Here is a 256,646-nt window from a genome sequence, read left to right on the forward strand (position 1 = left end):
GGATAGAATCTGCGGAGGGGGAGGATGAGGTGAGGTTTCAGTGGAAAGGGTAGACTACAAATACGGGAACTCTTTTGGATTTTAATTAAACTTGCATCCGTTCTAGATTACTGGCCTCTGCTTTCCTGACATATACCATGAAGGATATGAACAGAAATTAGTGAAAAGCTCTTCCAGAATAGGTTTTGTAATTTAGCTAATGGAAAAAAAAGAATGATTGATGGATGTCTGTTCTCCTTTTTTCACTGCTGGTTTTTCTTGGGCTTGGTTTGTATGAATGATTTTACTGAAAACAGTCTGATATAAACATTCATGTGAGAGAAGAAATGGATGTTTCATTCCCAGCCATTGAAAGTTTAGATGTCTTTTTCAGAAGAAAAAAAAAAAAAAAAAAAAAAAAAAAGTAGTAAATAGGTTGTCTGGCTTTGATCTTCTTGTACTTTGATGTTTTGCCAAGGTTTAAAAGGTTTGTGTGCAATTTGAGTTTGGGATGGGAAAAACTAGGACTAGCAACCAGTGAGCAGTTGCATGTGTGAGCTGTAATGCACAGAATTAGGTTAGGGACTGTGGGTCTGGTTATAGGGACTGCAGTGTAAATGATGGATGAAAACCAAGGAGAAAGCTTTGTGAGTGGTTGTTTCAAAGGAGTTCACAAATATAAAAGCATTCTAATGCTTCTGAAATGTTTGGAAATGCTGATGTCATCATAGAGTAAGTATTGAATACAGTTGAGGATTCCAACTCAAAATTGAATGAATTTCCCTCCTTTTTCTTTTTTTGTTTAAGCTTGTTTTCCATTAGCTTCATTTCATGACAGGATCACAGACTAGGTTGATTGGGAAGGAACACCTGTAAGACATTTGGTCTGACCTTTCTCCCCACATACACACTCAGCACCCCTGTTACCTGGCTGTGACATGTTGTTCTATGTCATGGCCAGATTAGCTCTGATCATCTCTGAGGGCTACAGATTCTGCAATGCACTCTGGGCAACCTGTTTGAACATCTGGCCACATTCATTGCGAAAAATATTTTCTTACTATCTATTCAAAATTTGTTATTTCACCCATTTCCTCTAATTTGGTTCTGCACCTCATAGGGAAGAGCTCTATTCCCATCCATTCTATAACTACACATCAGGTACTCTGTAAGCAGAGCCCTGTTAACCTCTGTCCTCCAGAGTGAGTGAACCCAGCTCTCCCAGCCTTTCCTTCTCTGCCATCAGCTGTGTGCCACTGACCTTCCAGGGGCCCTCCGGACTCCTTCCAGTGTATCAGCGTCTGTCTTGTCTTGGGTTGTCCCAAACTGGACAAATTATACTATATGTGGTCTCACAAATGGTCGAAGGAGGGGAAGAATTCCTTCCCTTATTCCTATAATTAGTGCAGGATTATTGACTCTTTGCCCAGTCATATCCATGGCACTTTCTTACTTGTCTCTGCTTTGAGGCTGAGGAATTGTGTCTTAGTCACTCTTACTATTGCAGCACACTTGTGTCTTGGTCACTCTTAATAAGGTATGACTTTGAACACCCATCTTTGCTTTTCCTGAATTTTTTCCTGTTCTATAACTGAAATAAGATTTCTCAACAAGAAATAACTTTCTCGTTTTTCTAGTGGTTCTAGTCACATCATCTGTGCATTTGTTTGAAGTAGGAACAGATCATAGATTTGAATAGTTTCATGACACTACACTGTGGTTTGCTTTTGTAAAAATTTCTAAGGACTTCTTTCCTTTTTTTTTCTTTTTTTTTTTTTTTTTTTTTTTTTTTTTTTTTTTTTTTTTTTTTTTCTGAAACTAATGGAACATCACCATTTTATCCATAAGTGCTGATGTTTACTTCAGAGCCTGCCATACATCTCATTCTGGTATTGGGCTTCCTCCCTCACCTCACCCACCTCACTTTAACTACTTGGAATTTATTTGCCATTTCATTGGCAACTATTCAGTTTCGTAAAGTCATGCAGGTTTTTTTGTCTGGCCTTATCCTGACTTTCCTGAATAACTTGATGTCATCACTAAACTCGAAGCTTGCTCTTCATAATTTTTCAGTTCACTGTTCAATAGGTTGAAGATCTTAGAGCATCTCCCAAACCTCAGGAATGATCTCCTTCATTTATTTGGAATGGGTTGTTTTCTCTTACTCTCTGTTCCCTATCTTCTAGCCAGTTATTTATACACATCAGGGCTTCTGTGGATACATAGCTTTCTGTAAGCCTTAGGTGATTAATTTTGCCAAAACCCTTTCTGAAATCCAGGTAAACCTGCCCTCATTCAGACATCTGTCAGAGAACTTCAGCAGACTTCTAGGGCAGAGCTTTATTAATCAGAACCTATGATGTTTCTTCTCAACAGATCATTCTTCAGGTGTCCACTCATATGCTTTATTATAGTATTGAGTAGTTAACACTAAAAGTCTTTAGTTGCCTAGATCCCTCAGAACTCTATAAAGGCTGGTGTCACAGGTGACATACATACCATGCACTTTTAATTAATCCTTTTTCATCCTGAAGCTTCATGCATGCTATTGAGGAATTTCTCCTGCGTCTTTTCACTAAACTCTGATATCTTTCCTAGTTACCATTTAAGTGAAGAATAACTTTCCAATTAATAATTGGTAAACAGTTTTCTCCTTTGATGCACACCCTCTTAGCCTTTGCAACATCCCTAAGGTCTCTATTGAGGAATATGTTTGCAACTACATCCCAAGCTCTTTGTTCTTTTATTTAACTGTAATATAATATTTAACTATGGAACAGGAGTGCATTAAGTGTTGTCCTGTGATATGCAAAATACAATTAGGACTGTGACATGTCTTTATAGTATTTTATGTACAAGTCTCTGCATTTCAAAATACTTTTGTGTTCCACTGAAATGTTTATCTGTTGGGCAGCTGGAATACATGGGACCTGACTGACCTTGTAAACTAAAACTATGTGGTAGCTTGACCATGGCTTTGTGCCAGATGCCCACACAACTACTCCATAACTCCCCTCCTCAGCTGGGCAGGGGAGAGAAAATATGATGAAAGGCTCAGCAGTCAAGATAAGGACAGGGAGATATCACTCACCAGTTACTGACGTAGGCGAAACACATTTGTCACTGGGAAATTAATTTAATTACCAATCAAATAATGAGAAATAAAACCAGATCTTAAAACCACCTTCCAAACACCTTCCTCCCATGCTTCCCTACTTCCCAGGCTTAGCTTTACTGCAGATTTCTCATCCTCCTTCTCCCCACAGTGGTGCAGGGGAGCATTGGGGTGCAGCGAGTTTATCACATGTGGTCTCTGCTGCTCCTTCCTTCTCAGGGGGAGCACTCCTCACATTCTTCCCGTGCTCCAGCGTAGGGTCCCTTGCCTGGGGTGCAGTCCTTCAGGAACAGGCTGCTCCCGTGTGGGTCCCCTGTGGGGTCACAAGTCCTGCCACTAAATCTGGTCCAGCGTGTTTCCCACAAGGTCACAGCCTATTTGGGCATCCACCTGCTCCAGTGTGGGCTCCTTGTTTGGCTGCAGGTGGATCTCTGCTCCCCCATGGACCTCTATGGGCTGCAGAGGGACAGCTGCCCCACCATGGGCTACACCACGGGCTGCAGGGGAATCTCTGCTGAAGTGACTGGAGCACCTCCTTCCTTCTGCACCAACCTTGGTGTCAGCAGTGCTGTTTCTCCCACATTCTCATTCCTGTCTCTCACCTGCTGTTGCACAGCAGATTTTCCCCTTCTTACATATATTATCCCAGAGGTGCTATCACCATCACTGATGTGCTTGGCCTTGGCCAGCAGCAGGTCTGTGTTGGAGCTGGTAGGCATTGGCTCTGCAGACACAGGGAAAGCTTCTGGCAGCTTTTCACAGAAGCCACCCCTGTAGTTCCCCTCCTTCTTCCCCTTGTCACTAGCAGAACCTTGCCATGCAAGCCCAATACAAGGTGCATAATACCAGGTGGCATAAGATGAAAAATTCAACACAAGTGACAAAATTACATGAGTGTTGATGCTGCTTCTTATTAAAAAATGCTAGTGTTTGGGACTTTTTTTCCTCACTGCTAGGGGTTATGCTTCTTAGTGCCTGTGAACTCAAAGCTTTAAGAGTAGAACTCAACAGTAAATTAAGGTATAGAAGAATAATGCTTCAATTTTATATTTTCTGTAATAGAACTCATGATCAGGAAGCTCTAATATCTCCCACATCAGATATTCCTTTCTGTTTGGTAAAAGTGTGTGAGGACAGTAGTAAATATTCTATGGTCAAATGCAAAGTTGATCTTTTCTGAATCAAGGTTTTATAGAATTGAGCTACTGTAGCAGTTATATGCAATTATTTTAGCAAGTATAATAATTTATATGTCTTGAGTTATTAGAAGGAATAGTATTTCTGATGTAACTGCTTAGGACTTGGGACAAGGGAGTTTATAGAAGAAAATGTATGGGTCACCAGCTATGGTCAAAGCCAGTTAAGTTACTTTAAACAAGTGTTTTTAGCCCATAAGTAGTATTGCACAGCAATCTCATAAAATATTTATGCAACATTTTATAGATGTTTAACACCAAACTATGCTGATCTTCTTGTCTGTGTAATCATGCCATACAGAACATCAGTAAGAATAATTGATTTTCATGGATCTAAGTTTGGAACTAATTACTGTAATCTCTTAGATGGCATTACCTGTTTGATTATATGTGATGGGGAGTTGATAATGACTTTATTGGTTTAGCTCCACTCTTCAATCAACTTTGCGTGAGAGCAGGCCAAGCAGGCCAGCAACCTTTCTGCATCTAGTATTTGTTTAGAGTTTATCAAACAGGCAAGGAGGTGTCATTGTTGAGGAAGAATCAAAATTACTGTGAATCAGCAAGTTTGGACATTTTGGCTCTATTTGTAGGAAGAGTGATCTAAGTAAAAACATTAGGTGCAATGTTAGGTTTAGTGAACTGAGAAGTTGCTAGTGAGAGAAATGCCTAGGTAGAGCAAACTGGATACTGGCATTTACCTAGACATCTGAATGTTGCAGCATGGATAGGTGTCAGCCAGCGTGTCAGCCTTACTTGTCTGCCCTTTTGTCCTGACCCACAAGCTCCTGACTCACTCATCATCCACCCTGAGACAGAGCTCAGTGCATTCCTACTGTTGCCTCACAGAGAGGGCAACTCCACCACTGTGCCTTCCGGGCCTGCCTCTCCTAAGCAGTGTGCTTTGTGGCAACATTCCATGGTGGGAGCTATCCCACCTCATCTCTGTAACTGCAGTGAGCTCAAAGCCTCACTGCACACAGAGCTCTCACACCTCCTTGTTTCCCCTACTGCATGTTGGTGTGCAGGCATTTAACAGAAGTATTTAATATCCCACTGGGGGTGCAGAAGGATACCCCATAGTCATGTCTAGTGGTTGTGGTTTTGTCTGCTTGTACTTGATTTAAGTATCCCCTCTTAAGCCTTCTTTTGCTACTAGACTGTTTACTATAGTTCTTTCCTAAACCTCTGGTAAGTCTCACTCTGTCTGCTTCTGTCCCCCTTATTGTTGGTCAGGAGTGTGATTCCTGTCTGCCCAAGGAGATGTGTGTATGGGTGTCAGGGAGCAAAGGAAAAATTAACTTTTATGCAAGAAAAAGGAAATAACACCTGAGCTAAACTCCTCTTGAGCTCATCAGAAATACTGTTCCCAGGAACTCGCACTGTCTGATGAGCTCTTGCTTTTTAACAACACCTCAGAAACTTATTTTTCTTGCCTGAATAACCCAAATGGAACAATGTTTTTGTTATCAAACTTTCACAGGAATTACTGACCTGAATTGCTGCCAGGATGGAAAATTACTATGACTTAAGCAGCTTTCTTGCAACCCTAAAAACATCAGTCCTAAGTGAGACCCTGTGAACTCTCCAGGACCACAGTAGGCTGGAATTAGCAGCCTCCTTCTGAGTGGGGCCTCTCAGGGCCAGTGAACTTTCAAATTTGTGATACTTGGAGCCACTGACAGACCTTGGGTGGTACCCCCACTGCTTGAGGTTCAACTCTTTGCCCCTTGAAAAGATGCAAAGGCATCCAACATGAGCTGAACTCAAGGGGAATTTTTCACAGGTACATACTCCTTTAGTTCTGTGTGCGTGCAAGTGTGAATATGCCATAGAAAATTTACTATGAATATTGGTCTCTTAGATCCTTAAATATGTTAGATTAATAAGTTAGGCCTGTGAGTTACTGTCGTGCTTGTAGTAAATTCTGTAGAATCTTTTGTTAAATTGTTTGAACTAGGCCATCAGTTAAGTGCTGTTAAGTGCAATTTAAACCTTTAGCCTTAAACCACTGGTCACTTCTGGGACTAAGTTTAGCAAAGGGGTCCATTCTGAACCTTGTGACTCAATAGGTGGGTCTCCCTCATCCTTTTTATCCTTATCCTTTCCCATTCTTACTCTTTTTCCATCCCCAGCCTCCATGTCAGTTTTAGATTTTAGATTGATTGATTTTAGATTTTAGTCCAATTTTTTTCTGTGTGCTTTAACCATCTAGTAAGCAGTAGGGCAAACAAACCTTTAAACAAATTTTGTTTATGCTTTCACTTTAATATTAAACCTGCTTTGGCTGGTACCTTTCAGCTGGTGATTCCTTGAGCGACCTGAGACAGTTGTTTGTGACAGGTGGAGAGCAAGAATAGTGAGAAGACTCCCTCCCTTTCCCTCTCCTACCCCAACTCCTTGCTACAGACCAGGTAAAGTCATACTACAGTGGAACCACTCGGTGTCTAGTTCACTTCCTTGGATCGCTGCTGCCCTCTTCTGCTGGCTTCCCATGGCTGTTGTGGCATGGGGAGTTTCTGTATTGCACCAAAGGCCTTGTGTCCTGATGTTGTGGGAGGTCATGGAATGAAATGCAGTGATGTTATAGGGCTGGGCTCCACAAAGAATTAGTTTTACTCAGGACAGTGCTGTCATGTGTGGTTGATACCCTTTTGTATTTACTTCAGAGTCATAAATTAATGTGGAGTGCATGTGCTGGGAGAAAGTCTGACAGCATTGAAAAAGCAGATGCTGTTCTGGCCATGTTTCTGTAAAATGGACTTGGGCCAGCATGACTGGCAGTGCTTTAGCATGCCTGTGTTGGGCATTTGAGCTGGTGCAGACCTGTGAGTACGTGTAATGCCTCAGAAATGTGGGGCTGCAAACCTGGATTTCTGATGCAACGCTTCTGAGGGGAAGCAATTTCCTCTGCATAGCTTCTGTAATTAAGTTCATTAAGAATTCTGGCACCCTCACAAATGGTTGTATTGTATTATGAGGCACAGGGAAAGTGCTAGACAGAAGCCTGAAGATGTAGGAGGAATTGAGGCATGGCCAGCTAAGTCCAGAGGTGAGCCACAAAGATGATTAGAGAGATGGAGCACCTCTTTTATGAAGACAGGCTGGGAGAGTTGGGGTTGTTCTACCTGGTAAAGGCTCCTGGGGGAGGCTTTAGAGCAGCCTTCCAGTACCTAGAAGGGACTACAAGAGAGCTGGAGCAGGAGTTTTCATAAGGACATAAAATGATAGAGCAAGGGATAAGGCTTCAAAATTCCTGGAAAGAGGGTAGGTTTAGATTAGATATTAAAAATTCTTTACTGTGAGGGTGGAGAGGTACTGGCACAGGCTGCCCAGAGAAGCTGTGCATGCCCCATATCTGGAAGTGTTCAAGGCTAGACTGGATGGAGCCCTGAGCAACCAGGTCTAGTGGAAGGTGTCCCTGCCCACAGCAAGGGGGTTGGCACTAAATGGTCTTTAAGGTCCCTTCCAACCCAAACCATTCTGCAATTTTATGGTTTAAGGACATACTAAGATGAAGCTGTACAATTTTAGTTCTATTGCAGCTAGTCCCAGGCCTGACTGCATGTTTTCTGCCCAGACTTTTGCTCATGCAGGGTGCCTGGCTGGTGGTTCCTGGGCTCTCCTCGGTGTGGCTGTGTTCCACCAGGTGCAGTCCAAGGCTGCAGGAACCCAGTGTGTGTTCCCAGAGAGGTTTTGACAGAGTTGGTGTCAGTTGGTTACCTGGGGTAACCACCATCTTCCCGAGGGCACTGAGTGCCAGTTCCACAACTGGGGTCAATTCCAAGCACATAGACAGCATTCTACTTCCAAACTCAGGTGTGTCTATTATGCTGTATTTATTTTGATAATCTGTGCATTTGTTCTGTTGAGTATCAACAATTATGAATTTTTCCTCTTTGCCTCAGTAACAGTTATTGGACTAAGATTTGCATGTCAGGTTGATAGACTTGGCATGAATGAGGTTCTTAATTATAGTGATGTAGTGACAGGCACTTCTGGGTACTGACCAAGAGCAAACATCCTTCCCAATGGTTGAGAGCATCCAGAAGTCTATCAGGAGGCAAATGAATAAGGTAGTGGTGTCTGCTTCTCAAGACTGTGACCCTCTACAAGACTGTCATCTTGTGTATTCCTGAGTTGTTAATCAATTACTGATTATGATAATGTGCAGGGATTTCTCTGAGCATGTTTACACACAGGCAAAATTGAACTTTTTTGCTGTGTTGGCTGACTGTATAAATTGTGCTATTCCAAGGATGCCTTTTTAGGAGCAGCTAAATTCTTTCTAAACAACTTGCATACGGGAAAAATTGAAAAAAAAAGTCTCAGATACTCTATGTGTGTTTTACTATACATACTGAAGTTATAGTTTCTTTCCTTCTTCTTGTCTTCCTTAAATTAAGTTCACCTTTTCTGGGAGGGTGGTGATATGAAGTTAGTAGTGTGATTTAGCAAGCCTTTAGGGACTGAGGGGTGATGTCATAGATGGAATGACTAGAAGTGTCTGGCAGTGGGAGGAGGGTGGAGGATTTCTCAGAGCAAGCCTTATAGTCTACAAAGGCTATGCACAGTATGAGGGCAGTGCCTGGTGCACTGCCACCATGTGCCTGGCTAATAAAAACAAGTCATCTTTCATAGGGTTACATTAATAGCAAAAGCTTCACATGCACATTCCCTGTGGCATGGAATCACTCAGCAGTACTGCCCTCTGTGTGTAAAGACACACTGCATGGACAAGGGCACCTGCCCCAGAACAACACACAGCATGTGCACCTGTCCAAGTAAAAGCGCACACACACACACACACACACACACACACACACACACACACACACACACACGTAGCCTGTGCTGTAGGCTTGCCTCCTGAGAAGACAGGAAATTGGGGTTTCGTTGCAAGTCTGACTCAGTAGGAAACAGAAACAGAGCACATTACATATATTTTCTTTATTGCTGGACTTTTTTTCCCTGTAAGTAGGCATGATTGCTTAAAGGCTGAGGTTTTTAACAACAGTAAGGTTTTTCAGGTTTCTTTTTTTTCCTTTTTTTTTTTTTTTTTTTTTTTTTTTTTTTTCCTGTGGACAAAAAGATACCTTTGAAAAAGTTTTGCCTTATATTACAGTATTTCTGTACAAAAATAAAAGCCCAAAATCAAATTATTATTAACTGATATTCCCCAATTTATTTACAGGGTACTGTCAAGAACCTTCATGAGGCAACCAGGTAAAATAGAGAACTCTGTATTAATTAAAGCAGTTGCATTGTATAACGTTGCCTTCTCTAGTCAACTCTGAAGGGCTCTGGCCTTTGGCAGTCAGTCTGGGTTGAAGAGTCCAGCCAGAAGTATAAAACAGTGATGTCTTTCAAAGAAAAAATTAATATTAAAAACTTAAGCTGACATTATGGAGAATTGAACTGATAACTGTTTTTCCATATTAGGATAGTCTATAAATATTCTCAGCTACATCTCTCTTTATCATACAGCAGATACAGAATGCAGACTTCTGCTACTTATATGGTAATACATATTTGCAAAAGTAAAATCAATGTATGAAAATTTTGGAATTTACTTGTTAATAAAACTGCTTATAAAGTAACCATACAGTTGTAACAACTATAACTCTGAAACTATTAAAATGTACAGAAAGACTGTTTACACCATTGCACATACTTATTCCCTTTGCTTCAAAAGACTTGTGAAATACAGAATAAAATTTGTCAAATTTTACTGACAGCTCGAATAGGCATGCACAATGTGCACATCCATGGAAGCAAGGGGAAACAAAGTGTTGGCGTCCATCAGGAAAGCTGCCAGCAGCACTCCAAAAAAATATACCTTGCTCTTCTTCCCTCCCCCTTCCCACCTGTATACAGGCCAGTAGATTAGTGCAGAACAGATGAATAAAACTTTGTTTTCAGTGTTCTGAAAGAATAAAAGAAATCCTCTTGACTTTTATCAGCAATTTTAGGTCAATACAAGTTAGGCTTAATATTGTAAGGCACTTATTACTGCTTGTATCGCAGTGGATCGAGTCTTAAGGCGTTTGTTACATCAACTGAAGGTAATAATGCTTTGGAAAGTTTTGAATGAGTCAGAAGTTGTAGTATGTGACTAGTTCAGCTGATTTTCCCCTGCCCCCCTGTGGTCCTTCTAAAACATTGAAGATATTTTCCGTTGAAACTCTGGTTCTTGGTTAGCTTGTCAACAAAGGTGATCAATGTCCCCAGGTGGTTCTGAGGCCAAGGAGTGATATATTCTATTTAGGGCGCAGTAGAACTGGTTTTGTTTTCACCTGGAGCTGCCCTGACTTCCATGGCTACTCACGGATCGAGAGGTGCTGTAGCGTTTTTTCACGATCATACTGATGTAAGCTTTCATCAGCTTTGCAATGTCAACCACCTGCCAAAAGTATGAAGAGCACAGTTTTTAAGGTAAGATAACACTATATGAATGAATTTCTTTGAACACTAAGAGTATAAAACTGTCAAGCTTTCAACAAAACCCTTTTGCAGCTAAACAATTAAAAATTATCAGAACTTTTGTCTGTGTCATTCTGTCTTCCCTTTGGTGTTACAGGGATCTTGAATCTCTAACATTTGCAGCCATTACTTGAATTGCTAAGTGGCCTTGCTATCAGAACAGGAAGACCACAGTAACAAAACTACCTTGCTCTTACCTTGCTAGTTTCAAAAAGCAGTTCTCTTTCATCCACCACTATCTTGTAGCTGTTGGCAAGTGGAGCACCAAATGACAAGATATGTTCATACTGGAACACCTCCAGAGGCCTGCCTTCCCCACGCTTGTAGACAGAAACTGCATCAGCGCTGACTCCAAGCCACAGCTCCTGTGGGAATCCCCCTTCCTTGCACTGGAGAAAAAAATGTAAATTAACAGCAAGGGGAACAGCAGGAGCACACAACACTTACTGTTGATGTTTTTGTCTGTAACCATTTGTTAAAAAATGTATATTGCTTATTCCCTTTTAAATGTAGCCTTTTATACTTCTTACACTTATTTACAGCCTGTCACATAGCATTCTGTCCCTCTATTTTATGGTTAACTGGTGGATTTAAATAGCTACAGTGTTTGCCAATGGAGTAGGCTTTTAATAGCTCAAAGTATTACATCAGCTATCTGAGCATTGTGATACTGTATTTATGGTTTCACTGCTCAGGAATGAAATCATCACCTATACAGTGTAGACTGTGGTTAAACTGAGTGTTCATATGGTCTTACCTCTACGTCAAAGAGTGTTGAACCATAGCCAGGCCATTCCTTAATCAAAGCCATGTACTTTGCCATGGCCTGCTCCTGATTCATCCTCTGGAGTTTTTTCCATTTGTCAATAATACTAGTCCTGCAAGCTGAGATTTCCTCTTTGACCCACATGTCTAACATCTGATCCTCCTCAACCTTCTGTTTGCTGACAGAGCCACTGCGGAAACTCCTCCGCAGCGTTCCTTCAAGAAAGCTGGCTCGTTTCTTCTCAGCCTTCTCTGATGCAGTAAATGTTTTGGTCGACTGTGTAATCCTAGACTTCAGCTTTTGCAAGGGATAGACTTCCTCCAGTTCTGGTACGGTGGTGTGCACAGTGTAATCTCCCTGGAGGTACTGAAGACGCAAAGCTGCAAGGACCTGGAGGGTTTCCTCAGGAGCAGGATAATGTCCTTTAATCACTGCTTCATGAGCCTATCAAAGGGAAAAAAGGTAGCTTTTTATAAAGCAGCCTTTGAAAGAAATATGAGAAACAAGGGGAGTAGATTTACTCCCAGGCAAACCCAGGACCTGAAATAAATGATCCATGAAATAAATCAAGTGGGGTAAATCTCTGGGCAAATTTAAGCTGGACGAGACTGGGTTTTCCAGAAGAACTGCAAGGCAACTGAGTAACCTGCTAAATGGGAATTACTTTTACTAGGACAGCTTTTAGTGTACTCCCATATCTAAGAGTAACTGAACTATGAAAAAGGAAAATAAAATGTAAAAGGGAGAAAACAGGATATAAACAGATGTAAATCTGAGGAGAAGCCATCTATGTTCACGGGCATTAGGAAGAAATGGGTCTCCAGTTTTGTTTACTGCTATCAATAATCTGGCTGTGAAAGCTGATGTTTCCAGACAAACAAGCCAAGCTCTAAGACAGTTTTGTAATTTTACTGAGGGAAACAGTACATCTTCAACGGATCCCAAATCAATCTACATATTACAGTGCTCTGTAGCGTCAGGGATGAGATTCTGAACCAAGAAGACTCTTTAAAAATCCAAGCTCTCTGCACACTCATTCAAACCTGTGAAAATGTTCTGCAGCTAGGATTTTTTCTTTCATATGACAGTAGTAGAGAAAACAAACACGCATCACATCTGGAGATCCAGGAATTGCAAGTTTAGTAAACAGAGATAATTCATAGCTAAGTAATGAACTAGTTTGTTTAGGTGTACAAAATCTGCCTTTAAACATGCAAAATGGTTTACCTGAGATTGTATACATGCAGAAGAAAGAGCTGTCTTTTAGAAATGGAAGGAAAATATTTTAATGAGGAAGAACTAAGAGGTTTTTCTTCAGCACCTTATGATTATTAAAGGATTCAGACTTTAAAATAATGGAGACTGCAGAGTTAAAACTGATGACAAAAGGGAATTTTCATAATTGTCTGAAAAAAGTTGATGACTGACATCAAAAGCAGATAATTAGAAAATATAGAACAGAATTGATGTTAGAATATAATTTTACCTCTTCAAGGTATTGCTGTAATATTGCTGGTAGGGATTGAATGCCATGCTTTATAACAAATATGACTGGTTTTGGCAAGACATAAAGTATTTGGCTAAACACTAGTCAGCACAGAAGGCTACATGAAAACAATCTGCTTCAGCAAATATGCTTTTTTTAGCTGTGCATACAGAAAACTGCCTGAATCTGCCTCCTAAGCCAATATTGTAACATAGCAGATTGGATGCAGAGTTCTCATAGATTTTCTTCTTGCTGTTTGAACTTCATCCCAAACAGATCCCCACGGGAAAACTCCTCTAGAGGTAACAACAGACAGACAGAATGGCCGTGCTTCTAAGCCCAACCAAGGCAATCTATTGCCCAGATCCTTCAGCCAACAATAAACAGTTAAGGACTGAGCTACAGTAGTAGGCTCTGGAAGGAGACTTTTGGTAGATTTGTGGTGTAATATGGTGCCTTAAAACCTAAACTGAACAAGGAAGAAATACTGTATTACAGGGAAGATGTAGAAGGGGAAAACCCTTCATATGTATGAAAATGAGGTATGTCAGTTCTTGATCAAATCAGTCTTGCTCACCAACAGAATGTCACTGTCTTGGTGCTGCAAAGAGCCAGAAATCTTAACCCTGTACAGAAATCTTTATCTGTTCTAGTGCCCACTGAAAGAAGGTGACTACTGGAAGAATTTTTAATCATTTGCAATATAGTAGAACAGGAGAAGATCAATCAACAGTAATGAATGCCATCAGTGACTTTCTGAGTTACTTACAGGGATTGATATAACAGAAATCCACCTGCCAATGCATTTAATTTTCATTAGAAATCAATTTAACTTATTTTATGTTTTGCAGTGTAGCATCATTCTGAGCTCAATAAGTGGATTTATTTTCATCATAGCTGTCTTACAGTTACTGGTAAGACTGGACTATTATACTTTGATACTTATGAAACAATCAGTTTTTGAAAATATAAAAGGCTATTGGTCAATTAGTTCTGTACAGCTGCCAGCAGGAATCTCTTATTAATTAATTTGTTGCCAGTTAAACTTTTTTTCACTTTATTTTTAACAATTTCTTCAGAAAATGGTTTAAGAAGAGAAAGACTAAAAGCAAATATTACTCTTTTTTTAAGCAGCTTAGATCCAGTTACTAATTTTTCTACCACTGTACAAAAAGGAAATGACAAGTAATGCAGAAGTAAGAAACACTAGAGAAATCATACATGCTTTACTTATGTAAGGATAGGCCTATTTTGACCACTGAAACACTCCCTTTGCTCTTGATGCTTGAGTAGTAGTGCATTCAGTTGAACAAAAGAAAAATAATAACACTCATTTTGCTACCTAGATCTCTTGCTTTTTTCCTTCCTCTTAAAAGTGCCTCAAAACAAAGCCTTTGCTCTTTACCTGCTCAAACATAAAGGCAAATTCCACGCTGTCTTTTGGGACATTTTCTGTGTCCAGGAAGCAGTAGAGCTTGAAGTAGAACTTCCAGTGCATCTCCCCAGCTTCAGCAGTAGCAGCAAGCCTGCATCATTGTGTTAAGAGAGAGAGAGATCAGACCTGTGAAATCAAACTCTTTTCTAAATTGCCACCTGTGGAATCTAAGCAAGGCATCAGCTGAACTTTGCTTTATGTGTGTCTGTGTATTTAGAGCCTACAGCAAAATCAAGGACAAATGTTGATTCAGTTCTCAAGTCAACAGTTTCTAACCCATATTCTCTTAATAAATGTTGATTTTTAGATAAGTCAGGTGTTAATAAAAGCAACATAATTAAGTCCTGTTATAAAACTGCATAACACTTAAAACATTCCTTTCCCCCCTGTCTTTATGTGGATAAAGAGTGTGATTGCCATGCATAAAAAGTAAGGATCACAAACAGGTATTTCAGCTTGTATTACATTTTCTTACTACAGTGCAATGGGTGGTTTCAATTTTACTGGAAAGAGAAATGTTGTGAGCTGTACTCTGGTGACTTCCCTGTGAAGTTAGATAACAGCAGAATGGTAGTGACTGCCTGGAGGTCAGTTCTCACAGCCACACTGCCAGTAATGGTGGAAAAATTTTTAGTAGTGGAAAAGAAAATGCAGAAATAGTGATGAGAAATATTAATCTACTGGTGTCAGCACAGAGGAAAACCAACACAAGTGGATAGGTAGCTATTAAATCTTCTAAGAAAAATAAAAAAAGAGATCCTTTTGTTCTAGAAGTGGCCAAATGTGTAATTCAGCTGCATCATCACAAACAAGCAAGTCAAAGAGAAAATTCAGCGTTACCAACACTGGAAATGTATTTAATTGCTACTTTTTAGAGTGAAGAGAGAAGGAGAGGTACACTCACTTTTCAAACTTTGCCAAGACATCAGCTACAATGGTTCTGCTTTCAATTGCTTTATCAGTAGTTCCATTGTATTCAAACAAAGCAAACATATTTCTGCTATCCTCCATGGCCAAGCCACGAATTAACTTTTCAACCACCTAATGAAAAACAGCACATGAAAAAAGCTTAGCATGGAAGAACCACAGAGTACCACAGAGTAAGACAGACAGCTTAAAAAAGAGCTAGGTTTTACTTAGGCTAAAAATGTTATTAACTTATCCTCATCAGCATTATTAATTGTTGTCAAATTCCACCGTAATTTTTATTCTTTCAGAATTTATATGTGCTATCTCCTGACCAGATATAACCCCCTGCATTCCAACTCGGCAAGAGTCTTCCAGTTTTAGGAAGCAGCTTGGCTGTTGTACACACTAATGTCTACTAAAGTTTCTCCAATAATACTCTCTGCCAAATTGCTTAGTCTTTCCTGTAATTCCTCCTGTAAGAAGCAACTGCAGTTGGGTAATCCTCTGCAATGCCAAGACAGATTTTATAGCAGGAGTTTCTCCAGAACACACAGCAGGGAGGGACAGCTCTGTAAGCCTTTCCTTCCCAGAAAGGAGAGACTGGCAAAGAAAGCCCCAGTGCTTCCGAAGTGTAACACTACTGCTGCCTGGGACTGGCACGTGAAGCGACATGCTGATTTCGTTCCACTTCTCACCTCTCCAGCTGTAGTGTGTGAGTTGATTGTAATCTTACAGGAGCCCCCACCATGGCAATAAACTGTGGATGTCATCTCCTGCCTGCCAATCAGCGCTTCTATTTCATCTCGCGATGGCACAAACTCTCTGCATTTGGTTTTCTTCAGAGATTCGTAAGTAAAAAGTGCGTATTTCTCCATTTCGGTTCCTGGAAACTGGTCACGAACCCTGTGAGACGAAGATTATTTTACTTTAAGCTGCCAGTCTGTGAAGTTTGTTATTTGAAAATTTTTTTCCCCTGAGAATATTTCTGTATCCAGTACTCTATTTAATTGACATGCTCCAAGTACAGATAAAGCTTTTAAATTATTGAGTTTGTTGGTGGACTAACTTTCCTAATGACACACTCTGCATTCTTCCATTGCATCACATCAAGAGGAACTCCACATTCAGGTTAATGCTGAACTGACAACAATGATTATTATTTAATGTTCACTAATACTTTAAAATCAGATTTGCAATAATAGGTTTGTACCTCAAATACATCTTTAATATGATACTGTTCTTTTATGTGCATGATTCATATCTCATAAAATTAAGGTAAGTGGGATGAAGAATTTTTAACAGGTTGGTTTGGACAGTTGAGAATGGGACCTGAGGATATAGGCTGAAAGTTCATTTAAGTTTACACAGTTACAGGAAGTGCCCCTTTTGCCAACATTAAAAAATTGTGCATTCAGCTTTGTGGCATTTTGCTTGATTCTTCAAACGTGTATAATTCCATCCAGACAAACTCACACACACTTCTATAACAGTTTCTTTTTAGATTCACTATTTGGCATAGCCAGTTTCCTCATACATCTTTAAGTCTCACTTCTAGATATCTAAACACTGTAACAAGTTGCAGTGGTTTAGTAGAATCAAAGGTTCTCACCTTTTGAGATGAAACTTGAGATATTTGAGGATGCTGCGACTGGGCAGAAACGTGCAACTCATGCAGGTGAGTATTTGCCAACTGTAGAGGTTCCCCACACTCCCAGGGTTAGGCACTTTATTGGTTTGTTTGATGAGCTGACAGTAGAGCTCATCTCGGAGAGGTCGTAAATCATGTCCTGTTTGGAGGATACCTTGGATTATAGGGATGGGATCAGACATAGACTCCAGCTGCTGTAAAGAATTAAATATCTTGATGGCTTCATCCTGCAGAGTTGTGTAGCCTTTGTCTTTCAGCACTACAAAAGAAATTTTGGGAGAAGTGTGATTAGACTGAGATATGAAAGAAAAAACACTCAGGCTTAATATGGAAATCACTTAATGCTACTCTGTGACCCTTGTTACGCAGGATATTAGAATCTATATTTTCCGTTTCAAATGTAGGATGCAAACTCATTTTATGAGCCAATTTGCTATTGAGATTAGTTCCCAATTTAATAACTGAAAAGGTGTATCTTGATTAATTGTTTTTTGTGAAGAGAGTTTTTCCTTTCAGAGCAAGTCATGCTGCTGAAGAGCCCTATCACACTCCATTTTAACCTCCTACCCTCCTCCCAAGGATGAAACTTGGGGTCTGAGTAATATCTTGTTTAATATGCAGTTGCTAACTAAGATAACAAAATCCTTTTTAAGGACACAAAGTTCACAATCATCTGTAGCTCTGAACCATTCATTCAAAAGAGAATTCTAAATTAGTGTTTGGATCAAGAATATTAACAGAGATGATTACACTCATTTCAGGTCTAAATGAAGCACTATTTTTTAAAACCATGTACACTCCTAAATGTTATTTCCCATAAATAAGGCTTCCTGTCCCATCTTATAAAACGTAGACCTGTTTATTGGAAGCTGTGGCTGTTGCAGCTTTCCGCATGGGATAGGAAGCAACAATAATTTGAGGAGGAGAATATGATTCAAGGAGACTGAGTGAATCAGGTTTAGTTGCTTATTTCAGTGCAAGGTTTTTCAAACTCAGTCTTCTTAGCTGTATTGCTGAAAGCAATAGCAACCTTCCCTTCTGTAACACTCTGCAGGAACACCACAAGCTCATGGCTCTAGGCAAACTGTTACTCTCAAAAGAGTCTTGTCTATTTCTATTATAAACATGTATTTTGCCACCATTACTTCACTGTTGACTTAAAAATTCCATCCTCTGGTTTAGTCTTCCTTAAGGAAAAGTGGTTCTATTATTGGAAAACTTACAGTTTAGATTGATGTCCCCATATGGCAGTGGCAGTAATGGTGAGTGCAATGGATGATGAGTGTAACGGAGAATAGGATTCCTCTTATAAATCTGTTCAACCACATCAGCATTCAGGCAGTTTTCCTATAGGGGTAAGAACAAAAACTAGGTTTTGGGGTCCAGCTTTAAGAATAATGCAATGCCTCCTGCCCTTAGGTTGGCTGTAAAAAACTGAGCAATCAATGTTACCAACACTATTTGGTGTGAAACCCAGTTGTGGGTGCTGTGGCTGCCACGGCATGCTGTGGGTTATGAATGCTCAATACCTGCTAACCTCAGGCCTTGGACAGGGCTTGCTTTATCTGTGCAGAAAAAAAAAACAAACTACAGCAGAGCTGCAGGACACCAAAATTAAGTATCATAACAAATTTTTGAAGTATGTTTTCATTTTATATTTATTTTTACTCAATTAATTCATAATGGCAAATATGACATCTGTATTCAAGTTTTATTTAAAAGTATTCCTCCTGCATAACTAATTGGCCTTTCAGTTAGAAACTGCATGAGCTACCAAAGAAAGTAGTCCAAAGTGCTACTGTAAATCTGGTGCACCCACTCTGACATCCAAATACTGCTCTTACTGTTCTTCTTAGGCCAAGTTTGTCAGGTGTGTGACCACTGTCTTCTATCAGTCCTGAATTCCATATATTTCACCTGTTCTGAAGAATAGCATTCATTATCTTGGAACTGAAAACTTAGTATGCCTTTTCCATAAGAGAAGAGGTGGCACTCTCTAAGGGAAAAGGTCAGTTGTGGTTCTCCCCTCTTGCCTATTTCTTTGGTCTCTTGTGAGAATCATCCTCTCTCATAAATGCACATTAGCTAAAAGCTCCAGAAGGACATTCTCTGGCTGTGCATGCACTGTCTCCAATGAGATCATAAAACAGTAAGCATTAACTGAATGTTTTTCTCATCACACGGTGATGCGAGATGCTTACCTCAGGCTATCATAAAAAAAGAAAAGGACCATAATGGAAAAAAAAAATCCAAACACATCAGAAGAGCTGTTTAATCCACATCCTGATGTGCTGGTCACTGTAGACTGAGCCAAACATGTCTGCTAACTCATGAACCTGCACAATGTGATCTACTGACAGGTGTAGCCATGTCTGTCAAGTCACACAAACCAATAAAACTTGTTGCTGTTTTAATGGCAGGAACTTATCCCTCTTGCCCTCCAAGCTGCACTTCAAAGTTTGCTCTTCTACTGTTTAGACAGAAATTCTTTTATCAGGTCAGAGAACACATTCAGGTTTCACAATTTTAGGCCATGTCATACGTGTAGTTAAAATGTAATTTTCTGCTTTGTTACCCAATATGGCAAAGCCAAAACAAAGATTTAAGGAACCATTCTTTCTCACCCCATGCCATCCTGCTTGTGCCTACCTTAATATCCTGAATAAGCTGCTGAGTTGGAGTATCAATGGGTGCCTTTGTGTCAATCACGTTCTGGATGGCACTTGACCAGCGGGTCGCCTCATTAAGCAATTTCGTGTGGAGACGGTAACAGTGTTTGCGTCCGTACACAGTCACATTCCAGTAACCTGGCACCACAGCAAAACTGGTCATCATACAAGCTGCACCCCAGCAGACACCCAGTGCTGCCTCCCAGACCATGCCAGCAGTCTTTCAGGAACTAAAGCTGAGCGAGTTACTAAGTGTCAGAATACAGATACTGTGGTATTAAAGGAGATTTTCTTCTTTAAAGAAGCCTAGGAGTAGCCTCAGACTACAACTATGCATCATGCAGCCCCCTGTTTTACAGTAATCTCAGTAAAAATCACTGTAAGACAACACTGTTAATACTGTGGAATGCTCTTAGGTCCTTGTAGCTTGTGGGCTCTACTCCTCCAGTCCTGTCTGTAACAGGAAAATCTGAGACAGACTTGCTTTGTATGCAAGAGTCTTTCATAGTCCATGGCACACGTACAAACAGGCATAAAGCTCAAACTACCTCCTCTGTCTTTAATTTTACACCAATGGAGTGGAAACTATGACAGGAAGAGCATTTCAGTTCAAATTCTCTCTCTGCATCATTGTATAGGCTTTTAATGAAACAGATTCAGTAAAAGGAAATGTGTTTCATCTTTCACTAGTGAAAGCCTCTTTGAAGTGTCAGTGACCCCAATGAGATAATGCAGGACTTTCAATTATTGCTTCTCATTTGCAAACAGACGCTTCTGAGTTGAAAACCAGTTCTGAAAGTGCACAGTGGAGCAGATTCAAGTGTAGTATGTAGGTTACCACAAACTGGACTCTTACTCTGCATCTCCCTATAGCTGCTCCAGTGTTGGTCCTCATAGCTCTTCAGCACACAAAATAATGTATGAGGAGAGTGCTACCCATGTCTTTCCCTGGGTCTTTGATGTGTAAGCGTAAGTGTTCACACTAACTTGGGAGCAGTGTCAGCCTGTAATAATTTGAATGTTGGTGAGAACAAATTTTACTCCTCTATACATTACATTTGTTTTTCACCCAGTAATTCCCTGTAGAACACCTCAGTGACTTGGGAACCAGATTTGTTCATGGAACTGCACCCATAACAATCCATTTAAAATATTCTTTGTTTCATACTTAAAACATTGTTTCTTGCATTACTAGCTAGAAGGACAGAAGGCATACTTGAACAAGAGTAAACAATTACCTGTCTCTTTGAAGATTTTTTCATCAGGTGGGACCACTGAGCAGAGGCTGTTCAGGACCAGTGTACCCAATTTCAAAGCGTTTTTCTCCGAACTCTTGTAGTAGTCCAAAGAATTGTGCGTCAAAACAAACCAACGCTTCTTCAGTTTTAATGAGGACATCTTTGGGTTGTTCTTTACTTCCTTGTGTAGCCACCCTGTTAAGGACACAATTTGAATCCCCTTCTTTTTCTTAAACAGAGTTGGACAAAAGTAGGTTGCTGAAAGTTAGTTGTACACTTTCAACAACAACAACAACATTGTGTGAATTGATAAGCTCACATATGAAACAACATTGAGTAAAATTCTCAAACACTGAAATTATAAAGATAAAATTATTGTGAAAACCTTTCAATTTTGATTTTTCACTAGAAGAATTATATTGTCCACTTACAAAAACACCTTTTTCATCATTACAGTTTTCTTACATGGCACAGCAAGAATATAATTTCAGCTGTATTAATTTGTGAGTAAAGTCTGCCACACAAAGATGAGGCTGCAACACTAATCATGTTGGCATATTACCCACATTGTATTGTAGGAACAATCTCTTCAAAGCATAACATGCTATTTACTTTTTACTGCCCCACTCAGTTCTTACCCCTCACAATGAATTCCTGTCCCTCCACTCTAGTGTCCCCCTTTGACCTCTGCAGCAGGGTTATCCAGTGATGCATCTCTTCAGGAGTGTCAGCATTACAGTGAAGAACACGATTAGCAGTGATGATAACAAATGAATTGGGTCTGTGGAAATAAATGACAATTGAAACAGCCTTTATAATCAGCATACATACTGTTTATCTCACCCCTCATTGTTTGCATTTTCTATCCAGACAAATACTATCCACCTCTAATGCATTATTTAGTTATTACATAAAGAAAAATATTAAGCATTTGAAAAGACTCAGTTATGTTATATTCACACCAAAATGCAAGGGCTGTGAATGGTGGGAAAATTTACATTAAATTGCAGCTTGTCATATCTTAAAATAAATCTGTGGTGAGAAAAACTTGCAAACTTTAATCAGCTTTGCATGTGAATCAGAACTGTTTCAGGGTCAGATCTATTTAGATTGTCTGCTTCAGTAGGTAGCTACATTAGCTAAAACAAACTACATTATACAAAGGTCTATAGTAAAGCAGCGTGTGAACATGGATTCTTTTATTTTTAATGCAGTGCAACCCAATTCACAGAGAATACAATCTATTTTTAATGAGAGTCTGGCTTTTACCCAATCCTACACCAGGATTCACTGAAGCATGAAGAACTAGCCCAAGAGAAGTGTGCTGATGGCTCTCTGGATCAGACACGCAGGTTCCTCAGCCTACAGTGCTTGCTTTAACCTTTTACCATTATTTTTTTCATCTGGAGCAAACCTCCAATACATAACATAAAATCCCCCCACAAGACTAAAAAAATTCCATGTGAATAATGCTTGCAAGAGAAATGCTTAAACTTATTGCATTAACCTAGTACAGGAGAAATGCTAATTTAAAATTGTGAAAGCTCTGGACATTTGTGTAGTATTGTTTAGGAAACCTGAGCTTGTAAATTCACTGTTACTTCTGGTATCAGTGTTTTGGTGGAACAAGGACAAAGCATTAACTTTAAAATGTTTTACACATGTACACAATGAGGAGAAACTGGAGTGAGCCCCTACAGTTGAAATAACACCTCACATCCAGTAATCTTATAAACCAGCAGTAGTCTGAACCCAGATTACTTTTTATTTCCCTAAACACCATTAGTAGTTTAAGAACTAAGAATAACCCAATAGTTTTGTTGTTTTTGTGCTGCACTGTCTTCTTTGTTAAAAGACATTTTTATTCTGAGGAAATAATTTTCATACAACGTTCATGAAGGAGAAACTGAACAGAAAAAACAATTAAAATTAAATTTTCTGCCTACTAGATTACTAAGGAACTAAAAAATCAGCTGTTCTTTTTTTCAGGAGCATTACTTGTGTAAATGAAAGAAATATTTAATCTTCCAGTTTGGATCAGTTTAGGAGCTGAAGAGTTCAGGTATGCAGCAGTGTCACAGAAGTTACTGAAGGCCCCCCCCAAATGCACCATCATTCCTATTCCATGTTTTAACATGTGATGTTTAGTGCAATGAAAAGGGAGGTGATAATGAAAAATTTTAATACATGGCTGGCCAGTAGAATGTAGAGACTAAAGCATAAAGTGTCTGATTTTGGCTAAAGACAGGAGAAAAAGAAAGTCACCAGGTATGGTTCTGACTTACCTATCTGGATTGTCAGCAGCACAGACAGAATCAATTAGTCCAACATCGAGTGTACCCTGTAAACAAATATCCAACCAGAAAATGAGGAAGACATTCACTAATTACATTACCCACAATACTCTTCTGAGAGACAGGAGAAAGAAGCAGCAGCTTTGATCCAGCAAAATGAACTGCAGGTTTGGGCATCAGTTTCTCTTAAAACTGCAGTTCATTAAAACTGCTGAGGGGAAAACTAAGATGGATGAATAGATCCAGTAAAAATTATTTGTAGTTAGGATGGAAGCAGCTCAAAAACTGCTCTTTCTTGTACTTCCAAACATACCTGAAGTTTTCACTGAAAACTGCTATCCTAATATAAATGGCATCCTCTCAAAACAAACTTCTAAAGTCATTAAGCATAAATTTTTGTTTTCCTTTGCTTGATACTAGGTTTCAAATGGATTCTATTAATTACCATGTATGTTGAACAGAATGATAAATGCAGAATCAGAAAAATCTCAAAATTTTAACTCTTGGGTTTTTAATTTACTCATTAACAGTCTTTGCAAAATTTCAAAATCAAGTATACACTGTGATGTGATAGAGAATTGGACCAGAAAAAAAACAAACCCCAAGACCAACAGTCATTTTTCATCAAGGTGAATGATGGGAGAGAAATCAGAAGTCACACTCTCTCCTTATACAGCTACAGGACCAAGGATATGGAAGCTCCAGGCAGTGTTACAGCTACCACCACATTTAAACAAAGTAGGTTGTGACTCTCAGAAGCTCTGGCCACCACAGTGCCCCTATTTTCTAAAAATATTTGGTTTGAAAAGTTCCTCAGATTTAGACTTACCACAGCATTCTGTGGATTTGCCTGCTCATCATGCATCTCCCGGATCTCCTGCTCTGTGGACGCATGGACTTGACTCAGTACACTGAACCACTGGCTGGGGAGAGAAAGGCAGCAGTGTAAGTAAAATTTTGGCTCTGCACAAGCCTTCTGTCACCTTTGTTCTGCAGAGATCTAGCAGGTTCTGCAGGTTTTTGGAATTGCTTAAGATTCCTTTTGTCAACAGGCATAAAAGCAGCAAGGCTTTATGTCAGTTCAAGTAACATTGGGTGCAAGCAAGCCCCTCCAGGTCTCCTATCCAAGCTTGTGTCATACCCTTCTTGCTGACAACAAGTACACTTGTACACTAAGTGGGATCTCTGTAAACAAACTAAAACATCTGCTTGGAGAGTCTTTGTAACACATTCCACATGTTTCATCTGGAATAAAATACATTGCTAGCAACACACAAAGCTTTTAATGGTAATCCCAACCTTCAGATTATAAATTGTGCTGCACTGATAGTGTGACTGGTAGTGATTTCTTACAGTGATACTTCTGCAAAGACCACCCAAGTCCATTGAGTTCTCTGTAGAAGCACAACTGAAAGGGAAAAGGGAATAAAACCCCCAAGCAAATACCTCTACAGTTTTTGTTCTCTATGGAGAACTGAAAGATCCAGCTGCTGGAAGGATGACCAAATTTGTGCCACTACAGTGGCACTGTATATATCCACAAAAGAAAAGTGGCAAAGGTTTCCAGTGCTTCAGCCCCTAGTCCTGAGCAGTAATTGCAGATGGGTTTAATTCCAACCACACCTTCTGCTTCTGGGAAACCTCTATCCTTCTGGCACTTGCATACGATAAAGCTCAACTGCTCTAAGGAATGCCACTGAAATCTAAGGGCAGAGCTTGGCCTGTTCAACAGGTTCCTGAATGCCATTCTTTGAGATATGAATTTGCCATTCTAATGAAAACCTCCTGGGGCCAAGTTTTCAAAGGGCTAAAAAGCCCAGCCTTTAAAACAGACAACTCACTTTCCTGCAGAGAAAGGTCCTCCACCACCATGGGGTTGAGAAAACACTCAACCTACTGCCAAACTACTGGACTCTAATATGAAGTTATCTTTTCTGCAATTGCTTTTAGCCACAGAATTTTTGCCTGGGACACTGAAGAGGTGCCTCCTTAACTCCAGCATTCAGAAGCCAATGAATGATTCCCCCAAAATGTAGATTTCTGGAAACTGAACTGCTAAAATAGCTTGAGAAAAACTGTATAGGCTGTCAAACAGTACCATCACTGCCATATCCTAAATTCTTTTTATCAGCTCATGCTTTTATTAGAAATAGTGCAAGCAATGAAGAAAAACAAATTTTGAGAGTGCCAGACCATAAAGCAGATGAGAACATATTTAGTTCTGATTCTTTTTTTAAGACTCAGAGACACCCATGGAGAGGTTGTACTTAACACTTTGATGGATGTAAGGCAATGCCACAAAAAAAAGGAGAGAAGCTGTCATCTAGAGAGGAAGAACCACCAGCTGAAGAAAAGCTTAAACTGAAGGAAAGAAAGAAAGAAGAAAACTAAGTCTCACCTACCAAGAGATTCCCACAAATTAAATTCAGCTTTCCTTTCTGGGATCAGGAATTGCAAATGTATTTAAAGTGAAACTTCTATTTCAATTAAAAAAAAAAAAAAAAAGACTTCATAGCACTGTATGCACATCTAGTGATAATTTATGGATGAATTTTAAAGAACTGCTCAGAATTTTCCTGATTTCATTTAATCTTTGTGTAAACAATGAAAATGAAATTAATCATGGCACTTTGCAAAAGACAAAGGCAGACTTTATTTTTGCTTTCTTCCTTCTCAGGATCTCCTTTGTTTTTCAGCTGAGTCCCAGAACACAGAAATAGGGAAAAAGGCTAGGGATTTGAAAGGAACAAATCCTCAGCAACGTCTGCCCACTGAAGCATTACTTCTTCAATAACAGTAACCCCTCTTCTGGGGGCCTAGACCATGTTTTCTTGGTTTTCCCCTTAATACAAAAATACAAAAAGCAACCTGAGATCCTGATCTAACCCAGGTACAAAATATTTTCTTTCAATAGCAGATGTGGACCAAACACAGCCCAATGATTCACACTTCACTTTTCACAATGCTTTATTAACAAGACTTTGACTTAAGCGTGTCTGCAAATCCCTACACATCTTCCTCATTAAGTCTTCTGGGATGAGTGAGAAAAAAGGAACAGGAAATACACTGGTAAAAAGTAATTTAATCTGGATGGTTTGTTATTCGCACTATACACAACATGAGTGTTTAGTGTCTCCTCCTCCATCTTTAAGAAAGAAATGAAGGAGATGTATGGCAACAGACAAGTCTGTGTGCTGATAATTGCTTATTGGTCCCTAGGGCATGCACACAAGTCTGGTTAGAAGAGACTTCAGCTAAGCCTTCATTTTAAAATATGCTTACATCCCATAAGAATCTTAACACTAACTGCTAGAAAGCTCCTAAGTTATTCCAAGGATAACTTTAAGGATACCTAAAAAAATGAGGACAGATTTTGCATTGCTACATCTACATCTGTACTCAGGGTCCTGTGATATAGGAAGGCATTCTACCTTTGCAAAGAACAGAATATAAAAGAACTTTTGAGGTTTCTGAGCAAAGTAGCTCAAGTGATGTTGACGAAGGCCTGCATTCTGGCCTTGGGACAGCAAGGCAATGGGTAATAAGCTCTGATTACTAAATTAACTTTATTTAAATGCTTTATTTTTATAGGCAAGCATATAATTATCTTGCATGAACTGTAGCATGGGGATTATTTTTGTTAAAGATGCTCTACAACTGATCTGACAAGTCAGACTTGCTCCTCACTCACCTGCCTCCCCCATGGTTAGATATGGATCCTTTAGCAACAAAAGCAAGACTCTTTTAAAATATGCAGAATGGGAAGCACTCTCTTACACACTCCTCTTACATCAATGTTCTTTTGCTCCAAAATACAGTGACTGCATTGCAACTTTTATCTGAAAAAATTTTAGGTTTTGCTTAAATAAACAGATCTCATCCCTAAGAACAAAGTGCTTCATTTCAGCCAGAATACAGGATCTCAAATATTGATTTGATTAGTGCAGCTAAACACAGCAGGGTAGTCCACAAGTCAAGCATCAGTGGCTAACAACTGCTTCTCTACAGACAAACTGTATTTCAGAAAGTTGCTAATAACACATGAGAAACAGCCAAATTCTAGGCAAACTTTCACTAGCAATCTGACTCTTCCCAGTAATTGTCTGCTACAAGGTCTCTTCCTCAGCAAGCCTTTCAAAAAGTGTGTTAATGCAATGTGTTTAACACAGTCTGAATATTTTGTGACAGTGGTGAAACAAATTAGTGACAAAGTCAGAATGGCATAGAGGTTAAAAAGGAAAAGAAGAGGAAAAGAAGATAGGCCCAATCATTTTAATACCTTGCATCCTCAGGAGATTCAGCAATTAAGTGGTAGGTCCTATCACTCATTATTAGATCAATACCATTTTCTTTGCCTGTATTATCAACAATCTCTCTGAAAAAAAAAAAAAAAGGAAAATACCAAGATTGAGCATTACAGATTATCAACATTTAGAAAATTCTGTTCTGCTGAGAAGCTCACAAACTACTGATACTTAAAACAACAGCAGCCAGTCTTCATCAGGTTCATTTGCAAGACTCATAACATGATTTATCAGACCCAGTATTAGTTCACCAAACTATAGCTGTGTTTTCTGCCTTCACAGTACAAATATTCAAACTACTAAGAATGTCAATGTACCAAAATGACCATTCTGTTAACATTTTACCAAGAACTAAAGAAAAAACAAAACAATATCAAAGCCCAAGAGAGGCAAAGATAACTGAGTTAAGAAATGGATATATTTCTGAACTGACTGCATAACTGCTGTGATTTTTGGAGTGCTAAAAAGAAAGATGTTGAAGATTGAAAACTGAAAGCAAACAAAACCTGGCTTAGTGATTGTGTGGTTGTGAGTCAGCATAATGACAACCCCAAACATGACTTCCAGAAAAAGCTGAGCACTCATCTGCTGAAAAATTACATATTTCTAATTTTTAGTTTGGACATCTAAGCATTGATATGAAAACAACTGTGAAGATTTTATCAATAATTAATGTATGACATTAGATTTCCCTGTAGGTTAATAAATAAACTTAATTTCCTTTTTGCTGTTTTGCTGTATTTCTCTGAAGCTTACTGTTTCCTTAGCTGGCTACATTTCCTTATCAGCTACACTATTCTCATAAATGTCAGTCCTATAACCAAAATATGCAAGCTCTGCATATCAGACACATGAGGACAATCTATCTGCTATCAATACAAAAAGCTGTATTTTGTACTGACTCCTTCCCTCTCAGTAAAACTGTTCAATATAATACCTCCCTGTCTTGTGTTTTAAGTGAATCAGCCTGAGATTTTTAAAATTGAACAGGGACCCTAACAGAGAGTGGTGAAATACGTGAGTTGCACTGTAGGTTATGTCTGCACTCAGTAAATATTAACGTTATCTAGAAAATTGTTTATTTCTCATGAAACACAGTTCTTTAAATACATGTACCCTTTCTTTTAGCTAATTTATACACTGACAGTCATTGATTGAACCTACATTTCAAACTCGGTTCAGTAACCTTTGTCTGATAATTTTAAAGATACGTGCAGCAAAGAACGTCTTTTTGAAACTCTTTTCTGTCCTACTTGAAATCAGGCTATAGCCAGGACTGCCAAGAAAAGATTAATCAAAGATTTCAATTTAGTTTAAGCTCTCTGTTAAAGTAACAAACAAATTGGATAGTTGCAGATTACAAGGCACAGAGCAGAATTGAGTGTTACTAACCATTTCTGTCTCTCTCTGCTTTGAATGAAAGTTTAGGTACACTTTATAGAGAAAAGAGACAACTAATGTTAGCACACTCTAATTATTAAATTAGGTAGGTAATCCTAAATTGTTTAGAAGGAAAAATACCATCCAGTAGAGAACTTTTTCTGCATGCTTCAGGAAGCGAAAAACTCTTAGGCTTAAGGAACTTCAGTTAACAAGACATAAGTTATTAGGTTTAGTAATCTTGCTTTTTTAATGAATATATGCATTTTAAAGACTTTTCTACACTACCACAATTATTTAAAGCATGAAAAAAAAATCTAAATACATACAGAAGATTCAGCTTTGACCCATGCGAACTTCAATATACTCAGGGCCTATAAATTCCACCCTCTTCATTCTGGGTTTGCCTGCAGCTACAGACTTGGCAACATGCCCCAATTTGCCTTGGGAATCATTACAGACTAAGCAGGGCCTCTAATCTGGGAGAAAGCACAAATGGGTTCATTACAGCAGCATTTTTCTGAAGTATTTGGCAGTGACTTAGCTCTGGAGCACTCTCTAGACTTAAGAGAGAGCCAACTAAGGACAACACTTGCTTTCACAAACTTCACCACACACACTTTCCTGCTTGCATTCACACAATTTGTAGGCAGGGCACTCAATGTCTCCCAGACTGAGCCCCAAATACCACTTAGAAGGAACCATGGCTAACATAAAACCATGTAAACCTACTTGGCAGTTCGGACATCCATGGCACCCTTTAGCTTTTCTTCACTGTCATTTTCAAAGTACATCAACTTGGACTGTCTGAGAACAAACCATCTTTTCTTCCAGTTCCTTCTGGAAAGCGTGGATGATCCACCCCCCTTTTTGTGAAGCCAACCCTGCTTAAGTGCTTCCTGCTTAGAACGAAACCACAGGAAGGTCTCATCTTTCAGGACACACCAGCGTCGCTTCCATGTGTTGATTAAGCCACCTGGCAAGAGAGACAAATGTGGGTTTATATGCAGCTAAAACAAACAGCTGTATCATAAAACAGATGCTATGACCAACAACATTGCAGTTAAACTGAGTCTCTGCTGCAAGCTACAAAACCTCAGTTTTGCATATCCTTCTGGCCACCAATATTATCGTCAGTCTAAACACCCTTAAATTATAAATTTTAGTAAGTCTCTGTATTACAAAAACATATCTAACATACATATAATTACATGTACATATACATAACATATCTATAATAATAAATTACTGAAAAGTCTTGCTGCACATGAGAATCTGATCTTTAAGGCAGCTTTCAACATATTTCAGTGATAATCTAAAAAAGATTTAGCATTATGCGCTCTCCAGGTTATTAGGAGGAAACCATGTTTAACTCAAATCCACAAAACCCGGCAAAGCCGTGTTCAGAGTACAAAATACACCAGTGTGAGCTCAGTGCCACCAAAACTGACTGCTAGGTGTGTCAGAAAGTAAAAGTCATGCTACTGTCAACTGCATTATTTTTCACACAAATGTTGTGGTGTGTACACTCACAACTGTTCCTATTCCAGGTACATAAGGTATGCTATTGTGATGAAATCATACAAGGATTCAGCTAGATTACAATTTGCTATCAACCATCCGAAAATAAACCCAAGAATTTTAAGCAGAAGACTCCTGTGTATATTCTTTTATAGTCTCTCACACCCCTTTGCTTACATGTAACCTTCTCCATGTCTTCCAGATCCAAAGTGAAATTTGACTAAGGTCAGTAAAACTGGTCTGCAATGTAGAATGCTGTATATGTTACAAGGTTTTGAAAGCAGGAAATCAGCTTTCCTCAAAATTTGTCACAATTTGACTTTGTGAGTTATTTTTCTGTATTTATACCGAATATTTCATTGTTTGCAAGCCAGAAAAGATGTAAGATGAAACAGAAGCAGCCAAAAATGTTGATCTTTTTTTGCAGAGGGGAAAAACATTGCTAGATGTAAGGCACTGCAAGTAAAGTGAGAACAGCTCAAATTAAATAAAGTCACTTTTCCATCACCATTTGAAAAATGAGAAAATAGCTTAACTCTATAGGAGTTGATACAGTAGAAATATTTCTGGTTATTTTGTCTATATAGCAAATTCTGATTCATCCAGTACCTTTCATGTACAGAAAACTGTGAAAGTAGGGCAGGCTGACACAGCTATAGACTGAATCCCTCCGGTAGGAAAGTTCATCATCTGTATCAAACCTGGAGTCAAAATCTTCTTCACTGTCTTCAAACTACACAAGAAAGGAAAGAAAGGTCATAATCTCTCAGGAAAGAGTTTAGATCAAGTTGGTTTAGAAGACTCCAGCTAAAGCCTTTTATCATGTATTGGAAGGATGTGATTCCTCACTGGTTTTCACACAGCTAACAAAGGAAGGAGTACATTGTAGTAAGCTGCAGCTTGAACTGTTTGATTACACAACAAATCCATGTAAAAGCTTTGTAGATGGCTCAGGAAAGTTATCCCTTTGCAAGAGTATGGTCAGGGTAAGCTACCTTGTGCTACTTGCCCCTATCACTGAAGTGCTGTGGGGAACAGCTTAAAAAAATACTGAAAAAGAAACATTGCACAATCTGTGGTACTGGCTTTCCCTCACCCCAGAAAGTCAGAATTTCTGTTCTGTATCTGACTCACACCCAGAGTCGTGCAGCAGGAAGGCATCCTCAACAGAGACACTGAAAGTGTTTTTTCTCAGGCAAGAACTGTTGACTTATTCCAACACCCACGATGGCTCTTGGACTTGTTATCACTGCCTCAAATGTAGTAAGGTACTATATCTTTAAAGTTTTCCTTATAAACAAGTCAGTGTTCCTGAAACACCTTTTCACTTTCCCAATCAGTCTCACAGAAACATTGGGTGAGTGGTAGAGGAAATCATATCCTCTCAAAAATATTTGTAGAAGGAAACCCCACAGTATACTCAGTGAATAGCACTGAAAAATTTCTCTGCAGAATCTATATCTGCCTCAACAATTTAAACATTTTCCATTGCGTAAACTTTACTCTCCAAATAATCTCAAAATACATCTGGCATATCAGGGACTTCTGCAAGCATCTTATTCTTCAATATTCTTGCACACGTAACTAAATTTGGTTTTTCTGAAATCAATTCCCCTACATGCTATCTGCTGCCCCAACTCCAAACATATGCACAGAGAAGAATTTTGCCATGCACTTGAGCTCCTCACCTAGCAAGTGAGGAGCAACACACAGTTGTTTTAACTGCATTAAAGCAGTTAAAACCATATCTGTGCAAAAGCCCAGGACTGCAAACAGCATCTGAGCTGCCTCTGACTCTAATGCACTCACCCCAGTGGCATCTAGATGGCAACAGACCGCTATTTCCACAGGCGCTCTGAGCAAATCAAGCTACACAATGTTTTCTAAGAACAGCTATTGCTGCACAGCAGGGAAAAGAAAAATCAGAAAGCACCTATCAATGATTAGATAACAAAAGCAGTGCTACTCACAGAAGACTGAGCTCCCTCAGAGCTGAACCGGTACGCTCCGGAGCTGTTGTACGTCCCCACTGAGCAGCGGTAGTCCGGGGACCACTGGCTGCTGTGCGAGTTAGAGAAGGTCACGCTGCTGCCAGAAGTGATAGCACCATCTTCGTAATCGTCCTGGTCGTAATCGTAGTCTCCATCTGGAGAAATAAGCTCCACAGGATTTGGGGCTCTGCAGGACACATTTTCTGGCATGCAGTACGTGGATTCTCCGCTGGAAGAGTTGTGGAGGCTCACCGTGTCAGGGGCAGGAGGCACGACCATGGCGTCGCCGGCAGCAGGAACTGTTGGCACCACGGTATCGTTCATATAAGGATCCTCTTCTGAGGAATCATCGCTTGTTCTGATGCCACTGGTCCTTTGATCAGAATGGCCATGCTCACTCGGGTTGGGCGAATCCTTAAATGCATCATCATCTGCTTCAAAGCCCTCATCTACCTCTTCCTCAGGATATGGCTGGCTGAAGTTAAAATTGGGCTTTTCACTGCAGGCATTTCCAGTCTGTTCAGCCAGCTCAGCAGGATACCCACTGCCCACAGACAGAGACCTCTCAATGTTTCGGACGCACTCGTCAATCTCATCGAAGTTCAGAGATTCCAGGAACTCCTGGGCTGCTCGACATGCCTCATCCTCGAGCCGCCGGAGCTCCTCATCTCGGCGCTGCTGCAGCCTCTGTAACGACGCCTCTGTCAAGGACAGCTCCTGCTGCTTCTTCACACGCTGCAGGTCTTCGATTTCTTTCTCCAGACGCAGGATCTCTTCCACCTGCCTGCTTTCTTTCTGCTTCTCCACCTCCTGCTTCAGCTCTGCCTCCTTCTGAGCTTTCTGAATGGCAGCCAGTTCCTGCTTCTTTCTCTCTTCTTCAGCCTGCATAATAATAAAATGAAACAAAATAAAATCAAGTTAGGCCCCTAAATGCAAACTTCTTTTTTAAAATTTATTTCTAAAGCTCTATACTCCACCATGCTAATTCATTTAAAGGAGCCCTATCTTCCTATCAGCAAGAAATGAAAAGGAGAGAAAAAGAAAATAATTAAAGCATGATTACATTTGCTCAGATATAGCTGAGCATAGGAAGTCCAAGTATGTGCAGAAAATTCAATCTTTGCCAGAAATTAAATGAAGCATCAGGTGAAGGAAATTTCCATGCAAACTATATTGAGTTTCCTTTGGCTTTATCTGCCAGCTCCTGTAATTAGTTTAGTTCTAATGCTACAGGTACCTTTTATTTTTTTAATTGCTGGGTTGAGATACTCAAATAAACAGAGTGGCTGAAAGCATTAAGAATATCATTTACCTGCTGGGCAAGACGCTCTGCTTCTTGCCTTTGTCTTTCCCTAAAAGTGAGTGAAGAAAAAAAGTCAGTCAATCAAGCTCAACATAAGCTCATCACATTCCTTTGCTACAGCAACAGCTCAGCTTACAGAGATCATCTGCCACCGGGAAAAGACAGCCAAAAATAAGATCACAACGAATATGTCTGTGAACATGAGGCTACCATGATAGCCAGATACATCTTATAGCAAAAGCAGCAAAGGTTTCCAAAATCACTTGTTCAAGAATAGCCTGAAATAAAGGCTTTCAGACCAACAGAGTGATGTAACCAGAGACTGCACCTTTCTTCCTCCTCTTTCCTTCTTTCCTCCTCTTGTCTCCGCTTCTCCTCCAGCCGCTCCCTGTAAAGACGCCGAGCGAGCTGGCCTCGCCGCTGCTTCTGGAGGACTGTGGCTGCTTTCTTCAGGCACAGGAACTTCTTCCTTCCACTGAATGCTCTGTAGTTCTTCTGTATCACAACCACATAGTAGAGAACCTTTCTATACCTCTTTCTGGGGCGAGGAAAAAAAGAAGCAATTTTGTAATGAAACAGTTGTGAAGGATCTTGCCATGGTGACCTGCAATAATAGTGAGCCCATGATAGTTCTAGCTTTGTGATAGTTCCCCCACTGTACACATTCTTCTCCCTTTGAGAAGCAGGAGTCTCTCATTTCTTGACAGCACCATGTGTGTTTTCTTTAAGGAAATGCACGTCTTACATGTTCTTATGCCAAGGAGATGCTAAAAAGACAGTTCTGTGTGTGCACACATGCAGAGAAAGAATATATATAGTCATCCCACATCTCTGAAAAGAAAGACCATGTACAGCAGGATAGCTGGCATTAAAAAGGGATATTGTTTTTAACTAACATACTGGTCAGCGTGTAAGAATAAGACTAATAAGCACATGAAAAGAGATTACCTCATTATGCAAACAAGCTTCCTTAAACTGCCCTAAACTGATTGTAGAAAAAGCAGAGAAATAAACAGATGGGATAAACAATTCCACCTAACAAAAAATGCATGAAGCCAGGTAAACAAGTCAAACGTTAATCAGTAACGTAATGTCTTGGTTCTCCAAGAACCAAATGGATTAGTTTTATTTTCCTTCTGTTTTCTTACCATGAAGAAGCAAACATAAATCAGGATCTCAGCTGGTGACTTGGGGCCACCCCTCTAGGTGCCATGCAACTAGAGTTCCTACCATGGCTCTAATGCCATGATACAATCAGATGGATACTGGCTGACCTCCAAATTTCTGTATTGTCCTATTCATTATATTAAAACAATTCAAACTTTGCGTTATTCATGGGTATTTTCAGCTGCTGTTTTCAAAAGACACTTACAGGACTCGAATGCCTGGCCCCCATGAAAAGTTAAGAATTGTGTCAGGAGGATTTAACTTCTTGACAACTCATTCATTTATCTAAAATCCTTACTATTAATATCCTCACATAGTCACTTACCGTGCTGCATACCCCAGGATGTGTGCTCGGATGATCATTGCTGCCTTGGTGACTTCCACCTCTCGCTGCTTCTCCAGCTTGTGTTCTAAGGACTCCCGGAGAAACACCTATGTGAGAAAACTTCTGGCTTAACAAATTTTGGTGAGCATCATATTTAAGGGAAGCCAGCTCAGTCCAAGCAGCAAGACCCAGCTTTGAATTCAGAGAAAAATGTACTCTTTCCTCAGCAGAAAAAACAAAACGTACTTCTCTTAAAAGAAAACACCTGCAGATGATCCTTTAACTTTGGATTTCCGTGAGAAGGGTCAGATTTCTCTATTGTAACTTTGAATTAGGAGCAGGGTTGTTCCAAAAGTAATGTAATTACTGGATTTATTAAAAAGCCTTTCCCACCAGAATAACACAGACCAAAGAAGCTGCAGGACTTAGTATGAACTTTCTAATCAGAGCAGCAGAAATACCACCCTGATAATTTACTTTTTCACAGGCACATCAGGCTCCACAAGGCTTGCTGCTTCCAAAGACATTGCTACAGGACTGCAGAAGTAGGCAGAAATGACAGTGCCTTCATGCTCACATCGACTTAACTGCTACAGGAGAGAGCCATGGGGGCAGCCACCATCCCACAGACAAAATGCTTCCCAGGCTCTCTTCCAAGCACTAACCTGGATCATTCACCTGCACTTTAGCACATGGCACTGACATGAACTGAGCTAACACAGCCTATTTTGCTTTAAATAAGTAAACCTGCCAAGCAGGGGCATGGGGGAGGCAGCTCCCCTCTCCCACCTGCCTTGACATCCGCTCTTTACCACACACTCACAATAGTGGTGAGCTATCTGCTGTCAGCGCTTTTTCCACCTCTTCTCAACTTTTCTTTTTTAAAGGTCATGTATGCTGGTGTCAGCTATAGGTGACAACAGCCTGGCATGCTGCTGCCTAACACATGGGTAGCTGGAAATAGCCAGTTCAGTGACACTTTGATTATGTGGGATGAGAGCCAGGCTCACCACAACGTGGGGATGGGGAAAGCTCATGGACATGGTGGGCTCTGCTAAGGGAGGAGGGCTGCAAAGACATCAGAAAGCAGGAATGCATCTTTGAAGGGCTGGGTGTTTTCTCTTGATGTGAAAAAAAAACCAAAAAACAACATAAAGACCCCAAACAACCCAATGGACTTTTGGGGGTGTTCACATGCAAAAGAAGCTGGTTTTTCCTCTGTGTTTATGTGAAAAAGAGCCCATCGTCAAAGCCAAAGCAGCACTCTCAAGGAGAGGTGCAGGTGTGAGCTTTGAGCAAAGCTAGAAAGGGACTTTCTAGCACAAATAACCCAAGAAACAGGAAGAGAAAAAATCCCACAGAAAGTCTTGAAGCCCCAAAGTCAGAGCTGCACTGGCCAGCTCTTTCTATATGAAGTTTTTCCTCATGGGAAAAGTATTTTCTTTCACTCAGTGGGCAATCTTTCTTTGCTCTACACACAGACTTCCAAAAACACAACAAAATTCTTCAGAAAAGCATTCAGCTACTTCTGAAACAAAAATGGATGGTAAAAAGATGTCAAGCTCAGACTAATGCCTTTTCCTGAACAGCTGCATTGCAGCATGAGATGTAAAAGACAAGGAAAAAAATCACACTGAAGCCAAATCACTGCAATGCCATTATTATCCCTTTAAAATAATGTAGGGGCAGGATAGTGCCTCATCCCATGCTCAGTCTGAAAGCAGTGTCCTCTTGTGCTCTTCTCCTGTTTATGCAGTCTCACAAATGTGCAGGCAGCTCCTGGGGGAGGATGAGCCCAGGTCACAGTAAGGGAAGTTAAGACAGAGCTCTGGCTCCTGCCAAGGTCCTGATGAGCTGATAAAAACAATTTCTGATAAACATGTGTCCCTAAGATGCCAAAGCACTCTCCAGAGTTAATATCCTTATATGCTAAATACTGTTAGTATGCTACATTTGAAATAGAATGGGATGCACAGCCCAGCTCTGCAGCCAAATGCTACCACTGTGCTATTTGTAAGCCATTGGCTACAAAAATGGGATGGAAGATGACATCAATTGCCATCAGAATATTTCTGGTTCTTTCTTCTTTCTTACAGTAACTGTAAAATGATTAAAACAACTTTCCCAATGCAAATCTAAGAGTCCTTAAGCATACAGAGGAAGAGAAGAAACTCTTCCAAATCATCCAATCGTGGGGAGAAAAGGGGGAAGTGAAGAGCATTTCTTACAGAAGTAAATCTTTTTTTACAAAATATATTTGCTACCTTATGGTTACTAAAAAGCGTTTTAAAAAAGTTTTTAATGTTTAGGAGATCTCAAATCCTGAAATGATGAAATCCTCTCCCAAGACTGCAATGCTTTCACATAATTTGCTGAAATCCAAGAGCACAAATCACAAGCTCTTGTCTACAATCAAACTTGCAAAATGAGCATGTAAAAACACCTGGATTGTTTATTTCTCAAATTAAAATTTGATTCTTTAATTTATTCTAAAATAATTTGATTTTTTTTCTTTAAAGAAAAAAAATGTGGGCAAAGTTCAGGTTGTCTGGTAGAACACATATTAAAGTCTAATGTACCTCTGGAAAATACTCTCAGACTAGGATGGCAAACACACTTGGAGCTCAACTCTGCCATGTGAACACTGGCTAAAATTCTTCCCCCTGATTTTTGCCACTGAAGAAGTATTGGTTAGGTTGGTTTACTAGTCTGAGTGGGGCTCCCTGCAGAACAAAAGTGTTACCCCATACTTCCATACTTCTAAAAATGAAAAATCCAAATATCACATCTTAAGTTCTGATCCTCAGCAGTGCTACCACTTGCGAGCAGGGACAGAAAATTCAGGTGGACTTTCTCTGTGACTGAAATCACCAGTCAGTTTCTATGTGCCTTAGACAGCAAATTCCTCAGCACAACCATTAATTATTGCTTTAAGAGTTTCAAGAGCACCAACAGGCATGCTCAGCTTCTTTAAAGGCCAGAAGTAATTACCATTAGAACTAGATCTCTACAGCTGTGCAGTCTAAATCCTGTTCCCTCAGCTCTCTATATGCACCAGCACCACAACATGCACAATCAGGTTATTTTACCTTATTTTTCCCAAGCTGCCATTCAGTGCTGGTGCTGTCATACAGACGAAGTAAGACGGCACATTTCTCATTTAAATCTTCGGGGAGTGTTAAGTTTCTCATCAGGACTTTATACCTGGCAACCAAAAAGTATTTATTGCTTCATTTAAGAGAGTAAGTTCTATTTCTGCCATATGATTATTTTTACTTTTATTCCTCAACATGGGAATATTGACTTACACTTGAGTCCACAAGTCAGTGTGTTTACCTTTTATAAAAGTCTTGGAAGGGCCTCCGGACTGGGAAACCAGCCCTCCGAATCCTGACCGTCTCCAACATCCCAGAATAGCGCAGCTGGTTGAGCACCACTGTCTGATCAAACTGGTCTGGCATCTGAAATGAGCAGGTTCAAAACAACAATTTTAATAGCAATGGTTAGAGATGTCAGGGGAAATAAAGGCAGATTGTATGAATCTGAAATGCACAAAGCCTAACAACTGGCTACACAATGTCTTAAAAGATATTAGCAGTTCTGAGCATATAAAAATACCTACAGAATGGAAATCACAGGTTAATTACAAAATATCATTTCCATAGACCGAGCATTTACAGCCATTTAATCTAATAAACTGTCTCTTTCCACTTCATTTGTAGGCTATTGCTGTGTAGGCAGAAACAACAGAAAGAAGGCCAGGCAGCTAACAGGTCAACAGCTATAAAGCTTGCCTATTTTGTTTCTTCAGCAACTGAATTTAAAGTCCCTGTAGAGGATCCCAAATGTTGAAGATATACAAATACAAGCCACGTGGATTTTATAAAAAACAAAATCAGAAGGACAGAAAATATTCCATTTTTAGCGTATTGACAATTATCTGCTATGGATAGGGAGGAAAGTTTGCCAGTGGTACCTCAAATCTTAAATAAGCTGTATTTAAAAGAGTTTCTAGTTATTGCTATCCTGAACAGTAGAAATATTCTCTTCTGTAAACAGACCCGATCCCTGACACCCCCCCACCCCTGCTTATCTGAAGTAAGTTTCCCTTACTTTGCCTGAAGTTCTTTCAGCATTGTTTTCCATTCAGAAGGCAGACAACCCCACAGACATTCAGTAATGGAAACCTGTGAATACTGATCAGTATGGTTCTGCCACAGGGAGCCTCAAGAATGTTCTTATCCCCTCTGAGAACCCCCCAAGTCACCTGTGTTTTCACCATGGTCTGAGATGACCCAGACTGAGCCATGCAAAGCTGCTCAAGACAGCGCTAATTGCTGCCTGGCAAAACATGGGCAACCCCCATATGGAAATGCCACCACATGTAAACACACCATTTAATTCATCAGTGTGAATTATCATCATCCACTTTAACCCATCAGCTGACCCTCCTCCATAGTCATTAGCAGAGCTGGAGCACTGTGTTCAGTATTTTCCAAGTTCAGGAGGTGGGACCTCACAGATACAGTCAGTGGTTCTCATAAAGATCTGAAGTTCTTCAGCTGACAGAAATGACCAAGCAAGATCAAGTGCTGGGAAACTGTCAATCAGAGGACTTTCTTGGTATTTATTAACTGGCTTTAATCATGCCTTTGATTCAACCTGGCAAACAAATTACTCCCCTTTATTTTAACTTGATGAATAAATTCAACTTAACAAATAAATTACACCTCCAAATTTTAACCTTTTATAAAAAGTACCTTCAGGAAAGCCCAGACTCAAAAGTTCATTTTAACTATCTGGTATAACCTTTTCCTTTCAGTCTCTTTATTAAAGAAAAAAACGCAGCGTGCTAGTGGTGACACCAAAGGGAGAAAACTTCTCTGTCAAAGGATGTGAACAAACTCATCTTCTTCAGCAATATTTCATTTGGATTTTGCCACCACAAGTAAAACCTCTGTATTTCAGTGAGGCAGCAGCATGAATGCTTTCAATGAGGGAATCAATATTGTCATGCTGGTATTGCCAACACAGTTTCCAGCAAGTGCCCACTGTATGGCATTCAAGTGTCAGGAATCAGCCTGGCAAAGCTGCCCCTTCCTTGCCTCTTTCTTTGCAGGTGGCTGATGACATCCGAGACCAGACCAGCTGGGGGATGAGGCAAAAGAAACAGGAATGGGAACAAATGAGATGCCCCAAAACAAACTTTAATAATGACAAAATAATAAAGGACAAAAACCGTGCGCTGTATAGGGTGATCTCAGAAGACTCTGAAGTGGGGGAATCACAGCAATATATAACCTAGGGTCTAGGGTAGTGAACAACAAGAACTCAGAACATTACCTTATATGTAAAATGTAACCATCCAATCATCCACTAGAACTGGGAAATAACGTTATATGGAACCACCTCATTTACATAAAAAATCCCAGAATCCCATTCTTCTCACCATAACCTAACTAGGTGTTTCCCATGGGCTAGTACTTCATTTCTGAGGGACTCAGGTTGATGGCCACTCCACTGTCTGCCAAGGCCAGCTCACTGTCAGTCCCTGCCAATCCAACTCCCACACAACAGGACGGACACAGACGCACACACAGAAATCAAAAGGAAAAGCTTTCACTTTTCACTTTATGTAACTCAAGGCTGATGCTTGCCACAAGCATCTTTTTTTCTTTTTAACACCAAAACTACTTTTAGTCCTTTTACCCCACCCAAGCTTGCTGTTGCTGGCTCAAAAGTTGATGTTTTTCTCAAGACTAGCAAACACAACAGTATTTTTGGTGTGCTGAGGTGGGGAGGAAGATGCATGGATGGGAGTGGGGATACACCACAGCCAGGCAAAATGCTGTTGACATGACAGATGTCTCTCTCACTAGGCAGCCTCTCCCTCTGCAAGGGAGCAGCTCCTGCTTTGAGAGACAGATGGTTGCTGCATCGCCTAAACCTTTTATTGCCACCTCCAGGCACTTAACAAGCCAAAAGTCAGCACCACACCTGGCTTGAAAGCTCATGTTACTGTTTAAAAAAAACTTGCATCACAGAGGAAGAAGAAACATTTTGGTAACACTTTCCCTACAACTACAGAAGTTTGTAACAGCCCTGCTCTGTCACTAGAATGTGGAAATGTCACACAGATACCTAACTTCAAACACCTGCATTTTTAAAAAAATGCATTTTTAAAAAATTGCAAGGGCTGTTAGCATGCTATCAACACAGGACAACATGGAGACTATTGCAACTTTAATCAACCACTTTAAATGCCTACTTCATCACTTTACATTACTCACTATTTTTAATTACTCACAGACACATGAGACATTAAATTGAAGGGTCAAATCCTCCTGGCATATCATTGGAATTACATCTGCAACAAGCATGGCTGCTTTGAGTAAACCAAGGGTTGGTGATAAGAGATGTGCTGGACTCATCTCTTATGCTTTTCGATACGAAATACTAAAAGACTACCCCCTCACCCCCTCACAGCATGGATAACCGTAAGTGTAACTTCCAGCAGGACTCCTCACAATTAAAGAAATCAACTGTGTGTGCCTTTATTGAACTAGAGTGCAAAAACTGCACATATCCCACTACTGAACTGCAAACACTTCTCAGACAGAGTGACAACCCCCTCCACTTGAACACTGCTTGGTGCAGCAATGAGTTAAACCTGCAATAGTATCAAATCTCCATGCAAAGGGTTACCTGTGCAGCAGGTGATCAGCTTTCCCTCTTTACTGGTGCTCCTTCAGACTCCCTGTGGTAAGCAAGCTAACTTTCCCATTGATACCAAAGTAATAGAGGACAGGACTCAGCTCTGGGGTCTGCTGAATTTCTACCAGTACTGCTATTAAAGCTTGACTTGGTTCACAAATGAACACTTGGGAAGCAATTGTATTCCTAGGAAAACCTCAGATAGACAACAAAGCCATGACTGATTTTAAACCAGTACATCTTTCATAGTAAAAGTTTGAAGTAATTCCTAAAACTGAGATTTCTGCAAAGTAAGATCAAATTTACAAAAGAGAAGGCAACAGAAAAGAAAGTCAACTGACAGCTTCTGAAATTGTGTCTGAGATGAAATCAAGTAAATTTTCAAAAGATATTTACTTTTATCATGGAATGGGAGTGCTAAACCACCCCAGCACATAAAATTATTGGACAACAGCTCGAATCACATCAGTCAAGTTAAGGGTGGCTTTTTTTTGTAGTGCAGACACAACTTGTAATTCACGATTTCCTGGATCCAAAAGTCTCTGCTGAATTTGTGCCAGACAGCACCAAAGCCAAGAGTTTAATATGACCTGGAGTCTCAGCTGGCGAGACTTTGGCTCCTTAAGCTGCTACATGCTTGCTCTGATCTGCAGTGAGTCTTGCAAAGAGCAAAGCTTCTGCCTGAAATCACAATTAGAAGCAGCCACTAGGAGAGACATCTAACACCTATGCATAATTTTAATAATAAAATAGTTCTTCAGATTACAGCCTGACTAAGCTTTCAGAAAAAATACCATCCCCTTTCCTTGGACAGTACTCTTAGTGAAGACCCCAAGGTCTGAATAACACAGAGAACACAGCACTTCTGCGTTCTTGGCATCATTTGCACAGAAATCAATCACCTGCTGAAACACAGAGCACACTTGACTTCACTCTGTGGAAATCCTTCCTCCTCCCTGAACTCCTGGCTGCTTCACCAGAGTACAGGCACAATAATGACGAATTACAGCAGCCTCACAGACCTTAGGTAGGCAGGAAGGAGTTTACAGAGAGACTGGCAAGAGGGATAGGAGTGAGAGAGGGAAAAAAATCCCACTCCCTTTGTTTCTAGATTTCTCTGTAAGAACTTGAGCGGAACTTTGTCAGCTTTGCTACTGTGTCTTAAAACTGTTGATTTTCCTGGCTTATGAAAGACTTCTGTGGAAGATACATGCAGTGAAAGAAAGGATGAAATAGATAAGATGTAAAAAAGTAATTTTTAAAATTTAAACACCAGTAACTTTTTTTCTGTGTCTTAGTTTCTTTAAATCTGCTCTTTAACTCCTAATATGAAATCCTGGCAGTTTTACTCTGGAGAAAATCATCAGAAATTAAAGAGAGGTCAGTCTTTCTCAGCTTTAGAGGGGGTTTGGAACTTGTTCTCACATACAAATGTGTATGTTTTGTCAGAAATAGCAAGACTTACTAAGCTAGATGTTTCTGAAATGGCCCCCATGGTGTTCTGATTTCAGTCAACACGTCTCTGAGTCAAAACAAATGTCAGGCTTTCCTCACAGACAAGTTTGAAAAATGTGACTAATTAAATTTCTAATATTTATAATCTAGCTGAACTGATATGAAGAATTCTGCATGTCCCTTGCTTGCTTTTTTAAACCAAATTATGCTCAGTGATTCTCATCCAAACGTACTTCTTGGCGGCCTTTACCGGTGTCAAGGATTCAAGCCAGTAGCCTGAAAGAAATGAAAGTGAAATGCTCTCACCTGTACTAGGAAAATGCTCCATGACACCAGGACAGGCAGAGATAAGGCCTGTCAAACCTGGAGACTGCAGCTGTACTGCTGTGTGTGTCACCCCCCGAGCTTGAATAAATCATCTCACCCCCTCCTTTTTTAGCCATCATTTCTTCAGTCTTTTGCATCATCAGCTTTGATGACAACAGTTTATTCAACAGATTTTAGACCTCAGAATTGATGTGCTTCCAGCACAAGGAGCATTAAAACCTGTGCATGTCCTGCCCATGGACATTGAGCATCAAGCCCCACTCACCTAAAAAGCTGTGGGAGTCCAGAGTATTCCTCTGGCTTCCCTGGAAGGTTTAAGACCCCCCTGGCAGGGTCCCCAAAGACCCTCGAATGAGACCCAGGTGTCTCAGGAGCTGGATTTAGCTGCTTGGAACAATTTACCAACATTGAGAGAAGAAATGCAAGCCGCAAAAATAAATAGAGTGCAAATTAGACTGTTAGAACGTAGATAGACTTTTGGGAATGTTTGTGATAAGGGACACGTGGCCAAGATAGAGAATTGGGGGTGTGGATACCTCTTCCTCCTTCTTCTCCATGTCATCCATGCTGGGTGACACGCTGGCACTTTTAGATTGGATGAGGACAAAGCTGGACCATGTAACAAGATTGCATTGTATTGGGGGTCATTTGTAAATACCTAGTACGTAGTTTAGACTATAAAAGATAAGTCCTGCCTCTGCCAGGCAGATTCTGCCCTGGACGTCCAGCGAGCAGACCGCTGTTCGCTGGACAAAGCATTCCTGAGATAAGGAAAAATAAACAACCATGAAAACCTCTAAGAACAGCCTCCTGCAGTCTCTCATTGATGGGCATTGGAAAGAGCTGAGATCCAGACCACCTGCATGTCCTCCAGAGGTGATCTCAGGCCTAAGGAGACACCTCGGGATGTGACAAAAAGCCTATTCAAAGGAAGAAACTCTCTACATTTTTCTCTAGCATGCAGCCAGCTCTAACTGGAAGAGGTTTGGGTTCAAACACAGACAATTTTGATGCCTGCTTTGTTTTGGAAGGCATTCCCTTACTGTCCCAGAGTACTTGTGTCCAGATAAATACCATAAAAATACAGGACAATAAAAGCAAGGAACATGCCACAGCTATTATTTATTTGGGATTTCTACTGAACAGCACTGGCAAGTCAAGGAATATTTGAATAAACCTGAAATAACAGTAAGTGTTTCACATGTCCAAAGTTCTCCTGGCCTTTTGCCACACACCCACCCCAAAAATCGATAAAAAGCCTCTAAAAATGACTGATGCTGGTGGTAACTTGCTAGAAAAAGAACGTGTATATTGCAACAATCCTCATGCCTCAAAAAAGTTCTGCTGCAAACTCCATGCCAGATTTCACTGCAAGCTCAGTAATGACATGCTGGCTCTTTTTACAGTCTCTACAGGTCTGGACGTGAAAGCACTGCATTTACCAGCAGCAATCATTTACACCCTTAGCTGATCACTTCAACCCCTACTACTGCATCTGACCTGCATCACTCATCTTCCAGCCCTGAGTATTTCAGATAAGAGACAGACTGCAAAATTAGCCACTCTCATGCCACAGGTTAGAGTTTCCTGTGCTAAAAATAGTAGTGCACAGAAGGAACACTGTAATTTTAGAGGTCTTCTACTCTACCAGAACAGTCAAAGCAGGAGACTCAATAAATGAATGTGAAAATGATTTCATATTTATATCCAGCCTGTCACCCAGCTTACTTTACAAGCGAGGGCATCCCAAGGACATTTTTAAGACTGCAGCCCATTTAAGAGCTATGAGGCAGTATATTGCTACACTGACTATTTGCACTAGTGCTTAAAGATTTCCACTAGGTCAAGACACTGTTGAAATAGATCCATCCACAAAGATGCTATGGTCGTTTTTCAGGTCCTGCTTGACTATATGCAGCAAAGAGAAGAGCTGGAATTAGCCTTTTTATTGGTGAAAAGATGCTCAAATTATTCTGACTGTTCTGCTGAGATATCAATGCTTTCATCAACAATAATAAAATCACGATTGCCAGGCTATTTAATATACTTTTTATTACTTATTGACCCTGTACTTTTGCATTTCAATCCTCCTATCTGGTTTATATGGACTAAAAGCAACCCCTGAGTAAATATACAACAGCCTCTTTGTGAACCTTCCTTTTTAAAGGTATCCACAATTTCTTCTAAAGGAAGCCAGGATTTGCTACTTCTCTCATATGGGCCCAGAGGAATGCTAGCTACTCAGAATGACTTATTTCTTACACACTGGTTACAATTTCATGGAATATGAAGGGATTGTTAAAGGCACAGCCTTAAACTCTGGAGTTATCAAATTTTCTAAGGGCATATTTAGAGCTCTGTAGTGATTGCCTAAACTTTCAGCTGAAGTGAACCCTTGTTGTTTGAATACATTATTCAGGGGCTCTATTGAAATGCACAGCAAGTCCCATGGGTTGTTTGTCCCAGAACTGCAGGACCATCCATGTGAGACAGGCAATTAAAATCATTTGTTAAACAGTGATTTAAGGTTTGAAGCCTTGCTGGCAGGGTCTCAGTACACTGACAGAAGGTGTGACTCACAGCACAGACCCCAGCTGGAACTTTTCATGGGCCCTCCTTTCCACCTGTGTGTAATCTGCTGCCATTTCATCTGAGGCTGTTCTTACTAAAGCCTCCAGTCCCTGCAGACTAAACCCCAATCTGGCCTCATTCCCCCCACACTGTGAGGAGTCAGCAGGCTTCTTCTGAAGAGAATCAATCAGGCTGCCCAAGCCACAGACCTATTGTGAAGAAACATGCTGTGAGGTACTAATTGCAGGGACAGCTATCCTTCCTTACCAACCCCATGGCAAGACAGCCAACACCAACATCTCCCTTGCTCATTACGGGTTCAGAAGACTTGTGCACACTCCATATCTTCTGAGGCTGCACACAGAGCAGCTGCAAGGAGAAACCCTGACCCTCCATGTCATCAAAAAACTTACACAGACTGAGACCTCACCCTTCTTTTTCTTTTGGGGCTTTTTTGTTTGTTTGCTTTGTTTTTATACACATGGCTAAATGCTTAAAAGCAGTAAGATATGTTTTACTCTGGTCCCTCTAATGTGATTTCTTCAGATAATAGTGCTTGGTATCAAGCATTTATTCCCAAAAGATACAAAGTTCCATCATAGAATAGAAAACCAGGATGGAATTTCTTGAGAGAACATGTTTAAGCTGAATTTCCTCTTGCACAAAGCCTGACATGGCTGTAAAACCTTGTAGCAATCTGTGTAAGAATCTAATCCTGTGTGTTTCTAGTACCTGGAGTACTGTTACTGCAAGTAATCTCATCCTTGCAAACCTCCAAGAAGCCAGTTCTCACTGATATGCTAACACAGGATCACTTCAGCAGTAGTAAATCCTCAAATGGTATTGCAGACAACTTTGATCCACATTATCACAATTTTCTTTGCTCTCCCTGGTGACACAAAACTGAGCAACCTCTTTTCAGACAACAGGAGCATGCAGGGGAAGGGAGGATATAGGGTTATTGCCTCCTCTCCTATACTGCAGGTTAAGTGAAAAGGAGGAGGTGGAAGAACCTCACTTGGTGGAAGGCACTAGCATTGCATTCCACAGAGGGACAAGGGATACCAACTCACAGAGCACAAAAAGAGTAGAAGAGGATTCTGAATCCAAATCTGACTTTATTCCCAGGTTCAGTCGTGGGAACCCACCTGCTGCTTCTCTAGATCTCATCACACACTATCTCTTTAGGATCCCATGCCCAAATGCCATTTACATCTTGATATTCTTCTATTTTGAGGCATTGCTCTAAAGAGAATACTTAAAATTTGCTGCTATTTCAGAAGTCAGTTCAGTGATTTGTGAGCAAACCTGTGCTGCTCTGTGTGAGCTGTGACACAACAATCATAAATCACACCTCTGCAAACTACAAGATTTAGAATAATAAAAGTGTCATCTGGCTTTTGATTTAAATGTGGAATGCTCCTGCTTGTTGTAAGGCCCCAAGAGGCAGCAACTCCATAGCTAGAAAAACTAAAATCAAATTCAAGAAATGTTAAATAGTCAGCACATGATCATGCCCCCTTTCCAGCACTGAGGCAACCAGCAGTTTCTCCAATGCATTTTGCTCCTGCATGCAGCTCATTCTCTCCATATAAGATACACAAAGCACAAGGCTGACGTAATGCTCAGATTGCTGCTCCGTGCTTTCTCAAGCAAGGAGATGTTTCAGAGCCATTCCTCTGCTGAAAAAGAGTATGTGGTTTTATAAAATTTTCTCCTGAGTAGCCCTTTCTCCTCTCCTTCCTGTACCGAGCCTGTTGTTGGAAAGCCATAATGGGAAATCAGCCAGGCTGAAATCACAGCCAATATCTGACATGTGCAAATGAGGAACGCCACGAAATATTCAGCCGGGCAGCTTTGTGTTGCTAGGACACCGGAGGTCGGGCAGCACTGAAAGGGCAGATTATTCCCACCCAGCACAGGGCTCCATTCACAGCTGCCTCCTGCAGCATCCCTGCCTCTCAGCTCCCTGTGCTGGCCCTTGCCACAGTGCCCAGCACACAAGTCCCTCTGCACCAAAAATGCCCCAGTGGGCTGCACCTGGCTCTGGCTGATTTCCAAAGGCTTGCTTCAACCTGAGGGAGCCCAGGGTACCAGGGGGGCTGCTCCAGAGCTGAGCTCCAGCAGACCTGCAGTGTGTGGTATGGAGATCTGCTTTACGTATCAGGAGCTCTGTAACACTGCATTTAAGACCATTTTTAAATCTAGAGAGGGGAAATTCAAGTTTATTGAGGTGATGGAGATCTCTGTGACCAGTACAGATGTCTGCCTATCTGACAGCAGGAATTGTGTGATGACCTGCATGAATAGCCCAGCTCAATCCCATGTAACTGGTCTGTTAATTACTACTATATCTTATATCTCAGTACATCTCAGAAAGTGTCAGTTTAATTTTGGCATTTTTCTTGGAATTTGGTCCTCTGAGCTGCTTTGTATTCGCATACATTTTTATATTTTATACTCAGGACTTGCTTTGCAGATCTGCAACTGACTAGACAAGAGACAAGACTAGAGAAATGTATGTATGTGTGTGTTTGCAGGGCAGGGGAAGAAAAAGAAGGCAGTTGTTTTTCCTTGTGTACATTAATTTCTCAAAAAAAGGCAATAAATTTGTTCTCCTGGGACAATTTTGCTATAACACAACAGTCCTATCCCACTATCCTCTCACTGAGAGCTGCAGAGTTTCCTCCTTCAGTTCTTTGATGTTTCTGAGAGCTACATCAAAATCAAATTAGATATTTCTGGTAATTTTGAAATTTCCAGTGTAAGTCAAACAAAAAGCCCCTTTATGGATTTCTTCATATTTTTTATAAACATGAGATGGAGGAGTTACATGGATCACAGGTCTCTGTGCTGCCACAGAGGCCACACACAGGTGAGTCAACATCACCTTGGACCAGAACAGCAGGGAACTCCTGGGTCTTCTGCACTGATACTAAATGCATGCAGTAGAGAAAAAAAACCCACCATCACCTCATTGCAAAAGGTTAAGCATTGACAAGCATCAATATGACTTTTTTGTTCCAATTCCTATACAATTGTGAAGTAAGAGTTAACTATAGAGTAAATTCATTTTGCTTTACTAGCATGGTATAGGGTTATCCAAAGTGAATGGCAATAAACCTCCTTAACATCAATATGGTTATCAAAGTAACTATTAACTGATTTATCTACACATGTATATCTAAAGAGTGAGAGAAACAATGAATTATATAAATGGTAACCTCACCTCAGGATCTAACTAAGTGAACATTCAACTACCTTTTGGGAGACTTAATTGTGACACCGCTGCTCATATCCTCCAAGCCTGCAGAATTCACAGCCATGGATGTTGGTCAACAGCCCTTTGTTTCAGTAAGGTTTAATTCAATCTTCACTTAGTTACATCAACCACACATTTGGTTGACTCTCTCCATTTTTAAGATGATTTTGTGGAGAAAACTCCTGCCCTTACTTATGGCCTTACAATCTGTTCTGTCATGCATCCTCTTGTCCTAGAAGTGGATTTTTTCCTATCCCTCCTCCATATTTTCTGATCATGGTGAAATGATCCTGTTGGGACTCCATGACGGGTTAAGTGCATTTTCACTGCTGCCTTACCAGCAGTCTTTCTCCAGGATCTGGCCAGCTGCATGGAACACACATCACTGGAAGCAATGGATGTAACAAGTCTTGTCTTCTCTGCACAGATGATTTGTGACTTTAGGCTGGGCATGCACTGTAAGAGAGCTGCACAATGTCTCTCCCCTTCACAGCTGTGTGACAAGAGGTACTGTGGCTCCAGGTGCTCTGTTACATGCTGGCCAAAGCAGCATCAAACCAGTAATAACTTAAGCAAAGCATTTACATGTGTGCTTGGAGCTCATTGAGGTCAGTGAGATGTACATGTCCTGCAAGAACCAGGCTGATTTGAGATATCCTGTGTTGTGCATGCCAAGGGCCACAGGGAAATGCAATTTTAGATGGCTGAACAGCCATTTCTTCCCTGAGAAATTCCTAGGCTGGCTTAAGTGTACAGCCCAACATAACCCCTAATGTTTTACTCAGGAGATACTTGAGATAAAATCAGCTTTCCTAAAAGCAATTTTGTTTGACATGTGAATTGTTTGCTTACATTAAAAACTTCCTTGAAGCTAATTTAAGTGCTACACAACTTCTCATAAAAATCATCATTTCTCCCTTTGAAATACTACTTTTAATTGATGAGGCTGGTCACTGTTTCTTTTTGGCTAGATATGGAGTATGCACAAATGGTTTGGCAAGCTGCAGATGGACATACTCATCTTCATCATGCTGAATCTGGGACAGCCATTCATTTGAGACAGTCAGTATCCCAGATGATTTGGCATTTATCTGGCTTTCTGAAAGTGGATGTCTTCTCTCAACCCATGCACATGATCTCTGCTTCATTAATAAAGGTTTAGAGATCCCTCCAAAGCACCTAGTTGCCACATACTTATGAGATTTCTAGGTCTAAAGAGAGTGAGTTTCAAAAATGCCATGATTGATTACATCATGTAAACAGTGGACATAGAACATAGCACTATGAGTTTGGTGACAAACTTGCCTTCTCTACACTAGATATTATATAATGCTCACAGGAATGTGCCACAATCCAAGGTGGCTGCCAAAACAAAAAACTTGCCAGTGTCCCAAATCATTTATGTGGTGCAGTGAACTTGGCAACCAGCAACTTCACAGACCTGAACTGTGAAGGCTTGCCTGGTGCTTGGGACCAAGCAGTGGAATAAATACTGGTCACAAAGCCTGAGAAATCGTGCTGCTATCACCTCACCAGCTGCCCAGCTCACAGGAATGTGGAGAGGAGACAAACCAATGACAGCAACCTCAAACCCCATCATGTGTCAGCCAAAAACTTCCTGTAGGTTAGACTGACCACCCTTGCAGCTCTGATGGTGTCCTCCAACATGGAATTTACAGCTACTACATTCCGCTTCATACAACTGAAACCACAACCTGACTTCTAATGACAGTGCTAGGAATGGACCTGCTTTGCTACTGAGGCTTATAAACTGCCTAAACCCACCAAAAATGGAAAATTCTGAGTTAGACAACAAAGATCAAACACTTTGATGCGCTTTCAGCAAGCATTTTGTGTTTAATGTTTCATCTGATGAGGTGGCACCAGATGTTCTGAAGTGTACTTTGTGCTTAAAAATGCATCATAGTGAGGTTTCCCCTCAAAATCTTTGCTGCATTCTGTGACTAATTAAGAAAATTCACATATATGTTTGTATATAAACAGATAGATATAGTCAAAGAGAAAAGGTTTAGTAACTGATCCAAATTCTACTCTTAAACAACATTTACTTCTGCTCTTCACACAGATTCTGTGCTTAGGGTAGCTTTGACAAAGATCTGTGAATAGCAGGGACAGCACTCTAACTTTCAGTAATCTGTTTATGTTATAATCACTGTTGTTAAGCTTTCATTTATGTTACAGGTTGTAAATACATTTTTTAAAATAAGCCAACAAATGAGAAACAAAATAAATCTTATATTTTTTGAAATGAAAAGATTTAGCAAAAGAAATACTGAATACACATCATCAATGTGCATACAATAAAACCAGCAACATTGTGACCTATCACCACTGCTAGCACTTGGGGTTTAAAAGGACATATTTTAACATCGGTGAGAGAAGAACAGCTACAAGTTATGGCAACACTGTTTCCTGGTCCCATAGGCACTTTATCAGATCATATACCCTCCATCTAGATTTGCAAGGCAAATGTGGGGCTGCACTTCTTCAGACCAGAATAAAACTCCCATAGACTTCAATGATGCAGGATCAAACCCATTCCCTTCATAACAGGTTCTCTCAAGCAATTTTATCCTAATTTTCTACCCTGTGGCTGAATTCTAATGTTTGCAGAGACAAGCACTTTAAGTGGGAAAGCAAGGCACAAAGTGCAGATCCCAGAAGAAAAGGCAACCAACGGTGAACAGCACTATTTTACCTGCTGTATTAGAGGGGTATTTCATTGGAGGCAGAAGGAAGAGCTGACACAGCAAAGAAGACCAAAATATATCAACTGCTATGCTGTCCTTTCCATTACTACTACAATAACTTTTTTCCTAGGCATATTCCATTTCCTGTATTTCTATAGAAAAAATTTACTCTTTCAAGTGTGCCCCATCAAAGTTTCTTCAGTAAAACTGCAAAATTAATTTAGACTTCTGGGTTCTGAAGATACTTTGCTTGACTCCCCCCACCCCAAATACACTTGTCCCCAGTATTACCTTCTTATCATGCAATCAACACATGCCTTATGCCTTAATAAATGGCAGGAATACTATAATCCTTAACTTCACATAGTTGTTTTTCCTGAATCTACACTACAGACTGATCCACAGAAAAGATCTTTCTCCAGAAAGCAGCCCATCACTACAACACAGGTCTTCCCCCCTCTGCACACACAGCTCTACTTCTGTCGACTTTTTCCCAGCTCTGCAAACAATCACCCCTTTAACTTTCAAACAAAGTGTGATTTATTAAAACAGACTGCTTGGCAGCAAAGCTCTCCTGGTGTTCGAAAGTATGATTAGACCAGTAAATTTAGTTCTTTTATTCATAAACTTGATTCTGCACGTATTTACCCTCTTTAAAAGAAAATACAAGCACATAAACATTTCCAGTACAGCTTGCTCAGGAAAACTCCAGGAACTTTCTATTATTTTTCTACAAGTCCACTGCAGCTTCAAGTATGCAAGACTAAAATAATTTAAAAACCTGCATGAATTAATGCCCTTACCTTTTAAGATGTTTTCCCCCTTCAGCGTTCGTCCATTGTGAAAAACTGAATCTTTAGCAGTTGCAGCTATGCACACACACAGACACACAGAACAGAGCTTTCTTCAGCTCACTGGTATTTCAAGTCTTTCATGTGATATCTTTGGCTGTACTTGCTTAATTCATTCCTGCTGCTACTCAAAGGAAGTCAAGCCTAGCGAGGGCTGGCTCTACAGCAATCACTGAAGATATTCCTGACTAACAGGACACGAGGGCTAATCTCACCTTATAGGCAGCAAGAATGTAAATATATTTCACAGCCAACAAATTCCTAAACCTTAAGAGATAAAATGCACAATATGCCCTAAGACACAGCTTATAAAAGGAAGAGACTTGTGAACTTTAAAGTTTTTGCTAAAGAACAATGCTCTGTACCCCAGCGATACTTTTGGATCTCTAGAGATGTCTATTTATCATGGACTGTGCATGTTCCCTTGCAGTAGTTACCATGAGAACACAGCAAACAGGATTTGAATGTAAATTGCCATTTAGAGATGGGGGGACTTTTTTTTTTGTAGCAGTTAAAGAAGAAAACTTCCAGAGCTTAATGAAGTACACAGTTTTTCAACGCATACATTTGCATGACAATGTTTGCAATTCAAATGCTTGGTAGAGCACATAAGAAGGAAGAAAAGCCAAGTTCTTTGCTGGTATTTATAAAAAGCAAATTCTTCAGACTTGGGATCAGTAGTTGCAATTCCACAACTGCCTATCCATGCCACATAGCCACATATAAAGAAATTCATAAGCCACAAAAAAATCCATCAGGTGGCACAACACACAAGAATTATTGTAGTGCCTGAAGTTTGCTGTAGGCAGTAAGATCCTCTGCTGCTGGCAGATCAATCGCTGAAGCAGTCAGAAATCTTTCTCACTTCTAGATATTACACTACTGAACTGTAGATACTACACTACTGAACTACACAGCAAACATTGCGGATTACAAATATCCCATCCCTGGGCATTTGATTTTTCCAGAGAATTGTTCTGGTACTTTGCCATCTGGGCCACTCCCATCCAAGTCCTTCCCAAAACAGCAGTTGCTCTCCATGTGTCCTTCCATCCTGCTTACATATTGCCACAGTTACTATCCAAGATCCAGAAATTGCTCCTACCACCTGTGGACAGAGTCCTACCAAATGGTACGTGCTACAAAACATGCAGAACTCTTGTTTGCCTGCTCTGCCTGGAGTTGGGTGCAACCTTTACAGCAGAGTGTCTGCTCCCTTGCCTGCAGCATCCCATCTCAGCTCTCTGTCCCTAGCCTTAAACAGCTCAATTTTAAACTCCTTAACCACGGTAACTGAAAGACAAACCCTACTACACTTAGCAAAAGAATGCCTCGTCAGCCCTGCTTAGCAAACAACAAACCTTGATGAAGAACATGCCTTGTCTGGGTGACTGCCTGGAGAGTGGAATGACCTACTTCAGCCCAGCAAGTGGGGACACTCTGATATGGGGACAAAGGGACAGCCCGGTGGCTCTCAGGCAGCATAACCAAGAGGCTGCACCACAGCAGTGATGGGAGTGATCTTTAAGAGAAGACACTGAAGAGAGGCATGGCTTACACACAGCACAGAACACCTTGTTCTTTCAGACAGGGATTCAGACTCACACGTAACATTACTGCCAGCACTCAGAGCAGGAGCGACTGCTCTCCTCACACCCACCCTCCTTATCACTTTTACATGAGGAATGAGTCTTCTAGCACCTGACCTAATTACCCAAGGGATGTGTCAGAAAATAATGCAGCTGGGACATACTCCACAAGTCTTGATCTGAAGCTATGTAATTCTGCAAAACCCAAGGCAACAAGATCCAGGCAGCTGAATTAAGTGGCGTTGGCCAGGCATGACACCACACCTTCCGACTGCGCCTTCCTGGTTATGAATAATAAAGCTTATGAACTAGTTAAAGGGTAAGGAGGATAAATAGTTTGCAATTGGCCCCATGCATTTGTTGACCTCCAAGATCAGGCCAACATGCTGTGTTTCTAGGTGATGGTTGCTCTCCTCCCAAATGATGAGCCTGAGCAGCAGCACCCCAAGTCTGACCCAAGCAAGAACAATCTGTGCTCAGAGCCTGTGGCTCTGCTGCCTCCAGAAGCAATGACAGCAGTAATTGCCAGCCAGAAAGCCTTCTTAACCAAGTATTTATTGAGAACAACTGAGATTAAAGAGAGATTCTTTTCAAAAGGTAATAAAGATCTCTAATATATGAGCTGCTTATACAGCTGTGATTGAATCCTGCTAGACCTTAGGTTTCTACAGATAGCCCCACAGACACACCCAGCAGCTCCACCTGGGTTATATTATCTATTTTCTCTGCTTTCAAATTACAGCAGAGTAACTATTAACATGATCAGGCTATCTATTACCTTTTTCTTATGGACAGCAAGTCAAATTTACCCATGTTCTGCTAGGTCCCAGTACCAGACACCACTGCAGCTTTGCTGCAGAAGAGCTACCTGAGGGCTTGGCAACTGACTAAACCATAGAGACAACTCCATTTAGAGCCTAACACTTTTTAGCTTTTAACTGCTGGGCTCAGCATCTCTGAAAACCCACAAAGGCATCTGCTCCCCTGTAAGGAGACCCAGAGTCTGCTGAATGTTACTGTATAAAGCAAATGCTTGGTATACAACTACAGTAGGATGGGCATAGAGATTTGAATATCCTTATTTAGGAATTTTTTTTAAAAGAAAGACTTCTGAAAGTAAAGTTATCCAGATGCTTAGCAATCCTGCACTTCAGGTACAGTAGAATACCCTTCAAGCTCAGAGTTTCTCTCCCTGAATCTTTCAAGGTTATGTGTGCTCTCCCTGATGCAGTTAGACTTGCACTCTTCTTATCCATATTTCTGCAAAAAAACCCCCAAATCTCCCTAGAAGGCAAACTCAGTAATTCATACAGTCAAGTCTCAATATGACAAAACTGCAATTCCAGCTTGAAAACCAGCTCACCTACTGCATTCCTTGCACTTGTACCTGCTCCACAACCTGTACACAATCACCCTTGCAGACAGGGTCAAGCTCTGCTATCACTGTTCCTTTGCACTGCATTCCTGAGCTGTACTTCTACCTGGTGTTTAGGCTGCTATCATGCTATACTTATATTTGTAATGATTCAGTGCTATTTTAAGAACACAACTTTAATTCAGGCGCCAAGCAAAATAGGTTTGTATCTTATTTCATATTAGAGGACAAGCTGCTTGCTATTCCAGGGTGTCTCATGGTCATTAATGACCTATGCCTCAAAGTACACTGCAGGTGCCAATAGCCATACCTTGATCCCTTCAAATGGCTCTGTCTCCAGAAGCAATGTTAACAATCTTATTGCCTCGATACTAATTTTCCCAGAATGAATATGGAGCATGATAAGGCTCTAAGCAGCAGTAGATATCACAGAATTTATTACAGACTTTTTTCTACCAGTCTTCTTTTGAACTGCTAAGGTACTACCAGTTTCATTTCTCCTGTTGCTCCCTGTAGCCCCTACCCTGCAGTAGGTTTACAATACAGGTTTAATTTTGTCTCACTTACTTACCTGGTCTAATTAAGTTTTAAGATTAAAAAAAAGTTAATGTAAAAACCTGAAGAGAAACAGAATTGTCCCTTTAGAGATCACAAGGTCTGAGAGAAGGCAGGTTTTATCTTGACAGTGACAAGACCATCACTACAACAGAGGAATGAGGCAGACAATAAATGAGTGTGCAGGGACATGAGCAGAGACCCTGCAATCCTCTTGCCTGGTGGCACACACCAATAAAAGTTTCCTATAAAACAATTTAAAAAGTGAAATCTTTGTCTACATCAAATACTTCATGTGAACTATAATTAAGCCAGGATTTTGCCTAGCAGAACTAAACTGGCCTTAGATCTGTAACCAAAGAAAAGTGCCTGCACCTATTTATGTGCAGGAGGGAACAGCCACATCTGAACCTGCTGAAGTCACAAGAACAGGGGGATTATAAAAACAAGCTGTAATAACTGAGGTTTTGAGAGACCAGCACAGCTGAGGGCCTGCAGATGCTGGAGGTGGGGCCACTTGCTATGATTACACCAGTATCGTGCCACTGGAGATTATGCCAATATATTTTCAAGGAAAAGGGAACCTGAGAAAGCACTTGAGGCAAGCTGCCCAAGGCTGGCTGCTTCTGAGCAACAGGATAACTTCTGCCTCTGAAACAGCTTGAATAGGAAGTTTAGATCTTAAATTTACTCTATCTCCTGAATAGCACCAAGGCTTAGCAACTTTATTTATGTCAGCAAGCTGGAAGAAACATTCAGCTGATGATTGTAGTAATGGCTGCAGCTTCTTTTAAAAAACAGCCTTTTTTTGGTAGTTGGTTTGGTTTTGTTGTTGGGGTTTTTTTGTGGTGGTGTTTGTTTTTTAATTTAAGGTACACAAAGAAAAGGAGACAGATCAGAAAAGGCAAGGTTGCAGGGAGCAATCATTATCAAATAGAACAGGAGAAAGAAAAAGAAATATGAAACCAAGAAACAGAAAAAATGTGCTAAAGTTCAAAAGGATGAAATGATACATAGTTCTGCCAGCTGCAGTGAAGATAAGGGGAGCTGAGGAGAAAGACACTTCATTAACAGAAAACACTCATTAAGCATACCAAGTGGAAAAGTTTCCATGTTATGGATAGTTCAGAACAGATTGGAAATTGTGAAAACAGATACCCTGATTGTTCTGGGGTCTCCCAAAGATTAATGGGTCCTCTGTCCTTCTGTCTGAGGCCTGCCTGCCGAAATGTCTTGTGACAAAAGGTCACGTACTCCATGCACTCCCTTTAGGAAATTGCACTAATGAGTGTAGAACCTGCTTTCATATGTAAATGTTCAGTGGTTTACTGCTTATGCTGAATTGTTTTTGCTTGCCACTGCAACATATTTAGAAATTGAACTTTTGAAAAATTAAAACAATGAAATAATTACTGTAAATAATCACATCTGCTACCAACATGAATACGCTTCAATATCTAGAACAGCAGAGAAAGTAGTTTCCTGTACATTCTGCTTTTCAAAGGCTTGAATTTGACTCCTATTTGCTTAACTTCATTCTCCTACAGAATTCAAACATGCTTCGAGTTCCCCCAGCTCCTCCCCTCCAGTTACAGAGGATGTCCACCAACAATTGTGTCCCCTCTTTGTACGAAATCCAGAGAGGAACAAGTAGATGGAGAAGCTTTGCTCCCAGTAACACAACTTCAGCTCTCTCCTTGATGAATGTCTCTGGCCCAGCACTCCTTTAATGCTCTGTATTTCAAAAAAGCAGTAAAACACCCCTTTCTCCCACATACTTAGGTATTTGGCAAGCACTGTTTAAGTACCTCCCGAGTGACATTTGTCATTCCATATCAGCATGTCTGCAGATGGAAAACACAGAGGAAAATGCTCAGTGAAGACCTTTACTTTCTTTTGATCCAAGTTTACTCCAAATAGCTCACCTGAATCTTTCAAGCAGTTTTTTTTTCTAACCAGCCCTGCACAATGAATCATGTATGTGGTGATCCCTGGTAGTCCATGCACAGCTCCTGTGTTTCTGAGCCATGCTGGTTGACACCTGTGCAAACTGAGTCACCTTATTTTCCTCTGTCTAACTGAAAAGAAGCCACATTCTGTATGAGAAGATAAACTACAAACCACTCAATGTGCACCTACAGAATCCAGCAAAGGTACACAGCAAGCAAATGCTGCTTTTGTGGCTGCTCCAGTACCTGCACTGCTGCAGAAGGAGAGACACATAATGTCACAAGGTCAGCACTAAAAATCACTGTGTCTGTTCAACATGCAGTGGGGGACAGAGAGCAGCATACAGCAGGTAGAACTTCCAACAGTGGATTCCAAAGGTGCATTTTGATAACACTTCCCTGAATGAAGTATGCCACCAACAAGCATATATACGGTTGTCCTTCTCATTTTCAGTCAAATCTTCCACTGAATCAGATATAACAGAGTAGCTCTGTGACACTTGACTCTTGTTCTTCAAACAGTATTTCTTATTTGCAAAGCCATTGATTCAAGTTAAATTTGCAATCAAAGAAAGGCAAATGGAAAACAAGTACAAGCATTTTTGCATAAGATTTCAGTGAGATTTTGCATATACATTGAAACGTATTGTCTACAGAAATTTCCCAATCTGTTATTGCGTGCACTCCTGCAGTTAGAGGTGATCCTCAGAGACTGTCAGGATTTTTCTCCTTGCACAACTGCTAATTTTGTGAGAACTGTGTTTCAGTGGTAGTAAAATATATGCACAGATACAGTAATACACCATATTTGTCAGGGATGAAGAATTTTAGTGGGAAAAGACTGGAAGAATAAGGAACATAGGAGTGCGAATTCAGTGTTGTCTTCACTATGGAAATGCAACAAGTACCTGGTTCTTGCATCAATCACAGCAAAACTTTGCTACTGCCCTATTAGTCAGGTATGAAAGGACAGATAAGGAAAACCTGTGAGTTTGTTACCAAAATCCTTCTATATAAGGGTCATGGGGATTCCAGACAGAAACAGAAGCAGGGAAGCAAACAAGCTTTTCAAAACTGCCTTCCTTCTGTGATTGCCAGGGCTTTTCATCCACATGGTTTCAGCTGCCTAGTGGCTTCACACCTCAGAGTACCAAACACCTCAAGACACAGAAAGTTGCTTTTATTTGCTTCCAGGCTACTCTCTCTTGCTAAGGTGCCCAAAATCTGCATGTTATTTGGCACAAATAGCAGCACAAAAGCAGACTTAACAGTCAGCAAACTGAAAATATGTAAAGTCAAGGATGTACTGTTCAGGTAGCACTAAAATCTACAATGAAATGCACACATTTGTTTTGTTAGTATCCTGATTAACTAGACAGCCCTGAAAAATGGAACATGAAAATATTAATTTATAGTAAATTCACCAATCTGAACTGCCATGTGAAAACCATAAATTAGATTCACTAGCACCTCTGCCTGTTGTATTTTTGACAAAAGCAGACCATGCCTGAATTACAGTCTATTATCCCCATAACATATGTGCAAAACCCCAGGATATCAGAACCAGGCTAACAATATTAATTTTAACGACTACTGTATCATTACCACTTCATTTCTAGAGAGCCTTCCAACATATTTAGGCAAATCTTGACACTGCCTTTCATTATCTGTAACTCAAAAGACAAATTGATACTGTAAGCCTTGGTCTGCAAGCCTGTTTTAAGGACATAATTCTGAAACAGAACAAAATATCCAGCATGTACAATTTTAGGTATCTTCATAAATTGAAAGACTAAGAGTCTGACAACAGAGTCACTCACACCAGTTTTTCTATACACATCTGAATCACTGCCTCTAATGACTTAAACTTTGCAATTTTGATAGTTTCTCCCTAAAAAGGCTCTCACAGAGTTGTCACACAAGAAGTGCAGCCTTCTATCTTTGTTTATAATCTTCCTTAGAGCCAGTCATTTATCAGAGTTGTGAGCAATGACTATTAAAGAGGTGCATATGCTATGTTCAAAAAAAATTAATTCAAAAGCCCTTCCCAGTGCCGGCCCCTTGCAGAGTCTTCTACCAAACCAGTGAAGAATGCTACCTTCTGCTTCACACAGTGGTAAATAACCAGACAGGCAGCAAAAGATTAGGCCTGAGATGTATAGAAAATATGTACACCATATAAAATCTTACCTTCTGCACGTTGGGTTTGATGCACCGAACAAAGAAAGGGTTTGAAGAACTCAGCGTTGCCATTAAAGAATGAAGTGATTCCTGAAACACAGGTAGAGAGAAGACAGTACTTCACAATCTGGATTTTTGTACAAGTAACATAACCCTGGACAGGAGCTCCTGCAGCTCAGCACTGCAGACAGCATCTAACTGCAACACCTAGTGGTGCACTCCAGAAGTTACGGCACCGTGGAAGCTCTTGCTTCCAAACAGACGAGTTCACACCTGAGTGTTTGCTTCTTTCACTGGCTCTTCTGATCACAACTGGCATCACTGTTTCACAGTGAACAAGATTCACAGATTGATATGAAGAAAAGTGTTCATAAGGAAAAACCAAAGTGTTGTTTGAGGGGTCGTTCAAGTGACTGCTTACGACTTATGATCCACACTCCCAAACAGCTGAACTTGAGCAAGTCAAAAGGAAATCCACCAACCAAGATTTCCTCCTTTCATTTCAACTACCCCAAACGCACTCATTTTCCATCTTCCCTGAAGAAAACAGGTTTTTTCCTAGCTTTAGAACTCTGAATGATCCAATGCACATTAGACTATCAGTTGTCTGAACCTCAGCCTGGAGATAAAAATCATAAAATCCCTCAATCCTTTTATGATTATTACTTTAATTACACATCCACCCCTTTCCCGTCTGAGCCATCATTCCGTATCTTATTCCAACTTGCCTCATTCTGTATCATTAAGTGTGATGAACCTTTTTAAACTGAAGTCTTGCATTTACTTTGCAGAGATACAAATGATTGTAGAGGAGAGGAGCTCAGCCTCTGAAGAGCCCAATGTCAGCAATGGTAAAGTTACACCCCTCAAAGGTGGCACTTTATGCCAGGCAGCACAGAGAATATAATATAAAGCAGGCTGCCAAAGAGGCAGAAAGTGAACATTTTAAAGGAGCAACACTGTGTGTCCTGCCATATTTCTTGGAGCAAAACTGTCAAGGTCAGTCTGTTATAACAAATTCTAGTTTTAATCTGCAGAGCAAGCACTTACTCAGTGATTGAACATGCAGTGCTAAAGGCAGCATGGAGAGTTATGGCTGTGCACAGGAGCTGGTGCAGGGCAAAGGGAGCAAATAGTGAAATGACTGGGAACATAAATGAAAGCTCTTGGTTTGCTTGCCTTTGCCAGCCCATGGACCAGGCAGTTGGGCAGCAGAACATACAAAGACAAAAAATCTTTGTGTAATGACAAATATTTACAGCTTTGAAAAGTAAAGGCTTCATCCATACTAAACCCATGTGAACATTACATCTATGGACAATTCTCTCATTCCAGGCTCCTGCTTACAGAGATTGGAAAAGTTGGTCAGTCTAAACAAAAATGATTTAAACTATTTTCACTTTCACCTCTGGTACAGCCAGCCAGATTCTGCAGAGTGCTGCAAGCCTCTAAGTCACTGTCAGGTGATGAGCTAATCTGCAGTTTGCCCTGCTGTAATCAACAGGCTGAAACAGATGGTATCTAAACCCTGCTATTCTGTGTGCACCCCCAGGCCTGCATTAGGCAGGTCATCAAATGAAAAGAAGAGTCAACTAATTTATCATGAGAATAAAACTGTGAAGGCAAAGTTCTTATCTTTAGTTGAAATAAGATGGACTAATCCCTGTAAGGCTTTAAAACGTGTAAAAACACCCAACTTAATTCTCTGGGGAAGGTATGATGTGAAAAAGGCATGATCTTATAAAGCAGCCCAGCTGGTTAATGGTCAGTTACTGCAGTGTTAGATAAGAGGCAATAATGTTTTGATTTCATGTTTTATCACCCTTATGTTTTCCAGGGCCCCTGACAGAGAACAGAAGGACTAACTACACTTTGTTCTGCCTTGCCAAATGAGTGACAAAATATGGTCTGTTTTTGTAAGGTTAACATCTTAGAGGTCTACTTTGCACATATACAAAACACTAAGTGGAAACAGTACCTTCTGCTACCCCAGAGAACCAGCAAATAACACCATCTCATGACAAGAAATGGATACTTCTGAGATAAGTTATGGTAGCACAAAGCAGAGTTTTTTAATAAAATACATTGTGTGTGCCCTAGCATACATTCCTTGCTGTTCTGTCCAACCCTTAGCAATAGGCTATTAGGATAAAATCTGCCCTTAAGGGGTTTGAGTCTGCTCTTTTTTTAAAAAAAAGTGAATGAACTCTGCAAATGTATATTAATTCAAACAAAATGAAAGGCAACTAATCCAGACTTGCACTCATGCAATTTAGGAGATGTTTCATGCCAATCTTTCCCTTTTAAATAATTTGCAGATAGACTTTATGCTAGATTTCAATTTGGTGCCACTTTTGATGAGAGGCTAGGAAGCCTCATAAAAAGGTGTTTAACAAAAATGCCTTCCAAACTTTAACTTAAAGCAAGGCAACACCTTAATGAGGTATTTATTCACCACTTGTTTTTCTTTGCTGTAAGGCTTTATGGGATTTTGTGGCTGGATTTAGATTATAAAGACAAACCAGGACAAGAGAGACCAACTTTATAGATGAGCTTTAAAAAAGAACAAATAGGCAAGTGGGGAATGCAACAGGAGTTTTATGGGGACAGTGTGATGGAAAGGTTAGTGCTTACTTAAAGCTAGCATGACAGTCAATCTGTTAATTAGCAAGGGCAGTATCACAGTAGAGACAGCAATGTTTTAATGCTTAAGTTTTGCCTTTTTCAATCTGCACCTGCTCTTTACTGAGCTGGGTCTGTCTATCACTGACTAGCTACGCAGCAGAGACAACACATTAACTAACCTTGAACTGGAGACTGACAGTGGGTTTTCGGTGCTTGCTTCCACATTTAAGAGTGTCCTGATTGTTGCGACTTGAAACGTGCTCAAATAGATCATAGATGAAATCAAGACTGAAATGGAAAAAGAAAATAGTATTTCTAAAGTGTATCTTAACAGACTATGAGGTTCACCAGTGTAGAATGCAAAGAAAGCTCTGTCTCTTAGCAAGAAGTTCCTCCATCAAAAACATACTTACTGGTTTTCTCCACAATCTTCAATAAACTATAGGTTTTGCCTTTGCAGAATTTATCCAGGGGAGAAAAAACAAAACAAAAAACAAAAGAACTCAAACAACTCCACTCCAAACACATCATTAGGGAAATGAAGTGTGAAGTCCTAGAGGCTTTACTGCATTTTACTCCACTCACTCAACCAAAACTCCAGCTGACTGCAACCGGAATTGTACCTGAACAAAGACTGAAAAACAAGACTTCCAGCTTGGTTAGGGACATAACACAAAACAGCCAGCCATGTAAGCCTCACTTTCAGATAACAGCTGTGCATACTGTTTCCTACCCTGTCAGATGGGTACTCTCTTCTTAGCATTTCTACAGAAACACAGACATTTTAATTCAAGCTCCACACAGATGTTGGTGCAAAAACAAAACCAGGCCCAGCCAAGTTTGGCTAATTTATTCTTTTTACCTAGATACTTCAATTGACAGATGTTATATCAGAAATGTCATAGATCCAGAACAAATAACACAGAGAGGGAATTGCTTATTAACAAGTTTCCCATGCACAGAAGGGCTAAAGTGATTTACAAACAAGCAACTCGCACAACTAGACAGGATGACAGGATGGGATGGGGGACAGCAACATCCAGGATCAGCTCTCTGTTTTTCTGCCATTCCTTTGTGTGTCCTGCATTCTCAACCAAACCCCTACAAAAAGGGATGTGGTACCACCATAGCTCACAGGGTACAGTGGTAAGGACCCTAAGACCTTACACAGCAGAACGACATGAGACATGCAGGTACCAAAAGTATCCAACTTCAGACTTTCAGTCAGATAAATCTTAACAGCAGTTCTCCCCTTGAAGCAATTGCTATATGGCAGTTTGTACTGTGGTAGTCTCTGACAGCAAGTGTTCAATCAATTAGGGAACACCAGAAATACAAACACGAAGTAAAAAAACACACGTGCACGCTGCCCATGAAGCACTCTGAAACAGTTAAAAACCAAAACCACCTTCCAGCACTGTTACTCATTACAGAGCAGCAAGTTAGTGCTCTAGGAACCCCCTGGACTGAACAGCAACAACAGTACACTGCAGGTAAACACAACTTTGTGAGAATCGATTACAGTCAGACCTGCTTACAGGCAACTCTGATATGCTCATTTCTGTGATATGATATGATATTTCGTTCTATGCTCATTTCAGGTCTGTCAAGGTCTGCTGCTATGCAACATCTAAAATACTCAAACCCTAGCAGAATTAGAAGTTCAATCCTGGCAGAATTAGTTGATACAACACCCCTTAGTATTATGTACTTAACAAAAAATTGCAGAAACTTACCTGCTTTCACGTAACAAGTTCAGGAGATCATCCCTAAAAGTATCTCTGTTCTTCTCCAAGATCCCCCTGACATCATACTGGACCTAGAAAGGAAACAGAGCTGGTTCAAACAACAAGCCAAACAGTCAGGCACCTCTCACAAGAGCGGTGCAGGAAAAAGTGCTGAGGGAACAGAGTGCTTTAGTTAATTTTGAGCAGCCTTGGGGGAAAATTAAGCTAATGAAAGTTCTGCTTGGAATAATTTCAGCAAATAAAGAAATTACCTCCCCAGCGTAGTGCTTCACTCCAAAGTTGTGAACAGCAACCCTCGGTTTAACATAAAAAGGATTGTTCTAATTGGAGGGGGAAAAAAAGAGAGAAAAATATTTGGAGGGGGTTGTCACATCATCCTCTCAACCCATACCTAAACAGACCATTGTCTTCCAGTAAACTCCCTGGAAGATTAGTGCTCCAAAAGCAAACAAGCAACTCAGGATAATAGGATTTGTTAGTCTGGGCTGCTTCAAACGCAGTAATAACAGATTTATAGCACATAAAAAGGCATTATACTAAACCTGAACCCCATCTGGCAGAACCATTTATAAAAGGCACTTTGAAAGAGAAGGCTCTGTCTAAAACTGGCAGTTATTAAGATTGGTGGATATGCTTGCATCCCAGAAATTGTGAAAAATAATTTCAGTATCACAATAAAGGTAATCTGGACAGAGGAAACAGCAGACTTTCAGTAAATGATATCAAGGTGAATGCTTTATTACATCAAGGGAAATTGAAGATCTAAATAACCTGAGCTATTGCAGGTTGACAGAGCTCTCATTAAAAGTGGAATTTGACTTGTTCACCACAAGAGAGACATTTAAGTGAACACAAGGATATGTTGTTCCAACTCAGCCTTGACAGCAAAGTCTATGGATTGCCATGGAAGTAGGATCACATCCAAAAAAGCCTCTAGAACTAGGCACCCGTACGTTTGAACCATGAATTTCTACCAAAGCAAAGAGATCCTACATAATTTGCACAACAAATATCAGCAGAACATCACGTACAGCATGCTGGGCATTCAACTTCTCCAGTAAGGTGGAGTCAGTAGCTTGAGGAAAATGGCTCTCCTCATTGATGAGTGCCAGTAGTCCCAGTTTCTAGAACAGCAAGAAGAGGCAGAAAATGAATTAGTTCACAGATGGACATAGCTGTTGTCCCCAGTTTGGAAAAATCACAAAGTCCTTGAGGTTGCTCTTTGAAGACAGGCACAAAACTACTCATAGGTAACTAAAACCCCACTCTTGAAGGTGACTGCAATCCTGTTTTTCTGGCAATATTCCTTCTGAAATATAGAGCATATGATCTGTGAGTAAAATAAAGAAAAACAAACTACTGAAGAATCAGTTCTCCTGATGTAGGCAGTTTTGAGATGCATACAATGACATTGTCCCATAATATATCCCCAGTCTCCAAGATCTCCAGTGATCAGGGGTCTGAGGAGTTTTCAAAAAAGTTTCTTCCATATAATTATCCACCCAATTGCTGAACCAATGAAAACTTTTAGCAACCACAGTGCCCAGGGGCAGAGGAGAAGATACACAGTTTAACTTCACCCTGCATGAAGCACAACCCCCTTTTGCTTTACATACGCTTCTGTGTAATTTCCTTTGATGTTCCCTACTTCTCCTGCCAGAAGAGGTGGTAAACAAAGCAAGCTACCCCACAGTTAATTAATGTGTCCAGCAAGAGCCAGGTTGATACAGCCTCTCAGAAAAACACAGTTCTCCAGGTGCACATTTTAATAAGCCACTTGCCAAGGGCTCAGAGCAGCTCCTGAGAAGCCACACTGCCCTGAGTGCACTCACGTCCTGCCAGCTGGATCCCCTGCCCACTGCCACTGCTTCTGTGCTTGCCTGAACTCTGCAGTCACACACCTGCCATGGGGATAAGCTCACAGCCCACATACACTGATGGCAAGAGGGAGCATGGAGAAAATTATTATTTTTTATCATCTCCAAATACTGCTTTTGTAGTATATAATCACACAAGGAGAAAAGTTGCTGCAAGGAAAAGAGCTTGCAGTATAATCCTTAGCCATACATGAAAATGATTTGATCAATCTGATGAAAAGTTTGCTATTTAAACATCCAAGATCCACCATTCTCTTCACTTGTTCTTTGTGTTGACAAATGTTTTAAAGACATATTACATCAGAACAAAAAACTATAAATAGATAACGGTATCAAATTCTTTCTTACCTTTTCAATAAGATCCAAGCATTCTCCATTGTCTGTCCAGTCAATATCCTCCCAGATTAGTCCTTCCCTAAGGAAAATAAAGTGGGTCTTTTTATTGAAATTATTTTAGTTGTAGAAATGGGAGAAGCTGGTGTATTTATCTTGCAAATTCCAGCAAAAGGCAGCTTGCTTTTATAAAATACACAGCTATCAGAGTGAGACTTTCAAAGGAAGCTAAGGCAGCTGTGAACTAAGACTTCAAGTGAACAAGATATTGTCAAAATTCTATCACATTTCTCCTCTCTCTTACCTGCTGTATTCCAGTTGCTCCAAGGAAAAGATGTGCTTGTTGAAATACTCCTGAAGCTTCTCATTTGCATAGTTAATATTGAACTGCTCAAAACGGTTTACCTAAAGAGACAAGAAATTCTCAAAAATGCACACACTTCAAGTATTTTACTTTGCAAACAAGGGAATGGGTTAGGTAGTAATGTTTAATAATCAAGTTCCAGGCAAGATGACAAAAATATGTAAAGCAATAAAGCATAAATATCAGACAATCCATTTGAATAAGCTTTTGAAACCTACCTCAAAGTTTTCAAATCCAAATATGTCCAAAATTCCAATAGTCTTGAAGTCTTCCTTGCTCCTGATTCTGCTGTTGATTTTCTTAATGACCCATGCAAAACACTGAGAATAAAGTGCCATAGCCATAGAATCTCTGCTGTCTATTGCCTGCATTAAAGAGGGAATACACAACACATCAATCACCCTGTGACTGAGAATTGACAAGATCTGCTGGTCAGTGTCCCTAGCACAGCACAAAACAATGTATAAGGCAAGCAGCTTCCTATTCCCATGTAGATTGGCAGCAATTGTATCAACACACAGAAGGCATCATGATTTGAGCTTTAACTTAAAATAGCTGCACATCCATGTGGCTTTAAAATTACATTTCAGGGCTAATGCATTAAAAAAACTAGGAAATTAAAAACTTCAGGTGTAGAGGAAGGAAAGAGAAATGTGGGAAACAATATCTTCACCTTCCAATATCTTTCCCTCTTCCAGAGGGAAATATAATGCTATGCATACCTATTTCTAATTCTCTTCTTGTAAATTATAAAAATATTTCTCCTAAAATTTTTGAAAAAACACCCCCTGACACAAGTGTCTATAATGAAAAAAGTATGAACCTACATGTTTAAAATTTGAAAAAAATGGGAACTAATCAGACTTCATCAGAATAACAAGAGACAAGCTATAAGTCCTGGCCAGAATAATAGGATGGGATCTAAAGAGATTATACCCTTCCCAAAACAACTCTGCAGTACTCTTGTTTACTACTCAGATGCATGAGCTAAGCATCTGTTCTTGAGTGACATTTCTCTGGACTTGAAGACTAAGACACCTTTCAAAGACCCTGAAAACATGTCAAAATTGAGAAGCCTTTACCTGTTGTATACTAAGAGGTGTTAGGATTTCTTCTCCCCTGAGAATCATTGACCTCTGAGTCAATGCTTCTGTTAGCTGTGTGGAGTCCAACCCCAGTAACTCAGCAGATCTACCCAGGGCTGGCAAAAGAGAAAGACAAGAACAAATATGATCTTAAAGGCATAAAGCTATGAAACCAATTTGTTTTTTTACTATTATTGTTACTGCACCACCACCACCATTTAAGATGCTCCTAAAATGACATGGATTAGAGATGAAAATACAAAGAGAAATTCCAGGATACTGTTTTGCTGCTTGTGAAAAGGCATAAATATGTGCAACTGAAGGAAATTAGTATCACAAGTAAGTCACAAATATTTTCCTCTTAATGCTACATGTCAAGAACTCAAACAATCTACTGACACATTTTTTGAGATACAAACAGTAATTGACTCTTTGTCCACATGAATGTGTTTCTGTTTTGCTTGGGATGATGAGGATACCAATGAAATTTTTCTTCCATGCATACTTTAATTTTCAGTTTTGCTATAATGTGGTATATAAAGCAGTACATAAAGCTACTCTCTAACGCCATATTTAAATAAACATTTTAAATGCCTACCAGCTCAATCTTTAGACACACCAACACATTCTTCCAGATATGTAATTGTAGTATTGAAAGCTCTAAAAAAAGACACTTTCAATGGAGATCTTGATTAGGAAATGTATTTGAGTACTTATGTTTTATCAGCTTGAGAATATTTCAAAGAAGAAATTAGACTCAAATAGAATTTCATTACTGTTAATGGAATAAATATATGCCCAAGGTCTTCCCAAATTAAGACCTAGTATCCAACAGCAGATAACTTTGCCTTATCTGTCAAACCCTATCCTCCCAAAGTAACACTTTAATCAACATTTGCAGATGTTAAAAAGCAGTAAAACCCCTTCACTCCTTGTCCTTGCTATGTTCAGATATACTTACAACAAACAAGGCTTTCAGAACCACGAGAAACATTTAGATTTGGATGCACAGCCTTCTCACCTGTTTTAAAGGACACTTGTGCCCCACCAGCAGTGATGAACTCCACGTTTCCCAGATGCAAAATGCCAGCCAGCAGCCTCAGAACTTCTCGAACCTCCTCCCTGCTGAACTCCATCACTTCCATTGCAGTCTGGAATGACACGTGAGCTTCTTCAAATAATATGCACAGACTCAAAAATGGGAGGCCTTAGGAAAGCAAGTCAAGACTAAAAGAGAGCTGGCTCAAGTCCATTCCTTTGGTTTCATCCCAAACTGAATACACTCTAAGGCATCGCTGGGACATCTTGGAACATGTAAGTATTATTCTGCTTTAAAAAAATTTCATTTTGATGCTGTAATGATGTTGTAATTTTCTTTCAAATTCATCATTAAAATCATATAAATATTGGAACGACCCACTGAGTTATGAATCAGATGTAATTACTATAATTTGAATTATTAATTGATTACCTCCTGCATGTTTTTACCAAAATTTGCCTATTGGCCTTGTAGATAACAAGGCATGGGGGAGAAAACACAGCAGCATGTAAGATTTCATCATTTTTGTGCCCAAACATGCACCTTGTCAATGTGGTCTGACAACTTCCTGTCAAACTGAGGAAGAAAGATGTCCATAAAAAAGTGCTGAATTTACAAATAAACAATATGGCAACAATCAAGGCTCAACTACATAAATGAGGAGAAGAGCAAATAGTAAAATATTAAAAGAAACACTAAAACAACAGGAATGCATGCTTTACTTTGACACAGAAGGGGTAATTGTATGCCTCTTGAAATGACCAAACTTTCCAAATTTGGGTGCAATATGAGCCTGAGACCAGATCACAGTTTTGTACCATTGCAGTCAGACTCATCATGTTGTAACCACTGCAAGTGCTTGACAGACAATATATTTTATCTTTCATAAATCATCCATTACAAATGCAAAAGCCTCAGACATTCCCACAATTCAAAGCAGGGTAGAGATAGTGGTTGAAGATTTACTTGGTAAAGAAAACCTCTCACAACAAAAGGGCAGCAGCACTACAAGTTCATCTTCCTGTCTCCTATTACAAAAAGTTTCCCTTAAGTAACATTTCCAAGTCTTACACTGCAATAAAAAGAGGCAAAGGAGATGACTTTAACAGGAAAAGACAGGTGAGGGTGTGCTGTGGAGGTTTCTGCCCACCTCTTGCTCTGGGAATGCAGCCTGGCAGCCTTGCTCCCCGCCTGCCCACACTGCAGGCAGCAGGCAAACATCACCTGCCCAGCTGATTTCATGGTCTGCCTAGCCTGGGATGATTAGCACAGATTAAATGTCATGATAATCAACTTCAGCATGTGACTATAATATAGGTAAGTTACCAATGTTTCCAACACTTTCTTCTGCCATACAAGATGAGGAATTTTTACACTGAAAAAAAACTTCTACATCCACTATATATTAATTTGTCAATTTGGCAAAAAGATTAACATAGCTAAGCAAAAAACAAGTTTGGTGAAGGGCATAAAACCAAATGCTTTATCTGATTTTTAAAATCTAATACACATGACCTCAGTGCTACAATACTGAATTAGCGTGGTCAGTATGGGCTGATTGCAGTGGAGGTGAGACATGAAGCCATTCAGAGAGATTCCATCAGGACCCAGGTTTTTAATCTGTGCTTATGTTTTCATAACTCTATTGTGTAAGTTACTCCACACAAGTGGATTTCCCAGCTGCAACTGAAAGAGTCACAGGTGCTTTGCTCCCTGTGTGCTGCACTGCAGACTCCACCCAGTAGATGCCACATGATTTGGGCAAAGCTTTCAGATTAAAAAACCAGTGATATATATATACACACACATGCACATATACATACATGCTTATATACATATACACATACATACATATATGTATATCTATGTGTATATATATATATGTAATACAAAATAATGCAGGAAAAAGCAAAGGCATGTAAAAGTCTTACTGACTTCCCAAGAGATATTCTTTTCATTTCAAAACATAAGCATTTTGCTAAATTACAACACATTGTGAAAAACGGAGTAAAAATGAAATACTGGAGGAAAGATAAAGGCATGCTCAAAATGACAGTGAAAAATTTTGAGAAAATACAAGTCCCTGTAAGATTAAGGCCTCAATGAGAGAGCTACACATGGAGGAAAGCACAGGAAGGCTTTGTACCCTACTCTGTCAATGGGCCCCACACACTTGAACTTCAAGACCTTTTAAAGTAAAAGAACTAGAGAAGCAACTCACAATGACTTCCTTGAAGGAATCTTTGTCACTGATTGTCTTATCTGCTATACATCCAGACTGGTTCAGGTAGTGGTAGTTCTCAGGTACAGATAAGTAAAAAGCATCTAATGAGAGAAAACAGGGTGAGTGAAAAGAAATACCAAAACAAAAGTACTCCACAAATTACTATGTCAGAGTTACACAGTTCACAATTCATTTGCTCAAATTATGACAATGCACAAGACAAGGTTTTATACTAAAATCAGATGGGGGTTATTTTGTTGGCTTTTGTTTTATTTAGCTGCATAATAGAGTTAACTCTGCTTTTTAGTATGCAGAGGCAGCAGGCCCACAGGGAGATGCTGAGACAGCTTTAGGCCATTTTGCACATATACAAATGTCATTTCTTTTGTTCGGTGGATTTATTCTTTATAAGAAAGGATTAGAGCAACCAGAATTATTTATCTTTGTTGCTGTGGAGTTATTTAGGACCAGCAAAAATATTCAGTTTGAACACAATAAGGTATGTTTGTCCCCAAGTAATTTTCCCAAGGCCACAGCAGAGCTGGGAGGAAAACTACCATCAGCTCAGTGACATTCTTCAGCTAAGTGGGTTCCTTTATCAAGTTGAGCTCACACTCACTGAATCTCAGCTGAATAAATAACCTATTTCTCAGCTTGGGTTAGTGGGTTTCTGCAGTTAAATTCTCCACTGCTGTCACCACTGCTGACTGCTACAGAAAACCACTACAGTTGTGTGACTTGTGCTTTGCCACTCACCTTTCTCTCTCTCTTCTATCCCTGCCAGCAGAGCATAGAATATATGATAATTTCTTTCCCCGGGGTTTTGTCTTACTACACGGTTCTGTCAAAGTAAAAAATAGTTTCCACTTAAGTGATCATTTTTAAAGACAAATTTTTTATCCATAGGTTCAGACAAAAATGAAATCAAACACAATTAACTAAGCAAAAGCAAATATCAACTTACTTTTTCCAATAAATCTGGAGCCAGAAAGAAAAGCTTCAGTCAAGGAATAAAGTAAAATCAATTAATGCAGAAGCTTTTTATAATCTTCCTTCTTTTGCTTGAGACAATAGGAACACTATCATGGTTTTTTCTTACAGCATGCTAAGCCTGTTTCATACAATATACAAGATAAAGTAGCAACAATGACAATATTGTAGCAGTTCTAATATCAGTGTATCAACACCTTTTCTTCCATCCCATCAAAACTGGACTAGGCAGATTCTGCATTTTAAACATCATCTGTTTTGCTTTGCTTTTTTTCCCCCCCTAAAGCTTGGAAACAACCTCAATAATTAAATTTTTCCCACTGAACAAGCAATTTATGTTTAAAACAGCAGGTAGGAACCCCTTGGAATATTCCTCATCCCCACACCTCTGGTGCAGCTGGCTCACAGTCTGATTTTTTCAAATGCAGGACAAATCCGAGGGTTTAACCCACCCAGACTCACACTGCAGAAACTGAGCAGCTCTGCTCTTTCAAGTACTTTTCCAGAGAAGTAAGCAGCTTATCTTTGGGTACAGTAATGAGGGAAATGGCTGACCTCAAGTTATTCCCAAGGACTCAGGCTGCTTTAGCTCATTACATGGGAAATGCACATGAGCCATGTCACGTTAGCTGCAGCAATACAAAATGCTGCTCCTCCAGGAGCACACACACCCCACACTGCCACAAAAGCACAGGTGCATGTGTGAATTTGGTGTTGCTGCTTCCCCTTCCCACCTACATCAGCTCAATTTAACTGTGCATGTTTCAGGATGGGGTGAAAGGACAGACAAAGGCGAGCCAGTTCTCCCTCAGTCCTCCATCAAGGAGGTACACGGGTGCTTCCCACAAATGGGTCAAATCACAAAATGAGGATACAATCCATAATTCTTCCTCCCTGAATGTTTCCCTTCTGACAGATGTTCAGCTGAATAAACTTCCCAAAGCGACTCGAGTTGTTGTTGTAAACAGTCTTTGCGTTGCCAAAAGCTTCCATAATTGGACTGTGAAGACAGAGAACGACAGGAGTGTGAACATGTGACCAGCATGCCAACAGCCTCACAGGGGGCTGGTGAAAGAAACAGCACTCTGACAAGCTCCCCTGACACTCTCCCAGCAGCAGCCTGCATCCCAGCATTACCCTCCATTTAGCAACAGGCATCTCAGTTTCCTAGCAGAAGATGCAAGTATTCATGCAACAGGATAAATCATACTGAACAAGTCTGCAGCTGCAGATAGTAACTGCTACTTGCTACTTCTTTTGTGATCTCTCAAAAGATGCACACAATTCTCACTGCAGTACTCAAATGACAGAAATAAAAAAATCTCAGCACATATAAATTGCTAGACAGATGTAAGGAGTCCTTGTCCTTGGGCAATTAAAAAAAAAAACAACTACATCAAGATACAACACATACAGCAGAGATGAAGCAAGATAAACAAAAGTAATAGCATCTCAAATTGTGTTTGTTTTTAAATAGTTTAGAACCATGTCATTTCACATGAACACCAAGATTTCTATTTTGCCTGCGTTGATTGTGCCCAATTTATCTGATGCATTTACTCATCTGTCTTATCAGTTCTCCTTAACCTCCCTTTCCTCAGCATGTTTTTACCACTTGAGCATTTTATCCTCACCATGCTCTATCTTGTTCTGCTCTATCCTCAGGCTACACAAACTGAACCAAAGGTTTCTCCCTCCATCACCCATTTCCTTTACTCTGATTATCTGAATTCAATCCCAAACAAAAATCAAAGCCACCATTAAAGCTCCATCATTTCAAAACTCTGCATATTTTTGCTTCACTAAGAGATACTACCGTGCTCACAACTCTCTAGAGCAATAGGTAATTTTGTTTAATGGAGTATTTCCCTTTCTCCAGTATACATCTTACTGTTCAGTAAACACACATACACATATTTGAATACATTGCAAGCTCTTATTTCAATGTCGAGGCTTATGTCTTCTGAAAAAAATACCCATGTATTGAAAGATCTAATACCTGCTCTCGAGAATAGCCTGCTCCACACAGGAGGTCTTCTCTTTGGAGGACAGCTCCAGTGAATGTTGGCTCATTGCAGACAAGAACTTGAGAATCAGCTTAGTGCTCTCCGTCTTACCAGCACCACTTTCGCCACTGAAAGAAGAGCAGGAAATGGTTTGCACAGTCCTAGTGGCCAGGGAAGAAGCCCTCTGGCTGGCCACCCAAACTCCACATTGCAGGAGGTCAGGAAGGCTGGGATGATCAGAAGTGATGGTCAAATGGAGCCAGAACACCCCATTAAACCTCCTGAATATGACATCCAGGGAAAAACACAAGCTGTGCTTAAGCTTCATGCCGCTGCTCAGACAGCATTTCAAGGCACTGACTGCATATGTACACACACCTAGGAGACAACAAAGAGTTCTCTGAATGCAAACAATTATCCAACACTTCCCACCATCATGTTAAAACAAAGTCACAACAAAGGCAGAGCAATGGTCAGGGAGAATGACCAAACTTAGAATTAAGATGGGAAAGTCTGGGTTACATTGCAGCAATCCAGCTAATGAAGAGCCCTGCTGTGAGGAGGAGGAAGTTAGAGACACCACTGCACATTGTAACACATGAACACTAGTTGTATAATTAATAATTAAATTCTTAGTGAGCTACATGCTCTTTAAACAAACTTTTTATATACCTGTTGAAACAACCAATTCATGTGAGTTCAAAATACACAATTTCCCCCTCTCATCACCACCCACAGGAGAACAAAGCTATTTGATAATGCTAAACTGACACTTTAAAAACAAACTGTTAATAAGCAACCCTGCTGATGCAAACAGAAGGCAATGCACACAGTTTCTCCTCAAAACCAACACTCTAAAAAGGGAAAGTTTAGATTTGGCTCATTTCCCCAATACCCTTTCCCTTCAATTATGTAGCCTAAAAACACACTGTGAGCCATTAAGAAATATAACTTGTGGTTAAAGTTTGTCTAGTTTATTCACTCTTCATCTACAGTCATAGCATTGTATCCTAAGCTGTGGCCTAGCTCCTAATTAAGCTGTACCTAATTCTAGTCTACTCCCAAAGAAAGAGGGTACATTTTTGTCTTACTTCACCTTTTCCACTGCAGCAAGTGGGAATTTCATCACTGACTTTGATGGAGCACACCTGGGCATGTGGAGCAAGCTTAGATAATTTGACAGTCATTTGCTCTGCCATTGCTGAGTAATGAGCTCACTGATTTTAGCTAACAACAAAGTATAATGATGCTTTCTAGTAAAAAGCAAATAAGAAAGGTACTGCCCAAAAAACCAGCATGACAGTTTCCTGCAAATGAATGTCAACAATAAAATTAGGGAAGAGACATTCAGGAAGCATAATGAGACATCTTCCTAACTGCCAATATTCTCCAGCAAGTGTGATTCACCCATTATATTTATACCACATCAAACAAATTCTGTAGTGTTTTTTATGTAATATACCTTTGATGTCTGGCCTGTTCAGTATTCCTTTCCCTTTTTCTTTGCAGGCCCTCACTCACTCATCTCTTCTGCCCAATAAGCAAATACTTAATATTCCTGAATTCAATACTCACCATAAAAACACTTCTACTAGTAGTTTTGAGAGAGCTTCACGTTATTCTTGTCTAGTGCAATAAATCATCAAGTGATACATGACTCTTCCTGCTTAATTCTCTCCCTCTGAGCCATGCATATAGCTCAACAGCAGGCCTCTTTCCCCACCCACTGCCCCTTAATCTGGAGAATCTGTAGTTCTATGGAAGCTGAAAGTTAGCCCACTGTAATTGAGAGCAATTCTACAAGTGAGATATTCAAAGCCAATGGAAAAATATCTCCTGCACCTCCCTCTGGTACAACTGGCTCTATGCACAATTACATGCTCTTGTTTTTTCCTTAGAGCAGGAGAGACTCACAACTTGTTCAGTTCTGAACTTGCCCAGTGTTCTATTCTGACAGTTGCCAATTGGAGATGCCCATGGAAGACGTACAATTATTTCCCTTCTGTGCTCTTCCAGCTTCCAGTTATTTGCTGTTCAGAGGCTTCCTGGTCTACACCTGTTTTTTATGTGTCTTGTAACCCTCAATATATTTATCTTCTATGAGTTCCTAGCCATACTTCCTTAAAAAGCAAATGGTCTTATTTTTTCAGATTCACTTCCTATTAGCTTCATGGATATCTCTCAGTTCTCATGGTGGAAGGAGAAACCAACAATTCACCCTGGTGCTCCTTCTGCTGTGCATGACTTGATGGTCCATGCTCCAAATTCAAAGTGCCTGTCTCCATTAGCCATTTCCCATGTTATACACTTTTTATTACTTTTTAAAATTTTCCTCTGAAGCACTTCCAGTTCCACAAAGTCCAAAGGATGGATTTACACAATGTTCTGTACTCATTTAATAATAACCACTCCATTCTATTCATTTTTACAGTTACATGGGATCAAATCTTTCAGAGTCCTTAGAAAGCTTTTGCTTACAAGGTCAGTAAAAGGATGAATTTTTTAGTGCAACCTTTCCAGCAACCTTTCCAGCCCATGAGTTTAAGTGCCCAGCTTGTTCCACATCACTACGTTCAGGACTGTGAACATATTAATTCTGACAGCAGGCCAGAAGGCCCCCACTTAGAAGATCTTTTAGACTTTCTCCATGACTTGTTCTATGCTGGGTTAAGAGCACAGCAGCCTGAACTCATGACTGCCACAGCATAAAAAGGGATCACTGAGAGAGACTCCTCACTCTGAAGGATGCAACACAAAATCATTTCCCTGTTCTGTCTGGCTAAGAGACAGAACAGTCTGTAGTGGCTGCTAATCCCTGGCACACCAAAGGCACTGCTCCATGAGCACCTCTGGAACTCCTAACCCAGCTCCTGAGGGCTGAATGACCAGAAGCCCCACACGGGGGAAGGGCCCAGGAAGGCCAAAGGGTACTTGAACTGAGACAGGAGGCCAGCATGTCTTGACCCTACCACCTCTTGGAATTTATATCAGCTGTACATCCCTGGAACCAGGAGTGGTAGCTATACTTGTTCTTTTCTGTGTCTTTTCTCCCTTTCTTTCTTTCTTGCTTCCTCTAATTCCCTCTCATCAGAGTTTTGTGTAACGTAAAATTGGATGAGCTTAGAGATTGCAAAATTAAAGGCCTAAGTTAATGTTTTATGTTGATGGAATGCTGCTCTAAACCTTTGTAAAAGTTCTCTGATTTTCTAAAGTTGTCAATAAAGTTTTTTGTTGTTTTGACCCCTTGAGAATATCAGTATTTCTCCCGTGTGTCTGAGTACACGAACAAGCATAAGCCCCTTTAAGAGTCTCATCAAATGAGATTTTTGGGGCCCTACAGTCTGCTGCCTTTAAAACCCCAAGACAGATACACACAGACAAAACAGCAAATATACTTCATCAAGTGCATATCTGAACTTTGGTGCATCAGTCTCACAAGGACATCATGCCCATCAAAGGTCTGGGTCCCATATAAAGGGCTTGGTTCATATTTTCATATTTTAATTTTCAAACTGAAAAACAACAATTTCAGGACGTCAGATAATAACAGAGAGAACAAGCTGGTATCAGACAGTGATTTTCCACTCACAGCACTGACTTGAGCAGAGCAATGGCTGTGGCTCCCTTTACACTTCTTTAGGAGTGCTCTGATGTGGATCAATTGCAACTTTATTTGAGAGAAGTGTGTGGGTTTGCTTCTGCACAGACTAGATTACCTTAAACAGAGCAGCAAAAACATCCTAAACCAAATCTAAAGATGTTTTCCTATTCTTGAAATAAAGGCTATAGGTGGAGACTTGAACTTGGTCTCAACTTGTGAACTTCAGCTAATCATGGGAGAGCTCAGCCCCTTTCCTACTCCAGGACAAGCTCTTTGGCCATTGCTCAAATTAGATGGGCTTCCTTCATGCTCCTGAGGCATCCAGCTGAAAAATCAGAAGATGATTGTAACACAGTGGGCTTTTTTTCTCCAGTTTTAAATGAAACTGGACCCTGCAGTAATGGTTCAGACAAACATGAAACTGAGAATTCATCGATGCAGATGTTTTTGTCCACAGAAAAACTCTAGTTTTTTAGCCTGGGAGAGTTAAAACACCATTTCACAACTATGTATATATTCTAATGCACCAGGTGTGTACAGGTTCTTCAGTGTGCCTTTTTGTTGACATTTTAGGCTGCTAAGTCCTTTTTCTGCAGCATTATCATGAATTAATGCCTGTTACACACACCAATAAATAAGCATCTTTGGGTGATTTGATTTATCACCTCTTATGTATTTCCTTCCTTTTCATCTCTGACCTGGAAGGCTATACTGAAAAAATGGTCTCACATTTAAACTGTATTTTGATTTTTTTCTAATTTGTGCTCTGCAATTCACCCTCTCACCTTACCCCAGACAGAAAAATATCCCAGTATTAATATTTCAAAACACTAGAAGCCTTTTCACAGGTTTTTGAACCCAAAGCCTGAAGAAAGCAGCTCCAAACCAAAGCTGAGCTAATTCTGGGGGCCAGCAGGGGGCACTTCAAGTCCAGAGGATCATCAGAAAGGGTTCCAAGTGCCTTCCTTTGTGCTACCGCGTGCTGAGATCCCAAGGTCAGGAGCAGCTCAAACTGCCTATCAGAATGTGAGATCTACTTGAATAATTCCCCATTTTTAACTACTGTGTTTTCGAGATGCAACAGAATTTTCCTCTATATTGTCTCTTACATTGAATGCAAGACCAGAATATTTGTCTGAATTCAAACACTAAAAAGCTCCACTTGGCTACTGTACTTTTCAAATGCCAGTAGTAACCAAGAAAGTTACAGTGACAGTACAGTGACTTGTTGCAAAGTTTAATTCTAAGCCAGGAAGAGATGCAGGATGGCCAGGATGCTGAATTTGCCAAGCACACTGTCACACCTCCACTTCCTATGCCCTAAACTAGGTATGTGACAACAGCGACTTTCCTAAGCTGTAGAAAGGCCATGGAAATCTCCAGTAATTTTACAAAATCCTATTCTGAGTTCTTCACAGATAGAGCAGATAATGCTCTTTTAGGAAAGCAGATTTAGCATTGATTTTTTTTAATTTGAATTGCACGTTTCCTCAATTTCTGCAGTAACAAGATACCCTTATATGGTTATTGCACTACTTATCTGAAACACAGAACTTACACAAATCACTTTTTCAATCTATGACCACAGTAAACAATTTTAAAAGGGATTCCTCATACAAAACTTCTCCATATTACGGCTTATCTGTACCAAAGCACATGGTTTACAGAGCAGAGAGTGCTGAAGGCTCCCCTTGAACTTCACAGGCTTCTGCTTATGTCCATTTTAGGGCATAACCTGCCTTCCTCTTGGCAGCTTGTGAGGAACTGGAATGAAAGGTAAAATACTGAGCCTAGCACAGAATGGCAAAAATACCAATGGCCACCAGAAATTGGTTCGGTCCCTAAATTTGTATACAAAGGCTGCTCACAAGTAACTGCCTGGCAATAAAACACAAAATCATGACTCCAGGCTAGCTATTGCCACATGACAAAGATCTCTGTGAATTTCATTTTTGCTTGGACTTTTACCTGAACTCATCTTTATTTGTACAGAACTATGCATTTAGTAATAAGAAGGAGAAATACAATTAAGGAAAGCTGAAAAAAACCACACCCCAGCTTTGTGTCACTGCAAAGCAGAACCTGCCTAGAGGTGAGGGCAGGTGGGCACTGTGACCTGGGAGTCTGCAGAAAGTTGCAAGCAGCTAATCCACATTTCTAACAACAGCTTGGGTGCTGAACTATACACCAAATCCCCCTCTTATCCACAAAGCCTTGCAACCTGGTCCATAATCTGAAATGTCAGTAGAAAATGCCTACTGCAAAAGCTTCTACTCTCACTCTGCTACATCCCCTCTCTGTCCCACCATCTGCCCCATGCTGTAGTCAGTCCTACAGCCACCACAAGGACTCCTGGGGAGGTTGGGACACTGCCAAAATCATGTCAACCTGTGCCTGAAGAACTCCACACCTGTAACTTCATGGTGCAGGAAGGTGACAGCAAGTAGGCCTAATCACATAAATGTTGTGAAGGAAGAGAGGAGAGGGAGGGGAAACACAAGGTCTTGTGCCCACCCTGAGCATCAGCCCCTGCCCAGAGCCTGGTGCCATGCTGCAGTGACCTGCTCCTCCCTATCTGGCAGGCCACACTTTGGTCTCCCTGCCTGTGTGAGCCAACACAGCTGAGCTGGCAGGCTAGGGAATGGGAAAAGAGCTGGCTGCATTCTCAGCTCTTCTGGAGCCAGAAGGAAGGAGGAGCTGAAAGCAGTGAAAAGCTATTGAAATGCCAACTGCTCCCTAACACACACTCGGCCACAGCCAGATCCTGAATACCAGTGACACAGTGCTTCAAACGGGAAGCTATTAAATCACCATTAAATTAAAGCACAACAAGATTAAGCAAGGAAGATTAATCAGGCAGAATTAAGTGGCTGAAATGTGGAGGGGTTTCTCTTTTGCTATTCTTATTTACAGCATATCTCAAGAACTGGTAGTTAATTTTTTCGGTCTTCTCCATACAGGAAAATCAGTCTAGTGGTGACTAACTACTGAGCTGCACAGAGATGTTGAAACTGGTGGGAAAACACTTAGGGTAACATTTGATGTGTGAAGACCAAAAAATGCACAAAAATATAATACATTTTTTCCACTAAATATAACTGTAAGATGCTAACAAAAAATAAAGGTTTTGTTAAAAGTGCACAGAATGGCACAAAACAAGTTCAGAACTCTCTTGAAAAAGCCTGCTTTCTTTGGGAGCTCTCCCCACAGCCACGCTCCCAAAGCCCCTGAAAGGCTCCCCGGGGCAGCAGCCAGCAGCACTCACCTGATGAGGATGCACTGGCTGTCGTGGCGCTTCCAGAGGCAGCGGTAGCACTCGTTGGCCACGGCGAAGATGTGCGGCGCCATCTCTCCCATGTGGTGCTTGCTGTAGCGCTCCACGGCCGCGCCGTCGTACAGCCCCGGGATGCTCTTGTAGGGGTTCACCGAGGCCACTATGGAGCCGATGTAGGTCTGCAAGCACACAGCACCCCCAGGGCTGTTAGCACACTTGGGCTGGAACAGACTAACGCTTCTCAAATCACAGACAGAAAATACACACTTGCAGAACCTTTGGATAAATGTGGCCAGCAATCTCCCCTGATTTCTTCCTTTCAAGAAAAGCAACAAAAGGGGGAAAGTTGTTCCCACTTCTGTCATGTTCTCAGGCTTACCTCACCTATAACACTGAGCTTATTGACTGCACAAATCCCTGCATTAATGCTGCTTACAGCTGCATGGTTAATGCCTATCAGCACTGGCCTACAGCTGCTTCTCATGTGTCCTTAGGGACTTGCTGAACTTACCAAAACCTGACTGAGCCCAATGTAATGGTGGAAAAGTCAGTATATCCAAGTCCTTCTCTGCCACTCACTTTTAAAACAGAAGTATCAGGCATTACAGTAGACACTAGGACTATTATATTTAGAATAGCAGGCTCTAAGAAATGCGTGTGAAGCGGAAGATGCTCCAAAAACACTGGGTTTCCACGACATTTTTAATATTAGTTGGATGCAGAACAGCAGCTGGCAAGACATTAATTTCTATCCCACTGCAATTAGACAGCACATCAGTTAAAACCACCCAGGTAGCAGCTTATGCCCATTCCCATTGCCTTAACTCATTAGGCTGTGGTAACCTGATCATTTGCAACAGTCTGTTCACAATGCTGTTCAATTTCTCCCTCACCCTCTATCCACTTAAATATATTTTTCTAATAAAATCACATTAATTGAGGTAGGAGATAATATTAAGCATGCTATCTCCAGAGTTTCTGGGGCATGCGAAATTAATTGATACACTCTGTGGCATGTGCAGTGTTACTGCTGCGATACCAATTTCATTCTGCTAAATGCCCTTGCTGCGGTCACAGGCAGGAAGCTGGCACCTGGCTTCAGCAGCCCTGCTCTGGACTGGTGAGGAGCCAGGCTGGGCAGCCTCCAGCCCTGTACCACAGCCCCATGTACAGACAGAAGTCTCACCAGCAGTCTCTTGCTGCTGACAGGAACCAGCTGTGAAGCTGACAACTGGATTTGGACTCTCTTCATCCCTACAGCACCCTAACCAGAGATGGATTTAAAAGGGGAGCAGCATCTTGAAAACCAGTGAAAGGCAGCCTCACGTGCTCCTCCTGCAGCCTCCTTCTCTTAGCCACCACACAGCATTCACTAAGACAAAGGGACCATCAATTCCCCCATACTTTTCCTTTCCCCTCTATCAGTCTCTTCTGCAGCACTTACAGCCTGCATCTACCTGCCTCCCTCTTTTTCTCCTTAATTAACATGCAATTATGGCTGTGTATCAACTCTCCATTCTCACTGTTACCCTGCTGTTACAGTCCCCATTATCCACCTGTTCACCCTCCATCAGGCCCGACACAAATTGCTGCTTTGAGCTTTTGCTAAGGGAACTGCAGTGGTGTCCTTGAAATCATGACAACTTTATTAGCAGTAAGGGGAATATCCCTCCTTGCTGTAACTCTAGTACCTTCTACAGAGTGGTGAATTTCCAATCTGTGTGTTTTATAATATCACCCCCCACCCTCCCATGCTGTGCAACAGCTCAGAAGATTTCATCTAGAGGAGAGATACCATTTCAACATGAGATCGTATCGCAGGGCAATTACAGCACTGAGACAATAGCTTAATTTCCTGGGATCATCCCCTCTTGGATTCTTAAATAAGTAATAAGTAACAAGGAGGGCTCTGAAAACAGACTTCCTCTGTTTCATACATATTTCAGCACAGATTACACAGGGAAAAATTTTAAGAGGCTTCTCTTTTTTAATTACATGACTGCAGTTCAAGTATGACCAATAAAGGAGACTGCTACAGATCTTCCTCTTTCCCTTATTAAAGTCTGTCTGAAGTCTTTGGGAAAGAGTAACTTGAGGCAAGCCGTCACAACAGATGCCATGGCAAAGATGTAAATAAAAAAATCCCCATGAAACATGATACCATCTAGCTTCATAAGGAAATAATCACTCTACAGCTTCTGCAAGATTAAGCACCTGACAGAACAATATCTCCACTTAAAAGCACTGACAAAACTGCATCACCATGGGCTACGCATTGTGACTTTTCTTGCTTCCCTTCTAAACAGTAAATATCAGAAGAGGTGACAGCAGTCCACTACTGCATACACTCATTTAAAAAGGGGCAGTCTTTCACATGACTTAAGCACAATTTTTTTAAAGTGACAGAAAGACTTCCAGAATATTAATCATTACTGTGGATTATAAAAGTTTATTAAATAAAGCGAACTGGCTTCATTGCCTTGGAATTCAATAAGGTATAACAGAAAAATGGGCAGGGTATTATGGCTATAAAAGAAACCTGGTGACAGCAGAAATCACACTGGTGAATTGAAAACAATTTTTAGATCACCTCATAGAGTAATGATTAGGACGCATTGTTATTTAAAAAATTCCTTGTCTATCTTTTTCCTTCAGCAAAAATGTGAAGAACCATAAAGGTGCAGCTTTGTGGTTCCAGTCTTCTGATGCTTTAAGTGTGTACTACTTCTTTGAATCACAAATGCATTCACAAACTGCTACCAAATTATAATGGTACATGACAGAACAAACTCAGGACTTCAAAAAAACGCCTTTTTTTTGTGATCTTTTGGCAAGATCACAAAAAAAGTATATTTTTCATAGACACAGCGTACCACATTTATCACCTACCAGGTGTCACAGTCCAACTCAAGGGTAGCAACAACCAGCTTAATCTGCATGGACTAAGGAGTTAGCTGGCCCAAGCAAAAGTTCTGCCTTCACCCAAGGTAGTTCAGCAAAGTGTCAATGGGTTGAAGCAGCACTATTATTAAAAACTATTCCAATTATTTCTAAAGTTCATATTAAAAGACAAGTCTTCCAGAAGTCTTTGTAAATTGCCCCTGGGATGCAGCAAAATCCGCTGTTGCAACAATAATTTCTTACATCACTTCCAGGCTTACTACTTATCCCATCCAGTACCTATCACAAGGTCTTACTAGTAGCAGTATCTTCTAAGTAGTAGATCCTAGACTCTACCCTGGCAGCTCTAAGAGCCACAAAGTTAGGGACTTGGGGAAGGGAGGGAGGATACATGTACTCCCATGAAGAATGCTACCACCTCCCAATTTCATAGAATCACAGGATAGCCTGGGTTGGAAGAAGAGCAAAGATCAGGTAGTTCCAACACCCCTGTTGTGGGCAGGGACATCTTCCACTAGAACAGATTGCTCAATGCCCCAGTGTAGCCCTTAACACTTCCAGAGATGGGGCATCCACAACTTCTCTAGGCAAACAGTTCCAGTGTCCCCACTCTCACAGTGAAGAATTTCTTCCTAATATCTAACCTAAGCGTACTCTCTTTCAGTTTGAAGCCATTCCCCCTTGTTCTGCCAGAACATGCCCCTGTAAAAAGTCCCTCTCAATCTTTCCTGTAGGCTCCTTCACTTGCCCTCCCCTGGAGAACCTGAGCAGCCACACAACACAATCCATTTCTTGCAAGGCAGATCTTCTGGTTTGGCAAATGCAAACATCTTAGCAGCAGGTTAAACCAGTGTAAAAATACACAAAAAAAGCAGGACTGCTCGTGGACCTGTGTTGTCTCTTGAACACTATTTCTGCACCAGACATCATCATATAGCAAATTAAATGGGTCAGCAATCAGAAGCAAGATTTCTAAATTACTATATTATGCCAACATCACAAAGCAGGTGAAATTTCAGAAAAGGTATGTTCACGTAAGAATGACACTTCCACTTCACTTGCAAGACTGTAATCTAAATTTTCTTTTTGTTCTTTGCAGTTTCTAATCTGATTCTGCAAGTCAATAATTACTTATTTTAATGAAAGCATTCCAAAGCAACTATGAATGGAAAAATGCTGCCAGAGCACTAGCAAGCAGACAGGGGAGTTCTGAAGATTTCCAGTTGAAATAGTTTGAGAGCTTTTTCAGTGATATACTGTGAGAACTCCTGTTAGAAGCCTGACCCCTAAAATCCATGGCAACAAACAGGGCAGTTTACTACTCCCTGTTATATAACTGACTCAATGCTTCAGACAGAACCACACACAAATTCTTGAACTACTTTGGTACAGATTAAACCAGCAACAACTTGTTATCAGATCACAGCTAATATATTTATTTAAACCAAAGAATAAATGTAAGTTGAGTTACTCAGCCTGAATCATAATGCAGCACTTTGATTACTGTATTAAAGGTTGGGTTCCTTTTGCACTTTCAAACTTTTACCAGAATTTTACATTGTTAATTTATCTCCTAAAACACTTTCATTCATAAGCCACAGACGCTCCTGCTCCCCCTTACAGCAAAAAGGAAAAACAAGACTCTATGCTGATCCTCTACAAGGACCTTCAAAATTAGAAGTTCCAATCCTATCTTCTCAGCTAGACACTTAGTGAGGCAAGACAAAATTAAAGATGTACTTCAGAAGGGAAGAGATTTTTCATTGGTTCTTTGAATGCTTTTTGTTTTGCTTGTTGCCTTCTGATAGCAATTAGCTTTGAGCCTGTCTTGAAATCATCCCACAGTTCTCCAAACACTGAAAAACAATTTGTTCTTTAACAAGAGCTCAAAGACTACTGATACCCACAGAAATAATCTAGCAAAACTTAACACAGTCAGAGTAGCCCTGTCTAACATGAGAGGGTGTTTCTTTTTTTAAAATAAAGACACAATCAATTTATTTCATGCCAAACAAATCCAAATGATATACAAGGTTTTACTGATCCAAATTCACTTTAGTGTATTTTACACTTAGAATTACAATGTATGAATAAAATACAGTTTGAAATGTCCTACTTTCCCATGTAGAAAAGGTTTTCAGACTAAAAGAGATTAAAAGTAGAGTAAGGCATTTAACCCTCTTTTTTTTTCAGACTCTCTATAACAAAAAAGAAAACTGCTCTAATGGAAGACCACTTCATTAGTCCTACAAACCAAACATACTGAATACACCAGAGCCACCCTGCTTTTCATCTTTTCCCCTTCACAGATGCTTTTTAGAATTTTGGGGTATATCCCTTCAGGTTTGCTCCACATCCAGCAACCACACACCTTCCACTTCTTCCCTTTTATGTCAAAGCTTCTCCACAATAACTTCCCTGTTTCTGAGGATCTTTATGATATCTGTATTCTACCCAAGCTTGCTTTTCCCATGTAAGGTCATTAAATTTTATTCTACACTGCTTTTCTCATGACCTTTCACCCTCTACATCAAGGTGTCCCTCAGTACTTCACAGACTTGTAGCATCTGAGACATCCCAGTCTTCCTGCTTTCATAAATAAATAAATAAAAAGGGGGAAGCAGGGAAGTACACACACTTCTTTTAAGCTTTCCATGTCTCATGCTACAGGGACAGTGGGAGAGAGAAGGCAGGAGGAGACTGGAGACTCTGTTGAAGTGCATTATGCACTGATCTTGAACTAAGTCTTGATGAACAATCTCAATAGAAACGAAAACTGCTTGCACTATTAAATCTGGCATAAGAAAGACTGCATTACTCTATTTCCTTCTATCACTGGATTTCTTTACTACCACCAAAAATCAAAATATTCTTCACAGCTTGGAACTGGAGATGCTGGAATAGATCAAATACAGAAATGAAGATGTTTTGCTACAGACTTATACATTAACATCGAGAAACAGGACTTTGTCTAACTCTCTTAAGAGTACTTTCAAGCCTTTCTGCTCTAGAATATGAAAAATCTATTTCATTTCAGAAAGAAAAGCATGTTTACTGATGCTCCAAAAATATGTTTCTGGCTCACTTTTGAACAACTCTTGACTTTCTTGGAGTCTCTTAAGGAACTGATTTTGTGTCTGAAAAGTGAAAGTTTGTCTGGTTTTTTTTTGGTTTTTTTTAATGGTGTATTGGTATTAACCTGCCAGTTTATTCCACAAGTATTACTTTCTGGGCTTACCCTTAATATATGGGAAACTTCAAATTAAACTGCAGTACAACTGGCTACCTGAAAGCCACTTCTGTGTTACTTTTACAGAAGGCATGTGAAAAGATTTTTATTACCATTTCACACAACCTCTGCATCTCACTCACTTTCACATTATCACAGCTACAGGAGCATTACCAAATAACAAAACCAGTGTTTTCACAGAACATGCAATGGCATGCAACTTTTAAAAGACCACAAAATAGCCATCAAACTTTGTTGTTTTAAACAACAAATTTTAAGGTGTCAGGATGAAAAACCTGTGAACAGAAGAGTTTGCTCCACACATGGCCTTTGTGTTCAGAGCTCTCTCAGGTAATCAGGGCTGAGTTTATTCTGTGGTAAAGACAAACATCTACCAAATACACATCAGCAGAAAGAGAAGAAAGATGGCTGGGCGGCTGGGCCACATTTTGGTGTGCTTTTTAGGGAAGGCAGAAGAAGGGGTAATGGCATGCCATAAAGAGGATGGTAATTAATGCTCTCATTCATGGTAGGACCTCGATTTATCCTTACTGTGGTAACTATGCCCTGTCTTCTAGCTAGTTCCATGCTAATTTTGGTGGGACAGAATCCAGTTGTCCCATGTCTGAAGCAAAGCTTCTTTCTTAAAAACCATAATCAAAGTGAAGTACTAAACTGCAATTTTAAATGGTTTTTAAAACTACATGTTTTAAATGTTTTTTACCAGTCAAGCCATTTCTGAGATGGAAATGCCATACTCTATAATCACCTTTACATGCTTGGGCTCCTGCAGTCCTCACCATGTCTGGTGACTCATGGTGAACTTCCAACCACCCAAATTCACATCAGCTTTGCTTTTCTCTATATCTGTGTTCCTTGTCAATTCACTCAACATTATGACTTCTAAACTGTCCTTTTTTCTTCTTAAGGTCAGCTGAAGGATTAACTGCAAAATGAGTTGTTTGTAAATACACAGGCCACACGAGTTAGTACCCATAGGAAAGGATCTTTAGAAGGGAACTAGAACAGGACAAGGAATATCACTAGAAAGATCAGCCAAGACCCACCCTCAACATGTTCTCCTTGCCACTGTTTTTGGAAAGTGTCTTCTCACACTGCTCAGCTGCAGTTTCAAACCATGTCCTTCAGTCCACGATGGAAACTGCAGCCTCTCCTACCAACCACTTCCCTGCTGGCCTTTTCTCCTTCAGTGCTGAGCACAGATCAGATCCAAGACATAACAGGTCTTTTCAAAGCCAGCCTTTACCCTTCAATCCAGTAGTACAGTTCACAAGAACAGTTTGGAATAGTTTTGGATTATTTTAAAATGTGATTTCAGACGATCACAGGCAACTGTTGGGCAACAGGACACCAGCTTTGATGCAGCCTTGTCTGCTATGCTGACCCTCCAATCCAGCTACTGTGACCTTAAGCTTCCCTTGGTGCAACAGTATTAAGCAACACAATCCTGTTCCCAAGCCCCTCCAAGGGCAAAGGCTATTCTATCTCTTCACAAAAAAAGTTGTACTTTGTAACTCAGCTACCCTAAATTCTATGCTAGGAGATTCCTTCCGCTCCCTTCAGCTTCAATCTGGCTCATTCATTGAGTCCTTGTCCTAGGAAATTGAATGAAATTGTCTAGATTCTGTTTATTAATGGTTAAAACTGGGTTTTGGTCACCTTAGTTGCCAATGTAAATACCCAAAACTGCACAGAGGCAGACACTTTTCTGCTTCCACAGAAGGCTCAGAGATGGTACAGACCTCTCCACCTGCTTGAGATATACTCACAGCTAATCTCATCTTCTTTTTCTCTTAATTTCTCCTACAGGACAGATTGTGGATTGGGATTACTCAAGGAAACACTACAACTGTTATCCTAAATCCACACAAAAACCAATCCAGTTAGGAAGTATGAAACCAATATAAAGAAAGGTTGATAAAAGAGCACTGTTACAGCCAAAGGTGAAAACCAAACCAGCAGATAATAATACAGATGTCAGACAGATATTTTTCCTTCTTTAAGATATTCACAGGTTTCTGGCAGTTTTTCTCCTGTATAAAAAGCACCAAGTCTCCTTGGTTTTACTGTACTTTTTTTGCTGAGTAATACAATACAATCCCTACCATGCAGCAGTCCTATCTACTGGGTCAGAATAATGATCTTTTGTACAGTTTTCATACAAACAATTAATGAAGAATTGCTCTCTTCACCATTGCCAAGCAGATAGAGGCAGTGACCTCCTGAACACAAACATGATTGATCAGAACAAGACATTGATTTTTGTTATTTTCCTGGGATGCAATACAGCATGTGAAAATAAGTTTGCACATGAGACTGCAGCAATCTGTGAACAATTTTAACCAGGCGAGCTCTAGCTATCAAAAAAGGCCTCACAAAAAGCAGAGACCCCATGGCTTATCACTTCATTTCAAATGGCCTGTGGCCACACACTGGTTCCCCCTCCTGCTTTGTTATTGCACAATGCTCAAATGAGTCTTTCAAAATTGTCTGAAGGTCTAATTTACCCTCCAGCAAGGAAAAGAAAAAAATGGTCTTCTTCCTTCCTATACATTCATACTGGAGAGATGAAGGGGCTTTTCAGAGAAAATACACACAAAGGAAAACCAAAATGCTGATAAAACGATGAACCAAAAAGCAGTGTCTCTAGAACACTGGTAAAATATTTTTAGATAAAGCTCCACAGATCTGTTTAATTCTGCCTGCAAGTATTTTACATACTGATATCCAGATTTCCATAACTTCCGTGGCTCTGTAATATTTGAAGACCTCTTCTATAGAAAGGGCTTTTTTAGGAGGAAAGCAGGAAGAGCAGGAATTACTCTTTAACAGAGCATGAAAAGAGAAATCAAAAGCCAGCATAACTGAAATCTAACTCTATGCCAGGTAGTTAGCTGGATGGCACTGAACTGCTGCCAAATAGCCGTCAGTCTAGAAATCACAACTGAGATGGCAAATGGAATTAACTGTCAAAAATCTGCTAAATGGAACCTTTGGATTCCCTTTGTTTTTAAAAGGAGAGACTGACAAACATCAAAGGGAAAAAGCTGAAACCGTTCGTGAGAAAGAGACCACCTCTTTTCAAATAAAAATAACAGCCTGGCTATGAATCAATAATCCATTTACACAGATAAACAATAGCTATAAAAGTAAGTTAATTCACTCCCAACTTAAATGGGTTGTTTCTAGCATTAAACTGCTGGAACACGTGCAGAAGACAGCACAAGCAGTAAATTTTGCACAGCTCTCTTTACAGTAAAAGCCTAACTCATGTAAAGAAAACATGTGCTGGTGACAGGTAAGCGCCCTAAGTTTTGGAGCCCAAATTCCTGCCCTCCTTTCAATGACTTTGCTGGACTGAGAACAACAGACCTTACAAAAAGGAGCCAAAGCTTACCTCCAAGAGAGGCAACAGCATTCAGTGTGCAGAAGCATTCAGCACTGCTTGCAAAAGCACTGACTGAACAGCATGCAGCTGCTGTTGGCATTTCTGCAAATGACTGATGATTTTTCTTCTGATTCTGCATGTTGGTCTGCTTTCTGTTCTTGGCTCATAGACTTAGCAGTGATATGCAATAAAGGTATGGAGAAAACAACATGAATACTAGCCCTCAAATCAGGGAAGACATCAGCAATATATACCACCACCAATGATGAAATCGGCACATGATGACGGATTTCTACTTTGCAGTTTTCTACATGAAGTTACCATCAAATATAGCTTACAGCTTTTGTATCACAAATAGAAAACTCATGGAAGTCAACAGAAATTGACCCTGTTGCCAGTCCATCTATTATTTATTCCTCAACCAACCAACTAACCAACTGAGAAAAAAAAACCTGGTACAGAACAGAATAGAAAGAGCAAGTTTTCATGTTTTAATAAAACTTTGCCCTCTTCATTTCACTAAAGTAGCCCACTGATGCTAGCAGTATGTACACCCAGCAGGTTACCAACAACACCTAATATACTGCAAACCAAAATGTATAAATAAATATAAATATAAATATAAATATAAATATAAATATAAATATAAATATAAATATAAATATAAATATAAATATAAATATAAATATAAATATAAATATAAATATAAATATAAATATAAATATAAATATAAATATAAATATAAAGTGTTGGTGTAGGTGTAGCACACATGTAGCCACTGCACACACTGCAAAGTGTTTGTGTAGCTGTGACGTACATGGCAGTGTACTCAGTGACACACACCTTTCATTTCTTTAATGGTACCATATTGATCACAACAGCTCAGGATGAAATACTTCCTGAGATCTGAAAATATGCACCTTTAAAATCCCCAGTACTTTCAGTTAAGGACATTGTGAGGACAAAGCCCAGACAAACACTCCTTATTGTTGTTGTTATTATAACTATTAGCAGTTCCACAAGTCATGCAGAATGGAGGAAGCCAGAAGCAAGGTTGGTTAACCAACTGATGGCATTTGTTTACTTCTCATATCATTACAGCTATGTTTCTCCATTAACACATATTTTAAAAAACCAAATAAAAAATAACAATAATTTGCCTGTGGTAGACAATTGTTGATCTATATAACTGACCAGCCTTTAGAAATAACAATTACCAGTAATAAATTTCACTAGATTTCCAATTAAAAGCCTGCTGTGTTTTTATAGATCTTTGTCTGCTGCTCTCTAGTAACAGATGTGAAATGGAAGCTGTAATTAATGCTTGGAGACAGGAACTCACTTTGAACCACATTTCGAAAACATTATCTGATGTGTGCAAGCATAACATTCTAATTATGGAGGTAAGCAGCTATGTATAGACATTTGTCATGCATTCTTAGCAAGAGCATTCTCTGCTCCCCACACTTCCATGGAAAGAGCTGGTGGCAAGAATTTTCCCCATCTTCTCAGTAGCACAGGAAGGTGTGTTCAACAGCACACTTTTAAGATTTCTTTATTTAAATAAACAGCAGTTTCCTCAGTGACCACAGACCAGATCCTGCAAACCAGTTACCTGAGACTGCTCTACAGCACTGGATGCCTCTGGAGAGGAACCATGCAACCACAGGTGGATTGCAGACCATACCAGGATAAATGCAGTTGTAGGGGCTGGTGTAATTGTTCTAGGTGCATGTACTATATTTATATACGTGTTTTATGGTACTAATTAATGACAGTTTCTGTGTACCATTGTCAGGGTATTTTTAAATCCATGGCCCACAATTATTTATAACAAAGCACATGACAGGCCAAAGACCAAGGCTGTTGAGCTGCCCAGGGCATTGTAGGAGTTTTTTTTAGGTTCAGTTTCTGCATGGAGCATGCCCAACTTTTTCCATTTAAGAAACCAGGTTTTGTCTTTATTAGTAAACACTTTAAGAATATGGTTTAGTGGTATTTATGGTGGCATTCAGCCAAATTCAAGGTTGGCCTTGAAGACACTGGAGGTCCTTTACTAGCTCAGTGATTCTATGATTCCATTTGCTTCTACTGATCTTTCTTTGTTCCTCTCTGTCTTCACCTACAACTTGTGCCCATGTTAGAGGACATCTGAGCAGGAGTGCTATCAAAGTGTATGAATTATGTCTGTCTGTATTGCATCAATCATGACTTCAGTGTGCCCCACTATTTTGTCACTGTAACATGCAGCAATATCCACTTCCTGCTGATCATCATAACACGGTACAGAGCAACTGCACTGGATCCAAAAGGAGTTTTACTGTACTTGGAAAAAAATCAAACATGCAAAAACCCAGAAAAACAAGTCACAGAGAGCAACTGACCTAGATACTAAAGTGTCTGGGTCTGCAAACAGAATTTGAAAAAAACCCTGGGGTACTTATTGATTAATACTGCACAAACATCAACTAGTTGCCTCTAGGAGCCCTCATGACTTCGAGGGAGATAAATTATCTAATTACTGCAAGCTTAACAAACTACTACTGAACATGCTGCTTAAGTAAATAAACACTAATAGATTTAAAAATCAATGCATAAATAACTGAAAATACCTTTTGAGAATGGATAGAACTGAGCATTCAGTACAATGAAGTGGAGAGGAGCTCTGCATCAACCTTGTCAGGGAAGAGACAACTTTTCCAGTTTAACACCTTTTTGAAAAATTGGATAGATGTTGCTTTTTCATCCAAGTTATTCAATGTTTGTTGCTTCAGCTGAAGAGAGAAGGGAAGCTAGGCATGAAAACTGAACTCCTAATTACCATCATCCTCCCTCTGATGTGGATGTGGCTGGTACAGCACTACATGTCGACGTGGCTGGTACAGAACTTTTCATACATATGCAAGCAAACATAACAGATGGTTATAATTACCAGAGGGAGAACTGCAGTCCTAATTTGAGAGTGAACAAAAATAGGTTGTGTTGTCCCTCACCCTTCCTGGACACCACACCCAACTGCTGGACAACCTGGAGGTCACTCTCCCCAATCAGGGGAGGGTGATCAAGGGACTGACACAGTGCAGCCCAAGCAGAATGCTGCTCTGGGCATGGGGCACATCCCCCACCTAAACAGTACAGGCACGTGTCAAACCATCATCATCACTTCAAAGGGGAATGTGCCTACCTAACATTTAATTCAAAAGGAAAAAGCTAATGAAAAGTGGTTCGAAACTTGTTTATTTGCTCAAACAAGCAAATGAGGGTGGATATGACACTGAAAGCCTCTGCTCTGCAGTGACCTGCACAATATATACTGCAGTCATTTCCAACCTGCCTCTCACCTCAGCAAAAGCTGCTCTCTCATCCTCTGCTCTGCTCTTCCAAAATTTGCTCACCTGCATCAATAACCAACCACTGGCAGAGACAAGACAACTGCAACTCACCCCAGAACCAGCCCAAACACTGTAATTTGTGCAACTCACAGCACAATCCACGCCATGTGGTTTATGGCATTCTCTCCAAGTCTGCTCTGCAGTGTGTACTTAACTAAAAGTAAACCAGAATCAACAGCTTGGGAACAATTTGCCTTTGAAGATCAGCAAGAGTGGCTGCCACAGCCCTTGCCCTCTCCACATCATGTGCCCTGTGATGGCCTTGCTCCAGAGGTGACCAAATCCCCCAAGTGCCTTTGCAAAAGGCTCTGCTTTCAAATGTGGGCACCTTCCTTTTTTAGCACTAGTGTTTGTCTTTCCACATTTTGCCACATACCAGTCTAGCATGCCAGCTAATCTGAGCATTCAAAGATGAGCATTAAACCTTGTATGCTGGTGTCCACAGCTGGATCACCCACTGTTGTTCCCAAGAAGAACAAAATGGGAGATGAAGTGGTAATGAAAGCCCATGCACCCTATGATCACTTCCACCCTAAATTTTGTCCTTTCCTGGACAACAAACTTGGTGATACACAGAACCAAACTTTCAGATAAATGGAGTATTATCACAAAGCCTGAAAAAAATACCAGACAGTACCAGCCTGCCTGGAAGAATCAAGAAAAGACTTGTATAACCTATGCTTCTCACAGGCCAAAAAGGGAAAGCACACACTCCTTCATGGAAATTCACAAAAAACATATCACAAGATGTTAACAGACTTGCCACTGATACAAAAAAACGGTTGCACATAGACAGGAACAACATCTTGTCATTCACCTTCTTGCAAACAGCCCAGATTCAGCTGAGAGCCTCAATTCATTATGCTCAGAGCCAGGCACCATTCACAGTATGAACATAATCTGAGTCATCATTCACAGTATGAACATAATCAAAGTCAATATTCTTCCCTCCCCAGGAGGTATCAGGAAATATAGAAAATCCTCTGCTGACCCTTTATAACTGCAGTTGTTGGCAGCTGCAAATAAAGTCTCTGACATGTTTGACAAAACTTGGCATCCATAGAAAATAACTTTGTAGTATGAATTAGGAAGTAGTGAAAAGTTTAGGAACACGGGTATGAGTATGTGAGACAAAAATGTTAATAAATAACAGAAGATTAAACTGAGCTCAAACATCTGAAGATATTTATTTAAATGCTCATTGCTGGAGAAACAGCTCTTCAAATACAGAAAAACACAAAAATTAACAGCAGAAGATTTGCATAAATAATTGTCTTTCTGGTTAAAGTAACCGTTTAAAATTCCCTTTAATTGTTTCTTCCATACTTTTGAATTATATACACTTTACACTACAATTAAGTATACTGCACTTGATTTGATTTTTATGTGTATGTGAACAAGGAAGCCCCAAAACTTAAATCCCAACTAAGTGTATTCTTTGTTAAGGTAAAAAGGTGCTTCCTGGTCTCAATGCCACCGAGAGAACTAACAAAAAGCTGCCGTGCTCAAGAACCACAGTAATATATTTGTAATACTACAAGCATAGAACTCAAAAATTGAGAGCATACACCTTTGCCTATCTCTTCCCCCTACTCAGGATGTGGACAAGGAGGTGCACAGAACTAAAGTAAAAAGGGATCTGTAAGCTAAAAGCCAGACCACAGCAATTATTTGGTGTTTTTTATCAGGGGAGGGCAGGAAGTCTTTCAATGGGATCATCAGCCCCTAAGCCACAGTGGAGTGGTACATGCCTTCCCAATTTATCCCTAATGCACAGGGTGATGAGGCAGAAATGAGACAATGTGTGAACTACAATGATGAAGCAATTCCTGGTCAATGGAGAAGGCAAATGTGTAATCTGGAAAGTTTTGATTGATCCTGGCATAAATTCCAATGGCTTTTACTGTCCTGTACTAGAACTAGTTTGGTCCCAAAGCAGAATGATCGAGCAAGTTTGAATGATCAACTGCAAAGTAACCTTCCACAAAGTTAAGCTTAATGCACCTTCAGTCTTTTTTTTTTTTTTTAACATTAAAGTATAATTTAATTGCTCAATACAGTGAAGAAATTTTGGCTTAAAATGACACACCTACTTTTGCAATGACAAAACATCCCCTCCTAAAATACATGCTCCTATATTTATGAACTTTCACGAAATTACTCAAGACATTCAATCAGCTTTTTGGGATATTTTTGTTCCTGAAGCCTTTTCCAGCTAAAATGCTCCTATTGCTGCAGTAGGTGTACCAATGAGGCTGGAGAAAAGAAGATGCTTCTACAGTCAGGTCCTGGTTATACATATAGGCCAACAGAGAGGCTTTCATATACATTTCAAAATACAGGGTTTCTTTCCAACCACCTCTTCAACAATTTTTCAGGGGGATTCAAAAGAGTAAGCAGTTAAATTGGCAAAACTGAAGGGACAATGCATAGTCAATAGCAGCTGCAGATCTGTCATCATTAACAGCACACAAACCTGTTTGTCTAGAAAAGTACACTGCACTAAGTGCACCAAGGATCAGAACACCCTAAACTTGCCTTGACAAGCTAAGAAAGAAGCTAGGACATGTCTCTTCAGAACAAAGCTCTTCTATGCCTCATCAAAAAAAAAACCAAAAAACATCACACTCATACCCTCATGGTTTTTTAAAAGGGGGCGTGTCCTCTATGTGAGTGCACACCATGAAACAATTTTTTATAATTTTGACTCACACTGAGTACCATATGCTAATCTAACAATACTGATGGAAAACAAAACTTTTATCAAGTACATGTTTTTTCATCACACATGCAGGATTGTTCATTTATGCTATTCATTTTTTATTTACTGATTTTTCTTAAAGGTAAAACAGTTCATTTGTCTTGAGAAAAAAATATACATAAACACTTATGTAAAGAGAATTGCCTCAGTATTTGGAGGATATATGGATATATATTATATATATATATTATATATATAATATATATATATTATATATGGAGGATTCCCCATGCTAGCCACTTTTAGGGTAATGTGCAAAGGAATATTATTTCATTGTGCCCTTTTTTGGTTTTTATCAAATCTTAAATACAGGGAAAGTTTATTTTTTCACTTAGATATGTTAATATTTAAAAAAAATGAAGCCAAACTCAGTAGCTGAGGCTTGAAATAAAGCATCAAATCAAGGGCCCAGACATGTGATGAAGCAAAAATTGTGTTCTGAATTATTAGTTAAAAAACCCAAACCACTGAACCACTGAAAAGTGCAATTTTGCAACCTGTAGCAGCTGCTAATATTCCTTGTATCTTTCTCATATTTAGTGCAGTTCCAGACTCAGGAAAGATTTGTATCTAGTTAGTTCAAGATTAATGAAAATATTGAAGGAGCAGGTAAATCTAATCTTCATTACAGAGTTAAGAAAAGGAATTCTGTGTGGATTAATTCCTAGTTTTGGAAACTGATAAAGAGCTGTCTGTTCTCATAGACCCCAAACTCCAACTACCTTTATTTAACAGCACAAATGCTTAGCTTGACAATTGTATCTTTCTTTCATAATAACCTTTCTACTACAGTAGAAGAGGGGAAGCTGATCAGAATTGGATCTTGGCCTAACAGGATCTCAAATGGCAGTGACAGACTAAGTTCACCACATCCCTTCTGGTCACATACACAGCACATGTTGTTGAGGCAGAGAGTCTAAAGGAGAAGAGGAAAACGAGTCCTTTTCACAACCCTGTCACTAGAAGTGCAGAAGTGTACATAGGATGCCAGTTTTCCAAGATTTCCAAGGGACTGTGTGTCCAGCCTGAGCTACCTTCTCCTTCTATCACTGTGGGTGAGATGTCACTATGTGAGGCATGCTTCAGCTCTATGTGGATGCATAAGGAACTGGAAAGCATTAGGAGAGGAGATAGCACAGAACAGCAAAACACACACAGCACTTACACATTCAAAAACATTCCCTCTGGATATTTTTCTTAATTTTAGAAAAAAACTTACATAGATTTTATCTTGCTGATAGCGCTGGAATAAGTTGTGCATAATGGAGCCTTCATGGAGATCTACAAGTGCTGCCATGTCTTCCACGCTCTCTGTGCTGGTTTGATGCATAGGTGTTACTTTTTGGTGTGTGATCGTGCTCTGTTTATAAGTGAACATCTGAAGAGGGGAAACAAAAACAGTATTAATCACAGCATACATTCAAAAACTCCTGTCTGAGAATGGAGCTTTCATACCCATTCATATCCCTGATCCAGCTTATCAGTGTGCAGACTTCCAAAATATAATAGCCTGGCAGGGATACCTTCCTCTAAAGCTTCTTTGACACTGATTGAAGCCCCAAATACGTACATGGGTCACTAGAAACTAGAACATACTGACAGTGCACTGAGGACTGTAAGGGCTTTTCCTGTGTAAGGGAAAATTCAGTCTTGTTTCACACTGGATTACTGCTAGACTTTATCAAGAGAAAAATACCAAGCAATAACCATTCCCAAAAATATGAAACCAACCAAACAATAAACCACCTCTTACAGTAAAACCCACTTACACTCAAATTGCTCTGGGAGGAAATGTTTGACTGTGCAAAACAGCAAATTAAAATTAATGCTCTAATAGGCTGCAAGTGTTCATATGTTTGATCTGAAATCCACTTAAATGTTTCCATTCAACTCTCCATTCAGGAAACAGTCATTACTCCTAATGTGAGTTGCATTCTAAGTTCTGTGAGCAGTAGATATTTAGAAATTAATAATCAAACAAATTTCTTAATTTACTTTTGGGACTAGTTTCTAAAGCCAGTTCTTAACAAACAGTAAAAGCTCTAAAAAAGAATTTAAATACTCGGTTGGAAAACACTTCTATATATCTTCTGTAAAACTATTACAAATATGAAAGAAGATGTACACTTCCCCAATAGTTAAACTTTTATGAATACTAATAACATCAATAAAGACTACAAAACAATTGATTCTGAATTCAGCAACCCACTTCCTGCAAATTTACACTTTGGCACTTCGGCACCTCATCCTTACAGGCATATGCCCACATTGGCAAAGCCAATGCTCCTCAGGCAATACTTGTCCCTGCTAATGGTGCAATTTCAGTGTTAAAAAGTCAAAGCATGGAATTAATGCAAATGCTTTGTGGAAATACTAATGTGGAACATCAGAAAAAACCCCAAACCCTTCTGAAATCCTTTAAAGTAATATTTATGGAGCCAACAGAAGCAGAGCCATAGCTGTCAGCCAAGCACCAGCGAGCACTGCGGGAATGCTGCTGCGGGCTGGGGGTCACGCTGTGCCCAAGGGGCCACCTCTGCAAGGAGGAGGAAATCCCTTTGAGGTTTTTCACCATAAAACCTGGTGTATGTTCCTGGCAATGGAAGACTGAACAGTGACATTGCAGGGGGCCATCCAGACAAACAGTGATGCTGTCTGTCCTGCTGAGACAAGTGAGAGAGAGGCTGAAGAAGCAAGAGGCTGAAGGCAGATCAGACCAAACACTGAAGCTCTGTACTTGGATATCCTCACAGCTGACAGAGGAGTACAGCCTGAAGACATATCTTCGTTAAAATAGTATCCTAAACATAACAAATGTTGGCACAGGCCATCACACTGTTACAGATATCACTTGTACCAGCACAAAGCACACTGAAAGAAAGGCTGGGGATGAAAGGAGATCTGGGAAAGAAATTTCTGACAGGAGCTGGGAGGCATCACAGACATCAACAGGGTATGTGAGCAAACTGTCAGAGAGCCCCAGTAAATTCAGAGCAGGTATAATCCTTGGCTGTGGGGAAAAGACTGACATGGAGAGATCAGAGCCTTACTTCACAGTGAAAAGCCACAAAGATGACAGTACAAGGATTTGTACAGGGCAGAGGGACCCTGCCAAGATGGAGAAAGCAGCCACTTGTAGGAGCATGTGATGCAGACAGAACATCTAATAGACAGAACAAATGTGAAGAACATCAACTGATAGCAAAACTTTTGGGGCTGAAAACTGCATTAGCAGTCCCAGGACTAACCACACAAAGTGTAAATGGAATTAGAGATAATTATATCTCAAAAGTTATAAACTGCTGTTCCTAGTCAGAAGAACCACAAAGGAAAACTCAAAGGTCATACTGTAGAACAAAAATACCACAAGCTGAAGGATTTGGAAATAAAAGGGATATAAGGAGAGCAAATCCTAGAAAAGTAAGCAACTTAACAGAGGCTATGTACTATCCTGGATACCGAAAAACAGACTCAGAGAGAATTAGGAAACCAAAAGGGTTTATATATGACACATATCCTGTGAGTGCATCTCGTGAACATGAAAAGGAAGCAAAACATCTCTTCTAGGAGGATAACCTCCATATTTGTGATGCCCATCCTTTGATGAGGTATGCACAGGTTAGTAGGGTAGGAAGAGCACCCTGCACATCACTCAGCACATTTATTAATGTAAAGAATTCACAGACAAACACCAAGAAAACAACATGACAAATGAGTTGCGTGTGCCAGCATTACAGAAGATGGTCTCTGAAGATTCATCCTTCCCACTCAGACTCATTATTTTCTCTTCTTCAGTTTAGTTGTTCTAGTACTTCCATCTCTGCCACACACTGCCTTCTTGTTTGGGTGGGGAAATTGTTCTGTGAGCTGATTCAGAGAGAGGACTGTGCATCACTTGGCTAGAAAACACATCAACTTCTAATAACAACTGCCACCCAAATAAGAAAGGCGGAGGAGCTCTTCTTGAAAACTGGGTAGCTACTTTTCCTTTATTTTTAATTTTTTGCCAGAACCATGCCTCAGATTTCTTAAACCCACTGTAACACTTGATCAAAATCATCTAACAAGACTGATGTCATGAGAAAGGGCTGCAGGATCACATGTACAGACTGCATCTCCTTAAAATGGGCTTTTTGCAGCCCTGCTGCCCAAGCTCTGAAAAGCCTGCTTTGTTTTATTTCATCTTGAATCACGCCTTTATTAGGATAAGGATGTGGAAAAACTGCCTTGAACTTTATCATTACTAACTAGAAGACCACGTTATGAATTATTACAGCATTTGAAATCCTCAGGAAATAGGAACCCAGAGCCACTCTGCAGGGTCAGCACAAAGAACAGGAAGACGACCAAGTTGGCTCCTGAACTTCAAGAGGAACCTGTTGGCAGAGTGCAGGAACATCCATCCTCAAGGACCCTCCCAGTATTTCTGGTAGGTCAAGTGAAATATGCAGGAAACTAGAATAAGATTTAAGACAAGCCTAAATGAGAATTCAGCAAAAACTTCTTTCCTTTCTAGATATAAACGTTTCGAGATAACAAACATGCTGAATACATGGAAAACTCTAAATTAAACTTAAAGAGACAGCATGCAAAATAGGAACTCTCAATGTTATTCTGGATGTGAAAATTAGAGATTGAGATAGGATGGACCAATGCAAAGAACAACAAAAAGAACAAGCTTAAGAAATATAAAACAAACCAGCAAATTCAGCCTAACAACAGTCAAGTGCAGTTCACTGAGAAAGGAGACCCCTGCTCTCCCTACCACAGCTTATTAGTGCTGTGATGAACATGCCAGAAAGGGATTAAAATGAAGAAGTGGCCTAAAGGGCAGGGAACCAATGCTTATCATGCACAATTAATCTGGCAAGTAGGAAAAAAAAAAAAAAAAGAGTTGCTTTTCAAGCTTTTCATTTAAGGGAAATACCACAAAACAATATAAAATTAATTTTCTTCATTGAAAAACTACCCCTAAACTCAAGATGCAATGGAAATTATGTTTTAACAAAGGATGTGATTTGTAATACAATTTATTAGCACAAGCAAAGTACCTCAAAGTAGGCTCTCAACATCAGGAGTACACATGCTTTCTCTCTTTTGGTACCATTTTGTGACCCAATGTCAAATTTTAAAAATCCCTGCTTGATTCAGATCATTAAATGGCATCAAGAGATTTCCCAACAGCTGAGTCAGGTGAGTTTAAGAGAATGCTGAACTAAGTGCTTATGTACATAAAAAAAACCCCCACAATCCCCACTTCTTGCAAAAGCTACAAGTCACACTCGGGATTTCCAGCCTGCGTGGAGCCCATACACAACTGAATCTCTCAGGGTGTTTTTCATAAGCAGGTGAGGTTTTGTTCTGGTGCTGATGACCCATACTGGATGGGAGGAATGCAGAAAGTACTCTAAAAGATTGTGATCAACAAATTGGTATTTGAATTACAGCCTTCACTATTTTAGTGAGATTCCTGTGAGATTTTTATTTAAAGGCAGAAGCAGGCTCATATGCACCTTGGAAGCCCTGACACAAGCTAGATCATACTGAAACTGCTCTCTGAAAACGTGCAAGGTCACCTACTGAAGAGTTCACATATTGCAAGATTTTAAAACAAGCCCTTCAGTGACCCACCACGTGGGCAGCAACTCTGTCAGCTGGTCACCTGCCACAGCTCTACCATTAATAACACGAGCTGAATGTGGTACTGCCTGCCTGATGCCAAGTACTGCCTGCTTGGGCATGGTTATCCAGCCCAACATGTCCCTGTTGTCAGCCTTGTTCCAATAATTCCAATAAGCTGAGAGGGTTTATCAGTAGGGGCAACACACATGGAGCAACCAACATCCCTTGGCTGCTCTTTCCTGCACAAGAGTGTTTTTATCAACCCCAGGTGCACTCTATAACTGCAGGGCCTTACAGAATATAATCCTCATATCCAAACACAAACCAGAAATATTAATGTTTTGTCACACACTCAATTTGAATTATGTTGCTCAAATCCATATAACCAGAAGGATAATGTATATGGTAATTATAAAATTCAGTAGGACAGGAAAAGTGAAAACAAAGAGCTACTGTACAGAAGTCATCTGAGAGACAGATATACAAAGTAAAAATATACAAGCAAACAACCACAATTTTTTCAGTAATTCTAGTGATACTAGAAAATCAGCTGCTACAGCATCTGGGCAGTCCACAAGCACCAGAAAGCAAAATGAATTGACCCAAAAGTTAAAGCCCCCAGCCTTCCTGTTGCTGTCCCATGGACTGCCCTATGTGAACTCTCCACAGGGCTAATCCCAATGGCTACTGTGATGTCCATGAAAACCCATGACTCAAGAGCAGCTCCAGAGGACTTGGCTCATATGTTCACAACATCAGTGCCCTCTGTTTTCTGAGGCATCTTTTTGCCTGTTGCCACTGACCCCACAGCAGAGATGAGCATAGCCCTGCAAAACACACAGGACTGTACAGAGAAACATCCACTTAAAAATATTAATTCTTTCTTCATTCTCTGCTGTTGGTCTGAACTGAGGTTCATCATTTGTGCTTCCCTCGTATTTAGAAGTTAAAAGAATGCAATAAATCTTATAAAATGTCTTTATAGATGAGTCCAAGCAGAAAAAGGAGGCCATTACAAGCTGTGGAATGCAGCATTCCAGGGAGAAAAATAAATCATGACAAGCCCAAGGATCCAGAGATTAAAAACAAAAACATAAATGTAGTATTTTACCCTTTTCTCCTGGAGAGATTTACTGTCTAATTAGATACTTAAAATACAGGACAAGGATGCTCTCTTATAAATCTAAAGTAATTTAAGATCAAATGTAAAGCACAAGAACTATTGAACTATTGACATTGTAAAATTCTACAGCTAATCATGACAAGAATGCAACACAAGTAATGTTTTGTCCAGTAATTTACTATTTTTCTGTATCATTTGACCTTAGACACCCATTGTGTTGCTCCAAAATAGTTTTTCAGACAACAAGATGTACCAGGGCCAAGGTTTGCTTTGATGTAAGGCAATTGAATCTCTATCAAAGTAACCAGAAAGCTCCACAATGAAGTTTCTCACCTATGAAACTATGGAGGAAAATGAAACAATTTTAGTTAAAACATTTATTGATGTCAGGAAAAAATTATTACTAATCTGCTATCTGTGACTTTTCTTCAAGTAGCTGTCCCATACACACATCAACTGAGAATCAGCCTATTTCCCACCTGTTTTGTAAAATTTCCCTTCTTTTGTGCTGGGAACCATTGCAATCCCTGGCTTCCCTTAACCACTAGATGTTAACCTTGATCGCTGATGGAAAATGTCTACATGACCACTTTGCACACCATTGTACCCACCCAATCAGTTGAGTAAAACACAGCCTGCAAGTTGTGGTAATCCTACATTTTATCCTCACCCTCTGCTCACTTTGGTTCCTGCCCATTTTCAGTCTTTGTTCTTTGTCCTGTCAGTCAACCCTCTTCCAAATCCTTCCTCCTAGTTCTCCCTTCTCACACTGGTTGGGGCCTGGGACACCTGTGTCAGTAGCTGCTCCCAGGTACAAGTGCTGGGATGCTGGGAGCCTGCCCTGGAGCCTTCCTCTCCCTCTCCCAGCCTCCAGCAGGGACAGCACCAGTGAGGACTTGCAGCACCTCCCCAAATGGCTTTCCTTCTACAACTTTCAGGTTCTCACACCCACACAGAATATCCCTTTCTGCTCCCAGCCTCCACAGTGAGGGGAAGCACACTGCCAGGATGGCAGCCCTGGTCAGTGCCACAGCAGAGCTCAGCAACCCACTGAATTGTGCCTCTTTGTTGTTCCTCTACATGCTGACCACTATCAACAATCTTGTCTGATCAACACTTCCTACTTAACGCCTATTCCACGAGAGGTATTTCAAGTTTAGTTTACTCTCTGAACCATTTCCATTCATAGACAAGCTCTGCCATCAAGTAAGAACAAGCTTCTAATTACAGGTTCATCACTTATGACCCTTCAATTGGGCTTCCCTACACAGACAATTAAGAAATTTAATTTGAACTAAACACATCCCTTTTGCCTAGATTACACTATTGTACGCTAAGCCTCTAGGCAGTGCATATAATTCTTACAAGGAAAAAACAAAAAGGTGCATCTTTAACTTTCTTTCCAAGTGACCTTGTACAACTTACAGCACCTGCAGGCACCACAAAGCCCATAGTTTAAGAAGCCCACTTTTAAATACTGTGACTGCAGTACTAAGAAAATGTGCAACATCCCTCACATGTCACCAGCACCTTCTTCACCATGCAAAAGTGCTCCTTGCTGTTTGTGAACAAAGAAGTGAGAATTGCAGCTGCCCAAGCTATCCCACAATGCTGGACAAGGTGAAGCAGTCCAAGGGATACAGAGGAGATGCACTCCAGCTCCCTGACAGGCAGCCAGTCAGCAGCAAGCTCTGGCCACACAGAAACCCAGGAGAAGGCTCTGACCCGCACGTCACTGCAAGATGAGACAGAGAGCAAACCCCTCCTTGTGGAAGAGAACAGAAGGTCTGGGCCCTTGTTCCCCATGGTCCAATCTCCATCTCCAATCTCCATGGGACACCCCACCAAAGGCACTCCCAAATCAGTGTTACTGCAAGGAGCAGCCAACAAACAGCTGTAATGGCAATCACTCCTTTTGCTTTCAGTACACATCACCTTAACTATCCCAAAGGACAAGGGCTGAAAACTGATGGTCCCCGCAGGAGGAAGACCAGAACCCTAAAAACTCTCACCCTCCATCCATCATTTTCCACACAATGAAAAAGCACGTCTGTGGGCAATGCCAGGCACTGAAAGCATTAGCTTTCCTCTCAACATTAGTTACTGTGCAAGTGAAACTTTTTCAAATTTGTATTTATTCTGTGATTCATAGAAATAAACAACAATGGCTATTTGCAATTGAATGAACAAAGTTGAATTTGAGTAATATGCCCCACTATCAAGAAGTGGAACAACTATGGTCAATAAGCAGCCTACAAATTATACCAGCTTTTTTGAGACACAAAGCAATTAATCTCAATAGGTCTTTTTTCTAAGAACAAAATAAAAAAGGAAAAAGCCCTGCAGATAGCTGACTGGACTGTCTCCAAGACTAGAATAGGAGCAGCCTGTGTGCAGCTCCACAGCAGTGGAATCAGAAGCAATGTTTCCATGGGAGCTGGAGCTCTAAAGGAACATTGCTCTAGAGCAAGCCTTGTCCCAAATGAAGGCTCACCAGAGAAGGTGATACTCCAGTGCTGCCCTCCGGGATTCCAAATAAAACCTGAGCAATGCCACTGTGAGCCTTTTGGCCTCATCCCTCTACATTCCTCTCAACCCAACACTTCACATGAACTGATCCTGCCTGGGCTGCCATCGTAGCCCCCAAGGGCTGTGGGTGCCAATGGTGCCCAAACTCTGTAGGAATTGTCCCACTTGAATGAACTCATGCACAGAGGGACCAGAAGCTACCTGAGGAGCTGCTGCCAGGCACAGTTTTCCATCAGGCAAGTTTCTGGCACTTATCACCACTGTATTATTGCCAAAACCAAAGAGGCTCTACCACAACACCAGCTGTAATGGATGCAAGGTTCTTGCACTAACCCAGAGCAAGCTGGTCCCCTGGGCTGGGGTGCTCCTTCCCCTGCAAGGCTGCTGCTGCTGCAGAGGGCTGGGAGGGAATTAAAAGAAAACCTAAAGAAAGGTTTTTGCATGGAAATGGATGGTCTTCACAGCAGATTTCCTTGTACTGAGACAATCTGGGGCTTAGGTTTCCTTCACCCCTCCTGCCAGGCAGCAACCAACCCCTCAGATGCAGCCAGACACCGAAGGTCTTGCTCCAGCTCATGGCTGGCTCACCTGGCTGGGTGTCAGGAGCTGGCAGACCTGCAGGAGCACCCAGCAGGCTCCAGTGCCAGGGCCACCCTCACAACAGCTGGGAGACAACCAACGTGGCCAGGAGCCAGGCTGGAGAAGAGCCAGCACCGACTGCACTTGGCTGCTGGCAGCATGATCCAGTGCACTCCCACAGCAATGCACCAGCCAGGGAGGTCTGCAAGGTCTCTCAACTCTCAACACACCTCCATCCTGAAAGACACCACCCACAGAAGCTCGAGCAGTAACCTCCCAGACCCAACTCACTCACACCTTCTTCTCCTGCAGGTCTTACACCACTGGCAACACAGCAAAGCATGCTTCTCCTCCAGGGCTTTCCAACACCAACTCCACCTCCACCTCTTGCAAAACCTCCCATATTTCCAGTCATTTTTCCTCCTTCCCCCACACCATGGCCCCTTGCCATTATGGTCCCAGTTTCCCTCCTGTGGGCTCTCCTGCCCATCACCTTCCCACAGGGAGATCTGTCCCTCTGGAACCACCCTGTCCCAGCTGTCAAGGCAAGAACTTGCCTTTCAACCCACACATGCACTTCATTTTGAATTCAAAGCATCCAGTCCCTGAAACACTGGCAGAGGTGCATCTCAGTCCAGCTGTCAGTCAACTGGTTCCCTGTCTGTTCTGCCCACACCCAAGGGAGGACCTAAATGTCACAGGAAACACAAAAGGCTTGTCAGACAACAAATTAATGCTCTACTTGAAACAGGAGTGTAAATGTTATGTGAGACGCCCTAAGTACATTGGGGCAATATAATAATATAGAGCAAGAATAGGATACTGGCAGGCATTAGTCATGAATACAGTGCTGAGGGCAAGAACACCCACTGCACTGACTATTTATAAAGCTGTTTGTGAATTAAAGACATGACAACTTGCATACTTACAGAGAAAGTCCATAAACACACAACCTCAGATTTTACATCTTCTGACAACTTCTAACTATAAACTTCTCAATTTATGTTTCCCTCAGTTATTTTTTTTTGTTAATTTCTCCAAATCTTGGCTTGAATTTTGCCATGTAAGTACTGTATGCCTCACAGTAACAATATTTGATTGTATTCAGCTTTTTAATCAAACAATCTTTTGTTCACAACAGCAGTATGCCTGCTCCTATAGGACCTGGACTTAATTTAAAGAAACACTTCTTAGATCTTGACATATTGACATATTCCCAGAGAAGCAGAATAGGCAAGAGATGGACATGAGAATGAACTGGTGGAGCTTGAATTTATCTCTCACGGATTCATTTTCAAGTTCTTTTGAACCCACCCCAGTGAAATTTAGATAAGGGTCTACTCTCATATTTGCTTGTCCAAAATAAAATAGTTTTAGGGGTTTTTTTCCTTTATATTACAAGAATAAAAAATCTAAATGAGAGTCACTACAAAGCCCTGTATGAGTTTGCAGAGATCACGGATCATAGACTATCTCAGTTGAGAGGGACCCTTAAGGATCATGGAGTCCAGCTCCCTGCTCCCTGCAGAACTACCTAAAACTAAACCATGTGACTAAGAGCACTGTCCAGATGCTCCTTGAACTCTCTCAGGCTTGGTGCCATGCCCATTTCCCTGGGAAGCTTGTTCTAGTGCCCAACCACCCTCTGAGTGAAGATTCTACCTCTGAAATCTAACCTAAACACTCTCATACACACATACACACATCATGGAATTGCCACTGAAATTTCCACTTAGGCTGTGAAAGCCTAAGTCCAAATTGAAGCATGAATTATATGTTTTAGAAGACAGCAAAAGCCCTTTGATATTTCTTTTCAAAGTTAACTTTTAATTTTTTTTTCTAAATATTACAAAATGGCATTTCTGCAGTATCCCCAATTGCCTTGTAAAGACAAAGCGACCTCTCCCCTTTAGCACACACTGCACTCCCACCCATACCCCTGGCACTACCTACTACTGCACAAGCCCAAAAACAGGAACTGGGTACAACCCTGGCATGAACATCATCCCCTCACTTGCTCTTTTCTCATCTTTAAAGGATAAGGGGGTTTTTCACTAAGCCAGCATTTACTCCCTGCTGTTCCTGCAGGTTGCCCACGGTGAGAAGTTTTGACACAGCTATACTGCTAGGAAGACAGCCAAGGGCATATTTTATCTACAGCTCAAATCAGTCCTTTAAACGAGGTAACCATCAACTCAACTTCCCTTCCCCCAAAACTTGCAGGTGTACAATGGTGACTGACACTGTGGGGAGGAGAGACAGGGAAAGAGGTGGAAAAGGGAGGAACTGGAGCCCTGAATATAGTATGCTCCTAAGAACCACAAAAACAAATATGGACATGATGAGCTATAACACACAATGGAGAATGCTCAAAGCAGAATTATAGGCAGGTGAACATGAAACATTGGGCATTTTCCCCAAACCTAAGCATATAGTACAGTTTCTACAGCAGCCTAGTCAATGAGGCTATGCCATCTCAAAGTTGACTTTTACCATGGGTGCTGATCTGTAACAATCATCAGGCTTTCAGGAAAATGATGTCTGAGGAGAAACAGCAAGGCCACTCCCTCTGTCACTACAGCCATTAATTCAGCTGAACAGCAACTGGGATTTTTTCCAGTTCTGACAGAAGGTGCCCTTAAATAACTGCAGGAGGAGGTGACCTCTTCTTACTTATGTGCCTGGTTCTGACATGCAGAGGTAATTGTAATTACACTGTAGGCAGTGACAGACCAGTGCTCAGCAGGTGTCTAAAGCTGCCTTTTAATCTATCTAAGTTAGCACTGGCTCCCACAACAGCATAGTTTCCCCTGCCTGAGAAGGCACCATAAATATCAACAAATTATTTTTTGCTAGCATGGAATCAGCGTCAAATAAAAAAAATAAGTGCATGTGGTTTATTCACACTCAGAATTAGCCACTGCCATTCATAACCACTGCCAGGGGCAGCACTGTCTTGGTGGTAGAGGCTTTAACCCTATCTCAGTCTAGGCTGGAATTGAATCTCAGCTGGCTTCACATAGCATGAGTACAGCTTCCTCCTACCACGTGTGTTGACCAGGATCCCAGCACATGTGGTCCAGAGGCACATGACAGTCCATGACCAGAACCAGCCTAGAACTAAGGAGGAAGGCATTGATCATTCACTCAGCATTCCTGCTGATCTCCCTGGGCCCCACAGTGAAGCTGCCCATAGCCTGTGGCAGTGCCAAAAGGGGTAAGAGGCCATGGCAGAAAGCCGCATGCATTAGGCATCGATTTACTGGCTTAGCCAGAGATAAAGAGAAGATCAGCCTCAGCTCTGCACCCCAGTGAACCTCTCTTCTCAGAGGCTCAGACACTGAACCTCAACAGCCTGGTCCACAGTGCTGTTTCTGTGGCTAGCAACCTGCCAGTGTCTGATTACTGCAAGGTTGGCTGCCCAAGACTGCATTAATTATATGCAGTAATCCCTCCTGAGAGGCACTGCTCTCACATGCCTTGCTAGCAGGACCATGACAAAAGATTCTGTGTCTGCAGAGGGAAGGAGCAAGGGACCTTGCCTCCCTACCAGCAGACAGCCATGGGTCACTGCAGAGGGCAGGGGGTCCCTCTGCTCCTACTGCTGCCCAGGCAACTTGGCAAGAATAGTAACTGACAGGTGAAAGGTAGGAGAAAGGGGAGGAAGAATTCTGAATTTATATACAGAAAGCAAAAAACTCAGGCCTTTCTTAATATATTAACTAATCAAGGAGATTTCAGCATTAAAAATTAACATAAACATAATCTTGAAAAAAGCACAAAACCACCTTATTTTACAGTTCTATGAAGTATATTCTGCCCTTGGAATCTTACTTTTCTCCAGGGCCAGCATGCTTAGACAACAGCAGCAGTCTCCAGCAGATGACCACTGACAGCTCCTGGAGAAGCACTGTGGGTCAGTGAGCATTGCTACTGCTCAGCCAGAATGTCACAGCAGGGCTTTGCTTCGCTCTCTTCAACCAGGAATTCCTCCTAAAAAGTTACCCAGGCCCTTTGCTAGCTGTGCCACACAGCAAAGCATAAAGCTTCAAGACTCTCAGGGCCCTCATGTTTGCATGTCATCCTCACAACAAGATGCCCACCATCATTTGAGGCTGAACTGCGCTAGAGAGCCCCAACAGTGTTCAGCAAGGAAATCTGAAACTTCCCAAACCCCGTAATGGGGACTGGCTCTCCATCCCCCCGCCCTTCCCAGCACTGTTAGCTGCAGCAAAAGGAGAGTCTGCTGCCAGGAAGAACAAAACAGGTTTGGACAAGCATGAAACCAAGCTGCACATATCTTTAGATAGCAGCCAAGGCGGTTAAGCCTTTTCCATTACAAACGTGAAACCCAGATCCACACCCCGAGAGCCCAACTGGCCCCTGTCAACCCAGATCACTCAGACCCTGTGCACCTGGAGCTGGAGGTTCCTGCAATTTCAGGAATCTGAAATTCAGTTTGATTTAAGATCAACAAAACCAGCTAAATATTGCACAATGGTTCAATCATGAAACCACAGCGCAGAGAGATGGAAGCAGGGGAGTAAAAAAAAAAAAAAAAAAAAAAAAAAAGGCAAAAAAAAAAGGCATCACATTCATTAAAAATTAAAAAAATAAACCCTATTGTACCTTGCTTTGAAAAGTTGCAGAAATAAGTGAGAGAGTATAAATGCATATTGATCCTCTAGTCCAAAATCTTCAAAAAAAAAAGTGAAAAAGAGAAATTGCTTATTTACAAGCAGCACAGTCACCTTCTAACTTGCACTGAAGTTGTACACTGCGCTCCTGGGCTGCTGCAGGAGCATTACTCAGACTGATTACAGTCAGGTACCAATTACCTAGGCTCTCTCAAATGCATACTAGTAAATTTATTTTATTATTACTCAAATAAAGCATTCATTGTTAGGAATGCAAGAGTGGACTCTTTCTTTGACTGAAACTTTTTTAGGAAAAAACCCTACCTCTTTGCTATAAAGTTTTACAGTGTCTGGTACAAAGACCTCTTGGAGTTTAAGTACAAATATGAAAATACTTCTAAATTTTAATATGTCTGTCTAGTTTGGGGAAAAACAATATTACATTCTTTTGCTTGGTAATATTACAAGGAGCCCGAACAAATATACCAGGCCCAGGGGCCCAAGAATTCACAGAACAGTTTAAAAGACCTTTTCTCCTTTCTGTCCTAAGAGTCTCTACAAGTTCCCCTTTCTTACATCCTTAGAGATAATATTGCATATGATACTGTTCATTTTCTGTTATTGTGCAGGTAAGAATCTCCTTTTATTGCACTTGGGAAAAGCTTGTGAATGTTAAGTAAAAAATCTTTATTAAAAAAAAAATATAGCAGGTTTGAATATAGGTTATCTTGGTCATATTCCTGTGGTAGGCTTCCCTGAAGAAAAAGACAAGTTCACTGCTAGAACTTGGTGAGGAGACAGGAACACTAACTGTTCATTGCAGGGCATGAAACTAGAGATACAGGCAGATGGAGTGGTTGAGAAATGCAATACTTTTCAAAGCCATGTCATAAGTCTTATTGCATGGCACAGATCTTGCTTTATGTGTGAGAAAGTGCACTATATACAGATAAAGGAAAGAAGTTGCTCTTGGCTGTACAAGTTTGAGAGACTGTTCTATATGTTACTCCCATAAAATCTGCATGTAAACTGGCTGGTTTGCATTTGAACTATAAAACTCCCGCCCTGCAAGAAGAAAAAGGACAAACTGAATTATATACATGAAGGTGGCTCTCCTTATTTAAAGGTGTGTGTGCGATTTTACTTTTCACAGGTTGCCTGTGCTTACATTTGAAAGCCACAGTTGAATCACATACCAGATATGTGTATGCTGGAGAAGCCCAATTACCACTGGTTCCCATGATACCAGCAAAGTGTAATTCACAGCACTATTTTTTCCACCCCAAATAAGGACAGTACTACTACAGTAGTTTTGTCAGAATTATGGAGACAGACAACAAAGATGTCTTATATTCAGAGAATTACTTGGTAGTTTTACACATAACCATAATGTTTATATCTCTGGAAAGAAAAACCCAAACTGTTGCTGCAAAGAAAAATATACCAGTACTTTTCTGTCTTTGAAAAGATACTGCTGTTTGTTTTTGAATTTACTTTGACAAACCTCAAGCACATGAAGCAGTAAAAGTTCCAGCTTATATCCTTTAAAATAAGGGCTAGCCAGAAGTCCAACATGAAATACTGTGAGATTACCTTAACATGTTACTAAAAACTGATTTGAACAGACAGATTAAAATTGGACCACCTTTTCTGCTTCATTCATTTGCATTGGAGAAAAGATTGTGAGAGATACATGGACATGGCAATCTCATATCCTAGTGAATGGTGTTGCCCTCTGCTTACCCTCCCAGGCTACTCTCAGTATCCAAACAAGTTTATTTTACTGTGTTTCCTGATAAATACATATCTTAGAATTCAGCTTTAGAGATCCCTGCTAGCAACAAAAGGCTGCCTTTTCAATGTTCTCTTCCCCTAAAGATGCAACTCCTCTCACCTCCCAAGACAGGTTCAGCTTATAGATACACAATCTATATTGAGGGTGCAATCTCCCTGTTAGGACACCAACCAGTCATTTCTTTTGTAAATGACACTTTCAGTGCATAGGCCTGAACGTGAAACAGGCTTGGAGAACAGGGAATGAAGCTGCATGTCCACCCAGGACAGAGCTGACCTGATGGCAGATAAGCCCAGGCAGGTGTGAGTCCTAATGCACTGACAGACACTGAGGATTTTTACATCCCAGTCCCTATGCCTCTAAATGTTAGGATTATTCACCATCAATTTCCAATAGTCTGCAAAGTTCCTTATCTTATTCATTATGATTTCTGGTGGAATGAAAGATGAGCAAGGACTTTAATTTTTCTCATTTTCTTCTCCTTCTAATAAGAAGGATGGCAAGTTCTGCTGCAAGGGATGTAGAAGGGAAAAAATGCAGAGTTGGGCCGAGTGTTTTTATCTGTGTAGCTTACAGGCTGATAGGTATACTTGCCTGAATCTACTACAGTACAGCATACAAACTGTAACACTGAAAAATCCTCCTACAGAACAAATAGCAACAGATTAGAAGTCAAAGAATGCATTTAATTCATTTACCCAGAGCCTGAGCTAATGCCACTTCTCCTTGAGAGTATGACCTAACATGATTTAAGCACTGGCAGTACTAGGTTAACAGTTGCACTCAATGATCTTTGTGATCTTTTCTAACCAAAATGATTCTATTGTTTTATTATTTTTCTTGCCTGTTCCATCTTACCTGTGTATGCTTCAGAACTGAGTCCTAGGCTCATGCTCTCTGGTTAAATCCAGTAACTTAGTTCTACACATGAGCTCTCTCCTGCTCTGCCAATGACATGATATTTTTGCAAACAACTTCAGTCTGGCAGATTAAATCAGAAGTTTCTAGAAACAAGAGCATGTTTCAATCCTACAGCCAAAGATTATCAAGCTAAAGTGACAATTATGATCTTTTGATGTGAGTAGCTGTGTAACTTAGGAAAACCAAGAAATACCTAAATTCAGTTTCTATTTAGCAAAGTCTGAGACCTGAAATACTGCAAATCTCTTTCCTTCCCCCCAAAGTATCTTGCATTCACTACCACCCATTTGGATATTGATTTTTGCTATTTACAATATTAACTTAAGCTAGTAGAGGAAATGTCTCTACAGGTGCTTCTTGTGCAAGATTAATGGCTCCAAATTCTTGCCCATCTGATTTTTAAAGCCTGAGTTTAGCGATGTTGTGTGTGATACCCAACTTCAATTGTCCTCATCCAAGAGCCATGAAGCTCATGGCTCCAATCATGTACCATCACATTTTACATCATGCAGGCAAATCCACTCTCAGTGGTGTGGAAAGTAAAGAACATAGGACAGACAGATCTGGGCAGTTCCATAAAGGAGGGCAGGGGTACTACCTAATACCCAAGTGCAAGTGTGGTTGTAGCTCTACTTAATGTCAAGGCAATCATGGAAACACAGCCTCAGCAATAAAGAAAGATGTTTCATGAGCAAAGTGCATCTGTGGACACAGCAGGGCAAGACTGGCTCCCACTGCACCACCACGTGGACTCTAAAAAAGACAGAAGTAAAGTACTCTGGATTGAAGGCCAGACTTGGGCCTTTGAGTAACTTGAGTAAATTTATGCTTGCCACAGCTAGAACACAGAGGTGAGGAAGGGAAAAAGTGCATTCCACTAGTACTACTTCAAGTAGAAATCTTTATACCAGTATATTCATCCACTTTTTTGTTTGCATACACTCTGACAAACAAGATACAGCTAACAAGGCAAAGCCTGCAAAGACCTCCAACAATAAGTTACATCCCCAGAGGTGCCAGTGAGTAATCACTCAACTTCATTTAGTTCAAGACAAGTAGGTCAAAGAAAATCATATTTTTTTTCTAGTATTGTTTAAAAATTAAACTTAAATTAAAATTTTAAAATTAAGTTATTCTATGAGATCCCTGTATTGTAAAGAATATAGAACTACTGCTATATTGGAAGTTCTAAATTCTGGGCTTCACTTACCTGAAAAAGTTCAGTCAAACCAACAAATTTGCTGATACTACCCTTACAAGCCCTTGCATGCTTTGCAGATTCAACAGAAAATACACAGTCTTGTGCTTCTCTGCAAAAATATTACTATGCTATGTGGGAAAAAAAGTTTCCAAAGTGCAAGTTTCTAAAGCACAAAATTAAGTTTCTTTATAGCTGAAATTTTGAGAGAAGGAAATGTTTCAAAAAGGCTAGAACTCAGGTACTGGAAGTTGAGCACAAAATCTTAATACCAAATAGTCAGCAGCTGCTAGGAATAAATTTAACATCCCTAAAAGCAAGCTATACAGGTTCCTACCACTATCTAAATTAGAGCACCTGATTTCAATTATCATTTTTAACAGTGTTTGATTTAACTGATCTGACCAAGACCAAAATAGGTCCCCTTATCAGATGTTGCACAAAAAGAAAGAACCTCCACCCTACCACGAGACTGTCCATAAACAGTGCTTCATGTTCCCAGGCAGGGAAGCAGTACTTGCAGCCCAGGTACTGGCAGAGGAAGCCTGTTGGTGAGGGGAAGGTATAACCTGGACTATCAGGATGCACTTCTGGAGAGGACAAGCTGAAGAGAGCACATGCCAGGCACACAACTCATCCCAGGGATTATTAAGTCAATAACGAAGCTGAAGCAGCGCTCATCTCGATTTCCTCTGTCTGCTCCTGCTCCTGTAAGGTGACTCAAGCACCCAGATATGCAGGGCTGCCAACAGAGAGCAAGCAAGCACTGTTCTCCACACAAATTCACTTCTCATCACCAGAGGCTTCTCCCGTTAGGACAGGTCTGCACCAGACCCTGCTGATGCACCCTGTGACTCACAGATACCAGGCTTTCCCAGCAGAGGCCCTTGACCTCACCATGATTACACTGATGGTGCTTTTTCAGTGAATTTTCTTTTGCTCATGGGGCTACTGGGGTTACTTGTTCCAGGGTTAGCAGGCTGTCCACACAGTCGGGGAAGCGCTAGCACATCTGCCAAAATGTTTTTCCAGGCCCCTTGGGGCACAGTTCAATCCAATTAAAACACGCACAAAAGCAATAAAACTCAAAAATTATTCCCTTGGTGCTGTAAGCTCCAGCCGTCCAAAAGTTCTTCCCTCTACTACAGTGCCAGCAACATGAAGTCAAACCCCTTCCAACAGAGCTGTATCAACTATTTCTGAAATCTCTTGACCCTTTTCCATGTGCATTTGAGACATAAACCATGCTGCCTGAACTGGGATCCTTGGACATAAAGGAAATTTTTCTGCCCAGTTGAGAATAAAAACTGAGAACAGCTTTGCCCCAGAAAATAAGCACCTAACTATAAGCATGTCCTTCCTCCCATACAGCTGCACCACTACAGTGAAACCACTCTGCCACATCAGCTGAAATTAAGTGGTAGCAGTACCCACACAGAGATTTTTATTTTGACTTTGCACAACCCACTTCCTAAAAGGAAAAAGTGCTGTGAAGAAAAGGAGGTGTGAAAGACAATCTTATTTCTAAACCACGGTGCAAATGTGAGTTTGCATGTGAAGCCTTGTCAGCTCAGTGATCTCTGAAAGATGCTTTGAGCCAGTGGAGAGAGACATCTCCTTGGAGCACACTACTACAGGCAGATGCTCTGAATGGGATACTGACCACAGGAAACAGATTCCACAGTTCAAGCTATTGAGGCCCAAAATATGCCACATAGGAAGGGCACAGGACATACTCCCAAAACACAAAGGAGTTTTAAATATTAGAAAGACACTACCATCTTGCCTAAAGATCTCAGAAGATAACAGTGCTGAGACAGGTTCAGACAAGCACTCCTGCTAGATTGCTGGGCAAAGGAGTGCATTCAGACCAGCAACCAGTAAATGTTTACTTCCAGTGGGAAGAGGCTGCCAGGAGTGCAGGTTCTGGTTACTCCATCAACCACACACTGTGCTCACATCAGACAGACAGCTTTCACCCTGCTGGGTGCCACCTCACCAACCTCAGGCTACATCCACCCTGCAGGGATGGCAACAGGATCTCTGGCTAAAGTGAAAATCAGGGCAGGTCCTGCCCAGAGAACTGCTGCACATATGGCTGCTGAACTCACTGGGACCTGGAAAGTGTCATAGGGCTCGTCAGTATTTTCTATTAAGAACAATGCTTATGCTCCATGGCTACAGACCTGCTTCAGACTATTTACAATAAAAAAGTTGCAATTCTTCTCAAATGAAATAAAAAACCAAAGAGTGCCGTTTGAGGGTGGTTTGGTTTTTTGACCCGCAGACCTATTTTCAAACACAAACCAAGAGGTGAATAACAGGCCTTTTAATACTAAATTTATACACCCAGAAATTAAGTTTTCCATGAGCTCAGAGACCAAAACTCAGACACTTAGCACTACCATGTAGCTCAATACACTTGTAACAGATTCAAGATCTTTTAAAAGAAAGTTCAAACTCCATTTGTACTCCAACAGCAAGAGCTGGCTTTTCTTCCAAGCCTCTTCACAAACCTCTTGTTCAATAATGAGCTTTCAAAACTATGGTAAAATTCATTGCTCCCTTTATTCTCATCTCATTATCCTGGCCTCTTGCTGTGCTTGCTCCTTTTAAATGGATGGAGCAAGTATTAGCTTGATTTCCTACCACACATCAAGTTTTCAGCTGAGGTTAGTAATATACATCTTTAACAAATGATAAGATCTCTACTAATTTACTATTAAATGAATAAAGCTGGAGATTTTATTTTTGCCTTGCATCTGACAGATAGTGAGAGCACACCTTACTTTTCTGACATGCTCTAACTTTTGCATGCAGGCACAAATGATAAGAAGAATTCAAATCAAGGCCAAAACTCAGGTATCATAAAAGAACTGAATAGAATATATCCATTTGCATCCATATGTAGAAGACAAAAAATAAAAGTACAAAGAAATGCCTCAGGAATACTGCAGTCAATACACAACAAAAGAAAGTTTTAAGACCTGAAGTTGGCAACAGCACATTTTGATGAGAAAATTAAATTAAACCACACGCCTGTTCAAAATACTGAGAAAGCAAAGAAAATAATCTAAACAAAACAGTTAAAAAACCATTTAATTGCTGCATTTTCCAGAGTTTATTCATGAGGCCTTGCACATTCAGGCACAGATAGCAAAGTGTGAATTCAGATGAAGCAGCATAAAGGAAGGGAAGTTGGAATTAAAGCTGACAAATCACGGAAGTCCCACCACTCTGGGTGACTCCAAACTCAGCAGACATGTCAGGACAACGTAGCAAGATGCTCTGCTGCTGGCAAACCTGTGCTGACACAGACACTAATTGTTTCTTCCAGTGGTAGGCTCGTAATTTTTTTGTCTAACAGAAATGCAAATCACTTCTTAAGTTTCATAACGGGAAATTCACAAAGAGCATTCACAAACTCATCTCAATCACCAAGCATCCTGTGGTCTCCTTGGCTAAAGGCAACAGCTGGAACCTGCCATCTATATAAATGCTGGAAAAAGTTAAAATCACAAGCACAAAAAGCCTGGAGCGAGCTCTAAACCTAAGGAACCTCTCTCTGGCAAGCCCATTTCCAATGGTTTTGGCACTACAAGCTTGTCAATTTTGCTTTAAGCCCTGCTTGGTACAGTGGTGTAACAAATGGATGAGGATCTCCACGTGTTACTGCTCTGCAACAAAGATAAAACAGCAGTAGCTGATGCACACATCTACTTGCATTAAATTTGTGGGTTTAAGCACTCAAACCTTTTCAAAGAGTGAAAAAGAATTGCCACAATAATTTCCAGAATTCCCCTACTGAATGTCCCGCTACTGCAAGGACAGGTCTGAGCCTATCAGTACCAATCAAGCTCATTTTAAATAAGCATAATAGCCCCCACAATATTTGTTTATTGAAATTTACTGTGGGACTGAGGATAAGTTTGGTTTATTTTCTGCATTAATTTGCAAAGCCAGAGCTGTGTGCAGGAACTTTTAAACAAAGTGCTGGAGTCAGCAGGACCCGAGGTTCTACCCAACCACTGATTCAGTGTCTGACCTCGAAGAAGTCCCTCACCTCGCCATAAATCTGCCAGCCCAGCTGTGAAACTGGATGAAAGCAGGACTATCCCACAAAATGCATGCTGCAACTCGTTTGGCCTTCTGTTAAATAAACATAACGCCCCCTCAAAACAAACCCGACCAACTAAACAATGTGTTTTTTTCTGTATACAAAGCACTTTGTACTGTACAAAAATGGAGTGCTTTACCAAGTGGGAGGGAAATGGATGTAAATATTTACACATGTGCTGCAAAGAGCTGCTACTCACTCTAGGGATGTGCATGCTGGTAGCTGTACAATTCAAGAACTACATCAGCATAGAGGGGGTGCCTTCACTCAACAGAAATAACACTCTGGTCTCTGGAAAGCATGCACTGTGCCAAGGAGGGCAAGGAAAAAACTGACATTAAGGGGACAGTTCCTGCCAGATTGGAAACCAAATTAGCTTCAAATAAATCAGAGATTCAACAAAGCAACAAGTGTTCCGAGTTTAATTATAGGAGTAGATGAAACTGCTATCTCAGCACCTAGATATTTGTTCCCCTTGTCCATCATCTCACAAACTCTTCCATAGGCAAGGTATTTTGGACTGGTAAGTCTGGAAATACAGAGGACAACTATTTCTCCTTATGCAATTTGTGCTTGATTGCCCCTTATGCCTGCTCAGAAGAAAACTTAATGCTAAGATTGTGAAGAGAAAGGTCACCTCAGCCAGTAACTTACCTGCTCCCATTGTGTCCTGCTGCAAATGCAGGACCTGCTATTTACATCCCTCCACACTTGAGCTACTAGGGAGGTGACAGAACACTGTCTTCAGAGTAACACTTCTACCAGTGTATATCAGTCACTGACACATAATCCCAAATGCAAATTAAAAATAGAGATAAAACCTGTGCAGTGTAAGGGAAAGAGGCTGACTGGATTCCCTTTCACATGGCCAAGTCTGGCACCATTAAGTGTTGAAAAAACCTGGCACCAGATTCCAACAGCTTTCTTATAAGTTAATTTCATCTTCCACTATAAAAATTAGTCTGTCCCTTTAGAAATTTCTCGACAAAAGAGAATTGGCTACTCTTTCCCATTGCTATCACTTCAAAGGTGAGTTTGCTTTATAAGCATCAGTGTGGTAATGCTTGTCCCTAGTTTGCTATTCACTTGAACACTCCTAGTAAGACATTTCTTTCCATTTTCATACACAAATAGAGGAAGTACTGCTTGTAACAGCAACCTTGAACCACATGTGATAAGGTGCTTAGTATTTACATAGTTCCACACTAAAACTGATAAGTGCATCACATTGTACACAAGTTAGAAGTTATGCAAAAAATGCATGACTCGAGAGCAGCTTCCACAGCTCTGGATCTCTGTGGTGTCTGAATCTTGTCGACTTCAAGCTGCCTAATCTGCTCTAAGGACATAATGTACAGTACACTGTTTGTTCAGCTTGTGGAGAGTCAGATTTAAGGGTTTCATATTCACACAGCACTGACTCAAGTAGTGATGTTCAAGGACTTTTCAAAGTGCATCTGTGGAGCTTATCAATAGCACAAGCTGAACACGACTCTACCTGACTGTGTTTTCTTTAGCCAAGGCCTTGGGTTTTGCTTTAATCTAGCATCATGTGACACTATAACTGAAAAAGCAAGCCTTCACTGAGAAAACTTCTGTAGGCTACTGTTGTCCACAATTTTTTTCTACAGATATGGACCTGCATGTGATGCAGAGTAAACACATTCTAAGTCCACTGATTTTAAGAAACAGTAAAGGCACATATCTAATTATATCTATATCTATATCTATATCTATATCTATATCTATATCTATATCTATATCTATATCTATATCTGAGAGCACCTATACACGTTTCCCCATTTCATCATCTATACAAAATATGTACACATGACAATACTTTCCAGAAGAGCTGTATCAGCCTATTAGGGGCACTAAGACACTGCACTGCATTGCAATAGCACTGCTCATTTCTGAAATGTGAACAAATGCATTTGATACGTACACTGTCAGCATGCTTGGTATTAACAGAGATCAGCAACCAATTTGGAGTAATTGAATATTCACAGTAGCGCCTGGTCTGATCTGTTAACACAGTCACACACAGGGAATGTAGGGCAAGCATTTTTTAAAATGTCCAGATAAACAGCCCAGAAGAAAACCAAGGGTGTACTGCTTAAGAAGAAATAGACCCACAGCAGCCTTGGGCTTCTTGGCCTCCTGTTCACCTTCTGCACAGTCTTTGCTGGCTGCAGCCCATACCATATCAAAGGTTTTGTTCATGTACAAACTCAGTGCAGTGATCACGTTCTTCCTAGAAATCCATGCTCATGTGCTGGACTTACCAAGCCTTTGTCACGCTCCCTTTGCCTTCCTGATCACGCAGTAATACTGCCCTCTCTTCCCCCCTCACTGAGGACATGTGAAAAACATTAACATATCTCAAATGCCTAGTAGACCTTGAAGTATCCTTGTCAAACCTTTACATTTCCTGGGCAAATCTTGTGGTGACAGTTCTCTGTAATTGCATTTAAACCAGTAATGATGCACTGATAACACCAATGAAGTCTGGCCATCAGATTTCAATGTATATGAAATGCCTGCTTGAAAACAGCATTAATAATTGAATGGATGTATTATTTACTTCTAACTCCTTGCTGATGCTAGTGAAAAAACACATTTTCAAGAGAGAAATAATCAGCAGTAAAATATGTGTAATTATTTTCATTATAGGCTCTTGTCACTTCTACCTATTATGATTGTTCCTTCTCAAATCTGTTTTCCAATTCTGCTACATGTAGAAAGGATTGAAACTACAAACTATTCAGTGGCAGGTACACATCTTACTTCAAAGTAGCTTATTTTATCATCATAGGCAAAACAGTACTTTTGTGTCATTCAGGCCTACATAATTCTAGTGATTTGATACATGAACATTCTACAAGGCTGTTCATTGAAGAGGCAAGTTTAATTTAAAAATGGAGCAACTGTTTCCAAGAGGCAAGATTTTATCTTTCCTGTAAAAGTCATCAGCTCTACAAAGTTACAAATCACTGAGAAAAAATCATGCAGCAAGCCTTCAGTAGAGCCTCAGACATCCAGCAGCCAAACAAACCCCTTGGGAAAGGGCTCCTGCCCTTGGCATGCTCAGATGCTGCTGAGCAAGACCTCCCTTGGCAGCTCCAACATGCTGCTGCTCCTGCTGTCCCTGGCCAAAGCCAGGATGAGGAGGTCATCAGACCCTCGTGCCCATGGTGAGCAGAAGGAGATGGACTTTGTGCTTTTTTTTTTTTTGTGAGGTCCCCCCACTGCCCTGCTCCTGGCTGGGGAGTGCAGTGGTCCCAGCCATCACCCACCAACCCAGACAGACAGACATACACCGTGCTCCCAGGGACTGCCAGCCTGTCCTGTGCCCTGAGTGTGCACACGTGCACTCGTGTGCCAGAGAGAAGAGCAGGGAGCAGGGCTGCAGGCATGAATGAGCAGGGTGAATGGCAACTGAACCTGAAGCAGAAGCTTGCAGAGACCAAACAAGTAAAAGCACAGGAGCCCATGCATGGAAAACAGAACAAAGGGCAGGTAGGAGGCACAAAAAGCCCCTCAAACAAAAAAAAAAAAAAAAAAAAAACAAAAAAAAGAACAAGGAAGAACTAGGGCACTTTGAGGAAGCACTCTTCACTTCTCCCCTCATATACACACAACCTCGTAACTCCAGAACACCCAGAAGCTGCTTAGAGATGACTGATACTGCTCTCCCTGGTACAGGTCCCTCTCCAGTGTGTGCCACAGCCACCTAACTGCACAGGGGCAGCACACTGCTTTTTCTACAGTGCAAAAAGAGGCCCCACAGCATTTCTGAACTCTCCAGGGTATGACTTTGCAACACACAGGGGTTTTCTCCATGTCCATTTTGTGACTGTCCTTGGTTAAGTCAGCTTGGGTAGATAAATCTCCTTAAATCGTCTCTCAGCTTCACCATGTGTATGCTAAACAGGACCTGGCTTGTTTTACAAAATAAAGAGTGCTGGATGAGGAGGAGGCACATGACCTACACTAACATTTTCTTCCCCTGGTTTAGCATAAATAAAAGCACCACTATGAAAGAGCGCTTAAAGTTCCTTTTGCAGCTAACATTGAAAGAGTTTATTATCACACTGCAGAAATGCTTTAGGGGAAATCTTGCTCTGATAGTGTTCTCATGAGCACACTTGATGTTTTCAAACTAGTCACTTTGAAATGTTCAAGAATACAAGTGTCACGAGGCTCCCAAAGGTTCAATGACACATCTTATCACAAAGGGAAGCTCCTGTGCTGCATGCTAAAAGAACCCGAAACTCTGCAAGAAGTACTTCATCTTTCAAACAGTATTTCAAACATCAAGCTTTAAAAGTGATCTGACATTGAAACACCAGTCTGGCTGCTCAGATTTAGTTTGTTTAAAGTTAGCTTGTATAGTGAAGGGTACCTGGAGCTGCAGAACATCCCCTTTGTTTCTGTATTTCTCTGGCATACAGAGGTAACTTGGATTTCAGGAACTACTTGAGTGACCATAGGATAGGCCAAAGATCAAATGAGCTTTCCATCTACAGAACCAGACCATGCAGCCAGAGGCACTGCAGCCTTCCCTAGAGGAGCTGCCAGTGGACAGAGTCTGCTTTCCTACAGATTCATCACCCCACCTTGCCATACCTGCTGTCCAGTCCATGGGCTGGGATCACCAGCACACATAATGCAGTACCCCACACACCTGCCCAATGGCTACACTTTTTAAATTATTCCAATGACTTGGAATAGCAATGAAACAAAAGATTTTTCACAGCTCACACACTTAAGGGCAGTCCTCAGCCCCTAACAGAGAAGTGGGGCGGGGATGGGACATGGCTCTATCAAACAGTGGCCCCCAGGGGGCTGACTGTAAAGGAGAGTAAGACAGTGGCCTCTGCTCACCACTATCAACTTTTTAAATGATACATGCACTAGCATTTTCTCAGAAGCAATCATTGTGTAAAATCCTGTCCAGATTTATCCAGTCATTTGACTTTTCAATTAAAAAGTATGAAAATAAAAAATCTATATAATAAAAATAGGGCACTCTAGGCCACTTGTGCTTTGCTCAACTCATCCTCTCCAAGTAAAAGTCTCAGGGTTCATCCACAATTTATTGTACCTTTGTACTGTAAGGTACAAAGCCTCACCAGAGCAAAACTGAGCAATGCCTTGCTGCAGAGCAAAGTCTCCCAACACATAATTGTGCTTAACCTAAACCATATGTTCCTAAAAACACCAACAATGCTGAACAATGAGACCAGCCTCACATCCAAGGGAATTCAGGAACAGGGGAACAACCGAAGTGACAAGCTTGCTCATCACGGAGCTACAGATTCATTGTTGTCATCGTTTTTTGGCACGATGCTGCCTGAATTCCTTCCCATGTTTTGTGAACAGCTGAACTGTGTTCCCTCACAAAAGAAATTAATATGGCAGCCTGTGTACATCTGCTTTAATCTTAAAACAAAGCAGTTTTGCTATCTTTAGTACAAGCATAATAAAGGCACCAAAAAAAGACAGATGGTTTGGATTTTCTTTGCAGAAAGCAAGAGAGAAGACTGACATCTCAACTGTTTACGTAGCCACAGCCCATTACGTGGCCACAGCAAACCAGGGGGAAGGCAGAAAATACCTCTTTGTCAGCATCTCAGATGCTGACTGCTTTCAGTCAGGTCTTATAAAAAGCATAAAACAACTCTGCTCACACATAAATGCTTTTGTTCATAGAGATTTAATTTATATTGTTAGGAAAACACTTAACAATGGCCACGCTAATGCCAAACAAATTAATTTCAGTAAAGTTAGAGCAAACACTACTGTTATGTTTAGGCAGCACAGAACAAAACCCTTGAAAACCTAACATTAAGGGAGTTATTTATGGTCATTGCTCAGCCCTCCTGCCCCCATCAGTTGTGCATTAGAAAACTCCTGACTGCTCACTTGCAAACTCCCTGACTTCTGAACCAAAACTGGCCATGCATTGATAGCCCAAAAGTTCATTTTGCAGGAATAATACAATCACCCTGGTCTGGCAATTGGGATGGGTTTTGGGGTTTGGTTTTTAGGTTTTTGTTTTGTTTTGCTTTGGTGGTTTGTTTTTTTTTTACAATTCAGCCTTTCTTTTAAAATATCTCACTTCAGGATTAAAACTTTCCCCTTCCTGAAATCAATCAAACTGATAGTGGTTTTGGCAGAAATGCAAGTTACAGGAAAAAAGTAAGGACAGAACATGTGCAACATATCCAAGAAGTAATTCATAACTTGCTCTGTATTTATTTTTATATAATAGACACGTAGTTCAGGAAAAAGTACACACGAAAAGAGGTTTTTTCCTGTTACCCTTTAACAAATATTCAGAGAATGGCAGTCATGTAAAAATATCACACTTGATATAAAGGGATAAAAAGCCAAGCTGAATTTGCTCCTGAATTAGGGGCAGAAAAATGTTCTCTGATACAGATATTGCTTCCTTTAGCATAACTAAATGCCTTCTTAATATTTCCACGTTGGAGAATTTAAGAGACCCAAATTAATGATTTTTTCCAATTAGCAAGTACTTAGAAAGTAAAAGAGGATGGCACACATGGAAAAAACCCGAAACAATTGTTCAATTTGTGAGTGCTTCCACTTGAGCCAGTGCTCAAGCAGGGTACTGACAAGTAACGCGTGGGGTCTAGAGGCAGCGTTTCCATGAAGGAAAACGTTGCTGCAGTTGCACTAAATCCTTACCAGGCACGGGGAGGCTTTTGTGCACTGCAGTTACACTCCATTAAATGCCTCACAGGAGGCTGGGGTGGCACGGCTCAGTGGGCCTGTGGCACACGTGGGCGTGCAGGGCACGTGCAGCTCTGCAGCATCGCCGGCTTCCTGCAGAGAGCAGGGATGGAGCCAGCACGGGCAAGTGGGGCACGGCTGCCCCTCCTCACAGCTCCTTCCAGGAGATGTCCCACAGGTTGGGGCACCAAAGGGCCCCTGGGGCAGCCAAGAGCAGTTGTGCAAGGCAGGGAGGCCAGACTCCCTGCGGATGCTCCCGGAGGAAGCTGCCGCCTCACATCTGTCACGAGCTCTGTTTACAGCGCGTCAACAGATGCTTGCAGCGAGAGTCGCTGAACTTTGACATCCAACATCAAGATGTAAACACTTCTCCACAGAAGATAAATCCTGAGTACTAAAAGGCGCTCTGGCTGACTTCTGGCCCTCCCCAACCCCACACTATCCGCCAAACCCCAAACTCCCACACATATCCCTTAAAAACAACAATAAAAAAGACCCAAAGCACAAACCCCACCCCCAAGAAATTAACATACTAATAGCCACAGCACCAAGATTTTTAAAGTATGCTAATCAGTAGAATTATTACAAGTAAGCCAAATATAACTAACTGGAGAATAAAATGAACTTTACAATGTTTAGACAGATGGAATCTGATTTCCTTCTGTAAAGCTGCTGAATTTGGCATTGACCCTGAGTCCCAAAGGCAGGGGATCTGCTGCCCAAAACACACGAGCTACCCAATGTCCGGAATCAGTAGTCACTACCCTTCAAATGCACTATTAAATTAAAAAGCATTAAAGTCTTCATAAATCATGTTTGCAAAAAGAAATGGATTCATTTAACATTAAGAGCAGCCAAGACCAAAGCCCACTGCATATATTTGTGTATTTTCTTAAGAGGCTGTATATACAAGGGAGCTCACAAAGGGCTTCTTTAAAATGCTCCCTTGTAAATGTGCATTTGAAGGGCAATAGATATTGAATTCAGGGAAATGTCCAAAAAAACACGATTTGGAAGTATTTTCAGGCCTTCATGTGGAAGAACTAGAAGAAGCACGATGCTTTTCAATGCTAGCTAAGAAAATCCTTGTCCAGAAGGATTTACTTCTCTGATGTCTGATCCTATGAACTATGGATGCAGCCAAACACAGCATTTACTGATAAACAGTCCTCCTGACTTCAGTAACTTAAGCCAAGTAACTTCAGTGGTGTTATTCATGCCCTGTGAATATGAACGGAAGACTCTTGTTTAAAAGGGCTCCTCACAACAGCAAAGGCTAGCACAAGAGAGTCCCAAGTGAGGGTGAGAAAGGACACAAGGCAAAGAAAAGAGTCCTTATGAGAAATGCTTAGCCATTACCTGCAGGTTTGTGGCTTTCTTTTTACATTTGAACCAAAAGTGAGGAAAACATGAGCTCTCCTGCTATAACCACACAGTCACGTAACATAATCCTATTGCTAACTCAAAAGTCAAACAAAAGGACCCCCCTCCCCTCCCCAAACTAACCAAAACAGATAGAACAAACCCCAAACCTCAAAGCCCAAGTCTACAACTTCTGAATGAGGTCAAAATAAGAAACTCTCCCAGCCTTCAAATCAGAAAGAAAAGGGGGAAAAAAAAGTGAAAACCTCCATGGAAAACATACTTGAGCTGTGTTTAACAAGGAACATCTGTAGCCTTCCAATTCCTGAGATGCAGAAATGCCGCAGAAGAGCCACAATAAGTTAAACACACAGGAAAAAATACTTTTGTTGCTGCCCAAACCATTTACAGGTGCCTCTGATTTGAAACTAAGGATACCAAGCTCTACTCTGTTTGCTGACATAACACCATACTGTGAAGGACTTCTTTGTGAAGAAAATTCACTGAAAGGTGGTTTAATTGACAAAGTCTTAACTGGTGAAATTTGACATCTGTTTTTAAAGAGCCTACATTTTTTGGATATTATCACTCAGCTGCTTCTATTTATAACATTTGATGTAAAAGTTTCTCTCAGTCAGCTAAGTAGGTATGCAATTAAGTATCCTGAAATTTCAGTGTCACGCTGAGGACAGTTTGCAGCAATTCATTTAACTTTTACTTCTCCCTGGATGAGTTTGTTCAGATAAGATTTCCCCTACATCCACATACATTAGTTATGTCTTACATATATACAATTCTTCCCTTGCAAGGGAATGGATGTTATTAAAAAACGTGTGTTTTTAGGTGCTGTTCTGGAATTCCTCAATTCTCAAAGGCTTAAGCATAGTGCTACTTACACAAACAGCTACGACTGCTTTAAAAAAAAAAAAAGTCCTGTCCTTAGATGCTATATATTTATTTGCATTACTTTTATATATACTTAGATATACAAATGGAAGAAAAAGTAGAAAGTCTTATTTAGATGACCAGAAAAATTTTCTTAAAATCAATGCCACACAACACAATATGGCTTTTCTGAAATCTTTTACTTCCAACAAGCTTTTTGTATTTGCTATCTATGCTTTCACTGCAGACAGTTTCACGTGTGTCTGTACAAGTCAGGAGTACAATGCAGTCCTCTTTGATCTAAAATAAATTACAGTTCACAGTATTCAGAAAAAAAAGAGAAAGGAGATAAACTGGAAAGACATTTTTTCTCAATGGAACAACTGATTACTGAACATACACAAGTAAGTAATTTCAAACAAAGCATAGAATGACAGCAGCGCTTTTAGGATTTTATTTGAACATTCACTTAAGTACTTTATAAGCTCACACAACTTCATTAAAAATACAGTAAGACAATGAGGAAATGTCTGCTTTACTGCAAATAAAACCTTTAAGGAAGAAATTATTTTAACCCTAAAAATAAATGCAGCAAAAATACCCTCAAACATTAAAAAAAATTCAGTACTTGTAATGTCATCTTATATATGAATGTGTATCTAAACACGCAAGGAAACATTAGGACTTACTTTTTTAATTCTAAGTGTTCATAGACTTCATTGACATACTTACTATGTTCCTACTAGTATGAATATACTGTATTAATACAGTAGAGTCAGACATGGTGTTTCCAAAACATCCAGGACAGAGCTCTTCACCAGCTCTCTGCACTAATGGAACAGAAAAACAAACAACACAACCAACCCACCCACCAGCTAGCAAATGAGTACAGCATCTTCTGGAAAGCATGAGGTTTGTGCTTATAAAGGGAAACATATTTACAATATGAATTGTCTGCACATGGTAGCTTTTCCAGTCACTGCAGACTCTGTTTTGAAGGCCAGCCTGCAGGAAGCTTTGGAGAGCTACTCCAGAGGCAGCTGCAGCCCAGCGTCATGGACGTGTGCTAAGAGGGAGGTCACACCTTTCATCTCCCACTCCTTTATCTTGGGCCAGGGTGCTGAAACACAGGCCAGACATACTCTTCCCCTCCTTGTATTTAATGAGGCTTTTAATGAGACTACCCATTCAGTGCCACATTTTTCTTCCTTTCATAAAGAGCTATGAATTTTTCATAGTTATTTGCTCAGGGAAATTCAAACTTACAATGTTATATTCCCCATTTTAGTACACTGTATCTCATTTATCAGCTATTTCCCACAGACTAGTTTTGCAACCATCTCACACAGAGGATGACAACAGCAGAAGATAGTATCACAGTTGTCTATAATGATAATTAGCAAATGAAGTGTTTAACTGTAACACTCAGGCAATAAATACAAGAACACTCAAGGAGGAATTATATCACCATGTGATAATCAAGAAATTACTATGCAGCTTGTTAAAGTATAATTATATAATTCTACCTTCACACTGGGCAGAATTCCCTACAACCATCCCTTCAGCATAGAATTGTATGCTGCTACAGGTTTTGTGGAAAATTAATTTGCACCACTCACAACAGAGAAGAAACTAAGAAGCAATGTATTGTGCTACGAAATCTTAATATTTCTGCAAACTGACATCGGCAAAGACTTAAAGTTCAGACTTAAAAAAGTAAAGTCCAAAACTAACTCCAGCAACACATCTTTCCCAGTTCCACTGCCCTGCCAATAATGTCTTCAGAACAGATGCAAAATGCTCAGTGGAAAGGTGAGAAGTGCAAAGTGCAGTAGAAGCTACTGAATCAGAGAAGATGAATAACAATGCTGTGCTTTGATAAGGTCCCAATGCTTTCATCAGTTTGTCATTAGACTTGAACATGAGCTCCACCTGTCAAAATGATGTGGGAATCAATACACTAACCATGCTTCAAAAAGCATCATCACCCCATATTTCGGCAACCTCACCCCTTGTTTCTTCTCTCTGGTTCTTCAAAGTTATCTCAAGCATTGCCAGGGATTGCCAAACAGTCAGAGGTAATGGTCAAGCATTACCTCAGTTCCATTTCACCTGCTTGGAACCTTCTGCAGCCCATAGGTAACCAACCAGCAAGGGCAGGATGGTATAAAAGCACATCAGGAAAAGCAATAGGAGAGAAGATATTAATTGACCAAAGTCAGCTGGCACAGTCCTTGGACACACAAAGTCCACTCCTGAAACCATAAGCCCTGAAAATGTTAAAGTTTATCAAATGCAGTGAAATTCTACTATGCCTTTGGCTGTGCAGCTGCCAGCTCAGATCTGCTGAGGATGTGGAATGCCATGTGACAGCTCTGAAGACTGAACCCTATGTCCTTCCCACTTTGTTAAAACCACCTGGTTTTGACACATGCACACCCAAACAAAGAAGGCAATTTTTCGCCCAGTGATGTTTATAACATCAGGGTTTTCTAAGTGAATTTAATCAACTGGATGACATTATGGTAAAGAACTTGAGACTTTTTCCATATTACCTGAAGTTTCACCTCATATTATGGACACCATGGAAAGGCAGTAACATCACACACAACATACACGCTTAACAAGCAATTCATCTGCTGGTGGATGTCAGCACTAGCTCTGCCATTCTTTTCTAGGGCACCAAAACAAGCTGTCCCTTTTACAGAGGCATCTGTGGTTCCCTTAAGTATAAGGATTTTGCAGCTTGAAACACTTCTAAAAGTCAGGCTCTTTATGGCTACACATCCAATTACAAAATCCTGTGAAAATTACAGGTAGCAAGCATGTGGGTCACTCCTAGGAGCTGGAGACGGATTGTGTTTGAGATGAAAGACATGTTTAAGATGACATTTCCTGGAGGATGTTATTGTAACAAGACACACAGCAGCCTTTCTACACTGCAGCTCAAATGTAATGGTGATGCTTTAATGTGATGGAGCCTTCTTCTTTTAGCGTGAAAAAGCCAACAGAAGGGACAGTCTCAGCCTTTCCACTTAACTGGACTTCAAATTTCAGTAAGAAAAGTCAAAATATGCAACATCCCAAATCTGAGAACCTTAAAGGCACAATTTAACATGCAACCCACAGAGAACACACCAGTACATAGATGGCTTTCTTGTTTCTCTGAGAGGAGGCTTTGTACTCAGTGGTAGTTGCTCTTCTCAGTCTAATTTTGTGAATGTTTTCCCCCATACCACGTGTGTCTGGGTCACCAATAACTTGGTGCAAAAGAGAAAGATGACAGAATCACAGAATGCCTTAGATTGAAAGAAACCTGTAAAGATGACCTAGTCCAGCCCCTCTGCCACAAGGAGGAATACCTTCCACTAGACCAAGTTGCCCAAAACACCATTCAGCCTGACCTTGAAGACTTTCAGGTATCCTCAACCTCTCTGGGCAATATATTCCAGTGCCTCACAACCCTCAAAATAAAAAAAAAAATCTTCCTTAATCTCATCTAAATCTACCCTCTTTTAGTTTAAAACAACTATCCCTTGTGCTACTGCAACAGGCCCTGCTAAAAGGTTTGTCCCCAGCTTTCTTGCAGGGTCCCTTTTGGTACTGGAAGGTGCTATAAGGTCCCCCTGGAGCATTCTCTTCTCCATGCTGAACAACCTCAAGTCTCTCAGCCTGACCTCATAAGAGGTTCCATCCCTTTGATCATTTCCATGGCCCTCCTCCATGGCTCCAACAGGTTGATGACCTTTCTGTGCTGGGGGTCCCAGAGCTGGACCCAGCACTCCAGGTGAGTGGAGTAGAGGGGCAGAATTCCCTCCCTTGGCCTACTGGCCATGCTGCTTTTGATACAATCCAAGATACAGTTGATGTTCTAGGCTGTCCACACACTGCCAGCTTTTCATCCACCAGCACCCTGAATCTCTCTTCACAGGGCTGTTTTCAATCAATCTGTATGGATACCAGGGGATGTCCCAGCCCAAAAGCATGGACCATGTATTTGACTGCATAGAACTTCATGAAGTATATGCATGTGCCCACTTCTCCAGCTTGTCCAGGTCCCTCTGGATGGTATCCCATCCTTCAGGCCTGTCAGCTGCATCTCTCAGCTTGGTGTCACCTGCAGACTTGCTGAGGCTGTGCTCTATCCCACTGCCAATGTCATTGATGAAGGCATTAAACAGTTCTGCTCCCAGTCCAGAACCCCAAGGGACATCCTTGTCACCAATTCAACTCTTGACCACCACTGTCTGGATGCAACCATTCAACCAATTCCTCCTTCACCAAAGAGTTCATCCATCCAATACATATCTCCCCAGTTTAGACGAAAGAAGATGTTGTGGGGTTCCATGTCAAAGGCTTTAGAGAAGTTCAGACAGATGACATGCACAGCTCTTCCCTTCTTCACTGATGTGGTCACTCCATCATTTCCATCCCACAGTGGCAGCACAGCAGCAATTTAATCATGAGTACATTACATCTTGCCCATCAAATGGCACTCTACAATTCTGTCTGGCTCCTTTCCTGCCTGGAGAAAGGCATGTAAAGAAAGCAAGGGTAGCCTGTCTCTGAAAGACATGCTTTTATTCTTTTGGCCATGTGCCAGCCCCAACCTTCTGTTACTGTAAGGGACTATAACCTTGGAGAGGCCACCTTCCTCCAGTAAACTACATATCACCAGCCTGTGTGGAAACAGGCTCCCACACCCAGCAGCATTACTTCAGCTTTGTCACACACAATCATAGCAACTGACTGGAGAGGCAACAGAAAGAACTGTAACAACCAAGTTGCACATTCAGGTCATACAAAATGAATATTTTATTCACAAACCTTTTAGTTTTCCACTATGCCCTCCACACAAGGGTGGATGATGAGCAAGTTGAGAGAGTATGGGTCAGGACAAAAGGGCAGACAAGTGAGGGTGTTTGCTCTGTGGATGTCTGCTCCAGGAGCCCTTCTACAGGCAATTACAGCAGCCTCAAAGTCACATCAGTGGGGCTTTAACTACCCTGACATCTGCTGGAAAGCTACACAGCAAAGCATGAACAGGCTAGGAGGTTCCTGGAAATCACTGATGACAAATTCCTGTCATAGACACTGGAGGATCCCACAAGGAATGATGTGCTGCTTGACCTCACAGTAAACAACATCTCCTTATTGGAGATGAAGTTTTGTCACAGCCCTGGCTAGAGTGGCCATGAGATGGTGGGGTTCAGTATAGATGAAAGAAGTAGTACGGCAGTGAGCAAGGTTATGACCATGGACTTTGAATCAGCTAACTTTGGCCTCTTTAGGGACACTCTTGAAAGAATTCCACAGGAGCAGGCCTTGCAGGCCCAGGGGAGTTAGTCAGTAATCAAAGCTCACTTCCTTCAGGCTCAAGAATAAAGCAACCCAATGAGAAACACGTCAGACCAAGGGTACAAGAAACCGCTGTGAATGAATAAAGAATTGTCATTGCTCAAGTATAAGCAAAAAAGTTCACAGGAGATGAAAGTATGGTATTGCCCCCTTGAAGAGAATTTAGAAAGGTGATCAGGGTAAGCAGAAATGAGACTAGAAAGGCTAAGGCCACCTAGAATTAAATCTGGCCAAGCATGTAAAAGATAATAAAAAGGGCTTCTTCAAAAACATCAATACAAGAAGAAACCAAAGGATAATGTGGGCCCATTAATAAATGTAGGGGGGACCCTGGTAACAGAGAACAGAGAAAAGCCAGAGTTGCAGAATGCCTTTTTTGCATTAATCTTCACTGACAAGACCAGTCCTCATGGAGACAAGGGCAAAGGAACGTCAGGAGGAAGACCTGCCCTTAGTCAAGGAGGATTTGGTCAGAGAACACCTAGGCAAGCTCGACATCCACAAGTCCATGGGCACTGACAGGATGCATCCATGAACTGCTAAGAGAGCTGGCAAACATCACAGCAAGGCCACTCACAATCACCCTTCAAAGGTGATGGAGATCAGGAGAGGTGTCTGAGGGCTGGAAGAAAGCAAACGTCACCCCAGTCTTCAAAAAGAACAAGAAGGAGGATGTAGGAAACTACCAGCCAGGCAGCCTCTCCTCAGTCTGTGGAAAGGTGATGGAGTGCCTCATTCTGTAAGCCATCTCAACCCACACAGGAGACAAGGTGGTGATCAAGAGTAGTCAGCATGGCTCACTAAAAGTAACTCATGTTTGACCAGGCTGATTGCCTCCTGTGCTGAAATAACTATCTGGATGGATGAAGGGATATTTTCTACCTTGACATCAGCAAGGCCTTTGACACTGCCTCTCACTAAATCCTCATTAGGCAAACTCAAGAAGTGTTAAGCTGGATGAGTGGACAGCAGAATGGATTCAGAACTGGCTGAGTGGCAGATCACAGAGAGTTGTGATCAGTGGTACAGAGTCTGGTTGGAGGTCTGTCACTCATGGTGTCCCCCAGGGTTCTATACTGAGTCCAGTGATATTTAATTTGTTCATCAATGGCTTGGATGAGGGAATAGAGTCCCTTCCCAGAAAGTCCACTGCTGACACTGCTGAGAGGAGAGGTCGATACTTCAGGTTGTGCAGCCTTTCAAAGGGACCTGGACAGGTTGGAGAGCTGGGCAAGAGAAGAACCTTCTGAAATTCAACAAAGGCAAGTGCAGGCTCCTGCACAGAAGGACCTGGGGATCCTGGTGGACAACAAACTGTCCATGAGCCAGCAGTGTGTCCTTATGGCCAAGGAGGCCAATGGGATCCTGGGATACATTAGGAAGAGCATTGCTAGCAGGTCAAGGGACATGATCCTGCTCCTCTGCTCAGTACTGGTGAGGCCACATCTGGAGCACTGTGTGCAGTTCTGGAGCCCACAGTACAAGAGAGACACAGAGCTTCTGGAGCAGGTCCAACAGAGAGCTACAAAGTTGGTAAATAGTCTGGAGAATCTCTCTTATTCTCAGCCTTAAGAAAGGCTGAGGAAGCTGGGCCTATTCAGCCTCAAGAAGAGGCAAATATGAAATGACCGCATTAATCTCTACAAATATCTGAAGGGAGGATGTCAAGAGGATGGAGCCAGGCTCTGCTCAGTGCCAAACAGCAGCTAGAGAGGTTACCATCAGAAACTGATACAGAGGAAGTTCCACCAAAACACAAGGAAAAACTTCTTTACTGCAGGTAAGGGGTGACCAAGAACTGGAACAGGCTGTGCAGAGAGGTTGTGGAGTCTCCCTCACTGGAGATATTCAAGAACCACCCGGACACAGTCCTGTGCCATGTGCTTTAGGATGACCCTGCTTGAGCAGGGAGGTTGGACCTGATGACCCAGTGTGGTCCCTACCAACCTGATCCACTCTGTGACTCTGAAAGCTTATTTTTTAACAGATTTGTGAAAAAGACAAAACACAGAGGAGCAATGCCCATACCTGACCATAGTCTGTCCTGAAAACGACAACTCCTTCTGCACAGGAATGAACAGTGCTGGGATAATGCTGGTTATTTTCTCGCAGCCAGACCCGAGACCCCTGCAATAAAAAAACAGAGTTATAGATGACAGAAACACCGAAAAAAGAATTCTACTCACTATTTTTCTCTAGAAATATTTATCAGGGAATAGGAGAGAAAGAGAAAGCAAATCCAAATAAGCAAGTGAAAGAAAATAAAATAATCTCTTAGTAAGTATTTGTTTGTTTCTGCTCGATGAGTAAACACAGGAGAACTACACTGAAGTGCCTTTTATTTTTTTTAACAAGTTCCTAAATACCGGCAAGAGCAGCTGGAGCCAATCCTCTGAGTCAAGTGCCTCATGCTAGCACATGTAAAATTACAGAACAGTGTTTGAATTTACACACAGTTTAGAAGATCCGCCCCAAAGCCAGCTGGCTCCCTACCTGTTTATTTTCAACTTCAGTCAGACAGACACGCCCAGCACTTCTTTCACCTTTTTTCTAAACTACTCCCCTTTATATGGTTCTCCTCCCTTGGCTGCACAACAATGTAGAGGATTTAAAAAAAAAAAGGACTAACAAGTAGCAAGCGAGGCTACAAAGAACTGATATTTGTTTTGGAGGCATCTGAGACACTGTCAGTGAGACACCTAAGTCAGTCCAATGGAGCAGGTGGAGCTTAATGCTGCACCTATCACCTGGCTGGTAGATGCAGCATTAAGAAAACAGAAATATCTAGCACCAAGAACAAGGAAAGAGGACCGCATCTGCAATAGCCACTCAAGTTGTTCCTGTGTAGGAGACTTTAGCTGGTATGAAAACACCGAGCAGCAGTGACCCATGGCCTGATTTCCAACCAAACTACACTCCTGTTCTCTTCAAACACCTGGCTCCATATCAGGGCTACAGTATTTTAGTGGCTTTCAGAGAGATTTTTTTCACCAGAAAAGTCAAACATCCTCTTAAAGAAAAAGTAAAGGAGTGGTAGGAAAGTGCTGGGATATACCCTGACAACCACAAGGCCTGGGTGTACAACAATTAAAATAATTTTGCATGCTAGCATCCAAAGGCCGTCCTTGCCTGAATTTTCACACAGAGAAACCAGACATAAAGTCTTTTTAAGGTGGTGGGGGTGCAGTCCTAAGTAATAATCAAGACAAATATGGATTTTTATTCTGTTGCCTATTCAAGGTGAGTGGCTTGTGAGCTTACCAAGGACTTCAGCCACATTACAGGTTACATATGCTTTTATGCTTAATGTTGAATAAATGTTATTCTTCTTTCTATGATGGGACAATAGCAGCACTGAGATAAAATAGTACTCATGGAGAATTTAAAAACTCTTGCTCTTGGAGCTCCCTAAATGGGAAGGGCTCACCTGGACACAGAGGATGAGGTAAGAGCAAAACTCTTTTCTGCCACTGTATCTTTTCACAAACTGCTTTCCATTTTCAGTGCTGCAAATACCTGTGGAGCATTTGCACTTTTATTTCCAAAACTTTGAGTCAGATGGTTTCTAGGCATACAGCAATTCTGAAGCAGCTCAAATGCAAGGTTTGTCAACTCAAAAGTGCAGGGTTAAGGCAGATGGAAGTGGAAAGGAGAGTGCCAGTACCTGAGGTGGGTGAGAGGGGGGACAGGGAACTAGAAAACAATGGGGAGATGGCTCCCCAGAAATGGTAAGAGCCATAGATAAGACTTGAATATTAAATTCAAAATCCAGGAAGAGCAGCTGAACATTTCCACCCACTCTCCTGGGTCTACATCAGACTTTGGTAATCAGAAAACCCAGGGCACTGCTTTGTTTTTATTCTCTTGAACATCACAAACATCTCCATGCTGACTGGTCCAAGGGCACCTCTCACCCTGCACTTCCCAGAGGAAGGAAGGCTGATGTGAGGGCATTGCTCTTGGACTTCCTCTGCTACCTCTGCACCAGAGCCAGCAAGCAGAAATGTCCTGTGTCCCTCGGGTACAGGCACAGGAGTGATGACAACTTTGAAGGCTACATATCTGGTACTAAGGAACATCTACCACAACCATCATGCAGAGACAAAGGGGTTTTTTCACATTAATGCAGGTGCTGCCATCAGCTCACTGTCCCCAAGAGTGCCCGAAAGTGAAAACCTGAGGCTTGCAGCTGCCTGTCAACCCTGTGGGGCTGGGTGATGCAGAGCCCACTTAACTCACCATGCAATGGCTCTAAAGCCCATAAGCACGAGTGCCCAGCAAGAGAATTGATATGATGATGCACCCATGCTACACCATGCCATACAATGAAAGCAAGTGAGCTGAACTTTGCCTGGGATTCCTGCATGTCCTCAGCCACCTCACTTCATCTGTGCACCCCAGAAGGCTGAAAATGACAGGGACCTCTGGAGAGCCCCTAGCCCAGGGGCTCAAGCAGGCTCACACAGAGCTGGCTGTCACTCCCACACTGGCACTCAGTCACTCCCACAACAGAAAGTGTTTCCTGATGTTCAGTGTGAGTCTCCTGTTTCAGCCTGTGCCCACTGCCTCTGAGCCTGTCACTAAGCATCACCAAGAAAAGCCTGGCTCCCTTCTCTTTTATCTTCCCTACAGGTATTTACACACACTGTGAGACTCCCCCTGAGCCTTATCCAGACTAAGAATTCTATCTCTCTCAGCTTGTAGTCCTAGGAGAGAGACCCTTCATGATCTTTCTGTCCTCTTTTAGACCCTATCCAGTATATCCATGTCTCTCCTGCACTGAGGAGCACGGATGGACACAGCTCACCAGGGCTGAGCAGAGGGGTAGGATCACCTTCATCAACTTGCAGGCAACACATTAATAACATGTAAATATGTGAACATGTGAACATGTAACATTTTACTAACATGTTCAACAGTAATGTCTATAGAAACCTCACAAGATGAGATACCTCACAAGATGAGATACTCCTGACTTAACACAGGACAGCAGAAGAACAAATCCTCATTAAACCACCCCACTCCATCAGACAACCACTGTTCCACATTTTAATATTTTGCTGTTACTAGTGGTGTTATTATGGCATAAAATGAAAGGACTAAAAGGTTGTCTAGCTCTCAGAAAATTTTTATTTCATTAGTCTTTTCTGCCTTGACTTAATAACCTCACAGGAACAAGGCACAGCAAAGCTTCACCCCACAGCAGTCACAGTTTGGTTCACAAATTGCACGGGATTTAATGATGGTGGTACTGTCACCATCAGGTTCTGGAGACCTCATGGCTTGAGGGGTGGATGCATGTACTAATGTCACCCCAAGCAGCAAGGAGAATTTGGTCCCAGCCTCCCACCTTCTACCTCACAGAAATACTTTTGCAAGCCTGCTGCTGGGCACTAAAGGTCTGTCCTGGTCAGTCTTCACCGTCTCCTTCTACGTGAGCTCAATGCACCTAAATGCACACATAAAAAGCAAAAAAATCATTCTGCCAAAATCCAGTCAAGTTCTTCAAGTGTTTCAGACAACCAAACCCCTGTTATTCCACTGGTTTATTATTTGCCAGCATCTCAGAAGCTCAAGTAACGTGAAGTTTATGCTTTCAAGAGCAATGAAAAGCTTGTAAACATTAAGCCGCAACAAAATTTGCCAAAACCTCAGCATTCAAAATAGCCTCTCAGAAGGGGAAAAATGTTTTCCATCTTGAAATTAAATAATTAACGCTGCAAAGTCTTTTTTTCTTGCTATGAAGGGGAAAAGAAGGGGCCTGAAGAGAAGCCTTCACTTGGTTGGGCTAGTGGTATAATAAGCTTTTTAAAGCAGAGAAAGGGGTTGATTTAAACAAATGTACATTGTTAGGGGTCAATAGCTGCTATTCAAAGGAGGCTGGAACAATGCAGTTCACAAAGCCAGAGGCATCTGGAATGCAAATACAACATGTTCCCTGGCAAGGTAGCTCTACAATGGAGTGTCTGTCCATGTGCCTTCCCCTCTGGGTAGAGGCAAAACAAAAAAGGTCTTGGCAAGAGATACCTCGACAACTATGCAAGCTACAGACATTGATCCAGCTGCTATCCCTCTGCAGTGCATTAGCCAGGCACCAGTGACAAAATCTTCACCAGTGCCTAATTTACGACAAGACTTGGCATACAAGACCCACCTGAGCAAGGAATCCTCTCAATGCGCATCGTGGCTACAATTGACTTGAACCTCTTTCACAGGGAGAAGCCTGGTGTCTTGGGTTACTCCAGAGCTCCCTGACAAGCCAGCCTTCTGGTACGAGGGCAAAGAAAGCCATGGAGCACTAACTACAGCCCAGTGTTTTTTATTTCCATGAAGTAAGGTTGTAAAAATACTTAGAATGGTGTTTGTAGAAGAACAGCCATATGCCATCATTTCCGTAGCAAATAAATTTCTAGTGACTGCAAAACTGAAGGGAAATAGCTTTGCAAATCTCACAGCTGCAAGACCACCTGGAGAAGTCCTGGGTCTTCCTATCTCACAGATTTTGATGCTGAAAATGCAAACACTACTTCTTATCTTCCTCAGTACTCTCTTCTTGGAGACAACAAAAATACCTTATTTTTTCACTTTCTGTTGGATATATATGCTGAAAAATCACAAAATTAATGATTAACTTTATCCCAATTAAGTAAAATGGTGGAGCATTCATTGCAAAACTCTAATTAACAAGTCAGATTTTGTATGCATCCATGCTGTATGCTGAATAAAATAACTGCACATTAATTATATTTTATATACATATATATCATATATAGGTCTACATACGAAACAGTGGATATTGTAAAACACCTGTGTTCTCATCTCAGTGCAAACACTACTCATTCACACCTTATAATGTCAAATCCATTCAACACATCACTGCAGTTGATTCAAAAGAGTTAAAACTGCTTTAAATTAAGAGCTATGAATGTAGGTTATGCTGCATCTGCATTCAAAAAGCAGTCACTATTGAGGCTTGGCAAAGTGAAAGGAACAATAGACAATATGTATTTAGAGAACCTTTTGTTCATGCACCTCAGTAGCTTGGCTAAATACAAAGTCTGAGAGACAGGAAAAGATGTTATTAACTAGGTCAAGCAGGACATAACTTTTTAATGCAAAAGATAACCAAAACCACATTTCTCTTCATTCCTTCTCTTTCCTAAGTCACAAACTGATGATGATTAAGGAGGAGCCACAAAAAGAAAGAGGTTATCAAGAAAAAGACACGATTTTGCTAATTTCATATTAATAGTCAGTTATATTTCTGAAAACTCACTCTTCCCTATTGGCTTGGCTACTGAAAACAGTTAAATTTAGGTACCCAAAAACATATAAAGTGCCTGGCCAGACTACTCAGTGGAAAATTCACTGGAAGCTGAATACCCCTCACTGACTTCAATTCACATACGAACTATTCAGCCTCTTGAGCAGAAAACCAGACCTGTTCTTCCATATCTAAGTCCAGGGAAACAAGCAGTAATGGCCATTTCTCTGATGTATTGCTCTTTAATTTAGAATGTTGGTCTAGATGCCCTCCTTTGCACTGCCTGGCTCCCTTGGTGCTGCTTTCCATCAACAAAAGGCTTCCAGAAGAGCTGGTCATCAGCAGTGGCTGAATGTGGGAACTACTGTTAAGGTCTGTGGTTAGCTACTACTGTCACATGATGTACAAAAGTGAAATAAATTAACACTCCAGAAATTGCTCCAACACAGTGCCACCAATAGGTTCCATTTCTAGACAGCCAGCCTACCCCTCTCTGTCAGCAGTCAGAAATTAGTGTTTATTCAGGGATGATAGGGTGGAAAGGAATGGACATTACAGAGAAGGACTAGTTGAACCCTGTACATAGTGAGAGAAAGCACAACTTTGTAAGTTTATTTGAAAATGCAAACTAAATTTCAGTTTCTTGAACCCAACTTCATGAACTCATCATCTACATAAATCAAGGCACATACTTAATCCAGCCAAATGGGATAAAAGTACTTTCCTCAGAAAACACTCAGGGGCAAAATACTAACACCTTCCTCTCAACAAATTTAATACTATTTCTTAAACAATACTATTTTCTTTCCTGTTTTAAAGCAGAACAAAGCCATGGAGATGCTTCCATGGGATATAAGGTCAGTTCAGGGGGGGTTAGTTTCCTGCAGAGCAAAATGTCCTTGAAAATGAGATGTTTCTGTTGTCTGTCAATCCCCCACATCAGATCAAAGCACCAGCTCTCCTGCTCCTGAGGTCTGTGCAACAGCTGCTGATTAACCTTGAACAGGCTCCATCTCCTCCTGTTTCAGTAACTGGAGATAGCACAGAGCTAGTGATGGTATACTACTTAAAAAAAAAAAACTGGATTAAAACATATATTATTACTGACTTGAAAGGGAACCAGAATAAATTTGTACCTTCCTCAGCCCTTTGAAGGCACCAGCCCTTCTAAGACCAGTGCTTCATGTAAGACAGTATTTTCTACATAGATTAAAAAAAACCAAACCAACAAATAACAGCACAAACATTTGTATCTTCCAATTATGCCCAACACAAGCAGCACACAGACATTACTCTCAATATATGCAGGTGGACAAGCATGTTCCTCCTCATCTTCTGCTGTTCAGCGTGAAGACACCCATCACTAATAGATCTCACTCAAAAGCCAAAAGGCAATTCCATCAAAAAGCTATTGCACTTTTCTCTCTGCTAGAACACTGAAGATATGGTTGTCAGCTCTTGAGGACAACAGATTTCTGAATGGCTAGGAAGCAGCAATTTTATCATGCTGTCAAAAGCAAACCCAGCAAGAAGATATCATAAAGTCTTTTTGGAAGAGTTATTGGTATTGGTACAGTCTGAGTTATGACTTTCATGAGAGATTCACCAAATTTGTTTTGACAGGTTTTACAAAACGCTTTTTATCACTTTCAAGACTGCCTAACCCATATCTCAGCATCATGGCTGCAAAAACATGACAGTGCAGGAGTCTGGAAAGCCTACTGCCATTATCAACTGTGGTCAAGTTAGACAGGCTGCTAGCAGACAACAGCTTGTTCTCATGCCTGCAAATGAAAGGTAAAGAAGCAACAGTTTCTGTGCAGTCGAGACAATGACATGTCTGATTAATTCTGGAATTAAAAATCATTGCTCTAAGTACTATTTAGCAACTGACTATGAACAGAAGTGCAAAAATGAAGCAGGGAAACACATACAGCAACTTTTCTCTATCTATGGGATCTGCAGTTTCAAGTCCCACTTTACATCATCATCAGCTGGTTATCACAGACTTGCCTGGTTTATGGCACTGCCTCCACCACTGTCACCCCTCTACAGTAGCTTGGAGGCAGGATTTTAATCTGTTCAAACTCAGTAAGGAAGATAAGTAATTCAAAAAGAAAACAAGTGGGTGAGGAGAAGGAAGAGGAGGCAGCTACTGATGACAGCACTGAGGTGTAGTGACATGGGCAAAAAGTGCTTGAGGTCACTACACATCTTTCCCTCGGGATCTACATCATCTAGCAATGGCCAGGCAAATGACTGACATTCTGGTGTATTCATGGCCATCTTAAAAGTACCATGTAATTCTCTCCCCTTATTTGAGTTCTTGGAGAGGAATATACTCAAAAACCCCTTTAAAATTTATACTGCGAATCAAACAAGCCCTAACTCTGCATCCACAGAACTCAGTAAGAGTTGCAGTTCTGGCTTTGATGACAGCACAGTTTTGTTAAGCACCCATATTTCTTTCAGAAACTCATTTTTTAATTCATTACAGTCATGACCACACATGAACAAAACAACAGAAACAAAAAAACCCTAACAACAAAGCCAAACACAGAATTTCCAACAGGTATTTTAAGGAACACAGAACCAAGGGCAGTGTGCAAGAAAGCAGCAGGGGAAGAGAGACTCCACTAAGAATCTTTCACCAAAGCCTACAGCAATGCAGCCAGCAGGAGTAGCTGTTCCAGACCACTGCCCCAACAAGACAACTTCAATCATCACCAGCTTCTGCTTGCATACTCTTTGCCACGTTATCTAGTCAGCTCTCACACTGCTGTGCAGCTCTACCAGTGACCCAGGGAAAAGGAGAACAGCCTGCCAAAATGTCTGCAGTCATCCACCATGCCTGGTTGGGCCTGGAAGTCCCCAGTCCACAAGCTGCCAGCTTGGCAATGTTTAATGGTACATGGCATGATTATAAATGCACATCAAGGGGGAGAAGGATTTTTAAATCCACACATGTGAAAAGTCATGCTAGCACTCTCTTCTCATTCCCTGCATAAGCTGCCCTCTTGGGACTGGGGTTTCAAAGACAACAAGGCAAAGCAATGGCGTGAATTTGTTCACTACCCTCCTTGTTGGAGCCAAACAGCTTGGCTCTTCTTCAGAAACTCTGCCCTTAAAAACTTAAAAGTCACCTGCCACAGGTGTCTAGCAGTCTCAAAACCACTTTTCACAGGTTTTGCAAAAGACCCAAGCAGTTTTTTCACCATTCTCTTGCCTCTCCTGTCTGGACACAAAGCAGAGGCCAGGCAAGCCAACTCACAAGCACCAGCCACAGGGCACGGGAGAGAGCAACCATTCTGAATCAAGGTTCAGTTTAGACTGAACTTGAGAGATGGTTCTCATTGACTGTCTGCAAAGCCTGAGGAGAGTCTTGTTTTCAAAATGTGAACTTCTGCTTCCAAATGTACATGTTCAGCCACATTTTGAAACATTTTGTTGAGGAAGAACATCTCAATTGACTACTTCAAAGCTGATTAAGTGGAAAAACATTCATTTTGGCACATTTGCTCTGAAGAGAAGCATTTACCTTCATGAGACATTAGACTTTCTATTAGATTCATTAGTCAAGCACTGTTCAGTTCTTAACAATATTCTCTATGTACCTGGATATGGAAATTTTTGAAGATAATCCAGTACAAAACAACTATACACTATATAGTAGTACTATTTTTCCTACAGATGCTAGTTGAGCTACACAGCATGGATATACCTTGTCTAGAGGGGCTTTGTAACAATTCAGCCTGTTTTGAACTTGCAAAGCAGATGAACTTTCTGATCAATATGCATTTTCTACCTTTGAATAGCCTTTGTCAGCTATCTGATTTTATTTTGGTAGTATTAGTCAAAGTCTTCTTGCATCAAGAAGCATCACTGATACAATGCCAGTGTTGCACCTAAAAGCAAGAAGCAGGAATTGCATTTAGGAAGGTAAGGACTATTCCTGGCTTCTACGAAGCTCAGAGTTCCCTTTTTCTTTTTTCCCCTTCTCATGCCAAAGAAGCAGGGAATTCCAGGAAAGCATACCTTTACCCAAGTGGGATTCTGGAGTGAAAAAATTAATCCATATTAAACAACAGACTGTGCAAGCTAACAAGCATACTTAAAAATTATTCCCAAGAATAATACTACAGCTTTCACTTTTCAATTTACTGGCATCAAAGCACAAAAGGTTTCACTTTAGTTTTATATTCCATATTGTCAGTTTTCATGATCTTTTTACAGGTCTTAAAACATTAGAGGGATGTTTTTTGTATTTTGTTTGTGTCTCTCTGTAGCTCAAATATATCAGTTTACACATGAACAATTTTCATGTGTTGTAGTAGGGATGGGCAACAAGGAAAGTATTTCCAGACTCAATTCTTTCAAAAAACAGCTATAAGATCAGAGTCATAAGATAAAAACAAACTGACCCACCCAACCCACATTCTTTCTAAGTAGTTTGGGATAGTTTCCCCTATCTCTTCTTCCATGCTCCATATTTGCTTGAAATTAAATCTCAGGATTTTGTAGACATACAGGTCACACTTTGATGCCATGAAACTTTGCAAGACTTCATTCCAAAGCTAAGAAAGTAAGTGTGAAAAGGAGTGAGAAAAGAGAATAATGGACCACAATTCTTTCATTCTTTTATTAATAGAAACACTGATTATTGAAAACAGGAGAATTTTAAATGTCAGGTCATAAGTTCTGTTGCTAAGTTGTATTGATCCCCTCACATTGAATTTACAATTGATGATTCAGCATGCTTCATTTCACTTGGCAGCTTTGCTTTCACAACAGGATAGCTACATATCTCTTGCCACAGGGACAGAAGTATTAAAAGAATGTATTTTACACTGAATTATTTCTTTACTTCGCTAGTTCATGCTTCAGTTTGGGTGGGGTTTATTTTGGGGGGGTTGATGAGTTTTGTTTGTTTGGGGCTTTTTTTGTTGGTCTGTTTTTTTATTTGTTTGTTTTGTTTTTTCATTGTCTTATTTTTTATCAAATTTTGGCAAGCTCTATGGGGTTTGCCCTGCAAACAACAGAGCTCTTTGCTGACTTTGCCCTATGATGTCCTTCAGTCGTCCATAGAACTCTGCATATATGTAAACATCTATAGAATAAGAAGAAACAGATGAGAAACGGTAGGTAAATTAGGAGGTGCTGTTGCACCTGTACAGTAGCCTTTTCAACAAGCATTTCAGCCTTTTTGAAGCCCATCTGACTGGTCTGACCCCTCACTGAGGGACAAATCCCAGCTACGCTTTGACCACAAGCAGTTGAGAGGTTTGGGCTGCTCAGACCTTAGCATTTGGAGCTCAGGTCCTCCATTCCCATGAGCCACAGAGACTCACCAAGCAGCTTCCACCAGCAGCCCCTGCTCCATCCTGTTGATTTGCTCTGCCAAAACTCAGGGGCAGTATCCTGGATTTGGGACAAGCACCTCTTCACAGCATCAGCTCCAACAGATGAGACACTTGGGCAGTCCAGCATCTGCCTCACACAAGTGTGGTCCCTCAGGGTGGGCACAAGGCAGCACACACAGCTCAAAGACAGGAATGGGAGCCCAGGGAAGCCTGCTGAAGATTAAGCACATCATGTCTACACCTAGCGCGAAAAACATGGATTTCTGGCCTGCAGCAAGTGAGGGGCATTTGGGAAGCTTGGGCAGATGTTATCAAGCTTTGGGCAGACATTATCAGGCTTGCAGTGCTATACAGGATGGGTTATGAAACAACTTGAGGTGGTGGGGAACCAGTACTAGATTCCCAGGACCTAATCATCCTTAAAAATTAAATAAATAAAAATACTACAAATCCAGGTGGTAAGGAGGAGGGGAATCATACTCTTCTACGTCTGAAGCCCACCTGTGCTGCCTGGCTTCTAGAAGCAGGTTTGGAAAATGGGATAACACCTTTGCCAGGGCATGGATGTCCCAGGGAATGGCAGGCATCACAGTGTCCTCCCATGCTCTCCCTCCTTGCCTTTTGCAATTCGGATGAGCATGGAAAGAGCCAACACTGCCACTAAAGCACTAAATTGGAAGGCTAATGTTTGCAACTTCCCACACTAATTTGTACACTGCAAACCACAATAATCACTGAGAAACTCCAAATTGCCTGTCTGGAGATCACCTGATGAAAACACAACCAATTAAGCAAAACGTAATGGCACACTTTATCATTAGAGAGCAGAGCACTGGCTTATTCCCATGCACAGAAAGGCTGGCAAGCACAACGTGTGCTTACAGGGAGCGTGGGGGATGCAGAGGTACATTGCTGTGCCTGCTGAGCACTGCCTGAGCTCAGCCTGGCTCCTCACACAGAGCAGGTGTGACCAGCCCCGCTGAGAGAAAGGTTTTCTAATTCACAAGGACATGTGCACTTTTTATGGCGCGGAATATCTGCTGCCTTCTGCCCTCTGACTTTCTGAAGCTCACTGCCTTGCATGCAGCAATGAAATGCACATCTTAAAAAACAAAAGCAACCAGGCAACAATCCCAGCAGTGTATGAAAGCATTCATAACATGCTAATGGGTATTGTACTTCTACACAGAAAAGGGGAAGATTCTTTGCTGGAGAGTTATGGGAGCTTTAGTCAACAGAACATAACTAAGTACCTAAGTAAAAGAGTAATCTGGGTAACACTGTCTATATAGATTTTCTCTATTTTCAGAGGAGAGGGAGTGGTAGGAAAAGAGCTGAAGAGTGACCCTCAGACTCCCCAGCACACCTGTGAAGAGACACACAAGTCTACATACACAGAAAAAAAAATTATTCCACTTTCCATTTTTTTTAGAATTATTTCACATTTCCAGCATCTGAATAAAGGATACTAAGAGGACTCTCTGAAATTATTGCACCTGTCTGCAATCCTGAAGAATGTCCTTTCTTCCACTTCCCTATATAATCTTTTTTTTGTCCTACATACCCTGATCAATATTTTCAGATGCCTGGGAGGAAACGCTCCCTGGGACTTTGGTGAACACTTCTCTTGGGCCTGAAGCAGACAGAAGAACTGCTACCTCTTCCCATTCCTCTTTCTCCAATGACTACCTTCTTCTTCTCCTTCCCAAGTCAGGAACTCAGAAAAGACTCCCAACAAAAACTCAGATAGGAATAAAAATGTAAAAAACATAAGATTTGATCAATGTTATCTTTCAATGTTTTCCGATTTTCTTGTGAAATATGAAGAGAATGTGTCACACTGCAAAGGATAGAAGCCTATAACCTAAATAACTTGTTATTGAATTCAAAATTCATTGTTTGTAAATAGTTTATAAACAGGATCTAACCTACCGACCACAAAACAAACACAAAGGTGTCAGTAAATATGAAATAGCTGATTATGAGTTACTTCTCAAACCTGTGATCATATGTTTTCAAAGAAAAATAAACCGCAACAGGCAGCTGAAAACACCTAATTCACTTTGCCAGCACACAGGACAAGGAAAATTAGGTGGCAGTAGTGGAAGAGAAATTTAATCCCAGCCCAGTCTCCTCCTCAGCTGTTGCACAGTACGAGCAGAAGACTGTCAATCAGGGCTAATCTCTGCTTTCCCCCAGGTAAGGTGACACCAGAGCAGGCTGCACAGGTGGCATTTCACACCACTGTAATAGAGGCAGAAGGTGCAACTCAGTATAAAAGAGAGTTTGGGATCCATATTGAAGGAAGATTTAGCAATGAAGTTGATATAGTGGGTAAAGTCAGAAATCCATGAAGTTCAGATAAAAGACAGCATTTCCTGCATGCACTTTGAACACTTCTGCATTTTATCAACTTTAAACTTCTCTCAGAAAAAAGGTGATGCTTTGCAATGCTCCCCACTGCAGAGCCTGGTCACTGCTGATGAATACCAATGGTATGCAGCAGTTGCAAGGTAAAGAGGCAGCCTGAACACTGCAGCCATTATATTCAGCTGCCCAAGGTCACAACTCTCTGAAAAGCAATCTCCTGCTTTTTTGCTTACTCCACTTCTCCCTGATCAGATACATTTCCTCGCAGTAATGCTACCCTGATTAAGGTATCTGTTTAAATTCTTCTGCACTTGTGCAGCTATAAAATGAAACATCTACAGGGCAAGTCAGCAGAGTCATTATTCCAAATCATTATTGCTTTTACTGGCATTTTTCCTACATATTACATTAAAAAAATTTACTCCTTTGAAGTTCATTCATTACTGAACTGTCAGAAGGGAGCACTCTTAGTAGGAAACACAGAAACATAGCACGTATTTTATTATGAGCAAATCTTCTCTCCTCCTGTCATAGACACTTGCACATCATATGCTGGACAGAACCCTGTAATTGTATATTGTTCCATCTTACATCTATAAGTAAACCCCCAAGGCAGTCATGCAAATCAGCTCACAGGCTCCTTGGATGTGCAGTGACACACCTTTCTTCATGGCTTGCAGCACCTTTCCAAAGAAGCTTAAAATCTGAACTCCACTTTCAACAGAAAGGTGTGTCACGTTTCCTCATCTGCAGGCACACCTAGAGACTTGACGTGTTCCCATTCTGCACCCTTGTTTCCGGGACAAGGACAGACATCTACTGTATGACTCTGGTATTCAATTTTTTTCTTTCTTCAATGCATGTTTACAAGAGCTGGTAATTGTCAAAAGGAAAAACGACAACCTCAACCTAGTACTCATGCAGGAGAAGGAGAAACACAGATGTTGCTTCTGTCATTTTTTTTTTTTGCACACGTGAGTGTTTTACTGTACAGCAGGTTGTTGAAGATTTAATCCAAAACTACACCACAAAGCAGCTAGAAGAGCTTAATCAAACAGAAGTGATTTAAAGCATTACCCTCTGACAAAATAGGCATTTATCTCAGAGATAACCAGGATTAAGGAAATATATCTGGGTTCAGACTCTCTTCTAATTTACTACACCAGTGTGCAAAAGCATCATTAAACTAGGGTTGAACAGCTACATGCCTGTCAGCAGGCAATGGACCTCCTCAGCCAAATGATTTTGACTATACTCTGTAATCTCCCAGAGATGCACCATTCATATATCAAGGTGGGAGCCCCTTGCACCTAGGCCCTTCCCATTAGCCAAGGGGATTAGCTCAAGCAAGCAGTGAAGCATTGCTGCAGCAGAGAGGCAAAAATTCCCCCCCTCGTTTCTGCAGGATCAGGTCTGAAATAAGATCACACTCTTTACTAACTGATGTGACCTACTTGGGTTGCGATGCCAAACTCATCCATTGAGGAGATCCTGTTCCCTTCACACAAACTCCTGCCAACTGTGACTGATAGTCACGTTTTCCCCAGCCTGGAAGAGCCTGCAAGTGCCAGCTGTGGAAAGCTGTGCTTCCCCATATTAGAAAAACTGATGCAAGACCAGAGGAAGGGCTGGCAAAAATACAGCTGCTTTGAGACACAGACATATGAGACAAAGAAAGGCCACGAAGACTGTGGGTCCAAAGCTTGACTATATTCTTGGTGAAAAAAGATTGGCTCATATCCAATCTAGACCTTCCCTGGTGCAATTGGAGGATGTTTCCTCTTGTCCCATCATTTGTTACTTGTGAGAAGAGACCAACCCCACCTGGCTACCACCTCCTTACAGGTATTTGTAGAGAGATACTGCTATCAGGCAACAGACAGACAACACACAGATCATAGAGCAACTTTTCTCCTACAAGGTAACTGCTCCAGTACATTTACACATCACTGCTCTGCATCTCCCAGCTTCCTCCCTCACCCTGCCACCCAAAAAGTATGCTGGAAGCTGAGAGTCAACATACTGGACAGAAGGTCCTCACAAGAAACCCTCGTTGACTCTAAAGCCCAAGGAACCATGACTTTTCTCTGCAGTTACCTCTGAAAGTGTTCCATTCAGCAGTATGAACACTTACAAGGAAATTCATTTTTACTTCACAATTAATTACATCAACCAACTCCTCTGTGAACTTTTGAATTAAATCAACCAACTACTCTGTAAAAGTCAGCCCAGACAATTCCATAAACATCTGCTTCCTACAGCGTGGTGCAGTTCCCCAGTCTGTGAGACCTGGGAGGGCTTTGCAAGCTTTCCATCACGAGGATAATGCTTTAAATTATCTATAAAGAAGCTGACCACACAATAATTTCAAGTCAAATTATCAGTGTGTCTAAATTAAAAAGCAAGTGCAGTACTCAAAATGCAGTATTACTGATTCTTCCCTGCTTGCAGAGGTGCTTATATTAACATACAAAACAAAAAACTCCCCAAACAAACAAACAAACCCAGAGCCCTAAAAGCAGAAGTAATAACCCAAACAAAACTCCAAGTAAATGGGCTTCAAAGCAAGGCTGCAGAAGCTCAAACTGGGAATTTTCCATGACTGCTTCACACAGTGCTATTAAAACATTTAATTATACATGCTCATAAACAGATTTTTATGGCACAAAAGAATGCAAGCATAAAACAAATATAAATGCCTTCCTCTGCCTATACCCAGCCAGTATCTTTTATTACTTTTCACGCTAATAATAAAGCCACTCCTCATATTACTATGCTATCAATAAATTAAAAAAAAAAAACAACAAACCAACAAACAAAAAAATACAGGTATTTGTTATATTTGGATGGTGATTTTTGTCTTGTTCTCTCAGGATTTTTTAAGAACTCTTAGGCAAAATAAAATTACCTAAACATTACTGAAAAAACAACTTTCCCACAAATGCTGAAGCATGGAATTGTGCAAAGAGAAGCATTTTTAGCTAATTAGTGTAGAACAGAAGACGATTCAGGAATGTCTCCTTAGTCAGAAAGAGCATGTGCTTGATTTCAGCTGATATGAATGTGACACAAACCCAAGAATGAATGATTGCTTCTTCAGCCCAGACCTCATCTGGGAAAAATGCTCCAACTTAGTCACCTGGAGGGGTACTCATCCCTACAGAATTACTCTCAGAAACGTAATTTCAAAAAATTTGAATGTTACTCATTGTTCATACTGCTTTAGCCAAAATTTTACTTTTACTCTTCAAAAAACAAACACAACAGTCTGTTATCACTAATGTCTATGGCAAAACAACTGAAAAGCATCTTGCTCATGATTACCAAAACACCCAGCCTCACAAGACAGTTTTGCTGCAGCTGGTGGCTCTGCAGCACTCCTGAACTCTAGGAAGTAGGAAACATGAAAAGCCGCTTAGGCTTTGCTCCAAATAAATGTTGTACCAGCAATGTGTTCCTACACTGCCAGCTCTGTATTTGCTTCCTCCAAGTTTTTACTTGGCTGGTCAAAAAGACTTGGCCTTTAAAATAACCAATTTTCTTTTCAAAGCAGTCATAAATCATCATCTCAAAGTGGAGCAATAACTTTCTGCTTACCACACATACTACCTCTAACCCACGATGCAGCATATGAAATACCTCGTTCTGCAGACAGGAACAAAGATTTCCTCAGCTCTAAGGAAATTAATTCTGAGTCCTCAGAGCTCCATACCATTTTCATGTGTGCAATGGAAAATATTGAAAGCCACAGGGACTGTGTGCCTGCTGCTCCTCCTCCAAGCAAGGTACCCAGAACTTGGCCCCCTGCTCAGAACAGGCAGTAGATCTGGTTTTATTTGCATGGGTGCAAACTCCCAGGGAGGGCAAGAGCCTTGTCTATACACTACACCTCTCCACCCAGGAAAAGGAAAAACATATTGGAAAGGGAAAACACTGTAATAACCAGACAACCACGACAAAAGCAGAGTGAAGTTTTTGTTGAGGGCTGCAGCACTTTGGCACGTGCAGCAAAGCAGTTTAAATCATTCAAATCCCACGACAGCATCCACATGACATCACCTTTCCCCTAGTGCGCATGAGCCACTCCTCCTGCAATTTCACTGCTGTTCAAGCACCAACTTGTTTTTATTTTTAAGAAATTACCATAATTTCATCATAATTCTAGCTGCTTACTCATAAGATGAGCACAGCTCAATTCTGGCAGGGTGTTTATCACTGAACACAGATCTTTTGAAGAGAGCGCTGACACGACATTGTTTTGGTCACGTTTTCAGCTGCCTTTCATCTTCAGAGAGACACAAAGCGTATTTGTTTATGCACAAACGTGACCTTCAGAACTTCTGTGTATATTTTCAGATACACACATGGCTTCATGACGTTCGCTTCTTGTAGGAGTTAAATCCACTCCTCATGTTCACATAAGCAAGATCCCATTTGTACAGAACTACAGAATCTAGGCCCATAACTAGCATGAAGAGACACTTGCTTCATTTCCATTCCTCCAGACCACATTAAGACCCACCTCAAACATACCCAACTTCCAGAGGTAATACACAACTTCAGCCAACTTACAAGAAGCTTCTTTGGAGTTTTTTAGCCTAATATGCCATACAAGTCTTTCCCTCAGATAAAACTATATCCATATGCTTACAGACACATTTACAGAAATAAAAGATGTGAGTCATTCAGTGGTTCTTCTCTTGCGAAAAAAAGAGCTTCCAGCAGATATTTTCTCCAGCAAGTTGATTCTTGAATGCTCAAGACAGAGCATGGGCTGGTGATGGATCACCCTGAGTGCACTCACATCCACACCCTCTGTTCCTGAGGCAGCTGCCCAAGTATACAACCATACTGCCACAGGTGTGGAGCACTGCTTGCCCTGTAGAACACAGTTACTACTTCACACAATAATGCAAATAATAATGTCACATGCAACTTCTTCCTGCTCATTTGGAGGGAAGAGCAATGTCCAGTTCTTCTTTAAGTCTGTTTTCTACGCTGTGTTTCCAGCTTGGGGCTTTTTGCTCCTAGCAGCAGCTCTCATGATACCATCTGGTGCCTGAAAGACAAAGGCTGATGTGTCATTACCCCTATCCAGCCCTGAAGCAATTCTGTTGCATTGGCAGAGGCAGGAAATACATGGCACCCGCTAATTACTCTCAACTTCATACACTGCTCTGCTTCCTTTCTGATAATTTAAAGGAAACATCATTGAACTTGGCCTTCTATGTGGCAGTACCTGTAGTCTTTCAAAGACAGTAATCTCTTAAGGATTGTTTCCTAAAAAAAACAACGAAAAAAAAATCCCCTATGAATCTTGTGGGCCAGTTTTGAACATCTTCCCAAAGGCACCAAAGGTAAATGTTCTTCACTCAATACATGCCATGCCCTGTATAGGTAAGGAGACAGCTTGGTGGCTTCATTAAAAGTAATTAAGTGGAAACAAAAAACTGGTTTCTGTTTTTCCAAGGACATACGTGCAATAGGAGCAGCTCTACAGCTGATGTACAAATCAATAGAACAATGATCCTGAGATGGGTTAGAAAGCATGGCAAGTCAGATAAGTCATGTGCTAACAAAGCCAGGTCTGTGTGAAGAGCACAGAGACACGATTGTGGCAGAGGCTTCCTGCCCTCGCCCTGACAGGATGGACACGGCTGGGAGGCCACGCCAGGCTGTGCCACTGTGCCCACCTGGGAGCCACAGCAGCAATGCAGGGGCCCTGCAGCCTGCACTGCAGTCAGTGGGACAGCAGATTTGCAGAAGCTGTGCTTGGACCACTGTCACTGCTACTTCAGTGTAAGCTGTACCAAGATCAGCAGCAGTTACCTCCTGGATTTTAATCATTTTTTCCTGGTTACTGTTATATGGATTGACTCAGGAGTTTCCTGAGTCACAATAGTTGCAGTGTTCACAGTCATAGACTGGTTTATGTTGGAAGGAACCTTTAAAGATCATCTAGTTCAACCTCCCCTGTCACAGACAGGGATATCTTTCCCTAAATGTTAATTAATTCTCCCACAGCAAGCTTAGATTGTGATGTGTAAGAAGCCAAGTGACTGGCACTCAGCTGGAAATGAAAAATAGAAGGTATTTCAGAAAATGCTTAATTTTCATACACACATTATGACTCTGCTCTTACTCAGGTGGAATTGTTTCCATATTCAATCCTGGGATTACCATGTCTTTACTTATTTTAAGCAGAGCAACATCAGGAGCTAAATTTCCATGGAAAAAATTACACAATCTGGTACTATGCAGGCCAAATTTTAGAAACCTAAGCCTCAACACTAACTCCCACTGCTGGTTTTCGGTTTGTTATCTTTAGACACAATCACATAGCTTAGCTATAGATCACCAAAACCCTAAAACTCTTCTGTCTTTAAACCTACCCACCCACAAGCCTATGCTTACCCAGCAACTTCCTGCTCCTGCCCAGTCAGAAACCACTATTACAGCCACCTGTTTGGGAACTGCCAGCATCTGCTGATAAGAGAAGCATAACTCACAGAATGGGAACAGTCTGCTCACCTGCATCCCCCATGGCACAGGAGAGACCTTTATAACAGCCCCCTCAGCCTTGGAAGAGCTGCTGGGCAAAATGCACACAGGGAGCTGGGAGCCATGAGAAGGACACTCAGTGCTATGCTTTGGACTCAGGATAAGCCCAAAAGATTTCATCTTTATTATTACTTTCCAAAGAAGCCCAAAAAATGCAACATGTCCACAAACACACTTGGCATTAAAGGGGAAAGAGGACATGACACGTGTCACTGCTCGGTCAGGCAACACCAAGGCAGAAGAAATCTAGCTCTGAACGTTCTAGTTCTGCACCACTAAGTCAAAGAAAGGTTAATTATTACTCAGCCATTCAGGCAAGCCCCAAAATCCTTCACTTAATTGGGCCAAAACACAGCTAAGCATAGAAGGGAGTTGCTTCTTAAACAAAGACTTCTGAAAGTGTAATTTGTGGGTTTAGCACTGTACACAGTGCAATAAAGACACAGAAAGACCCAGACTGCACTTGGTGCCCTTCTGAATAAGGTTAATCCCAACACCTGGAGCCTAGGAAAACCAGCTGTCTGTCTGAAGTGGTTCCCAAACTCAGCAGGGAGCCCCTGGAGTCTTCCAGACTCTGCCAGGGTCCCCAGGGCAGTCTCAGGGCATTGCTACCTCAGGCTGGTTTGTTGCATCCTCCTCACTTTCACGGCTGTTGCCTCCAAGAAAGAAAATCAGCCTGCTACTCCACAAGGTTGCAAACCATGTTTTATGTTTCAAAAGACAAGGCAAATTTACCCACGGGTACACATTAGCTACTCCCTGCACCATTTCCATGTTGCTCACATGATCATAGATATGGGTTAAAAACAAAATTCAGAGTTTTATCAGAACTGTAAATGTACTGACAGAATAGACACTGCCCTGCAGGGAACACAACTTGCTAAAAGTGAAATGATTCATAAACTCAATTTATTTATTTCAGATTGGGGCCAAACAGCTTTCGTCACTTATTTAAGTGTGCTTGAAAACCTTCCTTTGAGCAGAAAACAGCACAAGTGGAGCTATTTTTAAACCATCTAATAAACAGCAGGGCATGACATACCTTACTTTTTACCACATGGTAAAGATGAAAAACTGGAACAACTTCTCTCTTTTATCCATCTGAGGGCCTAAATGAGTAACTTTATTTATAGCCACTAATGGCTACTACTTCTGACCTTATTTTTTCCCCTCAACAAACCACCTTTCCATCAGGGAATTTAAGCTTTCAGCAATTCAGACATTTATGTTATTCTTGCTCGGTATGGCTTTTGAGCTGTGAACAAGCTTCCCAGGGCACTGGGAAAAATAAACAAACAAACACTTTTTTTTTTTTTTTTTTTTCCACTGCTTCAGTTACTTCCAACTATAAAGGTCAGGAGGAGGGAGAAGATACACAAATTAATCAAATCTTTTTGCTTCTAAATAACCTTGAAGCAATGCCTTGACATATATTTCCTCCCATGCAGACACAGCAGCTGTGCCAAATAATTTACCTAAATTTGAGAAATGAGAAAAATACATGCAATATACAAGAATCGTAGGTAACATCAGCATTAGCAAGGAACAACAGGTTAAGAGAAGGCACAAATATCCTGTTTAGATCTACATCAGCAAACAATACAAGGTATTGTCTTCCCCCACGCCTTTCCTCTTCATTGGTACACAGGGAAAGGAAGGAACAGCACAGGATTGTGGCTGGAGTACAATAAAATATCAGTAAGCTAAATAAATATACACACCCACAAAGGAACCAGCACCTTACAGAGTCATACCTTTGAGTTTACTGACACAACCTTCTCTTCTTCAAAGCACACACAAGGAGCATCCTTACTTGCCGGTGGTCTCAGACCCCTCCACAAGTGAAGATGTAAAGAACAAACATCCCAATGGTCTCAGGTACAGACTACCTCCAGCAGCCTCAGCAGCAAAACATTTGCCAAGTGACAGAGAACTCATGAAATTTTTCCCTTTTCTTACAGTTACAAAGATCTGATAAAAATGTAGCTCTTTCCTGAAAAACAACTGGTAATACCACAACTGGACTTCTGGAGAGAAAAAGCCACTTAGTGACTATTTGTTCCTCTGGTAGAGTGTCTGGAACAAAATGAGTGGAAAAGATGATCACACAGTAACAAAAAGTAGGAACTTCAGTCAATAAAACCACAAAGGGAAGATTTTATTAAAATAATTTTTGCCACCCACGAAGCACTACTAACAAATGCCAAGTCCTATTTTTTGCAACATATATTACAGCAGCTTTCTTGAGAAAAAAACACAGATTTCTCCAATATGCCTATACTGAACTATCAAGAAGCACATCATTGCTCAATACAACTAAACAAATATGTATATATATATATATATATATATGAAGACTACTCTACAATGCAATCCTTTGCAAAATTTTGGCATTTATAATGAAAGGGGCTGCTAACCTCCTCACAGGAGGAGAGGCCCTGAAGAGAGACCTAGACAAAAAAGAGGGCTGGGCAATTACCAACCAGATGAAGTTCAGCAAGAGAAAGTGCTGGATTCTGCACCCAGGATGGGGCAGCCCTGAATTTATGTGCAGGCTGGGGAATGAGAGGCTGGAGAACAGCACTCTGAAAAGGGACATGAGGGCCCTGGTCCATGGACCATGAGCCAGCAGTGCCCTGGAGCCAGGAGAGCCAACCCTGTCCTGAGGGCATCAGGCACAGCGTCACAGCCAGGCAAGGGAGGGGATTGTCTGCTCTGCTCTGAGCTGGGGCAGCCTCACCTCCAGTGCTGGGGCAGGTTTGGGTGCCAGAGTATAAGAAAGGTATAAAGCCATTAAGGAGCATCTAAAGGAAGGCCCCAAAGATGGTGAAGAATCTGGAGGGGAAGCTGCATGAGGAGCAGCTGAGGTAACTTGGTCTGTTCATCCTGAAGAAGAGGAGACTGAGAGGAGACCTCATAACTGTCTCAACTTGCTTTTGAGGAAAAGCAGAGGGGCAGACCCTTCTCTCTGCTGCCCAGTGATAAGACTCAAGGGAATGACATGGAACTGTGTCAGGGGAGGTCTAGCTTGGATATTAGAAGAGGTTTCTTCACCCAGAGGGTGTTTGGGCACTGGAACAGGCTCCCCAGGGGAGTGGTCACAGCACCAAGCCTGACACAGATGAGGAAGCATTTGGACTGAAAGCAATGCTTTCAGGCACATGGTGTTTGATTCTTGGGGTGTCTTGTGCAGGGATAGGAGTTGGACTTCAATGATTCTTGCAGGTCTCTTCCAACTTAGGGTAGTCTATGATTATCTAATACCAAAGACCCAACCAGCAAATACACACTCAAAACCTACAGTTAGTAAAACTCCAGCTGGTTAGAGGACAGCAACAGAAGATTATTCTACAAATTTGAAAGGAACTACAAAGCAAAAAAACATAAAGCATCTGGTCCTGCTGAGAGCCTGATGCTAGCTCCTCTCCTTCCCCTCCCCAGGAGTCCCTGGGGCCATCCCAGCAGCAATGTGACCTCTTGCTGCAGGTGTCTGGGTGTTTGCTGCCTTAAGCCTTTCTTGTCCCTTCAATTTAGGAATTGATTTATGTCCAGCCACTCTTCTTGCCGAACGTCTACATGCAGAGTGGGAGGCACATCCCTGTGCCCTCAGACAGTCACAGCTCATATTGCCTACCAAAACCTCTGATGCCTTTCAGCAGGAAAAGCAAAAAAACTCCCATGAAAACAGCAAAGCTTTTGTGGACTCTCTGACTGCATAAAGCGACTGTACACTTTTTAAATCAAATGTTTCCATGCAAAATAAAGAAGTGTTTCTGGAAGTGGCACATAAGTTCAAGAAATCAAAATTCAGATATACAGCCTTTATTTGTCTGAGCCCAGAAGCACCTGGAACACAGTAACTGCTGAATCCCCATCTGAAGGATTCCATGACTCAGTGTTCTCCTTTTCCACTCAGTAAGGACTTCTAAGAACAAGCCACCAGCAAAGGATCACTGGATGCTCATAAGAAAATGCACAGATTTCCATAACACTTTCTGTCCTCCACCAGGTACTGATGGCATCTTCACCTTAACTGAATGGTACAAAGGCATCCTACTGACAAAGGTGTAACTACACAGTAAAAGTTTAATACAACTATTTCATCACATTGCAATTAAGTTTATTTATGGGCTTCTGTACAAAAATCTGGGGTATTAACTACTATACCAGAGACCCAGTCATTTAAGGTACTGGATCACCAAGGCAAAATGATGGCAGAAATGGTGTGATACGAACAGAAATTGGGAGTAGAGACTCTTAAAACTAACACAAAACAGAATCAGCCTTTTGCCTTAGGTGCTGTGAAAATGCCAAAATCCCATCTATCATCTGTTAAAACTTCTTAAATTTGGTGTGCAAATTATTAGAAAATGTTATTATAAGGAGGGAAAAAAGAGGCTGCTGCACAAATTGCATTTTCTAGTATAGATTTTCCGTGTGTGTTTATTCCTTGAAACAGCTTATCAAGTATCACACGGCAGAATCCGACTGGAGTTTCAAGAACAAAGAGCTCACTTCATGGGACACTCCTCCTGGTACACGGTCTGAAAGGCAGCAGGAAATGCCACCCTTCAAAGCCCTGCTGTAAATGCTGCTCTTATTTTCTTCTGGGGAATATACTAATTGATTGGACACACCAAACAAACCTATTCATCGTACCCATCACCAGAAAGCTGTAATGAGGGGATAAACCCTAATCACAAACCCAGTCTATATTTAATAAGGGGAAGAGATCCAAGAAGACAACCAAAGCAAGAAGTCTGACCTACAGAATGAGCATCTACTCCTTGTCCTGACGTGAACTCCAGCGTGACTCCTGATGCGACTCGTGTCCCGCCAACTTGGCTCCTTTCTGAAGCAAATAAAAATATAACCTAACCAAGACACAAAGCTGGGTTTGATCCACTAAAATGGGCAAATAGAAATGATGTCCACCGGCTCTGTAATCAGACGGGTACATTAAACAAAAGGATTTGACTTCTCCTCAAGATAAACAACTTCATAAGAAAAACAATCCCATTCTCTTAACAAATATATTTAACTTATTCTGAGAAAACATTTTAATGTCACTCTAAACAACAGCAACTAAAATAAGAACAAATAATCCATTTCCGATAATGTTATAAACATCAATACTTTTTTTAAAACAAGGAATAAACTTCTCTTATCTCCTGTCCCCAAATCCAGGGCGAGTTTGGCTGAATGCAAAAGAGAAGTAATGAGAATCTTTCAGAGAAATCCTGCACTTCTCTCAGAAAGATCAACAGGCATAAGCAGCATACAACACCAAAACCACACAAGGCTTTGCCAGTAGCACCACTTTCACAGTTCACAATCATTCCAAGAACTACAGAAATGTTTTCTCCAGATGCTGGAAAGTTCATCAAAAGTAGTTTTCTAAAGCCTTCTGAAAGCCTGTAAGAGAAAGAGGGCCAAGGGATTTGGGGTGTTAACTCTGATGACAACCTTCAGTAATACTCTGCTTTGCAATTCCAGCTGACAACTGGTACTCAGCAACTCTTAAGCCTCAGGTCTCTCTCCACCTGAGGTTGTGCTACAGGCATCAAAACCAATCCTGACATTGAAACCATGACAGCAGACTTGGGCAGCAGGGTGCCACTCTGCCAGCATTACCATGCCAAGAAATCAAGAACGGAGAGCACAACCCAGAAGACCCTCAGTACTTTTAATGACAACCCAGTATAGAGCCAGACGTGCCATGATAAAATGCCCTCTGGTAAACCTGCTCAGAGTGGGAATACAGTTTTGCCCACCATGGGAAAAAGCAAGAACCAAATGTTTTCCTCTGCTAAGGTGTCCTTACAGCAATGTCCTTAAGGGCATTCTCCAAAACAAAAGAGACTTGTATTAACACACGCTTGTACCACTGACCTATAATGAAGGATTATGAATTGTTTCCCAAGAATATATAGGAAAAGGCAATACTAATACATCAATGGGCAGTTAATCTTTTATTTCCTGAGTCCTCCAACACAGCCCTTCACCCTGTGCAAGCCACCAGCCAGGACCCCGTGTAAAGGCACAGCTTGCTCCCTGAAACCTGCTGCTGAGATACCCTCTCTTTCTTCCTCCTTCCCTCATTTGGGACAAACCAAAAATGTCATAGAAAAACTTAATCCATCTAAGAGATGGATTAAAAAGAACATTGATTTCTTGAACATTTGCATTAGCTTCACATTAAGTCAAAAGCCTAGTGAAGCTTGCTGCAAGATGAAGACAATATATTCTCAAAGAAAAGAAAGTCTGATACCATAAACCAGGCAACATGCCCCATTGAAACAATGTATATATCGGCTCCAATGTATTAACATACACATACAGGAAGCCTATTCAACTCTGAAGTCTGGCAGGACACTGGATTGTACAGAAGTAAAGTCTATCCTCTAGAAAGTCTTCCTGCAGTATGCCATTAATCTTACAAGGAGTAAAAGATATTGCACAGACTCCCATATTTAGGCTCTGCTCCAATACGCTTACATTTACCCACTGGGGACAGAGTCATTGAAACACAAAAGAAATCCAGCTTAAGGTATATTGCATGTGAATTTTCAATGCAAGTTTTGCAAACCCTACAAGAGACCAGTACTTTCTCTTTTGAAGACTTCCTTCCATACACCAGGATAAACTGTAGAATTTTCCTCAAAGCCTTAAAAAGACTGAAGTGTGCCTTGGTTTTTTTTTTCCAGTTACTGACTGGGGCAACCCCTTGGTGAAAAAATACCTAAGCACAACTGCACACTAGGAAAAGCTACAAGATCTCACATGGAAATTTTATGTTAAACCCCTCTACAGAAGAGCCTACACTAAACAGAAATGTTAACTTTGGCCAGCAAAACCAAACACACCCCAATCTCTGCCATGCTTTCAATGTGAACCAAAATTGTGTCTGTTCTTAGTAACCTATTCAACATAAAAAACCCCATATATTATTAAGGCGCTCCAACATCATTCATGTTTGCAATTTCAATGAAAAAAAGCCCAAAACCAAACCAAATTCCCTAAACTTTATATAAAATAAAAAGGCTTTCACAGGCTGGACTGAAAAAAGGTCACTTGGTCCAAAGGAAAACAGCAGCTAAATACAGAGCAAGTATTTACATTTATGAGTAAAACAAGCACGGGTATGACGCATTCACAGCTGAATCAACTCAGCAGCCTTCCCCAGTCAGTCACTGCTCTGCAATGAGAAAGTGTCCATCCAGTCACAATGCCCACAGAACAAGACCTTGCAGACATCCCTACATTGGCTGTCCTGGCTCAGGATATCAGGAACAAGCACAAATGATACTTGAACCGACCTGAGATGACAGTATTAATCACCGGCTCTGCAGAAATGATTCTAGAATGGACAGTATATTCTCCCAAAACATACCCCTTCTTCTTACAGGAACATTTAGAAATACAAGCAATCTTTACTCATTCCTTCTCTCCTAATGCATCTTTCCCAGAATATTTTTGCAATATAATACTCATATTTTCCACACAGCAAAGCTGTAGTTTCTTCTTTAGCATGGATATAGTTTACTTCACAAAAGGCAAATCTGGAGCATAGTCAATATCAGTTCCCATTCCGAATCCAAACTTTGAAAAGTTCTGCCTTTATAAGAATGGAGTGTTTGAGCTATTTAACAGACTTCTTAAGAAAAGCATAATCCACTTGACCTTTCTTAATCAGAGGGCTGTCCAGAACAAAGTTGCATTACAGTAAATATGGCCAATGGATAATGCTCATATTTCAGATGAGGACATCTTAGAAAATCCTAAATAATTAGAGAAGAAAAAAGCCACCATGCAAAATTTGAACCAATAGTACCTAAACCCAGTATTTTACCATTATCTCTGGTCCCAACCCCAAATCATCCTGATTTATGTCTCACTAACGGCTTAAAATGTCACATAATGATAAATAACAGGAAAAATCATGAGAAACGAGAACGCCTAAGCCATGACCCTCTGATACAAGCCTGAAGTCATAATCAATCTAGCAAGTTTTAAGGTCACATCCCAAAACTTGTAAAGTTGTCCCAATTAGTGACTTAAGGCTGATAATTTTTTTTTTTTTTCTCTCAGCAAAAGTCTTAATTGAGAGTGACTTTTACCTCCTGCCCTTCTACCCATACTCCACCCAAAACTAGGTTCGTGGCTCTGACCACAACTGGAGATGGTGATTCATTAAGGAAAAATACTGGCCCTGCAGCCAAAAAGGTTGGTGAGATCAAACTACCCAGAGGACACGCTTCCCTTCAGAACTGCCACTGCACTGCAGTCAACATGCCAGATGCTCCAGGGGTGGAGCTGCTGCTCCTGCACCTTCCACTGGCTCTGCACCAGTCCAAGAGAATTTTTTTTAAAAGTACCACCAATACTAATCAACAATCCACATTAAAAGAAAAAAAGGAGGCGGCACATTATTCACTTTTTAGGGGTTGGTTAGCACAGTGACACTGTATACAGATATTCACACATATGCTCCAGCACACAGAGCCAGGGGCCTACAGCTTTTCTTCAGCTATTTCCTAATGTCAAAAAACAGATCCATGAGACTATATTAGTCTTACCATGCTGAAAACAAAGATTCAGCTGAAATCACCAGAGCATTCGTACCCATTGTGGTACAACCATGCATAATTAAGGGGCCCCAAATTTTCCTTCTAACTCCCCACACAACACTGAAAGCTCAAGCTACCCTTTCTTTTTGCTTCCCTCTCTCCCCCAAAGTGGTCCTCTTCTGCCATCACAGAACCATGGAAAATAATGCGGAACGTTTCTGATAAAAGCCCATGCCACTTGGCCTCAAAAATAAGTTAGGACTAGCCATGCTTTCAAACAGTATTCCCTTTTACCAGCCAGCAGGCTGTGTGACAGCTCTGAAACAAAAAAAAAAAAAATCTGAAGAGGTTCACAACTGTGAATATCACCCATATACAGTACTCACTGAATGAAAACATTCATAAAGAAGAACATCTTGCTAGAGCAAAATAGCTTACACACAAAGTGCTAACACAAACATACAATTAGGGAAAAGACCAAAAAAAAAAAAAAAGTTAACATTTCAGTGAGGTGTCACCAGAACGTTAAAAAAATAAATAAATCCCAGACTCAGAAGCAGCCAAGTCTTCTGTAATAGTGGGTTTCACAGCTTTTCTTTGGTTGGAGACTGACTGAACATAGCAAAAAAAACCACAAGCAGACCCTGCAGAATGTAGAGCCACTATTGCAAACTTCAAAACTTACGTATTTTGCAGCTTTAAGAGAACTCTTGTGTCATTTTACAATATGTGCACTGCCAGCAGGGTTGCTAGGCTCCTGCCCAGGGACTACAATGTTTCAGTTGCACAAATTTGTCTTATGAAAGGCACATGTGAAGTATCAGTGGTGGGCAGAAACCATTACATGATACTGATGAGCTGAATGTGATTTCCAACTTGGAGAAATAACCCTGAAAAAATCTTTATCTTTCTGACATGATAAGCTAGTGCTAAGCCCCCTTGAAACATCTTCTATTCAAAACACAGTGTCCCCTAATTAAACTAAAAATAACTGTATACAAAACAACCATCAGCTTTCAAAAAAAACCTAAATATGAGATGTCACAGCTCAGAAAATTCAGAGAACACAGCCAATGTCAGCAGTCAAAAGAGCCACTGTTCCTGCCTGGCATGGCTTTAGCACTCAGAAGGTCTCCAGAAATACCTTTATGCCATCACTCACAGGATGATGGCTTTGCCCCACCAGTCTAAAGAGCAACTTTGCTGTCCTTTAGACAGCAAAGCCAATACCAAAAGGTGGAACATCAGACCCATGATTGTGTTATCATCAAAAACACCTGTAAATGAAAACTGGAGAGACTTCAAAGGTCATCCCAAATGCATACACTGTGCTGCACAGCAGTGCCAGAATCCATGTATATTGATGAAGGTATTTATTTGCATGACCAGGTTTTCTCTTTAGGTAAATAACCTTGGTGGTGCCAAGGCCACCTATCTGCAGATGATGAACCCATCAAAGGACTCAGTGCTGTGAAGCTGTGATCTGCCATATGTTGCAACAAGGGAGCATCAAGGAAAAGCTTGCTGCAAGCTGTGTAACTGAATTAAGAGCTTCCAGGTTCAAGCAGATACCTCCTCTGATAGCTTCCTGAAGCTAGATTTTTGTTCCATATTATCCCACAGAGGGAGGTTCAACACTTTTTCCTTCAGAATATATACTGGGAGCTGTCTCATTAAAACAGAGTACACAGGCAACTATGTCCAACTGTGGAGAGCAGAAATAAGGGAAACCATTCTGAACCCGAGGTACCAGTGGTAATGCTACAAATATCAGCATGGTAGACATAGAGTATCTGCTGTTCCTCAAAGGACATGGGGAGGGTACCCCGCAGTTCCAAATAAACTCCTGGGTAGTGTTGGAGAAAACATCAGCAGACCTCTATGATGGTGATGCTTTTATAGTGGTCTCCTTCAACATCATCTACCCAGACATTTTTACACAGGAGGCAGGGCACACAGCTGTTCTCCTTCCTTCTCCTCAATTTCCACAGCTGCAAGGGTGGGAGGAATCCTTTAAGACTGGCAACAGCTAAATCCAAACAATCCCTGCACAGCATCACAGCACACCGTGCTGCAAGTTAGTTCCCCAGGAGCTGAGCACCAGCTTGGAGGGCAGGTTTGGACAAGACGACCTACAGAAGTTTCTCCCAACCTCAAGCCCTTTCTGACCTCCACTGGGTCAGCAAATGCCACACTTCTCCTGTGACAAGGACAGCAACCACGGTTCAGTGCAATATCCCGTACATATCGGTCAAAGTGACTATCATGTACGAGGAAGAAGATAAACCTGACTTCTGCATCCTCTTCCCCTGCTGCCCTGATAAGCCCTGCTTGGGAACTTTAGATGCTGAAGGAGCAGTTTGAGCTCCCCTCTCCTTGTCTTCTGCCTCATCTGGAAATCACTTTCTTCCTTCCCTCATGGCATACATCCCCTTTTAGCAGGGATGCATTCTCACTGGAAGAAAGTCTGACCTCAGCTACCACAGGAGCCTGTTCCCTTGAGAGCACTCTGGCTGTTGGTAAAACATATGGGAGCTATTTTTTTCAGGCTGTTTTAAGCAACACAGCCAAATGGTTCTATTGCACATACTCATACAGGATTTAATATTTTAATATTAATTTTTAATATTTTAGATAAGCAAATATGACTACAAAACAAACAAAAAAACCCTTACATTCTACCTCCAACTTTCCTTCAAAGACTGTAAGGTAGCATAGACCAATCAACAACCTTTAAAAAAGCCTCAGAAAACACTTTTTCTCTGTCTTTAGAATGCAACTTTGTTATTACATTAATACTTTGCAGCAATTAAAGCATGTTGGGGAGTCAGTTACAGGCAAACTTTTCTAGCCTAATTTTTACTTAGAGCCATAGGGTTTTTTTAAATTGGTCGAGCTAGAAAATTGGGACAGGGATGGAAATCAAGGCTTCCCAGGAGACAAGTACAACCACTTGTTGTCCTTTAACAATAAAAGCTAAGAATACTAAGAAAGAGTAAAGAAAGGAAACTGGGCAGCATGATGGAGAAGCCAAAGAGCTGCTAAGTCACAAATGACGGCAGTGTCAGATGATTGGCAGGAGCCTGGCGCTATCCCAGAACTCTCTTAAGGCAGCAAGTCCCAACAGGAGTACCTCCTGTGTGATGCACCTCCTGCTCTCTGAAGGTGTCTCACCCAGTTGCCTCATTTTTTTTCCAGTAAGCATCACCCTATACTGATGCATGTCATATTTAGCATTTAGCTATGGAAAAATATGGAGAAATAATAATGCAGGGGTTTGGTTTTTTTCCTATTAATACCTTTAAGTTATACAATATTTTCTGCAACAGCCAGACTGAAGACAATTCTGCCTCCAGTGAGGAGAACAGGAGTTCTTGGTAATGCTGAGAAATGACCCCTCTGAAGTGCCAGTGCTTATCCTTCCCACTATCAGCTTTTCTTCCAAAATATAATCATGTCAGCATGCTTACATCACTGACAAAGAAGAGCAGAGCAGATTGGGCTTTTCACCTGTGCCTTTCATCCAGCTTCCTCCTTCTTCCTCACACTGTAACTTATTTTAACAGTACAGTAATTCCCTTAGATAAGTCAGCAAATATTTTTGTAAAGAGCAGCTGCAGGATGTCTGCCTCGCACAAATTAAATTACCTAGTGGCTCAATCCAGTGCCTTCAAGAGACATTCTTCTGTGGTAGCTGGGTCAAACTCAGTGCATTTCTGCTATTGTGCCTCATGCTCCCTATTTTCCATTTACATATGTTGTGCTCCAGAGTGAGGGAAGGAAAATGTTTATACTTGTGGGTGGGACTTTGGATGCAGATTAAAGTCAAGGTGCTATATTTACTGATCTTTTAAAGTAATATCAACATGTTGAAAGGGAGTCAAAGTTCTTAAGAAAGATCAAAGTCCACATGAAGCAACCACAGATTAACATAAATATATGCTGAAATGCTAACACAGACTGGCAAAATTTACTTGTATTTTCCCTGGAGCAAGTAATTTTGCCTAATAGGGGAGTCAAAACCAAGAACACTCTTCTTCACCTTTATGTAGGGCACACTGCAGTGCTTTGTGTTGGGGCGGATGACTCTTCAGACTAATTTTGCAAGGCTAGGTTAATACTACCATATTGCTCATGGCTTACAAGCTTTTGAAAGGTGAGGGCTACATTCTCTAAAAGAAAAAAAAAAAAAGGCAGTATTACTACTTAACTCAGACTTCATCAAAGCTAATCCTGCATTTCTTCCTTCTTATTGCACTTGACAGAACTTTTGTTGTCTGACAAATGAAAAGCCAACAAGCAATAAAGTGTATGACCTTCTTTTATTTGACTAATTACTATTTCAGTAAACAGATCACCTATTTTTCTTGTGGAAGCATCAAGAGCAGCAACAGGAACACGAGGGATGTTGTTTCATGAGGGCAAAGGACAGTTTTGCAGATTAATCACAGCCCTGTAAAACAGATGCCTGGCCTGTATTTACAACCCTGACAGCAACTGCTTCGGCAAGAGGTGCAATTAAAGCAAGTGTGCAGGCAGGCACCAGAAGTCACAGCCCAGTCACGGGCTTTGCCAGCAGACTACAGGCACAACACACACACAGAGCAGACAGTGATCCTGCACACTTTATGCTCATAAGGCTGTGTCGACACCAGGCGGGATAAACTGATCCGTTAAAACATTTTTGGACAAAATTCAGCTAGTTTGGACCAGAAGAGCACCCAGCTTCTGAGTTTTATCAAATATCCTGAATGAGTAGCAAAGCACCTTTGATTTGGTTTCCTTGCCCGACATACTGAAGTTGTCAAGACCCGCAAGACCACGGTAAAGCTCAAACGACTTTCAGGACTTTTCAGGACTTCCTTTGCAATTTGCATAAAAGATTTCTTCTGTACTTAATAATATACACTCAAGAAATAAGTTTAGAAAGGGTGCCCAGCGGCAGCCCAGCCTCTGAAACCTCCACAGTTGGAAGCCTCTGGTGCCCGTGCAAGGCGGACAAAGCGCACAGGGAACCCCCGAGGAGGGGCTCCCCACTCCCCCCGGCACGGTTCAGAGGCAGCAGGGAGCGGGGCAGGGTGCGCAGCGCACCGCGGGCTCGGAGCCGCCGGCGGGCGCGGGGCAGGCGGCAGAGCGGCGGCACCGGAGCCTCCATCCCCCGGCGCTCCGATGAGCCCGAGCAGCGCCCAGAGCCCGCCCGGCTGCGGGCAGCCCGCGGCAGCTCCGAGTTCCGCCCCGGCCGCAGCCGCAGAGGCCGGGAATTTGGGGGGCGCAGCTCCCTCCCTCTCCGCCTGCCTCCCGCTCCCCGGCCGCTGCTCCGGTGAGCACCGGGCAAACCGAACTATTCGAGGGAACGAACGCTTTCCGTGCGCCTCCCGCCGCCTTGCTGCCGGTATCCTGCCCCACAAAAGGCACCCCACGCTGGAGGAGGAGGAGGATCCCGCCGGCCCGCGCTCACCTCCGCCAAGAAGTTGTCCATGGTGGCCCCTCGGCCCGCCCGCGGGTGCGCAGCGCCGGCCACCAGCCGCGCACCATGTGCCGCTCCCGCCCGGCCCGGCCCGGCTCGGCTCGCCCCACCGAGCCGCCTCAGCCGCCGCGCCGCTCCATCGCCCCAGCGCCGGCACCAGCCCGCAGCCTTTGTCCGCCCGCCCCCTCGCTCAGCGCCGCTCGGCCGGGCGGTCCCGGCAGCGCATAGCCGCCGCGGGGAGCCGGCAGCGCAGGAGGAGCACAAGGAAAGCTCCCGCCGCCGCCGCACGCTCCTGCCGGGGCCGCCCCGTCCCGTCCAGGCGGGGCAGGGGCAGGGGCGGAGCCGGGGCCGCGCCGCTCCCTGCCCCGCCCCAGCCGGGCTGAGGGCAGCGCCCCCCGATCCAGCCTCGGCACGGCCCGGCCGGACTGAGGGCAGCGCCCCCCGATCCAGCCCCGGCACGGCCCGGCCGGGCTGAGGGCAGTGTCCCCGGCTCCAGCCCCGGCACGGCCCGGCCGGGCTGAGGGCAGCGTCCCCGGCTGCAGCCCCGGCACGGCCCGGCCAGACTGAGGGCAGCGTCCCTGGCTGCAGCCCCGGCACGGCCCGGCCGGACTGAGGGCAGCGCCCCCCGATCCAGCCCCGGCACGGCCCGGCCGGGCTGAGGGCAGTGTCCCCGGCTGCAGCCCCGGCACGGCCCGGCCGGACTGAGGGCAGCGCCCCCGGCTCCAGCCTCGGCACGGCCCGGCCGGGCTGAGGGCAGCGCCCGCGGCTCCAGCCCCGGCCCGTCCCGCTGCTGCTCTCGGTACGGCGGCCCGGGGCGCTGGACGCGTGTCCGGCTGCTCGGGCGCGGAAAGCCGCGTTGGAGTGCGGAGTGAGGGGAGCGCGGGCGCTGAGGGGGAGCCGAGGCTCGCCCCGGCCTGGGGGCTCCTCCGCTCCGGTGCCCGGCAGCGCACAGCCGTGCAAAGCTCCGCCATCCGGCGGGAGGTGCTGCCCGAGGTGGTTAAAGAACACGTACCTGCAGGCTCTGCTGCGGACAGGCAGCTCTTAGGTAAATGTGTAGCAGCAGACTTGTGTACGGGCTCTCCTCAGCCTTATCCGTGTTCCTTTGCTAACACATCTTGCAGCAACCGCTCGCTGAGACATCACTGCAAATGAAAATAGCCTTCTTTTATATAGTTTTCCAGTCCTTTACATTTCTGTAAAGCAGATTTGAAGTGTTCAGGTTTTGGAGATGTGTCTTGTTCATAATTTTGTGCTGACCCTGTAGTAACTAACAGCCCGAGAAACACAGCAAAGGAAAATCCAATCTTGCAGATAATGGCCTATTTCTTTCACGCTGCAGAAAGAAATGTACCAAAAAATAAGTCACAGCCATAAAGAAGGCAAATACAGTATTCCGCTTTTCTGTCACAGGCTGAACCCTGATATTGGTTTGGGAGCTTGAGCATGTGAGCAGAGATATGGGAGGCCAGCCCTTGATAGTACAAACAATCATGAGTCTGCAACTCTCATTTTTTAAGGTGTCACGGCCAACACATAAAGCATCACTAAAAGCAAGTTTAAGAATACATATACTACATAAAGAAAAACTTTCTAGTTTCACCTTTGTGTCAAAAAAAAAAAAAAAAATTATATGAATAAGGAGGAGAACAGGCAAAAGATGTTTAGCTTTGAGGTCATGTCCAAAATGAAGTTGTGCTGGTCTTGGAGATTCACACAGACATCCATGAAAACTGATGTGCTGTCAAGGTTAGCACTGGGACAAACCAACATAAGAGGGACTTCCTGCCATATAAGTACATGTTAGAACCTACATGGGGGCTGTGGCTGCCTGTGCTGTCACACAGAATAAAGGTAGGAGGAAGTTTTCAGGCAGAAAGCAACTACCTGAGACATGGCCAGCTCCTAAAGACCAGCAGCTCTCCCCAGCTCACATTCATCCATGGCCAGTGAAAGTGGCTTCTGGTAGAAAAAGGCAAAAACACTTCCCAGCTTCCTGGTAGAGCAGCACAGAGTCCCTTGTGCAACATTGCAGCTTGCTGTTGCAGCTTGCCAAACCCAGCTGGGAGACATCCTGCTGGACATCCTGCAGCATCCTGGGGGCTGCTGGGGGATCACTTCTCCTGTCACCCCTCTAATCTCCTCTCCAGGTTGTACCTTCCTGCGGTTGCTCTGAAACTCAAATTTGCAAAGGATTTGAATTCACCTGAATTCATCTGTCTACGTGGTATCAGCTCACATAGAATTTAGCCTAAATCATTATTTTGCTGTAGATTCTAATGTATAGATTCCAATGTGGGAGCTCTGTAACTCTATTCCAAGCTACTGCACTTCCAAATTTACTATAGGGAAACAGGTTTTTTTTTTCCACAATCACCGTGCCAGAAAGCTTCCCCTCTCATACAAGCCCTAGTTTGGCAAGGGCTGAGTCAGATTGGAGATATTTGTTAAATTATTTTGACTTCTGATTGAATACTTTGTTTGACACCATGTTATTGGAATGTAGTGTGCATGTCTGGCTACTGCATTGTACTCCGATCTGTGAAACACAACTGGCGTAGGAATTCATGAAAACTTTGAACCAATAAAAGCTGCCTGTGTTTTTTTAAATGAGAATTTCAATAAATTACAAGAAAACATTACCAATAGAATAGGACCAGTTTTATGCAGCCTAAAAATACATTGCAGAAAGAATGAGCATTCTCTTGTGGTGGGGAAGCATTGCAAAAGAATTGTTAAACTCCTAAGACTTTTTTTAAGATTTATAATGACTGAAAAGTTGCAGGAAAGATTGCACAAAAGGGTTTTGGGAGCAGAGGAGAACAGTCACTCCAACAAGCTCCTTCCTTTTCTCCTTCTATGTCTTTTTGTGTCAGTTATGCTCACAGCTTGTAAGCACTAGCATCTGTGTTTCATAGAAAAGGGGGTTTGAAACATGGCATTTCCTTTTCCCACTCTGAAAATGACCCCAAATAGTCTCTTACTCATTTTATGCAATTGTTTTGGAATTTGGAAAACCCCACAGACATAGTGTACAAAGCTCCATGAACATCTGGAGACTTGGCCAGTTCTGCACAGCTCTGATTTTCTTTTAATCGTTAGAAATTCCTTCACTGATTGTGTGCCTAAGGTAAATTGCTTCCTTTTGAAGCTGCTCACATGCATGCCGGCTCAGCTTTCAGCTGAATGGACCAAAAGCTCAGTTCCACCTCCCTGATGAGACACCTCTGAAGACACAGGCTCTGAAGATCTTACCCCCCTGTGAGGTGGTCAGTGTGAGGTGTCTGGTCCTTGGGCCCTTTCCTTGCTCCAGCCTCTCTTGCTCCATGCAGAGCAGCTTTGGTGTTTGCTAGGTTGGCTTTGCTCTCAGCCGGTCTGTTAGGCTGTTTTAGTATCCCTCAGTTACATTTGCTGCATTATATGGGCCAGGACTCATCTTCACCGAGTATTTCTGGCCTTTTTACCCTCCTCCAGTAGTTGCTAAAGGCCATATCTGACCAAAGTGTCTGACAAAAACAGACATCTCTTCCTTTCTTAGATCCCAAAGTATTCTTGGCATATGGAGCTTTTGTAAGACCCCGGACTTTCAAAACAGATTTGAATTACTCCTGTTTCTATCAACAACTCTATCCCATTGCATGCAGATTTCTATTTCTACTCTAGAGGCAAAACCAACTTTCTGACTAAAGCCCAGTCATCTAAAAGTCATATGCTTCACCTGAGCTGTGTTTCTTCACAGGGAATTTCCACAGACCAGATTTGTAGGGCCTTTTTAAAAGATTTATTGCATATAGTACAAAGTTTGTAGACATGATTGCATCCCAACAAACCATTAACTCATCCAGTAATTTGAGCACACTTGGTCAAATTCTAGATGCCCCTTTTTAGAAGTAGCTTTTCCCCCAATTTTTCATCTACGAAAACCATGAGGTCCACGTATTGTTTGGTGGGTCTCAGGGCTGGGAGAGTTGGGGGAACCCTGGGTGGGTGGCAGCAGAGCCTGGCATTCAGCCTGGCATCCCACCACCCCAGCCAAGGGCACTGGGCTGTGGGGAGGCAGGGGGAGCCCTTGGGGGTGGGCAGGGATGGTCGGGACTGGCAGTGCCCTCAGGGGCACTTGTAGAAGTAAGTGTGTTTGAAACCAAACAGGTTGGGCTGTAGCAAGTCTTTGTCGTCACTGCATCTGATTGTCCATGGTGATGGTTTCTATGCATTTCACAAATCCTGCTCTTTTTTCAATAAGCTAAGACTTATTCTGTTGTCCAAACCTTAACACAAGATCTGTGAGGGGCATCTTTATGCTAAAAGCTTTATATTCATCACTGTATTTTTGAAAGGCTGATGAATTTTCATTGAATGTATATGATGCTTTGCTTTTTCTTAGCTTATTTTTAGTTGCCATTTTTCCACACTGCTATCATTGAACTGAGTGATTTTAGTTTTTGCATACCTGACAGGTTTATTGAATGAAAGCTTTTTTCACCCTCTGGAGGAGTTTTCTTTTCCCTATTGATGGCACTGAAGTAGGTTATCTGCCTTACCCATAGCACTACTATCCCTTCTGTAAGGCATGTGCATTGATTTCAGTCAAAGAATTAAACGATATATTCCATTAATTCAATCTTATTGATTAAAAGGAGCCTAAATTAACAATCTCTACTCACCATTATGAGGCAGTGTGTTTCTTTGTTCACAGCTCAAGGCCTCATTTCATCTAGAATTATCTGCAAAATCTGCTCTCAGATTGTTCCCCTTGGTGTCTTTGTCCACAGCACACATAAATGGGCTTGCTTATGGTCTATATTTCTGATGATAATTTCTGTCTCTTTAAACTTACTCCAAAAGAGGAGTTTTACCCCCACTCTGGGGCTGCTATTGCACTTGTCAGCTCCTGTCAGGTCTTAGCTAGCCAACTTTTTGTAGACAAGATACTGGGCATTGACAAGTGTTTCTGTAATGGGTGAGAGTTCAGGCAGGCTGCTTACACAGACCACAATGTACTGCCGTGCTAGTTTTAAGGCGTTCCCATTTCTTATTTGGGATGTACAGATCCAAAACCGTTACCATGAAGCTGGATTGTTATATGACAGCACATTTAGCACTACCAGCTTAGAGTCTGGTGAAGGCCATTAAATATGTGTGGTTATACCCAGTTTATGAGCAGGACCTCCACCTGGGAGATTCTAAGTTTTAATTTCAACATAAGAAAATGTTCTCTATTACAAGATTTCAATATATGATTTCACGGACTCCAGACTTTTTTCCCCATGTCACAGAGTCACCTCCTCATTCAACATCTGGCAGCACACATATGAAGACAGACAGCTAACTGTGTGAGTTTTTACCCATTTCCTGAATTCTACTCAGCCCCTTTGCAGAGCCTTTCTCTTCAGTGCTTACAACCCTTTGTCTGCCTCTTCCCTCCATCCTTCATTATCATGAAGTGACCTGCTTCCTTCTGGGCTCCCTTCTGAGCACCACAGCTTGTAGTAGCAGCCTATTCCCTGTGTGCAGCTTAGTCCTGGTGCTCTGAGCTTCATTGACCCTTCATCTCATTTAAGATTGCTGCTGCACTTAGTTGTCACCAGCATCTTTTAATCCAGTTGGTCTTCTCTTACAATCTTACTTGCAACCTGTTCATTTAAAATTTTCAGCTTGGAATGTATATTTTTACAGAAGATGCCAACCAAAAGAGAGCTGTATTGTATGAGAGCATTGGTTTACCACATAAAGGTACCCACTGGAAGAAAAACAGTGAAGTGACAGACAAAAACTATCAAAAAGCTTAGAATCAGTTAAAGAATAAAGACAGAAGTAAAACATAAGAAAAACCATAAAAAGAAATGAAAACTTTTCTCATCTTCTGAATCAGATTGTGAGCACATTTTCCTTGCCTTCATTCAGGAAGCCTGTGTGAAGACAAGTGCATGAAGGCAACTTGTGGCTGCAAACCCTGAAGTCACAGTTTATGATGTTCATTTATCAGGCAGTCAGACCTGTGCAAAACATCTCAGCACCTCTCTGAAGGTCACAGCCCACAGAGCAGAGCCCAGAGGGGACCCCACGAGGGCACCTTTTGCTGCCTCAGTGCCATGTAAGCCAGGTTAGTTCAAAACACTTCCTCTAGCAGTTTAAACTGGGTCATCCTTGTTCTGCTGAGGCAAACAAGCAACACCCACACTTTGCTTGCTGCTGACTGTGCTATGGAAGGAAATATCTTCAGTAAAAAGGGCATCAAAGCCCAGCAATGGCCAGTCATACCTTTAGCAATTGGCACTGTTCAGCCAGCAAATACAAATCAAAGGCTGCCTTCCCACTTGTGGTGTCAGGCCAGTTTAAACCATGCCCATGCTCTCTCCCCACCATTTATTGCTTCCTCAGCTGTGACATGTGAAGGATAAGCCTACCTGAGTGCTGTAGCTTGGCACCTTATAAGTTATTTTTCCAGTATCTCCCACTTCTCATGCTTTAATTCTTCTTGGGGAGCAGTTCCAGAGTATTCAAACTGCATGTCCTCTGTGGAAAATTAGGCTAAAATATATGCTCCAGAAGCAGTCTTGGTAAATAAGGATCAGGATATTGGACTAGATTAGTGCTTCTCTGAAATGCAGTCTCTGAAGTGCACCTAGGATGGGAAATGGGCCCCCAGCAGAATATTTCACTCTACAGATATGCTCTTATTTTCCTGCACTCCTTACTTATGTAGCATAGCTGTTTTATCTCTGTGGATTGATGCAGAAAATGTGGGATGGAACAACTGATCCAAACTTTTCTTTTGGTTTGAGTTCTGGTTTTGTCGTTGTTTTCTTAAAACAAAAAACTGTCAGAAAAAGTTGTGATTCTGATCAGTTACCTGAGAAGATTCACGTAAATACCTTGCAAACAAATCTTGTTGCAACATGGAGAAGTACAGGAACAAGGGTGCTCTGCATTGCTGCTAGCATTTGTTCCTTGGACCAGGTCACAGCTTCCAAGAGCCAGGAGGAGCAGCCTTCACAGTCTCTTGTATTCTGGAGAAAGTTTATCCGTTTTGCATATTTAAGGCTTTATTAGCCTCAGGGATAATTGATACTTTCCGTCAGTGCTCTTCTGTTAAAAGTTTCTTTCCATGTGTCTGCTATGGTAAGAAATATTCTTCCCCTTTGCCCCTAGATTCCTTCCTGTGTTTGAAATCAAGAAATCCCATCATAGCGCAGGAGAGCTAAATATTCATTTCAAAGGAGACAGAGTTTCCCACAAAGTCTGTGAGGGCTTAAATGACAACCACACAATCGTAGTGAGATGCTCAGAATACTGAGAATCTACACATTATAGAGGAGAATGTTCTTTAGAAGTTTGCTAAAAACAGTATTTACTGATACATAAATGAAGTGTGATGATTGTATCTTTTCATAACCTCATTTACAACTTAATGAATCTTGTCTGAAGTTATCTCAAAACCTCCTCTGGTATTGCACTAATGTGGTTGGTTCAGTTAGCTAAATTGTTGTCCAAATGCACACGTTTTGCTTTAGTATATTATTGTGCATAATTTTGGGATGTGTTTAGGTCTCAGTCAGACTATAACTATATAGGTTTGCCTATTTACTGAATGCATTCAAGTGAATAAACATGCCATTTCTTTGTTATAAACAAAAGCAAAGTTCCTGGCTTGCATTAGTCTGTTGTCCCAGAATAGAATCAAAGGCTGCTGAGGTAGCTTAGGTCCCTATTTAGAAATAGGAAAACCTTTGTTTTGTGTACACAGACACTGAGCACTCCAGTGTGAGATGTTAGAGGAAGTTGGGGGTTAGCAATCTCTCTACATTCTTGGCATGCAGTAGCAGTATTTGGTGTTTCTGTTTACTTGACACATATGAGAAATAGTAGACTGGAAAGACATGGCAGTCATGTTTAGTACCAGGCTGGTTAAAGGATATATAAAATTTCATCTTCTGTTTCCCTTTATTCTTATCCCAACTGTTTTACCATTTACCAGTCCCCTAACACCCATAAAACTGTAGAAATGCAATTCTTTTCTTAGTCAATGAATTACAGGATTTGCACAGGATGCAGCAGCAAGCTGTAAACAAAAAAATGAAGTAGAAAACAATCCCATAAATAGTTGTTAACATTTGAGTAGCAAACACAGTAGCAAACATGGTTTTTTTTTCAGCAACCTGATATTGTCAAGCCTTCTCATTCCAATGGGCTTTCAACTGGAAACTAGGAAATAACTTGCATTAGGATCTTTGCAAATTCTTTCTTAAAACAGCAAACACCTGTGTGTGTGTGCACTTATTCCTTTTTGCTTTTTCTGTCCAGTTGCTACAAACAGGATACAGTGGAATATATTGATCAGTCAACCTCCCCCATCATTGGTTCAGAATCCCACAACTGGAAAGATTTATTTTCTTTGTATTTGTGGGCAGAAGTTTGAGTACAACGGCATTGTGCATGTGGGATCTGCCCTTCAGTTATGTTGGTAATTTTTCCTTTGGCAAACTACTGAATCTTTGCTAGTTTTTTTTTTGCTCAAAAGCTTTCTAAACCCTTTTAGAAGCCCTAACCCCTTCTGCATCTAGCTCAAAGTCTCCTTCAACTTTAAAGACTTCAAAAAGCAAGTGTAAATCTCTTCAGAGAGGAAGCCAAGAGTGATGTATTTGTGAGACCATCCCAGCAGAATCAAATCAGATGGAGGGAAACCATCTGGAGGGTGAGCAGAATAGTGCCATTCCTCCCAGTCATGGTTATCAGTGTAAAAACTGCAGATCAAGCCCTTGCTCTGTGCACAGGTAAAACTCTGAAGCCAATGTTCATCTACTGAAGACTAATGTGGCAGAAGGACTCTGCCTAGGCTGGAGAGAGAATCCTTAACTTCCAATCTTGACTAAATTTCTTGGTGGCAACAAATCTGAAAGATATTTTGTCATGACTAAAAATAAAAATGGCTGGCGGAATTCAGGGCAGGCTTTGCTACTGACTGACCTGAATAAGCTTTACTTTAGTTGAAAGAGACAAGTAGATCAACTTTGTAGGTACATTTAGTGAATCAACTTTTGCCTAGAAGCACTGGGAGAAGGTTTCCCCTTACCTTCAGAAAAATAGATGAATCTCTTCTCAGGGAAAAAGTCAACATTTAAAAATAAACATCAAAAGATGGAGCTGAGTTTTATTAAGGACCAAATGTGTGCTAAATTAGGGTTGTGTGTTTTGCTTTTTATTAGTGTCATCCTCAGAGGATACTGACTCACTGAATGACGAAAGTGCTTGTGGCTTGGGACCCATCCTGAGCCACTCATCCTAGAGCTAGGGAAGCTCTTCCCTTCTCCTACTGTAAGGAAGCTTCCAGATTCAATTGTCATGAGCTTCAATAACAAGAAATAGGGGCAGCAAAGAACTTAAGTAGGGCTCTCTAAAGTGGAACAAGTTATCATCTTGTGAGGTTATCCAGATACTGGTGAGGTTTTCTAGCAGGGAACAATCAGGATTTCATCAGCCTTTGAGTACTGTTCTTTTTCCACTCAGTCAGACCAGTGATTGGTTTTGCAAGTCACCCAGTCACCCTGTCCCAGTAAAGAGGGCTATGGACACAGACAGACCACAACTGTGTTTTGAGGAGGAGAGTTAAAGGAGCCAGCCAGGTTGATTTGTTCTCATCCTTTTTGCCTGCCTTCAGAGTCTCTCTCTGATGAAAATTCCTGTGGCTTCTCTTTGCACAACTCTAACACACTTACAGTTGTTTTTCTGTTGTTCTTAGGAAGGGATAGATTAAAAGGCTGCACATCTGACAAAGCATTGTGTTTATATTTAGGTGTTCTAGCCTGATTAGAAATTCAGCTCTTCCTATTACTCAGGTATCATGATTACTGCTGCAGAAAACACCTGCTTTTAGGGAAAAGAGATAAATAATTCAAACATCATACTGGAAATCACCTTCTTCTACCGCTGTACTAGATATTTACCAGAACCTTCTAGCAATCATAATCATTGTGATGTCTCTACTCTGTGATGCTGGCATTGTTGAAGGGAGTAGCAATTGTAAGGGTCTGTTTTGCCTTCATGCTGCATTAAACACATGGCATGTAAGAAATGGACCTTCCCAGTGGAAAGATGAGAAAGGATTATCATTGTCAGTATATTTCAGTCAGAATTGCAGAATTGTCTTTATGTGTTTTCCTAACATTTGGCCTGACTGCAGCAAGGTAGCAATCCATAACTATTCCTACAGAAAGTATGTAATTTTAATTTTATAGTTAATTATTTTTTAGAAGTATATGTATCTTATAGAAGCACCTAAGCTGAGGAAATTTTAAAACCAACTAGGTTTCCATACTTAGATGTAAAGTACTAATGCAATATGAAGTCTGGGCAGAGTTCTGTTGAGCAAGTTAGTTATGCATGCAGTGAAAAGGTGCCCTCAAGATGCTCACAAAGCTAGTAACCTGCTGAGGCACTTCTAGGATTTTCTTCTCATTCCTCTCTTATTCTGCCTGTTTGTTTCTGTTGCTGCCAGGTACCTTTTGTTTCCAAATTATTGCTGTGTGAGTGGGCTTTTGGAACTGCCTGGAGCTCTGGCTAAGGCAGGAGTCCTGTGCATGAGTGGCAGCAATCAGTGGTTCACTGACTCCCTTCATGCTACACATGAGGGTTTCTGTGATGGCTCAGCTGCCTAAAGATGAGCTTCTGCTTCAGCCATCACTGAACTGCACTGAGGGACAGCACTCTTTGTGAAGTGGTCCTTAAAACACACACCTACTGTTCAGCAATAAAACCCAGCAGCATGAAGTGATGTGTGAGCTATTTTAAATGTTAATCTTCAAATCCTTCCTGTTTTAAATATTTAAAGTTGATAACAATGCTTATGAAACACGCCCAATGTTATTTTTATCTAATTGCAAGTTACTCCCATGGTCTATTGGAAATGTACTGGGATTTTCAGACAAATAACATTCAGGTAGTTGGTCTGCATTCTGGGCAGTGATGCAGTGGGAAAGCAGCTCCAGTTTCAGTGGAGCAATTGGTGCCTAGGCCTCAATCTGCAGCTGCCCCTTACCACATGCATGGACAGGACAAATCTGTAAGTCTTCCACCTGTGGCTAAGCCATGCCAGAACTCTGTGCTGCAAAATCTGACCCCTGAAGAGGAAGACTTTGTGCTACACTCTGGGGTCCTATGGGTATTCTGGTGTTCTTCCTCCCTTGTCTGAGCTCTGGGAGCTGTGCCTCACCTGTGCAATTTGGCAGTGCAGTGCTACTGCAAAGTGTGATTCGGTATTGGCACAGCAAGGGATTGGGTCCGTCTGTAAGAGCACAAATTTAATGTGAGACTTCCCAGTTCATGCACATCAAAACAGTTTCTAATTAAGATGTCTCTATTGCTTTAAAACTGTCAGTCAAAACGGGTTTCTTTTTGGTTTTGGGGGAATGGAGATTTTTTTCTGAGTGACCTTAACTTACCCAGACTCTACAATGGGTGGCGTGATCAGGACAGTCACAGTGACCACTTCTTGCTCTCTAGTCCTCCCCCAACATCTTTTGTCCAAAATACATCAGATCCATTCATGAGATTTTCTTCTTCCAGTCTTACACTATTCCTAAAAAATTCACAAAGGCAGAATTGAGATTCCAAAAAATAATGCCAGCAGGAAACAGAATGGAGACTGAAACATTCCCATCTAGAGAAACAGGCCAACAAAGAGAATATTGTCTTCATTTTGTAGAAGTTTATTGTCAAATTGCTTTGACCTCAGCTTTAGACTTATCTATATGTTTCTGACCAGCAAAATTTGAAATACTGACAGAACGGCATCAGTGCTCCTGGTACAGTAATCTCATGACATCTTTTGTGGTCAGTCTTTATGCTCACCATGATAAAACAGCAGCCAAAAATGGCACATTATGTCTAATTACCCTCACTCAAACTTGGATGCTATGCAATGGACAAATGAAAATCAGCAAACGTTTTCTTGACTCAAGTGCTGGCAGCTTCCAGCTTTTGAAATATTTCAAAATAAAAGTATTTATGAAGCTTTTTCAGTTAACCAGGTGCAATCCAGCTTCTAAATATAATCCTATTTTTGCCTGGAAGCCTGCCATGAAGGGTCAGCACCAGTATGAGTATTCCTGACAGCAGCACATAAGCACAGAGGTGAAACAGCTGGTGTCTCTTTAGCTGTGCTAAAACTGTGCTTGGTCAGGAACATCACAGCCCACAGGGGTGGCAATGAGAGTGAGGTCTGCAGGCATGAATAGGTCATCCAATTAGTGACAGTCGAATAACATCAGATCTTTAAAGTCTGCAAGTAAAGACTTTATATAAAACCAGCAGTCTGTCTGCAGAAGTGGAGAGAAATGAAGAAAGTACTGCCAATATGGAAATTCTGAAACAGCCCTTAAACATTCACACCTCAAAACTGTTACCACTATACTCTTACCTAATAGTTTGGAGTCCAAATAATTCTGAAGGTAAACTATGTCTTGAAATATCTTTGAAAATCACTAGTTTTAGGAACTGTAGTTATACAGTGATGGAAAATCTGCACTTCAGAGCTGCTTCCTGAGCTGAAAGTTATGCAGTGAGAATGGGGGATTTGGTCTCTGAATACATATAATAATTTTATTTAAACAGAGTGGTGATGAGGTACATTATGGGCCTAGTTTTCTTTTACTTACTCTCCTTTTCCCTGATGAAAAATTCCTTCAGTTAAAGAAGTCATAAAAATAAAATACAGAAAGAAACAGGATTAAATTTATTGAAGATAAAACTGAGATTGGGAGAAATACCACTGTATAGACGAGTTGCAGGATGAACCTCATATAAAATTCTGTGGTTGTTCATAATCTTTTGACATATCTAATGGCAATTTCCTAGAGGATGGGGCAGAAGGGACATAGCTCTTTGCATAGGACAGCTTGACAGATAAGCTATCAGATTTTCATTACAGAGAAGAGGTTTTTTTTTTTTCATTTCTTCTGGATGTATTACAGTAATTATTAAGGTCAGTAAAGCATACCATTGAGTCCAGGGAAGATGACAAGATACAGCAAACAAGCTATTATTGATCTGTCTGAAGGACAATGAAATACCCACTGACCCATTCCCAGATCAGATATTTACTGCTTTTCCTTATTGCTAGATGACAGCTAGCTTTATGTTTGTTGTATATAAATATTCTAGTTTGCTGGAATACATATGTCATGGTTTAGAATCTCATGGTGCACAGATGAAGTACAACAATATATGCAATGGGATGAACAAACACAGATCTGAAAAAAAAAACCTGAAGATTGTCTTTTCTAGTACAAATGGTCTTCGTAAAAGATACTCACCATCAAAGGAATACACTGGGCATGGATATTTACATGTGCATCTAACATTTAAATGCAAGTTTTCATCTTCCTCATATATTATTAAAATTAATGGATGCCAGTACCTTGTCCAATTATATGCAATATAAAGGTTTTTACTTTAAATTTTAAATTTATAATATAATTGTTTATGGTATCATTGAAAGCCCTTGACAGATTTATATAATGCATGAATTACAACTAGTTGTGAATTACCAGACTGCAGTTCTATCAAAAGCTTCAGGTAATGTCATAAACTATAGGAGAGAAGCCTGATTTGCTAAAATCCCAATAGAAATAAAGATCTGTAACTTCATTTTATTTACAATTTTACATACAAATTCTGTGTGAGGAAATACTTACACATATACACCTCCTTGCCTAGATTTGCTTCTCTCAGCTCCTTGTGCTTTATCATTCCCTCGTTTTTGTGACTCTTCACATCCATGGGCATGTTGCTTTGGGTGGCAGCCACAGTCACTGTCTCAGCTACAATTTTGATGCTCATGAGTCGTAATCTCTGTCTATTCTACTTTGCTTTAATACTTCTCTCTGCAGAAAAGGCAGCAAAAGCAAATATGGGACTCTTCATGATGCACACAAGTCTACAGGCCAGTGAATGGGCTTAATCCACCAGTGAAAGTGTCTGTGCTCATTTCCTGGTGGAAAAATGGTGTATCTGGGGTGTGGTAAAATCCCCATCCTGATGCAGTTTTACTGTCAGTCTGTGCCACCTTGGTCACCACAACCCAGGGAGAAAGGATTTCCACCTTCTTTAAAGGAGCAGGCAAACCATGGCATCCATGATTGTAGCCCTTTTGATGATCCACTGTGCTTTTTCCTGCCCACTCTGTATTGTATGGCACAGTACAGAAGGGAATTCTACCTCTCTGTGAGGATGTATCAGTCTGGCAGGTCACCTGCATTATGGCTGTGACATTCACATCCAGTCTGTCCATGAATCAATTGCTTGTGTTTGACAAATGCAGACATGTAGTTCATTCCAGTTCTAACACTGAATGAGAAGATATTTAATAGTAAAGTCAGGGGATCTGGAAACTAGAGTAAGAACCTCTTCCATGTCCCCAGCCAGAGCACTGGTAGGTGCAGCCAAGTGCCAGCATGCCATCTGGACTCCAGGACTCACAATGCCAGCCTCCCAAATGGTTTCAAAGGACAATGCACCACATCCTTGTCCCTGGGACTCAGTCGTGTCACCTAATGCCTGCCCACACTTTATTGAAATATTAACAAATAAAAAAATATGGTTTACATAATTTACACCTGCATGATCTACACCTCACCTTATCTTCCCCACAGTTTAAGGTATTGTAACTTTCTGAAAACATTGCAGATCAGGTGGAATTGTAAAAGTTAAGCAAATATAATAGCTAGCAAGGGTTAAATAAACCTAATAGCTAGCAAATAAAATCCAGAATTCAGAGCTGCAAAAAGCCAGGACTTGCAGAATTTGGCACTAGAAAGCAGATTGTACAGGTGCAGAAATATGACAGCTGTGTGTGATCATAGCCAAGGACCGAATTAAAATTGTTCTTGAAATTCCCTTGTAATTAGTGCAGGGACACTGCACATCATCAAAGTCTGTTCTTGCAAGTACAGGATTTCACAGAGTGAAATAATGCTCATGACACTGGCTATGTTTTGGTGTCATTAGCAGTAATTAGGCAGTGGGGAATGTCCCTGCAGACCAGAAGGACCCCATTTTGAAGTCTAATGTGGAAAAGTATTTAAAAAAACCTGCAGACTTCCATTTTAAAATGGAAGCTACATCTACCTGATTTTCACCTTTCATAGTAAGCACTTATGAAGACTATAAACATCCATAAAACAAATGGCTTGTTGGATGTATCACCTTGGTCAAAGTGGATTAACAAAGTTTAGATCATTTCCCCATACTGATACTGCACCTTCTTTTCCACCAGCTTATCTGCAGATGATTTTTTAGAAGAAAGAAGATAAACTGGCAGAAGGGTACAACCTAATTTCAGTCTATTCGGTCTTTGAAGTGTAATTGGTCAGGGCAAAATAAATCAATACAAAAAAGCCATATTATTTTTTAATCTTTGATTTTTCAGGGTAAACATAGATTTGGTGTTGAACACATGAACAATCCCATTTATGTCAATGGGAAGTTTAAAAATGAAAAATGGTCCAATTTTTGTAGGGCATTTGCAACAACGAAGAATTTTTTTATTTTGAGATTCAAGGGTTTTAGGATTCAGATTTTTTGAAAGGACATTGTTAATGTCTGATATACAAAACTGACACTTATTATTAGAGTAACCACCTAAAATCAAATCATAAAATGTAATAAAAAAGCTTTTACCAAAATGGTTGTTATAGGGACTTTATTTTTTATTTAATATGATGCTAATCCTATTACTTCAAGAGAAAAATATTGGGAAAAAATGTGGAAACTGCATCTGTCAAAAAGGATCATGCACTGGCATAGACAAGGCAAACTCTCTTGAGAGTGGCTGGTCTGCCAGGACACTATGCTAAATGCAAATTATGGTAACATTTTAAAATGCACGTGTTGGGAAAATAATCTGTAATCCTTCCTTAACTTGCTGACTTCAAGAACTGCAAAGATTAAAATATACATGAATGGCGAAAATGATCTTCAGGTCACCATAAAATTTTGTATTTTATGATGCAAAGCAATTTAAGTTGTGTGCAGCTATAATCTTCAGTTTGCCATGACACTGCAGGGATTTGTGCCCATGTTGAATGTTGCACATTATTCTAATGTAATTTACAACACATCTAATTGAGCACAGTGCATGCATTTTTATCAAGACCTACTTTGCTTTCTGAACTGCCTGACCCTAACAGTGTATCCACAGCACTGAAATGAAACATGCCTGTGTGATGTGGGATATGCACACCTGAATTCCTCATGTGAGTTTGCCAGTGATTTTCCTCTTGACCTTGGGCAACTTGCTAAAAAGGTCTGTTGGCCCACTGCCAGGCACACTTGACTCCCATGGGACTTAGCAAACTTGTGAAAGGATTAGGCCTTCAATGCTGTGTCCTGCATTCATTTACATATTTGGATCCTCAGAGGAAAGATTACCTTGCATGCAAAGGCATCTCTGACAAACCTGTAAGACGTAAACTTTTAGCAGATACTCTTTTCCTTCAACTCATCCTAAGCAACTAAAGGCGGAGAAAAACAAGTCCTTCACCAACAGCCCTAATCCTTTATTGAATCATCATGACAGACCAAGTTTCCCCAGGCAGCTGTTCTCTGCAGCACTGGCCCTCATCTGTGCTGGGAACAGCTGTGGAACTGCTGCATGGAAAAAGAGCAGGAGAATTATCTTTGGGACCTTTCACTTTAGGACATAGTTCTGTTTGCAATTTTAAACTCCTGGAGCTTACGTACGTACAGATGCCATATCAAAATGAACAAACAACCATTCTGCAGGGCAAAACATGGAGCAGACAGGAAATTCCTCAAGGTAACCTCGGCAACCTTAATTTTCTCCATTTGTGCAGGCTTTAATTTTGTCATCACACAGTAATGATTCTCCTTCGGCAGAGAGTTCTCTGCCAGATGTTTAGAGCAGCACCAGCAACCACCAAGTTTAAGGTATCTAGGTGGTCTGTGCCAGAAAAATTGGTAAAACCCACATGGAAATTTGCTAATCTTTCAGCTCAAACAAAAACCCTGCAGCTCCTATGTATTCAGCTTTCTCTTGGACAAAAAGTGGGGAAAACTGAGGGAAAGGAAGTATGAAAAACTGCATGTAAAGTCCATCTTACATAGAACTTATACTTCTGGGATGCTGATGAGAGATTATCCAATTCTTCAATACATCTAAAAGCACATATGTTTCTAGAAATTCAATTCAGATCACTACCAAGCTCTGTTTCTCAAGGTTTCCTAACCATTACATTTTTTTTTCAAATAAATTTTTGTTTACATAAATGGTAAAAACAAATCATTATATTAAACATTTATTTTCAATACATGATAAAATATTTTTCAATATAAAACATTTTCAGAGATCACATTTCTTATAAAGTCCTTTTCGGGAGAAGCTTTCCCTGGAACTCTCACAAATATGAAGGAAAAAGAGGAACAGTGACTGTTACAGTGCTTATACAGTGGCTGTTTATAGCAAATGCAGTTGCTGATTTTATAATTTTATAGAGAGACCCCAGCTGGAAATTCAGTAAGACTGTTATCCCCACCCCCACTGGATTAGCTATGCTAGGATTTTGTGTTGAGGAGACTGGCAACTGGGGGCTCCCGTTGCACTAAAATCATAAATAATAATCCTGTCCTCTCTAGCTAGTGGAGCTAGTAATCAGACTAAGAAAAGCTTCTAAAAAAACTGAGGAATATCTGTGTTAACATTTATGAAATATTATGTAGGAAAGATCCAATTGGCTAATAATTTATCCACTACAAATACTTCCATATGAAATTACAGCAGTAAAGATGGTACAGAATTAAAACAGAGTACCCACACTGTTTAAATTGCAGCATTTACTGCATGCTGACAGAGTAGTCAAACACCCTGTTATTTATTTTGAATACAAGTGCTCTACATGTGTCAGATTCACTTTTTTTCAGTTATAGGGGGACCAAAGTTCTAAAGCAGAAATCACTGTTTATCTGAAAAGGTGAGTGGAGGCTGTGATCTGTTATTGTTGAAGCAAGCAAAAAGATTGCATTTGAAAAATGAGTCTTGGTATCCTCTGTAGAAAGAAAGACTAAAAGTACACAAGCAACAGTAATATGCACAAATGAAAAGATGAAGTAATAAAAAATCAGCAAGAAATTAATTTAAGAACCTTGCAAGCTGATGCGCAGCCACTGCAACATCTGGAAAATTCCTTTGAAAAACAAGGCAAGCAGATCATGGGCATCCATTAATAATCCCTCATGTTTCTTCTGGTGTCACTTATCTCTTGCAACATATCTCCTTAAAATTTAGCATGTTAGCCTCAAAATGAAAATCAGAGTATTAATCAGAGCTTGAAAAGTATTAATGATAATCCCTTTTTCTTATTTTTATTTCCATTTCAATAGGATCCAAAAGCTTTTGTACCCAAGGGCACATATAACCTTGCTGCTTTGGAATAAGGATTTTAGTGTGGAGTTTAAAGTCAGCTGAAAACATCAGTCCAGTCCAAAGGTATTCCATCCATGTAATAAAAGCAATAGAACAGGGGCTGCCAATTTGTGGTGTTGGTTTCTGTTTTCCAGTCACACAGGAAGGACAAAGGTCTTTCTCAACTCTCTACTTCTACTTTCTCTCCCTTGGTATTATGCTATGGGCTGACATGAGAGGCTGTTTTAAGGGCTCACAGATGGGAAGGGAATGGAAAAAGCCTCTTTTCTTGTCGAGTTTCCCTAGGGAGGGTCTGGCATTGATCAGGAGTGGGGCTACTGCAGGTGCCCACACCTTTCCTCCTCAGGCTTGGCTCTCCTGCCAGTACTTCTAGTACTTCTTGTTAAGAGGAAATAGGTGCTAGAGCATTGCCATTGAACACAAAAAAATCAAGCAGCCATCAGATTGTACCCAAAGTCACCAGAAAGCTCAGCTGCCCTACTTCTAGGGTCTGCTCAGGAAGATGTAGAGTATTGGGTCCAGCTGACTGAATCCATGTCCGGGAGCAAGATGATTTTGGGGGAATTTGAGCATCTTCTTCCCCTTCCTCCCCAGCTCTTTTCCCAGGCACTGGTGAGCAGCAGGGGACCTCCTATGGCAATGTGAAAAACAAACCAAGGCATGTTGTGACCAAAAGGTTTAAAATAGAGATTCACTTCAATAGTTCTGTTCAGCAGATTAGAAACTTGCAAGAAGCTTTAAAATTTTTATTTGGACAAATTGGTTTTTCTAAAATATTCACTAAAGAAAAAAAAAGTGTGAGGTATTTAATTATATTTTCAGTCTAGAATAAAGTATTGTTGGAAATGAGGAAGGCATGCCAGAAGAATGAACAGTTTGGTGGTTAAGGCAGCTCATCTGCTGTGTGGGATAATAAAGTCCAGATCCCACTTGAAATTAGGGAATGTGATTTTCTTGCTATTAATTTAATTGTTTTCTTATTCATGCCAGGAGCAAATTTAAATTCACTCTTGGGAGGTCAAAATTCACTTCATGTTCTTGCAAATGCTCTGAATTATTTATAGTGCATAATTTTAGTAAAAATCTGCAGGAAAAAAAAGCGATTTTGGGGAGGATAATCTACATTTATATTACCTAACCAACTCTGGACTTGACCTGCTTGGAAATAGATCTATTCAAAATCATGAGAGATTATTTCCTAACAATTAATAATTCTGCCTACATTTTTTCCTAGGCCTATAAGGGCTTGAATAATATTCACCAGATACCAAATGGCAAAGAAGAACATGGGAAAGTGAGTTACACTCACCATCAAATTTACATCCATATGCATAACCAGCATTTGTGTTTCTGCATTCTTCTCATTTCCCCATGAGAATGCAGTAATCCTACTATTCCCATTCAGGTAAATACATTTTTTTCTTTCTTTACTGTGAAAATAGCAACAGGATTTGGCCCACAGGGAAATAAAACTGTAGCAATAATTTAGATATTTTATGCATGATACCATTAATGTATTTTGATAAATGGTTTTGATAGAGCTCCCGTCTCCCCTGCTCTTTCAGCTTCTTGATCTGAGTTTGTTCTTTAGGCCAGCCATTGAAGTCATTGGCATTTTACAATCTCCATTATCCTTGGTGTTGCTTGTTGTTGTTTTCATACCTCATATTTCCTTGGAAATATAAGAGCTTGTTCAAGTAAGGCTTGTCCAAATTTAAATTAAAGCTTAACGGTAATATAAGGTACTTTTATTGGTTTACAACTAACATACTGGGGTACTGCTTGTAAAAATAAGGTGATTTTCAGTGGTATGATATACATAACTCAGCATTTTTCAGAACAGCTTTGCTACAAATCCTCCCTAAAATCAGCTAGGATTTTAAATTAAGTGTAACACAATGGCTTGAAGGCAGGAATTGAAAGAGCCAGCACTCCAGATTCCACAAGCCCTGCTGGCAGCACCAGGAATTAAATGCCAGGGGTGACCCAGCAAGATGATCTTTGTGAATAGCTCACTAAATACCTGCCTGTGCACCCTGCAAGGATTCACTCTGAGCTGTGGGAAACTGTGAGCTCATCCCTGGGGCTCTTTGTCTGGGCTAATTTACATGGGCTTCCTGGTGCCTAACATCAGTTCACTTATCTCAGCATCTCTAGCCATATATCTGGAAAAAAAAATTCCCCTTAATTCAAAATAATTTTAATTCAAAATCCTTTTAATTCAAAACCAAGTTTTTCATAAGCTTGGCTAGAGCCAATGTATTCAAGGAGATTTAGAATTTTTATTTTCAGTTAGTAGAACATAATGAAACCCATTCATACGTACAGTTAACTGGATCTTTTAGCAATTTTGGAAATAAAGTCCTCGTGGATAAGAACCTATGGAGTCTAATGTTTATAATTTTCTATGGTATCTTTTATGCAAGGATCTCAAGGCCCTTTCTAATATTAAATATGCTTTAATACTCCACATGCTATTTCCACTTTAAGGAAACAGTGACACACAAAGAGATTTAGTTATTTGGCAAAAAGGGGCATGTAATCCAGACATCCTGGACTCATGCCTTAGTCAGAGAACAATTCTCTTGGGATTAGGAATTCAGCCTGTCCTGTTAAAATTATCTAATTAATAGGTTTATAAAATTAGATAATTAATATTCCAGTAAGACCTATAAAATGGCTATATTTTCTAATACTTGGAAAAGTGTCTGGATTGTGATACCACATGAAGGAGAATACATTCAACACCCATCAATACTTTGCCGCTCACAAAAAAAAAATTGGTTTCTTTGTAAATAGTGAACAGATGAAAAATAACTAAAAGGAAAAATCACAAATGTTAATTACCAGAGAACCAGAAGTGTTCAGTGAACGCATCTCCCAAAATTTCAGCTGTCGTAACAATGCATTTTATTAAAAGAAAAGATGAATTTTCATATATGCACGTGCCAGATAAATAAATATTAATGCAAAATTATGTATTGTGAGAGATTTATAATAACAGATATTTACAGAAATGATGCACATGTAAGTTTAGTAATTGAGTGAACAGAAAGTTCACTCAGAAACTAGAATATTATTTTAAGAAACAAGTAGTAGCAAACCTATTCTATAAAATAGAAAAGGTTTTCTTATGTAAATTCAGGGTCTGATTTTCAAAGAAGATTTGAAGGCAGCAGCAGTCAAAGTATAGCTTAGCAATGTCTAGGAAGATATCTCTTCTTTTACTGTGTTATTAGTAATGTAAAACTATCCTGAGCAACAAAAAATACTATTATTCTGATAAGGTAAATAAACATCATTGATAATGTTGATTATTCTGTCTTGCATAAAGTAGTTTATGAATAGATTAACAATTAACTTAGCTCTGGTTTCTCCCTCTGGAAAACCTCTCTATTTCTCAGTTTTCTTTGGCAGTGACTTTCTAGATATTTTATTATCTTTTGGCATAAGTGAATTTATTCTGAGCACAGCCTTCCTACAATTACTTTTCACATATACCAAGTTATTATCATATCATTGTCTGATCTCCATGCCATCATATTCTTCTCTTAAGGTTATACTGTGCTGTTTCCTGTGTTTCCTTGTGCTGGGTGTACCTTACAGGAAAGTGATACAGTAAAAGATGGAAAGCTACTGGCGTGATCCTCTGCTAGCTCTCCCTATCAGCAGGTCCAGAGTAGCACTTCTCTTTCTCTTAAACTCTTGGTATTCTCAGCTGGTCCTGTCACTCTTTATCTGTTTTTATACCACACCATTGTTAACACCCAGTATAGGTGATGGGGAATTCTCCAACCAAACTGACAGCAGATACCAATGATTTAAGAAAAGGTTGTGGGGATGTGTTAATATCGATGGAAATTTCATTTGGGGAGACTTTTGATCCAAATTATATACATTAAAATAGCTGATAAACCAAGTAAGGATTTAATTACTCCTTGGTCTGATTCAGCTCCACAACACAGACACACAGACTTTTGCAACAAGTGAGCACTGAGCAGGTTTCCCAGTCTCTGCTGTTGGAATGGTCCCCTTCTCATGGTATTCATCATGTTCTGTGGAGCAAGGATCTGAACCTTAGTTTCCACTGCCCCAAGTTACAGACCTCATGGATGGGCTTTCCAAAATATTTAATGATTAACACATAAAAGCATCAAAGGAAGAAATAGAAATATCCTGCTCAATCCACTCTTTCCAAGAACAGTCACCTTGTGGGGGTAACATATTCTGGTATAAATGAAGACACCGGAACAAGTAGTTACCCTAAGTGGCCTAGGGGATCACTCAGACACATTAGCTATTCTGAGACAACTTCTGTCATCATCTTGGTGGATTTCAAACAGTTTTTAACACACAAATTAGTGTGGTATATGTAAAACATTCCCACCCTGTTCTAGCCCCGTGGCTATATGGAGTCACACCAAAAGTTCATCTGGCTCCCAGGCCTCTGAACCTGGGCAAACACAAAGTTAGTTTAAAATCTTTTCCTGCCCTGAGATTACTATAAATTGGTTCTGACCCTTTATAGGTTCTCTTCTGCATCTGCTGAAGAAACTGTTCAGGTAATATTTAAACTATATGTTTAACTGAATGCTGTTTTCCCTTTGTCTGCCTCTGCATTTGTATAGGAGTAATTCCCAGGACTCTGATGTCAGGTACAATCCTGCTGTCCATGCCAATGATGCCACAAAAAGAAGGTCCCAGCCTGAAGAACTTCCTCCCTCATATACGTCATCTGATACTTATGACATCATTTAAGTTTTGGGGTTTGGTTTTGGCTAGTTTGTTTGGGTTTTTTATGAGTGGATAAACTGGGTGACAGTGGAAAATCAGCTACTGGGGAAAAGCACACCCTCTCTGCAGGCTTGGAAGACTTCTATGTGGAAATCTGGGCAGGAAGTTACTTATTTGGGAACTGTAATAGCTCTGCAGGTTTCCTATTCAGCTGCTGCACAGGTGGACCTTGGAGGAATTTCCTTTTAGAAATTAAATAAAACCATATGGTAGTATCTACATGCACTAAAGAACTTGAATATAAACACAGCATCCTGACTTACTTTTTATTTAGAACAGATGGTATTTATAAAGGGAAGGCAAAGGAAACACTTAAGATGGGAGACACGCGGTGCAAAACAGGTGAGTCAGAAAAACGTTCCGGTCTTGTTTTGCAAATTAAATCTCTTACTGGATAAACAAGGCTACTCTCATTCTCAACAAAACAGTATTAAAAATAATATGAGAGGACTTGTTTCCAGCCCTTTGTACACGTGTCAAACAATGACTGTTTTTCTTCAGGAAACATGAGAGACAGGACTTGCAGTGATGATGCAAATCATAATTGAAGTCTACTGACAAAGAGCTGCTGAGGTTGAAGGAAATATGCATCATGTCCATTGAGTCTGGATCTGCTCCATACTGTTAGTCACCCAATTCTGCATGAACTGCTGCTGTTAACCATCAAAGGATTGGGGATGTAAACCTCCTGCAACACTGGCTGGGGATGGGAGGATGGGTAAGTCCATCTTTCTCATTAACCGACGCATAACAAATTCATCATTTCACAGAACTGTGGTAATAAATCACTGATAGCTTTTTTTAGACCATCAACTCTACCAGCATTAGCTTTCTAAATGTCAAAGTACTCTCATATTTTTTTAAGCAACCCAGAAGGGATTACTGTATTTATGATGCAGAACTAGGGGTTCAGTGGTGTATCTTCTTCTCCCTGTAACGCTGTTGAATTAATGTCTGACCTTGCCTTGGGACACAGTGTCATGAAACAATTATTTTGTATTTAAAAGGAAATAAAGCTGCTATGTGTCTCACAATAATTGTCAGTTCTACCTCATTATGAGGAAAGAAATTATGCTTTCTGTTGCTGTACATGCAGATATTTTGTACTTCATTATGTTGAAGTCATGACCACAAACACGATGTGTTGCCCAATACCAAAAGGGAATCAGAAAACATTTCAACAGAACAGTTCTTAATGGTGCCTTTGCAAAGATACTTTTACTTGGTAATTTTCCTTTTGCAGCAGATGTTGCAACAACTAATGAGAACTTGTCCATTGATATAATCCAGCTTTGCATCAGGCAATTCAAACTATTAATCAAAAATATTCATTTGATCCTCAAAATCCAGGTGATGAGCTTATCTTTCAAGAACTGAGTAATAATTTGGACCCTTTTTTTCTTTTAGCCTCCTATCCATCACATTTTTTTTAAGTTTTCAAGTTTTTTCTGTAACAACAAAGACATGCAATACTTAATTTGAAAATACATTCTATTCTTTCATTTCTAGTGTTGTCTTTAAAAAACACCTATCACTTTGCCTGTCCTTGGTAATAAAACAGGATTAACCAAATGTTAGTACTATAAGCTCTGTGACCTTAAGAATTTAAGTTTTAGTCAGGAAAGTCAAGTCTAAAAACATGGGTGCTGTTTGCTAGCATGTGAACTTACAGTTATCCAGTCCTAAAGGACTTCTTCATCTCTGTATATTACTGAGATTTAATGGGTAAAGGTTTGTTTTTATAACTCAGGATATAGAAGCAATTTGTTAATTTTCTTTCTTTGCAACCATGAAATCAAGAACCCTGCTTAGCAGTGAGCCCACATCGTTTGGCCTTTTTTTGCTCATGTGGAGGCTGAAGCTCTTTGTCTTGCCCTTGATGCCTTGCCAGTTCAAGCTGAGGTTTGGCTTTCTTAACACCACCTCTGCATGTCTGGGCAATATTTCTAAAGCCCTCTTTTGTAGCCTGGCCCCGTTTCTGATTCCTTTATGTGGCCATTTTGCAGTAGAGATCTGTCATTAATCATAGAATAATTTAGTGTGGAAAAGACCTTTAAGGTCAGCCAGTGCAACTGTTAACTCAGCACTGCCAAGCCCACCACTAAACCATTTCCCTAAGTGCCACATCTACACATCTTTTAAATGCCTTCTGGGGTGGTGACTCCAAAATTTCTCTAGGCAGTCTACTCCAATGGTTAGTATCACTGTGTAAGCAGAGAGGAGAAAACAAGGAAAGGATAGCAGCATTTTTCAAGTAATGTGAAAGTCACAAAAAGAGATTTGAGAAGATTTGGGATGGCATCAGTAAATGAATGGACAAGCTGAGAAATGAATTTTACTGCTGACTGATGGGCAAAGTTTATACTACTCACACCTGCTAATGGGTTCTGCAGGGGCATGATACACAAGAATAATCATTCCAGCACTTCATAGAGCATACTTTGCTCTCTGATACCACAGCCCCACTGCCTTCAGAAACACCTCCTGAGCTAGTTTTGGGAAACAAGAGCTTTCCCCCTGTAGTGTTGAAGCTGAAAGCCAGCAATCTCTGTCCTGCAGGCCAGGAGACTGCCCTGGTCCCCATCCCATGCAGCTTCCACAGCCAGACTCCTGCCTGCAGCTTTGTAAATCATGGCAGGAAGGGCAGCTGGCTGCCACTTGTGCTTCAAGGACACCCTGGTGGCAGTCTGTGATGACAGATCAGTGGTGCAAAGCTGTTGGCAGAGCAGTCAGATGGACAAGGGACAGGGCAGATAGAGCCAGAGAGACACAACTCCTTGAACTGGGGGTGCAAACTCACCTGGTCATCCTCTTAAAAAAGAATGCCACACAACTGGAAGGCTTAAAAACATTTCAAGAAGTGAATGCTAAGACTGTTTAAGACTATTCGGGCAAAATGACAGAAAGGTATTTATAATGAAGTTTTGCAGAAGGTAGATAAGAGGTTCATATTGTATCCTTTACTCTGGGAAATGAGAAATGTCTGACAAGATGTTCTTCTATTATACTTGACAAGAATCTGCAGGAAATTTATATTTGTGATTTTATGCCTGTAAGCTAATGCAAGGCATGGACTGAGGAGACTGAAATTTTGTGTAAAAGCTCTCCTAAGGCATGGAAGTGCCTGATGGAGTTGGGCATGCATATTGTAGAAGCAGTCTCCAGAAAAGGAAGCAGTGCTTGTGGGTCAGAGCATTTCTGTGCTTGAGGTCCAAGAGGCTTCATTTCCAAGAGACAGGCTTACCTTTCCTCCTGTCAGTGCCACTCCAGAGGAGTCACATTGCTCCCACAGCTGCTTCACTACATGGTGTGGGTACCTCAGTCTGCCCTAGCTGTCTTATGGCTCCTTACACCGTACTTCAGTGCTTTCTGATGGCATTGGCCCTGTGTTCAGTACCAGTGGACATGACACACAACAGTTTTAGACTTGGAATTGCTCAACTCAAAAATCAAAGAGGACACCTTCACTGGGAATGCTGCTAGAACCTCCTATGCTAGCCTGGTCAAGAGGAGCTAGAAGATGTGACCTGTGTTGAAACACACACTTGAAAAGCTATACAAGTAATGGGACAGCTAATGCATTTTCTGCCTAGTGCAGTTCCACACTGCTGTGCTGCTCACATGGCATTCTAACCAGTTTATGGGTAGTTCAGTCAGGTCTACATTACCTCCACAGAAGTGGCTTCAACATAGCCTGGCACAAAGGAGCCCTGAGAAGGCATAAAGGATTTGTGCTTTTTCTTCTATCATTCAAATTTTGAATAAGAGCTTTACATGAACAGGACTGGAGGAGCAAAACACTCATAAACTTTTACAGACCTAGAGTAGGCACATGGTCAGCATCTGGATTTAGTGGCTTATGGTCTTCCCAATAATTCTCTGATATAAATGACATTTGAGTAAACTTTCCTATCAAAAAGACAACCCGCCTTTGAGTTGGTTAATGATTTATAAGATCCCTATCCAATAACTACCTGAGAAAAAATGCTGGAGTATATTCTGCTGTTAACATTGTCAAAAGTAATGCCCTATTTAAAATACTTCTTGTCAGTTTTATATGCTCTAGTGAGTAATTTTAACCTTAACTTCCCAATGCAAGCACAAACTACAGTTTATAAGAACTTAACAAAATTTTACCATTTTACAAAATACATGGTTAAGAATACACTTCCTTCACCCTCAGGTGATGATATACTTCGACCTCTAAAGGGCTTCCCTGGAAAAACTAAAAAGTTTGGCATCATTATTAGTTCCAATATGAAACTTGAGCAAATATGATTTATCAATGTTGGAAAGGACCAAGTCATACAGAGACATAACTATAGGGAAGCACTGGTTCTGCTTTTACTTCCTGGGTATTATGTAAATAAATGTCTTCCTCGAGCTCACTGACTTCAGGTTTAGAGGTAAAGTTCATATACATATTTAATTTAGCATTATGAAAGTCTTTAGAAAAGACCTGTACTTTGGGACTAAAAATCAGATAAGACTACTGCTAAAAAAAAAAAAAAAAAAAAAGCCTAAACTGTTGTGGCAAACTTGGAAAACCCAAGAATATTTATTTAGGCTAATAACAGAACACTGGTATTAGAATTATTGTTGGGTTATGCAATACAATTTATTCTAATAGTGAAATTTTGACCTTAGACAGCTGTGTTAATACATGGCAACAGGTAAAAAAACTCCCTGGTTGGAATTTATGAACTAAATTAAGACGGACAAGACAAAAATCATAAGCACTGGAAGAAGTTGCTAAGGGTGAAAAAAGAGGGGTCAAACAAACAAGTAGAGGCCAGAGGGATGAAAAAAAGATCAGCTCTGTGTTTGCTTATTTGCAGCAAGATTAAGAGTCACAAATGTTGTGATGAAGATTTGATAGAGAGCTCACAAAGAAAGGAATTCCAAGATTCTGTGGCCAGAGATGAAGTTCACAGAGGTGAAGTCCACACCACAAGTTAGGAACAAGCTTTAAAAGAAATTTGGCTGTTTATACTGTTTACACAGAGACTGTTTTCCTTTCAGAATGCAGTTTTTTACAGTATGCTATAGTTTACATAAGTTACCATGCTGGATGGAAATTGTTTGGTGAGATGATAATACAGAAAGCAGTAAATCCTGACCAGGCAAAGTCCAGTCTTGCTTACCAGGTTTAATCCATACAGACCTGCTTGAGTATCTTCCTGTTCCTTTCACCCACCTTTTAAAAACTACATCTGGCAAAGGAGAAATTTTCAGATACCAAGTCAGGAGGCTACACAGACTGTTTAGGGGAAAGAGAATTTCCCTCATTTCATTTTGCACCTGTCAGATGGGCAGCAGTTCTGAAAAGGGGCTCTATTCAGAACAGAATTCTATTCTATTCTGGTGCAGTGGCAGCCCTACTGTAAACTATGCAAATAGCATCATTCCTTTGATGTAGAAAACCAACCATTCTTTAGAGGAACCAAATTAAAATCTTTAATTTCTTCTAGAATTATAAAGGTACTATGTCCCAAGACTTATTCATTCTCATATGGCAAAAGAGAACCAAAATGCTTTTTTTTTTTACTAAGCAATATTACTTTTATGTATGTGAGGTTTAATAGGGAAAACCTACCACTTTTAAAAAATAAAGTTTTACAATAGTTTATGTGGACAGACTTCTATCAATGTTTTCTCTCCTTGAGCTTTGCAACAGATTGAAAATAGGATCCCCAAGGAGAGAAGCAGAGGCTGACCCTCCTGCCAGCTGGGCAGCTGCAAGCAGGGGAGCAGCTCACAGCTCCAGGCTGGCCACAGCACATCCTGCCTGGTGCACTGTAGAGTTCTCTGGCCAGAAAACCAGGATACCGTTATCAGTGAGATGTAGGGAGCATGGGACTCCTTTTGACTCCTTTCTATGCAAAGCAGAGAAAACCCAGATTAGTGAAACACAACTTGCCTCAGGTATGTTTTGTTCATCAGCAAGTACATTCCAGTACTTAACAAATGAATTCAACATAAGAACCTCCTCCTATGGGTCAAAGCATGGTGGGCAGTCCCGAGGGAGTGCTGCTGAACCCAAACTGGGGAGGCTGGGGCAGTGTTGCTTGAGGAATGGAGAGCATGAGGACAAGGAACAAGAGATACTTTTCAAAGCAAGACCTGAAGAAGACTAACTGAAAGGAGAGGAAAATGGAGCAACAAGTGAAAAGAATGTGTATAAAGAAATGGATGAGGCTGAGACTGTCCAGGAGCTTTGAATTTGGTAGAGCAGAAGATATGCTGGTCCATGGCCCATGGGGTTGTAGCTAAATGATATTTAGGGTCGTGACAAACATGACATATTTTAATATTTTAATATTTTAATATTTTAATATGTTAATATTTTAATATTTTAATATTTTATCATTGTCCCACTACCATGTATAATTTTCTCGAGATTGAGCTGTTGATCCAATGAGATACCAAAAAAACATTGGCAGAAGTAGAAGAAATTCCAATTCCCTCACTGACTATGAAACTATACTTTCTGTAGTTTTTCTTTTTGATGTCAAGCCTATAATTATTTTTTTAACAGGGATTACATTTATCTTCCATGGATTGATGAAAGAAGCCAGTCTTTACTATGCTTGCTATCAGAATTTCTACACAAATCTTATTCCTTAGTTACTTAATTGCTCATGACACAACAGTTAAACAGTCACTTTTAATGAAAAACAACTGTTGTACAATTTGACAATGCCTGTGGTCTCAGGATTTAAGGCCAGACAGAATGTATAGAGAAGAAAAGTTCTATAGGGCTGGAAAAAAAAAGAGGCTAAACAGTGTGACCATTTAATGAATCATCTAAATTAACTTTTGCCTCTGCTCTTTGCAGTTATTTATGACAAATTCAAAAAGTTCAATATAGGAAGAATGAAAAAAACAGATGGCATTGTGTTTCAGCTCTGGCTAAAGTTAAGCTCGGTTTAACCATTGTAGGCCTATTCTTTTATTTCTTATCATCATCAGTGGACTGAGAATGCAGCTTCACAAGTGAAATTTCTCTGCCATTACTTGCAAGTGATACCTTACAATGCAGAACCACCAAAATAGGACTGCTAGCCCCCTCATAATTACTATTCTCTAAAATGAATATTATATGTTTCTTAGAAATAGTGGGTAGCAAAAAGGAAAACACATCAAGGTTAATGAAGTTCTTTAAGTTTTATAAGTGTAAAAGTAAAGTACAATATTTGCCCCTTGTTTATACACAAATTTCAGAAACTGCTTTGTCAGAAAAATGAATTTAGTAGAATTAGTGCTGTTATCTATCCACAAAATAAGAAATTATCTCCTGCTGATTTCAAATTAATAGCAGAAGGAAGAAAAGTACCAAAGTACATGCAGAAGAATGTCAAGAATATGTTGAGAAAAGAAGGTGCATATATATACATATATATATATATATATATATATATATATATATATATATATATATATACACATATATATATAGAGAGAGAGAGAGAACTTACAGAATGTCAGCTGCTATGGGTGCCCCCTTTTTCTTCAGCCATATGTTCCCAGTCACCTTCCTGCACAAATTTATGCCAGTTTGGTCTGGCAGCAAGAAAGTCTGTTGTAAAAAGATAATAAATTTTGAACTTTTTTACCAGGTTGGTGCTTGACAGGTTTCACATCCTAGGCCCCTTTTACCAAGAATTCACTTAACCAATATTGTCAGTGGGGGGAATTGTAGGTGATTGTAGCTAGTTTCAGTAAATTTGGGCTACCTCGAGGTTGTGGCTAATATGCCAAACATATGGGACAGTGTTTCAATTTTATACTGGTCTCCATTTGATTCTGTGCTGGGTTTTGCCTTGCACCACCATTTATTTTCCTCCAATGGTGTTACATGCCATTTATCATAACAGTTTATGGAGGAGAGTAACAAATATGTTAACTACTGTTTTCTTCTCATAGTTCACTACAATGGCATATTATCATGCAGTGAGAAACACAGTATCAAGCAGCAGCCAGTTAATTTTGATTGTATTGTGATCCTGAAGGGGTTTGGCTAACAATGCTGTTATAAAATGTATTTAACTTTTGTAGAAAATGCCTCAGGCTTCCATTGAATCTTTTCCTTCCTTAATACAGCAGTCACAATCTTAGTAACTCTTAAGTAACATAGCCCTTGAGTTCCCACAAAGAAACTATTTCAGAGCATTTTCTGATCTGCTGTAGAAAAGCATAGCATGAAACCAATGATAAATGGAATTGTTTTACATTACATGTGTGCTTATTGTTCCATAGCATAATGTCCAGAGAGGAAATACCTCTGACAGAGTCCACTATGAAAGCATGGGATTAACAGCAGACTCAGGGCTGAATTAAATAAAGCAGGACTCTGAACATGCATTCTCTTTGGAGGTATCTTTCATTGCAGGTCACTGTGAAGGGGCACACAAAGGATAAGACATGAAAATTGCATTATAAGGCAATTTGTTGAGAACAATGAAGAGAAATGTCTAGCTAAAGATGTTACGAGGTTTACTAGGTCATAAAATAGCAGATGAAATTCAGGTAAATTTAGAGCAATCCTAAATTTATACACCCGTTTCTATAGGATCTGAAATCAATGTTTCCATGCAGTAACAAGATCTAGGAGTTATACTTCCCCAAAAACTTTGACTCTGTGTCCAATAGCAAACACAAAACCAACCACGTATTAGGAAATTCTAAGTAAGGAATGGAGAACAAGGCAGAAGATATCATGCCACCATACAAAATCCTCTGTTGAAAGACTCCTGCTAAAAGTACCCCTACATATAAAATACTTCATACAGATCCATTATCACTCAAAATATATGCAGCAGAACTGTAAGAGATGTAGAGAAAGGAAAACACGTGGAGAAGATTCCATATAGGAAGTTGCCTAAGGGCAGATCTAGATATTTGAGGAAGGTATCCCTTATGCCTAATTATGTTCTTTCTCTGTTGACTTTTGTCACAGGCAAGATATTAGATAGACTTCTAATATGAATCAATGTTTTTTCTCCTTATGTTCTTAATCAAATACTGAATCAAATAAAGCTGTCTGTCACCATGTAGTTGATCCAATTTCACCTGTGACTGGAGAATGATGGTGATTTTGGCAATGGTAAGCATTGTGCAAGGGTTAAATAATGAGTGCCACTTCTATTTTGGACCACTAAGCACATCTAACTCTTTCAAACCCTAACAGCCTTGACCACAATAAAGCATATTGCCTAAATAATGCTCTAGTTTTAAGACCATCCTTCATAAACCACAGATTAAATTTGTTTCAGGGTAAATCATACATTCAAGTCCCCCAACAAGTGAGGTTTATCACAATGATATATTTTATCCTCCTAGATTAATCCCAGTGGAAAGCCTATAGTGAGGCATGCTTATTGAGAATCCAATACAGACCAATTTCCTTTCTCATAACCCCTCTTCAACAATGGCAATAAACTGATGCTGATGAAAAATAAATATAGGGCACGAGACTTATCTCAAATACTCTCCTAACCACCATGTATTTTCAGATTGACATCGTCTAGACCTAACATGATTTGTCCGTTTAAAAACCCTAAATAGATCTTTTTTCCAAGTTATCCATTTCAACTGTCACAGAATTTAAGTATCCACAACATTCTCTGGAAATTAGTTCTTCATGTCTACCACCAGCTGTCCCAAAACCTGCCTTATTCCCTTTGCTTTGGATTCATTCCTACTAAAATCTTGTCATACACTGCAAAATACAGCAAGATCTCAGTCCTTACCATTATGTCTACACAATGCATGATTCTGAACATCTCTATCACATTGCCTTATAAACCACTTATTTTTCAAACTGGGAAACTCTACACTGGCTATGGTTCTGGCATGTACCCAATCATCCTTGTTCATCTTCTTTGAAAAGATTTTCCAGTTTTAGTCAAACTCTTTTTTTGCAGCCTACCTTGAGTACAGTATAAGGTTTTGAGCACCACTATAAAAGAGACATTAAGCTCTTGAGGGAGTGTCCAAAGGAGGGCCATGAAGGTGGTGAAGGGCCTTAAAGGGAAGCCATGTGAGGAATGGCTGAGGTCACTTGGTCTGTTCAGCCTGGAGTAGATTGAGGGGCATCTCATTGCTGTCTGCAACTTCCTCATGTGGGGAAGAGAAGGGGCAGGCACCAATTTCCTAACTCACATGACCAGTGACAGACTTGATGAAAAAGAATGAAGCTGAGTCAAGGGATAATTGGGTTAAATATTAGGAAGAGGTTTTTCACCCAGAGGGCATTTGGGCACTGGAACAGGCTCCTAGGGAAATGTTCACAGCACCAAGCCTGACAGAGTCAAAGAAATGTTTGGACAACACTCTCAGGCACATGGTGTGACTCTTGGAGTGTCCTTCTCAGAACCAGGAGTTGGACTTGATTATCCTGATAATTGCCTTCCAACTCAGCACATTCTATGATTTTAGGTGCTTTTTTTCTTTCACTTGTTTGGTTTTGTGTGTGTTTTTGTTTGTTTGGTTGGGGTTTTTATGAAAAAGGAGACAGAACTGCATGCAGTATTAATGCTGAGGGAGAACAATGCATTTATGCATGCAAAATAATGCCATTGATTTCCTTTTATTCCTTTCTAAACCATGCCTTTTATTTTGCCTTTTTTTGAACTCTATTGAATAGACATTGAATGGACATTTTCCATTGAAGTGCTGTTAATAATCTAAAGGCTTCACTCCTGAATGTCACAGGCCAGTGCAGAATCCATTATTTATGCAAAAAGGAATTCTTCCACCTTATGTTTAGCTGCACTGAATTTCATCTAACATTTTATTGTCCAGTCACTAATTTCAGAAAGTTCTGTAATTCTTCATTGTTGCCTTCATCTTTACTATCAGAAAGAACACAATCCTCTGTAAATCCTTTCACTTCCTTCTCAGTGTTTTCCTTGTCTTTTCCTTCCCCCTGTCAGGTAGCATGGATTTGAGCACGGACACCCATAGATTTTGGTGACTTTTCTGAAAGGCTGTAATTAATATTTTTCTTCATCCCTTGCATCCCATCTCATTAACTGACCCCTCTCTTACCACATGGCTCTTTGGATTCCCAAGAGTTTTTGAAGGAAACTGACTTAACTAATTATGAACCAGCCATCTTCCCACAAAAATCACATATATTCAGACATTCATCAGTTAAATTAATTCTCAGAATTTTACTAACTTGTTTGGTTTAAATCTTGTGCTACAGATGTGTGGTTTCCTTCCTTCTCCCAGGAACTTGTTTCAAAGACTTGTATAATATCTGCCATCATTCCAAAATACTTTTAAACAAAGTGGCTACACATTACATTACCATTGTCAATTCAACAATTTCATCCTTGACTTCTCTTAAATCCCAGATATAAACATGTCCATCATTATTTAGTATTTCCATCGTCAATGTTTCCTTGACCTCTCTAGCCACTTAAGTCAGAAGTACTCTCTGAGGAACATTTCTCTCCAAAGGGATCTGACATGGATCTCCAGTTTAGTTCACAGTGAAAGCTGAAGTGAAGAATGTATGTGGCTTCTCAGCAGTGTTTTTGCCCTCTCAGTGCTCCTTCAGTGCCATGAGCACCATTTGGCTCTGTGGCCTCTCTAGTATGTTTCCTGCTCTTCGTACGTCTGCAAGGAAATTTAATATTCATTTGATCCTTTTAGCTCATTGTTCCTTGAGCTCTGTTTTGACATGCATTATTGCATTTATACAATTAATCTGCCAGAGTTTAAAATCCTTCGTCTTTTCCTTGTTTGGATACAATTCCATCTTTTTGAAAGATGTCTTCTTATTCTAATAATCTACTTATTGTTTTGATTAGACATGCTTGATTCCTTTTCACCCTCATTCAAGCCTTCTTAACAGGTGGTGCATTGCTGGGTTTCAGTATGCAGCTCTACACTAACCTTCTTTCCTTGCAAAGATTTACTCACTTTAGGTTCAATTTAACAAATTCCTAATTTTCAAGTATTTACCCTTTTTGAAGTTGTGTACCTCTGGGGTAGTGATGGTGGGGGAGAGACTGGTGCTGGGGGTTGAAACCATTCTCTGTAGGGATGCTGAATTTGAATTTAGAACTTGCATGCACACCCATTAAACATTACCCACTGGCTGTGTCTAAGGAGAGATAGGTTAAGAACTATAGGTCAGGTCTTACTGGTTTAAAAGGAGTAATTTCTCTTGGTGTCTCAAAGCTGCTTAAAAATTGGCTACGTGATTAAGAACCTCTCAAGGATTTTGTACTAATGAAAGTCAGAGGTACTGAAAACTTCGTAGCAGGCATTCAACCATGGGCTGTATTAGCAAAATTAGCAGCCTTCAAGTTAAAGAATAATTTATGTAACTAAGAGCAGTGTCCTTTTGTTATTTATAAACTATTAATCAGCAATTCCCCTTTTATTAACTTTAATATGTTACACATGTTGTTTGGTGTATGTCAACCAAACACAGCTTTAATACATTGTTTTAATTAGTTAAAAGACAGGGAGCCACTAAAAATACACATTAATCAGTGAGAAAGCTGAGACATTAAGCATTCTTTAGCTTGATTCTAAGCTGGTACTTTACTAAATCCCTACAAGCTCTCTAGATCTTTTGATATGCCTGCAGAACATGGTAGTTTAAAAACATCAAATTTACTTTTGAAAGAGTAATTTCACGAGATACATTTACTTTCTTTATGGATGACTTTCCTTTTTTAAAGATGAATCCTCTCAGGAAAACACAGCAATTCCAGTTTATTTCAAACATATTATTCAGGAAAGAAATTTGGCTTAGATTTGTGTTACAGTATGAGAAATCAGTAGTCCTCTAAAAATACTTGCAGTGCCTCCAGAATGTATTATTAATGCTTCTCAATATTAATGCTTCTTCATGAGAGTCATGAAAGGTGACAAAATCTAAGCCAAAACCATGAAGACAGGGGTGAAAAAGTCATACTATGCTCTATTTAGAAAGTTACAGACAATCAAACAGTACAGGTAACTATTTCTGTCATGGTTGATGAGAATTTGATTTTACAGTCTTAGAATTTTAACAGGCAATAATTTTCAAGTCCTTTCCCAGATCTTATAAAAGACAATTCTAGCAATGTCTATCAACAGAGCTGGATTTTTAATATCATGGAACAGACATCTACCATTTGAGGCAACAGTAATCATAGTAGACTGCTCCTCTCTGCTCAGGCAGATCACTGGAGGAGACACAGGTGACTTTTGCTGAGCCTTTTCAGACAGTTGAATCCATTCCCTTCTTGCTCCTCACAGTTCCTACTGCCTACTTCCTTTTATCCTATTTTGTAGACCTTTTCTGTTGCTGTCTGTCGACATCCTCACAGCTCCTTGTCCTTTTCTTGACTATTCTCTCTCCCTCTCTCATACTATCCTCTTTATTCTTCTCCAATATGCTGAATTTCTGTCAACAGAACTGTGTCGTTTTCTGTGGTATTGGTCACAGAAACAACTTCAGTATTTAAGTTGATGTTTAAAGCCCACTTCTCCTCAGACAAATATACCAAGGAAGTTCAATCTCAATTGCATTTGACAAAGAAAAGCATTTGATAAACAGGAGCTTATATAAAACCCTGACTACCAAGCTGTCTGTAGCAGTTAATTCATTCTTTGACAGTGTCAGGAGAGTCTGTAAGAAACGAGGCCCTCTCAATTTAGCTTGGAATCCCATCATTAAAAATTAAATCTAAGGAATAACCCTCCTCTTCATTTCCATATCTCCAGTCTGGCTCTGCCTTCACCCAGTGATGTCTTTGCAATGCATTAGCTTCTGTGGAGAAAGTGGTAATTTCATACTTTTTTCTGAAAATTTCAAAAGGCAAAGACAAACTGTGGCATCCTGCAGGCACATATTCACTTGTATATGCTTCTATTTTAATATAAGCCCCTTCCCAAACCCAAATCTAATGAATGGTAATTGGATACATGGATAAGAAACCCCATAATTCATGATTATTACTCTGAACTGAGCGCTGCATGACATTGAACATTGGGTAGTCAAAACCATCATGGGCACCCTCTGCTCTGCACAGCATGAATGACACAGGCTAATGCTTTCTTGGGAAAAAGTACTTTGAGAACAAACATGTGACCAATAACATTATCACCCCTTGTCAATTTCTTTCACAACCTCTGGCAACCTGAACATTTAAAATTCTTTCCTAGTGACATCTGTATTCATGCATCTAACTCAGATTAAAGCCCACAGCAACAACACTACACTTGTGTAGGGAAGCATCTCTGTCAGCCCTGTTCCTGTACTCACTGACTGCCCTTTGGAGCCCTGCTATCAGCTTTTTCCTATTGATCCAATTTGCATGACCAGTTAACAAAGGATATCCCACAGCCACCTGTAAACCCTGAAAACAGTCCCACTCACACATTATTTCTCTGCTCTTTCCAGACAAACTCCTAATGCCTGTCAAACATCCCATTTCTGTCATTTGGGAGTTGGAAGATACAGGGCAAAAACCCCCCCCCAAACAGTTGGGAGAAGTTTCCTTGGGTTTGTGCATACTCTGCCTAGGCTGAACAGCACAGCCTGCTTAAAGCATCTTACACAACATTGCAAGGAAAATTAATGTATTACACTGACCAACATGCTTAATTTAAAAGTTCTAATTGCGTCAGGATTTTAAACTGTCAGCTCTTTTTTGGGTTGAAACATATTTTTTGGACACTGCAATTAATAATTAAGTAAAGTGTTTTCTTCAGCACTTAACATGAATATCAGCTGTAAACTAAGACAACTTATTGGTAACAAAAATGCAGACTGTGCAAATCCACAAATTTCACCAATATTTGCCAGATCAAAATAACTATACTGTATAACTATACATGGGAACTGTTCAAAGAAAAGGAGGTTTTTATACTATTTAAATTCACACTTAACTTCAGATGTTGAACTTCTCTGGGTAGCCTTTGCATTTTGAAAGTACCTCAGATAAGAACATCAAAGCTTGCAAACCTGAACAGGAAAAGAGGTTTCATGGACTGGTCTGAGGTACTTGTCAGCAAACTTAATTTAGCATAGTATTCAACTGTGCCCCAGATAGAAGCACTTGAAGTATGTTACAGCTCCATTCCCCAGCTCTTACAGACATGCCTACATGTCTACTTCATCAGTCATTCACCAGAATCTATAGCTCTTTTGTCTTCTATGGGCAGTTTTCTGAAGCTGCCGGAGGTCATAAAAGTAACAAGGATAGGCAAACAAAGGGAAAATATGTTTTTCCTTCAGGGAAAGGCAGATTCCGGGCTCTAGGTCTGAACTGAGAGTCTGCTGGGAAAAGGGAAAGGAAATGTGGGAGCAACACTTATACAATCAGTTTGACTAAGCAGATTTAGTGACATTTCCTATTCTCCATAAAGGCATGGCCACATGCAATCCTAAGTAAATATTCCAAATTGTAAGTGCCATGAATTATGGCCTTTTTGCTATGAGTTCAAAGCTCTCCATAGCAGATCTACAGCCTGACTCATTATATTTGGAATAATGATTATCCTGTATAAAGCACAACAGCTTTCCTCTTGGAGTATACAATGGAAGACTTTCTCCAGTGATTTACTACCACACTTGTCTCTTAATGATTTACAAAATTTATTAATGGCAAATTCTTATCTATGCCTGGAATAAAAGTTCCCTTCAATATAGATGCAGGGATGCTCTTTAAACACTTAAATACAAACATTTAGCAATTTTCCCATTGCTCTGTTCAAACAAAGGAGAGTATTTGAGCAACCTGCCAAGCCACACACTGAAAACTAGAGGCTATTCTGCCTCAGCAGCTGACTACCTTTTGCTGCTATTTCTGACCCCAGTTCCTGTCAGTCTCCCTTTGCTCCTTTCATAAAGCCCATTTCCATATGGTTTCATCATTCTTCAGGCCTAGTCACCATTATTCTGTTATGTTTCACTGTCTTTGGGCTATGTTAGCATTGGAAAGCCAGAGGCTCTTTCACATAATGAGGTACAGATGTGCCTCTGCTTTTCAGTCTGTCCTGTGCTCCTTCTCTCTCCTGAGCTAGTAAGACAGAAATTTATGCTCTCTGCATGACACGGTGTGAAATACACTTTGGGACAACAGTCCTAATTCCCTGTCAGATCTGGAATTGGAAAACATTTTTACTGATGGGAAGATTTGAAGAATACAATCATCCCCCAGAAAACTTTAGATACTATTTTTTCAAATAAAGATGGTTATATTTCACTTTTTGGATGCAGATTACTTGCATAAATGTCATCATCTAAACAAGATAAACTATCTGGAGAAGCAGAGCACACACTGCTGAAGTGCTTTATCTCAGTGAAACAGGGGCAGCTTTGTATTCATAAAAGTGACCATCAGAAAGGGTGCTGGTCCCTTATTATTTAGTCTAACAACTGAAGGAAGCGAACGATCAAGCTATTTTAATTTTTATTTTTAAAGCACCTCTTACACAGATTGTGACAGGACCATTTTTAAAAGACACTCTCACATCTTTGTTGAAATCAGGCCTAGTCAGGGAAGGAAGCTTTTGCTTCCTTTTGCTGCTGATTAAGAGTCTAGGGCTTAAAGGGCAATTCCAGACAAGGAAGGAGATCTTTATCACTGCCCTTGGAACAGTTCCCACTGTTGTGCTCATTTTCCCCCCCTCTTTTAATCACAATTTACAGCTGTAAAACATATCTCAGAAAATGGTACCAGCATATCAGCTGTTCCATGAAGATGCTAGATCATTCAGCATTGTTATGTTTTCAATACTTATAAATGTTTCTAATAATATTACAGGGTTTCAATCAGTAAACAGTTCTTAAGAGCTACCACAGCTGTTTTCTGAGCAGCTAAAGTAGATCAGCTTGTAAGAAAGAAAGCAGTACAGGGCAGTCCTCCTCTGAAAAATACCGTGTGGGCAGAAGCCATCTGGTGACTCTAACGTGTTGCCTTCTTCTCTCAGCATTATTCACCTAGGGTCCAATCCATTCAGGAGAGACCTGTTACATTGCAGACTAGGAGAAGAGCTTAGGATCAACTGTAAGCATTCAGGTATAACACATCTCTTTAAACAATCAGTAAAGTTGATGCCAGGCTGAACATGTGCCAGCCATGTGCTCCCACCATGATCAAAGCAAACCACTAAGGGCTACTTTAGGGGAAACATAGCAGATCAAGGGAGGTTATTATGTGCTGAATCTGTTGCTGGGGGAATGGGCCATAGTGGTCTACTGTGTGCACTTTTGGGAGCCCACACACACTTCAAGAGAGATGTTAAAATTTGGAGAGGGTCTAGAAAGTGTCTGTCAAAGATGGCCAGGGACATAAATTGCATGAACTTTGAGGTAAACCTGAGGGAGTTGTACTTCTTTGGCAAAGGAAGGGCTAAAGGGGAATGGAGTAGCAGACTACAACTGCTCAAAAATATCAGAGAATCACAGAATTACAGAATTTATTGGGTTGGAAAAGATCCTGAGAACATTGGATCCTACCTATGACCTAACACCACCATATTAATGAGACCATGCCACATCCAGTCTTTCCTTAAACACCTCCAGGGACTCCAGCACCTCCCTGGGAAGCCCATTCCAATATCTAATCACACTTTCTTTGAAGAATTCCTTCCTGATGTCCAACCTAAACCTCTCCTGGTGCAGTTTAAGACTATATCCTCTCATCCTGCCAGTTCTTGCCTGGGAGAAGATGCCAACCCTCACCCTGCTACCTCTTTTCAGGGTGTTGTAGAGTTATAGTGTCTCCCCTGAGCCTCCTCTTCTCCAAGCTAAACAATCCCTGCTCCTCACAGGACATGTGCTCCAGACTCTTCACCAGCTCTATTGCCCTTCTCTGCTCCAGCACTTCAGTGTCTTTCCAAATTGAGGGGCTCAGATCTGGACACAGAACTCAGGGTGTGACCTCATGAGTTCCAGGTACAGGGGGACAGTCCCTGCCCTGGTCCTGCTGGCCACACTGTGGCTGATGTAGGCCAGGAGCCATTGGCCTTCTTGGCCACCTGGACACACTCTGGCTCATGTTCAGCTGCTGTCACCCAGCACCCCCGGTACTTTTCAACTGGGCAGCTTTCCAGCCATTCTGTCCCCAGCCTGTATCATTGTTGTTGTGGCCAAAATGCAGGACTGGGCACTTGGCCTTGCTGAACTTCATGCTGTTGGCCTTGGCCCATTGATCCAGCCTGTCCAGGCCCTGAGCAGGGCTTTCCTTCCCTCCAGCAGATCAACACTGACCCACCTTAGTGTTCTCCACAAATTTGATATTACAGATATTAGAGGGATAACACAGATTTCTCATGGCAGTAGCAGAGAACCTAACAGTAGCAGAGGGGCAAGGAATATGTGCTCTGACTTTGAATTTTCAGGTGAGACATTAGGATGAATTTCTTCATAGGCAGGGCAGTGCAAGACTGAAAGAAGCTAGGCAGAGAGAGGGTGGACTTTCCTGCTTTTCAATGTTCAGCTAGGCAAACCCATTGCTCTACTGTTACTTAAAGTCAATGATAGCTGGTGATAGATGTAATGAGCTAGAATGGACTGACTGACTGACATCCAGATGTTGATCCCAGCCAATGCCTCAGTGATTGTGTGAGTATTTCTGCAATAGGAGTTGACAAATTATGCAACTGAGATTCTGTGAGCTTCTACAGCCCAGGTCTACTTTATTATTTTCTTTCAAGTGGTTGAACTTTCTTTATTGGTGGGCAAGTTCATTTAGGCAAGTTCACTTAGAGGTGACAATGTTATGACTTAAATCCCAGGCTAGTTCCAGCTTAGTCCTTACAAAATAGATAGCTTCAAGTCTTCCATAGCTTCTTCCTAAATCTTCCACAGTACAATAGTGTAGTATAAATGCTAGTTGGTACCTCTTGTCTGTGCTATACTTCAAAGCTTAGAAGAAAAGGTTCCTTTCCACTACCTATTTTTTTGACTTGTAGAGTTTGAGAGTGACTGCCATGATTGCCATGCCAGAACATAGGAATTTGAGATTCTTATTGAAGCACTGTGTTTGGCAGAGCTCCAATATTTAAACTTGTTTGTCTTACAGTGACTGACAGGCTGCCCAGGGCCTGCAGTATGACACTTGGTGTCTCACTGATTTGCCACAAATATTACTGAGGGACTTGTAGCAGTGCTGATGATTATGGTCATAAACATTTTTGTTGGTCTGTGACACAAAAGAACATAATTTAGGCCAAAAAACGTTGTACAGGACCTGTTCTTCATCGAAACGTTTTCTAAGTCACAGAAGCACATGAACAAAGCACTCCTGGGAGGATGAGTGTATCTCAGTACATTAATACTACCTGTATTAATGAGGTCAAGAATAAAAACTTTTGCTTTTGGGCTACTATGTGAAATTATCAAAGCCAATACATGTGTTATTACCAAAGTTGAAAACTTCATAATCCTTACATTTTTTATAATTCACCTTATTCAAACCTACATGGATGTACTTGCCAACGGTTCACAATATTGTCTAACACCTCCTTATAAACTTCACCTGCCACATCAAAACAGAATAGCCCTCTGCATTGTGCTTTGGCAGCATGAAACCAGACATGGAGAATTAAGACCTTACCACATCTCATCATTGACCATTTTCTCAAACACACAAAAATGCAGATGCTACAAAACCAAATTCATCTAGACTTTCACACTCTGAGAATGGCTTTTAGTCCACAATATTGAATTTATGTGAACTCTCTAGACTGCAGCATGTTTGACTTCCTGGTGAAAATAAATGTTCATTCAAGGTTAAATATAGCCATCTTCAACAGAAATGTTCTGAATATAGTAGAGAATCAGTGAAAATGAAACCTGTCTCATTTCATGAAACTTAGTAACTGGAAGTTACTTTCCTTTATTTTCCAAAGTTCCTGTCAAGTCACTCTTTCAAATGTAGGATTAGAACCTGTGTTAATACAAGGTTCTTGCTGGTTCAGGTTTTTGGAAGACAGTGCTTATCTCTGCTGTTCTTCAGCTAAAACTGTGATCATCAGGTTTTTGCACAACTTCCAGTTCCAGGATAGTCAAAAAAACTTCTCTCAGATATCCCCAGAAGCAGACCCCAATACCTTAGTGTTTGTTCTTTGACCAACACCTAGAGCATATAGGAGAAAAAAAAAAAAACACCTTTATGTTACAGAAGGGCTAGGAGCCACTGACAGTGGGCCCGGCTGGCTGGGAACGATATGAGAATTAAAAAGCCTGTTCTTAATATTTCAGCAGGTGAAACATTAGTTGTTAAATTGATGACAGGTGACAGATTCTTGAGTTTAAACATACCTTACAGCAGCCTGACATCAAGTGGGAGCTGGGTATAACTCCCCAGTATAACTCCATATTGTTCACTGAGTTTTCTAAATCTCTTTTGTTCTTTCTCCCAGCACTAACACCAAATGTGGTATGAAATATTTGGTAATAAGCTTTCAGGCCTAAAGGGTGATCAGTGTTTCTTGGCATAGCACCCAAGAGAAGGTATGTATTAAGAGCTCATCCTCTTCCAGATTACAGCTAATTTCCAGATTTGACATCACCATTTTTACCTCTGATGGCTTCTAGCTGACTTTGAGTTAAAACGAAATTTGCCTCCAAGGATAGTAACAGCTCCAACATCTTTGTCCAATTCCTCTAATGTAACTATATGAAATAATAGCATTTAGCATTCACTTTTTTAGGCATGAGCAGTTGGAATTTCTTCTCTTCAGCATAAGGCATGATAAGTATGAGTGTGTTATTGATCTTTTTGTCAATGGCATAAATTCAGCACTTCATTTTATTATGTGCTAATTTTATGTCTCTCTAAAGGCTTTGTACAAAAAAAAGCTAAATTATAAAAAACTTAAATCACTACTTCCAGTTTGACTCATATAAAAGAGAAAAGCTCATGACTGCAGAAGTTAATTTGATTTAAGAGCTATGAAACTTACTTCAGATTATTTTACCAATATTTATTTCCTTTTTATTAACTGCAATTAGGGTTACAACACTGCAAAAAACATCATGGGAAAGGAAATAGATGAAAAAGAAGAAAGCATCACTATTTACAATGTAATACATACAAAGCTTATCCAAAGCACTCTAATGATCTGTGAGCTGGGTGCCTAGCCAATTTTAACTTTACTGCTGAGAATTGGATTATTGCCTGAGATTTGGGTTTCATCTAAAACCAAAACTTGTATATAAATTCTCAATCAGTTGAGGAATGCTGGGATCTATGCTTAGCCTGAGACTATAATATCAGCGAAGGATATGTTAATTTAGGGGAACTAAAGGAAAAGAAAAATCTAGGATACCCTAAGTAAGAATTGCATAGCACTGGAAGAAAGGAGGGGAGTGGAAACCATACTTGCTTTAGAAATGTTTAGACCACTAATTTAATTTTGCAATAGGACTAATAGAAGTTTCAGTGATGAAGGTACAATTCAAAGAAGTAAGTGATAGATTCTTAGGTTCTCTTTATCCTTACTGCAGCCAAACAGTTATCCAAAGAGGATATCAAATGGCTGCTGGAAGCCTGGAAGCTGTTTTCTAGGTCTGTTTATATTGGACTGCACAGTGATGAAAACTATTTCTGTGTTAGGATTGTAGGGGAAGCTATCCTGCTAAAGCCAAAATTAGAAATCTTGCATAGTTTGGGAAAATAAAAAGGAAGAAAAGCATTAAGACAGAGTCCTCTGCCCTGACAATGCTGCTGCTATGTGAATTAACACATCAAGTAACCTCTTACAAAATGAAAATAGTTTTGGTGAGAGGAAAAATGTTTTAGAGTCTTGAAGAGCATACAATTCACCTCTGCTCACATTATTTTGAAGCAAGTGGTAAATTTCTGAAAGTCCAAACCTTTTTACCTGTTATGTACAGATTTAAGAGGGCACAGGGTGATGACTGTTACTCTCCTGGACAGGACAAGAAACTTCCCTCGGCTGTATTGCTTGTTCCTTGATAACTCTGATCTTACTCAAGAAGTGAATGGGTATCTCCTCATATCTTCATTGCTTATTTCTTTATTTTATTCCCTTATGGGAGTAATGAGACGTATATGACCCAGAAAAGGAAGAAGACATCCACTGCTAGCTGTTGCAGAGCACCTTAGGGATCAGTGGGGCTGTGAGTACTAATGGAGTCTGATTTCCTACAGGTGAGCTCACAATCCTCTCTGCTCTGAGCATTTCTTCTGGGTGGGGTTCCTGATAGCTAGTAAGGAAACAATTAAAAAAAAAAAAAAAAGAAAATTTAGTAGTTATCCAAGTAGAAACTTTTGAGTCACTCTTTTTTATGCATAGTTATTGTAGATGTTTTCATCTGTGCTAAATTTGATTGGAGTATTTCAAAGACTTGGAGGGTGAATAGGGCCACAATTGGCTGAGGACAGTGTAATCACCTATGGCTTAGTCTCTCAGGGAATTAAACAGGACACACTTTCAGGAGGTGAGAAAATAAATTATCACTGTTGAGTTGAACAGTCATGGTAGGCTTGAGCTGATGGAATGACAGAAAGCACAGGATGATACTTTGTGACTTGTCATACTGGCAATCTTTTGGTTTCATCTACCTACCTTTATATGAATTTCTATAACTTCAGAAAGACTCCTGAAGATGAGCCAAAACAATAAGAGCTCTCCCTCCCCAAGCACTTTGAAACATAAAATATTTTCATAAAATAAGCCAAAACCTAAAATTATATGCTATCAGTAGATAACATAAGAAGTTGAAAACTATTTTGCCTTATAAAAGCATACACACCATCTACCCAGTGCTTTAAACAACTGATCATGGCTGATATTCTGTAATACTGTTCTAAACATTTTTTTCCCACTGATTCAGTTTTGATGTAATTGATATTATATGCTTTTTTTTCTATACTGAAGAGGTTGGATGGGAATATATCTCATCTTGCTGTTGGAAGTACAGCCTTTTCCTTAGTAGATAAATATATCCAGAGGAGCAGAGCTTGGTGTGTGTATGTATATAATCTAAGAGAAGCAAATGATGATCCTTAGTTCAACAGCATGGTTCAAAATAAAGTGAATTGATATAGATTATAATTACAATATTTTCAGGCTAGATATTTTTTCCATGAAAATTTCAACCTACTCTGAATTCCAGTTATCCTCATCCGGCCAAAATAACAAACAACTGGAACACTAAGCTAATGTTACTGATACAATTCAAAGTATAACAAAGACAACAGGAGCCTTAAGAGTGAAGGAACATCCTTAGGTAATACACAAACTAGTTTGAATTTTCCCTGATGCTTACATTTCATCACTATTTTTCTGCCTAAAATGTTTGAAGTTTTTAAACTTTTCCAATTCCCTTTTGGCAAACACCTCATCATGTTCTGTGTGGTTGATTCCAACCAGAGTTTACTACTTTAATGTCCATGAAAAGCCAAAAATCACATATTAATGAAAATCCTGCAAGAAACCCAAATCTTTCAAAATTTCTAACCTAATTAGACTTGGATAAAGTCAACAGACTAACTTCTAATGATCTTGACTCCCACAGTTTGTCAGCATCCTACAGCTACCCCAATCCTACAGTTGAGATTTACTTTCCTCACTGTTTTTGCAAAGCAGAGAATTTATTTGGGTTTTTTAACACCCAGCTGCAACCAGGGCTGCAGAGATTTTTGTGTTCTCTGCCACATCCTTATCCAAAATTCATAGCTATGGGCTGAGGTTACATGCTTAGATGCATGGTCTGTCATGGTTATGCCACATTAAAGATTACTTTATCCTCAGATTACATTAACTTTTTTAAAAAATTGAGTACATTCTAATAAATTTGCAGTATTTTAATGCTGAGGGAAAATGCTCCAGATTGCAAGAAATTATTCAATTTTTGCTTTTTAAAAACTAATCTTCTGTGTCTTCATATAAGAATCAATTTTTAGCTAGTTGGCTGTCTTTTAGATGGCTGCTAGAGGTAGATAAATTCATAGGACACAAACCAAACATTGGTTCTTGTTCTCCACACTCCCATCCTACTAGAAAAGCCCATCCACACCTCCTTAGGGCTACTCTGAAAATGTATTGGAATATTTTTTCTTGTAGCAGAAGTCCTTGGAAATCGTTGCTAAAGGTTAACTTGAGGCTGCTCTTCTCCCTGAGCTGTTTCAGAGTTTGGTGAAAAAGTTCACTTGGACACATGATTAGTAGATACAGCTGGAATAATCATCTGCAGGAGAACCATTCAAGTTGACACAAACTTTCTAAACATTCATTGACTGTCAGATTTTTATTGCCCACTTGATGTAAAGTGCAGTCAAAACATCCAAATATGAAATATTTCACTGGCAGTAAAAACATGCTTTTGACCTTTTGGAAAATATCAGACAACACACCTGGCTTTTGAAACTCTGAAAGCAGCAGAAACCTTTGAATTATTAATGTCTGTCTCCTACCCTTGCTTGAAAACTCAACGGGAACAATTTATTCTGTTAAGAAGCCATACCTGAGAATTTTAATGCTGAGTTACAAGAGACAGGAAAAAATGGAAAAATACATCTGAACTGCACACACCAACACCTCAGCTATTTGCTTGGTCCAGTGACAGTAGGAAGTGTCAAGTATGGGTTGAGCTGAGACAGCTTAATCCAGCATGATTTTCTTTTCCCAGGGTGACATGTACAACCATTGGACATTATTGTTGCATGTGCATAAATTTACTGGGGAAAATCCCATAGTCAGGATAAATAACTAAAAATGAAGGATTTATGAAAAAAAATCTTCAAATTAGGAGTTTGTTTATGAAAGAACACAACACAGTGCTTTTAAGAGGTAGGTAATGTTCTGTTTAGCAAAAAGGCCTTAGCACTGTGAGGTTCATTTTTACATCTTACTGCTATCTTACCTTGCTGAGGGGCTGTTCTACACCAACCCAGAGCTGTTAAATCTCAAAAAGTGATCCAAGAATGCCAGGAAGCAGTGAAAGGGGGGCTGCTCCATGAGAGGGGAGAAGCTGGGGTTCTGCTAGGTGCCTTTCTCACAGGCTCTGAGCACATCAGGCTGTGTCAGGGTCCACCAGCAGCCACAAGCAAAGCAGCTGATGACCCAGCTCGGGGTCCATCCAGGAGGTGCATTCTGGAGCAAAAAGGCACTAAGACAGTCAGGAGTGGACATGAGGCTGCAGCATAGGTCTTCCATCCATAAAGCAGGGCTGGAGACCAGGACTCCTCTGGCATAGCTCAAACAAGGTCTGTGTGCCTCAGGAAGGGTTAACTTGAGGTCCTGAGCCATGGGCAGTGTGGCTGTAACCACAGGAGGGGCTGGGCTGGGACATTCAGCACTCATAGTGCCTTTGAAGCCATAGCACTGACCTGATTCTGCCTAAGGAAATCTTTTATAAATCTGTGGGTTTGAGACCTAGTAACCAAAGAGCAAAACATTTTCATCCCTTTCATTAAAGGCTTTGGAACCTGTTTCTGCCCATTAATCTTCATGGATGAATATATACTAGAAGGCTGGCTCTCCTGGTGTAACCTTAAAGCTGTTCAGTTCTGGGCTGCATGTCTCCAAACACTTTCCAACATTTCCCCAAGCAAATTTCAGGTTAACAATCACTTCAGGGTCATTGGCTATTTCTTGCCCAACCCAATTACCCAAAGGAACTAGTGAACAAACACTAGGATTTATGCAGCACAAAATGCTAGTGAAAAATAGGTTTCTTTCTTCCCCTTGCCCAGAGCTACAATAGGTACTCAAAACATTCAATTTAAGACCTGCTTGAACTCTCCAGTTTCCATGTACTGGAATGAGACTGAATTCTATCTCAAACCCAATTTAATGCTATGAAAACTAGAGCAATAGTGCTTGTCTATCTTCTTCTTTGACTTTCTTCCCACACAAGCATGACTGAGAAATAGTCCTTGGCTTGTTTGGCTCTGTTTACACCTGTGAAACTTGTATTATTCTCTTGGAGGAGTGATATGGCTGGAGCACACATTCCCAACATGTCAGTAAAAGTATCAGACATTGGGGGATGAACTCACTTCCACCCAGACCAGCAGATGAAAATCATATGTCTCCCATTCCACTGAACAAGACCAGGTAACAGAGCAAATACAATGTAGAAATGTCCAGTGAAACTCACTTTTTTACTCTTCTTTCTAACCATTAAGTGTGGGCTGGAAAACAGGGTTCTTATGCAACTCCCTGATCTTCAAGTCCAACACCTGAGCCACCCTGAATGTGAGGGCCAACACAATATTTCATGACTTTTAAATTTTTTTTTAATTTGAACTTGATTTCAAATCACATTTTCACTCCATATAAACAGGTCCATCAGCCTTTAGCTCAGTGCAGGTGCTGCACAGCACTCCAGTGTGTAACATCCCATCTCCCAGGGATGTACAAAGGGAGACAGCCCTGCCTCCCCTGAGGCTCAGTAAGGAGTTCCTGTTAAACAGAAGTTACTCTACCTTTGAACTCAAGTTGTTTGGCAATTTTTTCCTGACACTTGCATCCTCAGAGACCTTGGAATTCTCAGGTCACGCATTTTCAGACTAAACAGTTTATCCATTCTTTAATCTCCATTATTGCATTTATGGTTAGTAGCTAGTTTCGCAGTCTGTATTAAGATAAACTAAGTCCTACCTACTCTGATGTCATAGAATCATAGAATATTTTGAGTTGGAAGGGACCCATAAGGACCATCAAGTCCAATCCTTAAGTGAATAGGGATTGAACCCACAACTTTACATTATTAGCACAATGCTCTAAGCAGCTGAGCTTACCTGAGGGTCTTCTGTAAAGCCTGCTCACCTGCCTTAGTGCCAGTCGCATTTGTCAAGAAAATCATGATACATTTCTTGTGCTTTGGATGATGGACAAATGGTAAAAATGAACTAAAATTGCTGTGTTTGGTGAGGTAGGGTAAGGATTGCTTGGAGAACTTATGCCATAGGAGCTGTTGTTGGCCTCCTGCTCTCCTGTGCCCTCTCATTCTCTGGAGCAGCACATGTGAAAGACAGGCTACAGGACAACACTGCAGGCTTCCCTGCAGCTGCTAAATTATCAGAAAAAGGGTGGGGAATCTCTCCTGACCTGGAAGCAGCAAAGCAGATCTTCACAAAAGGAGAAGAAATCCATTTCTCCATCTCACTTTTTTCATTTTGGTGAACCCAAAATTAGTTTTATTTCTACAGTGTCACGCAGAGTCTTTACATCAGGAGCAGGAAGATCATCTGTAGTGATGCTGTTATTTATTATGCAGCAAGTGATGTTGTGCCCTGGGATTTACTCTGCTTTATAGCTTTATTTCATTCTCTAGGAAAATATTCATCTCCTCTCTGTGTGGATAAGCAGTGATGAAAACAGGTGTTTAGTATTCTACTTGCCTTTTATTATAGTGACTAGGAACTCATTTCATGGGCATGCAGGTGCAGTCAGACCAAAAGGTAAGTACATAGAAGCAAAGTAATAAAATGTAAACCAGAGCCATCTATAGCTATTTTAGCATCTGTTCTGCTTTGCATGTTGACTGTTCAGGTATACTGGCAAATTCACAGACAGTTTAATCACTTCCCTCATTACTTTGGAAGAATTCCTTTAATGGTTCCTGGGGTAGAAGACAGACAAGATACTTTGGTTTATCGTCACAGTGGTTCAGTGTATCTTCCATTTCAGCTGCTTAATCCTGCTCTGAGCAGTAGATTTTTATTGTGGTGCTGAGGGGAAACATTTTTGATAGATCATGAAGTTGCAGGAGTTCCTCCAAAAGAGAGATTTCAGATTGAAGAAAACATTTGGTTCGACTTGGAAAGGGAATGTTTTAATTTTAAGAGTTCCTACGTCATTTTTGTTAGATATTTACATCTCTTGGGGCTGTTTTCCCTCAATTATCTGTGTGCTATAGCTTCAGGGAAGTGGATTACTGATGACTAATAGTAAGGAAGCCACTGTTAGGGATAAAATTTCCTTCTACAACAGGGTTACCCACCTAGCTGATCAAGGGAAGGAAATAGACTCAATCTTTTGGGCTTCAGCAAAGCTTTTGATATTGTCTTTCTCAGTATCCTTCTGGATAAACACCACATAAACATCATGTGATGGGAGAGCAACTGGCTCATGGATCAGGCACAAAGGGTTATAGTGAATGGGGTGACCTCAGCTGGGATCTGGTCTCTAGTTTCACAGGGCTCCATGCTTGGCTCAATTCTCTTCAATGTTTTCAACAACTCAGGGTTTGAAGGAACACTGAGTAAATTTGCCAATGACACTAAATTGGGAGGAGTTGACAACTCCCTTAGGGGCAGGAAGGCCCTACAGAGAGACCTTGACAAATTAGAGGGCTGGCAACCACCAACTACATGAAATTAAAGAGGGAAAAGTGATGGATTCTGCACCTGGGATAGGGCAAGCCTTGTTGTGTGTATAGACAGGGAATGAGATGCTGGACAGCAGCACTGTGGGAAGGGACCTGGATTGGTCCATGGCAAGATGACCATGAGCCAGCAGTGCCCTGGAGCCAGGAGGGCCAACCCTGTCCTGGGGGCATCAGGCACAGCATCACAGCCAGGCAAGGGAGGGGATTGTCCTGCTCTGCTCTGAGCTGGGGCAGCCTCACCTCCAGTGCTGGGGCAGTTTTGGGTCCTGCAATATAAAAAAAAAACCAAAACAACCAAACATTAAATTACTAGAGAGCATCCAAAGGAGAGCAATGAGGGTGGTGAAGGGTCTGGAGGGGAAGCCATATGAGAAGTAGCTGAGGTCACTTGGTTTGTTCTGCCCAGTGAAGAGGAGGCTGAGGGGAGACCTCGCTGCAGTCTGCAACTTCCTCATGAGGAGAAGCAGAGGGGCAGACACTGATCTCTTCTCTGTGGTCACCAGTGACAGGAGTCAAAGAAGAAGCATGAAGCTGAGTCAGGAGAGGTTTAGATTGGATATCAGGAAAGGACTTCTAATTCAGAAGGTGTTTGGGCACTGGAACAGGCTTGCTGGGGAAGTGTTCACAGCATTGAGCCTGTGTAAATCCAATGTATGTTTGGGCAACACTTTCAGGCACTTGCTATGATTCTTGGGTTGCCAACTCTTGACCCTTGCAAGGGTCAAGAGTTGGACTCGGTGATCCTGAGGGTCCCTTCCAACTCAGCATATTCTATGATTCTGTGTATAAACTAGAAAGCAATCAAACAAAATTAAATTAGATATTCTTTGCTTACACCCCAGAGGAAAAAGGACATTCCTTGTACTGCACAGGGGTAAGAGAAATCAGACTTGATTTCCAGAGGTTCCTGCAGAGCACTCAGTTGCCAACTCTCAGCCAGCTGGGCCCTTGGGACGGTCAGACCTGGACATGAGCACAACCATACTGAGCAAAGAGCAACAAGAAAACCAGCAACATCCAAATGCACATTTAAAAAACCTACTGCCTCTGGGCAGCCCAGTAAAGCCCAAATCTTCCCTTAAGCTTTTGTGTGACTATCCCTCTTGCTAAGCTGTATATTATATGGTGCTTTTCAGCCATGCTCAATAGCAATTCCTCAACAATTCTCTTCCTGCAGGAGGAGGTTCTTGGTGGTGCTACTCCTGACCTCTGGGATTTAAGAAAGGAAGAGGAAAATCCTCTGCAAAGGTGCCATATGAGCTGTGACAGAACTGTTAGTGCTGTGCAGCTGTGCCAAGAAGTGGAGGGGAGGGGGAATTATAGCTTTGACTCTTCTATATTTTTATAAACTGATCTAGACTCATTCACCCTGCAGGTTTTAACCCTGTTTGGGCACAGGAAACATGTCATTCATCCCCTGTTCCAAACATGAGTAGCAGAGTGGCCAATTTTAAGGCTTTGCAGTTGTAGCACAAACATTTCTGCAAACCAGGTCTGGCTGACCAAGCAAAACCCACGTGTACATCAGCAGGGACCTGTGCCCATCCCAAATGCTTCTTTAGTCACTGCTTGTTCTAAAAGTAACCACTGAGGTTTCAGCCACAGGCATGACATCAAACTCTTACTTCTCCAAGTACACAGTGAATACAGTAATTTTAATTAGTTTCTAGTAATTCTCACACAATGACTGTTGTGGACTTGTCAACTTTAAAAAATGACAAGTTGAATACTAATTATTACATCCTGGGTAAGAAGGCACTGTAAAATAGGTAGTGTTACATGGTACAATATACTGGAGTAGAATTAAATAAAAAATGAAATATTTCTTTATTTTGTTCTTTAATAAATTAATTTTTGATTTTGCCCCTAATTTTGGGGAATATAATTACTGTCGTATTGGGAATATTTGCCAAGAAATGGTTCCATATACATTTATTCTAAGAAAATGTTATATAATGTGTTTTTTCTTTTTCACATATGTGATGATACAAGGTTTGGAGGAAGTAGGGATCTATCACAGTACAGGAACATTTGTGATGGGACCTCCAAGAGCCAGGAACAAAATGTGCACCATGTTTCAAAGAACAAAGTGATGTCATCAATGTTAATTTCCATTTTTTGCCATTCATAAAACAGTTATGGTGCATTGCTAGTTTAAACAGCTGAGATTTCCAAATCCAAATTCCCTTAACCAAATTTTTGTCACCTTTTGTAACACAGACGGTGTGATGTTAAGTCCATTGGTTATGTCAAATTTAAAAGCTAAAAAGCCATCATATGATACATTTATTTTTAAAGAAAGGCAATTAGGAGCTGGTTGCAGCAGTTTACTGAGAGGTAGCAATCATGGCTGCTTCAGAAAAATAAAGGAAGCTGTCTTGAGGGAAGGTAATGATGCAGTATCCTGTTGTCTCTAAACTAATACACAAAGAAATATAGATTCAAATCAAAGAGGAAAGGATGGGGAACCTGGCACCACTATAAACCTTCTGGACAAAGGTTTGTCTTGTTGTTAAAACTATACACTTTGTAAATATAAGTGTATGAAGGAGTAGGTGTGTTATGAGGGTCAAGGACAGGCCTTCTGTAAACCAAGCTTGTTTTCATTTCAGTGTATCATCAGTTAATATTCCCTACTAGGGACAATTCCAGAATAATAAAAAAAAAAAAACCATAAACACTAATACCTCTTACATCTTTAAACTTCAGTTACTTATTAAAGCTTTTAACAAAGGGAAGCAGTTTATGCCATTTCTCAGTGCTTTTTTGTTCTGAAAACTTGCTATCAGCTGTCCTTCTCTGTTCACTCAGTTTTAATGAAATAGTTCACAAGAAGAACTGAAATACCTATCTGCAATCCACAGTATCAAGACATTTGCTAAAAAAGGAATAAAGGAGATGTATAAAACAGATTCTCTAAATTCTTCTCAAGGCTTATAATCTTTGAATTTACCTGATTAAGATAGTCCATGCAAACTCTGTGCAACACAAGTTTTCTATCAATTTCTCATTTAAAGACAAGTACTAGATACTTCTCAGAGGACTCAAATTTGGGTGGAATCGTCATACAGCCATGTGTAAGTCAGTGCTGAAATGCAACTGCCCTTGGAGCTGAGAAGCAGGAGAATAAACTTGGGGTTTGGTTTAGGATATCCAAGTTGTTCTCAAACTCATGTGTGCCCTGCCTTAACTTTTTGTAGTGAAAAATGTCTGGCAGTCTCTCCAACTATATAAAGTCAGACTCCAAAGCCTCTGTCAAGGGATTGCTATAAAAATTTTGTTAGCCTAAAAACTCCCAAGCTTCTGCCTTAAAATATGGGTCCATGATTTCAGACTGTACAGTCTTGTCCTACCCACATGTGACAGCTCATATCAAACACTTTGCCAGGTTTTTGCACCTAGGGATGACTGGTAACAGTCCCTACTCTCAGTTGGGATCATGTACATTGGTAATATGTTTTCTTTCAGCAGAATCTGCTACTTGCTTACACCCAAGTTCATCCTTGGGAAGAGAAGCCCTCCCTGCACTTTGGCATGGGACATCTCCTCATTTTTCATGGCAATGCTTGCTTCTGTCAGCACAGGCAGCTCTTGCCATCCAGCATGGAAACTCTTCAAGGCCTGAGAACGATCAATTTTTTATTTTTTTGCTCACTAAGTTTTAGTGCAAAGTGCAAACTTTACAGTTTGCTATAACCCTTGGAAAAGCAGACAGAACTGTTTGCAAAATCAATTAAGTGCTGTGTTTGCACAGAGAAAAGAGGGAGCAGTGTTTGAAAAGGGCTTCTCTCTCTTGGCAACGGCAGCACGTGTCAGACACTGGCCAGAAAGAGAGATTTTAATTCCCTGTCTTAGCAAAGAGAAATGGAGGTGAGCTTAGGAGACAAAAGATAGATGTGATGGCAGGGCAATGTGTCTGGCAGAGAGGAGCAGCAGGATGGCAGAGCCTGGAGGAGGAAGGCTGGCTGGCTGGGGATGTTGGGCTCTTTTCCAGTAGGTTTTGTTTGGTTTTTTTTACTACTGATTAGGTCCCCACAGAGCAGACAGGTACATTTGGGCTCCTTTCCATGGCCTTCTGCTTTGAAAGAAAATTCTCAGTAGTCTTCCTGGTCTGCAGCAGTGGGTGGTTAAGGATGCAAACCAGGGTGCAGGCTGGTTGGAGCCACACAGCACATTTGGCACTGGCTTCTCCTCCTGCCAAGTTTCTGCAGTCCCACTATACCATGGGAACTGCCTGCATGTAGTCTTTGATTCTGCAGCAGAAACAAAGCACTCTTTATTCATGCAGAAAAGGAAAGTGAGCTCATATGAGCCACTGGCTGAGAATGATCATATGTCTAATGCCTGTACCTTACACGTCTGCTCCTCTGCACCCTGGACAGAGGGACCACAGGGGCAAGGCTTCCCAGTGAGAGACACACCACAGCTGCACTAACATGTGCACCAGCAGTCACTTTTGAGGGCAGAGGGAATGGGCACTAGGTCTTGATTTGGCAAAAGTAGAAATATAAGAGTTGATGTCCAGGTTGATGTGGTTCTCCAACGGATTTATCCTGACTCATACATTCAAGGTCAAATGTAACAGATGATGCTGAATTTGGGCTCTGAACTCCCAACACTTGCAACGTTTGAAGCTACTCAGACTTAATTTTAATTTTAATTCCTCTCCATTTAATGTCATTTCCTGAAAATTACACCTTTGGTAATGTTGGAGAGGCAATATTATTTTAGCTGTTCTTTCCAGCCTATCAGGAAAGTTATGTTCTAATAAAATGTAGTGGCCTAAATTGAGACTGAGCTTCAGCCACCAACCAACTGAAAGCATTTCTCACCAATATGCTGAAGAAGCAGTTAATTCCACCATGTTCATCCAAGGACACAGCTAAAGAATCATCCATATATGGCAGAGTTCCCAAGATGCAACTTTTTATTGTTTCTTATAGTGTTGCCATGTAAATGCAGACACATACTTACCAAAAACGGGAAGAATTGTGGAGACTATGTCAGAACAAAGGAGATTGAACACACAAAACTTAAACAAATGCAATCTTATTTCTAAAAATAAAGTGTGGCAGTATTGCCACTTTCAAATAAGAAATAGAGAGCTCTATAGTATAGTAAAAAGTATTTAGATCTTGTGGTGTTATAGTCACGTTCAATAACAAAGAATTGGAATAAAATAGTTCCTAATATTTTGATTTCTTTGGTCAAGATATCCAGATGTGCTCTAGAAATAGTAATGAAACAACTGCCACCATTCCTGAAAGACACAGGAGTACCATTACAGGAAGAATTTTAATTTGAATTATTTTAACTGGGTGCCTGCCACAGAAACCTTAAGATAGTTTCACAGCTGACACAAATATCCCAAATGATACATCTTACACACCAGTTACATACCCTCTGCATTTCTTAATGTACTGTAACCAAGTTTTCAGAACAGCTTCCTTTTCTGTGACTGGAAACTCCACTACATAGTACAGAACACTATGTTTTTCAAGGTTATAACCCAAAGTTTTCTCATTATTAGATTTGTGATTTGGGGTGTTAGAATATGACCTAAGTTTGATGTATGTTTTCCTACAGATCAGAGGAGTTGGAAACTCAGCTGTAGAGTGATGGGCATGGCTGTGCTTCCAGTTCCTGGGAAAGGGCAGAATATTGAGTGTGAGAAATGCCCCAGGCTGTAGCCTTTCTTTTGAATCCAAACCCTATTGCTGAGGTTCTGTCTTCTCTTGCCCACTTGATTTTGGTACCTGACATCCTTATTCATGTTCTCCTTGTCCAAACTGAACTGACCACCCATGGCAGTCAAAAAAACAGCATGACAAGAAGACACCTCAGCAACTGTAGATCCTGTTTCTGATCTCTTTTTCTCTTGTGTCTCCCAGCAGAGTACCCTGGCAGAATCCACTGCTTCCTCATACATTTTGTGGAGCAATGGGCACTGTTGGAGATCCCAGCTAATAACCTCCTCTGGCTACTTTGCACTTTTGATTCTTTAACCCTTGACCCCATCCTTTTAACATTTATCTTCTGTGGATTCACTTGCTCTTTTTCTTGAGCTTGCTGCCTCTACCTCTCCCTTTTGGCGTGTCTCTACCCTCCCTTGTCTTCTGGGGACACTTGTTATATTGCTTATGGGAAAACCAATAACCCATAGCAGATGAAGGGAAATGCAGGAGTGGGGCCCTTATGTAGTGACACAAATGCTCTTCCAGCCTCCTCCATTTTGTGGCTGAGACTCACTGAGAAGGAAGATGTCTATTTACTTAATAGAATTTGATGGATTTGTTTTCAGTTTGCTTGTTCAAAGAGATGCTTTATCAGAATTAGTTGAACTGTGGCCACACACAGATTAAGAGAAGCTTTTGCGTACATGAAGTGTAAACCCTGTATATGTATCATCCAGCTCTCTTTGGCAGTAACTCCATAGATACTGCCAGATTTTTCAGGAAGATTTTAAATCTGTTTTAGAAAATCACCGCTGTTAAGGAATTGTTTTTCATCTTGTTTATGCCATTTTCACTGAAATTTGCAAAGAGAATACTCACAGCTTTGTTACAGTCAGGAGCTTAAGAAATCAGTGGGTAACAATAATGAGGTGATACATTTAGATTGCCTGGAATTTTTTTACATTTGAAGTTTTTCCCTAACCATATTAATCCCCAGAACAACCATGGCACATATTCATTGTTCCAACATATCAGAGGAGCAGCAAAGACCTCACCAATATTAAAGCTTGCATACTGAAAGCTGAAAATTAGTTATGCACACCACAGTAAATATAGTTTTGCCCCATTGATCCACTACCCCTGCAGCACTGAAGTCACCTGACATTCGTTTTTTGCAGCAGCATTTAGATTAATGCTAATTTCAAAACTTATGGCTTTCTTTTCAAATTGTAATCACACTTATAGGGTTGCATTGAGTCTGAGATATAATGAAGTGTCATTTTATGTTGTGATATTTCCAGTTGTTGTTGGTGACAATTAATGCTTTAATTAAAATATTTAAGCAATGAAGAGAATCTCCAAACCACTGTGCCTTAAGAACAGTGTAGACACACAATAATTCTGTTTTCAAAACTGGGTGCTCAGAAAAGACCTTCTAGTCTTTGGTTAGCATTTTCACAAATGTTCACAAAGCCCAATTCACAGGGTACTGAGGCATCTGAAATACCACCTGATCAGAAGTGGTGGGATCTTGTGACCTCTGAAAATACATCCCCAATGCTTTGTTTTCTAATATTAAACTTGTAATATGAGATGAAACATATCTGTTTTATCACTTTGTTCCTACTTTCTGGTGCCTTGCATTCCCTCTTGAGGCATCACAGGACACCCATGAGGCTCAAGAACAAATGATTTTTTTTTTTATCACAGTAAGAAAGTAAGATAACATAGGAGTTATTATGTCTTATATACTCTTTTAGAAAATACTGATTCTGGAGGAATATACATATCTACATTGCATATATGTCTGTAATCACTGCTATAGATAAAGACAGGCTCCCTTGAATGTGAGATTGGACTCTGAGGGTCTTTTATCCCCTTTCTATCAGCTTTTTCTTAATTCATCCCTCCTGCTTATATTACTGCTCTGAGTCAAGGAAGCACAATGCAGACTTTGCATGCTAGCGTATGATTTTCCTGATGCAATCTGTAGAGGATTTCAGCAAGAAACCTATAAATATCTTCATGTTTGGGCTGGCATGCAGGTTCTTCCTTACAGGTTAAAATCATCTGGATAAACTTCCTTGATTCTTTCACAAAAATAAATTCCGGGGGAGGTTCAGGAAACTCGATCACTGAGTTGGCCGTTGCTGCAGAGCTACTTTGTATAACCAACACGTGGATAAATGACACACTTCAGAGACTCAATGTTTTTGTAAAAGAAGTCGCGTCTCAGAAATCTCTTGTAACTTTTGAAGGTGCAGTCTGATTTAGTCTTCCTGGATTTCCAGCGAGCGCTTAAGAAAAGGAGGCAGCCTTGCATAAAAGGGAAGATAATTTTTAGATAATTAAATAGTTAAAATACAAGGACAGGAGAGAAAGATTAGTTTTAGTTATGGAGAGGGATATCAGCAGACATTATGGTGAAATGTGGTAAGGCTGATGTGATGAGATAGGCTGTTCAGCACAATCATAAAGAAATTGGAAGGGTACAAGCAGCAAGGTGAGAAAATCCTCCAATTATGTCAGTTTTCAGGGGATAGGAAGAATGATTTTCATGTAGCCCTTACTGGACTGAGTGACTGGAATTTCAAATGAGGGTTGAGGTTCAATTTTAGTTCAATATTAAGTGGTGTTCATGAAAATACATGCTCCCAATTTAAATATTAAGTGTTGGATTCTGGACAAATTACTGTAATTCACAAGTAAGAATTTCCTTATTAATGTGTGGATACATTCAGGAAGCAAGAATGATGTTGGCAGTTACTAGTAAAGATGTAAAAGATAGATTATATCAGTGTAGCCCTGAATATTTCCACAACACACCCCCATCATAGATGTGGTGTGCAGTTCTGCACCTTCAACTCAATAAGGATGAAGTGAAATCAGAAGAGGTTTAGTGAAAGCTATCAAGGTGTGCAAGATCTTCCTCACTAAAACCAGGACTCTTCAGTTTGGAAAAGGGATAACTGGAGAGAGACTGAGTTCTAAAAATCTAGTGCCCAGAGATGGTGAGGTTGTATTGGCTGTTTAACTGTTCTACCAAGAGAAGAATTGGTCAGCATGCCAGATTAGAAGTAGAGTGGCTTCAAATAAAAGGAAAAGGAAGTCTCTCTTTGTCCAATGTAAAGCTAAATGGTTGCAAGAAATCCCTTGCCAAGGGGTGCTGTGGACCCTGCTGGTGTACACACATCCAAAAAGCACAAAGAGTACCCATTGAAGGTCATCACATCTGAGCCTGCAATATCTGCCAGTGGAAGCCAACAAACTGCAAATTGTTAAAGGATGGAAAAGTACTCTGAGGATGCATCACAGCATGAGTGCCACACCCATTTCAAGGTATTAGCTGTTATTCTGGCCATACCTTTGGTATAACCCTGCAGAAGTGTTACACTGTTTTCTGCCCTGGTAGAAGCCTGGCCTCTTACATGTACTTCTCTAAGGATAACACACGGGTTTATCCCTCTAATTCTTTTGTTTCAGTTTTGTGTCACAATGCAAAGCAAAAAGCAAATCATAAGAAAAGCTACTGTCTTGGCTTTTAGCATAAAATAAATATTTTCAAAACTTTTAATCTTCACTTTCCTCAGTATATATGAAATGCCAACAGCTTTGTTGCTTTGCAGCAGCAGAGTCACTCATTAGGCACATGTTGACTCTCTCCAGTGTGCAATTCTGTGCTGTTTGTGTATTCAGCACACAAACTATACACAGCAGGTGTCATGTTCAGCTTTTTCCTAATATGTTTGGATGAAGTGCTTCTAATTAGTTATCCTTCTAATTAGTTATCCTTGCAAACAGAGTAAGAAAATGTGGTAAATATGGTCATGTGGGCTGACTACCTCATAACCCCATTAAGTCTTTGTTCTGTGGGGTCTGGCTGGAAGCTGTTGCCCTGTGAGAAACAGTTTATGTCTACTTTTTTAAGAGCAGCCCATCGTGGCTTTTGCAAAGAAATACAACGATAGTTCAAGCATATTTGTGCAGGCTGCTGTGTATTTTGCATATACAATTAATCTTTAATGATTGCATAAAATATTTGGTATCTAATTAATGTTGGATCTGCAGCTGGGTTTATTCAAGAGTGGTCTAGAGCTGAAGGTCTGAGCTTTGGAGTGTAAACAATCTCACCTAAAGTGTTCAGCCAATATACTCTCTATCAGTCAATGAAAAAAATGAATACTGACAAGGTTGCCTACCATGAAATATTTTCATTTACCTAAAGTTTGTTCTCCTTACCCAGATTCTTGTAACACAGTTCTCACACACACCAGACTGTTTCTCTAGAGACTTGATGGGCAAGCCCCCTCTCAGGAGTAAGTTAACTCAGCACTGTGATGTTAGAAAACAGATAGCAGCCCGTTTCAAGCTTTTCCATAATTTAGACAAATGCAGGTGAAGAGGGAACAAATATCTGTGCTTCATCTGATGCAAGCCTCAGTGTCACACATCAGATTCTGGCAACCTGTGATCTGCTCTGGTGCTAATCCTGAGAGGCCAAGCTGCAGCTCCAGTTGAACTTGCACCTGCTTGGAGCTGTGCTTTGCCCTGCTGGTGTCACAGAGAGCCTCCCTCTGGAGCCCTGGGGGCTGTGCTGGTGCAGTTGTGCCAGATGGTGACTATGTATAGCGTGGAGAAAGTTGACGTGGAATCTGGCTAGTGCTACTAAAACCCTAAATATGCCTCACTTTAAAATAACCATCTGATATGAATAACATCTAAATGGAGGGTCTTATCCAAACACAGTATCAAATGGATGCCTAATCCTATGGCTATTCTCAATTAGTGAAAAGTCAGGATACATCCTTGTCTGGGATGCTATATTGGAAAGTCTAGGATTCCTTTTGTAGCCCTTGAGACTAGATAGCTCCAGGCAAAAGAGCTTTAAAATAGCAGCTCCAAAATTGCCAAAAGCATACTATTGCTAGCTAGCTTTACTTGACTCTATATAAGCAGTGATGACCTAGCTTGTGGCTTGGCATAATTTTAGAGAACATGGCAGACAATAGAGGAAACTCTGCCAACACTAATATCACATTTCTAAGAACTGTCTAAGCATTATTAGTTCAAATTAATTGTATGGGGTAAATGAAATTTTACCTAATAAGTACCATTTTCATGACAGAAGCAGTGAATTAAAAATGACTAGCAGAAATCATGTTGAATTTTAAAAAGTTCTTGCTGTTATTCTTGTTATTCTTCTTATTCCCTCTCCTTTCAACTAGATTTGATGGGCTCTCCCCAGAGTGAAACAAAACAGATGTGACTTGGTGGAGAAGGTATGACTCTCACTCGTGCTTGCAGAATTTTCACTTCAGACTAAATATGTGCAGGAGTTCCTATCTCCTTCAGTCAAGCTACACTAGATGCCACTCAGATGTGCCTACATGAAGAAATAAATTTGTTAACCAAGACCTGCTGCTGGGTTGCTTGTGAATGTCTCTCCTTAACTGGACTCACTTGGCCTGCACTGCATTTTGAAAGGTTTAGCTTAATTTCCCTTTGAATTCCAAGCTCCTTGTGGAAAAGTATCTTGGTGTGGCATATTTGACTTCAGAGGCTTAGTTGCACTCTGTGATACAGTGGCTAAAGGTTTTAAGATCATATCTTAACAATCAGTCAAAATTGAAGCCTTTGTGCTCATGAACCTAAATAAAAATTTTGTGCTACTAACTGGGAAAATGACAAGATTAACAGAATTTAAGAAAAATCAAGACAAAATGAAGACCCAGTGCAAATGCCATTTGAAAGCAGGGATTTAAGTTCATGCTTGTTCTCAAAAGCATGAACCCAGAGAGTTCATGCAGTGTGAGTTTTGTTCCTCTATGTTATGAATTCTCTTGCACAAGCAGCTATTTAAAATGCTCAAGGCAGAGGAACAGTCTGATGAAAATGTGAAACTCTGAGGAACTGAATTGATCTCTAAAGATTCTTCCTTTGTGGGGATTTAGTGTAATGCATGGACTTTTCATTATAAATCTGAGGAGACAAATTTTGCTTCCTTGTCTGTAGCTAATGGCTGTCTGCCAGCACTCATGGTATTTCTGACATATTTAAAATACCAATTATTTGAAGTAATGGTGACCCTCTGCCCTTCTAAAACTTTTAGCTTTGCACATAGGGATTGAAGTTGAAAAGCAGATGGTGAAACTAGAAAAATGAATGCTGCTACTTGCCTGAGTTAATGTCCTCTAACTCTAGAATTATGAAATGTGTGTAGGTTCATTTATTTTGTGTTTCTTTTATTTTTTTTCTTTTCCTTCCATGGAATTTGTCTGTAGTCTCTATTTTTGCATAAAGAAGAAACCTGGAGAGCTGTAAATCAACATAGATTGTGTATTTTTAAGACATAAACAGTATTCAGCATGCTCCAGTTCCTGCTAGAAGTCTCTTAAACTAACAAGCTGTTTGAGTCAATCACTGTAACAGCTTAAGGGAAGTGCATGGCCTGCACAGTCCTTCTGCTTTCCTGCAGAGCCATTTATCTTTTAAAAATGAGTTTTTGGCACCCACAACACTTCTAGACAAGTAAACATATTTTCTAGGACACTTATTCTATATAAATTACCTTTTCATTTGATGGCCTTCAAAATTATATACCCACTTGCTGTCAAGTTTACATTATTTTTGTCTTTACTTAAAGAAATCGCTCATGTAAATCAACATGTGACTAAGGAGGTAGACATGTATTCTGTCACATCTAAAATGGCTTTGACCTTTAGATCACTCCACAGTTACTGGTCTGAGCATCCCTGTGCTTCTGTCTCTGCATCTGGAAACAAACTGGTGCAAGAGGATGTGAGGAGCACAGGAATAAGATGAGCTCAATCCCAACAACCCTGCTAATGCAATTAGTTCAGTGTGGGTCTCCCTGGCAGATCACTTAGCTGAAGAACCTGTGGGCAACTGGAAGCTGAAATCCTGGTCTGAAGCCACTTTCTGCACAGACTGTTCTGCAGGCCACCCACCCCAGTCAGAACTGTGAGCAACTTTTCCTTCCTGGTGAACAAAGCTGTTCAACCCTCTGCATTAGGGACAAAACAAACTTTGCCATGCAGAAAAAAAGCAGGGAGAGCAAAAGGACTAAGCAATTTAAAGAGGAGTACTTCAGCTTTTGGGGAATGCTGCATCCATCTGGATGACATGAATTGTCATCCTCCCTCTTACAGTATTTGTACAAGGAATTCTGTTCATCAGCCATACCTTTCTATGCACTGGCTGTATCAATACTTACTCTATTAGCCTTAACATAAACTGGATAGAGTGTCATGCCTTCCAGTAATGTCCACAAGGCCTTTCTTTTCTTTTTTTTTTCCCCTCCAAAATGCTTGCCATTTTCCTTTCAAAAATCTAAGCTTAGTTCTAGTTTTTCTTGCCAATAAGATTCCTTAAGGCTTTATGCTCAGGAGGAAACACTTTACTTTCAATATCACATTTACATGAGTGATAAGTAAATTCTTTAAATGAAGCTAAGCAATAAAGTACAGGAGCTCTGCAGCATTCATTCCCTTCTTGTTCTCTCTTGGGGTACCTGAAACCATATGTATTGACAAATTGAGTGGCTGTTCTTGATGATTTCAGGCAAAAGTGATTTTCTGTTGAGCTGCTTCTAGCTCAGCCTCATTCCAGTGCTGCAAAACTGAAGAAAACATAACAAAACCAGGGTCAGGAACAACATCCGAAAATGATCAGTATGTATCCTGACACTAAGCAAAATATATCCAATTACTCTTGCAATTTTGTTTACAAGTCCTGTTACACTGGAGTTCATTTATACATCCCAGGACAAAGATTAAGTTCTGTAGACTTAAATTCACTAAACAGACTGACTCTTCTCATTTCTAGCCATGGTTTTCAGACTTCAAATCATACATGTAGGTCTCACTTTCCAGGTCAAAATTCCTTTTGAAGAGGTATTTAAACAGATCTGGCAACAACACACTACAAAGCAATATACTCCTACTTGTTAGGGTTTTGTTCTTTCAGCTGTATTATTTTATAGTGTCTTTGTGTTCACTGGTATTGAACGATGGCTTTACTGATAATAATAATAATAATAATATACTGATAATATTATAATAATAATACTGATAATAATAATATAGGACAAAGCAACTTCATTTAAGAGTAAGCATCTTTTAAAAGTCAGATGCAAATATAAAGCATATATTTCACTTGCTGGTGCATTCAGATTTTTTTTTCACTTTTCTTGTTTTTTTTTTGTTTAAATACAGGATGACTAAAAAAGAACTAAGAGGAAATAAATTGCTATCACAGCTACAGAGATTTTATTGCTCTATTAATTGTCCTGTGATGTTCTTATATTATGGAAAAGTAGGTAAGACTAACACCCCATAATCATTACATCACACACCACTATGAGTCAATAATGCTTTGGACTGTATGAGACTGGTAAAACTTACTGCATGCAATATATGGCTTTCTGCTAAGTGTGCTTTGTTGCTCCTACATGCAAATATTCCTCTTGCTGAAATAGTATTTTGCAGAACTCATTTTGAAGATGAGACCATTGATCCAATACTATTCCTAAATTCTTAAGTGTTTAGACTTCCTGGTTAGCCCCCTAAATTCTTACTTAGTCTCCAGTTTGGGACTCAAGTTTTTTGTCCTGCTACCTTTTGATCCTACCTTTTCCTTACATTGTTGTTTCCAGACATTCATCCATGTTAGGTTCCAACTATCTTTGGTATGACATTCACTCACTCATCCAGAAACTTTGGTTTCCTTTTATTCTCTCACAGCCTTTCATTATTACAGTCTTTCTTTCCACTTTGTATGCCTGGGAATTAACCTTCTTTACAGCCCTGTCCTCTGCTTCTCTAATACAAGCTGACCTATTGTCATGACTGAAATATGACTCAAACCTACCAGCCTTACTTCCACTACTGCATTAAGTCTGATTCAGTGCCAAATGGCAGTGGATGAGAAAACCCAATTACTTAACTCAGCTTCTGAATAAGTCTGGAAAATGATCATTTGCTCACATATTAAAATTTCCTATATTCAAATAAGAATAATAGTGGCCCTCATGTTTTATGATAGTTAATGTTTCATATCCTAGAAGTCCCGTTTTGATTCTTAGACTAATGTGGCTTCCTGCTGATTTTAGGAAAAAAAGGGAGAGCTATATCACTGAATTTGACTGAATCTGCTTTGGGCCTTCTGATCTTGAGGGGAAGATGACTTAGAAATAATAGAAGTCAAGCTTAAATTACTCTTCTTGAAACAAACCTCAATATGTATACCCCGAGTTTCAAGTAGCTGGATCTTAATCTTACAGATGGAATTAACAGGGCTTGTTAGTAGATTACAAAATAATTTTCTGTGATGATTTTCAGACATAAAATTGAAAAATGCTCTAAATCCTGCATTGTAGGGGCACTAAAGGAAATGGCAGGTGCTGAGCACATGCCACTCCAGACAGTGTGTTCTCGTGGCTTCTTTCTCTGCCTCCTACAGTACTGGTACCCTCAGGCTGCAGAACAGATTTGTATCATCAGAGAACAGACTACATTTACTCTTTAATACAACACAGGATCATAGGATAATTCAGGCTGGGGGGATTTCAGGAGATCTGTATTTCCATCTTCTATTACAAGCAGGATCATCTGTGAGATTAAACCAAATTTTATAAGGCTTTATTCAGTGTGGTCCTGAGATTCTCCAGGGATGGAGAGAGACACTATATCCTCTCTGGGCAACCTATTTGGTCCTTTTTCCAGTTCTTTTTCCAGTCCTCTTTCAATTTTCCATCCTGAACATCTCTTGTTTCATATTATGCTCATTGCACGTGTCCTCTCACACTGTGCTTTGAAGAGACTGGATCCACTTCCTTGATTCCCTCAGTGCAGGTACAGGCAGGCTACTGCTAGGTGCCCTCAAAGCATCTCTTCTCCAGGCTGAACAAGCCCTGGGCCCTCAGTTTCCCCCACAAGGCAAGACCCTGGGCAGCTTGGTGTCCTCCACTGAGCTTGCTCCAGTTTGTTCATGTTGTTCTTGTATTGGGAAGCCTAAGGTGGGTGCAGTATTCAAGATGTGCTTTAAGACATGCTGAGAAGAGAAGGATAAACCCACTCCTCGATGCCCTGGCCACTGACACAGCTGAGAGTGCAGCCACAGGCACAGCTCCCTTCTTGCAGAGCTCCCAGTCAGGCTGGCATCACCCTGTGTCCTTGCACCAGGTTCTCTTTCCTCTCCAGGGACAGCACTTGGTATTAGTCCTTGACAAATTCAGCTGGTACCCTCTGTCCCATTCCTCCAACCTGTCTAGCTCCCTAGGGATTACACCCTTAAATTCTACACCCTGAATGTATCAAAAATTGCCCCCAAATTTGGTGTTTTTCCCAGCTGGATGAAAGTGCAGTCAGGCCACTGATAAAGCTGTGAAGCAGGACAGGTTGCAGAAAAAGACCCAGAGTGCTCCATTTGTCACTGGCTTCCAGACAATACATGACCCACTAACCCCTACCCTTATGAGCCTCATGAATAAGTTTTTAGGTAGATAGTTGCCCATACATCCAAACCTCAACATTCTAACTTGAATACAAGGATATTATGCAAGAGTGTGTTGAAAGCCTTGGTGAAGTCAAGACAAATGATATGCAGTGCACTGCCTTTGTCCAGAAATGGAGATCTTGATCAGGTGGGTCAGGCCTAATTCACATTTGGAAAATCCATGCTTAATTTTCCCCCCAGAAACCATTAAAGTGGGACAGATTAGCCTGTAGTTCTTCGGGTTGACTTTTTGGCATTTCTTGTTTTAAAGATACATGTGGGTTTTGCCATATGGTCTTTGGCCATCTAGCATCTCTTGATCTTTGGGGTACAGCTCCAGATAGTCCTTTAGAGAGAGGCTTTGCCAGGTAGTGTCCTTGCCCTGTCTTCCCTTCAGACACTTTGTTTGGATGAACAAAGTTCAGTTGGAACAGAAAGCACTGTGTTGCCTCAGGTTTCCCTTTTTAGCACAATGGTAAACTTCCACCAAGCAGAGAGGAAACCTTAACTATGCTGCTGTCAGCACAGACAGCACAGAGGAAAGGAAAGGAAAGAAATCCTTTACTTGTGTGCCCATGTGCAGTTATGGGTAAAATGTCAGTGTGTGGCTGTAGAACTGGGGAAAAGTAGGAGATATGAGGCTGGGTTAGGAAGCTGCTGCTGTACACAAGGTGACAAAATTTCCCATTCTAAACTTCTCCTTCTGAAAAGACTTGAGAAAATTTCTTTAGTGACCTCTACAAATTATTAAAAAAAAAAAGGCTCTAAAATTTCCCTCTATTTATATATGGTCAGAGCATTTGGCAGAGGTTTTTCACACTTGAATCATTGAAAAATGGCTCAACAGATTTTGCTCAGATGTCCAATGTAATCACTTTTGGGCTGAGGTTGAGTGTGGAAAATTGAAGCCAAAAGGAATTTGAATTATGAGCAATGGGAAAAGGGTTTGGGAGGCAGGAGAGCAGCTGGATTTCTAACTACATCACAAAGAGCCTCACAGCTACAACTGCTTTTCTATTCTAATTCCACATGAATGGACACCACATATTTGTATGGATAATGCAAGAACAAATTTCAAAATTGCAAATGAAAGTGGCTGCAAACATCAAAACATCAGACAGTGTTTGCTTGTGTATAAGCAAACAGGAGTAGAGAAGGAGAAAAAGAAATCTTTTGACGTGGTTGACAACAAGTGGATGCAGAAAGTTTATATGCAGAAAGTTTATTCATGAGCTGGAGCAAGTGGCATCCTCTAGATGACTGTGTTTATCAAGAGAAATGGGGGCTGAGGATGTGGCACAGCATGGGCTAGCTCAGTAACTGTCCATGGAGTAGTGACATGGATGATGCCACACTGAAGGGACAATTCACCCTACAAAATGCCAGGTTGGTTTTTGAGAAGGAGCAGCTAAGTGGGAGGGAAAGCTGACTCGTCCCTGAGTATTTCAGTGTAGGCTGAAGCATGCCACTTCAAAATATTCTGGATTCCCTGTGTGAAGAAAGATGGCATGAGCTCAGGTAACTGTGCTCAGTGACAGCAAAGCAAGCACTGATGTCTTTGTGAAAGCTGCTGCTCCTTGTCCCCGTGCTGGTTTGTGTCTCTACACCTGGCAGGCAAAACCTGGTCACATGCAAATGATCTCTGATGACTAAAGCCAGCTGCCTTCCCCTTCTGTCCCAGCAAATCTTGGACTTGCCATTGCTTTAAAAAGCTTCTTGGCAGCTGTTTGGATGAATTTGAAGGACAGCTTGGAAAGCTGAATTAGAGCATTTTCTGGAACAGCAGTGACAGGCAGCCTCAGACAGTGCCCCAGCTAAGTGTGATATGCTCAGTTTTGTGTTTGGGTCCCAGAGACAGGCCAGACTGGAATTTCCCATTGAACAAAGTGGGAGTCTTGCCACTTCCATGGGAGCCTTTGGGATGTTCATCTTTTCTACTAATACAGACAAAAACCCTCAACATTTTTAATGTAGTGACACAAATGAAAAAGACATTATAAATAAAAGCACAAGAACCTATGGACTTAATCCAGTGAGAGTACTGTAAAAAGATGCCATGTGCTTGCATTCAGCTAAACCCAGAGGGCTACTTCTAGCAACAGAAAGGCAGGAACTCCAGTTTACCCAGGCAGTGACTCTGAGGAAAGCAATGAAAGCAGTACAAAAGCCCAGGTCAGGAAAAAAGGCATGAAGTAAAAGATATCATTTCTGTTCAGCTCAGTGAGGTATGATCTAGTGCAGTGGTTCAGTCTTGAAATGTGCTTGTTCAAAATATAGACAGCTAATTTAAAATATGATCCAGGTGAAATTCAAGCTTTCTGTAGACTAGACATCTAAATATATTTCTAAAGCAATGCATTGAATTTTAATTAGTGAAAATTTATGCACATTTTTCTATATAAATATGCAATATTGAAATGTACATACACATAAACAACAAAATTCAAAGAACATCCTCTCTGCCAATAAAATTCAACCTTTCAAGCTCAAACAAAACAGAAATATCTATTTCTGTTTTGAAAAGAGCATTTTATATTAAAAAAAAAAAAAAAAGAAAAAAGCAATAGAGAAGAAGAAAATAAAACTGTTCAACCTTTTCCAGGGAAAATATGTTACCAAATGTGCAGACAGAAATCAATGTATTGAAACAAGCTACAACTCGTTTCTAGTGCTGTGCACTTTGGGCATTATTAAGAAAATAATGTGTTACATTCAGAGGAAAAAAAAAAGTATAATTTGTCATGTTGAAACCAAGGTGTTCCTGGAATTTTTTTTCCTTTTTCACAGTGTCATTTCCAAAGTGAGTTACACCTGCACCTTCTGAGGCTGTGTTACTGATAGGAAAATCAGAGAAAATGGTTGGAGCTATTGGATCCATTCTGGTCCAAGCCAGCTGAACCCTCAAGTGCCTGTCAATTTGGAATGGCCATGGCCCAGAAACAGCTTGAATGCAACATGGTCAGAGCAGCTGTGTGGTCCTCAGTTCCCTCATTCCATAAGCCTCAAGAAAATTCTCAGTTTATTAATTATAGCATTTATGAAGCTAATTAATGCTGCATTATATAAATATTTTTATTGTCTAGGCTGTCAGATCCCATTGTCAGATTACCAAACTTTAAGAGAACACAAATTTTATAATTTCTCTTCTTATACATTGAAAAGAACTGAAGAGCAATTTGACTGAAGGCCTACCATGTTTTCTGTCATTAGGCTTGTGAAAAGTTTGAAGTTATTATGTCAATCTCCCTGCAATGAGCATGGCTTATTACCTTTTGGACTAAGATTTCATGAATGCCAAGCTCCTTACAGCATGTTTTTTCCATTGGAAGGAATTCAGGGCTCTAAAATGTCACCACCCACCTACAAATAGATCATGCAGGACCTGCATTAACTTGTTGAATTTAATCTTTATTTCACAATTTCATATGAAATGATAATGTCTGAAGTTAAATTTATAATTTCTTTGCTATTAAGGACAATCCTTGAACATGTTTTATGTATAAAAATCCAACACCACTTTTCTAAGGGCAAATATTTCCAAAGAAACATAGGCTTTCCAGAGTTAACAGTGACTCATGAGGTCTGAAGCTTTGACTGATGCAAATAAGCAGAGAAGTAATAAATGAGGTTTATGTCATCTACATCAGCTGAAGATGTCTTACCACACAGCCCTGAGAAATTTGCTGAAGACATACCCATTGTAAGACCTCAATAATGGATCATGCAGTCTACTATTGGTGTGCTTTTTCATTCTTTCCTTTTTGGGTTTACTGGAAAGCTGTAGCATCTATGGGCCACAAAGAAAGGACCACAAGACTGAAGCAGCTATCTGTTAGCTGCTTATGAATGATCATAAGCCAGACCAGAACACTTTTCAAGAAAACTGCTTTAAAATCATGAGAGTTTCCAAAGTGAAAACAATGGCATGTTCTGGACCAAGACTCTTTCCAGAAACTAAACAGTAAGTTACAAAATAGGCTGATTCCCAAGCATTTTGAAATGACAACAGTTCAAGATTTTTGTGGTGAAAGCATAACCTTTGAAACTGTTATTTCACAAACAAACGGCGAGCTCTGTCCTTCTTCACACAAACATAAGATTTGATTGCCTCTGTAAAAACTGTCCCCAAAGCATTTCCTTTGGCTGCTGTGGAATGCTGACTATTCATTAAATCAGGCACAGAAAGAAAATCTGTTGGCCCTTATGAACTTTTGAAGCTTTGGGGGCTAGCAGCTGCTTATCTTGTGAACAGAATTTCCTGTTTGTATCTTTCTAGCCTATTTGTTCACTGGAAGCCCAACAAATGTCAACAAAAATAACACTCTGTGTCCCAAACCATTTAAATACAATTGAGAAATCTCACTATTTTACACTTCTCAAATAGACCCATGTACTATTAATGAAAGTACTATTATGACCTTACTCAGATCTTGTTTATTCTGGTGGTTGTTAGCTGGGTTGAAATTATAAAAATATTGAGGGACTTACTACAACACCATGTTCCTGTAGCACAAAATGCACTTCCAATGGCAGTGCCAACAATCATTTTAGGAAAGACTAAATAATTTTACTTGTTAAAAAAAATGGCCCTTTTCATGCTCCGCGAGTCTGATTCTTATTAAATCTGCTATTTTTGTAGAACTGAAGGATAAATTAAACATTCTAGGCCTTCAAAAGTTCATTCAAATTGTAAATAGTTGAAATTAGTCTTTTCCCTCTGATCAAAACCAGCCCTAAGGGGATCCTGCTTGATTTTTGGATTGGCAATTGAGCAGTAACATGAAGCATTCTGATAATGCTATTTCTAGCAATGCCTGCTGCATAGAATGGTGCTGATCTACAGTCTCCAAGGGTCTCTGTCACCAACATTAAATCAACTGGGCAGATCCCCAGTTTCTAATGGAGCAGGACACATTGCTGCAGGAAACAGAGCTGTTCAGATTATTCCCAGGGAGGCAGTCTGAAAGCTATGCCTGATTTCTCAAAGCAGGGACCAGACACAAGACAAATAATTTATTTTACTTAAGACACTACTGGAGAGGGTTTACACCCTGCAGAAAGCCAGGAGTCTAGGAGACCACCCACCATCCTGGACTTAAAACTGCATTGCCTGGAACTCCTTTGACAGCAGTGGGTGATATTTGTAGCACACAAGTTTGTGGTGCTCTGTGATCCCTTCTAAAAGGCAGGAGCCCATTGGGAAGCTATGAGAATTATGCACTCCAGAGCTTCACAGAGTTTGGAGGAAGTGATCCTCCTGCTGGCCTTGCTAGATTTAAAGTATCAAGAGAAGCAGCTTTGTGCGAGGAAACAAGGAACTCTGTGAGCAATTGAAGCTGCTGTAACAAGTGGAAGTTTGTTTTCCAGATCCCTGTGGCTGGTGTCCACACACACACACACATGTTGGGCTGCATGTGCGCACAGCAACTGCAAAGCACGTGTGCAGTGCAGTCACACCATCCAACATCTGCACAGCACAGCTGGTCCCGTTCATGTGAGATGCTGACTTGCTATGTATGTGTGCCTTAAGAGAAACGTTTTAATGTGTCTTTTATGACTTTTTGCCTCCTGGCTCAATTGTCTGTCTAAAGATCTGTCCAACGTTTTCCTAAATCCATGGCATTCGGGATGCTCATATCAATACTTTCTGATGTTCTTGAGGTGCAAATTGACATCAAAACCTTTCCCTAATGTGGAGCAAAACTGGAGTCCCTCCAGAAATGAACACATGGTAGCTTTTCATGTGAGATTTCTGTTGTCACTGTTGGATTAAACTGCCCAATAGGTTCACAGCTGTGAAGGGGATGGGGGAAAGAGGTTTAGATTTTGCATTTCTGTTTGCAAATATTTTATTTTCCTTACCTTCCTTCATATAGAACATCAACATTGGCACTGTCAACGCTGTCCTGTAACCTGGAGCCCAGAAAGCTCTTTGTCTTGTTAGCAAATAGCAAATGCAGAAAATATGAATTCTCCACAACTGGTATTAGCCCTAAGATTGATACAAATCCAAAATAATCTAAAATACCCTTTCATTAACATTAATGATTCTTAATATTTTGGGGGGTATCTGCTTATTCACACGTACCTTTTCCATTAGGAAACTGCATTCCTAAGTCCATTGGTAAGGAAATTTGTTTGGCATCAGAAATTCAAGAGGCATACACAAGCCACATCAGTCTTACTTATAGCTTATTACATGGACTACAAGTATAACTTTCCTTATTTGTAGCTGAAACACATTTTAAAATAGCTGCTTTATAAATGATCAGGCTTATAATGAAATCCACGTGAGTTTTTGAAGGTGGCTCTGGATTCTCACTGAAAAGTTCTGTAGACCAGACCTGAACAGTGTTTCCCGTGTGAAGGGGGACAGACAGCCTTTCCTAGGGATGCTTCCTTTTATTGAGTGCAGGGCACTCAAGTGTTTTGGGTTATGAAGAATTGCTTCATTGTGTCCATTAGCATTTCAAAAGCATTTAGCTTGGCTGGGGCTCTATAAAAGATTGCTGTGAACTGTATTGCTGTATGTATATAGGAACTACTGAATACAATAGGAAATAGATATATTTACATTTTTATGAGAGTAAGGGAATGTGCTGACTACTTTGAAGTTGAGAGCAAATTCTCTTTCTTCTTTTCCTCAGCCTGAATGTTCTTATGTGCAGCATAACTGTAGTATCACAGTGTAGGCAAAGTCATCACTATTTTAACCATTCTTGCATTTTCAAGGGTGCAAATTCAGGTGTGGGCAGAAAACTGAATCTGGGTGCTGGGGCTTGCCTGGTAGCTAATTTCACACCTTGTGAAACATGTCACAGGGAAAAATTGTGTTGTTCCCTTTCAGATCACAACTACATCTACCTCTGAGTGCAGAAGGGTAAGAAGGACAGGTACTAGAATTTTATTAACTCCAAAATATGAGGTATTTAACATAGCAGGTTTTGCATAATGTGTGAAAGTGAGCAGGTATCTGGCTAGAAACAGGCTTCAAGGCTGAACAGTTTGAATGCAGATACTGTATTCCTCTTGTACAGCATAAATCCCTGCTGAACAGTATCTAAAAGACCGTGATCAGACAGGAGTAAAGGCATGCCTTGTAGCAAGGATGAGCAGGGAAAAAGGGGGGATAAGCAAGGAAGAAGAGAGTTATTAAGAGTCAGAATGTGCAGTGTTTCAGCACAAAGCTGGAGGACATGCTCACTGAGCACATCCCTATGTCAAGAGGAGGAGGGTACACTGAGTCTGTAAGAACTACCTGACCAAGAAGAAGTGGAAGAAGAGGCTTTCTAAAATTAAGAAAGGTGTCTTTGTTATATGCTCTCACCCTTGTTCTTTTCAACCCTCTAAACATCAACAATATGGCAACATTTCAGGATACCCCTAAACTGCATTGTGATAATTTCACAGTACAAACACTAGAGGCTCAACCACAGGCTGAGCTCTACCAGACCTATTGCTCATAAACTGTGAAGAGCTAGTGGAAAATGCAGTCATGGTTGGCAGCTTGGGCTGCAGTAGCCACAGGATGATTGAGCTCAGGATCTGAAGGAGGGCTGGGAAGGATAGCAGTAGGGTTTGGATTTTGTATTTCAGGAGAGCAAACTTCAGCTTATTTTTAGGAAATTGCTAGGCAGAGTGCCCTGGGAAGCAGCCATGAAGGGAAAAATGCCCAGGAAAGCTGGCTAATTTTTAAAGAAAACTACTTGAGAGCTCGAGAACAAACCATCCTGTTGGACAGGAAGATTGGGAATTCTGGCAAAAGGCTGGTTGGCTAAGTCAGGATTTTCTCAATGAACTAAAACACACAGAAGAAAGGAGTGCAGAAGAAGTGGAAACAAAGAAAGATAATGAAATTATTGTGAAGCAATATTGCTGCAATGCATTAGGACAATTTTATAGAGACAAAGTCAGGATGGTCAAACCAGGAGGTAGGTCTGGAGCTAAAACTGGCCACAGTCAGAAAGAGCAATATGAGATGTTGCAGGCTAACATTAGCTGAAAAATGAAGCTCAGAGAAAAGGTAGGTCAGTAGATGAATGAGGAGAGGGTCTAGTAACAAACATGGAAAGTAGTAATAAATGCTTTTTGCTTCACAGACAAAACCTGTTCTCAGAGCCCTGTGTGTACTAGCATATATTTGGGAAGAGGTGGTGAGCAGGGGGGCACAACACATTAGAGAAAGTATTCAGTTCATGGGAAGAGGTGGATGCTGACAGAGATGGCTGATGTGATTGTGGTGCCTCCGCCCACAGAAAATAATAACAATCAGGTGAGGTGGCTGAGGACTCTGGACATTTCCAAACCCAAGGACAAGAAGGCAATGAGGGCTAGTCAGCAGCTCCAAAGGGTTAATCCTCCTCTGCTAGCAATTACCTTCTCTGACAAAATGACTGACTATGAAGGCAAGGGCAGATTGATAGGTATAATATATCTGACTTTAGGAAAGAATTTGACATCACTTCCTACTGTAATCCAAATTTTGCCTAGCAGCTCAGGAAGTTTGGACTTGACTAGCACAGAAATTTGGGCTCAAAGGATAGAATTCAATGGCTTGAGGTCTGACTGGTAACTAGTGCAGCTCTTCAGAGGGTAACACTACAATCCATATTAGCCTATGTTTCACCTACAGTCTTGATGATGCAAATTTTGGATGATGTTAGACTAGGGAGCAGCTACTGACACCTCAAACAGAACTTCACAGCTCTTCACAGGTTCACAGTGACCTGAGAAAATGAGGCTCAGCAATGACAAGCACACCTGGGGCAGAAAAACCCAAAGCATCAGTACTAGCAGGGAACTGCCTGGAAGAGCAGCAGCCTCACTGATGAAGTCCTGGGACTACAGGATTTACAGTGGATGCCAGGCTAAACATGTAACAGCTGTGTGCTCCCATCATGAATAAACAAATGCTTAAGGGTTTTCTCAGGGGTGCATGGTTAGCTAGAGGTTACTTCTTGCTTAATCTGCTGCTTGGGAGACCACAGCTGGACTGACATGGCTGGCTCTGGGACACACCTCATGAGAGAGATGGTTTTGCAGAAGGTTACCAAGGTGGCAAGAGACACAAAACACACAAGCTGTGAAGCAAAATTTAGGGAGCTGGGCTTGTTTAGTTCTGTAAGGAAGAGACAACAGGGAGATCATACAGCCTACAACCACACAAAACAAAGTTGTGAAGATAACTAAGTCAGATTTCTTTTTACAGTAGCAAGCACAAAGCAGACAAGAGTAAAGGACACATTTTGTGACTTGGGAGGTTCAAATAAGACTTTAGGAAAACATTATTTACCAAGATGGTAATGCAGCACTGGAAGAAGTTATGAAAGGTGCTATAGAGTCTCCAACTTCAGAGGTTTTCAAGACTTCTCTAGATGAGACCATGCCAGGCCTAATACATTATTAATGATTGCCCTGATTTGAGTGGAAAACAGAATTATATAACTCCTCAAAACAGCTCTTGTAATATGTTGTGATGTGTCTCTGTTTTTATAATCTGGCATTTCCAGGAGTTTACTTTGCTACTGGGTTGTGTATCAGGGAAGGATATGCAATTCAGATTGTCAGAGATAACTTCTTGGTAAGGAAGTAATTTCAGCTTATGGCCTTTTCCCCTCCCTTTATCTCACAGCAGATATTTTTTCAGAGTTGTTTGTTTGGAGAGAGAAGAGGAAATATTATATTCAAGCACTTTATTTTGAAAGGTCTCAGTAATCAATAAAATTGGATTGCATGTAAATCCAGGAACTGATAATTAAGCAATCAAATGGAAAGCAACCTGTAGTCAATCTGCTGTCATGTAATTTTTGTTTACAGTATCAACTTTAGTATACCATGGTACAACAGAGTCTGGTCCAGCCTCTGTACCACAACAGTGCAGGAGCTTGCAGTGTGTTCTTCCTATGATTCCTTACAGGCCAACGACCTTGTAGTGAACTCAACATTCCTGCTGTTGACTGAGGTAAATCTTGCTCTATCTTCAGCAGCAGGCTGGAAGTGGAAGCAGCAGGCTGTCATTCATCACATGGTATTGGGAATGAGCTGTACCAGCTTCAAGTGCCTTTGCACTTTGTGCTGAAAGCAGCTTTACAAGAGTCAATGGTTACAGGGAACAGGAGAAGTCAGCTTTCCTTCAAGCTTCCAATTTCTTTGTCTGGTTGGGGCATCTTGTGGCTTTTGTGACTAGGTTGCTTCATGGCTGTAAAATAAATTGCAGGCTAGAGGCTTGCTCCTCCATGAAAAGGGCCTACTCTGTAACTGGTAATTTTTGCAAATAATTTCAAAATTTCAAAATTTCCAGTATGCCATAGCAAAGGCTAGCAAGTATTTGCTTCTATAGAAGAAAACAGTTGAGAAAGCAACATGGGAAAGATCCTATTTTGTTCTCTACTATTGAATCTCATCTGTGCTCAGATGCCTAATTATTTAATCCAGGATATAATTTCTTGTTAAAAATAGTCTTTTAAAAAATAATATGCAAAGAAAGAAGGCAAGAGGATTTGCTTTGTTATGTGACCAACTTCAGCACACAAAATAAACAGACATTGAGTAGAAGTGACAGAACAAGAAAACCAGATGTAGATTGTAGACTGAACAAGACTGAAGCTTCAGAATATGCACATGCCTATGCATTCATTACACATCACTGCAAATTCACCATGAAATCCTCAAAAGTAAGCCTGTTACATCTGTTCTGGAAAAGCAATATTCTCTCAGAATATGACTGACCCAAAATGCCATGGTCAGCTTTTCTTTCTATGTGCAGCAGTAAGGATTTTTATTTTTAGTATTGGCAGCTTCCATGCCAAAAAATGTGTGTAGGTTTGCTTCTTCCTGAACTGATCTGATAACCTCTCCAATACCCTTCTTCTCTTCTGCAAGGAGGAAATCATCTGCTCTAGGTGCAGTTCTGGCAGCAGTATTTCCTCCCTGGTGCATAATTCCAGTCATCTGGCTGTGTTGGGACAAGCAGCAGGAGGTGGCTGAGCCAACATCACAGCCATTAGCTACAAATACAACAGAGGGGTACAGCCCCACTAAGACTGTGGAAGGATGGAAAGCAAGATGACCGTAACTTGATTTTCAGTCAATTTTGACTAATTTTTACCTACATTATTGATTCCTGTAGACCCCTTACACTCCCGGTGCATTGGTGAAAAATGGTTTAAAACACCTATCTCAACCAAGAAGCCAAAGTTTTGTTTGTAAGGATAGGAAGGGGAGAGAGTGGAGAGGGAGAATACAAAGAAGAGCTAAAATATCTCTTAAATGCTAATAATTCATGGTTCACTGGCCACTGTTTTGTGCTCTCCTTTCCCAGTTCACTTTCTTGGTTCAAACAAATAGTTGTCTGAAAGTCCTCCTGCTAATGCAGTGGCTACCACATTTGGAGCAAAAACCTTTTAATGATTTGAGTAGTAACCTTTACTTGTTAACAGCTCAGCCCCAAGATTATGGAGCTCATGGAATCCAAAACACATTTACTAAACTGGCACTTAACTCCAGATGTGGGATTAGTCTTTTTATCCTGAATTAAAACACATAAATTTGCTTAAGACCAAAGAGCAGATGAGGTCAATATAAGCTGGAATTTGTGAACTTGACTGACCAGAAGTAAAATCATACTCCTCTTCACAAAAATCCCATGTTGAGGAAGTCTAGACTTCCATGGACTGCTGCTCACAGCTCTTCTGGAAGGCTCTTGGGACTTTTACCATCTTGGAAATGATGGTGTTCCAGGAAGAGCACTTGGAAAAGACTTGCAGAAAGTTAAAACTTTCCATTCCAACAGGTGGCTTGTCCTCTGAGTTTTGTGTCAGACCTACCAGCAGTAAGACTTCCTCTAGTGATTTTGATGAGAAAAGATTATGCCCTCCTTGTCCCATTGGAAAGTTTTCAGCATTTTAATTCACTAAAGAGAAGCTGGATGTGCTGTTTGCATGGTCTGAGTGGGTGTTACAGAAATTAACTGATCTTCAGTGAAGGACAGAATGGCAGTGTGGTGGCAACAGCAGCCATGCCTGTCACCAAGGCTGCTCCCAATCCCTGAACAGATAGGAGCTGCTGGGCAAGCAAAAGCAGCATCTGCTTCTACTGCATGAACTTGTCCAGTTACACTGGTCAGTGAACTGTGGCTGATAAAGCAGGCAGTGTCTGATACTTCTGTGCTGGGGTACACTTAGTTATCAGCTTCTGCATCTCCACAGATCCCACTGGCCTTCATCTTTTTCCTTCAGAAGTTTATCAGTAAAGCTTGAACCATTTTGTGTGTGTAAGTAAGCGTTAGATTTATGTACTGTGACAACCTTGATCCTACCATATGTCAGGAATCCCCATATGCTCTTTCATTTGTAGCATCCACAAGATTCACCCAATAAAGGCAAAAGGTGCAGCCTGGCTACAGACCCTCTGTCATTCAGCTACAAACAGCTGGTAGTGCACATTACAAGGCTTATTTAAAGCTCAAGATCCTTCACCCATCCTCTCTTACAACTAAACTTGGCACGTAAAAATGTGAAAATAAAAATATCAGTGTAGTATAGCATTTCAAAGAAGCATTCAGGAAGGAGACAGCCAGTCTTGCTCCAACATGGGGAATCCTGTGGCCCATGCTCTGAGGATGTACCTGCCTCTGGTATGAAAAGACATGTTCTCTAGGTGTGAGGTGCATAGCTTACCACATAGCTGCTCACACTTGCTCTTGGTAGCCTGAAGCACTGTGTCCTTTGTGTGACCATTGCTAACATTTGGATTTCAGATAAATCTCCACAACTGGCTCTTGACTGGAAGCAGAGGAGTGTTTTTGCACAGGGGAGTATTCTCAACAACTCCATGGACATGCTGTTAGTTGAGGAATAATGGATTAGAGGCATAAGTACAGTGTGACTCTTTCTGGGGGCACCACTTCCATCTTAGCATTTACAAATATTTTTAGCTTTAGCCTCCTCAGCTGTAGTTGTTTGACTCTTCACAAGCCATATGCAGCCTGTTTTTGGCACAAATAGTGCAAAAAAGAAACAGCTTTAAATCTAGTGTCTCCAAGTTGAAAGGAATAAAAGGGACTGAGAAAGGTGGCTGTATAGGTGTAGGACAAGATCTGGTGTCATTTATGAAGGTTTAAACTCTTTTCCATGCCCACTTTAGTCACCATAGATTCCCAGAATGCCTTATTTCAGTCAGTTCCTGATCTACAGATATGCTTCCTTGTGAGAGGGTGGAAAGGACATGCAAGGTACACAAAATAAGTTTATAAGCAGGTGGAAGACAGTAGAAAGAAAACCAAATGATCTTATTATCTCCTACAACGAGTCCCCAGGGCTTCTCACAGTCAGCTTCCAGGATGGGAGTGCTGTCAACAGATTTCAACAATAGCAACAACAGCTGGCTCTCAGGAATATTTGCCCCTGTCAGAAAAATTTGTCTATCTTTTCCTTTCTCTACTTTGACTCTGGGGTAATACTGGCACTGTTGGGAGAGTTTAATTATAAGACTGTGTTTGCAAAAGTACAGATGTAGGTGATCCGCACTTGGCCCTTGTGAATCCAAAAGCTGAGCTGTGGTACCAGTGTCACAAGTGCCTTCCCCAAGGAGCAGTATGCCAGGTAAACCAAATGGCTTAAGTTACCTCAAGGAACTGCATGTAGTGCTGTCTTTACACAGCTAATTGAAGTGCCAGGAGGCCCCTGTGACAAACTGGATATTGCAGAGCAGCAATCCACAAGGGAGGAGGAGCCAGGAGCTGAGAGAGGGGCAAGATAAAGAGATAAACCAGACCCACTCTTTATCCAGAAGTTTCAGTCAGAAGTAGAAGATTGGATGAGAGATAGGGATGGGATCAAGGACAAGAGTGGTGTAGCTGGGACGGGAACTGATGGCTTGGGCTGAGCTGGAGTGGGGTACTGGGTCATGGACAGTGGTGAGGGAAGTCCCAGGGGGGCTTGAAGGGGGCAGTCAGGGCTAACAGTGCCTTTGGGGCCATGGTGCTGGAATTCACAACCAGAACTTCTCTCTCAAGGTAGGAATTCAAAAACTGTTGTTTCAGACAGAGTAATGTTTTAGTTCAGTAAGTAAAGTATGTAAGCATTGTTCATCGCAGAGATCAGAACGCCAAGTACTGGAACAAAGAATTTTTTCTTTTCTGAGGGTATTTGACACTTTTTCTGTGCACTCACTTCTCCTGCCTTTTAGGAGGTACATTGCAGGTAGCTGTCACATCTGTTTGATCATCCAGTCAGGTGTGCATTTGCTTCTGCATTACTGACATTCTTATAGCTGAATGAGAACAGAATAAAATACTACAAGAGAAGCCAATTCTGATCACTATCAAGATATTGATATGGTCACTCCAGCTGTTAATGAAAGACATTTTTGTGGCCACAGAAGCCAAACAGTGAATACCTTATTCAGCTATTTCTTCGGTGAAACTTGCCAGTGAAAATGGAGCAAAGAGTCCTAGATCTAACCTATAGATGGTTGTGGAGAAGCCTGGAATGAATAAATCATAAGGGAAGCTTATGGCAGTTGAACACATTTGCTTCTTTTGCACATAAGTAACTCTAACTCTTTAGGGTAACTGGGGTAAGAGACAGAAATAGCCCAGATGATTGTACTGTCAGAACAGCAAATATATCCATCTTTGGAAAAACTTGCATGCAGACTTCAGTGGAGCAGAGAAGCCTTTTAAAATCAATGGGTAGTGCAGGACCTCCTGGGAGGCACATATGCTTTGTGTTATAGATTGAGCTGAAGCCAGAAACGTTGGGGTAAAGCAGGGTTCACAACCTACATATCCCTACCTGGCTATAGGCACAAAGCACCACTTCTTATGGTATAAATAGAGCCTGTCTAGCAAAACTAGACTCAGATACACCTATCACCATAGGACTTTTGTTGTCCAGATTAAAATTGTTATCAGAGGCTTGCATCTGTCTTTATGTCAGAACTTAATTTCGGATTGAGGTGCTCCAGCAGTGACTTATCAAAGTTGTTATTTCAGGATTTGATCAAAACCCTTTATTTTTTGTGCTTTGCCTGCAAATTTATGAAATAATACCTTGTGTCTGTCTATGCTATTGCAGTCAATTTTTGAAATTTATATAGCTAGTAGTTAATACAGAAGAGGAGAATGATATCCACTGCAAATAGAAAATTTTAGGTACGTCTTATGCTAGCATCTTTCACTTGCCCCAGAATAAATGACTCTATAACCAAGAGAATCAACAGGGAATTAAACTGTAACTACAGTTTAGATAATCATTATAAAATTTACTTTATATGAATAGCAATCTTAAGAAATACTTAAAATTTGCATAGCATGGTGACAGAAAAAAAAACCCCATTAATACGAAAACGTTTATGGGGTAAGCGGGCTTGGGAAAATCTCTACATACGGGAAACTGCGGTTGTTCTCTTCGCTGGATACCGGGAAATGCAAGTTCTGCCGATAAACTGAACAAAATGCTCCCTCTCGTGGTGTAAACTCGGGAACAGGAGAGCACAGGGCAGCAGCTGGATGCCGGTGGAGGTGGGCGGCTGTTCCTGCAGCTGCAGCCGGAGCTGGCAGGTTTGGGGAGCCCTCTGATCTGCGAGAAGCCTGGATTTGCTTCTTTTGTTGTGATTGTAGCTGCGAGGAAGGCGGTGGTTGAAAGAGGGGCATAGGTGAGGGTTTTACCTTGTTGGTTTGATTTGTTTGGTTTTTTGTTTTTTGTTTTTTGTTTTTTTTTTTTTTCTTGTTTGTTTGTCATCTCTCTCCTTATGGAGAAAAATGGAAAGCTCCCCTGCTACCCCAGCATAGGTACTCCTTACTGATCCTAGCTTCTTCTGAGGAAAAATTCCAAAGAGCAATCAGACACAAAAATGGAATTGTGAGTGACAGGGGGGTGCAAGGAGATGGAAGGTGGGCTTGTGAGTATTTTGGACTTGTGCTGTAGAAATGCTGGGCTGAGAGACAAGCCTTGCAGCTCTGGTCAGACCTAATATAATCACAGAACAAAGACTTGCTTACGAACAATAAAAACTAAAAATGAGGAAAGAGTATTTAGGATTGGATTTGTTTCCTTCTGGAAAAGATGGAAATATGACAGCAGGTGACACCTGTAAGAGAGACAGGGCTGAACAAGGCTGGGCCTGAAATACTGAAGCTGGAGGGAAGAACACTGAGATACAGTAAGTGGCAATAGGTGACAGGAAGAGCTGGCTAAGAAGATGGAGGTAGCTTGGGTATTTGTCAAAGCAGAGTAAAAGTGTGGATTTCAGAAAAGCAGCTGTTAATTACAAAAAAAAGGGCCTAGACTTGCCTATTTCCACAACAGACCTGGTTATCCATCTTTTTGCAGGTGTCTCTGTTCTGCACTTTTTCTTCTTCCAGATGCCATTTTTTCATTTCAGAAGAAAAAGGAGAGGATACCTTACACACCCTTAGTTAAGACAAAGATATTAAAAGGCTGTTTAGAATACCCATTTGCCTAAAAGTATAACTTTTATTAAAAAAAAGGCATATAGATATGTATCTTAGCTTGATGCAGCTGAGTAACTGAAATGAGCATTTGATGAATTTTGAATTTGGCTCTTCTGAGATACATAATTTAGCACGTAGGTGTATTTAAAAGAATACTAGCTGGTAAAATATGGTTATCATCTCAGCCCTCTAGCTGCTGAAAACAGTAAAAGGATCAAAACCCCTCACAAACTGACTATTTCTGTGCCATTTTTAGTTGTACAGGCTTTTCCAAACAAATGACTGAGAACACAATTTTATTTCTGAGATATATTGTGAACCCTGTGTAACCTGTAATTCAGCTACAAAGTGTGATAGTGCTCGATTTCATGCAGGTGAGCATTCATTGCCTAAGCCCACATTTAAACACTTAAATAAGCTTAAATAACAGCCTCTTTCTTTCCCTCTAACATTGCTTCACACTAACTGTGTGTTGGTTGGGCAATTCTACCAGACAATCTCGATAGTCTGAATGCCATGGCCTCCCGGACACTGTTAGCTTTGACCATCCCGGCCCAGCCCAACCTGGGGCTCCCTCTGAGCCCTAGCCATGGTCCAGGACTGACTTCAGCCCCGGCCCCCAGCCCCTCCCTGAGCTGTTCTGCAGACGTGCTGCTGTGTTCTGCCCGCCTCTGCTTTACTCCGCCTAAATTTCGGACCCATCTTGCCTCTCACTTCTCGCCAGCCCTGCCTCACAAACACCTCTCGACTCAGAAATAAGCCGAGGAGGGAGATTTTCTCCCTTGACCTTGCATCACGCCACGGGCAGGCGCCGGCGCTGCTGCCGCCTCTCCAGGGATGCTCCCGGGAATTCGGGCGGGCGGACCCCGCTCCCCCGGGCTGCGCCTCGCCTCCGTGGGGAGCAGCCACCTCCTTCTGCGACGGCCCAGGACGTGCCAGGGCGTGTCCCCACCTTTCTTCTTTTTCCTCGATTACCCAATTTAACGCTGGCTGCTGCATGGCTCGCCCGTGCGGTGCCGCCCCGCCCGAGCCCGGCTGCCGTGAGCGCAGAGATATCGCGGCCGGGGGCGCGGGGGAAAGGTCCCTCCTGCCCTCCCCCAGCTGCGGCAGGGCGCAGCCAGCCCGCACCGCGCCCCGGGAAGGGGGGATGCTGCATCGGGCAGGTGTGGCATGGAGAGCTCTGCGCCCCGGCGGCTGCAGAGCGAGGGTTAAACCGCCAGGAAAACGCCAGGAGAACTAGGAAAATAAAACCCCATCAAATAAAAACACGAGGAAAAGGCTGGCTTGCGAACGCTTTCACGAAAATAAAAGGAATTGTCCTTGCCCGGTGAACCCGCCGTGTCCGCGCTCCTCCTTTCCTCCCTTGCTCCTTTCCCACCGGGGCTTTTGTGTGACCTCGGGGGGACAGCGGGGGCTCCCGCCGCGCTGCCAGGGCGGCCCTGAGCCTCTCCTTTGGCGTTTCGGACCGGCTCCCCGCCCCGGCAGCGGCTGGGGGGATGCTCGGCACAGCTACAGGTTGCAGGGTGCGGTGTGTGGAACACAGACTCAAAAGCATTTTATTGCCCGATAGTTTTCCTTCACGGGGATGTCCGGGAAGAGTGACTCCTCGCACCGCACATCACACCGCACACCACGGCCCTCAGAACACCCTGGCGGCCGCGCCCTCCCTCTCCACACGTCCTGTTCCCCTTTCGCTCCACATCCATCGAAAATGCAAACCGGACTCAACCTTATCACGAGCCTACTACGCGCCTCTCACTCGGTCCTTGTCCCCAGATAAATGGGAAACAGTTTCCATTGTTCTTGCTGAAAGATGGTGCTGCTGGCTTTGAAGCCCCGGCGTAGCCGGATCGCGCCCTTTGAGCCAGAGGTTCCCAAAAAACGTGCCGCCACCGCGGTCCCTTCCCAGCCGCTCCGCTCCCCCGGCCTTCCCAGGCTGCGGGTCCGGGGCCGGTCCCGCGGCGGAGCCAGAGCCCGGCCCAGCCCAGCCCGGCCCAGCCCAGCCCAGCCCAGCCCGGCCCGGCCCGGCCAGCTCGGGGGGCAGAGGGCGCCCCAGCCCCGCGCATCGCGGCCGCCGCCGGGATCCCGCAGCGTGCAGCCGGCGAGGAGCGACGAGCAGGGCGGACCCGGCCCCCGCCACAGCCAGGCTGTGAAAAGAGGGCGGTGGGAAAGTGCGGGCAGCACCCTCGGTTGTGCTGTGGCGGCCCCGGGGATGCTTTGGAACAGGGGGAGAGCTGGAGGGATACCAGTCCTGAAGCCCCAGCGACGTTCAGGCCAGCTCTTCAGCTGCAGGAGCGCCCGGGAGAGATCCATTCTCCTGAGAAATGTGTTGCTTTCCTCTAGTTTGCTGCCTTTT

General features: G+C 40.9%; 1 protein-coding gene across 1 annotated transcript; it reads right to left on the minus strand.

Annotated features, from left to right (window-relative positions):
* Positions 1 to 9,225: 9,225 nt before the first annotated feature.
* MYO10 (myosin X) lies at positions 9,226 to 170,390 on the minus strand. The gene is made up of 41 exons (XM_056484179.1): positions 170,079 to 170,390; positions 136,524 to 136,622; positions 98,827 to 98,985; positions 81,907 to 82,094; positions 75,034 to 75,168; positions 73,910 to 74,034; positions 73,009 to 73,022; positions 72,801 to 72,885; positions 72,042 to 72,145; positions 69,803 to 69,932; positions 68,779 to 68,897; positions 67,915 to 68,061; positions 67,637 to 67,737; positions 67,348 to 67,414; positions 66,154 to 66,246; positions 65,374 to 65,442; positions 65,111 to 65,193; positions 63,554 to 63,662; positions 60,759 to 60,839; positions 38,546 to 38,670; positions 38,299 to 38,413; positions 35,210 to 35,316; positions 34,046 to 34,255; positions 33,727 to 33,766; positions 32,394 to 33,296; positions 31,033 to 31,156; positions 29,635 to 29,878; positions 27,498 to 27,593; positions 24,048 to 24,141; positions 23,210 to 23,265; positions 21,563 to 21,705; positions 20,925 to 21,119; positions 19,667 to 19,824; positions 18,241 to 18,364; positions 16,979 to 17,276; positions 16,065 to 16,272; positions 15,365 to 15,501; positions 14,431 to 14,551; positions 11,531 to 11,983; positions 10,971 to 11,162; positions 9,226 to 10,693 (listed from the first exon to the last, which is right to left on the minus strand). The coding sequence occupies exons 1-41, from the start codon at positions 170,097 to 170,099 to the stop codon at positions 10,583 to 10,585; spliced, it is 6,183 nt and encodes a 2,060-aa protein (XP_056340154.1). The 5' UTR covers positions 170,100 to 170,390; the 3' UTR covers positions 9,226 to 10,582.
* Positions 170,391 to 256,646: the final 86,256 nt, after the last annotated feature.

Source organism: Oenanthe melanoleuca, chromosome 2 (assembly GCF_029582105.1).
Source record: "Oenanthe melanoleuca isolate GR-GAL-2019-014 chromosome 2, OMel1.0, whole genome shotgun sequence".
Taxonomy (NCBI): domain Eukaryota; kingdom Metazoa; phylum Chordata; class Aves; order Passeriformes; family Muscicapidae; genus Oenanthe; species Oenanthe melanoleuca.

What these genes read in the sequence shown, in the direction of transcription:
- MYO10 (XM_056484179.1), bottom strand. Translation starts at nt 170,099, where the DNA reads ATGGACAACTTCTTGGCGGAG. An exon ending in AGCCAGTGCATCCTCATCAG is followed by an intron (nt 75,169 to 81,906) that starts GTGAGTGCTGCT and finishes CTCTTCTTTCAG; the next exon opens with TGGCGAAAGTGGTGCTGGTA. An exon ending in GCTTGGATCTTATTGAAAAG is followed by an intron (nt 66,247 to 67,347) that starts GTAAGAAAGAAT and finishes TTGCTGTTCTAG; the next exon opens with AAACTGGGACTACTGGCACT.